We start from the raw sequence: 288,358 nt of genomic DNA on the forward strand, positions 1-288,358 counted from the left end.
GTGGCAAGTAACATTCGTGCCACACAAGTGCAAGACAATGACCATCTCTAACAAGAGGGAATCTAACTATCTCCCCATGACATTAAATGCATTACCATTGCTGAATCCCTCACTGTCAACACCCTGGGGGTTACCATTGACCAGAAACTGAACTGGACTAGCCATATAAATACTGTGGCTACACGAGCAGGTCAGAGGCTGGGAATCCTGTGACAAGTAACTCACCTCCTGACTCCCCAAAGCCTGTCCACCATCTACAAGGCACAAGTCAGGAGTGTGATGGAATACTCCCCACTTGCCTGGATGAGTGCAGCTCCTACGGCACTCAAGAAGCTTGACACCATCCAGGGCAAGGTTAGCAGACACATGGGGACACCACCACTTGCAAGTACCCCTCCAAGCCACTCACCACCCTGACTTGGAAATATATCGGCCGTTCCTTCACTGTCGCTGGGTCAAAATATTGGAGCGCCCTTCCTAACAGCACTGTGGCTGTACCTACATCACATGGTCTGCAGCGGTTCAAGAAGGCAGCTCACCACCACCTTCTCAAGGGCAATTAGGGATGGGCAATAAATGCTGACCTAGCCAGCGAAGCTCACATCTTGTGAAAGAATTTTTAAAAATGAGTTTCTTAGCTGCTGATAGCGCCAGTTGATTCTAGACATAATTAATAAGTGCTACAGGGGGATAAAGGAGAATTTTGCAGACAGTGAATAAGGCATCTGCAGGTTTTGGTCAATGGTACACGGTCTATAATGAGATGAAAAGAACAGATAATCTGATACCTCATTATACAGACAATTTATTGTGTCTATAAATGAACAGGTATAATTTACCGAGAGTGGATCATCTCTCTATACTTAACTGGATGAACAAAAAATGTGGCTGTCATTCACATAATGTATTATCCACACATTTGGAGTACTGCATTATTAAATAGATTAAATTCCAGCAATAAAATAAAACATGGTGTAGTGAGAGGGTCTGACTCACACTGCTTGGCAGGTGAACCTATGTTGTAGCTATGTTGTTGGGATAGCTGTGACATTGCATAGGACCCCAAAACAACAATTAGGAGGTCATACAAAAGCAGAATGTGCTAGAAAAATCTCAGTAGGTTAAGGCAGCACCTGTAGGGAGAGAAAACTTTCATCAGAACTGGGAAAAGTTAGAGATGTGATAGATTTTGATGAAAATTAGAGGCAGGGGAGGGGGAAGGGGGAGAACACAAATGAGGGTCTTCGATAGGGTGGAGGGCAGGAGAAGTTAAAATGACAAAAGGGTGATGGTGCAAGACAAAAGGAGATGGTAATGAGACATAAGATGGGACTAGAGGAGGTGTGAATGGCAGCAGCGAAATGATCACGAACAGCTGCCATCCAAAAAAACCAAAAGTGGGTCAGAGATTATGGTCAGAAATTGTTGGACTGAATGTTGAGTCTGGAGGGCTGTAAGGTGCCTAATCAAAAGATGAAGTTCTTTGATCCTGCATTGAGATTCATTGGAACAATTAAGGAGGCCGAGGTCAAAATGCGAGCGAGGTTCCGGCCTCCACAAGCTCAGCGTCATGCTTATGGACTGAGTGCTCACCCAGTCTGCATTGGTCTCCCCAGTGTAGAGGAAACCGCACTATGAGCAGTGAATACAGTAGACTAAATTGAAAGGAGCGCACAAGTAAATCGTTGCTTCACCTGGAAGGAGTGTTTGGGGACATTGGACGGTGAGGAGAGAGGAGGGAAAAGGGCAGTTGTTGCATTTTCTGTGTTTGCATGGAAAGTTGCTATAGAAAGAGGTGTTGGGGTTAATTGAGGATTAGACCAGGGTGTCACGGAGGGAATGGTCCCTTTGAATGCAGAAAGTGGAACAAGGGGGGAGGCATTATGCTGGAGGTGGTGGAGGAAAGTCCATTATAAGCGCGGAGGGTCAAGCTATGAAAGTGACCCCGAGGTTCGAGCCACCTGATATTTTAATTTTCCTCCCCACTCCCACTCTGATCTCTCTGTCCTCAGTCTCCCACATTATTCCAATAAAGCTCGATGTAATCTCGAGAATAAGCACTTTATATGCTGACTGGGCATTTTTAAAGCCTTTCAGACACAACATCAAGTTCAACAATTCAGATCATAAGCGCTGCTCCTGTATTTTTTTTGCTTTCTCAGTAAGAGGTGCATGGTTAGCGAGGGGAGACTTCGGCCTGAGTGAGACAGAGACCGAGCGAGTATATTTAGGAATTTGGTTCAAAGTGGAAATTTGGTGCACAGGGGGAAAGAGGTGCTTTGGGTAAGGTTTACTGCAAGAAGTGGAGTGTTCTGAGTGGGGAGTTCGGTGAAGGGTGGGGAGGAGGCGCTTTTCTCTTCTACTCTTTTTCAGCCTCCAGTATTTGATTTCCACTTTGTTGCGGCAGAAGGAGCAGGTAAACCAGTAACTGGTATTATTAGTTTTATCAGTATTGTAAGTACTATATTGTTTTATCAGTATTGTAAAGTTTACTGGCAGTGCCAAAACCTATTGAGAGGCGTAGGCTTTATTGATTGTAATTAATTAATGAGCAATTATTAATTAATTAATTAACACATATTAGAGATGGCAGAGCAGCTGATGTGAGAGCTTCTGGATACCACTGTGATCCAGGGCAAACAAATCTGCAGTAAGTGTTTGCGGCTGTGGGAACTTTGGCTCTGAGTTATTGAGCTGGAGGCCGAACTGCAGACACTGCGGTGTATCAGGGAAGGGGAAAGTTACCTGGACACTTTATTGCAGAAGGCGATCACACCCCTTAGGATGGAGTCTTCTGATTTGGTCAGTGATCAGGGACAGGAGGGTGTGACTGCAAGTGAGGCAGGGAGCAGGAGCACAGGAACCTCGGACCTTGCAATTGTCCAACAGGTTTGAGGTTTTTCAGGTTGTTTAGTTGTGAGTGGGGGCTGCAGTGTGGATGAGATAACTGGCCACAGCACCATGGTACAGGAAGCGATTTAAGCTGGGGGAGTTACGAGGAACGTAGTGGTTGTAGGGAACAGTATAGTCAGAGGGAGTGACACTGCTCTCTGCAGCAAAGAATGTGAGTCCAGATGGCTGTGATGTTTGTCCAGTGCCAGGGTTCGGAACTTCTGCCCAGGGCTGGAGAGGAAACTTCAGTGGGAGGGGGAGGACCCAGTCATCAAGGTCCATGTTGGTACCAATGACATAGGCAGGACAAAGAAGGAGGTTCTGCATAGTCAGTATGAGGAGCTTGGCACCAAATTAAGAAGCAGAACCTCAAAGGTCATAATCTCTGGATTATTACCTGAGCCACATGCAAATTGGCATGGGGCAAATCAGATTAGGGTGATGAATGCGTGGCTCAAAGACTGATGTGGGAGAAGTGGGTTCTGGATCGTGGGGCACTGGCATCAATACTGGGGATAGTGGGATCTGTACCGTTGGGCTTGTCTACCCCTGAACATTACTGGAACTGGTGCTCTTGCGAGCTGTATAATTAGGGAAGTAGAGAAGGTTTTAAACTAAGTGGTGGGGGCAAGGGATTGAATTTGGGAGGATGTGGTAAATCAGAGTAGAGACAAGGCAAAAGGGAAGGGTATTATTACAGGAAATGAAAAACCGGCTATGGCAGGAAGGGATAGAGAGTACAAATCTAACAACAGAACTAGAGGTTTGTTGCATTCGGAACAAAACAGATGAGCTGAGAGTGCGCATAGAAATAAATAAGTATGATTTGATAGCCATTACAGAGATATAGCTGTAGGAGGACATGGATTGGGACCTGAATATTAAAGGGTATAGGACATTTCAGAAGGACAGGAGGCCAGGAAAAGCTGGTGGAGTGGCTCTGTTAGTTAATGATGGTATTAGCATCATAGAGAGGGCTGAGCTAAGTTCAGGAATCAGGATGTGGAAAAGGTTTGGGTAGAGATGAGAAATGGTAAAGGCAAGATGTCACTTTTGGGAATTGTGTAGCCACATCAAGTGCCATATCAAGGGTTATTGCGTAAAATAAAAGCTCATGGTACAGGGGGTAACATATTGGCATGGATAGAAGATTGGCTAGCTAACAGGAAGCAGACAGTTGGCATAAATGGGTCTTTTTCAGGTTGGCAGGGTGTAACAAGTGGTGTGCCACAGGGATCAGTACTGGGACCTCAACTGTTCAAATGACTTGGATGAAGGGATGGATGGGATGGTGGCCAAGTTTGCTGATGACACAAAGATAGGTAGGAAAGTAAATTGTGAAGAGGACATAAGGAGATCACAAAGTGACATAGATAGGTTAAGTGAGTGGGCAAATGGGGTATAATGTGGGAAAATGTGAAATTGTCCATTTTGGCAGGAAGAACAAAAGAGAAGCATCTTATCTAAATGGCGAGAGTTTGCAGGGCTCTGAAATGCAAAGGGACCTGGGTGACTTAGTGCATGAATCACAAAAGGTTAGTCTGTAGGTACAGCAAGTAATTAGGAAAGCTAATAGAATGTTATCATTTATTGTGAGGGAATTGAATACAAAAGTAGGGAGGTTAAGCTTCAGTTATACAGAGCACTAGTGAGACCACATCCGGAGTACTGTGTACATTATTGGTCACCTTACTTAAGGAAGGATATAAATGCGTTAGAAGCAGTTCAGCGAAGGTTTACAGGACAAATACCTGGAATGGGTGAGTTGTCTTATGAGGAAAGGTTGGACAAGTCAGGCTTGTATCCGCTGGAGTTTAAAAGAGGTGGCAACTTGATTGAAACATATAAGATCCTGAGGGGTCTTGACAGGGTGGATGTGGGGAGGATGTTTCCTCTTGTGGGAGAATCTAGAACTACGGGTCACTGTTTAAAAATCAGGGGTCGCCCATTTAAAATGGAGATGAGGTGAATTTTTTCTCAGAGGGTAGTGAGTCTTCCTGAAAAGGTGGTGGAAGCAGAGTCTTTGAATATTTGTAAGGCAGAGGTGGATAGATTCTTGGTAAGCAAGGGGGTGATAGGTTGTAGGTGGGATGCAGATTTCAGGTTACTATCAGATCAGCCATGATCTTATTAAATGGTGGAGCAGGCTCGAGGGGCCGAATGGCCTACTCCTGATCCTTGTTCGTATGTTCGTATGCTTTTTCTGTTTTTGGATGGCAGCTGTTAGTGATCATCCTACTGTTGCCATTTATACCTCCTCTCGACCCATCTTCTGTTCCTTTACTTGTGCCATTGCCATCTCCTTTTGCCTTGCACCACCCATCATTTTATCATTTTAATCTCTCCCCCCTTCTACCCTATCACGGACCTTGCCTTTAGTTCTTACCCCCCTCCGCCCACCCCCCCCCCCCAACCATTTCCCCACCTCTGTACTTGCTTAAACCCTGTTACTTCTTGAACTCTTTCCATTCCGATGAAAGGTTATCGATCTGAAATTCTAAATCTGTTTCTCTCTCTGCAGAATATTTCCAGCGTTTTCTGTTTCTATGGCAGATTTCCAGCATCTGCAAGAATTTGTCTCTGTTTCCCCAGTTTGGGGAATGGTGGGTTGATGTTTCGAATGAGTGTTGTCGTACCCGCTTTACCCATTCAATGAGAGGTTGTGATGACAGTAGACACCTATCTAACCTTAACCCCTAACCCTTGACCCTAACCCTACCTACCAACGGAGGCCTGACTGAAACAAAAACAAAAATACCTGGAAAAACTCAGCAGGTCTGACAGCATCTGAGGAGGGGAACACAGTTAAAATTTCGAGTCCGTATGACTCTTCAACAGAACTAAGGAAAAATAGAAAATAGGTGAAATATAAACTGGTTTAAGGGGTGGGGTGGGGGGTGGGACAGGTAGAGCTGGACAGAGGGCCAGTGATAGGTGGAGATTGCCAAAAGATGTCATAGACAAAAGGACAAAGAGGTGTTGACGGTGGTGATAAGAAATGTGCTAATGGCGACATTAAGGGTAGAAAGCAGGACAAGCAAGGTACAGATAGCCTTAGTGGGGGTGGGGTGGGGGGAAGGGATCGAAATAGGCCAAAAGGTAGAGATAAAACAATGGATGGAAATACATTTAAAAATAATGGAAATAGGTGGGAAAAGAAAAATATATATTAATTATTGGAAAAAGGGGGATCAGAAACGGGGTGGTGATGGAGGACAGAGTTCATGCTCTAAAGTTGTTGAACTCAATATTCAGTCCAGAAGGCTGTAAAGTGCCTAGTCGGAAGATGAGGTGCTGTTCCTCCAGTTTGCGTTGAGCTTCACTGGAACAATGCAGCAAGCCAAGGACGGACATGTGGGCATGAGAGCAGGGTGGAGTGTTAAAATGGCAAGCGACAGGGAAGTCTGGGTCATGCTTGTGGACAGACCGAAGGTGTTCCGCAAAGCGGTCACTCAGTCTGCGTTTGGTCTGACTGAAGGTTGGTTGCCTGCTCTGGGGGTGTTCCTGTGTGTTTGGCTGGCAGACAACTCATTACAAAAACCTTGTTATCTGGTACTGACTGAGGATAATGATGAGGAAGTAGAATGCTGCATACCATGGGGAAAAAGGATCCAAAACAGGGAGAAACCTCCCCCCCCCCACAAACTAAAGAAAGGACAGGAAGCAGATTTAAAAATGAATTAGCATGGGGGAGAGTTGGGGGTGGGGGTGGATTTACAGGAATCAAGATTCAGGAGTGAAAGTTCCCTCTGTCACCTGGTCATTAAGACCCTACATGGAATAAGGTTGGACAATCACAATTTAGTTTCTACGTAAAGTCTGTAGTTGGCACAAAACTAATTGGCAGGAATTTGGCAACCCCTGGGCTCAGAGAGGTCATAGACTGCTTGTCACTTTATGAGCAAGAAGTGATTTTTTTTTGTTCAAAATATACGGAGGGGGAATATTGTGTTCTTCAAGGTTTCAGGATATTATTGTTTGGAACAATGTACAATTTCTTTGTCGTCATGAAGGCTACTGGTGGAGATGCAAGGACATGTTTACACTTCCAATCTGAGCTGAGAGATGGTGATTACTTTTCAGTGGCTACAGTGTGAGATTTGTCCTTTCATTGCTGGGGCACTGACAGAAAACAAGCTCTGCTCCAGTGACCTTCTCCCATGTTTCATGGCAAATAATTTCCTGTTGTAACACGGTGAGGGAACATGATGTGATATCAGGAGCAGAGGAGAGCCGGGGGAATGCCTTCAGCTGGGGTGACAAGACCAGGAGGTCAAAAGTGGTTAGAGAGCTTTTGAGCAGGGGTGTGTTGGGACTTGGTCAGTTGGTGGGGTTGGGGTGGTGGTGGGGGGGGAGGTGGTTGTGATTTAAAACTGTTGAATAAAGCAAAGACCCACGTTACAGGCAGTGGTTGTAGCAGCCATTGGGCCTCCGAGAACAGACAATGAAGTCATGTCCACCACCAGAAGGCAGAAATCCAAAGGGCAGCCCCCCTCAGTGCTTTGGACCTCACATCCCGACCCCACTGGGGCCCACAGGGTGGGAATCCCCCCTGCAGCAGACCCTCGTGTCTGCAGAGGACAGAAGTTGAGAAAACCAGTAACTCGTCTACAATCGCCGAGGGGCAGAGACCTTCCCAGTCACCATTTTCTTGGAAAATTAAGAACACAAGGAATGACAAGTCAGCAAACTCACCCTTTCCACAGTCCACGTACAACCTGCCCAATCATGAACAAAAACAGAATTACCTGGAAAAACTCAGCAGGTCTGGCAGCATCGGCGGAGAAGAAAAGAGTTGACGTTTCGAGTCCTCATGACCCTTCGACAGAACTATGCTGCCAGACCTGCTGAGTTTTTCCAGGTAATTCTGTTTTTGTTTTGGATTTCCAGCATCCGCAGTTTTTTTGTTTTTATCTCTCTGCCCAATCATGAGCTCCGTGTAGTCGTTTTAATTTTTTGAAGGGAAATTCTGCATAAATATTCCCTAATCCACAAATGACTGTAAACTGTGAAGCTTAACCAGCCAATTCCAAAGAATGCATCCATTGTTACATCTCCGCTATTCAAAAGTGAGCTGTTTCCCTCCAGGGAACTCTGCTCCAGCAACATAACAGCCACCTCAGTTCTGAGGCTGTCCCTTGGTACCATAAAAATGAATGTCTTTTATCCCTCCACTTCTTTCCATCGCTATCCAAGAAAGTCTGGTCACAATTGTGCAGATGTTTAGTGAGACAACCCCTGGAGCACCACGCACAGTTCTGGTCTCCATATCTAAGGAAGGATACACTTATATTGGAGGCAGTACAGTGAAGGTTCACTAGAATGGTACCTGGTATGAGATGATTGTCATGTGGTGAGAGTAAATTGACCCGTACGCAGTGGGCATTAGAAGAACGAGAGGCGATCTTATTGAAAACGGCAAGTTTCTGCAGGGCCTTGACAGGGTAGACGTTGAAGGTCATTTCCTCCGGCTGGGGAATCTAGGACATGGGGGCAAAGACTTGGGGTAAGGGGACGATCATTTAGGACTGAGGTGAGGAAGCATTTCTTCACTCAAAAAGGCTGTGAATCTTTGGCATTCTCTACCCCAGGGGGTTGTGGCTGCTCCATGGTTGAATACATTCAAGGCTGGGATAGTCAGATCTTTGATCTCTTGGAATCAAGGGACAGGGGGAGTGGGGCAGGAAAGTGGAGCTGAGACTAAAGATCAGCCACAATTGTATGAATGTTGGACCACAATTGATGGGCTGTGTAATTTACTCCTGTTTCTTATGTTGTACAGGGTGGAAACCAAATTTTTTTCCAAACAGAAGCATTAAAATTTCTTCCACAACCTTGAGACCCTTTCCATTAGAAACAGGATTTTTTTATATAACTTCGGCGTGACTTGATATCCATATTTCAAAATTCCCAGTAGGGAAAAGGATCAAAAACCTATTAATAAAGAAGTGATTTTTTTTTTGAGCGAATTATCACAGTGAAAAGACCTTGATCATTATTTGTAATTAACGTTATCATTGTGACTCACTACGTTAGTTTCTGTCCAATTTAGATGAAAAAAAATCATAAATAAATTACATTTAGCTGGCGAGATTAATGGCATTCATCTTTGTACTGTTCATAACTAGTGATAATCATCATGATGAAAGAAAGTCTCCGCATAATTGTATAAGTAATAATGGAACCATAAATATATTTATACAGGCAATGGTGCCCTTAAGGTAACAATGAATACAATATATCAAATTAAAACAGGCCTCTTCACATCATTGGTGTTAAACATGGGCAGGTACCGTATAACCTGATATGGCTTCCGAGCTTTTAAAAATTCGACCAAAGCACTGGAAACAACAATGGCAAACTCGGCCCTGTCGATCCTGCAAATTCCTCCTTACTAACATCTGGGGGCTAGTGCTGAAATTGGGAGAGAGGTCTTACAGACCAGTCAAGCAACAGCCTGACATAATCATCCTCGTGGAATCATATCTTATAGAAAATGTCCCAGACACCACCATCACCATCCCTGGGTATGTCCTGTCCCACCAGCAAAACAGACCCAGCAGAGGTGGCGGTGACATAGTGGTATACAGGAGGGAATCCTCAATATTGACTGCGGACCCCATGATGTCTGATGGCATTAGGTCAAACATGGGCAAGGAAACCTCCTGCTGATTACCATGTACCACCCTCCCTCAGCTGATGAATCAGTGCTCCTCCATGTTGAACACCACTTGGAGGAAGCACTGAGGGTGGCAAAGGCACAGAATGTACTCTGGGTGGGGGTCTTCAATGTCTATCACCAAGAGTAGCTCAGTAGCACCACTGACTGAGCTGGCCGAGTCTTAAATGACATGGCTGTTAGACTGGGTCTGCGGCAGCTGGAGATGGAACCAACAAGAGGGAAAATCATGCTTGACCTCATCCCCAACAACGTGCCTGCCACAGATGCATTTGTTCATGACAGTATCGGTAGGAGTCTGAGGAGGTCCCGCCTTCACACTCAGGATACCCTCTATGTGTTTGTAATTAGTAGTAATTATGGTTTTATTTAGTGTGTAATGTACCTTTAAGAATAACGCTTGTTAAGGAAAATCATATGATCTATAGCAACTAATGGGAGAGTAGCGCAGGTGACCTCAGTCACTAGTTAATAGTGTAGAGATAGAGTTGGAGTTGAATGCACACATGTAGTACCTTGTAAATAAAACTTAAAATTTCCACCCAAGAAGTGTTTGCAGATCAACTCTATCAATAGTACCAACTCGGTGATCACTCACAACAAACTGGCGACGAGGATAAAACAGGATTAAACAGAATAAATAAAGTTGAAACAAAATCGGCACTGTACCTCGCCCATTGATTGTAAGTAGAAAGCTCTGTTATAATTGAAGAGGTTGTCCCTCTGAAAATGCCACAATTCAGAAGAATTGATCCATTTGAATCAGCCACAGATGATTGTCTCAATACATAGTACACCTCACATTTTTTTTTCAAGCGAACAAGATTACGGGGGAAGAGAAGAGGCAAGCGGTCCTCTTGAGTACATGTGGGAATAAAACCTACGGTTTGATTCGAAGTTTGATGGTACCCAGTGCCCCAGAGTTGAAATATTTTGATGAATTGTTGGACCTCGTGAAGCATCATTATCAACCAAAGCTCTCAGTAACGATGCAGACGTCCAAGTTTAATTCGAGAGATAGAGCCCCGGGTGAGACAATTGCATGCTACGTGGCAGATTTGAAGCAGCTGATGGAACATTGTGAATTCAGTACGACTCTGAATGACATGCTCAGAGATCGTTTAGTGTGTGGTGTGAAAGGGGACACTATCCAGAAAAGATTATTGTCCAAAGTGATTCTGGATTTCAAGAAGGTGCTAGAGATAGTGCTGGCCACGGAAAGCAATACAGGGTGAACAAAATGGTGCCATCCTCCATATCGGGCAGGAAATCTCAGCCGAAAGAGGCACAAAAAAGTGAGACTCTGCCAAAAAGCGGGAAACAGCCGAAGAATAGGGAAAAATAACTTAGCAGCAAAATCAAAGAATAATTTCAATCGAGATGGAAACAAGCAGTCTTATAGCAATTGGTAATTTAAAAAAAAATCAAATGCTGTTATTGTCACAGGATGGACATATAATGAGACAGCGCAAGGAAAGATTGAAGCAGGCTTGTAAACAAAAGAAAAATCCCAATGAAATCTACAATGTAGAAGAGCCTGAAACAACAAATTCAGACATTTACTCGTTGTTTAATCTGAAAGTTGGAAAGACAGAACCAATATTTGTCACAGTGAAAGTAAATGGTAAACCTGTTAGAATGGAAGTGGACACGGGAGCTTCCAATACAGTAATTGGGGAACATACCTTCAGATATCTGAATAATGGGGAACATCAATTAAGTTTAGAAGAAACAGCCACCAAACTAAAAACATATACGGGTGAAGATATTCAAGTAAAAGGCGTAAGCAGAGTAACTGTCCATTATGAAGCCAATCGGCAAAACTACCAGTGTTGGTATTGAGAGGCAGAGGGCCAAGCCTCCTAGGCTGAAATTGGCTAAGGGACATCAACCTTGAGTGGCCACTGAGATTCCAAAAGGAAGCTGGAAGCATTCCTGTGTTAGAAAAGGATTGTGTAAGGACTCAACACCCTGAAGAAATGCAGGCTGTCTTAAGCCGAAACCTGGAAGAACAGCAGAAGGAACTCGAAGAGACCCTGCATGATGACAGGGCTTGAGATGAGGTGAGCAACCTTCAAAGAGAAAGAGAAAACCTGCTGAAAGACCCTCACACACAACAAGGTTCCCTCAGGTCAGAGTTTATACTTCTGGAAGAATATGAAGAGAAACAGAAAGAATTCGGCACTTCTCTGAACAAACAGAAGGATGAGTTGGCAGAGAAGACACAACAATGTTCAATTTTCCAGGAGGCAGCAAACAATTACAGAAAAAAGATGGAAAATCTGAAGAATCAGCTAAATGAAGCCAAAGAGGCTTTGGAAGCAAAAGTCGCAGAATTTTCCAAGAAGCAGACAGATAATGAAATTTTGGGAGCCACTGAACTCAGGCAAGATGAGCTTGCGTCTGGGAGAAGTCTGGCCAATAGTGAAGTCAAAGAGAAGGCCGAGATTAAAGCCTGAGCTAGAAAGAAGAAGGCACATTGAAAGAAAATACAGAAATACTGATAGAACTTTAATTCTGGCAACTTACGAATACACTTTCATACACAGGTCTAGCAATCAAATCGCAAACACCGAGACCCTTAGTCGTTTGTCTCTACAAGGAAATGAGGAGCATGTCCCAGTTCCACAGGAACTTGTTTTACTGTTAAATTTCTTAGATCCCTCCCCGGTCTGTGCTCGACAGATCAGAGACTGGGCAAGTCGGGACCCAGTCCTATCTTAGTTTCGAGAACAAGTGCTACATGGTTGGTCACAGGAGCCGTATCTGATGAAATGAAACCGTACTTCAACAGAAGACATGAAATAACCAGCCAGGATGGCATCTTATTGTGGGGAGCACGAGTGATAGTTCCTCCAAAGGGAAGGGAGCCATTGTTAATTGAAGTACACAGTGTACATCCAGGCATTTCCCAAATGAAGACCATAGCACACAACTATCTATAGTGGCCTGGGATGGATGGTGAAATAGAGAGTTTAGTAAAGCACTGTGTGCAATGTCAGCAACTGCAAAAGTTGCCAGTGACAGCTCCGTTACACCCATGGGAGTGGCCAGGTAGACCTTGGGTGCAGTTACACATTGACTATGTTGGACCTTTCCTGGGAACAATGTTTCTGCTCATTGTCGATGCCCATTCAAAATGGTTGGATGTATATGAGGTGAAGTCACCAACATTGGCTGCTACAATTGAGAAACTACGTCAGAGTTTTGCCATTCACGGACTACCAGAAGTAATCATTTCCAATAACAGCACGGCATTTACGAGTGATGAACTTCAACAGTTTATCAGCCTCAATCCACTCATGTGCAAACTGCACCGTACCCAACCTTCCTCAAACAGACTGGGTGAAAGGACGGTTCAAATATTCAAGGCAGGCATGAAAAATCTAACTGGTGATTCCTTAGCAACCAAGCTAGCACGCTTCCTTTTTCATTACAGGACCACCCCTCACACAGCAACAGGTGTCACACCTGCAGAGTTATTGTTGAAACACCATCTCAGGGTGAGATTGAGCTTAATAATACCCAATTTAAAGGGAAAGGTGGAAAGGAGTCTGAGAAATCAGAAAACTAGACACGACTGGCATAGTCGTGAGAGGAAACTTACTGTGGGAGAGCCGGTATATGTGAAGAACTTCGAGGAAGGACCAAAGTGGCTACCGGGTGAAATAAGTGCAGTGACTGGACCTCTATCTTACCACATGGAGGTGGAAGGCCAGATCATCCATAAACATGTGGGCCATTTAGGGAAGAGAGAGACAAATCACCACGATTTGGATCTACCAGTGACCATGACTGGGTCTGTGTTTCCTGTTGAGAATACTCAACCCAGGACTAACCTGTCTGATGTTCCTGTAAGAGTTGAGGATACAGAACCGGAAGTGCCCACTGAAGCACCTGATGTTCAGGCAATTCCGGGAAAGGGGATTCCTGACAATGAATCTGAAGTTGTGGAGCTGTGACGTTCCACACATACCAGGAAACCACCTGAAAGACTAAACCTGTAAATTCCTCACCCAGTGTAAATATTATGTTGTCTTAAAAAATATGCACTTGTAAATATAATATGTATTGCTGAGATAGAGGGGGAGGAAGATGGTAATTATGGTTTTATTTATTGTGTAATGTACCCTTACAAATAATGCTTGTTAAGGAAGATCACATGATCTATAGTAACCAATAGGAGGGTAGCGTGGGCTACCTCAGTAACTAGTTAGCAGTATAAAGATAGAGTTGGAGTTGAAAGCACACATGCAGTAGCTGCTGAGTATATTGTAAATAAAAAGTTTCCTTCCAATAAGTGTCTGTGGATCAACTCCATCAATAGTACCAACTCAGCTACCACTCAACAGCGCTGTGTGGCACTATTGCCATGCTAAATGGGATAGATTTCGAACAGATCTAGCAACTCAAGACTGGGCATCCATGAGGCACTGTGGGCCATCAACAGCAGCAGAATTGGCCGGGTTAGATTTGTCCTGCTTTTTGCATATAGCACATACCTGGGCAATTTTCCACATGACAGGTTGGATGCCAGTGTTGGAGCTGTACTGGAACTGCTTGGCTAGGTACACGGCAAGTTCTGGAGTGCAAGGCTTTTAGTACTATTGCTGGAATATTGTCCCATAGGACCCATAGCCTTTGCAGTATCCTGTGCCTTCAGCCATTTCTTGATATCACATGGAGTGAATCAAATTGGCTGAAGACTGGCATCTGTGATGCTGGAGACCTCCGGAGGAGGCTGAGATGAATCGTCCACTTGGCACTTCTGTAACCTCATGGCCGGCATATCCCCCACTCTACCATTACAATCAAGCCAGGGGACCCACCCTGGTTCAACGAAGAGTGCAGAGGGCATGCCAGGAGCAGCACCAGGCATACCTAAAAATGAGGTGTCAACCTGGTGAAGCTATAAAACAGGACTACTTGCATGCCAAGCAGCATAAGCAGCAAGTGATAGACAGTTAAGTGATACCACAACCCAATGGATCAGATCTTAGCTCTGCAGTCCTGCCACATCCAGTCGTGAATGGTGATGGACAATTAAACAACTCACTGGAGGAGGAGGCTCCACAAATATCCCCATCCTCAATGATGGAGGAGCCCAGCACATCAGAGCAAAAGATAAGGCTGAAGCATTTGCTACAATCTTCAGCCAGAAGTGCTGAGTGGATGATCCATCTTGGCCTCCTCCGGAGGTCCCCAGCATCACAGATGCCAGTCTTCAGCCAATTCGATTCATTCTAAGTGATATGAAGAAACGGCTGAAGGCGCTGGATACTGCAAAGGCTATGGGCTCTGACAATGTTCCGGCAATAGTATGAAAGACTTGTGCTCCAGAACTTGCCGCACCCCTAGCCAAGCTGTTCCACTGCAGCTCCAACACTGGCAACTACCCGGCTATGCTGAAAATTGCCCAGGTATGTCCTGTACACAAAAAGCAGGACAAATCCAAGCCAGCCAATTACCACCCCATCAGTCTACTCTCCATCATCAGGATGGAAGGGATCATCAACAGTGCTATCAAGCGGCACTTGCTTAGCAATAACCTGCTCACTGACGCCCAGTTTGGGTTTCACCAGAGTCACTCAGCTCCTGACCGTATTACAGCCTTGGTTCAAACATGGACAAATGAACTGAACTCCTGAGATGTTGTGAGAGTGACTGCCCTTGACATCAAGGCAGCATTTGACAGAGTGTGACATCAAGGAGCCCTAGCAAAACTGGAGTCACTTTGAATCGGGGGAAAACTCTCCGTTGGTTGGAGTCATACCTAGCACAAAGGAAGATGGTTGTGGTTGCTGGAGGTCAATCATCTCAGCTCCAGGACTTCACTGCAGAAGTTCCTCAGGGTAGTGTCCTCGGCCCAACCATCTTCAGCTGCTTCATCAATGACCTTCCTTCAATCATAAGGTCAGAAGTGGGGATGTTCGCTTATCATTGCACAATGTTCAGCACCATTCGCAACGACTCAGATACTGAAGCATTCAAGAAGCTCAACACAATCCAGGACAAAACAGTCCACTTGATTGGCACCACATCCACAAACATTCACTCCCTCCAGCATTGATGCACAAGATGCACTGTAGGAAGTCACCAAGGCTCCTTAGACAGCACCTTTCAAACCCACAACCACTATCATCTAGGAGGACAAGAGCAGCAGACAAATGGGAACATGGGAAGTTCTCCTCCAAGTCACTCACCATCCTGAAATGGAAATATATCGGCCGTTCCTTCTCTGTCGCTGGGTCAAAATCCTGGAACTCCCTCCCTAACAGCACTGTGGGTGTACCTACACCACATGGACTACAGCGGTTCAAGAAGGCAGCTCACCACCACCTTCTCAAGGGCAATTAGGGATGGGCAATAAATGCTGTCCCAGCCAGCGAAGCCCACACCCCATGAATGAATAAAAAAAAATTACAGACACGTGGATGATTTGAATAGTATGAAGATTTAAGCCTAGTTTTGTAGTTCCTTTTCCTTTATGGTCATTTATTTTCCAATAGTTGTCATTGGTGATAAATTCAAAGCATTGAAACTGATTCACTTTTATGTTCCAAGATGGGAACCAACAAAGGCTCTAACAAACCCAGGAACTTGGAACGAAGGCAGCCAATCTATGTGGTGGTACAGTGGTGTTGTCACTGGACTAGTCTTCCAGAGACCCAGGGTAATTCTCTGGGGACCTGGGTCTGAATCCTACCACGGCAGATGGTGAAATTTAGGTCCAATAAAAATGTGGAGTTAAAAGTTTGATGTAGGAACTGTTGTCGATTGTTTTAAAAAACCCATCTGGTTCACTAATGTCCTTTAGGGAAGAAAATCAGCCGTCCTTACCCAGCCTGGCCTACATGTGACTCCAGACCCACAGCATTGTGGCTGACTCTTAGATGCCCTCTGAACAAGGGCAATTATAGATGGGTAACAAATGCTGGCCCAGCCATAGATGCCCACATCCCATGAATGAATCAAAAAAAAATTCCAAACCTTTGGATTATAGATTATTTGTTTCCTGGGTTGCAGTTTGGGGAATGAATATCAGTTTTGACAACTCTGTGTTTTGTTGCTAAAATTGAAAAAACAGACGGCCTTTTGCCACTTCACTCAAATTCCTCAGAACTCTTCCGTCTAATTGTTACTGCCAGATTTCACCATTCACAGTCCTCTACAAAATAACAACTGGAGCAACAATGGTCCTGGAGTCAGACTTCTGTGCTAGTGCTCGGGAGACAAGGACCCCATGCAGTGTTTCATGGTGAGATCATACCTGGATTACTGGGCACAGTTTTGGTCTCTATCTAAGGGAGGATACACTTGCATTGGAGGTAGTGCTGTGGAGGGTCATACGAACATACGAGTTAGGAGTAGGAGTAGGCCATTCAGCCCCTCCACCATTCCATGGCTAATCTGATTGTGGCGTCAGCTCCACATTCCCACCTACCCCTTGATTTCACTAGCTTGCTTCCAGGGATGATGGGCTTACTCAATGATGAGCGGAAGAGTAAAATTGGGCCTAAACGCTCAGTAGTTTAGAAGGGGAGGTGATTTCATCGAAACATACAGGTTTCAGAAGGGGCTTGATAGGGTAGATACTGTTTCCCCTACTGGAGAATTTAGACCACAGGGAGGGTCACAGTCTCAGGATATGGGGCCAGTTATTTTGGACTGAGATGAAGAGAAATCTCTTCGATCAGAGGGTTGTGAATCTTTGGAATTCTCTGTTCCAGAGGGTTGTGTTTTATTTTTATTCATTCATGGGATCTGGACGTTGCTGGCTGGGGGCCAGCATTTATTGCCCATCTCTAATTGCCCTTGAGAAGGTGGTGGTGAGCTGCCTTCTTGAACCTCTGCAGTCCATGTGGTGTAGGTACACCCACAGTGCTGTTAGGGAGGGAGTTCCAGGATTTTAACCCAGCGACAGGGAAGGAACGGCTGATATATTTCCATAGCTTTACTGTTGTTTTATAGGAAGGAAAACATTCTTGTTTTGTGGTAAAGAAGTTTCAAGCATCACTTCTCTTGTATGTCAACATGCCCCCAAGATACTGACTTCACTTGGAACTCTTAGCACTGGGAGCTCAAAGTAACATTAACTCTTAGTCAATGAACATTTTTGGAATGAAGATAAGGCTGGGTTAAGTGTTACTTTGAAGTCCAATAATTGTTATTATGTAAGAAACAGGGTAATTGTTTCATGATATGAATGGGGCAATTAATCACCTTTTTGGATGGAATGCCTTGACAAGGCTTCATGTTGTAAGTTACTTGATACGACCATAGGGTTATAGCTGACGGTAAGCATAATGGGGGCTGATGACTCACAAAATTGACTCTGGTGATGAATGGGAACCCAAAGAACTGGAGGAGTTTCTCTTGGGTAATAACACACAGCTTTTGACCACTCTCTCCTATGTGCTCCAGCAACTGTGGCGTACTAAGGGATAAGTTTGATGGCAAACGCCTGTACTGGTGACCAGGGGCGTTTACAAAAGCAGATTGCAAGAGGCGAGGAGTCACGTTTCCTGAAGACACAATCAGATTTGTTCCTGTAAGCGATTGGCTAAATCAGCAGCAGCAAACAGAAAGGAAGGACAGCTTGCATTTCTGTGCCTTTCATGATCGCAGGACACCCCAAAGTGCTTTATGACCAACTCTTGCAAACAGCAATGAGATAGCACAGGATGATTGATTCTATTTTAGTGATGTTGATTGAGATTAGGCAAATGAAGGTTGAATGTAGTAGGTTCAGAGAGGAAGTGAAAAAGGAAATAAGAGGTGCAAAGACAGAGTATGAGAAGAGACCCGGCAGTAGACATGGAAGGGAATCTAAAGGACTTCTATTGTCATGTAAATAGGAAAGGGGTAGTAAGGGAAGGGGTGGAACCAGAAAGGACATGTATGCATGGAGGCAGAGGGCATGGTTGAGGTACTAAATGAGCACTCTGCTCCTGTCTTTACCGAGGAAGAAGAGGATACTGTCAAAGCCGTTATGAAAGAGGAGATGGTTGAGCTACTGGATGGACTAAAAAGTGATAAAGTGGAGGTAATTAGAAAAGTTGGCTGCACTGAAAATTTTGTAAGTCACCAGGACTGGATGGGATGAACTCAAGGATGCTGAGGGGAGTAAAGGTAAAAATTGCAGAGAGAATTGCTATAATCTTTCTAACCCCCTCACATACAAGGGTGATACCAGGGGACTGGAGAATTGAAGATGTTCCATTGAAATAAAAGCAAAATACTGCAGATGCTGGAGATCCGAAACAAATCAGAAAATGCTGGAAAAACTCAGCAGGTCTGGCAGCAGCTGATACACTTGTCATATTGGACTTAAGACGTGAACGCTGTTTCTCTCTCCGTAGATGCTGCCTGACCCACTGAGTTTCCGAAAATGTTTCACCCTTTCTCAAAAGGCGGTGGAAGCAGAGTCTTTGAACATTTTTAAGGCAGAGCTAAATAGATTCTTGATAAGCAAGTTGGGGTTTGGGTGGGGTGGGAGGGAGGGGTCGGTGAAAGGTTATCGGGGAGTAGGCGGGAACGTGGGGTTAAGGTTACAATCAGATCAGCCGTGATCTTATTGAGTGGCAGAGCAGGCTCGAGGAGCTGAGTGACCTACACCTGCTCCTATTTCGCATGTTCAAAGGATAAACACAGCAACTACAGGCCAGTTAGTTAACCCAGGTCTTTAAAATGCTGCAAATGGCCGACAATTCTGCTTTCAAGAGTTTTATTTCATCTAGATCGTAATTGCAGAACTATAGGAAAGGGTTTCTCCTTCTTGGGCAATCCCTCGGGATTGAGCGTGACTTGCTTCCGCTCCAGTTGGATGGGTTCTGATGGCTGATTAATCCAATGCGCAATGTGTGGAGTCTGCCACATGTGGGGCAGGTGGTGCTTTGAAGGGTTGGGGCAGGTGGTGAGTGAAGGGTTGGGTAGAGGGGGCTTGTTTGGAGGTTTGTGTGCTCTTCCCCGACCCCTCGACTTTGCCTCTGCGCGTTTCTGACGAAGTCTCTCTCTGTGTCCGGCGCCTTCCTGAGTGAACCTTCTCCATTTTGGTTTCTGACGAAGTCTCTCTCTGTGTCCGGCGCCTTCCTGAATGAAACCTTCTCCATTTTGGTCGGTCACCAGCCCAGGGTCTCCCATGTGTCAGTGAGGATGTTTGACCTCTTCAGGGGACGCTTTGAGGACATGCCTAAAGCGTTTCCTCTGTCCTCCTGGGAGTCACCTGCTGTGACCCAGTTCTGAGTAGAGCAGTTGCTTCAGGAGTCTGGTGTCGGACACGTGAACGACATGTCCTGCCCAGCCGGGCAAGTTGGCCTGGGAGACAGCGCTGCTGTTGGACCAGCTTTCTTGCCAGTGGATTTGGAGGATCTTGTGAAGGTCACTGTTGACAGGAAAGGAATGTATTAAACGTCACAGATTCTAACAAACAAGTTTACCATGGGACAGATCATATCCAAAACTAAATTGTTGATTCACTCCTTTAAGAAGAAGAGCTGTGTAAATCTTTGGTAAGAATTGGATTGGAGGAGATAAAGGTGACTCAGATAGACAAATAATCTAAAGAATAGCGGGTCATCTCCTGCTAAGGCAATATAAATGTTGTGTGTTAAATGCTTGGTATTTCGAGTTGAACTATGTCGATTGCAATGTTGGATTGATAAGCAGATCATTTTGCCTCATTTGCTATCGTTGGGCAATGGCCAGAGAATCCTGTCTCCCTGGAAAACTTTCCCTCTGGAGTTTAAAATGACCCAGCGAGAGCCCTTGACAATGTAAATCATCCATAATTTTTATGAAAGAGACCGCTTAATAGGGTTCTCTTGTTGCCCAACGCCTGATGTTCTTGGCTCAACGGTGGGGGGGGGTTACTATTTGGGCCCAATACAGTAAACTATCAAACAAGAAGTGACAGTATATATATCTCAATCACCTGCTTCAGCCTCTGAGTGACAGTGATTTGTATGCAATGGAGATATTTCTCAAAGGATCAGAAAAATAAAGCAAGCTACCGACTCACACAACCGTGGATTCATGACCAACCACTGACTCTTCAGCCGGAAAAGCAGACCCGATTTGAAGGCAATGCTGAAGGCTGTTACTGTTGGTGTGTTGGAACTGCAAGGTTAGCGCCTCATGGCTGTTTAAAACAGCTTTGCAGGCAATAACCGGACTGTGCCCCGCACGATTCAGGGGAGCTGCCAGTAAGCCCAGGAAGGCCAACGCTGCTCCGAACATCTTCATGGGAAGTCGCTTTGAAATATGGGCGATTTCCACTTGCTGAGCAGGTTGACACAGTTTGAGTTTGGGATCAGCCATGTGTTGGTTTTGAAACCAAACTGAGTGTGCGTTCCGTTTATTCGCATGTATAGTGAGAATTAAACGTGTGTTTAGTCTAGTGAACTCAGGACTCTGGGCTGCGCAAGGATATTAAATTCGATTCTGACTTGGCTGGGAATTGGAGCTGTGGGAGGCTGAACTAGATGGACTCCCTCCCCGCACCCCCTCCATACCCACCTCCATCCCCAGACCATGAGGTGCAGGAGGTTTTAACCCGTGAGATTCACGAATGCACCTGGATATTAGCTCCTGCTGAAGTTAGTGGAGCGGTGCCTGTTTTCTTCAAGGCAGGGAAGTGTGGGGTCAGGCCATTGGTGGGGAGCCAAGGAATCAGTCCTCAGTTAGTTATGTAAGAATTTGGGGCAGGTTTTTTGCAAAGCCCACAGCTGGAGGGATAAGGAAGTCTGAGGGCTGGTGGGGGTTTTGGATTGGGGGGGTGGCAACTGTGGGTTCCTGCTTCTCTTCATCCACAAGGAACTTATAAGAGTTAATAAGACCTAATTTGCCTGAGCATTCTGTGTCTAGAATCCTACCTGTTGCCACATGTTGCTGGTGAGTTTGAGACTTTAATTGAACCCATGGTTAAAATGGCGTGTGCATCTTGACGATGTCATTAGAATGTGATTTTGCATTTTTTTGTTTTTAAATTCTTCTCCCAATCATGAGATGTGGGTGTCGCTGGCTAGGCCAGCATTTATTGCCCATCCCTAGTTGCCCTTGAGAAGGTGGTGGTGAGCTGCCTTCTTGAGCCGCTGCAGTCCCTGTGGTGTAGGTACACCCACAGTGCTGTTAGGGAGGGAGTTCCAGGATTTTGACCCAGCGACAGTGAAGGAACGGCCGATATATTTCCAAGTCAGGATGGTTTGTGGCTTGGAGGGGAATTTGCAGGTGATGATGTTCCCATGTGTCTGCTGCCCTTGTCCTGCTAGATGGTAGAGGTCGCAGGTTTGGAAGGTGCTGTCAAAGGAACCTTGCGAGTTGCTGCAGTGCAGCTTATATATGGTGTACACTGCTGCTCCTGTGCAATGGAGGGAGAGAATGTTTAAGGTGGTGGATGGGATGCCAATCAAGCGGGCTGCTTTGTCTTGGATGGTGTTGAGCTTTTTGAGTGTTGTGGGAGCTATACTCATGCAGGCAAATGGAGAGTATTCCATCACACTCCTGACTTGTGCCTTGTAGATGGTGGACAGGCTTTGGCAAGTCAGGAGGTGAATTACTCCACGCACGATTCCCAGCCTTAAAGTTTGTAGCCGCAGTATTTATACGGCTAGTCCAGTTCAGTTTCTGGTCAATTGTGCCCCTCAGGAATCAACAATGGTAATGCTTTTGAATGTCAAGGGAAGATGGTTAGATCCTATCTTGTTGGAGATGGTCATTGCCTGGCACTTGAGTGGCATGAGTGTTACTTGTCATTATCAGCCCAAGCCTGAATGTTGTCCAGGTCTTGATGCATACGGACACAGACTCTTCAGTATTTGAAGAGCCATAGATGGAACTGAATGTTGTGCAATTACCCATGAACTTCTGACCTTATGATGGAAAGAAAGCCATGGATGAAGCAGCTGACAATGTTTGGGCCTAGGACACTACCCTGAGGAACTCCTGCAGTGATGTCCTGGGTCTGAGATGATGTCATCAAGATGTGACTTTACGATTGAAATTGTGCCACTGATTAACTGGAGCCCTCGGCTGCTTCAATTCAGGCAAGTTAAAATGTCACGTTTGCAGCAATCTACCAGGAACACACTATGAAGACCCTTCCTCCCCCACTGCCTTAATAAACACCTCTCTTGCCAGCATTGCCCCTGGCTGGCGGACTGGGTTAAAAATGGTCCTTCTGTCTAAGAAGCATTTGTTGCTAAGATAGGGGACAGAGAAAAAGAGACTGTGAAGAAAAACTTTAATATGGAGAGCAAATGAGAAAATAGAGAAACAGAGAAAGGGGCGGGAGAAGGAAAGGATGAATGTTCTGCAAAAGAAAGGCATAAAAAGAAGGGAAGTGTGTGTGAGAGAGAAAGAAAGAGATGAGGGGAGTTAGCACCAGGGACAGACAGACAAAGAGAGAGAGAGATATTCAACACCACGAACAACAGGGTGATGATGCGTCATAGTCTCTGTACTGGCAGTGGAGAATCATACTCATTGTTATAACACCCTATCATCAAATCTCTGCATCTTCAAACTCTCCTCAATGAGGAAAGGTCAGAGCAATTACAGCCATCAACACTGGGACCATGCATCTTAAAAATGGAACTGTCGGATTGAATATAAACTATCTAATTAGATATCCAGAATTAGATTGGATATTCCACATGCAGGCCAGTACATTCAATGCCAGCAGGTTAACATGTCACGGGTATATTTGATAACCTTCTTCTAAGGCTCAGTATTCATTTGAAGCTTCTGTAAGGCCCTTTGGCATCTTTTTGTCTGTTAAATGCTTTGCATAAATGCAAGTTGTTGATTAACTGACAACAATGCTTCTGCTGATTTGTTACACATAATAAATCTATTTTGTTAAATCCATATTTAAGCTTTATATCCTATTACAGTTTCCTAAAAATCAATGTGGTAATCATGCAGATCTCTAGAGTTGTGTTGGCGTGTGGGAGGGTTGCCTCTGTGCATAACATGTAACAAAATTGAAAACACACTGGTTGAGAAATTGCTTCCTGCTTTTTAGGTATGACATGGACATTAGAACCTACCAAAATGGCAGGCAGGAAGTGAGCTTTCATTCACTTCAACAGCACCTTCCAAACCCACGACCACTACCACCTAGAAGGACGAGGGCAGCAGGCACATGGGAACACCACCACCTGGAAGTTCCCCTCCAAGTCACTCCCCATCCTGACTTGGAAATATGTTGCCGTTCTTTCACTGTCGCTGGGTCAAAATCCTGGAACTCCCTCCATGTACCTACACCACATGGGACTGCAGCGGTGCAAGAAGGCAGCTCACCTTCTCAAGGGCAATTAGGGATGGGCAATAAATATTGGCCTGGCCAACGATGTCGACATCCCTGTGGATGAATTAAAATAAATCCTCTTTAGAAATGCACCAGCCAGCCAGTAAGGACTGAGATAATAAGGCCTCCGATGCCTGCTTTGGGTGGCTGCTGCACCATTGGTTTGCCCATGAGCAGCCAGCGCCATTCCTGAATGAGTGCATGGAGACCATCCCCAGGTAGGCTGCAGAGAAACCTTCTCATAAACCAGCCTCATGATCACCGTTTGCATCCCCAGGCCAGGAGCCCCCCAGCCCTGATATCCCTGATCTCAGGCGCTGGGTCCGTGTTTGCAATTCTCCCCCTGCCATCACCCAATGCCTCCCCACTACCTCCTTCACCACCCCCCACCCCCCTCACCTCTGCGCATTCACAATCTACAGACCTCCAGGACCCACCTCGCCAACCTGTGCAAGGAGGCGGAGGGCCAGGGGTGAATTTTTAGCCTGTTCTTCATCAACAAATTTAGGACTTCCTTGCACATAATGCAGAAACTGCGCTTCCTTGGCTGGACGTATGACTGCATCCTGTTTATCCCCAGAAGCCAAAAGACTTAGAACAAAGAGCTTCAGCTAAATGATGACACAATACGTAGAAAATAAGAACAGGCCATTAATACGCAGATCAATTCTCATCTCATTCGGAACTCAGTCAGACCACGCCTGGAGTAATGGGCATCTCGAAGCATCCTGGAGTATTGCTGATGCGACTCAGAGTGCAAGTTTAAAGGGGAGCTGTAGATCATCCCAAGGATCTTTGGACACCTGGGAGTCATGACATAATAGATATCGCTGTGTAGGCAGTCCTTTATGTTGTATAGTTTGCATAGTGAACACATGAACTATAATGATTGCTGCTGACACTGGTATTTCATAGCCTTTTGTCTTCAAACGCAGATTAACTTTGGATTCATTATTCACTAATTGTTCGATTTAACATTCTGTTAGCAGTGGCTCTTCATGGGGGCGATTACCTCAATTGTCTGGTAATTTTACCCACAGGAAACAGGTTTCAAACTGACAGCAAGATCAAGTGAACTCTTATTACCCTTGTCTGATCAGGATTTGCTTTCTTTCTGCTGATGCTGAAACTAACATTGACGTTACAAGAACAGAGGTAATAAGCAATAGTCCATGAGGGACTGCAGGCATCTCTCTCTGTTAGAGGGAGACAAGTGGTTATACAAGAGGCTCTTCAAGCCTGGGGCAAGGCGAGGAGGGCAGCTCTCCATGAGCTACCATAGTCAGTACAGAAATTGAACCTGCACCATTTGCTAGCCATCTAGCCAACTGATCGCAACGTCGGCTTACATTGATATAGCTCCTTTAATGCAGTAAAATCTCCCAAGGTACTTCACATTCGCGATACCAAGCAACATGTGGCACCAAGTCACATGAGTGAGGAGATAGTCATTTGGTAGTACAGAACTTGTGTATCGCTGATGAGATTGCTGTTGCCAATGGCAATGCCGCTACCAATCAGAGTCCACTTGCCAACCAATCAGCACTCTCTTCTCATGCAGTGTAAATATGTTGTTTCCCCCCGACATTGGTACTTTCTTGCGAGTTGATCTGATGAGTGCAAGATGAAAAGCTTCAACAAAAAAGTGCGTATTAGAGCAGGAAAGGGATAGGTTTTAAGGAGCATCTGGAAGGAGAATAGAGAGCAAGAGAGGTTTGGGGTGGGAATTGCAGAGGTTAGGGCCCAGGCAGCTGAAGGCACAGCCAGCAATGGTGAAGCGATTAAATCCAGGGATGCAGAAGAGGCCAGAATTAGAGGAGTGTGGCTATCTGGGAGGGTTGTGGGGCTGGAGGGGATCACAGAGTTAGGGAGGGGGTGAGGTCATGGAGTGGTTTGAAAACAAGGACGAGAATTTTAAAATCAAGGCATTTCTTGACCGGGAGCTGATGGCAGTCAGCGAGCAGAGGGATGATAGGAAACAGAACGCAATCCAGGTTAAGACATGGGCAACAGAGTTTGTATGACCTCGACCTTACAGAGGATAGAATGTGGGAGGCTGGTTGGGAGTGCGTTGGAATAGTCACTGAGGTTAGAGTGAATTCAGTGAGACCAGCCCCCTTAAGTGTGATCCTCCCATTGTTACTGGGTTTAACACTCTTTCATATGTTAGATATTTAAAAAGACACGTTCACAACTCACACTGCCAGTGTTTGTACAGTACTTGTAGTGTTATTTTCACCATGCTTTTCTGACATGTTATTTCTGTCGCGCTATGTGTCATTCTTGAAATTTGACATTTAGCTTGAGATTTTGTGTTCACTGCAGTGGGGTTCTAAGTCACCAGCTTGGCTTCTAACTGAGATGTCACTATTCTGTTCTTTACACCCTGCTGGCACTGGGTTACCCCCCCACCTTGTAACCTACTCCCAGGCTGGTCCTCCTAGAACGTCCCCCCAAATCTCCTCCCCACCAGCACAACCCTCGCCCGCCCAATAAACGGATATCTTCGCAAAGTCAGAACCTTCAAAGAGCAGCAGATATTTCTCCAGCTCCACCTGCTCAATTACTTTCTGCTTTGATTTCATTTCTCCTGATTAAATTGATTTCGGGGGCTGAAAGTTAAATAAATGGCATTGCCGAGGGTATCAACACATTTGCCAGCTCTTGCAGTTTCAATTAAAATGAAATGAGGCTCCAGCAACGCAACAGGGAGTTCCCCTGCCTGACCTTATCATAGAAAATTAAATAAATAAATGGTTCTGGTGCAGGTATCAATTGATTTATCAGATTTTCCATAGTTTACGTGTATTTGGTGGTGATATGGTATCTCTTTACATTGTGCAAACAGACATGAAAATAAGTAATTAATTCCGTGTGGGCGCTTGACTCTTGGCTGAAACATATTATTCTGCTTTGATGTGCATTATGCTTTGCCATGGATTGTTTCCTCAGTCTCTGGTTTTACTGGGGTTTAATATTTCAATAAAACATAAATATGCCATGGACTGAAGACAGTAATAAGCTATAAGCAGCCAAAGATCAAAATTGGAAACTCAAGTTTTTGATGAGTATTTTTTCCCTGAAGTCTAAAACTCTAATGGCTAAAGTTTTGAGGACGAAACAATCAACTAAAATTCTTCCAAAAGAGCATAAATAAACCCATCGATTTGAATTCGAATCATGTCAGGGGAGGTAAAATGGTCAACGTGATGAGCTATGAGCTCTCAGGTGGTGGAGGGTGGTACCAGTCGTTGGGGTGTAGCATGAATCTCAGGTTCCAGTGAAGGAATTGTCAGCGAGCAGGAAGTCCAGGAGGATGAATGTCCACATTCCACCCTGGAGCCAGTGATGTGACAGCGCGTGGCTCTGCACAGTTGGTCACTCGATGGTCGTGCCGCAATCTTCGTAACTGTAGTTCCCGGAGCCACGAGCGCGTTGAGGTGCTTTGCCAATGAAACGTAGCTCAGTAAATCTCAAGTAGCTACTCAGTAAATCTTGCAGCCATCTTTGGGGGCCTTCTGCTTCCAATAGGTTTTCAAGTTGAAAAGCAGGCTGAGGTAGACTGAGGCCTTGTACCAGCACAACACTGGCTTATCACACCCCTGGCCTCAAGCTGATCCTTTTTCTTTATCCGACCGCAGGTCAGGCAGTGCATATTTCTCATCCTGTCTCCAGTTCTTGCGTATTCTCACCCTGCTGGCTCACGCTCAGTTAAATCTCCTTCTCCCTTCCAGCCAAAGAACCACTTCCAGTTTCTGCTCCCTTTCTCTTAGGAGCAGAGGGACAGGAGGAGACCGTTCAGCCCCTCTGCCCTGTACCATCATTCATGGCTGATCTCTACCACAACTCCATGTGCCAGCCGCCATCTTGAACTTTTCAATTTTGCCGCAGCATTGCTGGGCTTTTGGAGGAGCAAATTCCCCACATTTCTACTCCCCTTTGTGTGAAAAACTGCTTCGCTCCTCACCAGCCTCACTCTACAAGGGAAAAGAGAAAGGCTTGCATTTGTACAGCGCTTTTCGCAACCACAGGATGACTCAAAGTGCTTTACAGCCAATGCAGTACGTTTTTGAAGTGTATAAAGCTGGAAACGTGGTCCCCCAGACTATATAGTACTGCAGGTGGGGACAAGCCAGTAGCCTATACAAGCTCGGTATCAGATGTGTCCACCAATGTTACTGGATCCCTTTTGTTCAGCTTCACCTTGTACACTAACACCATGTAGTTCCAGCGTTTAGTCTCCTTCACCAGTCTAACCACTTCCCGCTTGTTGACAATGATCTGCTCAGATCAGCTGGCCAGTCCATTCAGACCCAAGTGATCAGCATGTGATTGGTTGCTTGTAGCTCCCCCTCATCCCCCTTTACCCCAGAAGGCCTCAATCCCTTCTCCCACATCATGTACAGGTGACTGGAGTGGCAATGCTGGGGCATCCCGACAGTCAAATCCATTTCAGTAATTGCCCACTAAGTGGGCAGGGTTTTCCCCAGTTCGCTCTAAGTGTGGTAGCGGGCGACCTATTACCCGCCGGCCGCAATTTTGACGCTATATCGTCCCGAACCCGTCTCGTTATTTATGCATTCGCGGGAAGCACGCCGTTTCCATGGCGAGCGGGCTCTCATTCGCCGTCACCCCGCTGTTACATCACGCCGTGCGCCATGTTTGATGGGCAGCCACAAGCACACATCTCAGTGCTTCCAGCCCATCACTGCTGCACACAAGACATGGCCCTGAAACTGAAGAGGACTGCAGCCCCCAGGTTCAGCGACCCGCCTCTCGAGTGACATTCGGCATGCAGTGGAGGCCCACCGGGATGTCCCCTACCCCACTCTGGCCGCAGGATGGGCATCAACAGCACTAACCCGGCTTGAGAGGCAGTGGCAACGGTGGTCAATGCCAATGTCCTGCAAAAGAGGGCAGCCACCCAGTGCCGCAAGAGGATGAATGTTCTCATCCGCTCCCCCAGGGTAAGTCACTCTTCTCATCACTCTCAACTCACACACTCACAAACTAATCACACACACCCACAGGGCCCTCACTCACTGCTGGTTCAAGGGACATCACCATTCACTTCTCTCACACACACACACACAGACACCATCATCGTCCTCATCCCATCCATGGGACCTCTCACCACCCACACAGGCCAGGCACACTGATCATCTGGCCTGACAGGCATCCTGCTTACACTCTCTCCATCTCTATTCACACAGGACAAGCTGGCACACAACAAGAGGGAGAGGTCACAGACCGGTGGAGGAATCCCTGAAATCAAGGCCCACACAGACTTTGAAAACAGAGCCATCCAGCTGCCTGGCGATGACCGGGACCGGTCCTGTGCTGATGGTGAAGTTGGTGCTGCTCTACCAGGTGGAGGGTCCAGCAGTGCAACATCCATCAGACAACCATGCTGTGAGTGATGTGTCCCTGTTTCACAGGCCACTACCGTGCACTAATTATCTCTCCTTGCTTTCACAGGCACATCTGCCAAACAGCCGACAGAGTCCATGACCCAGGGCCTCCAGTCTATCCCCGAAGAAACCTCCGAAGAGGAATCTGGAAGCACCCTCCCTGAAGTCCTGTCACACCACTCACCCACACCCTCAAAAGTTGTCTTAGAGGCAGTGCTGCACTTGTCCCCCGATCACCCTCCCACCACCAGTTGGGCAGGGTGGCGCATAACCCCGACCGCTCCCCCACCCCCGGCGCAACAGAAGCAACAGACGACCCTGGTGAGCTCTGCAGAATGTTGCCGTGCACCCACCTCCAGTCCATCACAGTGCAGGCGGCCAAGGGCACATCTCCTTTGTGCTGCTGTGAAACACGTCGGTGTGCTTTCCTGCCGACGTGGATGGGCGATCCAGCGGGCTGCTTGGCGGGCTGGCCTGATACTGATAGGCTGATATGTTACAAGGAGGTTCCCGACGACTGATGGAGGGAAACACTGGACTGCCATTGGCAGGCAGGGTGGACAATCGCCACCTGCCTTCCTGCCGTGGTGAAACTGATCGCGCCCAACTGTCCACTCGCGCCACCTATCATGCCCACCACCAGCGGGCACAGAAAATTCTGCCCACTCTGTGCTCTTCCAACCTTTCATTTTGGCACTGTGTTTAGTAAGAGCCTTGCTGCAGCCTCGATATACAATATCTATGGAACTCCCTTCGCACATCAGCTCCCTGTTTACTCGAAGCATTCTAAGAGACATGTCAAGCGTAATCTTCCCTCCACTCTATTAAAGTACATGGACATGCCCTTATGACTTAAACTTAAAGAACTGTAGCTATGAGGATAGATTGGAGAGGTTGGGACTGTTTTCCTTGGAGAAAAGAAGGCTGAGAGGAGACTTGATCGAGGTATTCAAGATCCTGAGGGGTGTGGACGGGGTAAATAGCGAGAAACTGTTCGCCCTCAAGAGAACATCAAGAACTGGAGGGCACGGGTTCAAAATAATTGGGAAAAAGAGTAAAAGTGATGTGAGGAAAAATTTTTTTCACCCAGAGGGTCTGGAATGAACTTCCTGAGAGGGTGGTGGAGGCAGGGTCGATCGAGGCATTCGATAGGAAATTGTATTGCTACCTGAAAAGAGAGAATATGCAACGTTAGGGGGATAAGGAGGGGAGTGGGACTAGGTGGAATGCTCTTTCAGAGAGCTGGTGAAGACTTGAGGGGCCGAATGGCCTCCTTTTGCACTGTAAAGGTTCTGTGATTCCCAAGGTGTTGCATGATACCCTATCTGAGGATTGCCCCTTATCGTTTGGGCCTTGTCAGGCTCACTGGTGTACAGCTTCCATAATAGTTCTTTGTTCTACTTTTTAAGATAGGTGTTAATGTTCTAATCTCTCTCTCTTCCTCTGGTACAACTGCCGGTTCTGACGGGCACTGAGCCTTGGAGAAGCCCAGGAAGATATGGCACCTGTAGCACAAAATGCTCCCGTGATATTCCTTTTGCTCTTGGGGGCTTTTCTCTCCCTCATTTCTTCGGTCAGCTTCACCAACAGCTTGAGGCTTACCGAGGCATCCACACTGTGAGGCACTGGGACAAAGTGCCTGCTTATAATTCCCTGAGAGAAGATTAGAGCAGGTTCCTTTCACATTAACCTTTCTCTGAGAGCCACTGCACAAGGAGCAATTCACAAGGCTGACAAAAGACACGGAGGGAGACTTAATAGGCATTTTAGGGCCAATTAAGAAATTCAACAAGCCTTTCATCAGCGGGAAAGAAACACTTTGCAGATGTCTCTCTAACTGCAATATCGAATTTCAGAATGCAGTAACCACAGCAGAAAAGAAAAGGTTAAACACAATTTGCCAAACTGCATGGTGATAATTCCAGATTAAATTGACCATTATTGTCAATACTATAGGCAATTTGGACCCCTTAATGTTATTAGGTTTTCGTGCTTCTGTGTAAACTACATCTGGGGTTACAGGAGCCTGACGGTTTTGAGTGTATAATATTGATTGAGTGAATTACTGTAGTATAATACATGGATTTGAGTGCATTTTCACTGCCATTATCAACTGCAATAAAGCTATTTAGTTTCTCAAGTGTTAAAAAGAATTCATACTCCATATGCTTTTCATTACCTTTGGTAAGATGTCCTAGAGGATAATCACTAATGAGTATCTCACCAAGACTTCTTGGACAGCACCTCCCAAATGCACAATCTCTACCACCTAGAAGGACAAGGGCAGCAGACACATGGGAACACCACCAGCTGGAAGTTCCCCTCCAAGCCACTCACCATCCTGACTTGGAAATATATCGGCTGTTCCTTCACTGTCGCTGGGTCAAAATCCTGGAACTGCCTCCCTAACAGCACTGTGGGTGTACCTACACCACAGGGACTGCAGCGGTTCAAGAAGGCAGCTCACCACCACTTTCTCAAGGGGCAATTAAGGATGGGCAATAAATGCTGGCCCTGCCAGCGATGCCTACAAACGTTGATTGAAAAGAAAATGCTAGAAGGCAGAAAATATTAGGACAGTTCTCTACACGGAATCTTATTCAAGGTCAAAACTGTAGTTTGTGCTTTGCGCCTGCTTGCTTGTTGGGTTTCTGAAACTGGACAGTTCAGGGTAACTGCAGAACATTTTCTGGGCACCAGATTACACTTTAGCAGTGGGGAAATCACTTAAGATTCACCACTTCACTCCTCCCAACCCCACCTCACAATTTGTTAGGCACTAATTATTCAGCCGATCAAATTAAGGGCAGGTGTCTCTGTGATCAAGCAACAATAATAACCAGGTTTAATGCTAAGCTTTCACACATTAATACAGTCCAGGTGTACGAAATGAAGGGAAAAATAGATCATTGTTGTTTCTCAGTCCTATGGTAACCAGGACACACATTGCTGCCAATTCAACTGCGCTACCTGCCTTAAAACAGAGACGTGTAGGTTGGCCAGTGTTGGTCATTAGGTTGTTTAAACTTCTCTCAAGCTTCACTTCTACTGACTTGACAGAAAATAAATATTTAAATCACCAATCTAAAGGACAGATGTTCTATATCCTTGGAAGAACACTGTGTGAATATCCATGTGTAGTGCTTGAGATGCGCAGAGTCATCCCCTTTATCTAACATTGACCTGTTTATTATAAATGAGATAGAGTCGCCATTATAAGAGCCGACAAATGGATTATTTTCAAACGTGTTAACCATTTGTACACTAATACTTGCATTGTGGCATTTTAAGTCCAGCTTCACCCATTTTAAATCCAGCTTCGCCCTTGCAAATAGAGATCAAGGCGACCGGCACCCTGACTTCTAAGGAGGTCAGCCTCTGTTTTGAACTCATTTTGCAAGCGTGTCATTGATGGGCATTCAGTATTCAGCTTCTGCAGTGGTCTGTGAAAGCTCAGCTGCACGTACAGCCCTTCATTTTATTTAGTAATAAATTAACATGGCATACGTGCTTAACCACAACTTGTTAAATACGTAAAACATCCAGAGCTCGGTCAAACATTCCAAGGTGCATCACGGGAGCCATTAGCAGGCTGAACATGGCCAAAACAAATAAGAAGATATTCTGACAAATGACCGATAGTTTGATCAAAGAGGTCAGTTTTAAGGAGTGACCTTAAAAGAGGGGAGAGAGGTAGAGAGGCGCAGGGGTGTAGGGAGGGAATTCCAGAGCATAGGGTCTAAGCAGCTGAAGGCACGCCTGCCAATGGTGGAGTGAAATGGATACAAGTCACAGTATGGCCATTTACAGAGCTGAGAGCACGGAACATTCCAGCTAGTATCACTGGATCATATATTTTTAAAAATGATCTTTTTTGTGATATTATTCTTCAAGCTATAAGCTCATGAACAGACTCACTTATTTAAGTGTCCAGGCCAAGTAATATAGGAGTCACCATGAATAATTTTCATCTTTACTACTGGACAATAAAACCTGAGTGGCAAATTGCTCCACTGTTATAGAAATGGCCTGATTTCTTTTCCAAGTGGTTTAGCGTCCAACATGAAGCCAAAACCTAAACAAACCAAGTTCAAAATCACAACACCTTATTTGATGTAATTAAGAGCTCAGTTGGGTGATATGTGGTATTGCAAATAATTTACCTTTTCTTTACTGGGGATTGTTTTGTACATTAAAGCCTTGCTGGAAAGAGTGCAACTTCTTTTCATTGAGAACAGAATCTGAAGGGCAGGAAAATCATTCAGGTTCTTTAAATGCTGAAAAGCCTAATGTAGCTATACTGGGCTAGTTAGCGTTACACAATGGCTAACGGACAGGACACGAGCACAACATAGACAAGCCTCAAGCAAACTGCACAAAGAATCACAAAACCCATCTCATGGTGGCTGGGAGATTTGAGGGACTGTGTACTGTAGTGGTCAATGGTTTAATTGACCTGGGTTTGATTATGTTAGTCTGTTGACTGACCTATGTTCACTGTATTTGACGGATTGAGCCTGGGTGTAGTCTCTGAGAGGCAAAGAAAGGTAAAAGCTTCCAGAAAGACCTGGGAAGCCAGAGCTGTGAATGTATGTGAAAACATCATGTAATTGATATATTAATTCATATGTTAATTAATATTAAGAGATATTTTAAGGCACTATAAATAAACCTGTTGTAGGCTTAGGGTGTAATCATCCCAGATTTGCACTAAATGCAGTAGCAGGTGAGAGAAAGGACGGTTTATCCACTGGTCACAATGATGGCTTTTCACGCTGTATCGTCCCATCGCTGCTTTATTAATTATGTAGCCACAGGAAACACACTGTCTCGTTGGTGGGTGGCCTCCGACTTGCCTGCCACAGCGTTACCTCGCCACTTCCTCACTCAGAGCGCCATGTTTAAACTGCAGCCCCGTGCACACTTCTCAATGCTTGCAGCCCAGGACTGCTCCGGTGAAGACATGGCCCTGAAAGCCAGGAAGAGTGCAGCCTCCCCAATCCAGTCGGGTATTCATCGGATGCCTTCTGGACACCGTGTAGGCCCGACTGTGATGTCCTCTACTCCCGCTCTGGCCTCAGGAGGTCCAGCAATCTCACCACTCCGGCTTGGGAGGCGTTGGCAGAGGTGGTCAGTGCCAATGCTGCACACAAGAGGTCAGCCATCCAGTGTAGACAACGGATGAATAATCGCATCCTTGCAGCCAGGGTAAGGCAACCATCTCATCACTCTAAACTCACCCACTCACAAGCCCATCACACACTCACTGGCATCTCACTCACTGCCAGCTCAAGGGGCATCACCACTCACTCTCTCACACACACACACCCTCACACCTCCATCTGGCCTCATCTCCTCTGGAGGCTGCCTTCTCAGCCCTCACTATCTTGCACAGATCAACATGTGCCCCCCAAACACACTCTGGGATACCCTCCTTCCCTGGTACAGCCCTCGCCCTGCAGCCCCTTCCCTGGCCTGAGGCCACTTCTCCCCCTTCCCCAAGCAAGGCCTAGCCCCACAGCCAACTGAAACGCCATCCCTGCCTTACGGCTGTTGTGGTAGGTAGAGACCTGCCCATGAGCCCCCCTAAAAGTGACGTGGTGCGTGTCTGTGAAGCCTGGCACTGATGACTGAGAGAGCTGCCCAAAGCAAGGTGGGCAAACAAACCTCGAAGTCCTGGGTGAAGTGCAGCTCACCAGGTGCACGTCACTTGTGTGCAGTTGTGAAACACGTTGGCGTGCGATCACATCCACGTGCCCGGACGATCCAGTGGTGGGGGGATGAGTCTGGTGAGCAGAGCTTATAATGAGATGCTAAAGTATTGAAATTAGGTTCCCGATGTGCGGTGGTGGGAAACGCAACCCGCCATTGATGGGTGGCGCAGACGATCGCAAGCTGGTTTCATGACGGCATGAAACTGATTTTTGGCTTTCTCGCCATATTGACCATTCCCGCCCGCCATGATGACCAACATCAACGGTGCCAGAAAATTCCAGCCTCAGAACTAGTGTCATCTCTGCGTTGCTCCGAGGTAAGTCAGATATATAAAACATATAACAAACTGGTAAATACACAACAACTATCACATGAACTTCAATCAGCCTGGAGTCAGAGTCAGCAGGATAGAGGAAGTGCTTGGTCCTGGGCATCTTGCCAAGGGTTGCTCTTGGCTTGGAGGAGGACATGAAGCCTGGCTGTGACAGGAGAGAGAGGGACAGGAGGGTGAGGTGGACTCCTTCCCCTTCTGCTAGCACAGGACCTCCCTCCTCTTCTGGACTTCTTCCGCCGATCGTCCAGTGTTGCATTCTGTTCTCCCTCTCCCTCTCCATCCATCCCTGAGCCACCCCGAAACATGGCGCTGTGTGCCAGCCAGTCCACTCCGCACTTGCACTGGAAGCGGGCACGTGGAGTCTACACAAACTGCTTCACCCAAGTTGCTCCTCATCACTAATCGAGCACTAAGCTTACAGGTGTATATTTTAGCTCCTCCGAGCAAGTTCAAGTTATGGGAATCCGAAATTAGGATCAAAATTACGTGCTGAGTCTGGACTTTCAAGCGGGCGTGCCTTTGTTGGCAAGCTCTCAACCCCTCACCAAAATAACCCGCACCATTCCTTCCGCATATACACGAGCAAAGCCCGGGGATAACCGCTGCTAAAATACAAATGGGGTTTAAAGCCCAAACAAAGGGCTTTTCTTTGAAATGAATTAAAAAAAAAATGTGCCAATGCAAATTGTTGGGGGGTGAGAAGGAGCGGGAAGAAGCATGTGGCAACAGGGCAGTGCCCATGGCAACAGGGCAGTGCCCATAGCAACAGGGCAGTGCCCGTAGCAACAGGGCAGTGCCGGTGGCAACAGGGCAGTGCCCATGGCAACAGGGCAGTGCCCGTAGCAACAGGGCAGTGCTCATGACAACAGGGCAGTGCCCATGGCAACAGGGCAGTGCCGGTGGCAACAGGGCAGTGCCTGTGGTAACAGGGCAGTGCCCATGGCAACAGGGCAGTGCCGGTGGCAACAGGGCAGTGCTGGTGGCAACAAGGCAGTACCCGTGGTAACAGGGCAGTGCCTGTGGTAACAGGGCAGTGCTCGTGACAACAGGGCAGTGCCTGTGGTAACAGGGCAGTGCCCATGGCAACAAGGCAGTACCCGTGGTAACAGGGCAGTGCTCATGGCAACAGGGCAGTGCTCATGGCAACAGGGCAGTGCCGGTGGACAGGGCAGTGCTCATGCATGGCAAAGAGCCGGGCTTGGGTAGGACAGTTTTTGCAGGTCTCACCAACATGCAATGATGTGAGTTTCATTGGTCAGCAGTCCCAATAGTGGTTCCATGACCATGTGTTTGGGACAGTGGTCGATGCCTTTGCCCCTGTCTCGCTCCCCTATCATTGCACGCTGATATATTGGCATCCTGACATCTGTGAATTTGTTTACAATGTCCAAATGTTGCAGAGCCAATGATTTCATTTTATTAAACGCTGTTCATCCTTCAGGGCATTTAGTGTTAAGAAAACTCATTTACAACATACTTCACAATTTGACATTGCCAATTGATTTTCATAACAGCAGAAAGGATCGTTATATAACTAATATCCTGATGCTTTAAGCAACCAGAGTAATGTGTGGGAGGATATTCTGAGCTATGATTCCTGCTGAGGGGTACGATATCATCATATGCTGCCTAAGAGCTGCAGATCCATCTGCACAAAGAATCTGACCTAATTTAGACTCAGTGCTGGCACAGGATGTGTTCAAACCCATCGAGGAGCAGCTTTAGTCTCCTGTGCAGTGTGATGCTGCCTCTCTCACAGGTTTGCCTCTTCTGTGTGTCAAAAACTACCTGATGCAACAGGCGACTGAATTCCAGGGGGAAAAAAAAATCTTGGGAATGAAAATCACAAGAACCATTCCGATTTCAGTTAGAATGTTGCGGGTGTGACGTGCATGTATGTGCGTGTGTGTGTGTGGTGACGTGTGTCTTTGTGTGTGTGAGGGATGTGTGTGCATGAATTGTGACATGTACCTGTGTGTGTGAGGGACGTGTGTGCGTGTATTGTGATGTTTGTCTGTATGTGAGAATCGTGTGTGTGTATTGTGATGTGTGTGAGAGACGCGCGTGTGTGTATTATGACGTGTGTCTGAGACGTGCGTGTGGGTAGTATGACGTGTGTCTGCGAGAGATGTATGTGTGTGTATTGTGATGTGTGTCTGTGTCTGTAAGAGATGCTTGCGTGTGTATTGTGACGTGTGTCTGTGTGTCTGAGACGTGCGTGTGGGTAGTATGACGTGTGTCTGCGAGAGATGTATGTGTGTGTATTGTGATGTGTGTCTGTGTCTGTAAGAGATGCTTGCGTGTGTATTGTGACGTGTGTCTGTGTGTCTGAGACGTGCGTGTGGGTAGTATGACATGTGTCTGCGAGAGATGTATGTGTGTGTATTGTGATGTGTGTCTGTGTCTGTAAGAGATGCTTGCGTGTGTATTGTGACGTGTGTCTGTGTGTCTGAGACGTGCGTGTGGGTAGTATGACATGTGTCTGTGAGAGATGTGTGTGCGTGTATTGTGATGTGTGTCTGTGTCTGTAAGAGATGCGTGCGTGTGTATTGTGACGTGTGCCTGTGTGTGTGAGAGACGTGTGTGCGGGTATTGTGATGTGTGCATGTGTGTGAGAGAGGTGTGTGTGTGTGTTGCAACGTGTGTCTGTGTGTGTGAGGGACATGTTTACGTGTGAGAGATGTGTGTGATGTGTGTCTGTGTGAGGGACGTGTGTGTGTGATGTGCGTCTGTGTGTGTGAGGGATGTGTGGTGTGTGAGAGACGTGTGTGACACGTGTCTGTTTGTGTGAGAGACGTGTGTGTGTGTGCGAGTGTGTGTGTGTGGGTAGGGATGTAAAGCGAGATTCAATTAAGATTGTAAATCTGCAGAATTGGGCGTTGCAATGGATTAGATCACTCTACTCTCAAATTCAGGCTCTGAATTCAGCTCCCACACAGAATGATAGCATTCTCTCAGGTACTGTTTCAGATACAATTACTTTGGGCAGTTGAACTCATTACCAAAGTGACCACAAACCCACAGCACCAAACCACACCACATTCGGCTCATATTGAAAATCGCACTCAGAATGTCCACAAGGATGCATGGTGTGCGAGACCTATTGATGGAGCAGGGCTGAGGTGAATACAAGTTATTAGGTAAAGTGGAAGCAGATTTATTTTGAGGGAAATTGTGCTGTAACTGACCTGCAAATGCTGCTGACCCCTGAGGGATCAGTAACATCATTCTGCTCCACACGAGTCAGTGCTCACTTGCTCGCTGCTCCTGAATGCTGCACAGAAGCGGCTGACCTTGCCTGATTTAGCTATGTTAGCTTGTTTAAGTATTTGAATGGCACTTCTCAAGATGTGTCATGGAATCACTGAACCAAAGCACGGTTACAGCACGGGGGCTACGCGGGGCTTCCTCTGATTCGCCCACCACACCGTCACCTCGCTGCTTCCTTGCGCCAGGCGCTATATTCAAAGTGCAGCCATGCTCACCTCTTCCAGCCCAGGACTGCTGCACAGAAGACATGGCCCCAAGAGGCAAGATGACTGCAGCCCACCATTTTTCTGATGCATCCCTGGAAAGCCTTTTGGGTGCTGTGGAGGGCCACCATGATGTCCTCTAACCCCACTCTGGCTGCAAGGAGGCCCGCCAGTCTCACCACTCCGGCTTGGGAGGTGCTGGTAGTGGTGGTCAGTGCCAATGCTACACAGAAGAGGATCACCATCCACTGCAAAAGGAGGATGAATGATCTCATCTGTGCTGCCAGGAAACCACCTCATCCCTCTAAACTCACCCACTCACAAGCCCATCACACACTCACTGGCATCTCACTCACTGTCAGCTCAAGGGACATCACCACTCACTCTCTCTCACACACACACCCTCACATCTCCATCTGGCCTCATCTCCTCTGGAGGCTGCCTCCTCAGCCCTCACCATCTTGAGGCCAACTGCACAGATCAACACATGCCCCCCCTCCCACACACACACCCTGGGATACCCTCCTTCCCTAGTACAGCCCTCGCCCTGCAGCCTCTTCCCTTGCCTGAGGCCACTTCTCCCCCTTCCCCAAGCAAAGCCTAGCCCTGCAACCGTTGAAAAGCCACATGTCACAACACACACACACACACACTTTTCTCTCACACACACACACACACACAGACAAACATCACAAAACACACACACACACACACATCTCTTAGGCTGGTCTGGTAGGTAGAGACTTGCCCCCCTGGTGCTCTGTGTGAAGCCTGGCTCTGAGGACTGTGAGATCTGCCCGAAGCAAGGGAGACAAACAAACCTCGCAGTCCCGTGTGAAGCGCAGCCCGCCAGACGCACGTTACTTATGTACAGTTGTGAAACACGTCACGTGATCCTGGGTGATCCAGCATTGTGGGGGGGGGGAATGATTCCGGTGAGCAGGCAAGATGGTGAGATACAAATACATTGAAATTAGGTTCCCGGTGTTGGACGGTCCATGTTGGCCCACCACTGATGGGTGGAGCAGCCGATCGCAAACTGCTTTCGCGATGGTGTAAAACCGATTTTTGGCCTTCTTGCTGTATCGTCCGCTCATGCCCATCATGACGCCCGATGCGAATGTGGGCGGAAAATTCCAGCCTCTGAGTGGGTTAAAAAAAGGAACTCCTCAACCTACTGCTTCTGAGCCCCACGTAAGTAGCATTTCCTGAGACATCTGGGTATTATTGAGTGTCTTTGGTCCTTCTGGAATCCTTCAGGAAGCCAGCTCCACAAGCATTCAGGAAAACCTCTTGAAAAAATTAAATTCGATGGACTGGACACTGTGTCTGGGAGGGTGGAAAGTGTCTCCTCCACCAGATCCTGTTTTCTCAACTCACGACTGCTCAATGTTCCAGGGGAGGACAAAGAAAATGCTTCAAAGACGCTCTGAAGCTCTCCTCCAAGCACAGCAGCATTGACATTAATGACCGGGAGGAGCTTGCTACCAGTCATTCAAAATGGCGACAACTTGTCCATCGAGCTGCATCTCGCTGTGAGTCACATCGTCTCAATGATGAGGCAGAGCAGCAGCAGAGAAGGAAAGAAAAGGAAGCAAATCCTGCCCTCCGGATCCAACTACCTCATGGGACATCCTTTCCCATGTGTCCAAAGACCTGTGGGTGGAGAATCAGCCTGTTCAGTCACGTGAAGACCCATGGCAGAAACTCACAACCCTGAGGGAATGTCATCCTCGAATTGAGGGGCAGCCGATTCTTGATTCCTATAGCGCTTACGTAATTCATGTAACCCTTTATGATTTATTATCCCATTGACAGTTAACAAAGTATGGACCAGACATTTTTCAGTGTTTCCCTACTTCTTGATCTTTTCTGAGAGGTAAAGGTGTACATAATACCCTGTAACAATACCTCCACATCAGGTCAATAGAGATATTTAACAATATCCTGTAGAAACCCAAAATAAAAGCTTTGAGAACCTCTGTCCTCTTTAATTGTTCTCCAAATTGTTTTGAAAAATAAGCTTCATTTTATAATAAATCAATCATTCTGAGTCTATTTAAAGAAGCCTGGTTAATGTCTCTTTTATTCTGGGTCTAACATGGCGTGAAGGTAAATAATTGGCCATTTTGGCGAGCGGATTAAACATTTACGAGCTGTGGGAGTAGTGGGGCTAGATCGAGTGCGCACCCCTCCCATCCCGCTCGTAACCATCGAAGATAAATGATGCACAAGCATCAAAGACCGTTGCTGGATATTAAAATATATATATATATATATATAAAAATATCGAGGCCATGAAAAAGAAGGAAAGAAAGACTTGCATTTATATAGTGCCTTTCGCAACCAAAGCATGTTGCAAAGTGTTTTACAGCCAGTGAAATATGTTTTGATGTGTAGTTACTGCTGTAATGTAGAAACACCAATCACATGCAGCAACTCCCAAAAACATCGATGTCATAATGACTGGATAATCTACTCTAGTGATAACTGATGGGCAGGACACTGAGAAGAAATAAAGACCTGCATTCATATAGTGCCTTTCATGATCACTGGACATCTCAATGCACTCTACAGCCAATGAAGTACGGTTTCTTTAAGGGTAGCCACTTTTGCAATGTAGGATGTAGGAACCTGCTCATCTTTGTAAAAGGGCCATGAAATCTTTCACATCCAACTTTGGTTTAAGATGGCACCTCCAACAGTGAGGCACTCCATAAGTACTGCACTGGAACGCCAACCTGCTCTCTGGAGCAAGACTTGAACCCGCAACCTCCTGTGAAAATTGACGCCCGTTGTTGTGAGAGAGCTCAGCGATCTCACTATTGATTCCGTGACCTCTGACACTACTGGCCTTTCCTGTGGGACTTTTCCCACCCATGAGTGGTTTTTACGCAACTATTTCCAATGCTTATGTGAAATGTTAAACCACAACCTCTGTTTCCATTGCATTGGGAAATCCTTCAATAAACTAATGTTCTCCTAATAGTCACACAATTGCAAATCAACAACAAACCAATGGAAACAATGCTTACAGTCACAGTGTTAACAAAAACCACAAAACTTTGGTTGTTTGATTGCGCCAAGATATTGGGTAAATATCACAACCAACACGACTCCGCTAAATTTCCAAAACCTGACTGGTTTCAGTGAACTCACTCTAAGATTACATTTGTTCAGAACTCTGCAATGTTCATAAAAGTTCACCCTCAGGTCTTTTTAATACTGAGTGATGCCAATGTTAGTTTTTGAATTGGAGATATGTTTGGGAAGCTTTTATTTGCCTGAGTTACACAGAGCTGCATTAATCCTGCCCTACATACTGTCATGAAACCAGTGTGAAACCCATGGCACGATCAACTACTGTGCTGGGTGGCACAGCACATCGGAATGCAAATTCCTGCACCTGAGGGTCCTTTGGGTACTTCCATATCATCCCAAAAACACAACATGAGTTTCCACAAGTACGCTAACTATGCACAGCTCTATCTCACTACCACCTCTCTCCACTCTCCCACCGTCCCTATCTGACATCCAGTACTGGATGAGCAGAAATTTCCTCCAGTTAAGTAATGGGAAGACTGAAGCCATTGTCTTAGGGCCTGACTGTAAACCCTGTTCCCTAACCACTGACTCCATCCCTCTCCTTGGTAATAGTCCAGGATTAAGCCACTCTGTTTGTCACCTCGGTGTCATATTTGACCCTGCGATGGGCTGATGAATTCATATTCATGCCGTCACTAAGACTACCTGTTTCCAACTCTGTAACATAGCCAGACTTTCCCTGTCTCAGTTCACCTGCCGCTGAAACCCTTGTCCATGCTGTCGTTACTTCTAGACTTGACTATTCCAACAGGCTCCCACCTTCTATGCTCTGCAAACTTGAGTTCATCCAAAATTCCGCTGCCTATGTTCTAACTCACAGCAAATCTCCCCCCCCCGCCACCAATCACCCCTCTGCTCGCTGACCTCCCATTGGCTTATGGTTAAACAGTGCCTTGATTTTAAAATTCACATCCTTGTTTTCAAATCCCTCCACAGCCTCAACCCCCTCCCTATCTCTGTAATTTCCTCCGGAAGTACAGAATCACGGAACCTTTACAGTGCAGAAGGAGGCCATTCAGCCCATCGAGTCTGCTCTGGCTCTCTGAAAGAGCATTCTATCCAGTCCCACTTCCCTGCCTTAACTCCGTAACCTTGCACATTCTCTCTTTTCAGGTAGCATTCCAAATCCATTTTGAACACCTCGATCGAACCTGCCTCCACCACCCTGTCAGGAAGTTCGTTCCAGACTCCAACCACCCTCTGGGTGAAAAAATAAATTTCCTCACATCACATTTACTCCTTTTGCCAATTACTTTGAATCTGTGCCCTCTGGTTCTTGATGCTCTCTTGAGTGGGAAGAGCAAGGAGGTTATGCTGAACTTGTACAGGACACTAGTTAGACCTCAGCTGGAGTGTTGAGTACAGTTCTGGGTGCTACACTTTAGGGAGGATGTGAATGCATTGGAGAGAGTGCAGGAGAGGTTTACGAGAATGGTTCCAGGAATGAAGAGAGATTGGAGAAGTTGGGACTGTTCTCCTTGGGGAGGAGAAGGCTAAGAGGAGATTTGATAGAGGTGTTCAAAATCATGAGGGGGCTGGATAGAGTGGATAAGGAGAAGCTGCTCCCGCTCATAAAAGGGGGCACAGTATTAAAGTGATTTGCAAAAGAAGCAAATGCGAAGTGAGAAAAAACTTTTCCACACGAGTGGTTTGGGACCAGAATGCGCTGCCTGGGAGTACGACGGAAGTTCAATCAGGGCTTTCAAGAGGGATTTGGATGACTATTTAAATAGAAACAATGCGCAGGGTTATGGGGAAAGGGCAGGAGAATGGCACTGAGTCATAATGTTCACCTGGAGCTGGTGCAGTCATGATGGGCTGAGTGGCCTCTTTCTGCTCTGTGTAACAATTCTGTGTGGGAACAGTTTCTCACGATTTATCCTGTGCATACCCCTCAGGATCTTGAATAATAATAATAATAATAATCCTGCCCTGCAATTCTCCGAGGTACCTCTGCTCTTCAAATTCTGGCCTGTTGAGCATCCTCGAATTTAATCACCCCACCACTGGTGGCCGTACCTTCAGTTTCCTGGGCCCCCAAGCTCCAGAATTCCTCCCCTAAAGCCTTCGACCTCTCTAGCTCTCTTTCCTCCTTTCAGGTGTTTCTTAAAAGCCACCTCTTTGATCAAGCTTCTGGTCACCTGCCTAAACCCTTATGTGACCCGGTGTCAAATTTTGTTCAGTAACATTCCTGTGAAGGACTTAAAGGCACCACGTAAATGCAGGTGGTTGTTGTTATTTCTATCCAGGCATTTTCGCCAAGGAGAATTATCAATCTGGAGGCAGGCTGAGGTGCTCTCGCTCAAAGCCTGGTAGTTGGCTCTCTAACCAGACTAGAGAGATAATGGTATCTAACCTGGATTGGTACTGAGCTCTTACTGACAGCGTTTTTTATCAATGATAAGAATTGCATAGCGTGTCTATGAATTGGGGGGTGGGGTTGCAGAGAAAGCTTTGCTGATTAGGAGTGTTAACACTTCTCCTAAATAGCCCGGAGTGAAAGGGTTTCTACAGTAATCAGCGAATTCGGAACAGTCCTCTGATCAAGTGAACATTAGGTCAATAAAAACTTCTAGGGTAACTTACTGTAATTGTAAGTAATGGCAAATTACCATTTAACGTCACGATTATACTGGAATGGGTTAGCAAAATAAGGGCATAACATTTCCGCAATTGCTGGCAATAGCCTGCAGCTGCTTTGGGGAATTTCCTGGATGCTCTTTTCAGTCGTTTACAGTTGGTTATGGCTGCAATGTCCCAGGAATGACACTGCAAATGAATACAGATTTAGATCATTAAATATGTATAAGGTTGTTTGATGCCGAACAAGGCGTGTGACTTCAGTGCTCGCTGATGATATGGTCCATTATAGCAAGGCTGCATCCCAAGTGACAACCTCAACTCGCCATTACCTTGAATCAGGACCCGGTCCTTGAGAGGAGAATGTCAGTGTCATTATTTAATCAGTGTTTCAGTTCATGGCACTATCAAGGTGAAGTTCGATGGTGCAGGGGGATGAAACGCTCATAGACACAGAGTAAAGTCTCCTCTATGTCATCCTAATAATTAGGATGGGCTGCGCTACTATTTGCTCATGTATTATGGGGTGCTCTAATTGGGGTGTTTAAGATGATTAAAGAAATTGATAGTTTTCCTCTGTAAGGGTAGGGGGGGGAGAAAGAGTCCAGAACAAGGGGGCATTGCTTTAAAATTCGAGCCAGGTCATTCAGGGGTGATGTCAGGGAACGCACCTTCACATAAAGGGGAGTGGAAGTCTGCAACTCTCTCCCTCAAAAAAGCTTGTTGAGGCTGGAAATCAACTGAAAAATTCAAAGCTGGGATTGATGGATTTTTGTTAAATAAAGGTAATAAGGATTTCGGAGCTAGGGATGGAATTAAGATACAGCGCAACCGTGGTCCAACCGAATGGCTGAACATGTTCGAGGGGCTGAATGGCCTTGTCCTGCTCCCAAGTCCCTAAACCTGCCGCTGATGGACCTGCTCCCCTGTACCTGTACAGGTGCCTGTACCTGTGCGCACACCTTCCCCATTTCAGCATGCCTCTCTGAATTAGATTGCTCAGTGCACAATGTAGGGCAGGGTTTATCGCTCGGTGTGCGGGCACATGCCCGGCACACTCGAGCGTGGAATCAGCACGCGGTGACGCAGGGCGAGAGTCCTGAGGTCATCGCGCACCCGTGCGATATTAGGGTCGGCGGGCGTGTGCACGAGAGTTGGCAGCGTCTCCGCTGACAATTAAGAGGACTGTTAAGGCCATTAATGTTGCAGTTACCAGGGCCTTTTCGTTGCCCGTCCAAGATTACGGCTGGAGGGGGTGGGGGAGGGGCGAATCGGCCAGGTGGCCTTTGCCTTTTTGAGGAAAGCTCACCCCAGGGGTGGGGCTGGGAGGGAATGAGATTTCCAAGATTAATTCTTTTTAAAAATTAAAATGTTTAGACGGAATTTTCAGCACCTGGACGTCCAGGTGACTGATTCTGACCTGTGGACACTTTTCTCGACATTTTAAGATAGTTATTTGGATTCTTCAGCGCCCCCCCACCCACCCCGAGGTGTCTCTTTGCCTTCAGGGAGCTTTCATTCCGCTCTCTCTACCCCCCCCCACCACCCCCCCACACCGTGTGCCTGTGCTGGCTTCAGCGCTCGTCTTCCTCCCTCCCACCATCCCGGCAGACCTGAGCCTTTCTCGCAGGTTGGCTGTTAATTGGCCCAGCCGGCTTGAAATGGCGGTCGTGGAGGGGTGGAGGGGGTTGGGGGGGTGGGGGGGGGTCGATCGTGGGCAGCGGCCTGTTTCCTGGCCACTCCCGGGATCCAACAAACGCGCCCCCACGCGCCGGTCTCGAAACCCTGCCCCTGGAGACGGTCGTGAGCTCTCAGCCCAGGGTGGATTGGGACCACCCAACGCATTGCCTTCCAGAACCCGGCAAACTGAAGAAACGCAACCCCCCCCCCACCCCCCATTGGTCTGGGCTGGCTCGGAGCCTGGAGTTGAGAAACAAGTCCCTGGTCCACCCGGTTCCTCAGGCCATTACCACTCCCACAGAGAGAGAGAGGGATCCTGGATCACTACGGCTCTCTCTGAAAAGGATAGTTTACAATCCGGACCCTTCATGGGGCGGTGGTGGGGGGAGGAGGTATCATTATCGGGAGTCCTTTGAAAGATCCTTTAGAAAGCACTGCAACAGTTGGAACTTTTCGGAGAGGGTAAGCTGTTAGTGGAATCTCTTGGCCAATCAGGCTAAGTGGGAAGACCAAAGACAGCAGCCATGTTGTTCTACTGTTTTACAAGGGGTCATTGGATCACCACTATTTCCAATTTTGAATAATTAAAACCGATTGTTTGCTCTGAACCTGTGACATGAATTAAATGATCTGATTTAATTCAGGATTTTGATCTCGCTTGCTTCCCCAGCATGGATATAAATCATTTCCAACAATTGGGACTGTTATGCTAAACGTGCGGGACAGCTAATTCTAAGTATCAATGTTACTATTTATTTATAGCTTGCACGGCCAGATTAATGGACGATCATTGATGGGGAAATACGACAGTTGGCTGGAGGTTTTATTAGGCATAAGGATAGGGTGAAGTCAAACCTTCCCAAGGATGTAAGCCACATGAAAGTCAAACTGATCAAGATGCCACTAGACCGGTATCCATGTCACCTCAATGCCCCAGTAGTTTTCGTCCGCCCAGCACATTGAACCCGGCTGGATGTCCGGATTGAGCATATGGGTGTCCGCCTGCAATTCAGCATCCATTCAGGAAGGGACAGAAGTTCATGTGGTGCTGCAGCTCTTGTAGTCACCGCAACAGCTTAACTGGGCAATGGGATTTCTCTTCGAATGTTGCTGCTGATGTATGAGAAGCAACACAGGGAAACTCTCCCCCTTCCTTTTGTTTTTTTCCAATAATTTATATAGATTTTTCTTTTCCCACCTATTGCCAATATTTTTAAATCTTTTAAGCTCCCCCCACCCCCACTAGAGCTATACCTTGAGTGCCCTACTGTCCATTCTTAATTAGCACATTCGTTTAGATAATATCACCAACTTCAACACCTTTGTGTTCTTTTGTTCTTTTGTCTGTGACATCTTTTGATGATCTGCTCCTATCACTGCTTGCTTGTCCCTACAACCACACCACCCCCCTCCACTTCTCTCCTCCCACCCAACCCCCACCGCACCGCCCCCCCCACCCCCAACCTTAAACCAGCTTATATTTCACCCCTCTCCTAATATTAACTCAGTTCTGTTGAAGGGTCATGAGGACTTGAAACACGTCCCATCTCAGTCACATAAGGGGACATGTTTCAATAAATCTTTAAACCGTTTACTTCATTATTTCGACGGCGATTGAGTTTCCCTGAGACAGCTCTGTGCCTCAGGGAGACTGAAGCGCTCTTTCGCACGCCCGCGTAAAATGGCAGCGCGGAGCCGATCGTGGGGCGGCGATTGGCTCCACGACCGTCCCCACCCGCGAGCCGCCTGAAAAACCCAGGCGCTGGAGACAGAGCTCAGAAAGCCTCACTAAGACTGGCAATGTAAGTGGCTGCACTTGGACATTACTGTAATGCAGTACAGTAACCTATGCTGGCATGGACGGTTACATCCCACTTATAGCTTAGCTAGGCTAAGTGCCGTGGAGAATGCACCAGTGACGGAGACTGACAGTTAACTGCCAAGCATTGTTTGAAATTTAGCATTAGGCTGCACTGTACACTTCCCTGCACCACCCCCCTCCCCACCCTTTCGTAACACCACCTCTTGAAGTAGGAGTTTAACAGGAGAATCTTCTGCCAAATCCTTCCGTGCACAATACCTTGGTGATGGCCATCACATACATACATGGGTTTCAATGTATATTATCAATGCTACGTTGAGTGGCTGAGTAAATTGGGCCTATATTCTCCGAAGTTTAGAAGGATGAATGGTGATCTCATTGAAATATGCAAGATTCTGAAGGGACTTGACAGGGCAGACACTGAGATGTTGTTTCCCCTGGTTGGGGAATCTAAAACACGGGGGCAGAGTCTCAGGATAAGGGGCCGATCATTTAGGACTGAGATGAGGAGAAATTTCTTCACTCAGATAATCTTCGATATCCTCCATCCCCGTGAGCTGTGGATGCTCAGTCATTGAGTGTTTTCAAGACAGAGATAGACTTTTAATAGCCATTTGGTAATACAGAGCTTGAATATTGCTGAAAAAAGAGACATGTTGAAGCTTTTCGTCTTACACACATCAGAACACTTCGCAAAAGTACCATTATGAGGGGAAAGCAACAATTTGTACCATATGTGAAGAGAGTGCTGATTGGTAAAGGCATTGCCATGGAGAATGCACCAGTGATGGAGACTGACAGTTAACTGCCAAGCATTGTTTGAAATTTAAACCGGGGGCTTGACCCTGATTGGTCAAGGCATTGCCCTGAGGAATGAGTCAGCGAATGGCTGTCACCTATTTTAGTTGAAACATGCGCAATGTACACACATTGTTAACAGTGAACATGAAGAACGTGTACATACATTGCAACACAAGAAACACAGACAGTTAACAAGGAATCGGACTACTTTGGTCGGGGTGAGAATCTGAGACATGTTGTCCTTTGAAACGTGGAATATGATGATGGTCGATTTGGAGCCTTGTGCAGAAAGTTTCATTTGTTTGGCCCAGGGTCATGCACCTAAAGGAGAGAGGCTGACTGTTAAGTCGGTGGCTTTAGGGATGTAGTTGGTGGTGAGTTTCTACCCCTGAGCTCTCACAGCTGGCAAAGGCGATTGGGTAGACTGGTTCCTCAGGGTGCAGAATAATGTCTCCCTTGTGATGTTCAGAGCACTTCTGGATCTTCCGCTGTCAGTGACAATTTCTCATAGAAAAGCAAGAAGATGCTTCAGGCCACCTTGACCAGGATGTAAAGTAGGACACTGCTGATCTATTAAGGGCAATGAAACCTTTACTCCTTCATGCCCTTAGTGCATCCGATCATGGGTTTGGTAGATGCGTGCACCATATTGTATTTGTGTTCAGCAGTTATATAATGCCACTATTGAAATGCTGCAAGCATTGGGAGGAGACCAACAACCATTCACTTCCCTGCAGGTCAAATAACAGGCTTCTAATACATTGGCTTAAAATGTAGGCTTCATGATTGCTGACAGAGAAGTATGCACTTGCCTGTATGATTGTGTGCAAATGGACTGCAAACTACCTTCCCTTTGGCAGATATGCCCTTTCCATCAGTAAACATTCCACTGCTGTGTGTAAGGGTGTGCATTCTCTTTTATATTTTAATATGGCCCAGGGATTTTGGCAGGGAACTCTTACACCATAGACCAAATATTGGTATGGATCACATATCATATGTCACCACTGACTTTGAACCAACATATATTTTATTTACATAGGATAAATGAACAAACAATATACAATTTTTATAATGATATCTCTCTTAATATGCAAAATAACAGACTTTCTCTTAAAGTATAATCTCTCACTAAAGTTTTATTTACCATAACCTTCAGACTAGTCAGGTTTAACCTGCAGGGTTAGCAGGGAACATTAAACCATTTAGTTTATAGCTGGTGACTTAGGTGCACACTTTTCTGTTTGTGTGGATAATCTCTCTAAGAATTGTCTCTTAAGCCTGCCTATCACAGACCCGCTCCTTCCTGCAGAAATAGCCGTCAATGGACATTTCTGCTTCTGGGTTGCCTTGTGAGCAGGAGGCTTCCAGGAAAATACCTGGCTGCCTGAATGAGATCTTACACAGTTAGGTGACCACTGGGGCAATGGATCCATAACAACACCCAATGACCTCTTTCACTTTGTCAAACTCGTTATACTTGAAGAGGGGTAGAATTCCACTTGTCAGAAATTCAAGACTCAAGCAGACTCGACAAACGGACCCAATTGCTGTGGAACACAAAGTGTTTTGGAACAAATGGGAAGGCTGTAGTTCCGTTTGTGTGTCCTGATACTACCCTATATTCATGAATAGTCACTGAGTATATTCAAGGCACAGGGTGATAGTTTTTTGGGTACCAAGGGAGTGAAGGGGTACGAGGATAGTGCATGAAGATGGAGTTGAGAGCAAAGATGAACCACGACCTTGCTGAATAGCGGAGCAGGCTCAAAGGGCTGAATGCCTTTCTCCTGTTCCTGTTCCTGACTTTCTTAATGTTTTGATGGAATATTAGTGACCTCCGGGGATCGTTGATCCTCTGTTAAGGATGTCCTTCATGAGTTAGTCCGTGCCATGAACCCAGCATGGCAGATTTACGCATCTTGGTGTTCTCCCTGTCTGCTATCAGCCAAACAGTTTCCTTTTTTTAACAGTTAAAAATAATTAAAGGTGTTGGCTGAGCAGAGACAGAAGCCACAGAATATGAAAGTCACAGTAATAAATCTGGTACAAAACACATTTCAACGTAACTTCTCTTGTTGGTGTGGAAGTCACAGACTGCGGGATTGTCTTCAATGTACAACCTATACTTTACCATTCAGAGAACAGAGCAGCTGGACACGCCACTCCCCCAGGCACTTAACACTACTCTCTGCTTACTGAGACTTGTTTTAACATAGCCACAGTGTAATAGATTACCAAACCTGAAATCCCTAGCACAGATTTTCTCCAACTTTCAACTGCTCTCTGCATTAAACTTCAACATGTTCAAAACTAAGACTCATGGTGAAGGGGTGGCCTATAAACAGGTGGAATAATTTGGAAGTTGTTACCCAGAGGGTAGAAAAAAGTAAATGAAGTGAATCAGGATAGGGTGTCCATGTGAACCTGGTGTATTGTCACACGGTTCCACAGTTGTCTGAGAGCTAGGGCTGAGATTCTGAGATATGGGAGGAGTAGACCTGCACGCTAGGTTAGTCGCCAAGGCTCTACAATCTATCATGACTGAAAGCGAAGACATGTAAGACACCTAAACCACCCTTACGCTGATGATGCTGGGCTAGTCACCCACCTGGAAACTCAGCTACAGGGACTCATGGACTGTGTCTCCCATGTCGGTGACTTGTTCTTCCAGACCATAAACATCAAGGGAACTGTGGTCACGGGACAAGGTGTCACATCGCTACCCTTGACCACACTAATTCACACCTGGCTAGAAGGGGTTAGCAAAATCAGCTACCTCGGGTCCACCACGACAGACAACCTGCCCCTTGACGCAGAACTTGATACATGCGCAGAGAAACCTTTGGCCGACTCGCGAAGTGTGTATGGGATAACGACAAGCTGACTCCTGGAACCAAGCTGGTGGTTTATAAGGCCTGTGTTCTCAAACCTTGCTATATGACTGTGAAACACGGGTGAGCTACAGCTATTGAGAAAAGAAGTGGAACAATTTCCACCTCTGCTGTCGGCGGTGCATTATGACGAATCATGGATGTGGCTCTCCTCTCAAAGGCAGAACCCCCTTGTTTGCCAGCACACAGCCAACAGGGGCAGCTTCTTTGGCTTGGGCACAAATACTCAAGGATTTTCTCCCTGGTGAGGCAGCTGGAGGCAAACAACCAGGCTGACACCCAAAGCTCTGCTTCAATGATGCTTGCGAGTGTGACATGGTGACCATGGACATCGATTATGGCGCCTGGGAGTCACCGAGCTGATGACAGAGGACAATGGCGACACGTCCTGTGGGCTGGCGGGCACCACCACAATGACCAGTGGCTACAGCCGCTTGGCAACGCAAACCACAAAACACCAACCCACAACCACACTCGGTAGCTTCGACCGTAGCAACCTGTGGCAGAACTTGCCTCTCCAGGATTGGTCTCTTCAACTGTCAGCAAACGGGTGCCATTTGAAGACACCCCATCTGAGATGGACTTACTTGCTGCGTGTTCATCATCTTTCACAGATGGAGGGATGCCAGACCCATGGCTGAGATTACCCTACCCTGATGATGCTTCGCACAAACTCCTGATAGAAATAGAACAACAGAATCAGGGTTAAGGGAGTCCCATGGAAAGTCCCATGAAATGTTAACTCTGTTCCTCCCTCCACAGAGGCTCCTGACCTGCTTAGCATTTGCAGCATTTTCCGGTTTTTATTTCAGATTTCCAGCATCTGCTGTATTTTATTTTTGTTTGTTGAGGGATTGACTGGCCTGTCTTTGTAATACCAACTCCGTATCTGGTGTGTCATGTTACCGAAACATTTTGCCTTATGCTCATCGGGAAGAATGTCAAATTTCAAGCAATCACAATTTATGATGGTTCTGAAATTTGACACTCTTGCTTTAGCCCTGATGAGTCCAAGATGAGAAGCTTCGGCAACTTGTCTCTCTTTCCAGCAATTTTCAGATTCTGTACTAACAAGCGACTGGCCATTTTTTGTGCATGTGAGACTTTGGAGTCTGTTGGACCCAGCTTGTCCGAGATCACCGCCAATAAACCATAGCCTGATCACTCTCTGAGCAGTTTACTCTGCCTTGTTACAGGGGCTTCCTTTGGGAGGTGGAAAGCATGTTGACTTCCTAATGCAAACATGAGCAGATTTTTATCTTCAGGTGAGTATGATCGAGGAGGATTCCAGGGAAGCATCTGGCCATCTCCTTTTCTCACCCACTGCCCTCTCTCTGAAATGAAGAGAACCCCTCTCGGGCTAATGCCAAGGGCTCCTCCTGATGGCACTTTGGCTAGAGTGCGGTCCCCTGCTGCATGGCGCAGACCCGGGGGTGTGGGGGGCGGGGGGGTGGGGGGGGTGGGGTTCAGGTTTGGTTGGGGGGGGGGTGTTCCTTGGTCAGTTCTTGGCTCTGAGCTGATCCCGGGCTAAGTTGACAGTGCAGGTACTGCAATGATGCCTTGTGACACTGGAGGGAAGAAACAGACACAGGGTTCCCACCTGTCCTGGTCATCTACACCTGGTGGAAGTGGACGTGCGAACGCTGGGTTGAGAACAGGATCAGTCTTCGCAGTATCACCCACCGAAGAGGCGAGATGCACTTTGGTCTAATTTTCCACCCATTAACTATGGGACCTCGTCCCATTAGTTATCCAGCTTGGAACAGGGCTGTGCAGGTGCAGAACTGGCAGAGTTGGTACTGTGCCCACCACACAGGCATCGGCATCATCAGGAAGGGGGTGGGGGGCGTGTTGGTGAGGGCATGGTGAGCAATTCGGGGCAAAGGAAATCAGCATTCTGTTTCCATTGTGCTGGGATGAAGTGCTGGAATGGGGGTTTCCCCTCATGGGGCAGTCTAGAGCTAGTGGACATAGTTTAACAATGAGCGATCTCCCTAAGACGGAGGTGAGGTGACATTTTTTTTTCTCTCAGGGGGTCATGAGTCTGTGGAATTCTCTTCCCCAGACAGCAGTGCAGGCTGGGTCATTGGATATATTGAAAGCTGAGTTAGATAGAATTTGGATAGTCAAGGGTTACGGGGGACAGATTGGAAAGTGAAGTTGAGGCCACAATCAGATCAGACATGATCTCATCGAATGTGGAGTTGAGGCCACAATCAGGAATGCCGTGGTCTTATTTAATGGCGGGGCAGGCTCGAGGGGCTGAATGGTCTACTCATAGGAGCAGGAGGAGGCCATTCAGCCCCTCGAGCCGGCTCCGCCATTTAATAAGATCATGGCATTCCTGACTCTGGCCTCAACTCCACATTCCCACCTACCCCCCCTTAGGCTCCCTTGTTAGTCAAGAATTGACCTACCTCTGCCTTAAAGGTATTCCAAAGTCCTGCCTCCACCACTCTCTGAGAAAGACAGTTCCAAAGATTCGCAACCCTTTGAGAGAAAAAAATTCGTCTTATCTCTGCCTTACACGGGAGACCCCTTATTTTTAAACTGTGTCCCCTGGTTCTGGATTCTCCCATAATGGGAAAGATCCTTTCAGCATCCACCCTATCAAGTCCCCTCAGGATCTTATATGTTTCCATAAGGTCACCTCTCATTCTTCTAAACTCCAGTGGGTACAGGCCCAACCTGTGCAACTTTTCCTCTTCAGATAACTCTCTCATCCCAGGTACCAGTCAAGTGAATCTTCTCTGAACTGCTTCCAGCGCATTTATATCCATTCTTAAATAAGGAGACCAAAACTGTGCACAGTACTCCAGATGTGGGCTGGGGTTTTACGGCCCGGTTGTGGGTGGGACCTGCCGTGGGTGAGGTGACACCCCAGCCAGAAGTCCATTGACTTGCGGTGAGACTGGAAGAGCCTGGTGGTGGGAGGGTGCAGAAAATCTTGCCCGTGGTCTCACCAACACCCTATACAACTGTAGCAAAACCATCCCTACTTTTATATTCCATTCCCCTTGCAAAAACAATGACATTCCATTTGCCTTCCTAATCACCTGCTGTACCTGCATACTAACTTTTATGTGATTCATGTACCAGGGCACCCAGATCCCTCTGTACCTCAGAGTTCTGCACCCTCTCTCCATTTAAGTACTATGCTGCCTTTCTATTCATCCTGCCAAACTGGACAAGTTCATGTTTTCCCACGTTATACTCCGTCTGCCAAAATTTTGCCCACTAACTTAACCAATCTATGTCCTTTTGCAGACTCCTTCTGTCCTTTTCACAGCTTACTTTCCTACCTATCATTGTGCCATCAGTAAACTTAACAATCATACATTTGGCCCCTTTATCCAAGTCATTGATATAAATTTAAATAGTTGAGACCCCCAGCACTGATCCCTGTGGCACACCACTTGTCACATCTTTCCAACTTAAAAAAGACTCATTTATGCCTACTCTCTGTTCCCTGCTAGCTAACGAACCTCTATCCATGCTAATATGTTACCCCCTATGCCATGAGCTCTTATTTTGCCTTGTGATCTTTGATGTGGTACCTTGTCAAATGCTTCAGGAAATCTAAGCACAGCACATCCACAGGTTCCCCTTAATCCATGTTGCTTGTTCCTTCCTCAAAGAATTCTAATAAAATAGTCAAACACGATTTCCCTTTCACAAAACCATGTTGACTCTGCCTGATTGCATTGAAATCTTCTACATGCTCTGCTATAACCTCCTTAATAATAGATTCCAGCATTTCTCCTATGACAGATGTTAAGCTAACTGGCCTGTAGTTTCCTGCTTTCTTTCTCCTTCCTATATTGAATAGAGGAGTCACATTCGCTGTTTTCCAATCTGATGGGACTTTTCTTGATTCTAGGGAATTTTGGAATATTGAAGCCAATGCATCTATCACCTCAGCAGCCACTTCTTTTAAGGCCCTAGGAGGAAGTCCATCGGGATCTGGGGACTTGTCAGCTTTTAGTTCTAATAATTTTGTTAGTACCCTTTCCCTGATGAATGTAATTGTTTTAAGTTCCTCCCCCTCTTTCACCTTTTGATTCACAGTTATTACTGGGATGTTATTTTTATCCTCCACAGTGGAGACAGATGCAAAATACCTGTTCAGTCCATCAGCCATTTCCTTATTTTCCATTATTAACTCCCCCTTCTCAATCTCTAGATGTCCAACGCTCATTTACTTACTCTTTTTCTTTTTAAATACCAGTAGAAACTCTTACTATCTGTTTTTACATCCCTAGCTAGCCTTCCCTCATACTCTAATTTCTCCCTCATTATGAATCATTTAGCCATTCTTTGCTGCTCTGTATATCCTGTCCAGTCTTCTGACTTGCCACCCATCATTACAGAATTATAAGCTTTTTCTTTCAATTTGATACTACTTTTCACTTTTTTAGTTAGGCACGGATGGTGTGATCATGAATAGTGATCTGACAAATGGGCAAACGTGAAATCAATCATTTCGGCAGGTGGAATTAAAAAGCTTATTATCTAAATGGTGAGAGATTGGGGAGGTCTGAGATGCAGAGGGATCTGGGTGTCCTAGTGCATGAATCACAAAAGGTTAGTGTGCAGGTACAGCGAGTAATTAGGAAAGCTAATAGAATGTTATCATTTATTGTGAGGGGAATTGAATACAAAAGTAGGGAAGTTATGCTTCAGTTGTACAGGGCACAGGTGAGACCACATTTAGAGTACTATGTACAATACTGGTCTCCTTACTTAAGGAAGGATGTAAATGTGTCAGAAGGAGTTCAGAGAAGGTTTACTAGACTAATACCTGGAATGGGTGGGATGTCTTATGAGGAAAGGTTGGACAGGTTAGGCCTGTATCTGCTGGAGTTTAGAAGAGTAAGAGGCAACTTGACTGAAATCTTATAAGATCCTGAGGGGACTTGACAGAGTGGATGTGGGGACGATGTTTCCTCTTGTGGGAGAATCTAGAACTAGGAGTCACTGTTTAAAAATAAGGGGTCACTCATTTCAGACAGGAATGAGGAGAATTTTTTTTCTCTCAGAGGGTTGTGAGTCTTTGGAACTCTCTTCCTTAAAGGGCGGTGAGAGCAGAGTCTTTGAGGCAGAGCTAGATAGATTCTTGAAAGACAAAGGGGTCAAAGGTTATCGGGGGTAGGCTGGAATGTGGGGTTGAGATTACATTCAGATCAGCCATGATCTTATGGAATGGCAGAGCAGGCTCGAGGGGCTGAGCGGCCTACTCCTGCTCCTAATTTGTATGTTAGTATGTCCTTGCTTTAGAGTCTTTCTTCCTCACTGGAATGTTTCTTGTCTGAGTATTCTGAAATATCTCTTTAAATGTCTGCCATTGCACGTCTACTGACCTATCCCTTAACTTCATTTCGCCTTTCACCTTAGGTCACCTTAGTTTTACTCCTGCTCCTAACTCTTGTGCTCTTCTACAGCGCAGCCTTAATGGAATAATCACTCACAGTCACCAAATACGATAGTGGGGTATAATAAGTGCGACAGCTGGCACATGCAAAATTATAGAGAAGAACTATTTCAATCTGTGAGAGGCTGTAAGCATCTACTTAACTATAATAACTGCGGGGTAAGAGGAACAGCTTCAGCAATGTCATTTACATTCGATGAGCTTTAGCTGCTCCTCAGTAAAGTATCATCAGTTAGGGCATGCCCCTTATCCCATTATTTTCGCTCTGTGAATAATTGTGAATAATGGCACACACTTGATCCAAATGGATTGAATCAGCCTGTGCTGCACTTCCCTGTTCATTCGATGGAATGCCATTGGAGCATTTTACTAGTGTTGTGCTGAAGTGCTGCAGCCTTCCAGAGTATGTGTTTGTAGATTCTCCCGACTCTCGTGCTTTCACAGCGTAGAACACACAATTATTTCCCCCGGGGTTTCTCAGCAAAGCATTTACTTTCAAACATTAAAAAGTTGGTGTTTGTAAAATGTAATGTTCTTACTCACACTGCACACCCCAGAGGGTATATTTTGTTGCTGTACAAAGTTGCCCTATCATTTCTGCTGCCATGTACTGATTAATGGAGCGTTTACAATTCGGTTGTCAAATAATTGGAAGAAATCGCAATAAAAGTCTGCTCGTGATGTTGGCCACTGAAAGGCCCTCATCTTGTAATGGATCCAAACTCTTAAAGCTTTACCATGCACTAAATATTTATCTTTAGTTTGTTGTTTCCTCCAAAGGACGTCCAGCTTCTCTAGCTTCGTGTCGACACGTTGTGAGGCTGTCTCATCTCTGTCACAGTGTCACAAACCGCCCATCTTCATCCTTGTTGTCAGGTCCCCCTATTAATTGTAGATTAACTGTGTTTAATTGTATGCAGGTGGTGGGCATAAACTGTGCTCCTAAGCACAGGAGCAGACTGAAACAGTGGGGACTGGATTAGGAGTTGTATGTTTGTAATGTGTACCTCTGTAAATAACAGTTAAGATGGGTGTAAGGATTTGCATCAATTCTATCCTTCACTACTTGTCTTTGTGGAATGAAACATCCACCCTGTTCTTGCCCCTCCCTATCTCTGTAATCGCCTCACAACCCTCTGAGATATCTGTACTCATCTGATTCTGGCCTCTTGTGCATCCTTGACTTTAATCATTCCCCAGTACTGGCGGCTGTGCCTTTAACTGCCTGGGCTTTAAGCTCTGCAATTTCCTTCCTATACTTAATTGCCTCTCTATCTCCCTTCCCTCTTCTAAGACACTCCTTAAAACCTATCTCTTTGATCAAGCTTTTTGTCATCTGCCCTAATATCTCCTAATGTGTCTCGGTGTCAAATTTTTGTTTTATAATGCTCTTGTGGAGCACTTTGGACTTTTATTACGCTAAAGATGCTTTTTAAGTTGTTGAGGAGCAAGACATGTACGATACGCAAAGCCCTGGTCTATTCAACCTGTTTAAAATAGCAGCTCTGACAAGCCTTTAGAAAGATATGTTTTATTTAAAAACTATTTTCTTCCAATTTACCACCTTCCTCCTGGGATAGGCAATGAGGATCCACCATTCAATCCTATAGCCAAGTCTCTGTCTCCACTCTTCATCTGTGAGGTTTGAATAGGAGGATTTGGTGGGAGTCGGACGGAGATCACAACCAAGCTCAGCGCTGACCTCACCGATATGTGGATGTCCAGGATTCACTGGACAGCAGGCCACAGGACAGGAGTCCGGCCAGATTCTTTTGTCCCTCAGCCCAAGGTTTCTTCAGACAACAGTGGTGCCCATTACTGCTGGCCACCAGCTAACATTAGCTAGCTCAGTACAGGCCAGGAATCAAACCCGTGTTAGAAAGTGTATGCGCCATCATTAATTATTCACGCTGCAAAAATAATGATGTCATTTTACTTACCAACTTTATTTGATACAAATTACATCACTCAAACCGTTTCGCTACTGAAAGATGCTGAGTCAATGGAAATTTTCGAGGCTGCAACGAGTAGATTTTAGCTGTGTAAAGTTAGCTATGGAGCTGAGATACAGATCAGTCACGGTTTAATAATGCCTGTCAGCTGTGGCTCAATAGCACACATTCCTCAGACTCACGAGATTCTGGGCTCAGGTCCCAATCCAGGTCTTCGACACAAAACCCAAGGCTGAAGCATCCAGTGCAGCCCTGTAGGTGCGCTGCACTGCCGGAGGTGCCTGTCTTTTGGATGAGGCTTTAAACCGAAGCCCCATCTGTCTGCTCGGTGGATGCATGGAATCATAGAATGGTTACAACACAGGAGGAGGCCATTTGGCCCATTGTGTCCATGCTGGCTCTCTGTAAGAGCAGCTCACCCAGTGTCACTCCCCATAGCCCTGCAAATTTTTCCTTTCTCGAAAATGGTCCAGTTCCCTTTTGAAACAGTCGAGCCTGCCTCCACCACACTCTCAGGCAGTGCATCCCAGATGCCACCAACTTGCTGTGTGAGAAAGACTTTCCTCATGTTGCCAGTGTGAATGGTGCTGCTTTTAAGAAGGGCAGGGGGCTCTCCTCGGTGTCCTGGCCAATATTTATCCTTTAATCTACATCACAAAAGAAACTGATTGTCTGGTCATTGTCATATTGCTGTTTGTGGGAGCTTGCTGTGTACAAATTGGCTGCTGCATTTCCTACATTACAACTGTGACTACTCTCCTAAGAGTTTTGCATTGCCTGCAAGGTGCTTTGAGACATCCGGCAATCACGAAAAGTGTGCTATAAATGCAAATCTTTCTTTTAATAAGTGTAACATTGTAAAATAAACAATGCCCCACCAAGGGGCTGGAGCAGCTGTAGAGCTGGACCTATTGAAGCTGATATAAATGTTACTGCATTCGAGCATCTTGCTGATAGATATATGCAGATGGGGGTGGAGTGAAGTAGAGCAGGAGGCTTATATGCAGCATAAACGTGGGCATAGACCAGTTGGACTGTTTCTATTCTGGAGTGTTTTTTGTGATTTTTTTCCCCCAAGCACAACTAGGCTGAGTGCCCAAGCATAGAGTGTGCATTCCAATTGCAAATATCTCATGCGGTTACAATAGAAGGCTGCCAGGTAGGAACTCACAGGCCATGGCTTTCAAACACCTTGATGTGTATAAGCATGTCTGTTGCTCTAGTGTTGTGAAACTCAAACTCTGATGCAAATGTGATGGATTACTGTTCACTGGGACCTGAGGGTGTTTACATAGAATCACAATGAACTTCAGAGGATTCATGAAAGGATCATGTCATTCTAATCTTGTGCCCACTCCAAAAGACAGACTTGGTTCCACAACAACGTTTTATACATATTCAAATTGCACAACCAGCTCACGTGTCTCGGGTGTTGCACAAGGCACTGTTAAGAGACCGTTCGTTTCCAGGAAGATGTTGTACCTTATCTCAATGAATTTATAAATATCATCACCGGGGTATGTTTGAACCATTCCAAGCTCTGGTATAAGCAAGAATGAAAGAATTTTCATCCATATGGTGTCTTTTACTACCCACAAGCCATCTGAAATTGCTTTGCAGCCAATAAAATACTTTTTCCGAGTGTAGCCACTGTTATAATATGGGAAATATCGCCATCTAAGATAACCACTTTATATTCGTCTTGTGGCATTGGTAGGAGTAGGAGGTCGTCAGTTTGCTGTGTGTAGGAATAAACCTATACAATTTTCCCCGGCTGACCCTGCAGCCCCATGTTAGCTGACCTTGTAAATGGTTCTCTCTCTTCAGATGTTGTCCCTCCCTCCGTCAGATCTGCTATTGTCACCCCCCCTCTCCTCACAAAAAAAAATAACTGTCCTTGTAAACTACCATTTCATCTCCTATCCTTCCCCCCCCACAAAGGCCTTGAATAGATTGGCGCGTCCCAAATCCACTCCCGTCCTTCCAAGAACTCCACGTTTGAAACCATCCAGTCGGGTCTCCGTTCCTGCCACAGTATCGGAACAGCTCTTATCAAAGTCACAACTGACATCTCAGGTGAGTGTGACCAAGGCCAGCTTTGCCTCTTTGGCCTTCACAACCTGTCTGCAGCCTTTGGCATTGTTGATCGTGCCATCCTGCCCCAGAACTTCTCCGAGATGTTATCGAGCTGGATGGGGCTGCTCCTAGCTGATTCCATTCTTAGCTATCTAATTGTATCCAGAAAATCCATTGCAATGGCTTATCTCCCCTCTCTGTCACCATTACCTCTTGTGTCCCCTTTCTATTTCTCATGCTGTCCCTTGGCAGCATCATCCAAAAGCACAGTGTTCGTTTTCACAGGTATGCTGAGGGCACCCAGCTCTCTTGACTCCTGCACTAAATTATAAGTCTACTTATCCGATGAGCAGAAATTTCCTCTGGTTAAGTACCAGGAGGACTGAAGCTATTATTTTCTGTCCCCACCCCAAACTCCATTCCTTAGCTACCGACTCCATCCCTCTCCCTGGCAACAGTCTGAGGTTAAGACAGTTGTTTCGCAACCTTGGTGCCATATTTGATTCTGAGATGAGCTTCCACCCTCATAATTGTGTCGTCACACAGTCCGCCTATTTCCACCTCTGTAACATCGCCCGACTTTGCTGTCACCTCAGCTCGAACCCTCATTCATGCCTTTGTCCCCTCTAGACCTGTCTATTCCAACACGGTTCCTGGCAGGTCTCCCATGCACTGCCCTCCGTGAACTCGATGCCATCCAAAGCTCTGCTGCCCAAAGTAACTCTCAACCAACCCTGTTGCCCTATCAGCTCCGTGCTTGCCATTGCCTCCCAGCCAAGCGACATCTTGATTTTAAAATTCTCAAACTTGTTTTCAAGTCTCTTCAAGGCCTCGTCCCTTCTTATCTCTGTAATCATAAGACATAGGAGCAGAAATTAGGCCATTCGGCCCATCGAGTCTGCTCCGCCATTCAATCATGGCTGATAAGTTTCTCAACTCCATTCTCTTGCCTTCTCACCGTGACCTTTTATCCCCTTACCAATCAAGAACCTATCTATCTCGGTCTTAAATACACTCAATGACCTGGCCTCCACAGCCTTCTGTGGCAATGAATTCCATAGATTCACCACTCTCTGGCTAAAGAAGTTTCTCCTCAACTCTGTTCTAAAAGGTCTTCCCTTTACTCTGAGGCTGTGCCCTCAGGTCCTAGTCTCTCCTACTAATGGAAACATCTTCCCCACGTCCACTCTATCCAGGCCTTTCAGTATTCTGTAAGTTTCAATCAGATCCCCCCTCATCCTTCTAAACTCCATCGAGTATAGACCCAGAGTCCTCAAACGTTCCTCATATGTTAAGCCTTTCATTCCTGGGATTGTTCTCGTGAACCTCCTTTGGACCCTCTCCAGGGCCAGCACATCCTTCCTGAGATACGGGGCCCAAAATTGCTCACAATATTCTAAATGTGGTCTGACCAGAGCCTTATAAAGCCTCAGCAGCACATCCCTGCTTTTATATTCCAAAATAATCTCCTCCAGCCCCACAACCCTCCGAGATACCAGTGCTCCTCTAACCCTGGTCTCTTGTAAGTTCCTAATTTTAATCGCTCCACCACTGGTCGCAATGCATCCAGCTGCCTCAGCCCCATTCCCTCCCCAAATCTCTCCACCTCCCTACCTTTCTTTCATCCTTTAACACACTCCTTCAAACTTACGTCTTTGACCAAGTGTTTGGTCATTTGGCCTAATGTCTCCTCCTGTGCCTCGGCATCAGGCTTATCTTCATAATACTCCTATGAAGCACCTTGGGGCATTTAATTAGTTAAAGGGCGCCATATACATATAAACTCATGGTTGTCATGGTTGCATTCAAACAAGCTAGGTATGCAGTTTTTGCTGGGAATACTGAACCAGGGAAATCTCCAAGACAAACCCCCACAGCCTTCAAAGGGCCACTGCTACCGATGACACCAGCCCGAGGGAGATGCAGGGACTTCACCGCTTGGAAGGAACCAGCCCTAAGGGCAGAAAGGAATTCCATAAGTTACATGAATCATTGAAAGGAACAGGTGGGCTGGAGAGGGTTCCAGTCTGTAACCAGTGGATTCTGCGCTGAACTGAAGTGCTTAAGTGTCAGCCCTGATTTATGATGACTTTGGAAACCTCTCCAATGTGTTGGTGCCTTATTCCCATCTGTTTGGCTTTCCATACATTTCACTGAGAAATTCTCTTTTTGTCGCAATGCTAAATTCTACACGACAGATTCCCACATCAATGCCAGGTAAATAAATCTTCTGAATCTCTTTCTCTGTACTCTGACTGAAGGCGTTGAGGTACAGCTGCACTGTGGCCCGTGAATCTCTGCTGCTTTGTCCAAAGGGCAAAGGGGGTAATCTTAGTGGGTTCACCTGATAACCACTTGGCTACCCATTCCAAAAGTGGGAAGCGGAAAGCAAAGAGCAGCAGGAACACACTGCCTGGCCTTCTGTCTCCCTGCCTGTAACAAACGGCACTGCTGCTGGCTGCACTGTCAGCCATGACTCAGTGGGTAGTGCTCTCGCTGCTGAGTCGGCAGTTGTCGTTTCAAGTCCCGCTCTCCGGAGCCTTGAGTTCAGAGATCGAGGCTGACAATCCAATGCATTACTGAGGGAGTGCTGCACTGTTGGAGGTGCTGTCATTCGGATGAGATGTTGAACTGAGACCCCGTCTCCTCCCTCAGGTGGATGTAAAAGATGCTCGGCACTATCAGGGAAAAGCTGGGGACTTCTCCCTGGTGGGGTGGTTCTGTGGTGTTTCGGCCAATGTTTATCCCTTGAGCGACAAGTGACAAGTAACATTTGTGCCACGCAGGTGCCAGGCTATGGGCATCTCCAACAAGAGAGAATCTAACCATTGCCCCTTGATGCTGAATGACATTACCATCACTGAATCCCCAAATTTCAACATCCTGGGGGTTACCATTGACGAGAAACTGAACTGGACAAGCCATTTAAATATTGTGGCTACAAGAGCAGGTCAGGGGCTGGGAATCCTGTGGAGAGTAACTCACCTCCTGACTCCCCAGAGCCTGTCCACCATCTACAAGGCACAAGTCAGGAGTGTGATGGAATACTCCCCAATTGCCTGGATGAGTGCAGCTCCCACAACACTCAAGAAGCTCGACACCATCTAGGACAAAGCAGCTTGATTGATTGGCACCACATCCACAAACATTCACTCTCTTCATCACCGACACACAGTAGCAGCAGTGTGTACCATCGACAAGATGCACTGCAGGAACTGACCAAGGCTCCTTAGAACCAGAGAACCATAGAAAAGTTACAGCACAGAAGGAGGCCATTCGGCCCATCTTGTCCACGCCAGCCCGAGGACACCCAGGTGGCCTTTCTAACCCCACCTTCCTGCACCCGGCCCATAGCCCTGCAGCTTACAGCACTTAAGGTGCAGATTCAGGTACTTTTTAAAAGGGTTTAGAGTTTCTGCCTCTACCACCAATTTGGGCAGTGAATTCCAGACACCCACTACCCTCTGCGTAAAAAAGTTCTTCCTCATGTCCCCCTACACCTTCTGCCACTTATCTTGAATCTATGTCCCCTGGTTCTAGAATTCTCCACCAAGGGAAACAATTTTATCCTGTCCACTCTATCTATTCCCCTCATAATTTTGTACACCTCAATCAAGTCACCTCTCAGCCTTCTTTGTTCTAAGGAAAATAACCCCAACCTATCCAATCTCTCTTCGTTTTCTAACCCTGGCAACATTCTTGTAAACCTTAGGCAGTACCTTCCACGGTCTCTACCATCTAGAAGGACAAGGGCAGCAGATACATGGGAGCACCATCGCCTGGAAGTTCCCCTCCAAGTCATTCACCATCCTGACTTGGAAATATATCACCGTTCCTTCACTGTCGCTGGGTCAAAACCCTGGAACTCCCTCCCTAACAGCACTGTGGGTGTACCTACACCACATGGGACTGCAGCGGCTCAAGAAGGCAGCTCACCACCACCTTCTCAAGGGCAACTAGGGATGGGCAATAAATGCTGGCCCAGCCAACGACGCCCACATCCCATAAATGAATCAAAAAAAAAATCGACATCACAAAAAAAAAATTATCTGGGTCATTATCACATCGCTGTTTGTGGGAGCTTGCTGTGCGCAAATTGGCTGCCTCATTTCCAACATGAAAACAGGGACTAACCTGCAAAACTACCTCACTGGCTGTAAAGCATTTTGGGACACCCTGATGTCGTGACAGGCGCTACATAAACGTAAGCCTGACCCTTTGTTCTTTCGCTTTCGATTGTTGTCCATCGGCTGAGATTGAGGCGGTGGCAGCCCAGGCAATAGGGTTGAGCCGGTGTGTTTGACTGTGTGGCATTGCGACCCGCTAGCAGGCATGTTTTACTCATTCTACCACAGGGGGAGCCTAATGAGCCTCATCCTAATAGCTGTAAACAGCATTTAGTTTAAAGACACCGACGTCTCCATGGATATTATTCCTCAAAGGGACGTCATGGGAAAGCATTAAGTGTTCACCTGCTACTGTCGCCAACTGTGAACTCCGGGTTTCGAATGTCCAGTGCTGCGTTCAGCAAAGGTGCATGGTGATATAATCAATCCAAAGTGTCTGCGACAGACCTTTGTCACTTCTGGGCCACTTTATGCGAGGTTGTTTACAGATGCGGGAACTGGGTCAGGGGTAACGCAGTTCACAAGGTCGAGGGCAGCACATCTCAAGAAACCCAGTGGGGAGCAAAGGAATTGACAGGGGTAGAACAGGCTAAGTTGTCTCAGATTGCAAAGATGCTTCTCAAATGGTCTCGATAGCACTGGCATGTAAAACTCTGAAAAATGATACCCTGCCTGTCTTTGAGTGTTCGATGGCTAAAATGCCAAGGAATCTAGTTACAGGGATATTGTAAGTTACAGCTTTAACTCTTGCGGAGGCTCTGCACTTGATTTCTTCTTGTGCCTATCGCTGACTTTCATTTGTACTTGTTTTAATGTATTTGGGATTCTCCCCATTCTCCCCTTCAGCAAGGAAAATATTAATCTTGATTCACCGACTAAAGGAAAGCAAAATCAAGGTAGGAAAAGTGTTGCAGAGATCTGTAACATCCATTGAAATCATAGAATGGTTGCAGCACAGAAGGAGGCCATTCAGCCTCTCGTATCCGTGCCGGCTCTCTGGAATGGTAGCTCACCGAGTGTCACTCCCCCTCCCTCTCCCTGTAGCCCCTGCAAATCTCTTCTCTTCAGGCGCTTATCCATCTCCTTTTTGAAAGCTACGATTGACCGTGCCTCCACCACACTCTCAGGCAGCGCGTTCCAGACCCTGACCACTCGCGGCGTGAAAAAAAGGTTTCCTTCAGCCACCTCTGGTTCATTTGCCGATCGCCTCAAAATCGGTGTCCTCCGGGTCTTGACCCTTCTGCCAGTGGGAACAGTTTCTCCCTACCTACCCTACGTCAAGTCACGTCTGATGATGCACAGTCACTAACACTGCCTGCCCAATGGATTGCTGCCCCTATACATTACTGGGTTTCTGGGTTTAACCAGGGACATGGACACGGTCTTCCGTTCTGGTTCTGGTGAGTGTAAGGCTGCTTACCTTCAAATCAAAATGGCCAGCGCTGCAAAATTGCAGCTTCATTATTCCTCAGGATTGAGAAACAGGAATGGCAGATATGTTGGAGGAGGAAGTCTGAGACTGCCAAATATGTTAAAAAAAAAATTCTCCATTTCTCCCCGAGATGCCTGAGGCGCAGACTGGCTGGCCAGAAGCCTCCAGTTTTGGCACCGAAATTTGCTGAGCACAGAGTTCTCAGCACAAAGAAACGAGCCAGTTGTGTCTGCAGTGGATGCAGAGCTGACACCATTGTGATGGCCAAGCTGGGGCTAACCGGTTTGAGAACGGTACAAGATAACGCCTCTGAATCATAGCCCCGGAGCTGAATTCCTGCAGCTGCCCGAGTTCACTCTCAGGCAGGAATTTTACAGCCCCGCTGGCTCCAGGCATCATGGCGGACAGGGACAAAATGGCGGGGGGGCTGAAAATTGGATTCCCGCCATTGCGAAGCCAGTTTGCGATCATCCGCTCCACCTGTCAATGGCGGGCTGCTTTTCCCATCGCCTCGTGTCAGGGGCATCATTTCAACACTTTGGCATCTCATTATAAGCCCTGCTCGCCAGAATCATCCCCCACCCCCCCCAACGCTGGATCACCCAGTCACGCCGACGTGTTTCACACCTGTACATAAGGGACATGCACCTGGCGAGCTGCACTTCACTCGGGACTTCGAGGTTTGTTTGCCCACCTTTGTTCAGGCAGCTCTCACACTCAACCGCGCCAGGCTTCACACCACGTTACTTTTAGGGGGGGCTTATGGGCACCTATCACACCAGCTGTAAGGCACGGGGTGGTTGTTCAATGGCTGTGGGGCTAGGGCTTTGCTTGGGAAAGGGGGAGAAGTGGCCTCAGGCAAGGGAAGAGGCTGCAGGGGGAGGGCTGTACTGGGGAAGGAGGGTATCCCAGGGTGTGTGTGTGTGAGGGGCACATGTTGATCTGTGCAAGTGGCCTCAAGATGGTGAGGGCTGAGGAGGCTGTCTCCAGAGGAGATGAGGCCAGATGGAGATGTGAGGGTGTGTGTGTGAGAGAGAGTGAGTGGTGATGTCCCTTGAGCTGGCAGTGAGTGAGATGCCAGTGAGTGTGTGATGGGCTTGTGAGTGGGTGAGTTTAGAGTGATGGGATGGTTGTCTTACCCTGGCTGCATGGATGAGATCGTTCATCCTCTATCTGCACTGGATGGCCAACCTCTTCTGAGCAGCGTTGGCACTGACCACCACTGCCAGCACCTACCAAGCCGGAGTGATGAGACTGCGGCCAGAGCTGGAGTAGAGGGCATCACGGCGGGCTCCAGTGGTGTCCAGAAGGCATCCCAGGGGGGCATCACTGAATTGGGGAGGCTGCACTCTTCCTGGCTTTGAGGGCCATGTCTTCACTGGAGCAGTCCTGGGCTGCAAGCATTGAGAAGTGTGCACGGGGCTGCAGTTTAAACATGGCGCTCTGAGTGAGGAAGCGGAGAGGTAACGCTGTGGCGGGGAAGCTGGAAGCTGCCCGCCAGCGAGTCGGCGTGTTTCCGGTTGTTGCATAATTAGTGAGGCGGGCATGGGTCAATATGGTGTGAAAACCCACTGTTGCGGCCGGCGGGTAAAAGGACAATTTTCCTGCTCTCTACTGCACTTTGTGCAAATCGGGGACGATTCCGCCCATAGTGTTTGGCAGCACATATCGTAAACAATGCTTCCAAAAAGTTTCTTATTTCACCATGGCGACCATTTCTCACCCCTCCCCCGACCCCCACCCACTCCCGCCATCTCCCACCCAAACCCACTCCCATCCCCCACCTCTTCTCTTGATGAAGCTGTTTGCCTTGCCCCTTGGCCATTGTTTGTCGGGGGTTACCGGCTTCTGTTTGGAGATGCCCGGTGGGAGAGGGTGGGAATGTTTCACAAATGATCTCGATCCCATATTCTCACCCAATGGCCAGACACACACGCACTGCCGGCAGGTGATTGGTCGGTGCTGAGGGACGGAAATCCTGGCTGATCACCCGCTCCCTATAACCCAATGGGTTGAACCAGAATGCATTGCTGCGATGTAACAGGCAGCAAGAATCGTCATGAGGAGGATGGGAAACTCCCTGGCAGGGGTCTTCCGTGCCCGCCGGGCGTCGGGTGTGTTCGGTGGCGTGAGAAGGCAATATGGCGCGATCGGTTTCATGACGGGTGTGAAACCATTTGCGATCGCCCGCTCGGTCTGCCGACGGTGGGCCATGTTTCCCGCCATTGGACAGTGAGAACCTCATTGTAGTACATCAGCATCTCATTATTAGGCCTGCCGTTGGGGTAGGGTGGGCCATGTATTAGGGACACCTTGTGTGAAGTGACCATTCCTCTGCAGCTGAGACAGTTCAGGCACAGCCACATTGATACGATTGGGGTCAGGCCTCTAGCTTCTCTGCCCACTCAAGCAACACAGAGGCATCAAAGTGCCGCCAAGTGACACATCCTTGGGACATCTTCCGGACACTGTTGGAGCCCACCGCGATGTCCTCTACCCCCTCTCTGGCCACAGGAGGCCCATCAGTCTCATCACTCCGGCTTGGTAGGCGAGGGCAGAGGTGGTCAGTGCCAATGCTGCACAGAAGAGGTTGGCCATCCAGTGCAGATAGAGGATGAATGATCTCATCTGTGCAGCCAGGGTAAGGCCACCATCTCGTCACTCTGAACTCACACACTCACAAGGCCGTTCATTGGCATCTCACTCACATCTCCATCTGGCCTCATCTCCTCTGGAGACTGCCTCCTCAGCCCTCACCATCATGAATCCACTTGCACAGATCTACATGTGCCCCCCACACACACACCCTGGGATACCCTCCTTCACCAGTTCAGCTCTCGCCCTGCAGCCTCTTCCCTTGCCTGAGGCCACTTCTCCCCCTTTCCCCAATAAAGCCCCAGCCCTGCAGCCATTGAAAACTCCCCCCCAACCCGTCTTACAACCTGCCTATGAGCCCCCCTAAAAGTGACGTGCTGTGAAGCCTGACGCTGATGAGTCATTGTAATGGTGAATCATAAAACTGTTGCAGGACAGAAGGAAGCCATTCAGCCCATCGTGTGTGTGCTGTCCCACTCTATTGCCCTTTTCTCATAACCTTGAAGAGTCTCTGTCTTCAGATAATGATCCAATTCCCTTTTGAAAGCTATGCTTGAATCTGCCTCCCAGGCAGTGCATATCAGATCTTAACCACTCGCTGCATAAAGAAGCTTTCCCTCATGTCACCTTTGCTTCTCGATCCTTCCGCCAATGGGAACAGTTTCTCCCTGTCTACTATATACTGACCCTTCATGATTTTGCACACCTCGATCAAAGCTCCTCTTCTCTAAGGAGAACACTCGAATGCCTCATGGCAAATACCATTGGTGGCAAAGGGAAAACCCATTGGCCTAGATAATGTAGGCACCAAAGTCTTAGCCTGAAGATCAGGATTTACCAAAGGCCTAACAGGGGTCAAGGGTGGAGGGGACGGGGGGCTGGTGGGTGGTAGGGTGTCATGACATTGGGAGCAGAGAGTAAAGAAAGCTGAGAGTCTCTTTAGGAAGGATGTGAAGATCTTTGGGAAGGTGCAGAGGAGATCGATCAGAGGTTTCCAGGGATGGGGGGGGGGGGATTTTCACCAGGAGGTGAGGTTGGAGAAGCTGAGGCTGTTCTTCCTGGAGCCAAGGAGATTGAGAGGATTTGATACAGGTGTACAAAATGGTGACAGGTTAAGTAAGGTGGTTAAACAAAGGCTGTTCCCATTGGCTGACTGTTATCGTCCATCCCTCGAAACGAGGATGACATCTAACGGGCCTCAGTGTTTCTCACAATAAGAGGTTGTGGGGGAAGAATTAATCCAGGCTGGTCTTTTGGTTCAAACTGGTTTATCTTCAAGACAACTCCTCAATGCTACTGACTTCCAAGTAACTTCCACACAAAGTGTTCCAGCTGTATCTTTTTATTCTGTTTAGATGGGATAATTAATGCCCATCACCTCTTTAACTAGCAGTTGGTTTTAACAAGGTGATTGCCATGTTAACACTCAGGATTTGCGTGTCCTCAGGTAACTCTTGTTACAGCGGGGTGAGAGGGAATGCTGCCTCCTCTTTTTGTTCAACCCCTTTGACTGGTTGCAACAAAGGTTTGTTTAAAATTCCTTCCCCCCGTGGATACCTTTCTCAGTCCGAATGTGTTTACTTTCTGACAAAGCAGCCTATTGAACCAACCTTTCCAAAATGTTCTCTCTGTCCTCCTTGAGATCGAGTGCCACCTTTAAGTTGTGAAAGGAGGATCTGTTTCGGGAGGCAGATGTGAATTCAGCTCCGCTGGCCTGGACACCGCGTTCGCCGAATAATCAGCTTCTGTAGCTGAGGCTATAAGGGCAAGGGGATGCGGATTTAAGGCTTTGGGCAAGAGGTGCGGAGGAGCATTTTTTTACACAGTGACTGGTGACGGGCTGGAACTCACTGCCCACCAGGGTGGTGGAAGCAGAGACAATGGGGGCGGAATCATCCCAGATTGGTAGCGGGTGGGTAAAATGATGTTTGACCTGCCGGCCGCCATGGTGGGTTTTCAGGCCGTATCGTCTCAAACCCGCCGCGTTAGTCATGCATTCCCGGGAGACATGCTGTTTCCATGGTGGGCGGGCTCTCATTCACCCACCACGCTATCGCTTCGCCGCTTCATCATGCCGGGCACCATATTGAGAGCCCAGACGCGTGCGTCACCTCTCAGTGCTTCCAGCCCAGGACTGCTGCAGGGAAGATGTCCACCAAAGGTAAAACAACCTGTAGCCCCCCAGGTTTAGTGACGCGTCCAATGGGTGCCTTTTGGATGCCTTGGAGGCTCCCTGCGGTGTCCACTACCCCCTTGCTCTGGCCACAGGATGGGCAGTGGTGTGACCAACCAGGCTTGGTAGGCGAGGGCAGTGGTGGTCAGTGCCAATGCTGCACAGAAGAGGTTGGCCATCCACTGCAGGTGGAGGGTGAATGATCTCACCCGGAGGGCGGGCCCGACAATAATATGCAGATTTATTACAATGAGGCTCCCGACGTCTGATGGTGGGAGACTTGGTGCACCGTTGGCGGGCTGAGCGGGCAATCGCAAACTGGTTTCACGCCGTCGCGGGGCGGATGGCGCCGTATTGCTCGCTCACGCCACCGAACACGCCCGGCGTTGGCGGGCACAGGAAATCCCAGCCAATGAACGATTTCGAAAGGAAACTGGGCGAATGAGAGGGAAATGAGCTCGGAGAGCCATGGGGATGGTGGGGATGGGAGGGGAATGGGAATGACGGGATTGCTCCACGGAGAGCTAGCATGGAGTCGATGGACCAAACGGCCTCTTTCCATACTTCACTGGTTCTATGCGGGCGTGTCACTGATTTCCAGGCCTCCATTCGAATATGAATCACCGAATCAAACTCACAGAACGGCTAGGGTGTAGGAGGCGGCCATTTGGCCCATCTTGTCTGAACTGGCCCTCCGAAGGAGCAATGCACCTCGTGCCATTCTCCTGCCTTCCCCCTGCGCATTTTCTCCCTCTACAGATAACAGCCTAATTCCCTTCTGAAACACTCGATTGAACCTGCCTCCAGCAGGCTCTCGGGCAGGGCATTCCAGACCTTAACCACTTGCTGCGTGGAGAAGTTTCTCCTCACGTCGCTCTTGCCAATTACTTTAGGGTCAGGGTTTTGTAGCCCCTCCCACCCTGCGGTCCCACCGTCCTGAATGGAGATTTAACTGGATCACCGCATCCACCGGTGGGAGACACACCACGGTGGGCTTGTAAAACCCTGGCCTAAATCTGGGCCCTCTCGTTCTCCATCCTTTCATGAGCAGGAACAGTCTCTCCCTTTCCACTCTGCCCAGGCCCCTCATGATTTTGAACGCCTCTATCAAAGCTCCTCCCAACCTTCTCATCTCCAAGGCAACCAGTTCTAACTCTATAGCTATAGAATTGCCCTGCATCCCTTCAAGTATTTGAACATTTATACCTGCGTCAGGTTGACTAGGCGCCAGTCCGGCAAGCGTCATAGCTGAACTCTAGTCTGTCCTGACCTTACATCCACTTTCCAATTCTAGCTAATCCTTTTTATTTTCTCCTGCCTCTGATATTGATAACCTCAGCAACCCACCCACAGTGACCCTGCCTGAAAGAAGCTAACTCAGCACAAAGTAGTCGATCCTGGGACCCGTCTGATCCCATATGGTCTAGAGTCACAGTTCTCAGCCACATGTCTACTGACCCAACAAATTTAACTGGGCATAAAGTGAACAGACCAAAAAGAGATGCAATATGTGGGCACATGGTACAGCTGCTCATAATGCACAATACATGGACCCATGTACAATTGACACTGACATGGTGGCTTTAACCTTGAGAAATATCTTACTGCACTTTACATCCATTTAAAAAAAAATTAGTGTATTAGTTATTTTTATTTATTTATTCATTTTTTTACTTTTTAATCCTTTTTATCAACCCCCACTCCCTCCCTGCCCCCCAAAATGGCCAGCTATCACTTGTTTCTGTATTGTGCTTTCACAGAGCGCTGGTCCTTGTTCTGCTATTAACACCCTCTGTTATCTTACCTTTATGCCACTATCAACACCTTCTTTAGTCTTTAACACTACCAATAACACTCCCTTTGTCTTCTGTCCATGACGTCTTTGTCAATCCCTCCTGAGCTCCCACCTATCCCTGGCCTTCTATTTTGCCCCACCTGTTCCAGTCCATCTTAAACAATATAAACTCCATCACATTTCTACTCCTCTTTAGCTCTGAAGAAGAGTCACAAGGACTAGAAATGTTAACTCTGTTTCTCTCACCACAGATGCTGTCAGACCTGCTGAGCTTTTCCAGCATTTTCTGGCTTTTTCTCAGATTTCCAGCATCTGCAGTATTTTGCTTTTAAACATACACAGTATACGGGAGACATCCAATGTAGTGATGCAATGGGACAGCTGTGGCTCAGTTGGTAGTACTGTTACCTCTGCATCACAAGGGTCTGGGTTCCAATCCCACTCTAGGGCTTGAGAACAAAAGTCCAGGCTGACATGCCAGTGCCCTACTGGGGGAGTACTGTACTGGTGGAGGTGATTGATGTCTTTCACGTTAAACCGAGGCACCATCTGCTTCCACAGAATTGAGGTTATTTTGCCCATTGTGTCGGCACCAGCTCTCTGAGTACTTTAACTTAGTGCCAATCTCCTGCCGCTGTTTCTATTTAAATAATCATTCAGTGCCCTCTTGAATGCCTCAGTTGAACCTGTCTCCACCACACTTCCAGGCCGTGCATTCCAGACCCTAACTACTCATTGTGTGAAAAAGTTTTTTCTCACCTCGCATTTGCTTCTTTCGCAAATCACTTTAAAACTCTGCCCTCTGGTTCTCAATCCATTTCCGAGTGGGAACAGTTTCTCCCCATTTACTCTGTCCAGGCCCCTCATTATTTTTAAAACTTGTATCATGTCTCCACTTAGTCTTCCCATCTCCAAGGGAGACAGTCCCAACTTCTCCAATCTTTCCTCATAACTGAAGTGTCTCATCCCTGGAACCATTCTCGTAAACCTCTTCTACACTCTCTCCAATGTGTTCACATCCTTCCTATAGTGTGGCACCCAGAACTGTACACAATACTCCAGCTGAGGTCTAACCAGTGCCTTACTTAAGCTCATCATAAGAGCACTTGCTTGCTCTTGTGCTCTATGTCCCTACTAATGAAGCCTAGAATACTGTATGCTTTAGAAACAGCTCTCTACCTGTCCTGCCACTTTAATGACTTATGTACATATACACTCAGGTCTCTCTGCTCCTGCACACCCTTTAGAATAGTTCCCTTTATTTTATACTGTCTCTCCATGTTCTTTGTACCAAAGTGTATCACCTCACACTTATCCGCATTGAACTACATTTACCACCTATCTGCCCACACCACCGATGTGTCAATGTCCTTTTGAAGCTCTACACTGTCCTCCTCACAATTTACAATTCTCCCAAGTTTTATGTCATCTGCAAACTCTGAAATTGTCCCCTGCACATCAAGATCTAGATCATTTATAAGTATCAGAAAAAGCAAGGGTCCCAATACCAACCCCTGGGGAATTCCACTACAAACCTTCTTCCAGCCTGAAAAATACCCATTAGCCATTACTCTCTGTTTCTTATCCCTCAGTCAATTTTGTATGATGGTGTAAAAGATCCCATAGAACTACTTTAAAGAAGAGCTGGAGAGTTCTCCCTGGCCAATATTTATCCCTCAGTCAGCATAATTGAAACAGATTGTCTGGTCATTGGCACTTTGCTGTTTGTGGGAGTTTGCAAATTGGCTGCCATATTTTCCAGTTGACAGCAGTGGCTACACTTCGAAAGTATTTCACCGGCTGTAAAGCACTTTGGGTTCTGAAAGGTGCTATAGAAATGCAAGTCCTTCGAGTGGAAAATTCTAAATGGAACTGTTTCAATGCAATTGACCTCAGGTTGAAGACTCCCAGCCACTCTTCCTGATAGTCTTAACACTCGGCCCTTAAAGCTAACCTGAGTTAGCAGAGCGCAGGGCTATAATTCACTGGAACAGTCTGTAACTAAAGAAAAATAACTCCCTGCATTTTATGAGAAAAGCTAATAATATTTCTGTCCAATTGCAGTAACCCACACATCGTTATTCTATTTTTTATATGCACAAACCCCATTTCCATTTACCAAAGAACAGGCTTCAATAACTCCACACTCCATAAACTCTAATAATCACAATCACTTCACATAAACAACTTGTTTTTTCACCAATACTGAAATATCCCCTTAAATTGGAGTAGAGTTATTAATAATTTACGCTACTGGGAGGATTGTTTTCCACTCAAACAAACCTTTTTATCTCTTGCAAATAGTTGTAGTAGAGTTTTTGCCCTTTTCTCCTTTTTGCTGAAGATTATTTTCTCCAATTTCTTCATATCCTTATTTTGGCTTCTTGCACCATCTGTATTTCATCTCAGTGATATCTGCTCTCTGCTCTGTATTTCACCCCAGTGATATCTGCGCTGTACTTTACCCCAGTGATATCTGCTCTCTGTTCTGTATTTCATCCCAATGATATCTGTTCTGCATTTTATCCCAATGGTTTTTGTTCTCTGCATCGTATTTTACCCCAGTGATATCTGTTCTGCATTTCACCCCAGTGATATCTTCTTTGTATTTTATCCCAGTGATTTTTTCTCTCAGATCTGTATCTTACCCCAGTGATTTTTTTATATCTGCTCTGGATTTTACTCCAATGATATCTGCTCTGTATTTTATCCCAGTGATTTTTGTTCTCTGCATTGTATTTTACCCTAGTGATATCTGCTCTGTGTTTTATACCAGTGATATATTCTCTCTGCTCTACATTTTACCCCAGTGATATCTCCCCTGTATTTTATCCCAGTGATATCTGCTCTCTGCTCTGTATTTTATTCCAGTAATATCTTCTGTGTATTTTACTCCAGTGATTTTTGTTCCCTGTTCTGTATTTTACTCTAGTGATATCTTCTCTGTATTTTATCCCAGTAGTATCTGCTCTCTGCTTTGTATTTTATCCCAGTGATATCTGCTCTCTGCTCTGTATTTTATGTCAGTGATATCTTCTCTGTACTTTATCCCAGTGATATTTGTCACTGTTCTGTATTTTATGCCAGTGATATCTTCTCTGCATTTTATCCCAGTGATATCTGCTCACTGTTCTGTATTTTATCCCAGTGGTATCTGCTGTCTGCTCTGTATTTTATGCCAGTGATATCTTCTCTGTATTTTATTCCAATGATACCTGCTCTGTATTTTACCCCAGTGATATCCTTTCTGTATTTTATGCCAGTGATATCTGCTCTCTGCCCTGCATTTTCTGCTCACAAAACGACACTGCTTATCAATTTTTTTCTCAGAGGGTTCTCACAACGTCGGGGGCTTCCCATGTCACTCTGTGGCAGGTTTACTTTCCAAATGAACACAGGGAAAAACACTGCTTAACCTTTCTCTGATGGATCTGATCATTTAAAAAAAAAAATCCTGGTTTGAATAGGTAATTCTTCACATCAGAGGTTAGACTTCAGTCAATGTCAATCAAGCTTTATCTACAATATGCTGCACAACTGGGGAATGCATAAGCCCACTTGTATAATGACAAGTAAAGCAGATCTAGAGGACTCGTAAATATTTTTCATGGCTATGACCTAGGTCCCATCAGAATGTTCTAATTTACATCCTGGATCTAGGGTTGCCAACTGTGACTAAATGTATTCCTGGAGGTTTGATCACATGACTTATCCCCCACGCTCCAGCTATCAGTCAGCCAACACATCCATCCTTGTGACGCACAGCCTTCCTGCGCCAACTGGAAAGCAAAAAAGACTCATTACCCCAATCGGATGATGCTTGACTGTCAGCCCAACAGCCACTTTCTTCCCATTTTCATCATTTTTACATCTGGTAAAGAGAAGTGTTCAAAGGAAATGTCAAAAACAAAGCACAATGTCTTTTCCACATGAACCCGGTTGTGTTAGCTAGCTGCAGCAAGTGGTGATTTTGGTATGCATCTGTTGGCCCTGATTAACAGTGCCAAACTAAGAGGCAGCAAAAGGGTGAGCTGGGTGCTCTGGATGGCCAGTTCACTGGGCAGGTACGGCAAGGTCTGATGCCGATCCCCACCCGGTTCTAATGTGCAAGTTGGGGTGGGGGGGGTGTTGGTGGGAACGGTGGTAGGCATTCACCCATGTAGGGAAGCGAGGAGAGGCAGTCAGTGACAGAGACGTGTCACACAGCCTGACTGCGCTGGTCAGCACTGGTGAGATAAGGGAGGAGTAAATGCCCTGTTTCCTCAATTCTGCCTCCTCACTGGGGTGGGGTACGTGATAAATCAATCACAACAATTGTCTTTTTTTAAATAGACAATGAGAAGAGTCAGTTCCCGTTGAAGCTTTTTAGGAACAGGGGAACAAAGGGACAGCAGGAGGCCATTCAGCCCTCCGAGTCTGTTCCGCCGTGCAGTTAGATGATTAAGAATGTTACCACAAATGCGTCCATCCACTCCCAGGACTATGTCCACTGCAATCCTTAATTTTTCCACTTCTCCAGTGAAACCAGATCGCATAAATCCACAGATGAGCTCAGTGGACCGACAACTATTTGTAATAAAAATAGCCCTCACTTGCGCCAGGGACATTTTGTTTAATCCATAAAACTTAACAATGATATTTATCTCCAGTCCAAACACTATGTTTCAAAGTTCAGCGCTGGATCCCAGGGGTGTAACTGATGGATTTACAGGCAGATGTGTACAAGAGGGTTAATTTATCTTCCTTGTTGCCATTGTACTTTGCAAATGGAGCATGCGACTCAAATTCCACCACAGTAACACAGTGAGATAGAGGCAGATTGGATATATTTACAAAGCACAACCAAACCAGCCGTGCAAAAATGAAACAAGAAATTCTGAGAAAGAAACCCAACAAACACCGTGTGAACTGTAAGATTTCGATCATTGTTCATCTTCAGCCCAGTACTTACAGTTATTCTGCTTTTGACTTCTCTCACCTTATTGTGACAGTAAAAATAGAGCCCCCCTCACCCCGATACTGTTGAACATGTGATCCTTGGCCTGCAAGATTGTGGAGGAACCAGGGGTGAACACCTGGCACCAAGCCAGAAAAAGCCATTCAAACCACGACAGGAACAAGAAGATTTGCAACACTAAATTCTGTTTTCTCATTTGATCCTGGGCTGTGAGCATCACAGGCTAGGCCCAATATGTATTGCCCATCCCTAGTTGCCCTTGAGAAGGTGGTGGTGAGCTGCCTTCTTGAGCCACTGCAGACCCTGTAGTGTAGGTACACCCACAGTGTTGTTAGGGAGGGAGTTCCAGGATTTTGACCCAGCGACACTGAAGGAACGGTGATATATTTCCAAGTCAGGATGGTGAGTGGCTTGGAGGGGAACTTCCAGGTGGTGGTGTTCCCATGTGTCTGCTGCCCTTGTCCCTCTAGATGGTATTGGTCGTGAGTTTGGAAGTTACTGTGCAAGAAGTCCCTGGTGCATTTGGTATATGGTACACTCTGCTGTCTCCAAGTTGGTGAATTGGAGACAGACCCACTCATTTTGGTTTGTGCTATAGGACAGATCTCAGTGTGAGAAATAAGAAAATTGCTGTGCATTTCAGACAAGTTTACAATCGATCTCACTCAATTACAAGATAAATCTCACTGCCAGCATTTGCCACTTTGAAGGGTTGACAAGCCTGGAGACCTTCACTGATAACAGGCAGCATATCTTGATGTCTAAGTGTGAATAAGATCTCCTTCCAGACCCTATCTCCCTCACCCATTGTACTGAAGATACTGGGGGAGATTTATCATTTTGCTGCATTAAGAGAACTCTCAGCTTGTAGGCACAAAAAGAGGAAAGATGGGGTGCGGTGGGGTATTGATACCTGGATTGCTATGAGAGAGAAAGAGTGATATCATTGTGAGAAAGAGGGGGAGAGAGAGACATCACTGTAGAGGAGTGAAAGAGAGAGACTGGGACAGAGAGAGACACACACACAGAGTGACACAGGGAGAGAGAGACAGACTGGGGGAGAGAGAGACACACACACATACACAGAGAGACTGGGAAAGAGAGAGAGACTGAGAGAGAGACTGGGGTAGAGAGAGAGACACACACAGAGACACTGGGAAAGAGAGAGAGACTGAGGGAGAGAGAGAGACTGGGGTAGAGAGAGACACACACACAGAGACAATGGGAAAGAGAGAGAGACTGAGGGAGAGAGAGAGACTGGGGTAGAGAGAGAGACACACAGAGACACTGGGAAAGAGAGAGGGACTGAGAGAGAGAGACTGGGGGAGAGAGAGAGACACAGAGACACTGGGAAAGAGAGAGAGACTGAGGGAGAGGGAGAGAGACACTTGGAAAGGGAGAGACACTGACAGAGAGAGAAAGAAAGCTACTGGGAGATAGTGAGGCACTGGGAGAGGGAGACAATGGGTGAGAGAGAGAGAGACTGGGAGAAAGAGAGAGGGACATCGAGAGAAAGGGACACTGGGTGAGAGAGAGAGGGAGAGACTGGGAGAGAGAGAGAGGAAAAGAGAGACTGGGGAGAGAGATACTGGGGGAGAGAGAGAGAGACACTGGAAGGGCAAGGGACACTGGGAGTGAGAGATTGAGAGACATTGTAGCTGGTTCCAGTATAATTGGAACTTCCTTCTGGGTGAGAGAAAGCCACTAGGAGAGGGAGAGAGAGAGAGAGGAACGGGGAGAGAGAAAGAGAGAGAGGCACTGGGAGAGAGACGGACACTGCGAGAGAGAGGTATAGAGAGAGAGAGAGAGAGAGAGAGACTGGACCACACTTGATTACTACTGGTTTTCCATCCTGCATTAACATCAAGCTGTCAGCTAAATGAATGTGGGGAAATAGGTGAAAAATACATGGTGGAAAGATGAAATCATTGGGTGGAATTTTCTGTGCCCACTGGCGTTGGGCGTGCTCAGTGGTGTAAGCGGACAATATGGCAGCAAGGCCAGAAATTGGTTTCATGATGGTGTGAAACCAGTTTGTGATTGTCCGCTCAGCCCATCGATGGCGTGAAGTGTTTCCCGCTGTGTCCCCCACCATCGGACATCGGGAACCTCACTGTAACACATCAGCACATCATTATAAGGCCAGACCCCTGGACTCATCCCCCTGACTGCCAGATCATCCCCCCATGTCAGCACGTGTTTCACAACAGCATATAAAAGGCGGGCACTTGGCGGGCTGCGCTATGAGGGGAACTCAGAGGTGAGTGCACAGTAACGTTGTGCAACGCTCGCCCGGGTCACCTGTTAGACTTCAATGTTGAGGTGAGTTGGGGACGGTCGGGGGGAAAGGGCTTCCCTGTGGCTGAGCCGTGTTGTGAGGGTGGTGCCAGGACTGTGGTTGAAGTGACTTGGGGTTAGGGGGGGTTGTGGTGCCAGGACTGCCCTGTGGTTGAAGGTGGTGCACAAGCACATGTGTGGGGTGGGGGAGAGGGAAGCAGCCACACATCAGGGACACCTTGTGTGAAGTGACCATTCCTCTGCAGCTGAGACAGTTCAGGCACAGCCACATTGATACGATTGGGGTCAGGCCTCTAGCTTCTCTGCCCACTCAAGCAACACAGAGGCATCAAAGTACTGCCAAGTACCCCAGAGCTTTTCACCCCTTGGGCACAGACTGCAAACTAATGAGTGTTTTAGTGGGCTGCAGGACAGTGTAACGATTGCAAACATTGTACAATCTCCTTGCTAAATCCGGCCATGGAGCCGTCACTGTTCGAGGAGCTCCCAGCCCCTTTGCAATGTCATCATCCCGGTTTGGACCAGTTAGCTTGGTTCACACTAACAGTGCAGCCTTGCAGTGTGGGTTAGGAGAATGCCTGTGCCTGAGCTGAGAGCACAGCGTGCAGTCCAATGGGCAAAGCCAGGATGCAAGAGAGATTGGATCGTCCTTGATCTCAGGTTTCCCACAGGTGCAGGGTACCATTGACTGCACTCGGATCTCCATCAGAACAAACGGTTAACTATATCAACCCCAAGGGATTCCATTCGCTGAATGTGCAGCTGGTGTGTGACCACCAGTAACACATCCTGCAGGTCTGTGCACGGTACCCTGGGACTGTGCATGGCTCCTACATTCTCAGTCGGTCACAGACCCCTGACATCTCCCAGGGTCCACAGAAGCTGCAGGGTTGGCTCCTTGGGGACAAGAGCCACCCACAGAGGCCGTGTCTGATGACACCCGTGTGGGGCCTCAGACTGCAGCAGAACGACGCTATAATGAGGCTCATGCAGCAGCTCCCAACTTGGTGGAGCAGACCCTCGGGATGCTGAAGATGAGGTTCCGGTGCCTGGACCGGTCTGGTGGAGCCCTGCAATACAGTCCACAGAGGGTGTCACACATCGTCATCGTCTGCTTTACCCTTTACAGCCTGGCGCTGCAACAGGGAGAGGAGCTGGCTGAGGGGGAGGTGGAGGAGCTGGAGGTCTCCTCCAATGAAGAGGACATCAAAGGCGGCAGTGACAGGGATGAGGGTGAGGGTGTCCTCGGTGGTGATGACAGTGGGGATGAGGCTCTCACACTCACCAGACGAGGCAGGTGCACTTGGGAGTCCCTCATAGCTGCTGGTTTTATGGAGGATGATGATGAGATGCAGTGAGGTGTCCCCATCGATCCTCACATTGCATCTGTGAACGTTTGACTCCAGTCTGGCTCAAGGCAGTGCATATACCCTCTGTGAGAATGCTCCTGTCATGGAGACGCAGTGGAGGCCCTAATAGTCGCTCGATCACAGGAGGATGATGACAACATGCAGTGAGGACACTCCATAGATCTTCACACAGCCTCTGAGAACGTCTGACTCCTGTCTGGCCGAGGGCAGCTCACTTGCGCTCTGTGATCGGGGTCGTATCATAGAGACGCAGCCATGAAACTTGAAAAGCATCTGATCCTCTGTCTGCCTTCAGCATCTGACTCCTTCAGGAGCTGGAGCAGAGCATCACTGGTCACAGGTGCTGAAGAGATGGGGGCCGGCCAGTTACACATTCCTGATTGGGATCGGATGTGGATCGTGACTGCCTGAGCTGCTGCAGTTGGAGTGGGTGTTGCTGCGGCTCTTGCTGCTCCTGCTGTGTCTGAGTTCCTGCTCTTGCTGCTGTAGCCCTTCTGCTAGAAGATCTGCAAGAGGCCTGAGAGCTGAGGCCCGAAGCTGTGTGCTGTGGTGCTGCTGCCTGCAGGGAGGGAGGCCTACACTGAAGAGAGAGAGAGAGGAGCGGACCAGGGGGGGAGAAGTCTTCCGCCCTTGTTGTCTGGAGGTGTTTGAGACTTGAGGGGGGCAGGTTTCGGCCGTGGGCTATGTTACGATAGGGGGAGGAAGAAGAGGAGGAACAACGGCCGAGGGGTGTGGGTGTGTTTGAACTGAGACTTGCCTTTTGAACATCTGGTATCCGCCCCACCCCTCCCCCTGCCCGATTTCAGAGCCCAGGGAGGCTGGAGCTGCCTGGCGAAGAGGGACTTTTACCAACTTGTGTGTGCCAGGTGGTCCCGGCTGCCTGGTGAAGACACCTACGAGGAGAGCAACCAGGAACACTCCCCACCCCAAACCCCCCTCAACCCACCTCTGGCATCACCCACCCTGTGCCTTCTCATCCTCCGCCTGTGCCCTCCTCTCTCTCTCTCTCTCTCTTCCTCTCTCTCCCTCTCGCTCTCTCTCTCTCTCTCTCTCCAAAGCCAGCTATCCAGGGGCAGTAGCCTCCCCAGCTCCTGCGGGCCCCATCACCTTTTCAGTTGGCAACCAAGCAACTTGGGGTGAAGGGCCACCCCCACCCCGACATGGCCACCAAGGCCCGGTGAAGGCAATGGCTGGGGTCCTCGGCCCCTCGGCCCGTTGTTGTGGTCTCTGAACCGTGCCGCAGGGCCCGTGTTTCTCCTGAGGACCGAGCGGGCGGTGCACCTGGCCCCTTTGACAAGAGGCTCGCTGCGGGCACGTTAGGGAGAAGTGCCCCACCTCCGAGGCCGCTGGCATCACCCGGGCGGCCGTGGTTGGCACTGCCCTGCCTTCCCTCCCCCCCACCTCCTCCCTCCTCCCACCACCACTACATCTCCCTCCCCGCAAGGGCAGCTAATGCCACCTTGTCCCCGGTGAGGTGGGGGGAGAGCGTCCACGCTTCAACATGAAGGCATGGAGGAAGGGCAAGTACGCCAAAGCGGACCCCCTCCCCAGGCCCAAACCCAACACAACCCAACCCCAGCCCAAACACCAGACACCCCACCAACGCCCCCCCCCCACCCCCCCCAAGACACCAAGGGGGAAGTAGAAACATCTGGACCTGGCATCGCAGTGGCACAAGATCCTTGGCCTATTGGTGCCTCACTGCCTAGTGCTGGGCCCAGCGTCTCTGCACCGGGTCCCGGGTCCAGCGACATTGGGGTGCAGGGCCTCGAGCCAGTGGTCTTGCTAGAGAAGATGTCCTAACCAAAATCCCAGAGGGTGGAGTGTCCAGGGGAGGGAGGTGAGGTAGCGAGGCCCTCATACATGGAGCTCCCCTCCTCGGTGTGCCCTGCCCAGGGGATTGCGATGAGACACAGGGACACATGCCCTCCCCCATGGTGCGGAATGAAGATTTCAAAGGTGGAGATGCCACCTTCTCTTCATCAGGGAGAGAAACAAGAGTTGTGACTCCCTCCCCATCTAAGGAGCGGGGCCCATTCCGGGGCAGGCAAGAGGCTGGGGAGACCTCCATGGAGTCAGCAAGACCACCATACCATCATCGATAATATCCATCTGACCTGAGATGTCATCCACTTCTCCCAGAGGGCTGGTCTGTCGAACGCCTTCCTGTCTCTTGACCAGGAGAAGGTGTTCGACAGGGTGGATCATGAATGTTTATTCGGGACCCTGCGAGCATTTGGGACGCATTTTGTTGCCCGGATCTGACTTCTGTACATCGCCGCGGAGTGGCTAGTGAAGGTTAACGGGTCCCTGACGGCGCCCCTTCGCTTTGGGAGAGGGGTACGTCTGGGCTGACCCTGTCTGGCCAGTTGTATTCTATTTGCGTGGAGCCTTTCCTGCGCCTCTTGCAGAGGAGGTTGTCGGGATTGGTTCTGTGTGGGCCGGGCATTAGGGTGGTCCTTTCGGCCTATGCCGATGATGTCTCCTCATGTTCATCGACCCGGCTGACCTGCGGAGGATGTGCGAGTGCCAGGAGGTCTACTCTGCCACTTCTTCTGCCAGGATCAACTGGGATAAACGTTCTGGACTCCTGGTTGGTCAGTGGCAGATGGATCCCCTACCCGAGGAGCTCAGGCCTTTCACCTGGAGCAGGACCAGCCTCCTCTACCTGGGGGTCCATCTCTGCCCCGCTGAGGAATCCTGGCTGGCGAACTGGCAGGAGCTGGAGGGCAAAGTCACCACTCGCCTGCAGCGCTGGACAGGACTGCTCCGAGTGCTATCTTACCGAGGTAGAGTTCTGGTCATAAACCAGCTGATCGCCGCCATGTTGTGGTATCGGCTGGTCACTTTGACCCCTCCCCCGGACTTTGTCACAAGAATTCAGAGAAAGTTCGTCGACTTCTTCTGGGACAAAAGATTGCACTGGGTCGCTGCCGAGGTTCTGAGTCTCCCGCTTAGGGAGGGTGGTCAGGCGCTAGTGTGCCTACGCACACAGGTGGCGACTTTCCGCCTTCAGACCCTGCAGCGATACCTCTACGTCGAGCCTCCTCCTAGATGGTGTGCCCTGACGACGTATTTCTTCCGTCAGGTGCACGGCCTGAATTATGACGTGCAGCTCCTGTTTATAGAACAGCTGGGCCTCGGTGGCTCCTTGCAGGCGTTGCCCGTCTTTTACCAGGACCTGATCAAAGTCTGGACCATGGTCGCCTCGCGACGCAGCTCTCCCCCGTCAGGAGTAGCGGCTATCGTCAGAGAGCTGCTGCTCAGGAATCCGCCCCTCCGTCCTTTTCAGTGGCTGGCAGAGAGGAGGGCTGTGGCCGCAGGGGTGACCAGGATCGGGGACGTGCTGGGTGGCGGAGGACTGGGCTGAATTCTTCCTCAGGAGTTGGCGCGTCTGTGGGTGTCCGTCTCGTGGCTGATGCCATTCGAGACCTCAGGATGGTCGTACTCGGCCTCCGACGTTATACTGGGTCTCGAGGTGGCCCAGGTGCGTGGTGGTCTTCCATCTGAGCGTACCCCTGTTCGGAGGGAATTCCACATTAGCCCCAAGTCCCGAACCCTCCCCCTTATAAATACTATGGCTACAAGAGCAGGTCAGAGGCTGGGAATCATGCGATGAGTAACTCACCTCCTGACTCTCCAAAGCCTGTCCACCATCTACAAGGCACAAGTCAGGAGTGTGATGGAATACTCCCCACTTGCCTGGATGAGTGCAGCTCCTACAGCACTCAAGAAGCTCAATACCATCCAGGACAAGGCAGCCCACTTGATCAACACCCCATCCACCACTTTAAACATTCACACCTCCCACAACCGACGCACAGTAGCAGCAGTGTGTGTACCATCTACAAGATGCACTGTAGCAACTCACCAAGGCTCCTTTGACAGCACCTTCCAAACCCATGACCTCTACCACCTAGAATAACAAGGGCAGCAGACACATGGGAACACCACCACCTGCAGGTTCCCTTCTAAGCCACTCACCATCCTGACTTGGAAATATATTGGCCGTTCCTTCACTGTCGTGGGTCAAAATCCTGGAACACCCTCCCTAACAGCACTGTGGGTGTACCTACACCACATGGACTGCAGCGGCTCAAGAAGTCAGCTCACCACCACCTTCTCAAGGGCAATTAGGGATGGGCAATAAATGCTGGGCCCAGCCAGCGACACCCACATCCCGTGAATGATTAAAAAAATGCTGACCTGTTGATTACAGACACCTGTTTAATTTCAATAAAACATGCCGTGGGCAGAAACTCAGTTAGTTACAATCCTCATTCCCATATTCCCAGGGTTGGAGTGTTAACTCATAAGAAAAGCTCAAACTGACTCTGAGTCAAATCAGAATGAGACAGTGCCTTGGTTTGCCGTTCCAGTTAGACTCTGAATCCAAATTCAGATTATGTTGTAGCTGCTGTGAAGGCATCATGTCCACGTGCTTTAGTAATCGGTTTAAATGCATCATGAGGCAGGAAACTAGGACATCTTGGCCTGGAGTTACCAGCCCCCTGGGAGGTAAGGGGTCCCTAAAAAGTTGGGGGAGGACATGTGCTGCTGAGTCTGCCATCTTGCCAGCGGTGGGCAAGCTGGTGATGACCCTCTTGCCCAAAGCTTACTTGAGCCAGTTAAGCTGCCAGTTAAAGGGCTGTTCCTGTCTCTGCTGGTATTTTACCAGTGACAGGGGGACCCTCCGCCTGGTAGGTACCAAGTAAATCCTGGTGGGTGCACCCTCCTGCCTGGGCACTCCTTGGTCGGCAGAAGGGCCCCTGGTAACCATGGTTACCCCCCACGGCAATGGCAGCACCTGCCTTCACCAACATTCTCCAGCATTTCCCCTTTCCTGGGGCCTACTCGACTGGCTGTGGCACCACCCCCACTCCAGGCCCCACTTACCGGGTAGTGAGGGTAGATGTCCATCGCTGCACCTTCCTCCTCTCGCCGCAGCCTCAGCAGTGGCCTCCGCTCCTGCTGGCACTGCAGAGGCTAATAACCCTCTGATTGGCCGGCAGTTCTTGGGGTGGGCGGCTATCCTTAATGATGGCTTCCGCTGACCAGATGCGGCCTGCCCGAAATGGGATTGGTCCCCACTTTTGGATCCATTGGCAGCTCTTAATCCTGGCCCTTGATTCTACTGCTTATTTCTTACCAATGTTGGATAATCAATAGCTCATCAATTCAAGGCACTCCAGACACACGGCAATGTGGTTGACTTTTAACTGCCCTCTGAATTGGCCAAGTAAGGTATTTGGTAGTATACAGAAGAGCAATATCTATTGACTCTGCCAACAATGCACACAGCCCTTGAATGAATGAAAAGTGAAATGTACACCAGGATCGCAGTTATTTTCCTGAGGTCAACGATGTTATGATTTCCATAGACACTGATAACTTTTGAAAAGAAATTCGACCTTCCAAATATTGGCTGAAAGGATGACATGACAAGATTTCAGGTTTTAAGACTTTTACTATAACAAAAGACTAAAAACACCATTGACTAAACATTATATTTATAGGCAATTTATAATTTAAGATGCAAAACAGAACATTCCTCTTTTTATTTTATCACAGCTGAAAACACACTTCACAGATATACTTTACACTGTCCCTTAAGTAGACATTCAGTTCTCCCAGAACCAGTCCAAGGTAACTTTTAGCTCCCGAGGGTTTGCTTCTGTTCTTTTCCTGTTTTTTATTCATTCAAGAGATGTGGGCATTGCTGGCTAGACCAGCATTTATTGCCCATCCCTCATTGCCCTTGAGAAAGTGGTGGTGAGCTGCCTTCTTGAACCGCTGCAGTCCATGTGGTGTAGGTACACCTACAGTGATGTTAGGGAGGGAGTTCCAGGATTTTGACCCAGCGACAGTGAAGGAACAGCCGATATATTTCCAAGTCAGGATGGTGAGTGGCTTGGAAGGGAACTTCCAGGTGGTGGTGTTCCCATGTGTCTGCTGCCCTTATCCTTCTAAATGGTAGGGGTCATGGGTTTGGAAGGTGCTGTTGAAGGAGCCTTGGTGAATTCCTGCAGTGCATCTTGTAGATGGTACACTGCAACTTTGTTTTGGTGGTGGAGGGAGTGAAATTTGGTGGATGTGGTGCCAATCAAGTGAGCTGCTTTATCCTGGATTGTGTCAAGTTTCTTGAGTGTTGTTGGAGCTGCACTCATTCAGGCAAGTGGAGAGTATTCCATCACACTCCTGACTTGTGCCTTGTAGATGGTGGACAGGCTTTGGGGAGTCAGGAGGTGAGTTACTCACTGCAGGATTCCTAGCCTCTGACCTGCTCTTGTAGCCACAGTATTTATAAGGCTGGTCCAGTTCAGATTCTGGTCAATGGTAACCCCCAGAATGTTAATAGTAATGCCATTGAATGTCAAGGGGTGATGGTTGGATTATCTCTTGTTGGAGATGGTCATTGCCTGGCACTTATGTTGGCGTGAATGTTACTTGCCATTCGTCATCCCAAGCCTGGATATTGTCCAGGTCTTGCTGCATTTGGACATGGACTGTTTCAGTATCTTAGCCTGGGAACTTTTAATATCAGAATTGACTTTCACAGTGAGATTTGTTGCCAGGAGATTCTTTATTTAGTGCAAGCTAGGTGGATCTTCCAGCCTCATTTTAACTCCTCATGAATTTGGTCTTTCAATCCAAACTCTGACCCACAGTCTTGTGCAGTTAACCAAAATGTCTTCATGCCTATAGCTGCTCTCCTTTTCCAAGATCCTGGCTTATTACCCTTTCCTGTGAATTCTCTGGAATACCTTACACCCTTCCCCTTTCAATGCCTATTTCCATGGCAACGTGAATCACATGAGTCTTGTATCCAGGCAGAAATGCTGTTTAGCAATCCTTGAGAGCCCGGCCCTCTTTTATCTTTGAAGTAAATGACAATTTAAAGCACAAATGTTTACTACCCGACATTCTCAACGCTTTTCTGGAACTGTGGAGATTTTCACTCCATCCACTGTTAGCACTCAGGCTGCTGCCATTGTCTCCAGTTGTAAATGCCTTGCACCCTCTTCCCAGTGAAGCAATGTGGGCTCTCTTTAATCTTGAGCAATTAAACCACTCAGGCTTGCTGTCAGGCAGAACAGAATAAAACATTCCAAGCAGCTTCACAGGCGCGTTACAAAACAAACTATGAAACTAAACCAAATGAGCAGATATTATCTCAGGTGACTAAACGCTTGGCCAAAGTGGTAGGATTTCAGGAGTCGTTGGCTGTTTGTGTTGCGCGGACATTTTGCCCCACCACCCCCCCCCCCCACTCCGAATAATTTGATACTTTTGAAGGCTTCAGCTCCCTGAGGGAGACCTCTGCCTCCGGGGAGCTTACTGTGAGCGCTCTCCTGCGCTGATTTCAGCGCTCGCTCTCCTCCCTTCCCCCCACCCCGGCAGCGCTGAGTGTATCAGTGCTTGCTTCACGTCGACCAGCCATTAACTGGCCAGCCAGCATGAAATCGTGGTCAGGGGGCTGATCGCGGGTGGCTGTCCATTCCTGGGCCCACCAATCGCACCCCCATGCGGCTTAAAAATCCTGCCCAAGGGGCCTGGATTGGACAACCTGCATTCAGTAGCACCGTAGTGCTAGGCTTATATACTTGATGATCCAATAATAGCTCAGTTGAGCTTTGTTTTGTGGCTCTATCGATGGTGCTCGCTGGGGTCAAACCATTGTGCCCCCTCACAGCTGGTAAACAGCAGCTGAGTTATAACATGACTGGTCCTGGAGATTGAAATAAAGTCAATAGATCAGCTTACTGCACTCATGGAGAATCTGCGGAGGTAGTCTCCTGGCGTTGTTTCGGGGGTTAACATGTACAGTGTCGTTTGTAATGTGCGCATGGTAAACGTGGTGCAGACGAGGATGGGAGTGGGACAGATAGCCAAAGATGGGTGTCGGAGAGGTGTGAATGGACACAGCAGATTCACCACCAGCACCTGTGCTGCCTGAGAAAAAAGAGGGATGCGCTGGTTCAAAACTGTGTAACCCAACGTTGAGCCAGGAAGGCTGTAAAGTGAGTTGTGGAAAGGTGGGATGCCGCTCCTGCAGCCTCCATTGAGGTCCATTGGAACAATGTAGGAGGTCGGGGATAGGGGTCAGAATGGGAGAGAGGTGGTCCTTGGACTTTGATGATGTCCCACCATTGGTTAATCATCTCACTGCCTAGTCTCTCACCAGAGACATGGTGACTGGCTGAGGTATGACAGGGATTGGGCCTCACCCAAGTATCGATCATCATCCTTAGAGCAGGAAGTGAGAAAACCTTGGGACGTGCTGTCTGCTGCATCAAAAAGAAAGATTTGCATTTCTATAGCAGCTTTCACAACCTCAGGATGTCCCAAAGCACTTGACAGCTGACAGAAGTATTTTTGAAGAGCGGTCACTGCTGTACTGTTGGAAACACAGCAGTCAATTTGCGCACAGCAAGCTCCCACAGACAGCAATGAGTTAAGTAACTGGGTTGTCTGTTTTAGGTGTTGTTTGAGAGATAGGTGTTGGCCAGGACGCAGGGATGGTGCGCTTTCACCAATGGCTTGAGGGCAGAGCAATGAGCCATTTCCAAATTAAGAATAGGATCAGAGTGACGGGACTCCACGGGACCAGCTTCGCTTTGTCCCTTTCAATGTTTGTTTACCAACTCAAGGGGCATATAATGCCATCTCGTCACGGTGGCTACGTTGACAAGTCAGTCAACTTACTCCCTTGCCCCTGGAGAGGAGAAGCTCGGGCCTACCACCTCTCGCTTCGACAACCTCATTCGCTTCCCTGCCACTTTACTACCCAGCCCTCTTCCATTCTGGCTCCTAACCCACACCCAGCCGCACGCTGGGTCCCGGGAAGGTGCCAAGGGCCCGGACCGAGCGAGCAGTGAGGGTTAGACCCTGTGCTCGTTTGAATGCGCTATTGCCAACTGCTATTTGTGGTGCCTCGGGTTGGGGGGGGGGGAGCTGTGGCCATTTTCCTTTTCACAGGTGGTTGTTTGATGTTGACTGAGACTCACTTGGGGTGGTGGGGCGATAACGTCATTAAAAAGCCATTCATTCAGCCCTAAAAACTGTTTTTGAAGACCGACCTACTCCCCCCTGCCAAAAGAAAAGGATTCTATCTCTTAAATTGTGCCTAATTGACAAACGACCCGTAACGACATCAACACGAGCGTGTCAGGTTTGGCGCGAGAAATTGGGACCCACGCCTGAGATTGAAGCTACATTTGAGTAAAGTTGACAAAAATAAGGCTGATGAAATGCGTGCTCCTTCGAAATAAAATTATTTTATATTATAAAATGCTTCAGGCTCCCTCAGCTGTTTTCCCTTTTGTACAGAGTCTGTGGGTCGAAGGCTTGATATTGGCTGGAAATGTGGGTCACAGGCACGCAGGGGCAGCCTGGGGGGCCTTCGCTTCTAATTTTACGGGCGGCAGCCAATTAGGTGGCCCAATCAGAGGGCCAGCAGTGCCCTCCGGGGCGGGGGGGGGGGAGGTGGAGGCCGCTAACGAATATTGCTGGGGCCTTGCAGCCTATAACTAGGACCAAGCATTGGAGGGGGAAACCCCTCCAGATATATCATTGCCTGCTCGTGAACACCTCTTTGCTGAAAAAAACCTAACCCAGCCCCCCACCCACCCCTCTCCAGGGTTGCCGCTGGCGACGTTTAACTGACCGCACGCCTATGTGGCGGAGGGTGAAGGTCAATCCATTGTCAGTAGATTCTGATGGCCAGGTAAAATGGGCCTGAGATGGGATCTTTGCGTATTTAAATTGGCTGCCCACCCCCTTGTGGTGGGCAAATGATTTTATTCGCGCCATTGGTAACATTCCCCAGTGGTGGGACTTGATCATGGAAACAATGTGCAATGGCTCCCTGCTATCTTGCCAGTCCACCCCCAGCCCCAACCCAACTCCATTCCTGGTCCCAGGTGCCGATAGAATTTGACTCTGTTTTGCCGTCTTGCCCCAGGCCTCAGGAAGCAGCAGCTCCACAAGACCATAAGACATAGGAGCAGAAATTAGGCCATTCGGCCCATCGAGTCTGCTCCGCCATTCAATCATGGCTCAACCAAGACAAGGGCAACTTTGGGGAGAAGGTAAGCGCTGCCCTCCTAATCCTACACCCCCCCGAATTCCCTCACATCAGATTACCTCCCAAGCCAGATGACCCCAAGGATCAGACCAACCCCCTGCCCCCCCACCCCTGCCACCACAGAGTTACGAATTGGACCCCACCCTTGCCCATGTTCCATACGCAACAGCAGGTCACTTACTGGCTCCTATGACCTGCTCCTCAATGCACCCTACCCAACAGGAAGCCAAGTCTGTTAACCAGGCTGACCCCTGGGCCAGAGATCTGTCAAAGCAGGGGCCCCCATGCCATGGAGTCGAAACTTCCCAGCGTGGGGGGAAACCGAAACTTCAGGATTTCCCAACAGAAACTGTACCCCCTCCGCCATCCTACGCAATCCACCTGTTCAGCCCCCATGCTGTGATAAGGAGAGGGCGTCTGTAGACTCCATCCTGTTGTATTTGAGTGGGGAGACACAGACAAACCCAACTTACAGGGAGGCAGAGAGGGTGCAGGCGAGTGTGGTATTGCCGGGGTGGTGGGGGAAGGGGTTCTGAAATTACTGTGACACAGACAGCCTGTGATATTGAGGGATTGTGCGTAAGAATTATAATTTAGTAATAATTCTAATTATAACAAAAATAAACATTTACTGTGTAGCAAATTCCTAAATCCACAACCCTCTGAATGAGGACATTTCTTCTCATCTCAATCCAGAATCATTGGCTCCTTATCCTCAGATTGTAACCTTTAACTCTCCAGCCAGAGGTAACAGCCTATCAGCATCTAACCTGTCAAGCCCTCATAGAATCTTACTTGATTCAATGTGGTCACCTCTAATTACTCTAAATGCCAGAGTCTTTAGGCCCATTCTACTCAATCTTTCCTCATAGGATGTTCCCTCATCCCAGGAATCTACTAGGTTTAAGGCTCCATTAGAGTCAACTGTTTTGCTCCAATCAGAAGGGCCTTGTCATCTTGTATGCTACTAGGCACAGGAAATGATTAACTTTTTAATATCTTAGATCACTCTCATGTCCACGTCCGAAGACCCTATACTTTCTGAGTGCCTATCGGCTCAAAATGCAGATGAAATGTCAATAAAATGGAAAATCCCAGCTGCTGGATACATCCTATTCCTTGACAGGATCCTAATCATCCTAATCATCAAAATCATCATCATTGTCATCATCCTCATTATCATCATCGCTATCCTCGTTGTCATCATCCTCATCCTCCTCATCATCATCCTCCTCATTGTCATCGTCATCATCATCATCATCCTCATTGTCATCATCATCATCATCCTCATCATCATCATCATCATCCTCATCATCATCCTCATTGCCATCATCATCATCATCGTGTTCATCACCACCCTCGTCATCATCATCATTCTCCTCATTGTCATTGTCATCATCATCATCGTCATCATCATCATTATCCTTGTCATCATCACCGTCATCCTCATCATCTTCGTCATCCTCGTCATCATCCTTGTCATCATCATCAACATTCAAATAACAGTTTCAATGTGGAAAAACCTCCCAAGGCACTTCACAGGCACATTAGAAAACAAAATCTGGCATCAAGCCGAATAAGGAGATGTTAGGGTAGATAGTCTAAAGTTCAGTTAAAGAGGCAGACTTTAAGTGGTGTCTTAAAGGTGGCGAGTGAGGTAGAGAGGTTTGGGGAGGAAATTATAGAGCTTGGGGCCCAGCAGCTGAAGGCACAGCCACCAATGATGGAGTGATTAAAATTGGGGATGTTCAAGTGACAAAAATTAAAGGAGTGCAGATATCTCAGAGGGTTGTAGGGCTGGAGGAGATTACAGAGACAGGGAGGGATATTGGAGGGATTTGAAAACAAGGATTAGAATTTTAAAATGGAGGCATTGTTTCACCTGGAGCCTGTATAGGTCAGCGAGCACAGCAGTGATAGGAAACTCACTGTGAGTTAGGACACTGGCTCCTAACTCCACCTTTGATGCACAAGTAAGGCATGACCCCTTCAGACTGCGGGTTAACTTTAAAACTGTCAAGTGAAATTATTTGACATAAAGCAAAGATGCAATTTGCGGCATTGAGGCGAGAAAAGTCACTTCCGTGTTTCTTTAACAGGAATTTCCTATCTCTGTGGGTGGGTGGGTGAGGGGTTGCAGAATCCTAATTAATCAAAACCAAGTCTTGGAAACTTCAGCCAATTTTCCTGTCTTGCAGGAATTTCAAACGGATTGTTTCCTTATGTCAGTGAATTTCCAAGTTGTCTTTCAAAAATCCTTTCTTTAAACCTCTTGGCATTGGAGGTGAGATCCTGGTTTTGAATATCTGAAACATTCAGATGTGAAAAGGAGTCATATAGGAGTTCAACCCAAACTCAACAGTAATGTTTAAACATTAACTATATCATGCAGTGTTGCACGGAGATAGGCTTGGCACCAAGAACCTGAACCCCAGTGTTTTTTTTTAACTGCTTATATACTGTGACTGGGTTTGGCAATCCTTCAGAGTTGTCCTGGAGCCATGGAGTCATAGCATCATTATAGAACAGAAGGAAATCATTCTGCCCATTGAGCCCATGCCAGCTCTCTGTTAAGCAATCTAATTAATCTCATTTCCCTGCTCTATGCTTGTAGCTCTGCAAGTTAATTTCCCTCATCCAATTTCCTTTGCAAAGCATTGACCATCTCTGCTTTCACTGCCCTGATAGGCAGTGAGTTCCAAGTCATTACCACTCGATGCAGTCCCCACCCCCCCTGCATCTTTTGCCCAAAGCCTTAAATCTGCATCATGGTCTTTGCACCTTCAGCTAGCTGCAACAGCTTTTCCTTGTCTAAACCTGTCCTCATCTTGTACACCTCTATCAAATCTCCTCTCAATCTCTTTTGGTCCAAAGAGAACTTCAGCTTCTCCAGCCTGAACTTATAACAAAGATCCCTCATCCCTGGAGCCATTCTGAGAAATCTCCTCTGCACCCTCTCAAGGACACTCACATCCTTCTTAAAGTGCGGTGATCAGAGCTGGACACAATACTCTAGTTATGACCTAACCAGAGCTTTATGAAGGTTCAGCATAATTAACCTGCTTTTGTATTAAATGCCCCTATTTATGATGTCCAAGATCCCTCATGCCTTGTGCAGCATTCCATTTTCAATTGATCTGTGTTTGATCATGTTAATCTGGTAACTGATCTATACTCACTATGGTTGATTGGTTAAGCTTGGGTGTGGACTCAGGGCAAAGTAATTAGATGCCATAGAAGCTACTAGAAGCTGAGCTGTAAGCATGAGTGCAGACTTGTTGTGATTGCAGAGATATTTTTAAAGTCTTGTAAATAAACCTTTTGCACACTTGGAAACAAATGTCATCTCTGCATTGCTCTGAAATATATAAAATATACAAGACCTTGCTAACTACTCTCTCACCATGTCCCTTATTAAATTCCATCTGCCACTTGTCTACCCTTTCTTCTGCAGGCTTGTATCTCTGTAAATAAAAGTGTGTAAAGATTGGATCCAGTCATATCCTTTGATCTTTTTGGATTGGAACACAGGGGAAGCATAAGACATCCTTGTGAGACCCAGAGGAGCACTCCTGGCCCACAAGGAAACCTGGCCTTTTCTTAACCTGGATTTGACTCAGGATCTTTCCGTTGCAGGGTTCAGCTCTGGGTAGGCTTGCTGGACTGGAGCTTGTAGTAGTTATGGTTTTATTTAGTGTGTAATGTACCTTTAAGAATAATACTTGTTAGACAAGATCACATGATCTGTAACCAATAGGAGAGTAGCACGGGCTACCTCAGCAGTCAGTGTAGAGATAGAGTTGGAGTTGAAAGCACACGTGTAGATGCTGCTGAGTATATTGTAAATAAACTTAATGTTTCCATCCAAGAAGTGTCTGCAGATCAACCCTATCATTAATAGCACAACTCGGCCACCCTACAACAAACTGGCGATGAGGATAAAACAGGATTGAGCAGAAGAAAACAAGTTAGAAAGAAATCAGCACTGTACCTCACCCAGTGATTATAAGTAACAAGTTCCGTTAGAATTGAAGAAGTTATCCCCTCTCAAAATGCCGCAGATTGGGATACTTGATCCTTTTGAATCTGCCACACACAATTGGTCTCAATACATAGAACATTTCACGTTCTTTTTTCAAGTGAATGAGATTACAGGGGAAGAGAAGAGGCGAGTGATCCTCTTGAGTGCTTGTGGGAGCAAAACCTACAGTCTGATTCAAAGTTTGAGGGCACCCAGTGCCCCAGATTCAAAGAATTTCAATGAATTGGTGGACCTCATGAAGGGTCACTTTCAACCCAAGCCCTCAGTCACGATGCAGAGGTTTTTGTTTAATTTGTGAAATAGAGCCCTGGGTGAGACAATTACACGCTATGCGGCAAATTTTAAGCAGCTAATGGAACATTGTGAGTTGGGTACGACTCTGAATGACATGCTCAGAGAGTGTTTAGTATGTGGTGTGAAAGAGGACACTATTCAGAAAAGATTATTGTCCAAAGTGAATCTGGATTTCAAGAGGGCGCTAGAGATAGCGCTGGCCACGGAAAGAGCAGTAAGGGATTGAAAAGCAATACTGGGCGTGCAAAATTGTCCCGTAGTCCACATCCGGCAGGAAACCTCAGCTGAAAGAGGCGTGAAAAAGCGAGACTCTGCCGAGAAGCGGGAAACAGCCCCCGGTAGCTGAAGAATAAATAAAAATATCTTAGCAGCAAAATTGAAGAATAATTTTAATCGAGGTGGAAACAATCAGTCTTTTAGTGATGGGCAGTTTAAAAAAGGTGAATGCTACTATTGTCGTAGAAATGGACATAAAATGAAGCAGCGCAAGGAAAGATTGAAGCAGGCTTGTAAACAAAAGAAAAATCCCAATGAAATCTACAACATAGAAAAGACTGAAACAACAAATTCAGACATTTACTCATTGTTTAATCTGAAAGTTGGAAAGACAGAACCAATATTTGTCACAGTGAAAGTAAATGGCAAACCTGTTAGAATGGAAGTGGACACAGGAGCTTCCAATACAGTAATTGGGGAACATACCTTCGGATATCTGAATAATGGTGAACATCAATTAGGTTTAGGAGAAACAGCTGCCAAACTCAAAACATATACGCTGAAGATATTCAAATAAAAGGTGTAAGCAGAGTAACTGTCCATTATGGAAGCCAATTGGCAAAGCTACTCTTGCTGGTGGTAGCAGGTGAAGGGCCAAACCTCCTGGGGTGAAATTGGTTAAAGGAGATTAAGTTTGAATGGGCTGAAATTTTCCAGTTGAGAGCAAATGAGTTACCAGAGCTCCCTGGAAAGTACGCCATTGTCTTCAAGGACAAACTGGGGAAAATCCAGGGGCTGAGTGCCATATGCCCTGTGAGAAAAAGTCAACATTGAACTGAACAGACTAGAGAAACTGGGCTTTATACAACCTGTTCAGTTCTCAGAATGGGCAGCACCCATAGTCCCCTTCTTTAAACCCAACCAAAGTGTCCGAATTTGTGGAGACTACAAATGGACGGTTAATAAAGTAGCTAAGCTAGATAGGCACCCCATTCCAAAAATCAAAGATCTGTATGCCAAGTTGGCAGGAGGGACAATGTACACAAAGCCTGACATGAGTCATGCTTATCAACAATTAGAGTTGGATAATGCCTCCCAGGAATTTGTCACAATTAATACCCACAAAGGGTTGTACCAATATACACAATTGCCTTTTGGTGTCTCCTCCGCTTGTGCCATCTTTCAGAGACCAATGGAAAGCTTACTGCAGGGACTGCCCCAGGTTATGGTCTATTTAGAATGTGTATTGGTATCAGGATTCACTGAAAAAGAGCATTTGACAAACTTGGAAGAAGTCTTAAAACATTTCTTGTAAGCTGGAGTGATTTTTAAAAAAGATAAGTACATGTTCCAAGCGAGGGAGGTAATCTATTTGGGTCACTGGGTAGATTCACAGGGCCCCCACCCAGTTGAGGAGAAAGCGAGAGCCACAAGAGAGGCATCTGCACCAAAGAACGTCTCAGAGCCCAAATCATTCCCAGGAATGATCAACTAGTAAGGGTGGTTCTTACCCAATTTGTCTACAGTGCTGGCCCCCCCTGCATTCTCTACTCAAAAAGAACCAACATTGGTCTTGGGAGGGGCCCCAGGAAGAAGCTTTCATAAAGGTGAAACAATTGTTGCACTCGTCCAATCGATTAGTGCATTATGACCAGAGGAAAGGATTGGTGCTGACATGTGACACATCTCCCTACAGAGTGGGAGCCGTGCTCTCTCATTGGATGGATGACAGCACGGAACGGCCAATAGGATACATATCAAGAATGTTCACCACAGTGGAAAAGGGAAACTCACAGATAGAAAAAGGCCTGTCCATCGTCTTTGCTGTCAAGAAATTTCACCAATAAATACACGGCCATCATTTTACAATCATTTCAGACCACAAACCATTGCTCGGATTGTTTAGTGAGGACAAGGCTATACCACCCATAGCCTCAGCAAGATGGGCTTTAATTCTGGCAGTATACGAATACACTTTCGTACACAGGTCTGGCAATCAAATCGCAAACGCCGATGCCCTTAGTCGTTTGTCTCTACAAGGAAATGAGGAGCCTGTCCCTGTTCCATAGGAACTTGTTTTATTGTTAAATTTCTTAGATCCCTCACCGGTCTGTGCTCGACAGATCAGAGACTGGACTCAGTCCTATCTCAGGTACGAGAACAAGTGCTACATGGTTGGTCACAGGAGCCCGTATCTGATGAAATGAAACCGTACTTCAACAGAAGACATAAAATAACCAGCCAGGATGGCATCTTATTGTGGGGAGAATGAGTGATAGTTCCTCCAAAGGGAAGGGAGCCACTGTTAATTGAAGTACACAGTGTACATCCAGGAATTTCCCGAATGAAGACCATAGCACACAGCTGTCTATAGTGGCCTGGGATGGATGGTGAAATAGAGAGTTTAGTAAAGCACTGTGTGCAATGTCAGCAACTGCAACAGTTGCCAGTGACAGCTCCGTTACACCCATGGGAGTGGCCAGGTAGACCTTGGGTGCAGTTACACATTGACTATGTTGGACCTTTCCTGGGAACAATGTTTCTGCTCATTGTCGATGCCCATTCAAAATGGTTGGATGTATATGAGGTGAAGTCACCAACATTGGCTGCTACAATTGAGAAGCTACATCAGAGTTTTGCCATTCACGGACTACCAGAAGTAGTTGTTTCCAATAACAGCACAACATTTACGAGTGCTGAGTTTCAACAGTTTATCAGGCTCAACGGTATCACTCATGTGAAAACTGCACCGTACCCAACCCTCCTCAAACAGACTGGCCAAAAGGACGATTCAAATATTCAAGGCACGCATGAAAAATCTAACTGGTGATTCCTTAGCAACCAAGCTAGCACGCTTCCTCTTTCATTACAGGACCACCCCTCACACAACAACAGGTGTCACACCTGCGGAGTTATTGTTGAAACACCGTCTCAGGTTGAGATTGAGCTTAATAATGCCGAATTTAGGTGGGAAGGAGTCATGGAAGCCAGAAAACTAGACATGACTGACATAGTCGTGAGAGGAAATTTACCGTGGGAGAGCTAGTATACATGAGAAACTTCGAGGAAGGACCAAAGTTGGTTACCGGGTGAAATAAGTGCAGTGACTGGACCTCTATCTTACCACACAGAAGTGGAAGGCTGGATCATCCATAAACATGTGGACCATTTAAGGAAGAGAGAGACAAATCACTAAGATTTGGATCTATCATTGACCATGACGGGGTCTGCATTTCCTGTTGAAGATACTCAACCCAGGACTGACCTGTCTGATGTTCCTGTAAGAGTTGAGGAATCAGAACTGTAAGTGTCACTGAAGCAATTCCGGGAAAGGGGATTCCTGACAAAGAATCTGAAGTTGTGGAGCTGTGACGTTCCACACGTACCAGGAAACCACCTGAAAGACTGAACCTGTAAATTCCTCACCCAGTGTAAACATTATGTTGTCTTGAAAAATATGTACTTGTAACTATAATATGTTGAGGTAGAAGGGGAGAAATGAAATAATTATGGTTTTATTTTTAGTGTGTAATGTACTTTTAAGAATAATACTTGTTAAGGAAGATCATGTGATGTGTAGTAATCAAGAGGAGAGTAGTACGGGTAGCAGTCAGTGTAGAGATAGAGTTGGAGTTGAAAGCACACGTGTAGTTGCTGCTGCGTATATTGTAAATAAAGTTAAAGTTTTCACCTGAGAAGTGTCGTTGGGGGTGACTGACTCCCATTATTTTAGCTCCTTTGTTCCTCCCACACCCATAGAACCAGAGAAAAGTTACAATGCAGAAAGAGGCCATTCAGCCCATCTTGTGTGCGCCGGCCAGAAAGAGAGAAAAGAAACCAGCCGCTCATTTTAATCCCATTTTCCAGCACCTGGTCTGTAGCCTTGCAGGTTACAGCGCTTCAGATGCTGATCCAGGTACCTTTTCAATGAGTTGAGCATTTCATCCTCAACCACCGACTTAGGCAGTGAATTTCCGACGCCCATCACCCTCTGGGTGAAAAGGTTTTTCCTCATGTCCCCTCTAATCCCTCTACCAATCGCCTTAAATCTATGTCCCCTGGTAATTGACCCCATCAGCTAGGGGAAACAAGTCTCTCCTGTCTACCCTATCTAGGCCCCTCATAATTTTGTACACCTCAATTAGGTCAACCCTTAGCCTCCTCTACTCTAAGGAAAACAGCCCCAGCCTATCCAATCTCTCCTCATAGCTGCAATTTTCATGCCCTGTCAACATTCTTGTAAATCTCCTCTGCACTCTCTCCACAGCAATTATGTCCTTCCTAAGCACTGTGTGAAGGCATTTGAAACCACACCTAAGATTTCTAAATTTATTTCAGAAAGATAATATTCCCAGCTTTCCATGTAAAATTGGAACATAACACCCTTTCATCAAGTGGAAAATCTTGGATGCAAATTGATGGATAGATTAAACAGGGGAATGTTTTGCAGTTGCCTGCACATGCACCCTCCAACAGGCGTGTCTGGAAAATGATCAGAAGCAGAGAAACTGGATAATTCTCCTGATACCTGATTTAGAGGACGGGTATACTTTAAATTCCACAGGTCTGCCCTTGTTGATTCGTACAATCATAGAAGGGTTACAGCATGGTAGGAGGCTTTTTGGCCCATCATGTTTGTGCTGGCTCTCTGCAGCAGCAGCTCACCTAGTCCCATTCCATGCCCTTTCCCCATAGCTCTGCAATTTTCTCTCTTCAGGTGCTTATCCAGTTCTCTTTAGAAAGCCATGGTTAAATCTCTCTCCACCACACGCCCAGGTGTTAATAGAATCCACGACAGTAGGTGAAACCAAGTCGTAGACATTTTCTTTACTGAGAGATTTTATCGGCTGTATTCCATCTCATAGCTCTCCTCCCACACACCCAGTGTCCCAGCTGACCCCTATTTATAACTCTTTCGAGTTAAAACCAATTAAACCAAATTAACAAAATTGGGAGACCCCCTATTTATATGTGCTCAAGGTACTTAATTAAACAACGCCCTTCACCTGTGAATTGTAACAATATAATTAACATACTATTAACATCAGGCAGTGCATTCCAGATCTAATCACTTGCTGTGCAGGAAGTTTATCCTCATGTTGCTCTAGTTTCTTTTGCCAATCGGTACCCTCTGGTTCTCAACCTTTCTGCCAATGGGGAGAGCTTCTCCCCGTCTACCCTGCCCGCTCCCTTCTTGATTTTGAAAATTCAAACAATATTCTGAACATGGTGCCTGCAAACCCCCCAAGTGGGCGAAGTTACATCAGAGCAAATGAAAGGTCGCTGGCCTGAAATGTCATCTCTTGTTTTTTTTCCCTCTCCGCTGAGTGTTTCCGGCACTTTCTGGTTTAATTTCAAGCTCCCAGCATCTGCAGCTTTGTTTCAATGAGCTGAACGCTTGTCCGACAGTGACAAATGTCTCAGATTGCAACGCCTTTGTAATTTCGTCCGCCAGATGCAAATTTGCTTTGAAAAGAACATGTCTTTCCCAGTGACATTATATTCAACATTCTTCCAAGCTTGGGTGTCTCTGTGCTTTTTTTCTCTCTCTCAGTTTCCAGCCAGTCAGGCCTGACAGCATTGAACAAATATAACTGTAATTAATGATAAATGGAACATTCATTGCCTCCAGCTAGTAATTACATCCAACTTTTTTTGATGCAAGGTTTTGCGTTTTGGGGATGTAACTGGGCAGGGTTGCGAAATGCTGCCTTGAAATCCAAGACAAAGATCTCCAGTCAGTTCAATCATGCTAGGACAAGGCTGTCTGATTCTCTCTACACAAGTCTTGAGCTCAAAAGATGATGAACTGTTAAATCTGGTGTCAGTGACTTGGTTTCACCTTTTGCAGCAAATCATTTCCTGAGTATTTCCAAAACACACTCTTTGAGGCAGCATGGGTGGTTCTCAAACTGGAGGATCTCCGCTTTCCTGTTGTGGGCTGTCCAGCTCGCGTTCCCCTTGAACAGTTAATCTCAGGGGATGCAAGTGTGAAGGACGGTCGGTGCCAAACTGCAGAGCGGGGAGGCATCGAGGCTGTGCCAACCTAAACTCTGCCAGGTCAGGCGGACATGGCTTACTGCTTCACGGGAAGCGAAGGGAGCTTAATGTCCGGGCTGCTCTCTTTCGCCTCCTAATGGCCAGTTTCAGCACAGCTGCACCGGCAGCAAGTCGTCCTCCGCGGCCAAAGCAAGGCTTTTCTCCCCCCCATGTTTTTATTTAATGGCTGTTCACAGTTGGAGATTGCCAACTTTACTTGGACATCTTCCTGAAGCTCCCCTCACATTTCCTGCCCAGTTCAAAATGGACCATCTTTCCTCCATTTACAATATTTTTATGACTTTATAAATGAAGGTGTTGAAAGAAAACAGAAAAGAGAAAACAATTACTTCTTAATGCTGCCATCCAGTTTCTCCTGGGTAGCTCCCAACAGGGTCCAGGAGATTCATCATCTACAATGCCGCAGGACAGGCATTTTGGAAATGGATATAAATTCTCCAGATTGAAAGATTCTCATGGATAATGTACAAGGCTTCATTAACTGTTTTGTGTGGTGCAATGGACTCCAATATGAGGCTGGATTGGAGTTGGCATCAAGATATATTATTCAATTTAGAGGTCTTTTTGGAATCAATCCTGAGTATGGATCATTGGAGGTAAGAGCTGGTTTGCCAACTATATTGACTTGACCTGGACTGATTTGGGTTCAACGTTCCATGTTGTGTTACCAGTTGGACAGGGTTTACATCCTATATTATAGGTGTTTGTCACTACTTAAGATGGATGCCTGCCTTACTAGTGGGAAAACAATACCAAAAAATCAACAAAAGTTCTTCCATTGGCACAAGGACAGGAGAAACACAGGAGCTGCACTGGAGAAGATGATGGGACAAAAGCAGTGAACAGAAAGCATTACCACATCAAATGCGCAGTGATCATTAATGGGACAGCCCTCTCATCTCGGAGTCAGAAGGTTGTGGGCTCAAGTCTTCCTTCAGTGACTTGAGCACAACAATTAGGCCAACATCTTGGTGCAGTAATGGAGGGAGTGCTGCACTGTCGAAGGTGCAGTCTTTCAGATGGGATGTCATCCGCGGCTCCTTCTGCCCTCTAAGGTGGATGTAAGAGACCTGATGGCATGATTTTGAAGAAGAGCAGGTAGAGTTCTCCCCGGTGTCCTGCCCAATATTTAGCCCTCAACCCAACATCACAAAAACAGATCATCTGGTCATTAACACATCGCTGTTTGTGGGACCTTGCTGTGCACAAATTGGTTGCTGTGTTTCCCACATTGCAACAGTGACTCCACTTCAAAGAGCGCTTTATTGGCTGTAATTTGCTTTGGGATCTTGTGGGGTGTTGTAAGATGCTATTGAAATGCAGATTCTTTCATTCTTGAATTAACCCTGAAGCAAACGAGAACACTAACAAATGTTTGAACCCAGAGCTCACGGTAGAAATACATCCACATAGTAGGCATGGTAACGCAGTGCACTGGGTGTGGGGCTGGAGGAGGGCAAGACCCTTCCGAGCACAGGCATGAGAGGACACCGGGGGCAAGAGCCACTTCCTCTTTGGAAATGGCATGGATTGGCACAATGGTCTCAGAAGCCCAGAGATACGGTAGTCATTGATGACAAAAATGACACAAAGGAAAAGCATTGAAGGAGATCTTTGAGAAGGATGATGGGGAACACAAAACCAGGCTTGAAATCCACGTACATAAATGCACAAGGTGCGGTGATTAAGCTTGCTGAGCTACATGCACCAATATCCATGTGCGAGTATGATTGAGTGACAATATGGAAATGTGGCTTAAAAATGGTGAGGATTCGGGGCTGTAGAAGGATAAAAAGTGTTCAGAAAAGGTAGGGAAGAGAAAAAGGGAGGTGGGGTGTCAGTACTGATTAGGAAAGACATTGTAATGTTGGAAAGAGGGGATTTCCTTGAGGGGGCAATGCCAGAATCCATTTGGTTGGAGTTGAGAAGCAAAAAAGGTGATGATCACATGACCTGGAGGTGTTTTGAGGCCACCAAATAGTGAAAGAGAGAGAGAGAGTATGTGAGAGCGAGACTGAGAGAGAGAGAGAGAGAGAGAAGAAACTCTACAGGAACACACAGGGATTTGCAGTAAGTGAGTGGTGATATTGGGGGACTTGAATTACCCAAATATCAATTGGAATAGTGTTGGAGTGAAAGGTAAAGTGGGGGAGGAATTTCTGAAACGTGTTCAGGAGAACTTCCTTGGCTGGTACGTTCTCAGCCCAGCTAGAAAGGAGGCATTGCTGGATCTGCTGCTGGGAATGAGGGGGGTTGAGTAGGACAAATGTCTGTGGGAGAACACTTGAGTAAGAGTGATCATTGTATCATAAGGTTTCGATTAGTAATAGAGAAAGGCCAGGAACATAAAAGGGAGCCTAAAAATCTTCTACCGGCATGGAAATTGTAAATGGCTACTAAGAAATGGAGTGGGACCTATTAGGGATGAAGATGTTGATATATGCTTAGAGGCACAGGGCAAGGCTAGAATATTTGATGGGAAATGAAAATGCTGGAAAAACTCAGCAGCATCTGTGGGGAGAGAAGCAGAGCTAATGTTTCGAGTCTGTATGGCTGCTTCAGAGTTGAAGAGAAGTAGAGATAAGATGAATTTTATACCCCCTCTTAAACTGTATGAAATCCAAAACATTTCTAATTCTCTTTGGGCGGAGTCATCCCAGCTTTGCAGTAAGTGTGATAGTGGGCGGGTAAAATGATGGCAGGTTTTCACAGCGTATGTCCCAAACCCGCCACGTTAATTATCCATTCCCGCCATTTCCATGGGGGGGGGCGGGCTCCAACCCAAATGCCACGACATCACCTCGCCGCTTCGCCACGCTGGGCACCATATTTAAAGTCCAGCCGCGCTAAGTGCTTCCAGCCCAGGACTGCAGCAAAGAAGACATGGCCCCAAAAGGCAAGAAGACTGCAGCCCTCGAGGACCTTTTGGACACTGTGTAGGCCCCGCTGTGATGTCCTCTACCCCCGCTCTGGCTGCCGGAGGGGCAGCTGCATTACCACTCCGGCTTGGTAGGTGAGGGCAGTGGTGGTCAGTGCCAATGCTGCACAGAAGAGGTTGGCCATCCAGTGCAGAAAGAGGATGAATGATCTTGTCTGTGCTGCCAGGGTAAGGCAACCATCCCATCACTCTAAACTCACACACTCACAAGCCCATCCCACACTCACTGGCATCTCATTCACTGCCAGCTCAAGGGACATCACCACTCTCTCTCTCACACACACACCCTCACATCTCCATCTGGCCTCATCTCCTCTGGAGACAGCCTCCTCAGCCCTCACCATCTTGAGACCACTTTCACAGATCAACATGTGCCCCTGGGATACCACCACCCCCCCCCCCCTCCGCCTTTCCCAGTACACCACTCATCTTAATTTAATGAGTGCTTCGTATCGATGTTTATGAAGGAAGAGGAAGCTGACAAAATATCAGTAGAAGCGGACATAGTAGAAGTAACGGATGGGGTGAAAACCGAGAGGCAGGACGTGCAGGAGAGGCTGCCTATGCTCAGGGTGGATAAATCCCTGTTCCGGATGGTTTGCATCCCAGGTTGCTAAAGGAAGAGGGAGTGGAGATAACAGAAGTGTTGTCATCATCTTCCAATCTTTCCTCAATACTGAGGAGGTGCCAGAGGATTGGGGAGTGGCAAATGTGACCCCCTTATTCAAGAAAGGGTGTGAGGACACATGAGCTAGTAGTGTAGTTCATTCGGCCCCTCGAGGCTGCTGCATCATTCAACGAGATCATGACTGATCTGATTGTTGCCTTAACTGCACTTTCCTGCCTGCTCCCTCATCCCCCCAATAACCCTTGACTCCCTTAATAAAATGGACATTTCTCATAACTACCAGTCAGGCCAGTCAGTTTAACATCGGTGTTGTGGGAGGCTTTAGGTACAACGGTTAGGGGAATAAAATCAACAGGCTCAGGGAGAGGTTTGAGGTATGTGAAGAGAGATGCCGCAGATTTGCTCACAGACTAATCTAAGAAAGTTCTTGATGAAGCACCACATAAAGGGCTGGTTAGCAAAATTGAGGCTCATGGAATAGAAGGGCCAGTGTCAGCTTGGATAGAAAAAACCGGGCTCAAGGACAGAAAACAGCGAGTTGTGGCAAATGGTCGTTTTTATGGTGTTCTCCAAAGGTTAGCGCTAGGACCAATATTTATTATATGTAAACAAAAACAAAAATCGCTGGAAAAACTCAGCAGGTCTGACAGCCTCTGCGAGAGGAAGACGGTTAACGTTTCGAGTCCGTGTCAGTCTTCATCAGAACAGACTCGAAACGTTAACTCTGTCTTCCTCTCTCCGCAGATGCTGCCAGACCTGCTGAGTTTCCCCAGCTATTTTTGTTTTCGTTTCAAGATTTCCAGCATCCGCAGTATTAAGGGTTATGGGGAATAGGGAGGGAATGTGGAGTTGAGGCCAAGATCAGACCGGCCATGATTTTATTGATCGGTGGATCAGGCTCGAGGGGCTGAATGGCCAGCTCCTGCTTTTATATTCCTAACTCATGCTTAGTGAGTGGCTGTGATTTGATTTAATAAAATGATTTCACTGTGTTCGTCTCCTGCCACAGTGTTTAGAACTAAAACCACGAGGGTTTATAATGATAACACTTTATTGATTCTTCAGTCGATAGAGAGGAGAAAAAAAGTCTTGGGTCAAATTATTACTGGAGAGCAAGTAAACAAGCCCTTTATGTAAGGCTCGGTTTGACAAAGCTGTGTTAATCCTGCCCTGCAGCTGCCAAGTGTCAGATATCTGTTTGCTGTATTTATGGCTGGAAAGCAAAGTGCTAATAGGGCCATATTCTGTTCACCAAATGAGGGCTCGATTCCTGGTACAAATGCTCCCTTACATAACTCTCAAAGAGTTCCTGCTCAGATCTGAAATGAGCTCCCAAGAGCAGAAAGTGGTATTCAGAAATCCGAGATCGTGCTCTTGCCTCCTGTTTGTGCAGACTGCAGTAAGTAGTCCAGTACCCAGGCCTCACTGTTTCTGACAGGACAGCGTACCCCAACACACGCAGAACTGGGGACTGGCAGATAAAGGCTGCAACATGCCAAACGCCGGCAAACCTTTGGCTAAAAAGCTGAGGCTATTCAAGTTTGTACATATTTCCATTTTCCCAGAGGGTGTGTGTCTTCAGACGAGACCCTACAGCACATTTCCTGTGCTCCTATTCTCCTTCAAGATACGTTGAATTCCCCGCTCCCACCCCCAAATCTTACATGGCAGATGAACCTGTTCCCGATTGCTGCTCCCAACAAGCGGGCTGAAGTCATGTGGAAATCAGCCCATCTACCTGATCTTAAAGGAAAACGTAAAGTGCTGGAGAAACTCAGCTGGTCTGGCAGCATCTGCAGACAGAGAAACAGAGGTAATGCTACGAGACCCATTTGACCCTTTCTCAGAACTGAAGAGAGGCAGGAAGGTGATGGGTTTGATGCTGTTGTTACAGTGGGGCGGGGCAAGTGGAGCAAAGTAGAAGGTTAGAGGGCGGGGCAGATTAAATGACAAAGATCTCATGGAACACAGGTAAAGAGAGTGGTAATGATAGTATTAAAGACACCAAACATTGGCCCGGAGTAGGTGTTAATAGCTGAATAAAGAAGCTGATTTTGTTGTTCTCCCCCCCACCCCCTGCCACTTACATCTGGCCCCCTCCGACCAGCCCCCTCCCTATTAGGGTCCTCATCCTTGAAGGAAGTACATGGCTTCCCCTTGGTGTTTCCTTGAGTTCCAGACAAACTGGGAGATTGAGCCAGTGTTCCTCCACTCATTTCCTCAATATATTTGCTTTCTAGATTCGGATGACAATGCAAAGGTTGCATTTATTGCCCAACTCCAGTGGTTGCCCTGGGGACATGCTTGTGGGCCATCACTTGAAACCACTTTAGCCCTCATAGTGATGGAACTGTCACGATGTTAGCCTGGATATCCCGAGATTTTGACAATATGGGATGATGAGGGAATGTTTCTAACTCAGAATGGTATTGCAACTTGAAGGAGGGCTTGGAGCTAATGGTGTCCCAATGAAATTGTAGTGCTGGCCCTTCTGAACAGTAGGAGTCAGGGAACAGGGAGATGCTATAGAGGTATGCCTGGTGAGATGCTCCAGTACCTGTAGCTACTACATACGCTGTGTTTTTCGATCTTATTATGACACGATACAGTTACATCACACCACAATAGGCTTGTACTACTCTTGTGATACTATGATTAAGTTGATCTTCACTGCTTTTACCATTAATAAATAGCCTGCTCCAGGAGCATCGTTCGGGTATTAATGCTTATTTATGGAAGTTCATGCATCAGACTTATACCATTAGAAAATAGTCCTTTCTCAGCACACAGAGTCTCTAGTAATTCATAAAAATCATGAGTATATTGACAGCATATTTGGTTTAGCATAACTGGCCTTACAGGATGTTCATAGGGAGATATACTTAATATAGGAATCCCCTTCCCCTGTCTCTTCAAGAAATAACTAGTTTCAGTTGAAGAAATACCAAGAAATGCAAATATGGTTTTCCATTGCCCAATTAACCATTTCTTTACCACCCTGCATTCTCAGGTTGATAAATCTCCACTATTTTAACCTGAATAAACACTAGCTAAGTAACCAAACCTAAGAATCTCTCATTAGCCTTATAGTTAATGACAATACCAAACAGTAAAATGAATGAAGCTTTGAGACCAATTTGTAATGGAATGAGTTATCATGCAATGTCCCCTTTTAGCAACATGTATGTTTAGAGAACACACATAAAAAATCCTTTTTACAGAAAACCCCCCACCTATATAAAACTCCCCCACATACATGAGTCCCTTTTATGTAATCTTGCCCCTTCAACATGACTTACTGCACTGCACTGCAAATGTTCTGCTGTAACTGTCGGCAGAAATGGATGGAACCCACTGGCTATATTGTGGCACCAATAATCCCAGCCACAATGGAGATGATTGAGCAATTCTGCTGTTATTCAAGCTTGGAGATGTCCCTGCTCTGGGCCATCACTGGAAGTGATTTCATTATGACTTTCCTCCACTCACTGCATTTTGCTGGTGTAATAATCCTGCTTTATTATCAGCAGATTGGCTGCAGTTTCACCCATGAGCTCCGTTTGCTGTAGTTTGTAGATACTCTTTCCAAACAGGCTCTGTTTGCTGACTAAATTGACTTCTGTAAGTCCTGGTCTAAGTCCCACCCCACTTCGATCTCATTGGTTCACATGTGGAGTTAATGGAAGCTAAAGGTAATGGGGAACCAGTTGTACCAGGTCTCTTCTGTTTCAGAATGGCGCATATTTGGGCAGAGCAACCTGATCTCAACCATCGCTGGCGCCACTACTGCTAGTTTCAAAAGGCTCAAGTCCGAGCAGAGGGCTCAGATTTATGAAGAAGATTCATACGGACTCGAAACGTTAACTCTGTTTCTCTCTCCACAGATGCTGAGTTTTTCCAGCATTTTCTGTTTTTATTTTCGGTTTCCAGCACCCGCAGTATTTTGCTTTTATATCAGGTTTCTGGCGATTGGCGAAAGAACTAGAGACGACATGAGGGTTAAAAGGAATAGTTTTCACACAACAAGTGGTGAGGATCTGGAGTGCACTATCCGATAGGGCGATGGAGGAAGATTCAGTGGAAGCTTTCAAAAGGGAATTGGATCAATAGTTGATGGAGAAAAAATTGCAGGGATATGGGGAAAGAGTGGGGCAAACTAGATTGCTCTTTGAAAGAGCAGGTACGGACTCGATAGGATGAGTGGCCTCCTTCTGCACTGCACCACGGGCCTGGTACTTTAGCCTTACTTCAGTTGTTTATCAGTCTGTAACTTCCTGGCCTGCCTCGGCCTCGTTTGCACTTGTTACAATTGCATCCTTCAGTCACATGTCGCAATTTGTCTTTCTGTGGAATTCGGGAAGATGAGCAGAACTGTTTCTTCCACAGCCACTCACTCTCAAGATCCTCATGTGCAAACCATGAGGTCCCTGTGAATAATCTATCTTGGACAGGAAGAGGTGCAATGAGTTCTAATCAGTACAATTATTATGGCAATAATGCCAGCAGATGGGACATAGCTGAGAACATGGTCCAGGTTTTGAAAATACTTCAAGCAAGGTGGAATGGATGGAATTTTCCCCCATCATAGGACCTTACACTGATGGAGTATACTCTCACCAGTTTTAAGGTGTTTTAGAGGCGGTGGGTCCTTGCTGTGGTACAGCCCTACAGGATATCGACAATGACTTGGAGCTCAGTCTCCAGGTGGGCTCACACACAAGGCTCATCTGCACACTGAAGCTCAATGACTCGGGTTGGAGCGGTTTTGGTTTTGGACTGAAGGTTGTGTAGGTTGGAAAGTTTCCTGTTTGTTCAGAAGATGATCTCCATGCCCATGGGGAATTTGCTGGAGATGAGGTGCAGCATTCAGTGAGGTAAATGGAGAAGAGTGTTGGTGTAATGAGATTGGGGTTACAGTGGCCCCATTGGTGAGGACCACGGCTTGTATCTCATGAAGAGTGTTGGTGTAATGAGATTGGGGTTATGGTGCACCCATTGGTGAGGGCCACAGCTTGTATCTCATCATGGAGTAGATGGCTGATGGTGACAAATTTCTGAGAGCAGCAAATTTTGAGGAGGACACTCCATTAGGCTTTGGGGTTTGCACCTCCCTCCATTGATTAAGATCAATGGTGAGATCCTGGGGTGTGTGGCCCATTTTCCATAACTTAAGGGCCTCCTCTTGACAAAGGCAGGAACAGATGATGAAATTCATCATCGCCTCCAATGTACCAGCTCAGACATCAGCTGACTGAGGAACAGAATGTTTGAGGACAGGAATCTCAAACTCAAGACTAAGGTCATGGTTAACTGGGCAGCAGTGACCTCCACACTTCTTATGCTTCAGAAGCTTGGACAACCTTTACCAGGCACCTCAAAGCACTGGAGAAGTCCGACCAGTGGTGCCTTAGCAAGATCCTCCAAATCCAGTGACAAGAAAGACAGTCCAAAAACAGTGCCCTCTCCCAGGCCAACATATCCAGCGTCGAGGTGCTAACTGCCTAAGGCCAGCTCCGCTGGGCAGGACATGTCCTTCATGGGCTTGACACCAGACTCCTGAGGCAAATGCTCCCCTCAGAACTGGGTCATGGCAGGAGACTCCAGGCAGGACAGCGGAAACACTTTAGGGGTCTTCTCAAAACATCCCTGAGTACTTCAAATGTCCCCACTGACTCAAGGGAGCCCCAGGCTTGTGACCAACCAAAATGGAGCAGGCTTATTCAGGAAGGCAGCGGACACTTTGATTGATTTCACCAGGAGCGTACAGAGGCAAAGTCGAGGTGTCGGAGGGTGTGCACCAACCTCTAAACAACCCATTTACCCAACCCTTCAAGAACCAGCTGACTCACATGTGACAAAGCCCACACATTGCGCATTGGACTCATCAGCCATCTCTGAAACCATCGAACCAGAGTGGAAATAAGTCATCCTCTATCCCGAGCAACTGCCCAAGAGGGAGAGACAGACCCACAAATGCTGATGTCCCTCTGGTACCTCAACGCTTGCCATTTATTCATATCTAAGCCAAGACGGAAGGCGGTTCACTATTCCTTCATGTGGAGTATTCCAGCCAGGCCCAATCCTGTCCTCATTTGATGTCCATCTACACCAATCCAACAGAGGTCACGGGGTTCAAACAACATTGGTTGGGCCAGAATACAAGTAATGAATGTTGTGCGAATTGAAATCATCTTTAAAAGAGCTGGACGAGTGTCTAATTAAAAATGGGATGGAGCTTAATTAGGATTGGTGTGGGTACGTATAATCAGAGCATATTGAAGGGCTGGGGACTTGGGATACACCATGCAGAATGTGAAGCAGACGGCTGTGCGGAGTTTGGCTTGGTTTATCTTTGGGTTTGGAGAAAACATAAAAGAAAGACTTGCATTTATCTAGCGCCATTCATGCCCTCAGAATGTTCCAAAATTCTTTACAGCCACTGAGGTACTCTGTGAAGTGTAGTCACTGCAGTAGCGTAGCAGTCAATTTGGGCACAGCAAGATCCCACAAACAGCAGTGTAGTAATGCCCAGGTAATCTTGATGCTGGTTGAGAGATAGACATTGGCCAGGACTCTGGGGAGGCCTACCTTGCCCTTCTTTAAAATGGCGCCTCTGGAGATTTTACATCCATCTGAGAGGGTATATTGGACCTCAGTTTAACATCTCGCACAATAGACAGCGCCTCCAACAGTGCAGCACTCTCTCAGTGGGACGTCGGTGTACTGAATCAGCCTAGATTTTCTTTTGAGCTCAGGGTTCTAGACTTGAACCCACAAGTTCCTAACTCCGAGGTATGAGTCATAGCTGACAGAGAGAACAACATTGCAGGACCTTCTATTGGAACTTTACCGCCTTTGAAAGTATCCTTCCATGAGGAACAAATGCAGCTCCTGCCCTCTGACTCTCTGTGAGTCCTGCCTGCCTGTGCAACCTTCAGGAGGCGGCCTTGTAAAAGGATGGCGGGTGGGTTCCTGAGGGCCTGCAGCTTAGAGAGGCTGGTAGCGCAACTGGGTGAAGCGGGTGCTTCTCATGAAGCAGGGAGAGTGTGGGAGCACCTCAGCACGGAGCCCCTCTCAAGTGTGCGTAAAATATAGAACCTGATGTGGGCTGAAGCAAGCGGGCCCCTTTGGAACAGAGGGGAGAGCACCTTTGTAAGCCTTTGGTTTGACCGTTTGAAGGTCTGCAGCTCCCCTCAGGCAGCCGTCTACCTTCAGGGAGCTCCCCCCCACCCTCCCCCCCCTCCCCTTAACACTCACCCCCCCACGCCCCCCCTCCGTGCCCGCAAGTGACATCGTCACCCGCCCTGCTCCCAACCCCCACCCCAGCAGTATGCTGAGCTTTACAGTGTGTGCTTCAGCAGGCTGCCCCACAATTGGCCAGCCAGCGCCCAATCGCAGTCGGGGGGGCCAATCGTGGCTGGCGGCCTGTTTCCCGGCCGCTCCTGGGCCTGTCAATCGCGTGCACCCCTCCCCCCCCCGCCAAAGGTAACATTAAGGCCCACGCCTCCAACGGCCCACTGACTAGATGCCCACCTCCGCAAGGTTGGTAGGCCTCGTCCCTTTGTGTGAAGCAGTAACAGCGATGAAAGGGTTGATGTGCATGGTGTAAGGATAGAGCCCACAGTGACAGTCATGCTCAGCATGTCAGTGGGCCAGATGGATCTATTCTCATTCCGCAGTCTCAGCTTCCTGGGGGGGGTTCAGGGCTCAGAAACCCGTTTACAGGGTTAAGCTTTGTGTTTGGGGACTTTTGTTAACTCCAGAGGTTGAATAGTTCTCCAACAAGCCCCTCCATTGTTTTTGATGTGACACCGCCAGCACTAACTGGTGGTTACAGGAACCATGTTGTTGTGTTTTAAAAGTATGCAAGCCCCGGCTGAAGGGAAACACTTGCAGCTAACAACAGTGCGCTCTTTGGAAATAGTCAGATGTCGAGCCAGAAATAGCACTGTGCTTAGAAATCCTGGAGTGTTCTCACATTCTGAATTTCACATGTAACATATCTGTCAATGGACCTTATCCTTCTGGAAAGCTGAACCTGCTGTTTTCAAATATTTGCTTTGCAGACCGACATAAACTTAACTCTAGCATGTTAAAAATCTCAGCTTACGCATTCACTTCGTGTCATAGCTGTTCAGTCAAGTTCAGAGCCTGACAGACCGGAAAAGCCTGTCGAATGTGACTGAGATCCTTTTGCAAGAGTTGTTGACTGTTAGATTGGGCGCTCGCTGCGTTGGCCAAGGGGGGTTGGGGTGGGGGGGGTGGTGTGGTGGTGACAGCTATTGCCCATTTGCACTGGCATTGATTTCAAAGCTGTCAAAGTTGCAACATCTTCAGTGCGGCTGGTTGACTCGAACAGGGAACATTTGACGGACGCTAGTCGCTGTTGGCACATTGGGCACTGTTCGGTGATTGGAGGGGTGAATATTTAAGAGATCGAGCTACGTGTACAGGCATTGAAGCAAATGGGCAGCTTGCATGAAATATAGAGATTCCAACTTCTTCCGCAAGTTCAAAGATTGAAGAGTATGTTCTACATGATTAGTGTTTTCGAATGGCTGACACGAAAGAAATCTGTCTGATATAAGCCCACAGTGACAGTAATGCTCACCCTCAAATGGATGTCAAGCATGATGACACAGAATGGGATAGAACATGCAGCACAGAAACAGGCCATTCAGCCCAAACAAACCAACCAGCATTTATACTTCACTTGCGCCTCCTCCTCCCATCCTCACTCGCCTAGCTCTCTCAGCACAAGCTTCCAATCTCTCCTCCCTCATATGCTTATGTCGCCTCCCCTTAAAAGTATCTACGCTATTCACCTCAACCCGTTCTGTGTGGTAGCGAGTTCCACATTCTCCCCACCCTCTGGGTAAAGACGTTTCTTCTGAATTCCTTATGGGATTTCTTGTTGACTATCCTGGTCCCTAGTTATGGTCTTCCCCACAAGAGGAAATATTCTCTCTGTATCCCCTCTATTAAAACCTTTCCGAATGTTATATAATTCTATTAGGTCCTCCCTCAGCTTTTTCTATTTAAGAGAGAAAAAATCCAGCCTTTTCACCATTACTGATGCAGATAACCTCAATGTTCCGGTTTCATCCTGGTAAGTCTGGGAGAGTTTCCCCCCACTTTGGTGGGTGGGGGGGGGGGTTGGGGTGGTTGTGAGTGGGGTGGCGGGAGCTGGCATGAACCTGATTGGTGCCCCCGATCGGGTCCACGCCGCCATTTTATGTGGGCGGTCCAATTCAGGCCGGTCCAGTGTGACATTCACCCGGAAGTGCTGAGCACTCCCTGTGCGGGTGGTGGTGGGGGTATTCCCTGAATTGGGGCCTCTGCTCATTCACACATGTGCACAAAAGGGCACAGAAATCTCCCTGAGAGGCAGAGGTGCCTCAGGGAGATTCGTTTAAGTTTTAAGCACCTAAATAAAGAAATTAAAAACTTTTAAAACATGTCTCCTCATGTGACGGTGTCACATGAGCTGGGACATGTCAATGAATGCCTAAAACATTTTTTTTAATTGAATTTATAAACCCTTCACGAAACCTCAGCCCGCCCGTGGACGAGGTTCCGTGAAAAATGCAAAAAGGGCTCTTCGCCTGCCCGACAACCCTTAAGGCTGGACGTTTATTAGTTCAATCAGTTTTTTAACGGGCCACAATAGGCCTTTGATAGTTCGGCAGGTGTGCAGCTGACTCGGGTGCGTGCTCGCCGAACTGAAAAGCTAAGTGACGCGCAGTGATGTCGGGACATCTCCCCACGTCATTTTACGCGTCAGCGTTCAGGCCCCACCTCCGCTCGTCGAGCTGAAAATCCTTCCCATCGTGTTTTTATAATCGTCATGTAACATGGTGACCAGAGCTGCACACAAACACTCCAAGTGTTGGCTACCCAAGGTCACTACAGGTTAACTTTTTTAGTTTCCAATTCTAGGAATAAATCCTAGCATTCTGCTTTGCCGTTTTCTGATGAGCAGCGCTACTATTTTTGGTGATTTATGCACTTGTAGGGTGGCCGCTGCCAGAGACCATTAATCCTGGACACAGCTGCAATGTGTGGGGGCGATGTCATCACCATATGGAGATCCATTCTGGGTTAAAGATGGAAAAGGCCTGAGAGATGATGTGGTGGTGGCGGGGTTGGGGTGGGGGGTGCAGGTCAGAGAAAATAAAATGAAAATCAACTTCTGTTTTCACGTCCCAGTCAGTTTGAGGCTGCTGCTGGTGAAAGGAGTGGGCACAGGCCCCTAGTCAGTGCCTCACTGAGGTACGTGTATTAAGGTACAAAATAACTGGAGACAAAGTCATCCGGTATTGGATAGTGGCTAGACCAGCTGAAAACCAGACTGGAGAAAAGGTGTCTTTGTACTCGCAGGTGCCTTTGTCTGTCAGCCGTGACTCACTGGCTAGCCCTATTGCCTCTCAGTCACGAGTCCCACTCCAGCGCTTAAGCACAAAACTCAACCCAGTGTAGGACTGAGGATGTGAAACTGAGGCCACGTCTGCCTGCTCAGGTGGGCGGAGAAGGTCCCATGACACTCTTTTGAAGAAGAGCAGGGGGACTTCTCCCCAGTGTCTTGAGGCCAATATCTATCACTCAGTCAACATCACTGGCAAACACCTGGTCATGATCGCCTTGCTGTTTGTGGAAGCTTGCTGTGTGAGAACTGGCTGCTGTGTCCCCTACATTACAACGGTGACTTAGTATTCATTGGCTGTGGAGTGCTTTGAGGCATCCGTTGGTCATGAAAAGCGCTATATAAATGCAAGTCATTCTTCCTGTTCTTCTACTGTGTTTAATTTCCTACTTTCCAAGTATCATGTCAACTCCTTATTAAATTTATAATCTGGTTCATTAGCACAGATTGATGCAATATTAAACCGCCATCTACTCTTGCCATCAGGGTAGGCAAAGCAAAAGTGAGATGCACAATAATGCTCCCTACAATTTGCCCCAGTGATAGACATTACCTCCTACTTCCAGGTACCCACACTGAGGCAACATTTCCATTCTCCACCGCAGTAGCCTCGCCGCCTCTTAGTGAGATTGTCAGTCTTTTGTGTCTCATGCCTGACCTCTGCTTCTGAATAGCTGAAAGCAGGCCCAGCTTGGAACTGAGAGCTTGGAACCCGCCACCACAGGGAGTGGTTGAAGTAAACAGTATAGATGCATTTGAGGGGATGCTTGACAAGTATATGAGGCAGAAGGAACTAGAGGGTTACCATGATAGATTTAGATGAGAAATGACAAGTTTCTCACCTTTTAAAAAAATATTCAGCTCTTATATTCTTTCAAAGGGAGTAACTTCGCACTTTCCTGCATTATAATCCATCTGCCATCTTGTTGCCCACTCACTTAACCGGCCTTTATCACTTTGCAGCCTCTCAGTGTCCTCCTTACAGCTTACCATCCCACCTAGCTTGGTGTCATCAGCAAACTTAGATACGTATTCCCTGTTTCCGCATCTAAGTTATTAATATAGATTGTAAATAGCTGAGGCCCCAACATCGATCCTTGTGGTATCCCAATATTCACCACCTTGTCCACTTGAAAAAGTCCTGTTTACGCCAACTCTCAGCTTCCTATCCTCTATCCAAAACCAAAAAAGTTTTTCCTCCTGTCACCATTGCTTCTTTTGTTAATTACTTTAAATCTGTGCCCTCTCATGCTCCATCCTTTCAGGAGTGGAGTCAGTTTATCCCTATCTACTCTGTCCAGGCCTCTCATGATTTTGAATACCTCTGTCAAATCTCCTCTCAACCTTCTCTTCTCTAAGGAAAACAGTCCCAACTTCTCCAATCTATCTTCATAGCTGAAGTTCCTCATCCCAGGAACCATTTTTGTGAATCTTTTCTACAATCTCTCCAATACCTTCACATCCTTCCTAAAGTGCGGCACCCAGAAATGGAGGCAATACTCTAGCTGAGGTCTACTTAGTGTCTTATACAAGTTCAGCATAACCTCTCTGCTCTTGTACTCTATGCCCCTATTAATAAAGCCCAGGATACTATATGCTTTATTAACCGCTCTCTCAACCTATCCTGCCACCTTCAATGACTTGTGCACATATACAGCCAAGTCCCTGGGTTCTTGCATTCCTTTAAGAATTGTGCCCTTTATTTTATATTGTCTGTTCATGTTCTTCCTACTAAAATGAATCACTTCACATTTCTCCGCATTGAACTTTATCAGCCACTTGTTCGCCCATTCCACCAACTAGTCTACATCCTTTTGAAGTTCTACATTATCCTCCCCACATTTCACAACGCTCCCAAGTTTCATATCATTTGCAGACTTTGAAATTGTGCCCTGTGCACCAAGATCTAGATCATTTATATATATCAGGGAAAGCAAGGGTCCCAACACTGCCCCCTGGTCCTAAAAATCCTCCATTAACCACTACTCACTGTTTCCTGTCACTGAGCTACTTTTGTATTCATGTTGCTGTTGTCTCTTTTATTCCATGGGCTACAACTTTACTCACAAGTCTGTTGTGTGGCACTGTATCAAATGTCTTTTGGAAGTCCATGTACACCACATCAACAGCATTGCCCTCATCAGTCATCCTGTTATCTCTTCAAGAAACTCCAACAAGTTGGTTAATCATGTTTACCCTTAACAAATCTGCATTGGCTTTCAATGTGCCCTTGTTTATTCATGTGGCTATTAAATTTGTCACAAATTATTGTTTCTCGAAGTTTCCCCAGCATTTAAACTGACTGGCCTATTGTTGTTGAGCTTTTCTCTACACCTTTTGAACAAGGTGGTAGCATTTGCAATTCTCCAATTGTCAGGCACCACCCTGAGTCTAAGGAAGATTGAATAATTATGGCCAGTACCTCCGTAATTTCCATTCTCACTTCCCTCAGTATCCTTGGGGTGCATCTCACCCAGTCCTGGTGCCTTATCAACTTTAAGTACAGACAACCTATCCACCATCTCCTCCTTTAACCACTCTAGCCTTCTCTTTCATCACAGCTAGATGGAAGGGACAGATGCAAAGAATTCAGTTAATACCTCAGCTATGCTCCCTCTGCCTCCATGCATAAACCCCCTTTTTGTTCCCTAATCGGCCCTACTCCTCCTTTTACCCCCCTCCCCCTTTTATTGTTTATATGTCTATGGATGACTTTGGGATTTCCTTTTATTTTAGCCGCCAGTCTCTTCTCATGCCCCCTCTTTAATTCCCTTATTAGTTTTCTCCCCTCCCCTCTGAACTTTCTATCGTTGGTCTGCTTCTCCATTGTATTACCCACCTGACACCTGTCATAAGCACGCCTTTTCTTTTTAATCTAATGCGGCTCCGAGTCAAATTCTGCCTGATGACGCGGCTAGATTAAAGGCGCTATGTGAATGCAAGTCGCTGTTGTTGAAGGCGAGAGGAAAGAGAAAACTGGAAGTAGCTGGGGGGTGGGGGTGGGATGTTGGGGGTGGGGGGGAGGTGGGAAGTGGCGATTTTATTAGAGTCAGTCTTTGGAGCCTGACGTACGCACCTAGTACCTGCTTCAATAAAATCCAATCAGCCTCCCGTGGCTGGGAAAACAGTGAGAGCTGCAGTCTGCAGACTTTGTCTAGAAAAACAAGCTTCCCTGGTTTATTTTTAGACTGCCTGACCTTTTAAGTGAGTGTTTTTCATTATTGCATTCCTCCCGTCTGGGAGCGGTTTTCCTATTACACTGGCTGTCAGCACTGACTCATGTTCGAGGACAACAGATGTGAATTGCCCTGCTCGGGAGGATGTTTATTGCAGAAAGCGGGACCTAAATAGTCCAATCAGTTGAAGGGAAATGAGCCCTGTCTTTGAACAGAGCGGAATAATATTAAAAAAGAGCAAACGTCTACCTCAGGCCTGTCACAGAAGGCTTGGCTCAATTTAGGTTAATTTTGATCATGCTCAGCGAAGCAGGTCAGAGAGCCAGCTAGCTTGGCCCTGAGTTTCCACTCACTGAAGGCTGGGGGGCGGTGGGGGGAGGGTGGGAGGGGTAGTTGGGGGGAGGGGGGGGGACATGTTGTGCCCAATTAAGGAAAAGCAATAAAGGGTCGGCCTCATGTGGTGGGCTCGAACCCTCACCTCTCACCTCAGGGAAAGCGGGGTCAAATCTGGCCCACTGGTGAGATTAAAGTCTCCATAGCCTGTTTGCTGTAAAGGTGCTTTTAATTTAGTGCTTGCACCCCCCCACCCCCCCCGTGCCCTGCGCTGAGGCTGCTGGTCCCTTCCCACCTTAAAGAAACTGTCGCCAGATCGGCCACCAGCTGAGCTTCGGGACAGTTGAAACTTGATTGACCCCCCGGTCCCCTTGGCAGGTTGGAGGCCAGTTAATACCCGGTCAGCGGGCATTTGACCCCGGCTGGTACCCGGTCAGCGGGCAGTTGACCCCGGATGGTACCCGGTCAGCAGGCAGTTGACCCCGGCTGGTTGAACCCCGACTGATACCCAGTCAGCGGGTTGTTGACCACGGTTAGTTGAACCCTGATTGATACCCAGTCAGCGGGCAGTTGACCCCAGCTGGTTGAAACCCGGCTGATACCCGGTCAGCGGGTAGTTGACCCCGGCTGGTTGAAACCCGACTGATACCCGGTCAGCGGGCAGTTGACCCCGGCTGATACCCGGTCAGGGGGCAGTTGACCCTGGCTGGTTAAAACCTGACTGATACCCGGTCAGCGGGCAGTTGACACCGGCTGATTGAAACCCGGCTGATACCCAGTCAGCAGGCAGTTGACCCCGGCTGGTTGAACCCTGATTGATACCCAATCAGCGGGTAGTTGACCCTGGCAGGTTGAAACCCGACTGATACCCGGTCAGCGGGCAGTTGACCCTGGCTGGTTAAAACCTGACTGATACCCGGTCAGCGGGCAGTTGACCCCGGCTGATTGAAACCCAGCTGGTACCCGATTAGCAGGCATTTGACCCCGGCTGGTACCCGGTTAGTGGACAGTTGACCCCGGCTGGTACCCGGTTAGTGGGCAGTTGACCCCGGCTGGTACCTGGTCAGCAGTCGCTCATCCTCCATCAAGTGGAAAGGCCCTTGGCGCTGATTGGCGGCTCGTCAGCTGCTATTGATTGGAGGCCGTGATTCCAGGTTGGCTCCCCCCTGGATTGGGGGCCTTAGGAGCTATGATATTATTGTTGGTGACCCTGCTCCATGATGAAGTTGTGTGCTTCACCATGTTACTTCTGTGTGTGGTTGTGAAAATCCAGAGCAGACTCTGGCTGAGCTCGGTTTCAAGCTTATTGCGGGGAAGACTGAATTAAGCCAACATTGCTGCTGTATAAGTGTATGAATTCCTAATCTCCCAGACGACCCACCCCGAACGATCAAACAGACCTTAGGTGCACAGGAATGATGTGCAGAATCGTAACTAAACTGTTGACCGGGAAACTGAAAGAGACAGTAGCTGGCTTCAAACTTTCATTGTAAAATTAAACAAACTAAAACTCAACTGAAAGAAACATGCTGTTTACAAAATCAAACGCAACCAAAATAAACACTTTTCATCATACCCAAGGAATGCCGCCTCTTGTGCAGATTCTGACTTTTTTCTGAGATGCGGTCACTCATCTTCCTCATTTCCTTCACTAAATCCTCCACACTCGAGGCCCTGGGAGCAGAGGTGAGGCATGAAGCACACTGGTGAACAGAGACACTGGGGTTGTAACCTTTATCACAGAAGAAGGGTCATTTTAAAGACATAGAGCAAAGACAACAACACTTAACAGGCAGAGGCACAATCATGAACTCTCTCCTCCACCCAACCCCTTTCCTATCCCCCCTTTTTCCAATAATTTATAATTTTTAAAATATACTTTTCTTTTCCCGCCCATTTCCATTATTTTTAAATTTATTTTCATCCATTTGATTTATCTCCGCCTTTTAGCCTATTTGGATCCCTTCCCCCTACCCCACCCCACCCCCGCTAGGGCCATCTGCCACTAGCTTGTCCTGCTTTCTACCCTTAATTAGTACATTCCTTTAGCTAATATCACCACCGTCAACACCCCTTTGTCCTTGTGTCTATGACATTTTTGGCAATCTCTTCTTTGCCTCCACCTATCACTGGCCCTCTATCCAGCTCTACCTGTCCCACCCCCCTCAAACAGCTTATATTTCACCTCATTTCTATATTTCCTCAGTTCTGTTGAAGAGTCATACGGACCCAAAACATTAACTGTGTCCCTCTCCGCAGCTGCTGCCAGACCTGCTGAGTTTTTCCAGCTGTTTTTGTTTCTGTTTCAGGATGCCAGCACCCGCAGTATTATTGCTTTTATCTGAGTGGCTACCTCACTGTATCCAGCTTTAGCGCTGAAAGTGCCGTCTATGCAGTACCCCCACAGCTCGTGGACCCGCAGGCATACTCTGCGGCAGAGCGCTCTCTCTCCCAGAGGGTCTCAGTGCCCCACGCGCTAACAGCCAGTGGCTGGCCCTGGACTGAGCCCCACAGCTTGCTCCTGGATCTCGAACTGACCCGGGGTCTGAACCTGGAAGCGAAATAAGGGCAGAGAGTTATTACACGTCGAAGGCGCAAAAAAAAACAAAATCCCGTATTCCATTCAGGCTCACGTTGCTCTCATATTGTGCATGTGGTTAAGCCCCGGGTGATGAGAATCGTTTAAGATGATTTACCTCGCCGTCGCTTGGGTTGTAGAGGTCTGGGGTTGAGTCCCCAGGCACTGCCAGTGTTTAGCGGTGGCCTGGCCTTGCTGTTGCTGGGCGTCCGGATGCTGCATTTTGAACTGCAGCCGTGGGAAATCGTCCGTGCCTCTCTCCCGCCTGACCCTGGGTTGAGAGGTGGCACAGACAGACAGGTTACCTCGCTCTGCCGGCGCTTTTCCCAGCTCTGTGACGATTGCCCCCACCCTGTGGTGTAGGGGCTGTCCCCCACCCCCCCCACCGCCTCCTCTGCCATCTGCTGGAGGGCCGCCCTCCTGGTCCTCCGCAGTGACTTTGCCACCTTCCCCCGCGTGTGTTCACAGCGCCAGGGGAGTCGAGAGTAGCAGCAGCAGGGGGGAGGCTGAATGGCCCCTGTGAGGCCCTTGGGCATCTCCACTGTTGCTCTCCCCGTACGGGACTTGATGAACCTGGCCCTGCGGGCTGAGTCCCACGGCTGGATTACAGGTGTTCTAAGGAACAGAGTAAAATATAGATCAAATCCAGTAACAAAAAAAGACTCTCTAATAGCAGCGCCACTTCAATATTTCAGACTCTCTCAATCCTCTCACTGTATTTTACTACAAATTTAAATAAAGTAAATAGGAACAGGTTTCCTAACTGCCTAGCAATGCATTCCTTCAGATCTTTAGGGCTTATTGATTGCTGAAATCTCTCTCTCTCTCCCTCTGTCTCTCTCCCTCTCTCCCTCTCCCTCTCTCCTCTTTCCCTTTCTCCCTCTCTCTCTCTCTTTCTCTCTCCCTCTCTTTCTCTCTCCCTCTCTCCCTCTCCCTCACTCATCTCTCCCTCTCTCCCCTCTCTCTCCCTCACTCCCTCTCTCCTTCTCTCCCTCTCCCTCTCTCCTCTTTCCCTCTCTTCCTCTCTCCTCTCTCCCTCACTCCCTCTCCCTCTCTCCTTCTCCCTCACTCCCCTCTGCCCTGTCCCTCTCTCTCTTCTCCCTCTCTCCCTCTCCCTCTCTCCTTTTTCCCTCTCTCCCTCACTCCCTCTCCCTGTCTCCCTTCACCCTCTCTCCTTCTCCCTCTCTCACTCTCCCTCTCCCTCTTTCCCCTCTCCCTCTATCTCTCTCCCTCTCCCTCTCTCCCTCTCCCTCTCTCCCTCTCCCTCTCCCTCCCTCCCTCTCTCCCAGAGCAGAGACCATGTGCATGGCTTCTTGCGGGCTGCAGGTTTGAACGACCTGCCTCTGCTGAGTATCATTCACACAGGCCAATCAGGTTTCTGCTTCAACAACAACAACTGCAACAAAAATTGCTGGAAAAACGCAGCAAGTCTGACAGCATCTGCGGAGAGGGACACAGTTAACGTTTCAAGTCCGAATGACTCTTCATCAGAACCGAGGAAATATAGAAATGAGATGAAATATAAGCTGGTTGAGGGGGTTGGGACAGGTAGAGCTGGATAGAGGGTCAGTGATTGGTGGAGGTAGCCAAAAGATGTCACAGACAAAAGGACAAAGAGGTGTTGAAGGTGGTGATATTATCTAAGGAATGTGCTAATTAAGGGTAGAAAGCAGGATGAGCAAGGTACAGATAGCCCTAGTGGAGGTGGGATGGGGGGAAGGGATTGAAATGGGCTAAAAGGTAGCGATAAAACGATGGATGGAAATAAATTTAAAAGTAATAATAGAAATAGATGGGAAAAGAAAAATATATTTAAAAAAATATAATAATTATTAGAAAAAAGGGGATCGATAAAAGGGGGTGAGGATGGAGGAGAGAGTTCATGATCTAAAGTTGTTGAACTCAATATTCAGTCTGGAAGGCTGTAAAGTGCCTAATTGGAAGATGAGGTGCTGTTCCTCCAGTTTGCGTTGAGCTTCACTGGAACAATGCAGCAGGCCAAGGACGGACAGGTGGGCATGAGAGCAGGGTGGAGTGTTAAAATGGCAAGCGACAGGGAGGTCTGGGTCATGGGGCATCAGAGGAATTGTGGATGTAGGTGGGAAGGGACTGGACAAAGGGAGAGAGAATGGAGTCAAGATAGCGAGAAATGAATTCCGTGGGGCAGGAACAGGCTGAGACGATCGGTCTGCCGGGACAGTTCTGTTTGTGGATTTTGGGTAGGAGGTAGAAGCGGGCTGTCTGAGGTTGGGCGACTATCAGTTTGGAAGCTGTGGAAGGAAGATCTCCAGAGCAGTAACAGTCCTGGAAACAATGGCTTGATGTTCAGTGGTGGGGACATGGTCCAGGGAGAGGTAGGAGGAAGTGTCTGTGAGCTGGCGCTCAGCCTCCGCGAGGTAGAGGTCAGTGCGCCAGACAACAACAGCACCACCCTTGTCAGCGGGTTTGATGACAATGTCAGGGTTGGACCTGAGAGAACGGAGTGCAGTAAGTTCAGAAAGAGAGGCTAGAGTGGGTGAAAAGAGCAGAGAAATTGAGACGACTGATGTCATGCCGACAGTTCTCAATGAACAGATGCAAAGAAGGTAAGAATCCAGAGGGAGGGATCCAGGTGGAGGGAGAATATTGGAGGTGGGTAAAAGGATCTGTTGAACTAGGGGAGGACTCCTGCCCAAAGAAATGAGCCCGGAGACGAAGGCAACAGAAGAAGAGTTCAGCATCGTGCCGAGCCCAAAATTCATTGAGGTGAGGGCGTAAGGGTATGAAACTGATTCCTTTGCTGAGTATTGAACGTTCAGCGTCGGAGAGGGGAAGGTCAGAGGGTATGGTGAATACATGGACGGGGCTGGGATTGGAAGACAGGATGGGGTCAGAGGGATGGGCAGGGGTGGATGGTCCTGGATGGGCATTGGTGTTGATGAGTTGTTGAAGCTTGCTGATTTCCGCTGTGCTGAAACCCGGCCAATCAGCATTAGGCAGGGGCGGGACCCGCGGTTCCCAGGTTTGGGGGCAGGGCCAGGAACTGGCACCAAAAGCCTGAGTGAGGTGAGGAGATGGGAGGCCTCGAGGGAACAGGAGGCCTCGAGGGAAGGGAGGCCTGGAGGCCTCAGTGCCGTATTGCATCAGGGACCACCCTTATCACATTGGATAAAATCAAGTCGCTGAACCTCCTGTTGGACCCTGGCATCTCTGCACATCCCCCCCTCCCCCCACCGCCCACTCTTCCCCGCTTGGCCCACCCTCTCCCCCGGCTTCTCACCACATCTCCCCCCATTGCCGGCTGCCCCACGTTTTCCCCCAGCTCTCGCCCGCTTCTCCCCGGCTCTCCCCCATCCACTCTGCCACTTCTCGGGCCGGGCTCTCTCACGCTTCTCCCTGTGCCCGTTGGCGTGTGCCCCGCGTTCGGGCGCCGCTAGGCCTCAGGCCTCTGTTGAACCACAACCCCGAGTGTGAGTCAGTGAGTGAAGCTGAGTGAGTGAGTGAGTGTGAGTCAGGATGAGTGAGTGGGTGGGTGAGGGTGAGTGTGTGAGGGGGAGAGAGTCGGTAAGGGTGCACAGGTGCTGCAGGCCCATCAAGGTAACATTTCAGTGAGTGCTGGGGGCTCCGCCAACTCCACCTCTTCTCCACCTCCATTATCTCCTTCTCTTTCTCTCTACCACCTCCACCTCCTCCTCTTCCTCTTCTCCACCTCCACCTCCTCCTTTTCCTCTTCTCCACCTCCACCTCCTCCTCTTCCTCTTCTCCACCTCCTCCTCCTCTTCCTCTTCTCCACCTCCACCTCCTCCTCTTCTCCACCTCCTCCTCTTCCTCTTCTCCACCTCCACCTCCTCCTCCTCTCCATCTACACCTCCTCCTCTTCCTCTTCTCCACCTCCACCTCCACCTCTTCCTCTTCTCCACCTCCACCTCCTCCTCTTCCTCTTCTCCACCTCCACCTCCACCTCTTCCTCTTCTCCACCTCCACCTCCTCCTCTTCCTCTTCTCCACCTCCACCTCCTCCTCCTCTCCATCTACACCTCCTCCTCTTCCTCTTCTCCACCTCCACCTCCACCTCCACCTCTTCCTCTTCTCCATCTACACCTCCTCCTCTTCCTCTTCTCCACCTCCACCTCCACCTTTTCATCTTCTCCACCTCCACCTCCTCCTCTTCCTCTTCTCCACCTCCACCTCCACCTCTTCCTCTTCTCCACCTCCACATCCTCCTCTTCCTCTTCTCCATCTCCTCTTCTTCCTCTTCGCCACCTCAATGTTCTCCTCAGCCTCTCTCGTCCCGACTCTCCTTACTGACCAGCTTTCAGTAACATTAGGCAGCAGTGCTTTCCCAATGCTGAGTAACCCATGTCACCAGTCCCATTCCCATAGACACAAGGCCGATAATTGTTCAGGTCCCCAAAGCTCACATTTATATCAGAGATACAGGGACACATCGGCCTCGGCTACTATGCAGACACAGCAAGTAATTAGGAAAGCTAATGCAATGTTATCATTTGTTGTGAGGTGAATTGAATATAAAAGTAGGGAGGTTATGCTCTCGATGCACAGGGCATGGGTGAGACCACATCTGGAGTACTGTGTACAGTATTGGTCTCCTTATTTAAGGAAGGATGTAAATGTATTGGAAGCTGTCCAGAGAAAGTTTACCAGACTAATACCTGGAATGGATGGGTTGTCTTATGAGGAAAGGTTGGACAGGTTAGGCTTGTATCCGCTGGAATTTAGAAGAGTAACAGGCAACTTGGTTGAAACATATAAGCTCCTGAGGTGTTTTGACAGGGTGGATGTAGAGAGGATGTTTCCTCTTGTGGGAGAATCTAGAACTAGGGGGTCACTGTTTAAAAATAAGGGGTCGCTCATTTCAGACAGAGATGAGCAGAGACTTTTTCTCTCAGAGGGTTGTGAGTATTTGGAACTCTTTCCCTGAAAAGGTGGTGGAAGCAGAGACTTTGAATATTTTTAAGGCAGAGCTAGATTCTTGATAAGCAAAGGGGTAAAAGGTAGGTGGGAATGTGGAGTTGATCAGCGATGATCTTATTGAATGGAGGAGCAGGCTCGAGGGGCTGAGTGGCCTACTCCTGCTCCTCATTCATATGTTTGTATGTAATCATACATCCTGCCTTGAGCATAATTATCACATTAGGGGAGGTGGTAATGTAGTGGGACTGCCACTGGGCTAGTACTCCAGGTACTCAGGGTAATGCTCTGGTGACCCAGGTTCAAATCCCACCCCAGCAGAAGGTGAATATGGACTCAATTAGAAATCTGGAATGAATGAAGCCATTGTTGATTATTGTAAAATCCCATCTGGTTCATTAATGTCCTTTAGGGAAGGGAATCTACTGTCCTCATGTGACTCCAGACCCTCAGCGATGAGGCTGACTCTTAAATGCTGTCTGTAATGGCCGAGCAAGGCCACTCAATTCTCAAGGACCATTAGGGGTGGGCAATAAATGCTGGCACAGCTGGCGATGCCCCCATTCCATGAACAAATTTTTTTTTAAAAATCATACGTTGCAAGGGTCACACGTGTAGAAAATGATGATTGGCTCAGATAATCATTCACCATTGGTATCGATTAAATAATTTCAACTGCCATCGGCCCACAAGGAAATGTGGCATAAATTTTATAGGCCTCCCTCGAGGCAGCTTTTTCTAGCCTCAGTGGGGCTGCCGGCAGCTTTGGCCTATTGGGGAAGCCAGCTCTGACCGCCAACCCCCCACCTCCCCCCGTTCAGGAGAAAATGGTAGCCGGGCTCAACGACAGCATTGACGCCCCAGCTGAACAATGTCTAAACCTCAAATTTCTTTGGCGTTCCTGTCAAGGAGAACACAAGGTTCCTGCACAGACTTGTCGGGCTGAATGGCCTCCTTGGGCATTGCGTGTGACTCTACGGTCAGGATTGCCCGTGCCCGCCGGCGTCGGGTGTGTCCGGCGGCGTGAGCGGACAATATGGCGCGAACCCGCTTCATGACGTGCGAAGCTGGTTTGCGATCATCCGCTCAGCCCCCACCCCACCCCCTCCCCCGATGGCAGACTGCATTTCCCACCATCAGATGTCAGGAACCTCATTTTAATATATCTGCGTATCATTATTAGGCCAGCCCGCTGAAATTGTCCTTTCTCGCTGGATCGTCTGCCCACATTGGCAGGAAAACGTGTTTCACAACAGCATGTATAAGGCGTCCACCTGGTAAGCTGCACTTTGCTCGGGACTTCTAGGTTTGTTTGCCCAGCTTGCTTTGGGCAGCATTGGCAGCCATCAGCGCCAGGCTTCACAGACAGCACCATGTCTCTTTTAGGGGGCCTCTACCTACCAGACCAGCCGTATATAGATGGTTTTTCCATGGCTGTGGGGCTAGGGCTTGCTTGGGGAAGGGGGAGAAGTGGCCTCAAGCAAGGGAAGAGGCTGCAGGGGGAGGGCTGTACTGGGGAAGGAAGGTATCCCAGGGTGTGTGTGTGTGGGGGGCACATGTTGATCTGTGCAAGTGGCCTCAAGAGGGTGAGGGCTGAGGAGGCAGCCTCCAGAGGAGATGAGGCCAGATGGAGATGTGAGGGTGTGTGTGAGAGAGAGAGTGGTGATGTCCCTTGAGCTGGCAGTGAGTGAGATGCCAGTGAGTGTGTGATGGGCTAGTGAGTGGGTGAGTTTAGAGTGATGAGATGGTTGTCTTACCCTGGCTGCAAGGATGAGATCGTTCATCGTCTTTCAGCACTGGACGTCCAACCTCTTCTGTGCAGCATTGGCACTGATCACCATCGTCACCGCCTACTAACCGGAGTGATAATGGAGCTGCCCCTCCTGCAGCCAGAGCGGGGCCTCCATGGTGTCCATAACGCACCTGAGTGCTGCAGTCTTCTTGCCTTTTGGGGCCATGTCTTCTTTGCTGCGGCCCTGGGCTGGAAGCACTGAGTGCGGCTGGACTTTAAATGTGGTGCCCGGTTTGATGAAGCAGAGAGGTGACCACCCGCTACCCCACTTAGTGTAAACCCGGGACAATTCAGCCCTATGCTGTTAAGGAGACACATGCTGGTTCTGGGAAATTTAACAGTTTCCCACTTCAGATGCCTGCAGGGATTGATTGTGCCTAGGCAGGTCGTAATGGGCCCCCAGTGATAAAGTACAAAAGGTTTGCATTCCTACCGCACCCTTTCACCATCTCAGGATGGCCCACAGCATTTTACAGTCAGTGCAGTAATTCCTGAAGTTCAGTCACTGTTATAATGGAGGAAATGTGACAGCCAAACAAGCAGCGACGTGATAATGAGCGGATAATCTGTTTTTCAGTGAAGCTGGATGAGGGATAAACATTGGCCGGGACACCAAGGGGAGCTCTCCTGCTCTTCTTCAGAACAGTGCCATGCAACCTGTTACACCCGCCTGAGAGAGCGGCTGGATCCTTAACGGTACCTCCGACAGTGCAGCACTCCATCAGCCGTGTAATGTCAGAACATTAGAATTAGGAGCTGAAATAGGCCATTTGGTCCCTGGAGCTGCTTCAAGACGCTTGATCTCACTGTTTTAAGGTGTCACCTTTTTGGGCGAGTTGTTAACCGGAGGCTGCCCTCTCCAGTGGCTTTTCAAGAACCTATGGGATTATTTTGAAGAAGGACAAGGGGAGTTCTCCCCGGTGCCCAGGGCAATATTTATTCCTCAGTCAACATCACTAAAGACCGATTGTGCGGTCGTTATCACATTGCTGCTCTGTGGGAGCTTGCTGTGTGCAAATTGGCTTCAGTGTTTCCTACATTACAATAGGGACCACACTTCCCATATACCTTGTTGGCTGTAACACTCTGAGATGCCCTGAAGCTGTGAAAGATGCTATATAAATGCAAATCTTTCTTTCTGTCTTCTCCGCTGGGGTGTCCCATCCCACTTTGAATTCTTTTGCTTTGCTGTTTCTCATATTCCCTTCTTGCTTACCTCATCCTCCTCTTTATATCTTTCATCATTTTCTCACGTTCTCCCTTATTTTTAATCATACCCAAGGTTCCCTCTGATTTTAGTTTATTTGTAACCTCTTTTATTATCCGTGGCATCTTGAAAATTGAATTAGATTCCGTATATGGTGTGTACATTTATTCAGCACTTTTTGCAGTCTCCTTTATAGGGACCAATTATATACCACGGGAGGGCTTTAGTGAACTGTATGCCTAATAAACCTTTGTATGAAGGAATACTAGCAGGCAAAATTTGGAGGTACAGCTATTTCAGGACATTAATCCTAAGTTCCTGAGGGGTCTGGAAGTGGTAAGTAGGCTTATCTATCATTCCAATGGCCAAAAGGCTGAAATGGTTTTTGCTATTGTCACAAGGTGATATGAGAAGAGTCAGCTTTGGAGTATTTGACAGCTGTGCTAAATCCTGTCCGTGAGGATGATGAGTTCTAACATTATAACTGACGTTTGCAAATATGCCAGCACCACATGCACTGGCTGTCAGTGGCTGAAATAACAGATACTGATTACCTATGTTGGGGAACAAAACAACAGTCTGGGTGGAGCATGCTGAATTCAACAGAGGGGATGGAAGGCCTTATGGCAACCTCAGAGTCTTTAGTTTCCGTAGTGGTTAGTGAGAGAACCTTTTTGAAGAAACAATCCATTTACCGATTCATACTTCATGTTGCTGCAAAAAGGGATGTTCCGTCAAAGTGTTTCATCTTGCACTCATCGGGACAGATGCAAGAATGCCAGGTTTCAAAGAGGGCAATAACTTACACTGCATGAGAAAAGGGTGCTGACTGATTGACTCTGATTGGTTGAGGCAGGCCCATGGTGAAGGCACTGGGGGAATTATTGTCCCCACGCTTTTGTTTAATTTTTTTAAAAAGCACAATGCCTGGACGTGTTCCTTTTGCTTGCATAGGACAAGTCCCTGCCTATAAATATATGTAACTTCTGGCAGATGTAAGTGAGTCACATTGTGAATCTGACTGATAAAATTAAACTGATTGTTAGTGTAATTCTCAGTGCGCTCAGGATTGTTCAGCCATCGAATTGCCAGCCAATCAGCTTCCTTTTCTCCTGCGGTATAAATGGGTGCTCCCTTTGAAATTTGGTATTCTTGCATGTGTCCTGATGAGTGCAAGAGCAAATGCTTTGACAGCATGTCTCTTTTTTCAGCATTACTCAAGGCCTGTACTGGCAAGCGTTGATTCATACTTACCTGTGATATTCCTTACATCTCTGGGGAAAGCTCAGGAAAGTGATATCTCTGTCTGTATTATTCTTTGGTCAGTTAAAATGACATAAAAGACTTACTCTTTTTTCCCTGTGAAAAATCATCTGACCCTACGTTTCAGACAGAAGGAAGCCCCTATGTGTCTTTTCACAAGTGTCTCTAACAATAGCCGGCTTCCCACTTATGCTCAATGATTTTCCATTTGTTATTATATTAACTCACGTGTGTTTGTTTGGATACGAATGCTGTGTTTTTAAAAAATTTTGTTCTTGGGAACATGGACATTACTAGCAAAGCAGCAGCCATTACCCATCACTAGGTGCCCGGAGGGTATTTACTCCCAATCAAAATGGAGCTGAATTTTAGGGAGCCTGCAGGATTGTGTGAGGAGCTGGAGAGGGGGTGGAGAATCGGGAGGGAGGGCGGTGCGGGGGTTGGGGGGTGGAGCGTTTGCTGTCTGTTGTGTTTTCTACCTCACGCAAATGCACCAACCACATGAAGAGGGCTGGAGCTCAACTGGGCAGGCGCTTTCATTTGAAGAGATGAAGCTATGTACAACATCTGGGAGGCTAGTTAATGCATTTAGTCTCTATAGGACTGCTGCTATCTCCCACCTGATAATCACATGGGTATGCACCTCACATCCTGTCTGGAGAAGCACAGCAGTTTTAGTTACACCCTCTAAAGTGTACAGCAACATTCCCTTCCCGCTGTCATGCCATTTTGCCAGCAATGGGGATGGTGGAGGTTGGTACTCCTGCCCAGAGAGATCAATTGTGCCTCTTGAGTAAGATGGTCTCTCCTTCAGTCCCTGACCTCCACTAAGAAGGCTTCGAGGCTTACAATTGCCTTCAGGTTCAAAAGGAACAGGGAATGCCGAGCCCTTTAATCTGGAAGTACTGGAGTTAATCCTGAGCCGCTGGTGAGATCGATTGCTTAGTTTAGAGCAAGGATGGCAGATGAGATCAACTTACTCTCTATAGCTCAGCCCTCGATGAAGCAACGGTTTTAATCATTGGATCATTAAAGGAAGTTTCCAGAGAACCGTTCTTAATCAATTTGGAGCAATCGCCATCAGGATGAAAGAACTGTTATCACTCGGAAACCAGAAGGTGTCATCATTACGCAAAATCTTCAGCGCAAAATGAGGCGCGTGGGCTGAAAAAGGAGCTGAGTGTGGTAAATATAAACATTTGCGTCTTGGGACATTACACCAAGTCCAATCATTTGCCCTATTCATCATGTTTCACGTGACATTTGATTACCCATCACTGAGCATATTCTAATGGACACCGGTAAAAACCATCACAGTATTCTTCTGCACCAAATCCAACAGGTCCCACCAGTAAGTTCCAACAGGGAGTACTGAAGATACCTTAATTATTGCTCTGGCATTGACACGTTGAACTGAAGAACTCTTGACCTGGTACTAAGTGAAAACTGGTCTGAAGATATATTAAGACCTTACCTATGCTGACTGTATAACTGACTTAAAAAGAGTACAGTTGCACAAATCCCATCTCGACCTGCATAACATCGTCATTCCAGAATTCCCGATACAGCAACTTCATTAACTGCTAGAAGCAAGGTTAAGAGTCCTTAAAATCCCACATGTGTCCTTCCAATGTAAATATTAACTGAATTTGCATGTGGTTTTGATCAGGCTGGAAAGGGCTGACTTATAGTATGGCTCGAGCTTTTGCCAGACACGTACGCTTTTTCCAATGAACGCTCACAGTTCCATGGCAACCTGACTAACCTGAGAGTTATTTCAGGCTGCACCTCACAAAGTGCAAGACAGTTTTCTGATTGCTGCCTAAGGAAAGAGTTGTAATCCGCTGCTGAACTCTTTTACATTTTACATCGAGCTATGCAGAATATACAGCGCAAAACAGGCCATTTGGCCCGCCAGGTCCATGCTGCTGTTTATCCAACCTACAAACCTCACTATTTCTTTCTCTCTTATGTACTTATTTCACTTTTGCTCCTGTGCACCTATGTTATTTGCCTCTGTCCTTTCCCGGATTAGGAAGCGTGTTCCACGTTCTGAATCCCTCTCTGGGAAAGGCAGCTTCTCCTGAAGCCATGATGTGATTTATTAATAACCATCTTTCTATTTCTGGCACCTAGTTTTGAACTCTCCCACAACTGGAAACATCTTCCCTATGCCTGCACTGTCTAACCTTTCCATATTATTGAAGGTTTCTATCAGGTCACCTCTCAGCCTTCTCTTCTCCAGAGGAAAGAACCCAAGGCCTTCCTGATAGTGATAAACCCTCAGTTCTGTTATAACATTTGTAAATCTTGATTTTACCTTTGCCAGCGGCTTGTTATCCGTTCTGTACTGTGGAGGTCAGAACTATGTACAGCGCTCGAACTGTGTAATCGGTCATTGTTATTTCTGTGCTTTAACTCTTTGTATTTCCCCTGTAAGGACACCAAAAGCAAGTTGGAATTTTGAGCTGTGGGGTTTTATGCCAGCTTGGCCTGCCAGCAGTCCTGTTCGAGGGGAAACTGCACCACAAGTGGGCAACGTGTTGCTGCCAAAAGGTTCCTCGCCATACCCTTTGCTGATGAGCTGATTGAGCTCTGTCAAGACAATAGGCAAGGCTAAGGTTGGCCCAATAAGTTTATCATGGCTGTCATTTTCTGTATGGTTACGAAATTCAGCTTGCTTCCTCGTCGAGAGCAGAGGTCGGGAACTTCACCTCCTGAAAAGCCTCTGGCTTTCCGCATCCAAGTGCAGACCAGGAGTGGGCTGAATGTGCGCAATTCAGCTGGGGTAAATCTCTGCCTGTCCCCTCTCTCCCTTTGGGGCCTCTCCCGGTCCCTGCCTGGGACTCTTTTTCTTCAGTGGCGCTCCATGAGGATCCACCCAGCCGCGGGCGTTCCTCCAGGGTGCCGTGGCTGTGGGGTTTCAGCATCCTCTGTCCCTCGGGTGTCCGTGATGTGAGCAAGGCCCTGGCGGTAAGTCCCAACTTCTGCACGTCACACTTGTGGAGACGGGTTCTACACTGGCGTGCTTTCCTGCTGACATGGACGGACAATCCAGCGTTGGGGTGGGGGGGGTGGCGGGGGGAGGGTGGTGTACAGGGGGGGAATGATTGCCTCAGGCAGGCCTAATAATGATATGCTAACGTATTAAAATGAAGGTCCCGACATCCGATGGCAGAGAACATGGGCCTGCCGTTGGCGGGCTGAAAGGATGATTGCGAACTGGTTTCTCGCTGTCGTGAAACTGATCATGCCATGTTGTCTGCTCACACCGCCGAACACTCCCGACACCCGCGGGCATGGAAAATCGCGGCCAGAATTTCAGCGAGATTGGTTTACTCACAGTGTTAAAGACGCCTGGGTGGGTTGATGAGAAATCCGTGGACTCTGTTTTTGGCCGCATCTACCACTTATTGTGCAGCGTGGCGTGTTTGATCACAGTTTGCCTGTTAATTCACATGTACCTCAATGAACCCTGAACGTTAGAGTATAAGATGGATATTGTAAATTGTTTTACCTTTCTGACCTTCTATCGTAAAATATAATAATGTTGGTTTGTTAAGAACTCATGGAATCTTGTAGCTTTATTCCCTGGGCAAATGTCTTGAATCTCAAACGTTGTCAATTTTAAACAAAATGTTATTGGTCCCTAACCAGATCATACCAAAACTTTGTTTGGGGGGGAGGTGGGGGTCTGGTCTCAGATAACCACAGTACCTACAATTGTCAATGAGAGGAAGATGGACTTGTGAATGTTTACCTTTTTTTAAGCCATTTTTAAAATCATTCATTTTCATCTAAATGGTGTGAACACTCTTTATCTGTGCAGGAGAAATCCAAAATGAGAAAATTCCTGCCTTCAACTCGACCAGCCATCATCACTGCAATTCCAATTCGGAATGCCTTGGTGCATTAGAGAGGTTTTTTTTTGCCACTTTTTTGAGTTTCCCACCACATCTAAGAACTGACAATCCTCATCACCTCGCTGCAAGATGCAAGGGTGTCATTTAACATCTGACCCATTGGAGACAATTTGGTTAGGTGGCGGTCAATTCGTATTGGGTTGATCCAGCAGATTTTGGCACAAACACAATGGGGTTAGCTGCCCTCCCCTGTGTGATAAGGTTCTGGTGGTGGGGAGTGGGGAGTGGGGTGGGGGAGTGGGGGGGGGTTTGCCAAAATGGATATTGCTGTAAAAATAAGAAGCATGCTGTCTAAACTTTTCATCTTGCACTCAGTGGGACAGATGCAAGAATGCCAAATTTCAAAGGGAACAACAATTTATACTGCGTAAGAAAAGGGTGCTGATTGGTTGGCAAGTTGACTCTGATTGGTTGAGGCATAGCCATAGAGAATACACCGGGGAACTATTGTCCCCCGTGCATTTGTTTAATTTATAAAAGGCGCAATGCCCGGACATGTTTCTTTTGCTTGCAGAGGACAGGCTCCTGCATAGCTTCTAGCAAGCATAAGTGAGCCACACTGTGAGTCCAACTGTGGATAAATAACCTCACGTGGCAAACTCTGATTCTAAACAACACGAGATTTCCCAGCATGTAACTAATTGATGGAAAGCCCTGACTAAATTAACTTTACTGTTCTCAATTATCCCTTCTTTCTCTTGGTAGAACAAATTATCCTCATTTTGCTGCTGGTGATTGATAACATATCTCCATTGTTAGCTTTGATTTTTAAGCCTCATTAATGTCCAACCACAATAGTTCATTTGTAGTTTTCTGTCTCCAGTAGAACTCACTTTTTTATTTGCTATGTGCTCCTGATGTATGGAGCTACACTCCCTCATTTTATTGCACACTTTCTTTTCTACATTATTTTATACCCTCAAGAGATGACAGGATGTACTTCAGTGAAAAGAGGTAGAGAAATGGCCTTGCTGTAAGGGAGATCATTTGAATCTAGAGGAAGAATTTACATTTATATAGCGCCTTTCGTGGCCTCGGGGAGTCATAAAGCCCTTGACAACCAATGAAGTACCTACTGAAATGTAGTGAGTGCTTCAATGTCAGAAACGTACAGCAAGGTCCCACAAACAGCAGTAACATAATGACCCGGTTTTATACTATTGGCCAGGACACCAAGAGAGCTGCCCTGCTCTCCTTCAGAAAGTGCGATGGCATCTACTACCTTCAACCGAAAGAGCAGATTGGCCTCAGTTTAATCCAAAAGACAGCCCCTCTGAGTCAACCTAGGTTAGCAGCTCAAATCCCAGGAATAGGCCTGAGCTCCCCAACCCTCCTGAGAGTTTACCACTGAACTAAGGCTACCACCGATATTGAATAGCTTTTTATTTAGCTTGGACACAATAGCCACCTTCATCAATTGGACCATTATAATCATCGGCCAGTGAACGTTGTAAGGCTATTTCTTGACGGTGATGTTTTTGCGGGCTCTCAGAAGGAAAAAGAAACCGTTTAAAATTGTTAAATTCCGGTAAAATAACCAGTAGTAGCGGCACCCCAGCAGTACTGGAGTTCCGTTTTGGGGTATGCTAGGCCGGTTCGGACAAGGTTCATTGATGCTCTTCATTTCCAAGTTTACCTGGGTTTTCCTTCTGGGCTGGTGGAGGGGGACACATTGCGAGGTGATGACCAGTTTTGGGAAAAGGGTGAGGGGGCTAAGAGGTGAATGAGGTAGAACGGGACGCAGATCCAATACAAGAATCAAGCAAGCCTCCCCTTGGTAACCCCAGCCGGTTGCTGCAATAATCCAATCTGTTATCAGCTAATCACAATCATTTCTAATTTATAGGGAAAAAAACACATTGACGTTTTTACAGCAATTGCCTGCCAGCTAATTGCATTCCTTATATGAGAGTGGAGGCCACACCATTCACGCATAATGACATTGTAGATCAATTTTTTTTTTACCCAGCTAGCTCTTACAAGCTAGGCGGGGGTTTCCAAACGTCTTTCATGCTGTTTTTCTATTCGGCCGGCTCCTGGAAATCTGGGCCCCATGAGCCAGTTCCAGACATTCAGGCTATTAAATCTATTGCATACATTCAATTTCTCTGCAGGACGGGATCAACGAGAGTCCGCCAACAATGTGGTTCCCAGAATCTGGCTTAAAACAGGCGATCTACCATCTGCCTACATTAACTGAGTTACTTACCGTGTAACAACAGAATGTTTTAGTGGTGCAATATTGGACTCCTTTCCTTTGGAAGTGGATCTGAGCAGAACACTAAGCTGTACTCTTCAGGATGGGGCATTGGCAGGTTATATCATTCACTGGAAATAAACACAATCACTGTTTGAGCTTAACTATAATTAGTGTCACAGATAAGTGCCTACCCAGATAGTGACATGCAAAGCCCATTTCAAACAGTTTTACTGTACAATCTAATCTATACATGCAATTCGCCCTAAAGTCCAATACAGACAATACTTCACCCAACCATAAATAGGTATTTACCTATGCAATCAACTCTGTTTTTATGGTTTATTCCTGGCTATCTAGCTCTCTCAAATTGTTCTTTGTAAACTGTAGCTGATGATTCATTCTCTATCTCTATCCATGAGGTTAGGTTTCCCCAACCCCTTATTACCTCTCCCACTTTCTTCTGTCTCAGTATCAATGAGCTACTCCATTCATAGTTGAACCATCTCCATTCCTGCAGCTTATTTCACTCTGCATTCATTAACTTCCTTCATGCTGAACATTCAACAAAAGCATAGCCCCCATGCCTGTTGGAGAGCATAATGCAAACAGCACATCCTCATTGTTCCTCAGCTATTTGATGGAGCAGCGTAAATCTAGTTGCCTTCAATTATTTGCCAAAACAATTTCTTCAAGTTTCCTGCAAATCCAACCAACACTTAACAATTGTTACCATTGATGGCTCTACTCTGTCCTAAGTCTATGGCCATTCTTACTCACACAATATCCTTTAACCTGTGCATGGCCTTGCATCGACTCAGTGGCAGCTGTTGCTTGGACCCTTGCCTGTGGGACAGAAAGTTGTGGGTTCAAGCCCCGCAAAAATCTAAACTTACACTCCCGTGCAGCACTGAGGGAGTGCTGCACTGTTGGAGGCACTAGCTTTCAGATGAAATGCTAAACTGAAGACCTGTCTGCCCACTCAGGCGGACATAAAAATAATCCCACAGCACTGCTTTGAAGGAGAGCAGGGGAGTTCTCCATGGTGTCAAGGTCAATATTCATCCCTCAAACAACATCACAAAAAAAAACAGCTTGTCTAGTCATTGCCAGCTACTAGTTGTGGGAGCTTGCTGTGCAGAAATTGGCCGCTGGGTTTCCAATATGTCAAGTGGAAAGATTCTTTTGCACCTCTTGAAGGGCAGCATGAAGATATCCTGGGGTAGAATCTCCGGCTCGGCGAGCGGGCGAGGGGCCTGTTCACTGAGGCGCAAAATGACGCGGGGTGACATTGGGCGTGCGCCCCGACGTCACCGCGTGTCATCCAGATTTTTCCGCGCCCGCCGAACTGTCAAAGGCCTGTTTAGGCCATTTAAACATCAATTAAATCATTGACCCGAGCTGCCCGTCCAACCTTAAGGCTCGCATTTTTCATGGAACCTCGTCCACGGTGGGGTGGGGGGGGGATGAGGTTTCATGAACGTTTTTAAAGTGTCGGAAAAATTTTTATTAACATTAATGGACCTGTCCCGGCTCATGTGACAGTCCTTAAAATTCTTTTCTCCGCTTATTCAACGTTTTACACGTGAAACTAATCCCCCTGAGGTAGCTCCGTGCCTCCGGGAGATTTCTGCACTCTTTTGTGTGCATATGCGAAAGGGCGCACTCCCCGACTCAGCCTCCTCCCCTCCCCCCTCCACCCCCGGCACAGGGGGCACTCAGTACTTCCGGGCGCGTGTCACACCGGGCGGCACCCAGCCAATTGGGGGCGCTGATCGGCTGCGTGCCCACCCATGCCTGCCCTTGCCCAATCCCCACAACGGGGAGAAAATTCCATAACCAATGGCATTAGTCTGAGCACTCAGATTTGGTGAGGTGGGGCGGGGGGGTGAGGGGGCAAGTGGGGTGGAGGTGTAGTGGGGGGGGGGCAGGGAGAGGGTTGCACTGTAGTAGGAAATTTGAAGGGCTGATTTCCTCACTGCTAGAGTCAGCGCTCAGGAGAGACATTATTAAATAAAGGATGCGATTTAAAAGGGGATGGGATGAGAGATCTGAAGATACACGTGCACAAGCCGTTGAAGATGGCAGGGCAGGTTGAGCAAGCGGCTAAAAGACATCCAGAATCCTGGTTTTTATACATAGGGGCGTGGAGTACAAAAGCAAGGACCTTATGGTGGACCTTTATAAAACACATGGTTGGCCATAAATGCCACATGATACCCAATTCTAGGCACCACACTTTGGAAAGCAACTGAAGATTTTGGAGATGGTGGGGGAAAGATTCACAGGGATGACTCCAGGGATGAGGGGCTTGTTTAATGTGGGTTGACTGGAGGAGCTGGGGCTGCTCTTCTTGGAGAAGAGAAGGTCGAGATGCGATTTGATAGAGGGATTCCATGTTATGAGTAGTAGAGAGAAACAGTTCCTGTTGGTGGAAGTATTGAGGACGTTAGGACACTGAGTTAAGGTGAGTGGCAAAAGAACTAGTCACGACATGAGGAAAAGCATTTTTATGCAGCCGGTGGTTAGGATCTGGGATGCGCCGCTTGGGGGTGTGGGGGGAGTCCAGTTCAAGCGTGGTTTTCAAAAGGGAACTGGATAAGCCACCAAAGGGAAAGGGGTTTGTAGGGCTAAGGGGAAAGGATGTAGGAGTGGGACTGACCGAGTTGGTCTTGCAGAGACCCGGGCAGGGCCTGGAACTCGATTAGCAGCACTGGTCAGTTGGGTGGAATGGTCTGTTCCCCTCCTCAGAGATTCTAAGCCAAATGAGGCCTGACTATGAAAGAGGTCCAGACCTCCTCCCACCTCACACCCCCTCCCCCCTCCTCCCACCCCCCCCAACCCCCGACACCGGCTGGTCCAACATGCACCAGATCCAGAAGCCGGCCCCTGCATATTTGACCTCCCCTGCTCCCCAAGATTAGATGCAAGCCTGGGCCTCAACGAACAACATAATCACCAGCCTGACTCATTTGCTGACCTGGTGTGCACCAGTAGCTAAGTGATCCGCTTGTTAACTGCTGTTGTGAATCATCATTTCCCCTGCTAGTGTTCAGAGGAGCATGTCTCAACATGATGGCCTTTATCTACACATCCGGGGCCCTTTTCATTTCAAAAGAAATGGACTAACAAGCAACTGAATTGAGAATTATCCGTGGGAACAACGGTATCTCATTGAGTTTGCTCCAGAAGCGCTCTTCAAAAGGAATAAAAAGCAACAGAGAAGGAGCGGCCTACTTTTGAATGCTACTGCCATTGACAGTCTCTTGCTGATGTCAGTGTGACTATTAGGATAAGCAGGTACTCAATATTAGCACAGCATTCAGAGCACGAGAAAGCCTTCTGTTATCATCCTCAGAAAGACCTCTTCTAAAGATCATCACCTCTTTGGCCCTGTGACACACACACACACACACACACAAAAAAAATATCAGCACTGTTTGAAAACAGTATCCCAGGGTGATTAAGTTCCAGGCGTTTGCTGCTTTTTAAAAGATGGGCAGAGGGAAAATCCTGAATGCTTCTTTCAGTCAGGTCATTGAAGGCAACAGAGGGAGGCTGCTGAGACACTGTACTTGCCTGGGCCCGCTCTCCTCTTGGCTCTCACTGTGAACTGGCTCCCAGCCAAAGTGCTGATGTAATTCATTTTCCCAAGCAAACTATTTTAACTTTGCGCGCAGGTTTTGTAATGGGCGATGTTTTCCTCAATTTTATTTCTCAGGTGTACTGTTTGGCAGCCAGTTGTTGCTGTAGAAACAGCACAGCATTAGCTGGCCCTGCATCAGATCTTACAGGCCCGAGCTGCTCACTGAGAAGCCCGGGTTTGATGGATGGAGTCCAAACTCTGGGCTTGGCCTTGCATTCTGCCATAACTGGACCAAACTCCTTGAGTAGACTTGAGCCTTCGCTATGTCATTGAAAGCATTGCACTTCGATCCCAAAGTAAGCTGCTGATGTCTAGCTTTCCAGCAGTTTTCGGACCAGAGCTCCATTACTCATCAGTTCCTCTTTCAGCTTTGTGTGAAACCATCAACAGCGGAACGCAGTCTAAGATGTTACAGCCTGGATTTTGCAGTATTAACGATGATGAAACTGTCAGCACTCGCCGCCTATGAACTGACAGCAACACCTGGGCGGATTTTACAGCCCCTCCCTCCCTCCAGCGGGGGATTTTTTGGGTCCCGCCGAAGTCATGAATGGCTTGCCGCATTTTACAGCTCTGCCCACCTCCCCACCCACCTCCCCCCTCCTCCACCCCTCCTCCCACTCCCGCCACAACCAGGCTGTAAAATTTCGTCCCTGGAGTCCGCACATGTGCAGTCAAACTTGGAGATTCAGAAGCTGATAATTCTGCCTTTCACCAGAGGGTGCGCTATTGAAGTCCCCCTAGAATGCAATTAGAAATCACTGAATGGACGTAAACCTGCGTTTTTACACCATTCGTCTAATCGGAAAAACTCTCGAAATGTTTGCGTCTTGTTGAATGAGGCGAGTACTCAACAAGTTCATAATTACTGTTGAAAAATCTTTCTGAGCTGTAAGAATTTGCACTTGCGCGATGTCAAATGTCTCCATTATGGCAAAAAAAAAATTCGACATTTTTAAAATTTGGGGTGGGATGCAATGCCTCTCCCAGAGGCAAGTCTATTAGATAGGGGGTGAGGGTGGATTTCATCAAGGTGGGATCCCACCATCATCCCGACTCCCCTCCGCCACCACCAGATCAAGCTCCGGTTGGGAAGGATGGAGAGCTGCCTCCCTGCCTGGAGACCAATCGATGCTCCTAAGAAGCATAGTATTTAACGAGCGCCAAGCGAGGATCCTGCCATTCAGGAAGACCTCCCAGGGCTTGCCTGCAGCCTAGTATGGAGGATGGGGATCCCTTGTTCTTCGGCAATCTGTGCCTGATTGAGATGGGGGAGGGGTGGGGGGTGGGGGGGGGCGGGTGGGGTTGGGGGAAGCCACCTCTTGCCCTTGTTTACAACTCCCATCTCACTCGCACTTGCCTGTCTCCAGAGATCCAGTGACGATCCCTGGTGAAGGCCCCAGCGCCGTGCTAACAGCGTCCAATGTTCCCGGTGGCACTGCCAGTGCTGCAGGGCTGCCAGCCTCTGCTAGGGTAGGAGTTCTGGCCATTTCAGTCCAGCTAAGTGCCCGATTACCTTGGAAAGGCACCGGCCTCCGGGGGAATGCAAGGCGGTGTTCCCAGCAGCTTTACAGCCAGTGGGAGGGTTCTCCATCGCCAACATTAACTTCCACCCTTTGGCTGGGATTTCCCATGCCCGCTGGTGTCGGGCGTGTTCGGTGGTGCGAGCGGACAATAGGGCGAGATCGTTTTCACGCCCGCCGTGAAGCCAGTTTGCGATCACCCACTCAGCCTGTCGATGGTGGGCCATGTTTCCTGTCACCGGATGGCGGGGACCTCATTGTAATACATGTCACTGTAAGGCCAGCCTACCAGGCTCACCCACCCCCTGCTGGATCGTCCACCCATGTTGGTGGGAAGACACATTGATGTGTTTCACACCTGTACATAAGTGACGTGCACTTGGCGAGCTGCACATGGCTCGGGACTTCAAGGTTTGTTTGCCCACCTTGCTTCGGGCAGCTCTCTCAGTCATCAGCGCCAGGCTTCACAGACAGCACCACGTTACTTTTAGGGGGTCTCTACCTACCAGACCAGCCATATGTGGGTGGCTTTTCAATAGCTGTGGAGCTAGGCCTTGCTTGGGGAAAGGGGAGAAGAGGCCTCAGGCAAGGGAAGAGGCTGCAGGGCGAGGGCTGTACTGGGGAAGGAGGGTATCTCAGGGTGTGTGTGTGGGGGGCACATGTTGATCTGTGCAAGTGGCCTCAAGATGGTGAGGGCTCAGGAGGCAGTCTCCAGAGGAGATGAGGCCAGATGGAGATGTGAGGGTGTGTGTGTGTGAGAGTGAGTGGTGATGTCCCTTGAGCTGGCAGTGAGTGAGATGCCAGTGAGTGTATGATGGGCTTGTGAGTGTGTGAGTTTAGAGGGATGAGGTGGTTGTCTTACCCTGGCAGCAAGGATGAGATCATTCACCCTCTTTCAGCACTGGATGGCCAACCTCTTCTGTGCAGCATTGGCACTGCTCACCACTGCCATGTTGAATAGGTGATGCCGCTACCCATCCTGTAGCCAAGGCAGGGGTAGAGGACATCATGGTGAGCCCCAACAGTGTCCAAGAGGTGTTCCAGTGATGCTTCATTAAACCCAGGTCTGCAGTCTTCTTGCCTTTCATGGACAACTTAACCTGCAGCAATTGTGGGCTGGAAGCACTGAGATGTGTGCATGCGGCTGGATTTTAAATATGGCATGATGAAGTGGCGCAGCGATGGTGTGGTGGGTGAATGAGAGCCCATCCACCATGGAAACGACGTGTTCCCCAGGAATGCATACGTAATGCAGCAGGTTTGGGACAATATGGTGTGAAAACCCATCATCATGGCCAGCAGGTAAAACGTTATTTTACTCGCTCGCTACTGCACTTAGTGCAAATCTGGGATGATTCTACCCTTTGTTTAAGAAACTTGTTTATGATATTTCACCTTCTATCTTAAACCCATGTGTATGTCCAAACCATTTATTTCATAATCTGCAAAATTTAATTAAGAGTTTAAGATAACCCGTTTACTTCCTGGTTTGCTGCCTGTGGGAATGCTTCAGTGTGATTGGCTGCTTATCCTACTGGTGGATGTTGGGAGATCCCTTTGGTTTGCGCCAGATGTCGGGAAAGGAGAAATCCACAGGGGTCACTAGATCTTTGTCAACAGCTTTCTTTGAAGTCAGCAGTGAGCGATATTATTTCATCGCTGATTGTGACGTCGGGTCGACGTATATAATACATGCTCGCAGATCTCCTGTGGCACTGCTCATCATGAGCTGGAGGGTGCACTACCATATAACAATGGGAGGGTTGTGAATGATGTGTCAGGGATTGGGGGAAGCAAGTTCATCGCAATAAGTGTTAATTACATGGAAACATAGCAAATTTACAGCACAGAAGGAGACCATTCAACCCATTGTGTCAATGCTAGCCGCTAAAGAGCTATCCAGCCTAATTCCACTTTCCAGCTCTTATATGCATAGCTTTTGGTATATTAGAAGCAGATCTCCTGTTATAACATTCACAGTGAGTTGCAAAGCACAATGTATAATGGAACTACTGATAGGCAGTGATTAAATAAGTCATGCTGTTCTGTCTAATTGACAAAACATGACAGCAGAAATGTTACAGGAAATAAGTGTGACATTTACAGAAGTTTTCTTTTTGTTACTTATTGATGGGATGTGGGCATCGCTGGCTGGGCCAGCATTTATTGCCCATCCCTAATCGCCCTTGAAAAGGTGGTGAGTTGCCTACTTGAACCACTGCAGTCCATATGGTGTAGGTACACCCATAATGCTGTTAGGGGGGGGAGTTCCAGGATTTTGACTCAGCGACAGTGAAGGAAGTGCAAGGTTTTTTTTAACCATATAACAGATTCGCACACAGAGAGACACCATGTAAACATATTGAAGAGAAGTTTCGATCTGTTAACGGGTGCCTATTTTAACTGTTCGCACTCTGGACCCTGAAGGGCCTTAACTGTAATAGAGTATTGGCTTTTGAGGATACAGCGGTACTGGGGATGTCATGACCATGTGAGTTGATGAATGCCATTGTCTCATGCCATTTATCTGGAGCTCCAGGACACAGCATTGTACCTGTCAGAGGATAAATTCTATTGGTGGTCCTGAAGTTGTGGAAGGCGCTATGCAGATGCAAGTTTCCCTCTTTTGTTCTTTCCCTCCTTCAGGACAAAGCGGGTATGCATGCTTTCACATGACCGTACTTGGAAAGACACATAGATGTGAAAGCAGCTGCACTGAGGGAATGCTTTATTTGGTCTCTTTAAACTTGTTCTGAAATTTAAACTGAGGGCTTTTGGCTGAACGCTGTTGTGCAGGTATAACACGTGGTGCAAATTGCACGGCCAGTGTGCAGTTAACTATTATTTCAGCAGGAGGACCATGCTCTGTTAAAGACTTAAGAGCCAACAGCTGGAATTTCCTCCATAGCCAAGTAACAGTGAAAAGCTCCCCCATTCAAAATGCCTGCCTCACCCTCGCTAATCCCAGCCTCTCCACTGCGGCCAGTCTCGAAACCAACAAGACCCGTTTATCTTGCGCTCCTGGCCCAGTTGGAGACCTGGGCTCATCTCCCACCCTTGGCTCACCCGCACACCTCGGGCTGGGACCTTGCCTCACTGGTGAAACATCTACGCGACATGGTTAGCACTGAGTTCCCGGTGGAAACCACTCGCGAACAATGGCAGGTGTCACTCATTCGCTCAGCGCCGAGCTGGTGTTTTCTCTCAGTCCCTTAGTAAAGCATCTGTTAAAGCGCTTACTGAACCATTTTGCGTTCTGAGAATGCTCGTGAGTGATAATGAACTTAGTAATCAACACTCAGGGAATTTTCAGAGTCCTGATGTCGGAAAGCTAGTGTTGCTTGTGGAATTAGAAGCGCCAGGTTTGCAAAGTGGGGCTGATTTCCAGAGTTCTACCCCTGGTTGGAGGCTGGGAAGCGTCTCCTCTGTTTGTGCCACACGATCACTCATTGGCGATTAAGCTTCTTAGGACACGGTAGGAAGATTTCTGCCATTTTGTCACTAACAGGCAATTTGTCAACATGGTGGGGGGGTGGGGGGTGGGGGGGTGGGGGGGGGGTGGTGGGGTGGGGGGAGGTGCAGAATTTTGACCTCGTGGAGCAGGCGTGCGCCTGACGCGGACGAGTATAAAATGACGCACATTGACATCGGGCAAGTGTCCCTGTGTCAGTGGGCCCTCAGGCAGGAGTCAGAGCCAGGCTCGCCATTAATCAAGAGGCCACTTAAGGCCCTTGGTGCCCCCAATTGTTGGCGATTTTGTGTTTGCCGGTGCGGTTTCTTGCCTCAGCCATGGGCAGGGTAAGAAGGGTCAGCGGCATTGCCAGTGTGGGTACTGAAGAGTTTTGTAGCTCTTGTGCTGCTGGTTGCTTATGTGAACTGGACAACTTCACCTCGGTCCTGAACTTCATTCTGAGCATTTCCAGGCTTTGTTCCAGGACTCACTGGTGTCTTCCAGGCCCCCGGAGGATTCTGACCATGTGGGGGCCTTCCAGGTATCAGACAGCCTTCCCTTACACTGGCGATGGTCTCCGCTGGTGGTACCTCCTCTGAGGAGGAAGAGAGGGGCAGAAGGGAGAGGAGGCCAGGTGTCCCAGTGCAGATTCCAGGGGAGTGACCTGTGGGAGCAGAGGTGCAGGCACAAGGGGCGCAGGGCCAGCAGGTGGAAGGGGCTGCAGAAGATGCCACTATCCTGCTGCCAGGGTTTACAGGCAGCGATGCAGCTACCTCAATATGTCCGAGGTACAATGCCGAAGGAGGCTCCGTCTCTCTAGGGAGACAGTGACCTCCATTTGTCAGATGATCGGCCCTGAGATCAGCTCCGACTGTGTGGGTGGACACCCCATGCCAGTGGCTCTGAAGGTCACAGTGGCCCTCAACATCTATACCTCTGGCTCTTTCCAGGGGTCAGTGGGGGATCAGTGTGGAGTCTCCCAATCAGCTGTCCACAGTTGTGTCAAACTGGTCACAGAAGATCTGTTCAGGCGTGCATTGACATTCATTAATTTCTGTATGGACAAGGCCAGTCAGACACAGTGAGTCAGAGGCTTCGTGGCCATTGCTGGCTTCCCCCGTGTCCAGGGTGCTATAGACTGTACACATGTGGCCATCAAGGCTCCAGCAGGTGAGCCCGGTGTCTTCATCAACAGGAAGGGCTTCCACTCCATGAACGTGCAGATAGTGTGTGACCACAGGATGCTGATTCTACAAGTCTGTGCAAGGTACCCAGGCAGTTCCCACGACACCTACATCCTCAGACACTCCCAGGTGCTGAGGCTCTTCAGTGCTCCAGCCCGGCTGGATGGATGGCTGCTGGGGGACAAGGGCTATCCCCCCAGGTGGTGGTTCATGACGTCTCTCCGCCATCCAAGAGCAGAGGCCGAGCAGCGGTACAATAGGAGCCACGGCACCACAAGGGCTGTGGCAGAGAGAAGCATCGAGCTTCTCAAGATTTGCTTCCGATGCCTGGACCGTTCAGGGGGGCAGCACTCCAAATCGCCCCAGAGTGGGTATCACTGATAGTGGTTTCATGCTGCGCTCCCCACAATCTGTCATTGGCAAAGGTGGACCCACTGGAGGAAGAGGATGTTGACATAGCTCCACAGACAACAGATGATGAGTCCAGTAGTGGGTCCGAAGAGGAGCATGGTGAGGAGGACACCGAGGGCGTGGGGCCAGACCTCGGTAACCTCCAGGGAGGCAGGGACACCAGGTTGATCCAATGCTCCTTCAGTTAGGCTACCAAATAAGAGCTACCAACTCATGCCAGGGCTGCCGCCTCCATCATGGATCACAAAAAGGACCATTTCTTTGGCCCCCCAAGATATAATCTGTGCCTGTGCAATAAAGTTTCGAGTCACCCATGTCCAGCATTATATACTGACCTACCCTGCACCTGCAGAACAAATGAAGCATACTCAGGCCAATAACACAAAATCAAATGATGGAGGGGCACAGAGCTGGGATACTGGTTGCCCCATCCATCTCACACACAGACACTGACCACTTGAGGTCAGTGCCCGTGTGAGAGTCTGCAGATCCGAGCGCAACCCCAAGGACCCCTGGTTGTGTTCCCAGAGTTGCCTCACCATGAGAGTCGCTACTCTCTCCATGGAACAGGCAGTGCACTTGGTCATGAGGCTCAATGCAGTGCTCACACTCCACAATGGATCTCTGCCAGATCCTCCTGCTGGGTGTCCAGCACCTGCTGCCTAATGGACGACTCCAGAGGCCCATCATCAGCCTTCGACTGAGCATCGTCCTGGTCTCCAGCAGTCCTCCGACTGCTGTCACCTTGGGCACTCCCTGCTTCCGCCTGCACCTCACCAGTGTGCACGGAGATACCAGCTGCCGAACTATGCCCACCAAGGTGCTGGTATCTGCGCTGGTGCCTCCTTCAGAGAGCGGGTGTATGGGGAACATGGTGGTCCTCCAGGGTCAGGGGTGACCCTTCAGCGTTCGGAGTGCAAATGCCTGCTGGTGAACCTAAAAGGGAGAAGAAGGACATGTCATTAGTTAAACCCATCACACTACCACTGTGCCAGGCAGCTTGGTGAGACAATGGGGATCTGTATCATGGTGCCATCGTCTTTCAATAATCAATGGGGACTCCAGGTTTGAGGCTCACATCAATGAGGAGGCTACACTAGAATAGTTGCACCATCCGAAATTCTCACCTCTGCGCGCTGCACTCTTACCTTCGTCTGACACCCCAGCCTCAATGCGTTGACCGAGGTGTGTGGTGCCTCTCCAGCTCCAAGGCTTCCTGCTCGTACTGGGACAGGGTGAGGAGGTGTGGGTGTCCTCTGCCAGTCCACCATCTCTCAATATTGCTATGGGATGTCTTCTCCTGAAAGGACAGAGGAGCATTGATCAGTCCACTCTCTACCTGCAGCCCCATTACAGTCTGGACAACCCCAGCTGAGGAACACCTCACAGGGCACATCCGAGTCGTGGCCCTCGAGCCGCAATGCCCTCAGTCCAAGCAGCCAGGGCTCACCCCCTTGGTCAGCTCCAGAGTCATTGACATTTGGCACTCAGACTCCAGCACCCCTAAGGTCTATGGGGGGGATGCCCAGCCCAAAGCACTTCTGCACACTGACCCAAGCCAGCATGGTGCTCACCGTTCCTGAGCGCAGCAGGTCACTGAAGTGCTTCTGGCACTGCACCCAGGAGCGCTGCACCACGTCATGGCTGCTCACCCAGGACGCCACCTCCTCCCGTGCCCTCTTGGTGAGGCGCAGTGACCTCCTCCTCCCATCTCCGGAGACAAGGGGTGCCCCTCCTGGCAGCCGCCTCCTCCAGGAGGGCAGCGGGACACTTATCCGAAAAACGGGGTGGGGGGGTGGTGGTGGTGGTGGGGAGGAGTGCCCAGCCGATATACCCTCCCCCATGGGGTTGGGCCCTCCTGAGTCGCAGCCATGTCTCTGCTTGCAGCCTCCTTGGGGGCTGCCTGGGCCATTGTTGGAATTGGCCACCGGGTCACCAGTGGACCTGACCCCTGCCCCCGCCCGCCCCCTTCTCAGAGGGTCTCCGGCCGGCTTTCCGCTGAAAGTCCCTTCCGGCCTGGATCGCGGGAGGCAGTCGGCTTCCTGACCCCTCCACTGCCCATCCCCCGCCGAGCCTGGCTGAGGAGGTCCAAACTCTGCCCGTGGTTCTTCATGCGCGCCCAGGCTTTCGTGAGCAATAAGGTGGTGGGGGTGGCGGCGGGGTTGTGGGGGCTGAGGGGTGTGGGCAGGGGGAACATTCCCTTGTTCTTCCTTAACCCAGCGCATAACAAGCATTGCAAACTGAATAAGACTGAGGCCTTGCTTGCAGGAGCCAATGTAGGGTCGGTGAGCACAGTGGGGTGATAGGGAAATGGGACTGGGTGTGAGTTCGTGCGCGGGCAGCAGAGCTTTGGTTTATGGGGGGGGGAGAGTGGGAGGCCAGCCAGGAGTGCATGGGACTAGTCGAGTCTCGAGGTAACAATGGGCATGGATGAAGGCTTCAGCAGCGGATAAGCCGAGACAGGGAGGAGTTGGGCGATGTTACAGAGGCGGCCTTAGTGATGGGCGGACTTGAAGCCAGGCTGTGCAAATCTTGGCTTGCTCCAGGACGCGTTGACTCTCGCCAGGGAACCCCTGCCCTAATATAAAAGGCAGCGCCAGCTATTTTTGTGGCGAGCATTTCCCGACATTCAGGTAACACGTGGATCTGTCTGGGGAGCAGGGTATCCCAGTTTGCTGGGGATTCCAGGCTGTTAGGATGCAGGGATTGCATTTCAGGGGGCACATTTCCCCAGCTGTTATGAGCTGGTGGGGAGAGAGAGCTTCAGACTTCATCGCTGTTCAGATAGCACCCCACATGCAAGGGACACTGAACATGGACAGGGACAAAACCTGCTCCAACTGTACTGGCCGTTTCCAAATGCTTGTAGAACACCTCTTTAAGATGATGCATCCATGGCTAATAAATGAAACAATAAAAATGGAAAGAATCCTAGCACGGCAGCTGCATTGGCAAAGGGGTAAGCCCACAAGTATTTTATGGGGTGTGGCACTATCTGTGTAATCAGAACTGTTAAAGGTGCTGGTTTATATTTCAACCTCAGCAGGATTATCATGGTGGTGGGGGGGGGGTGCTCTGTCTCTCCTAAACCTCTGTGTTTTCTATTAATAACAATGCAACGACTTTGCATTAATGAAGCTGGAAACGGAGATTAAGCTCTCCAAGGCCATTGTCCTGACCACCTTGCTGTGTGGCACACCATCCTGGGCCTGCTATGGGCATCACAGCAAAACTCTGGCACACTCCCACCAAAGATGCCTGAGGTCCATCACGACGATTCGATAAAAGCAAAATACTGCGGACGCTGGAAACCTGAAGCAAAATGCTGGAAAAAGTCAGCAGGTCTGACAGCACCCGTGGCGAGAGAAACAGAGTCGACCCCTCTTCAGAACTCGATAGCAGGGCACGGTCACACACGGTGATGTCCTTTGTCGCGCTGGGCTCAGCAGGATGGAACCCCAGGAAAGCCAGCTGAGGTGGCCGGGTCATGTTTCCCACCGGGATGATTACAGAATCCCCAAGCAGCCTTTCTACGGGGACGAACGACAGCGAGACGGTCAGTACAAGTGATCCAAGGACACCCTCAACAAAAGACCCTCACAAGCGTTCCGCATTGCCGACCACCTCCCTGGGGAAAGCACTGCAGCCGCCCGGCCCACCTGAGGGCAAGCACCGAAATTTGGTTCAGCACCTTTCCAGGACCATCTGTGCCAAACACGCAACGACCTACGTGCCCAGAGGAGGGCCAGAAGGTGGTACCGCCTGCAAGAGCTCCCCCAACACCAACAACGACGACAGTGAACAGCCAGCTCGGTGGGTGCCCGTGCCAACCCACACATCAGAACTCCAGACATGAACACGGCAAAATCACTTACAGCTTGGACACACTCAAACAACGAGGGGTCTACCACCATAACATCGTACCTATAAAGCATTAGTATTCCCCAGACATTTCACAGGAGCCAATGAGGCAAATTTTGACAGCGAGGCAAAGGAGACTTGTCGGGGTTTAAATTGGAAAACCCCTGAAAGTAGATGTAGGAATTATGATGCCCGATTATCCCACACTCTTGTTCTGCCTGCTTATTTCCATGACTTCTGATTGTAGGCAGCACCTCCCCGTGCTGTCCGACGGCTGCACACATCTGCAGGGAGCCCAATATCAGGAGTGCACAGCACTACTTAAAGCTAGCCTTGCCCCTTAAAGGGGAGGCTCTTTGTGGCCGCTGGAGGTGCTGAGATCATTCTGAATGTTGTGCTGTGGAGGAGTCGCCAATGGCTGACCCTAGGAGACGGTGAACATCAAGGTTTCGGACGTTGCATTGGAAGTTTCAGTAGAAGGTGGAGAGATGTCCTGTAACCTTGTAAGAGTGTTGGGGGGACAAGGCGGTGACGGGGGAAGGGGGCCGAGTAGTTGTCCTCCAGGCACATGATCAGAATCACATCTAAATGATAGCCGTGTAGACACAAGGAGCTGGATACATTGCGGGAAGATGTTTAATGAATAAAAGCAAAATACTGCAGATGCTGGAAATCTGAAATAAAAATAAAGAGCTGTAAAAACTCAGCAGGTCGGGTAGCATCTGTGCAGAGAGAAACAGAGCTAATGCTTTCAGCCCATGTGATTCTTCTTCTGAAATTTAATGATCTCACATGAACAGTCAAGTTGGATGCATCTCCAAATGTCATAGCTCAGCATTATATCACTAACCTCATCACAGTTCAATTCACTACATCCCATCATCTACCCCAGCACCAATCTCTATCAATCAGGAAACATATCTAATATTTATGTGCTGCTCCTTGTCACAGCTCACTGCTCATTTACCAAGTAAAGGAAGAATTTGGAGCCAGTCTTTCCTTAACATAGGTTTATACACAAAACCCAGAAAGCACAGACTTTCCCTTCTTTCTCCCTGTTCCCCATCTCCCTGCCCCCCCTTCCCCCCTCCCCTCCTCTTCCCCTCCCCCTTTGCCCCCTTCAACCCTACCCCCCTCCCCTTCTCCCCTTTCCCCCTTCCTTCACCTTCCCATCTTTGCCCTCTCCCTCCCCTCCCCTTCTCCCTTCCCCACTTCCTCCTCCCTCTCCCCACCACCTGCACCCCCCCCACCCCCAAACGGTTTCTCCCCAGCTCAGACGACTGTTGTGTAAGTTATTTAGGGGGTGGGATAGATGCGAGATCTACACAGGGTGAGACCTTGGGCACAAGTGCACCACAGTCGGGGGAAGGATAGAGCAGGTGCCAGCTTGCCGGCGGGCACACAGGCAAACCTCCTTCCTCTTCCAGCAACTTGCCCTGCTCTGCGTGACCTCTTCTGATTCTCCCAGTCATGCTCAATTGCAAGAGGAAGACCCACTGTGCCACGCATGACAGCTTTATAGTTTGTGCGCAAACCTTTCACTTACCAACAAAAGTACATCAGCACTAGTCAGGCCACTCCCTGTTGACTAGTAAAAACTTTAGACCAATATAGGAAAGAGTAAGAAATGCGTAGAGTTGCAGCAACAGCCAGGAGAAGTAGTCCAGCACCTGTCGGCGGTTAACAAACACTTTAGAAAGTGCTGGTGGGGCTGGGGGGTGGAGGGGCAGCGGGGGTAGTGTGCTCCTTCATGTTGCTCAGCATTCCTTTAAGGTTAAGACAAAGCATAGGTCTTACTATGGAGGCCCAAGTTAACAGTGCTGGAATCAAGTCAGTCAAACAATCTCCCTGCGCTGCATGCTGCTAGCTGTTGTTCCATTGGCACGCGCGAACCTCTTCACAGAGGTGGCTCCTGGCACACACCCTGTCGGAAATGTGCGCGCATTAGGGAAGGCATTTTGTAGTTCAGAAGGGCCCTTGTAACACCCCAAAAAAAGGGCACTTGAGAAAGCTCAACTTTGTTCTCATGATTCACAGAATCACAGAATCACACAGTGTAGAAGAGGCCCTTAGGCCCATCGAGTCTGCACTGACACGTGAGCAACACCTGACCTACCTACCTAATCCCATTCACCAGCACTTGGCCCATAGCCTTGAATGTTATGATGTGCCAAGTGCTCATCCAGGTATTTTTTAAAGAATGTGAGGCAACCCGCCTCCACCACCCTCCCAGGCAACGCATTCCAGACCGTCACCACACTCTGGGTAAAAAAGTTTTTCCTCATATCCCCATAAACCTCCTGTCCCTCACTTTGAACTTGTGTCCCCTCATGACTGACCCTTCAACTAAGGGGAACAGCTGCTCCCTATCCACCCTGTCCATGCCCCTCATAATCTTGTACACCTCGATCAGGTCGCCCCTCAGTCTTCTCTGCTCCAACAAAAACAACCCAAGTCTATCCAACCTCTCTTCATAACTTAAATATTTCATCCCAGCCAACATCCTGGTGAATCTCCTCTGCACCCCCTCCAGTGCAATCACATCCTTCCTATAATGTGGTGACCAGAACTGCACACAGTACTCCAGCTGTGGCCTCACCAAGGTTCTATACAACTCCAACATTACCTCCCTACTTTTGTAATCTATGCCTCAATTGATAAAGGCAAGTGTCCCATATGCCTTTTTCACCACCCCACTAACATGCCCCTCCGCCTTCAGAGATCTATGGACACACATGCCAAGGTCCCTTTGTTCCTCAGAACTTCCTAGTGTCATGCCATTCATTGAATACATCCTTGTCAAATTACTCCTTCCAAAGTGTATCACCTCACACTTTTCAGGGTGAAATTCCATCTGCCGCTTATCTGCCCATTTGACCATCCCGTCTATATCTTCCTGTAGCCCAAGACACTCAACCTCACTGTTAACCACTCGGCCGATCTTTGTGTCATCCGCAATTTAGTAATCCCACCCCCCACATAGTCATCTATGTTGTTTAGATAAATGACAAATAATAGGAGACCGAGCACAGATCCCTGTGGTACACCACTGGGCACTGGCTTCCAGTCACTAAAGCGTCCTTCTGTCATCATCCTCTATCTCCTACAACTAAGCCAATTTAGAATCCACCTTATCAAATTACCCTGTATCCCATGTGCACTTGCCTTTTTTATAAGTGTCCCATGTGGGACCTTGTCAAAGGCTTTGCTGAAATCCATATAAACTACATCAACTGCACTACCCTCATCTACACACCTGGTCATCTCCTCAAAAAATTCAATCAAATTTGTTAGGCATGACCTCCCTCTGACAAAGCCATGCTGACTATCCCTGATCAAACCTTGCCTCTCCAAGTAGAGATAGATTCTCTCCTTCAGAATTTTCTCCATTAGTTTCCCTACCACTGATGTGAGACTCATTGGTCTGTAGTTCCCTGGCTTATCTTTACAACCCTTCTTAAATAGCGGAACCACATTAGCTGTTCTCCAGTCCTCTGGCACCTCCCTCATGGCCAGTGAGGAATTAAAAATTTGGGTCAGAGCCCCTGTGATCTCCTCCCTTGCCTCCCTCAGCAGTCAGGCACACAAATCATCCAGACCTGTAGATTTGTCCACTTTTAAGCCTGCCAACACCTCCAATACCTTGTCACTCCCTATATCAATTTGCTCAAGAACCTCGCAGTCTCTCTCTCTGAGTTCGAAACCTTCATCCTCATTCTCTTGGGTGAAGACAGATGTGAAATATTCATTCAACACCCTAGCGATGTTCTCTGGCTCCACCCATAGATTGCCCCCTTGGTCCCTTATGGGCCCTACTCTTTCCCTGGTTATCCTCTTCCCATTGATATACTTACAGAATATCTCGGGATTTTCCCTACTTTTACCAGCCAGAGCTTTCTCATATCCCCTCTTTGCTCTCCTAATTGCTTTCTGAAGTTCCACCCTGCACTTTCTGCACTCCACTAATGCCTCTGCTGATTTGCTTCCCTTGTACCTGCTAAAAGCCTCTCTTTTCCTTCTCATTGTATCCTGAATATTTCTGGTCATCCATGGTTCTCATCCATACTCCTTCCTATCACCCTAGAGGGAACATGTTGAGCCTGTACCCTCCCCATTTCCTTTTTGAACACCCCCCATTGCTCCCCTGTAGACTTCCCCACAAGTAGCTGTTCCCAGTCTACCTTGGCCAGATCCTGCCTTATTTTACTAAAATTTGCTCTCCTCCAATCCAAAACATTTTTTTGCAATTGTCTATTTATTTGTCCATAACAAACTTAAACTGTACCATGTTGTGGTCGCTTCACTAAAATGCTCCCCCACCACCACCTCAGCCACCTGTCCGGCTTCACTCCCCAGAATTAGGTCCAGCACTGCGCTCTCCCTTTTTGGACTCTCTACATATTGACCTAAAAAACATTCTCTTGTACACATTTCAAGAAATCCACTCCATCCAAGTCCTTAACACTGACTATCCCAATTAATGTTGGGAAAGTTGAAATCACCGGATATAATTACCCAATTGTTATTGTTTTTACACACCTCCACAAAGTGTGCACATATTTGCTCCTCAATTTCCCGCTGACTATCTGAGGGTCTATAATAAACACCTAATAATGTGGCTGGCCCTTTTTTATTCCTAAGCTCTATTCACAAAGCTTCATTTGATGCCCCCTCCAAGATATAATCTCTCCTTACTGCAGTAACTGACTCCTTAACTAATAATGCAATGCCTCCTCCTCTTTTACCCCCTCCCCTGACTCACCTGAAGCTTCTATATCCCAGAATGTTGAGCTGCCAATCCTGCCCTTCCCTCAACCACGTCTCAGTGATGGCTACTATATCACAATTCCACGTGTCAATCCTCACCCTTAACTCACCTGTTTTACCTGTAATACCCCTGGCATTAAAGTAGAGGCCACCCAGCCTTACCTTACTCCCTTGAAACTTAATGCAGTTGTACTCCTTCTGACTTGATTGTTTTACTGTATTATGTGTCCCTATTCTGCTAACATTTTGTGTCCCCCCCCCCTGCTGAATTAGTTTAAACTCCTCCCAACAGCATGAGCAAACCCGCCTGCAAGGATGTTAGTTCCGCTCTGGTTCAGATGTAGACCGTCCCACTTGTACACGTCCCACCTTCCCCAGAAACGGTCCCAGTGATCCAGGAATCTAAAACCCTCCCTCCTGCACCAACTCTTTAGCCACATATTCATCGGTGCTATTCTCCTTTTTCTGAGCTCGCTAGCACATGGCTCTGGGAGTAATCCAGAGATTACAACCTGCGAGGTCCTCCTTTTTAGTCTACTGCTGAACTCCCTGAATTCTTGATGCAAGACCTCATCCCTCTTTCTACCTATGTCATTGGTACCAACACGTACCATGACCTCTGCCTTATCACGCTTCCACTTCAGGATGCCCTGCAGCCGTTCAGTGACATCCTGGACCCTGGCACCAGGGATACCATCCTGGAGTCACATTGGTGGCCACAGTAGCGCCTATAAGTTCCCCTGACTATAGGATCCCCTATTACTATTGCTCTTCCTCTTTCCTCCCCTCCTGTACAGACAGGCTGCTTGTGGTGACAGAAGCTTGGCTCTGTCCGCACTCCCCAGAGGAACCAGTGCCCTCATCAGCCTCCAAAACGGAATACCAATTTGCGATCGGGACCACAGGGGACTCCTGAACTACCTGCCTGTTGCTCTTGTACTGCCTGGTGGTTACCCATTCTCTTACTTCCTCAAGTCCCTTTAGCTGCGGTGTGACTACCTCTCTAAACGTGCTAGCCACGATGCTCTCAGACTTGTGGATGCTCCACAATGTCCCCAGCCACCATCCCAGCTCTGAAACCCAAGCTTCCAGGAGCTGCAGCTGGACATACTTCCTGCACACATGCTGGTCCCGGGCACTGGAAATGTTCCCGGCTTCCCACATGGAGCATGAGGAGCACACCACGGCTTTGAGCTCTCCTGGCATGACTTATCCCTTTAAATTAAACCTTTTAAATCAATTATTCTAGGGCCCTTCTTTCCTGATCCTTGTTACTACAGAATATACAAATGATAATCCACAAAACACCTTAAACTATTAGTGATAAAAGTAGTAAATATTTACCCAACCTTACGCACTACTTACCAGTCATGTCTTTCCCTTGTAGCTTCTACTGCTGCAGCAGAGCAAGACCACTCTCTGAAGATTTAAGAAATTGGATAGCAAAGAAAAAATGCAAAGAGCACCTCTTCCCCTCTGCACCAAATTCCCACTGTGCACCAAATTGCCAAAGCCCCACACTCACTCTGGCTATGTCTCCCTTAGCTGATTGAGCTGAGATTGACTCTCACCAGTTAAGCTTCAAATAGTCATCAACACCAATTCAGGCCCTGATCAGGCTTCAGGTGATTGACCGTTAACTGTCACACAGTCAGCTGAGTCAGCTACCTTGCCAACCTTTTAACTAGGCTACTGAACTTACAAAAATTAAAGAGACATTAAAGAGAAAGACTTACCAGATGGGTAGAGAGGCGGAGAGATTTAGGGGCGAGATTCCAGAGCATCAGACCTTGATGGTGGTGGTGTGGAAGAGGTGGGGGGTGCTCTAGAGGACAGATTTGGAGGGGCAGAGGTCTTGGAGGGTTTGCAGATAGGGTTTACAGCTTGCAGCTGCACTTCCATGTGAAATAACTATTGGAGACCAGCACCCTAACCTGCTCACTATACGCATGTCAGAGCCAGGTGGAATCTTATGGTGATAAGCTGCGGAGAGGGTCCCACCAGTGCAGAGAAATAGACGGGAATATTTGCTACTAACAGGTTCGAGGCATTTTTTGCCCATCCCTAATTGCCCTTGAGAAGGTGGCGTTGAGCTGCCTTCTTGAGCCGCTGCAGTCCCTGTGGTGTAGGGACACCCACAGTGCTGTACGTACACCCACATGCACAGGCTGAAGCCATTTTGTAAGCTCTCTCAATTGTAAAGTAACTTGGCTCTGGGTATCTTTCAAAGTTATGTTGCTGTAACAATTTCTCGTTGCTGCTGGGAAATTTGTATTTTGTTTTAATTTAAAAGACTGTCCGCCTGGATTAAAATCAAACCTTCACAAAGAACTATCATTACCTGAATTGCATTTTACCCTGTGCTTTTCTTTTCATGCTCAAACAGCGGGGGCTGATAACACTATCTTGGAAACGTTCTGGACGGAGTTCAGTAATGGGACGAAGCTGCATTACCATGGTTAAGATCAGTAGAGGCAGTAACCTGAAGGTACTGCCTGGGTAGATAGTTACTGAGATGGTTGAACAGGTAGAAGGATAAGCAGCAGTGAATGGGACACATAACTGTCTCGGTGTGGCTGTCCTCGAGTTGGTTTTATGTCATAAGGTAGGATATGATCAAGATTGCTGATTAATATAATCACCTAAATTTGCAGGAAGAGAATATAACTTCATAAACTAGAGAGCAAATATTAAATGGTACTTTTAATGTATATAACCAATTGTCTCTCTCTTTCAAGGCTATGGGCCAAGTGCTGGTAATTGGGATTAGGTAGGTCAGGTGTTTCTCACGTGTCGGTGCAGACTCGATGGGCCGAAGAGCCTCTCCTGCACTGTGTGATTTTGTGAATGGAGAAATGTGCCTCTGGTTCTTTGTCTTCTTTGGCAGCCCCTCAGGATCAAGGACTTGCTTCCAATCCAGCTCGATGGGTCCTGATGGCTGATCTACCCCACGTGAAGCAGGTGCTGCTCCAAAGGTTGGGTAAATGGGTTGTCCACGTACCCTCCGGTGCCTCGACTTCACCTCCTGCGCGCTATTGATGAATCTTCGCCATGTGCTCGGTGCCTTCCCGAATGAGCCTTCTCCGTTTCGATCGGTCGCGAGCCAGGGCCTCCCGTGAGTCAGCGGGGATGTCTGACCTCCTCAGGGATGCTTTGAGCACATCCCTGGAGTGTTTCCGCTGTCCTCCAGGGATCGAGTGTCCTGCCATGACCGAGTCCCAAGCAGGAGTTGCTTCGGGAATCTGGTAGCAGGTGTATGAGCGACATGCCCCACCCAGGGGAGCTGGTTTTGAGTGATCAGCGCCTGTGTTCCTTTGTGGGCTATGGCTAATTATTTACTTACTTATGCAGGCTAAGCATATTAAACTATAAAGGTTTCACTCCCTTTATTATCTGGTTGCATAAACTTAAATTTGACTCAAGTCCAGGGTGCGCTGCATAAACTAATGATTAAGACCCACACACTATTTTACAGAAATCAACACCAGCCTGAAATAATGACATTTTCGATCAATTATTTAACTGCATCTGGAGTTGATTTAGCTGCCATGCTTTTATGCTAAAACACTTTTGAAAGAAAGATGCACAATTAGGATTCAGTAGAGAACATAGGAAATAGGTAGGACCGCCCCCCCCCCTTGAGACCCTGACTGTCGATGGCTGTCTATGTTACACACTCACGCATCACGCCATCATTTAACTCGATCGAGACGAGGAAAGGGTTGGTTGCCGATCAAATCAGGTCCGGTTTCATTATCCTGACATCCCCAAAGCTGTTGGAAAGTTCAGCCGGGTAAACTGTTTATGTGAGCCTCTTTGCTATGTGTGAACCACACTTACTCCCTCTGATGCATCCAAACTCTGTTTTATCCATTTTTATAGATGTGAAAGTACCACAGGTCAATGTTAAACCATCCACTGGATTACTAGCTTCAGCGAAACAAATTAAATTACCTAAAATCCAGAACTTCACTCTTTAGCAGCACATGCTCCTTATTGCGCCAATTTGGGACTTTGACTAAATTTGACCTGTAACAGGTTTTGTTTAAATTTATGACACGTTCTTGCTTTTCAGTTCGGATTTGGCTTCACAAAGGGTTAACTTTCAGAGATGTAAAAAAAAAGACACCATTCAGGATATTCATGATTCCTGCAGCAGACAGACAGGCCAGTCACGAGAGAGATTTCAGGCTGTTTCATTAGGTGTTTTCAGGCATGAGGTTTGTCAAGGGTTGGTCCTGCGTTTCTCTTTCCATGATGATAGAATGGTTTTCACTCACTGACCGTGGTGGGAGGCTTACCTGAAAAGATCGGCATGGGCCATAAGCCTACGCAATAGGGAATGGTGGTGGGGGCATTGCTTTTGATTGAAGGCAGGTTGGTGGAAGGCGGTAACTGGTTGGAAGGTCAGTGACCTAATTCTCAACAGCCATAGTTGAGGAAGAGATCAGAGGGCACGGCTTTTTTTTTTCTACCTCCTCCCTTTAAAGAAGAGTTTGAACTAGTGAAAAAGAGAGAATGCGATCTCACTCTCGAAGCAGTTTGGGAGATTGAGAGATCCAGGCCCGGGTATGACAATGGAGGAAGTCAGGTACCAGGTAACTCAGAAACAGTTGACCGTAGGCTATTTTATGGTGCACAGGGAACTGACTGAATCCCATTACGCAAACTGCAGCCTGGTCATTCATCTTCTTCATGCACAATGAATTAGTCTGTTGGGTTATAACTGAGCCTCATCCCATTAGAGTGCTTTTCAGTCTGCTTTCCATTAGGGCAAGGAAGTTAACCTTTCTAAAACACTGGCCCAGCCTCAGCAGTTTTTAAAAATTCTTTCATGGGATGTGGGCGTCCCTGGTAGGACCAGCATTTGTTGACCGTCCCTAATTGCCCTTGAACTGAGTGGCATTTAGGCCATTTCAGAGGGCATTTAAGAGTCAGCCACAATGCTCTGGGTCTAGAGTCATACATAGGCCACACAGTGATCCATTAGCGAATCAGATGGGTTTTTATGACAATTAATGATGGTTTCTTGGCACCATCACTGATCTGGCTTTCAAATCCAGATGTTACAAGAAAGTTATTAATTGAATTTAACTTCCGCCAGCTGTTAATGGTGGAACTTGAACCCTTATCCCCAAAGCGTTAGGCAGTGCTGCTGGATTACTAGTCCAATGCTGTTACCACTGTGTCACCATTGCACCAGTGCTGGAGTAAAGTGTTCAGTTCTAGACACAACATCTTAGGAAGGGTTTAAAGGCTTGAGAGAGAGTGCAGAAAAGAGTCACGAGAACTGTTCCGGTGATGAAGGACTTCAGTTACAGAGGTAGATTGGAGACGCTGGGACTGTTCACCTTAGAGAAGAGGAGATTTGATCGAGGCGTTCACAATCATGAAGGGTCTGGATAGAGTAGACAGGAAGAAACTGTTCCCATCGGCGGAAGGATCGAGAATCAAAGGGCACTGATTTAAGGTAATTGGCAAGAGAACCAAAGGTGACATGAGGAAAATCTTTTTTTATGCAGTGAGTGGTTAAGATCTGACATGCACTGCCTGAGAGTGCAGTGGAGGCAGGTTCAAACATAGCTTTCAAAGGGGAATTGGATCATTTTCTGAAGGTAAAGAAGCTTCAAGGCTGTGAGAAAAGAGCAAGGGAGTGGGACAAGGTGAGTGGCTCTTGCAGAAAGCCAGCACAGACACGATGGGCTGAATGGCTGCCTTCTGTGCTGTAACCATGTTATAATTCTACGATTCTAAGAAGATGTACCAGGCAACACACGTGAGATCATAGTACCCAATACACACGACAAAGGTTCAATGTTACAACCTCTGGGTCTTGCCATCATTTAACTAAATATCGGGAAGTAATGATGTACTCCAGAACATTGGGAATATGAATTTCATTTAAAAAACTGCTCACTGAAACTAAATGTAAAAGGATGTCCAGGGAATTGCTGTGAACATTATTCATAGTGGTGTTAAATATAGTAAAGTGGTATACAGACCCCAACTAACATATAATAGTTCTCTGGGTGCCGGAGTTTAAGATATTATTGAAAAGGAATCCTTATAAGGACAGAATAAACTGATTCTTCAAATGCCAAGTTTCTACAGACTACTGGACATTAATCGATGCCTCCAAATATACCAGAAATGTAAGCATGTTTCATAAAGCAAAATAAAATACAGTGATCCATAGAAATTGGAACAGATTCCCCGAGTTAATGGCAAAATAATCAGACAGCAAAGTTATTGTCCATAACGAAAATAATGGTGGCTTTCACTATAATTTATGCACAAATGCTGCAGCAACTTTAGGTGTATGGCTGAACATGGATAGTCAAAAGCTGCTGTCCGGGATGTTCTACCCTGTCGTTAGCTGTGCAAAAATAGTATCTACCTGTCTGTCATTGCAATGCACATGGAGAGATTGTTGTATTTGCATGGTAGGTTTGAACTGAATACGCTTCATAAAGTTAATTCTTGATCATTCTATACCTTTAACAATGTAATAAGTATAAATTACTGACAGTCAGCTTCTCCAGCACGGAAAACTAATAGATTCTAAGTGTGGAGTCTCATTCCTCCTAATCATTGAAGATTTTAAAAATGTAATTTTTAAAACTTTTCCTTCCCCTCACATTTCTCTCTCTCCCAGTACAACTATATTTTTTCTCTCATTTTGTGTCTGATTTTGCATTGAATTTATTCACTCCAATTCCTTCTTTGTCTGTTAATTTCTGAACCTTTCAATCTTACAGGTTAAGGAGATAAACAGTTGTTTGCTTTGTTCACTGAGGTACCAGATGTCATATTTCCCTTGCTGCACTGTTATCAGGTCACACCTTTGGCAACTTGCTACGTTAACTTATCTAATGGCAGAAGCTATTATATGCCTTGCTAATGCAAAATGTCTGCCAGAGTGATTTGAGAATATCAGATCTGATTGTAACTTTGATGGAGACTACATATGATATTTTGCTTAGAAGTGCTTTGTGTTTGAAGGTGAAACTGCTTTGCTGAAATTGCAGTGGTTGCATTAATGAACTGTTATCCAGACAATGGGAGTTCAAATCCCACCATAGCACTTTGAAAATTGTAATAAAGTGTCTTCAAATCCAGTGAACAAGGGAAAGTTAAACCAGGATTCTCCCTCCTGATGTCTATCTTGTGAACTTTGGTGTGTACGTGTGTGTGTGAGTGTGCGTGTGAGTGTGCATGTGTGAGTGTGCGTGTGTGTGTGTGAGTGTGTGTGTGTATGTGTGCATGAGTCAGTGTGCATGAGTGAGTGTGCATGAGTGAGAGAGTGTGCGTGAGTGTGTGTGCGTGAGTGTGTGTGTGGGTATGTGTGCATGAGTGAGTGTGTGTGAGTGAGTGTGCGTGAGTGAGTGAGTGTGCGTGCATGAGTCAGTGTGCATGAGTGTGCGTGCATAAGTGTTCGTGTGGGTATGTGTGCATGAGTGAGTGTGCGTGAGTCAGTGTGCATGAGTGAGTGTGTGTGAGTGTGTGTGCGTGCGTGAGTCAGTGTGCATGAGTGTGTGTGCGTGAGTGTGTGTGTGGGTATGTGTGCATGAGTGAGTGTGCATGAGTGAGTGTGCGTGATTGTGTGTGCGTGAGTGTGTGTGTGAGTATGTGTGCATGAGTGAGTGTGTGTGAGTGAGTGTGCGTGCGTGAGTGTGCATGAGTGAGTGTGCGTGAGTGAGTGAGTGTGCGTGCGTGAGTGTGTGTGTGAGTATGTGTGCATGAGTGAGTGTGCGTGAGTGAGTGAGTGTGCGTGCGTGAGTGTATGTGAGTGAAAGAGTGTGCGTGCGTGATTGAGTGTGCGTGAGTGAGTGTGAGTGAGTGAGTGTGTGTGTGTGTGCGTGAGTGTGAGTGAGTGTGCATACGTGTGTGTGTGCGTGAGTGAGTGTGTGTGCGTGAGTGTGTGTGTATGTGTGCGTGAGTGAGTGTGCGTGTGAGTCAGTGTGCGTGAGTGAGTATGTGCGTGAGTGAGTGTGTGTGCGTGAGTGTGTGTGTGAGTATGTATGCATGAGTGAGTGTGCGTGAGTGAGTGAGTGTGCGTGCGTGAGTGTGTGCGTGAGTGAGTGTGAGTGAGTGAGTGTGCATGCGTGAGTGAGTGTGAGTGCATGAGTGTGCGTGCGAGTGAGAGTGAGTGAGTGAGTGTGTGTGCGTGAGTGAGTGAGTGAGTGACTGTGTGCATGTGTTTGTGTTTAGACATTGTGTGAGAAGACAGGATCATCTTGGCTCCAGGATTCTCTTCACACCCGTCGCTGAGCTGTTTACTGACACTGACTTGAGTCAAACATGAGGAAATGGCCACTTGGCCAATGCTTCCTGGAGGCAGTGGGGTGTAGGGGCTGTAAAGCTGTAGCACAGACTGAACCTGTATTCTCAGGAAGGAGGAGCATAGGGATGTGGCAGCAACTTCAGAAAGTGAAACTGGAGAGTACAGGGGCCATATAACACCCTGTGTGGGAGGGGGAGGGGCATTAAAGCAAGATAACATTTGCTGCAGCGTGCAAGATGGTCCTGTGACCCACACTTTCAGGTACTTGAGTTTTCTGACACGTAGAGCACTTCAGCCTCTATCCCACAACTTCTCATTCACCTTTATGGGCTGCCTTGCACCAGGAGGTATAAAAAGAGATCAATTTATTGGAACACCAGGTTAGGCTGTGCAAAATAAAAAGTGTCTATGTACAGACAGCCGCTGTTACAGGAGATGATCTTCACAAAGGGCTGTGCTGTGCCAGAGTGGCAGGGGGTGCATGAGTTCCAATGGGAGTACCAAGACCTAGGTTTAGTTGTCACATTGGGCAACACAAAGAATGGAGGAGCGAGTCACTCTGGCACTGATGTAATACATACTGCAGCAAAAAGCAAAGGTTTTAGAGATTTCAGGTCTGTCAGGAGATTAGATTGGCTCAGAGCAATGGTGAAGGATGTGGTGTTTAATGGTTCAATTGTTCTTGTGTTTGATTACGTGAGTCTAGTAACTTATCAATGCTCACTGTGCTTGACTGGTTATGCCTGGGTGAGGACTGAGAGCAAAGTAAACAGACACTGCAGAAGCTACGAGAAGTTACGCTGTAAGCATGAGTGCAGACATTTTGTGACTGCAGAGATATTTTGAAACCCACTTGCAAATAAACCTGTAGCAGTTTAGAAGTCTATGTCCAAACTCTGCATTGCTCTGAGATATATAAAATATAAAACAAAGGGGGAAATTTGATAGAGGTGTTCAAACGATGAAGGGTTTGATAGAGTAAATTGGGAGAAACTTTCCTCTGGTGGGTAGGTCAGTAACCTAGAGGGCAGGGGTTGAAGGTAATTGACAAACGAATCAGAGGAGAGATGAGGAGAATTTTTTTTTAACGTAGCAAGTTGTTATGCACTGGGTGGTGGAATAATCTTTAAGGGAAAATTGAAGCAAAACTTGAAAGGAAAAGTTTGCAGGGTTACGGAGAGATGAGCATGGGGGAGAACTAATGGACAGCTCTTTCAAAGGACCAACACAGAGACAAGGGGCCAAATGGCCACATTCCAAGTTGTATTATTCTCTGGGGCATGGTATGGCTGCCATCTTCCATTGTGCTGAGCAACGCTGATCAGAGCTGACCCTCACTTAAGAAAACAAGCAACGAGTTTTCATGTTGATCATTGTCCAAATGCTGGACCAGGAAGTGTATGAGGCAGAAAGCTGTAATGTCAAGCATTCTTAACCGAGGTATAACACAGCTGGCCTAACCCCAACGGCCCTCCTTCAACCTTGTGATTTTTCAAATCAGATAAAGGTTCCTGAGGTGTAACCGATGCCTTTTAAAGCTAATTATTGTTGACCTGGCCCAAGCTTATGTCACGGGCCCCAACTCAACAGGGACCGAGCGGTAACAGCCTGAACTTGTTTGCCACAGGAGCCCCAACAGTCAGAGAGAGAGAGAGAGAGAAAAAAAAACAAGAACAGATTTTGATCCATTCAGTCTGAGTTCAGTTGAAATCCAGGTCGCAGAGATGAAAGAAATCATGTGCTGGCTCACTGCACCACCCAGAGCCCTGAAGCTGTACAGAGCTGAAGCGTGTTCACACTGCTTTCCCATGCTGTCCGTAGCAAAGGAGTGTCCCTTTGGCCTGCCTAAGTAAGAGATGCACAGTACCCAAGCAAGGCTTCGATCCTGACCAGCTCCGTCAGCACCAGCTTCCATTAAATGGCCGGGATATCTTTCCACGCTGCTTTGCAAATAAACCTGTAGCAGTTTGGAAGTACACTGCGCAAGATAAAGGGCCTGTAACTTCCGAGTTCCAGGGCAGTGTAACCGGGTTGGGGGGGGGTGGGGGTGGGGGGATGCGGTGGGACACCCGAAAGACTCTCCGGGGAAGCCCCATGGAAGTTCCCGGGTAAGGATTGCCCGGGAAGTTCAAACTTCCGATCGACAATTGCCCGGCACTGGGAACCACCCAAAAATGTGATTTCAACGCAAATGTCTGATGGTTCCGACTGTTACATCAAGAGGTACCTGGGAAAAGATGAGGAATTAAAGCCACTTCTTGCTTCTGGGAATTATTGTACAGACCCGCACCCAGTACCTTCGCCCCCGAACCCCCTTACGGGATTCCCCACTCACCAGACTAACTGCGCCCCCCACCACCCCCCCACCCCAGGCCCCAGCTGACCCAACAAACCGCCTCCCCCCCTGACTGCCCAACCTTCCCCCACTGACCTTCGGACAATGGTCCTGACTGCTTGACCAACCCCCGCCCAAACCCTAATCGCCTCCCTGAATGCCTGTGTGCCAGACGCACACCACCCCAGACAGCCTGACCCCAACCCCCCCAAATTATAACTACTTAACTGACAAACTGACTTCAAAATGGCTGGACCTAAAATTTACCTCATTTACAGCAGCCAATGACATAAATAAGGAGGCGGGACCTCCACGCGTCTGACTCTGCAGCCCTGGATAGAAGACCCTGGGAACGCTCTGCCCTGAACAACCCTCGACAGGAGGCCCCGGCAATGTGCTGCCCTGCAGACCCATGGACAGAAGTTCCCAGGAATGCTTTGCCCTGCGCAGCCCTTTGACTGAGGCCCGGGTAACGCGCTGCCCTGCGAAGCCCTTGACAGAAGGCCCAGGGAATTCACTGCCCTGCAGACCCATGGACAGGAGGTCCTGGGAATGCGCTGCCCTGATAAACACTTGGCAGAAAGCCCCAAGAAAGTGCTGCCCTGCTCAGCCCTCGACAGGAGGCCCTAGGAATGCGCTGCCCTCCACAGCCTTTGACATGAGGCCCCGAGAACATGTTGCCTTGCACAGCCCTCGAGAGGAGGCCCCTGGAACTTGCTGCCGTGCTCAACCCTTGACATGAAGCCCCGGGAAGGCACTGCCCTGCACAGAGCTTGACAGGAGGCTCTGGGAAAGCACAGCCCTGCACAGCCTTTGAAAGGAGGCCTTGGAACACCCCACCCTACACAGCCCTCGACAGGAGGCCCCGGGAACGCGCTGCCCTGCACAGCGCTCAATAGAAGGCCCCATGAATGTGCTGCCCTGCACAGCCCTCGACAAGAGATCCTGGGAACACTCTGCCCTGCACAGCCCTTGACAGGAGGCCCCGGGAACGCGTTGCCCTGTACAGCTCTTGGCAGAAGGCCCTGGGAACTTGCAGCCGTGCTCAAACCTTGACATGAGGCCCTGGGAAAGTGTTGCCCTGCACAGCCTTTGATAGGAGGCCCCAGAAATGCACTGCCCTGCAGATCCCTCCAACTGAGGCCTCGTGAATGCACTGCCCTGCATAGGCTTCGTCAGGAGGTCACAGGAATTCGCTGCCCTGCTGACCCATCGACAGGAGGCCCCGGGAATGTGCTGCGCACTACAGCCCTTGACAGGATGCCCAGGGAATGAGTTCTCCAGCACAACCCTCCACAAGGGGACCCAGGAATGCGCTGCCCTGCACAGCCCTCAACAAGAGGCCCAGGGAAAGCGCTGCCTTCCACAGCCCTTGACAGAAGACCCTGGGAATAAAGTGCCCTGTACAGCCCTCAGCAGAAGGCCCCATGAATGTGCTGCCCTGCACAGCCTTCGACAGGAGGACCTGGGAACACTCTGCCCTGCACAGCCCTCGACAGGAGGCCCCCAGAATGCATTGCCCTGTACAGCCCTTGGCAGAAGGCCCCTGGAACTTGCTGCCATGCTCAACCCTTGACATGAGGCCCTGGGAAGGCACTGCCCTGCACAGACCTTTACAGGAGGCCCTGGGAAAGTGCTGCCATGCACAGCCCTCGACAGAAGATCCTCGGAATTAGGGGGCCTATACAGCCCTTGGCAGAAGGCCCCGGGAACTTGCTGCCGTGCTCAACCCTTGACATAAGGCACTGCCCTGCACAGACCTTTACAGGAGGCCCTGGGAAATCGCTACCTTGCACAGCCATTGAAAGGAGGTCCCAGCAACGAGCTGACCAGCAGATTCCTCCAGCTGAGGCTCCAGGAATGCGCTGCCCTGCACAGCCCTTGACAAGAGGCCAAGGGAACGTGCTACCTTCCACAGCCCTCGACTGAAGACACTGGGAATAAAGTGCCCTGTACAACCCTCAACAGGATGCCCCATGAATGTGCTGCCTTACAAATCGCTAGACGGAGGCCCCGGAAATGCATTGCACTGCACAGCCCTTGACAAGAGATCCCAGGAATACCCTGCGCTGCACAGCCCTCGACAAGAGATCCCAGGAACGCCCTGCGCTGCACAGCCCTTGACAAGAGGTCCCGGGAAAGCACTGCCCTACACAGCCCTTGACATAAGGCCCAGGGAATGTGCTGCCCTGCACAGCCTATAGCAGGAGGCCCCATGAATGTGCCACCTTGCAAATCCCTAGAGAGGAGGGCCTGAGAATGCGTTACCCTGCACAGACCTCGACAAGAGATCCCAGGGATGCCCTGTGCTGCACAGCCCTCGACAGCAGTCTATGGGAATGCGTTGCCCTGCAGTGCCCTGTCACGAGTCCTGGGAACGTGCTGCCTTGTACAGACCTCGACAGAAGCCCCTGGGAATAAACTGCCCTGCACAGCACTCAAGAGAAGGACTTATGAATGTACTGCTCTGCACAGCCCCCGACAGGAGACCCTGGGAATGCTTTGCCCTGCAGTGCCCTGTCAAGAGTCCTGGGAATGTGCTGCCCTGCACAGGCTTTGAAAGGAGGCCCCAGCAATGCGCTACCCTGCAGATCCCTCCAACTGAGGCCCTGGGAATGCGGTGCCCTGCACAGCCCTCGACAGGAGGCCCAGGGAACACGCTGCCGTGCTCAACCCTTGACATGAGACACCAGGAAGGCACTGCCCTGCACAAATCTTTACAGGAGGCCCTGGGAAAGCGCAGCCCTGCACAGCCTTAGAAAGTAGGCCCCAGCAACATGCTGCATTGCAGATCCCTCCAACTGAGGCCCCGGGAATTCGTTGCCCTGCTCAGCCCTCGACAGGAGTCCCTGGGAATGCACTGCCCTGCACAGCCCTTGACAGGAGGCCCTGGTAACACGATGCCCAGCAAACCCCTCGACAGGAGGCCCCGGGAACACGCTGCCCTGCACAGTCCTTGACAGAAGGTTCCGGGAATTTCCTGCCCTGCGGACCCATGAACAGGAGGCCCCTGGAATGTGCTGCCCTCTACAGCCCTTGACAGGATGCCCAGGGAATGAGCTCTCCAGCACAGCCCTCAACAAGAGGCCAAGGGAAAGCGCTGCCTTCCACAGCCCTCGACAGAAGTCCCTGGGAATAAACTGCCCTGCACAGCGTTCAATAGAAGGCCCCATGAATGTGCTGCCCTGCACAGCCCTAGACAGGAGGCCCCATGAATGTGCTGCCTTGCAAAGCCCTAGACAGGAGGCCCCATGAATGTGCTGCCTTGCAAAGCCCTAGACAGGAGGCCCCATGAATGTGCTGCCTTGCAAAGCCCTAGACAGGAGGCCCCATGAATGTGCTGCCTTGCACAGCCCTCGACAGAAGACCCTGGGAATAAACTGCCCTGCACAGCGCTCAGTAGAAGGCCCCATGAATGTGCTGCCCTGCAGTGCCCTGTCAAGAGTCCTGGGACCGCGCTGCCCTGCACAGCCCTCAATATCAGGTTCCAGGAAAGCGCTGCCCGGTACAGACCTCAGCAGAAGGCCCTGGGAACGTGCTGCCCTGCACAGATCTCAGCAGGAGGCCCCATGAATGTGCTGCCCTGCACAGCCCTCGACAGGAGGCCCCCGGAACGTGTTGCCCTGTACAGCCCTTGGCAGAAGGCCCCTGGAACTTGCTGCTGTGCTCAACCCTTGACATGAGGCCCCGGGAAAGCCCTGCCCTGCACAGACCTTGACAGGAGGCCCTGGCAAAGCACAGCCCTGCACAGCCTTTGAAAGTAGGCCCCAGCAATGCACTGACGTGCAGATCCCACAAACTGAGGCCTCGGGAATTCACTGCCCTGCATAATCCTCAACAGGAGGCCCCGGGAAATCGCTGCCCTGCATTGACTTCGACAGGAAGCCCCAGCAATGCACTGCCCTGCAGATCCCTCCAACTGAGGCCCCGGGAATGCGCTGCCCTGCACAGCCCTTGACAAGAGGCCCCGGCTTCGCGTTGCCCTGCACAACCTCCAGCTGAATCCCAGGGAACGCATTGCCTTGCACAGCCCTCCATAGGAGGCCTCTGGGACGTACTGCCCTTCAGAGCCCTTGACAGGAGGCCCCAGGAACACACTGCCCTGTGAAGCCCTTGACAGAAGGTTCCAGGGATTCGCTGCCCTGCTGACCCATCGACAGGAGGCCCCGGGAACGCGCTGCTCTCTACAGCTCTCGACAGGAGGCCCTGGGAATGAGCTCTCCTGGACAGCCCTCGACAAGGGCCCCCGGGAATGCGCTGCCCTGCACAGCCCTCGATAAGAGGCCCAGGGAAAGCGCTGCCTTCCACAGCCCTTGAAAAGAGGCCTGGTATTGTGCTGCTCTGCCAATCCCTCGACATCGGGCCCCGGGAACACATTGCTCTGCACAGGCCTTGACAGAAGTACCCGGGAACGCGCTGCCCTTCAGAGCCCTTGACAGGAGGCCCTGGAATGTCCCGCCCTACTCAACCCTCGACAGGAGGCCCCGGGAACGCACTGCCCTGTGAAGTCCTCGACGGAAGGTTCTGGGAATTCGCTGTGCTGCATTGACTTTGACAGGAATACGCAGGAATGTGCTGCCCTGCACAGCCCTCAAAAAGAGGCCCCGGTAATGTGCTGCTCTGCCAATCCCTCGACAGAAGGTCCCGGGAACGCATTGCTCTGCACAGGCCTTGATAGGAGGCCCCGGCTTCGCGCTGCCCTGCACAACCTCCAGCTGAGTCCCCGGGACCGCGCTGCCCTGCACAGCCCTTGATAGGAGGCCCTGGGAAAGTGCTGCCCTGCACAGCCCTCATCAGCAGACCCCGGGAATGCAATCTCCTGCACAGCCCTCAACAAGAGGCCCAGGGAACGTGTTGCCAGGCACAGCCTTGACAGAAGAAAGTGGGAATAAAGTGCCTTGTACAGGCCTCAGCTGGAGGCCCCATGAATGTGCTGCCCTGCACAGCCCTTGACATAAGGCCCCGGGAATGCGTTGCCCTGCATAGACCTCGACAAGAGGCCCTGGGAATGCCCTGCACTGCACAGCCATCAATAGGAGGCCCCGGGAATGCGTTACTCTGCACAGCCCTCAGCAGAAATCCTTGGGAATAAACTGTCCTGCACAGTGCTCAATAGAAGTCTCCATGCATTTACTGCCCTGCACAGACCTCAACAGAAGGCGCAGGGAACGCGCTGCCCTGCACAGCCCGTGACAAAGGACCCTGGGTATAAACTGTGCTGCACGGCGCTCAATAGAAGGCCTCATGAATGTGCTGCCCTGTACAGCCCTTCACAGGAGGCACCGGGAATGTGCTGGCCTGTACAGCCCTCAGCAGGAGGCCCCAGGAATGCGTTGCCCTGTACAGCCCTTGGCAGAAGGCCCCTGGAACTTGCTGCCATGCTCAAAACTTGACATGAGGCCCCGGGAAGGCACTGCCCTGCACAGACTTTGAAAGGAGGCCCCAGCCATGAGCCGCCCTGCAGATCCCTCCAACTGAGACCCCGGGAATGAGCTGCCCTGTACAACCCTTGACAAGACGCCCGGGTAACACGATCCTCTGCAAACCCCTCAAGAGGAGGACTCACGAACGCATTGCTCTGCAAAGGCCTCAATAGAATTTCTCGGGAACACGCTGCACTGCACAACCCTCCATAGGAGGCCTCTGGATTGTACTGCCCTTCAGAGCCCTTGACAGGAGGCCCCAGGAACACACTGCCCTGTGAAGCCCTCGACAGAAGGTTCTGGGGATTCGCTGCCCTGCAGACCCATCTTCAGAAGGCCCCGGGAACATGCTGCTCTCTACAGCCCTCAACAGGAGGCCCTAGGAATGCACTGCCCTGCATAGCCCTCGACAGGAGGCACCAGGAATGCATTGCCCTGCACCGCCTTCAAAAAGAGGCTCCGGTAATGCGCTACTCTGCAAATCCCTCGACAGAAGGTCCCGGAGAACCCGCTGCCTGGCTGAGCCCTCGATAAGAGGCCCCGGGATCGCACTGCCCTCATCAGCCCTCTTCAGAAGGCCCTGGGTACGTGCTGCCCTGCACAGCCCTTGACAAGAGGCCCAGGGAACGAGTTGCCATGCACAGCCCTCGACAGAAGAAAGTGGGAATAAAGTGCCCTGTACAGCCCTCAGCTGGAGGTCCCATGAATGTGCTGCCCTGCAGAACCCTTGACAAGAGATCCTGGGAACGTGCTGCCCGCACAGCTCTTGACATAAGGCCCCGGGAACGTGCTGCCCTGCTCATCCCTCGACAGGCAGTCCTGGGAACGCGCTGCCCTGCACAGACCTTGACAGAGGGAATAGGAACGCGGTCCCCTGCACAGACCTCAGTAGAAGGGCCTGGAATGCACTGCCCTGCACAGCCCTCGACAAGAGGCCCAGGGAACGCGTTGCCATGCAACAGCCCTCGACAGAAGAAACTGGGAATAATGTGCCCTGTACAGCCCTCAGCTGGAGGCCACATGAATGTGCTGTGCTGCACAGCCCTTGACAAGAGATCCTGGGAACGTGCTGCCCTGCTCAGCACTTGACAGGAGTTCCTGGGAGCGCACTGCCCTGTACAGCCCTCAAAAGAGGTCCCTGAGGAATAAAATGTCCTGCACTGTGCTCAATAGAAGGCCCCATGAATGCGTTGCCCTGTACAGCCCTTGGCAGAAGGCCCCTGGAACTTGCTGCCGTGCTCAACCCTTGACATGAGGCCCTGGGAAGGCACGGCCCTGCATTGACCTTTACAGGAGGCCCTGGGAAAGCACAGCCCTGCACAGCCTTAGAAAGGAGGCCCCAGCAACGCACTGACCTGCAGATCCCTCCAACTGAGGCCCCGGGAATGCGTTGCCCTGTGCAGCACACGACAGAAGACCCTGGGAATAAACTGCCCTGCACATTGCTCAATAGAAGGCTCCATGAACGCGCTGCCCTGTACAGCCCTCAGCAGAAGGCCCCAGGAACATGCGGCCCTGCACAGCCCTTGACAGGAGGCCCCGGGAATAAACTGTCCTGCACAGCGCTCAGTAGAAGGACCCATGCATGTACTACTGTGCACAGACTTCAACAGAAGGCCCAGCGAGCGCGCTGCCCTGCACAGCCCTCGACAGAGGACCCTGGGTATAAACAGCCCTGCACAGCGCTCAATAGAAGGCCTCATGAATGTGCTGCTCTGCAAATCCCTCGACAGAAGGTCCCGGGAACACGCTGCCCTGCACAGCCTTTGACTGAATACACTGGGAATGCGCTGCCCTGCACAGCCTTCAACAGGAGGCCCCAGGAATGCAATCTCCTGCACAGCCTTCAACAGGAGGCCCCAGGAATGCAATCTCCTGCACAGCCTTCAACAGGAGGCCCCAGGAATGCAATCTCCTGCACAGCCTTCAACAGGAGGCCCCAGGAATGCAATCTCCTGCACAGCCCTCGACAGGAGGCCCCAGGAACGCACAGCCCTGCACAGCCCTCGACCGGAGGCCTCAGGAATGCGCTGCCCTGCATAGGCTTCATCAGGAGACCGCAGGAATGCGTTTCTCTGCACAGCCCTCGACAGGAGGCCCCGGGAAAGCGTTGCCTCGCATTGACTTCGACAGGAAGCCCCAGGTATGTGCTGCACTGCACAGCCCTCAATAAGAGGCCCCGGGAACGTGATGCTCTGCATAATCCCTCAACAGGAGGTCCCGGAAACTCATTGCTCTGCACAGGCCTTTACTGAAGTCCCTGGGAATGCGCTGCCTTAGACAGCCCTTGACAGGAGGCCCTGGGAACGCCCCGCCCTGCACAGCCCTCGACAGAAGGTTCCGGGAATTCTCTGCCTTGCAGACCCATCAACAGGAGGCCCCGGGAATACACTGCCTTGCACAGCCCTTGTTAGGAGGCCCCGGGAATACACTGCCCTGCACAGCCTGGTGAATACACCAGGAACACGCTGCCCTGCACAGTCTTCAAAAGGAGGCCCTGGGAATGCAATCTCCTGCACAGCCCTTGACAAGAGGCCCAGGGAATGCATTGCCAGGCACAGCCCTCGACAGAAGAAACTGGGAATAAAGTGCCCTGTACAGCCCTCAGCTGGAGGCCCCATGAATGTGCTGCCTTGCAAAGCCCTAGACAGGAGGCCCTGGGAATGTGTTACCCTGCACAGCCCTCAACAAGAGATCCTGGGAACGCCATGCGCTGCATAGCCCTCAACAGGAGGCTCCAGGAATGCTTTGCCCTGTACAGCCCTTGGCAGAAGGCCCCTGGAACTTGCTGCCATGCTCAACCCTTGACATGAGGCCCCGGGAAGGCACAGCCCTGCACTGACCTTTACAGGAGGCCCTGGGAAAGCGCTGCCCTGCTCAGCCTTTGAAAGGAGGCCTCAGCAATGTGCTGCACTGTAGATCCCTCCAACTGAGGCCCCGGGAATGGGCAGCCCTGCACAACCCTCGACAGGAGGCCCCAGGGATGCGCTGCCCTGCACAACCCTTGACAGGAGGCCCCGTGAATACATTGCCCTGCACAGCCCTTGACTGAATACACTGGGAACATGCTGCCCTGCACAGCCCTTGACAAGGGATCCTGGGAACGTGCTGCCCTGCACAGCCCTCGACAGGAGGCCCTGGGAATACACTGCCCTGCACAGCCCTTGACTGAATACACCGGGAAAGTACTGCCCGGCACAGCCCTCGACAAGAGGCCCAGGGAACGCGTTGCCAGGCACAGCCCTTGACAGAATAAGCTGGGAATAATGTACAGCCCTCAGCTGGAGGCACCATGAATGTGCTGCCCTGCACAGCTGTTGACAAGAGATACTGGGAACACCCTGCCCTGCACAGCCCTCAACAGGAGGCCCCAGGAACGCATTGCCCTGTGCAGCCCTTGGCAGAAGGCCCTGGAAAATGGCTGCCGTGCTCAAACCTTGACAAGAGGCCCCGGGAATACACTGCCCTGCACAGCCTTTGAAAGGAGGCCCCAGCAATGCGCTGCCCTGCAGCTCCCTCCAACTGAGGCCCCAGGAACGTGCTGCCCTGTACAGCCCTCAACAGAAGTCCCTAGGAATAATGTGCCCTGCACACCGCTCAATAGAAGGCCCCATGCATGCGCTGCCCTGTACAGCCCTTGACAAGAGGCCCCCGGGAATGCACTGCTCTGTACAGCCCTCAGCAGGAGGGCCTGGGAACCCGCTGCCCTTCAGAGCCCTTGACAGGAGGCCCTGGGAATGCACTGCCCTGTGAAGCCCTTGACAGAAGGTTCCAGAAATTCGCTACCCTGCAGACTCATTGACAGAAGGCCCTGGGAACGTGCTGCCCTGCACAGCCCTTGACTGAATACACCGGGAACATACTGCCCTGCACAACCTTCAACAGGAGGCCCCGGGAATGCAATCTCCTGCACAGCCCTCGACAAGAGGCCCAGGGAATGTGCTGCCCTGCTCAGCCCTTGACAGGAGGCCCTGGGAATGCGTTGCACTGCACAGCCCTTGACTGGAGGTCCCGGGAGCGCGCTGCCCTCCCCAGTCCGCGACAGAAGACCCTGGGAATAAAATGCCCTGCACAGCGCTCAGTAGAAGGCCCCATGAATGTGCTGCCCTGCACAGCCCCTGACAGGAGGCCCTGAGAATGCTTTGCCCTGTAGTGCCTTCGTCAAGAGTCCTGGGACAGTGCTGACCTGCACAGCCTTTGAAATAAGGCCCCGGGAATGTGCTGCTCTGCACAGCCCTCAGCAGGAGGCCCCATGAATGTGCTGCCTTGCAAAGCGCTCAACAGAAGTCCCTGGGAATGCGCAGCCCTACACAGCCCACGAAAAGAAGCCCCGGTAACGCGGTGCCCTGCAGAATACTCCACATGAGGCCCCGGGAACGTGCTGCCCTGCATTGTATTTGACAGGAGGCCCTAGGAATGCGCTGCCCAGCACAGCCCTTTGCAGAAGGCCTCAGGAACAGACTGCCCTGCACAGCCCTCGAAAGGAGGCTCTGAGAACGCGCTGCCCTGCACGGACCTCGTCAGGAGACCTCAGAAACCTGCTGACCAGCACAGCCATCTTCAGAAGGACAAGGAACGTGCTGCCTTGCATTGCATTTGACTGGAGGCCCAGGAATACGCTGCCCTGCACAGCCCTTGACTGGAGGCCCAGGAATACACTGCCTTGCATAGACCTCGACAAAAGGACCCAGGAATGCGCTGCCCTGCTCAGCCTTTGAAATAAGGCCCCAGGAATGCGCTGCCCTGCTCAGCCTTTGAAATAAGGCCCCAGGAATGCGCTGTCCTGCACAGACCTCAGCAGGAGGCCCCATGAATGTGCTGCCTTGCAAAGCCCTAGTCAGGAACACCTAGGAATGCATTACCCTGCACAGCCCTCGACAAGAGATCCTGGGCACACCCTGCCCTGCACAGCCCTTGACAGGAGGCCTCGAGAACACGCTGCCCTGCAGAGCCCTGAACAGGAGACCCCAGGACGCACTGTCCTACACAGCCCTCGACAGGAGGCCCCAAGAACACACTGCCTTGCACAGCCCTCAACAGGAAGTCTCGGGAATGCGCTGCCCTGCACAGCCCTCGACAGAAGGTCCCAGGAACACGCTGCCCCTCACAGCCCTTGACAGGAGGCCCTGGGAAGGCACTGCCCTGCACAGCCTCATCAGAAGGCCCCAGGAACATGCTGCCCTCCTCAGTCCTTGACAGAAGTACCTGGAATGCGCTGAGCTGCACAGTTCTCACCTGAGTCGGAAGGTCTGGCAAGGAAGGTTTGGGAGAATTTGAAAGCATGAAAGCAGGAGTGGAGTGGCCCATTTTTTGGAAGGTTGCAGAACCTTTCTACGTGTTTGCAATTTGTACTGTTTTATTATTGATCCAATTCAAACTATGGCATAATTTCCATTTTCTCTAGCACCACATTGAGCTTCCATGTCTAGGAGCTGGGTTCCAATGCAGCCCAGACTGATGAGATGACGTTCTGCATCTACTGATGTTAAGCTACAAGGAACTCCTCACGGAGCAGATCTTCTTCCTCTTAGCCAGCCTCTGGGGATCGAGGAAGCTTCGCTTCCACTCCGGGTCGATGGGTTTCGAGAAGGCCGATAAGCCCCCCCTGCCACACATGGGGCAGCCGGTGTTTGAAGGGTCTGTCTGGAGGGTTCCTGCACATCGACTCGGCCTCTGCACATTCCCAGCAAAGTCTTCCGATGTGCTCGGTGCCTCCCCGAATGAGACTACTCTGTTTCAGACGGGGGCTCCGATGAGTTGCTGGGGATGTTTGACCTCTTAAGTGATATTTTGCGGACATCCCCAAACTATTTCCGCTGACCTCCTGGGAGCCTCCTACCATGACTGAGTTTGGAGTGGAGCAGTTGCTTTGGAAGCCTGATGTTAGCTATACGAGCAATCTGCCCTACCCAGTGGAGCTGGTTTTGGGTGATTAGAGCTTTGGTTCTGGGCATGTTGGCTTGGGAGAAGACATTGCTGTTGGACCATCTTTCTTGCCTCTGGACTGAAAGGATCTTGCGAAAGCAGTGCTGTTAGTACTTACCCAGGGCTTTGAGGGGCCTGTTGTAGGTTGTCCAAGTCTCCAAAGCATCTTGGAGCGCAGGGATCACCACTGCCCAGTAAACCATGAAGCAGCCTCTAATTGGCTGTGCCGCTCAGGGACTAGCTTAAGCAGCATTAGTGTGGGAAACCGGAAAATCGGTGCAAAGGGGGGAAGGTTGCTCTGCAGAGATTTGTGGTGAGGCAAAATTGTCAGAGCAGGATCCACACTCTTCTGCCAATGCTGTTTCTCTGTGCTTGGCGCTGACACAAGGAGTGGAGCTGTCTTATTTTAGTCTCCAGGGGACCGACCGTTTTCAGTTGTGCCCCCAGCCACTGCCCCGCCGTCGGGTAAACCGGTCGGCCTCCCACCTCCGGGCTCCCTGACCAATCAGGGTGGATGGGTGGGACGGCGGGTCCATTCTGTTAAAGGCAGGGTTCCGAGTTAAAGGGGCCGCGATCTGTTTAGGAAACGCTCAGCAGCACTTGGCTGTTTGAGGCTGCGGCACCCACAGGAATGGATAGGAGGCCTGACCTCCCCTGGATCTCCACCCCCTCCCTGGAGGCTCTGCTGCAGGACCTGAGGGGCTGCGGAGAAGCAGCCTTCCCTAAGTAACAAGGTTGGGGGGGAGGGGGTGGGCGAGACAAGCTCTCCAAACTCTGGAAGCGAATGGCAGGTCAGCAGCAAGATTGCGGCCCTCCCACTGGGGAGATGTTGCAGGGGCCAGAGGCCACAGGAGGACGCGGCAGGTGAGGTTTCCAGGTGCCAAGCCCCCGGGCACTCTCCTGCACAGCGCCCCACCCCCCACCTCAGAACAACACCCCCTCCGCTCATCCCTCTCCCTCCAGGCCCCTCCTCGCATCCCCACCTGAACAGCCATCACTCAAGGCTGGAATTTTCTGTTCCCCGTTGGTGTCAGGCCTCATGGTGGGAGCGAGCGGGCAATGTTTGCGATTGTCTGCTCCACGCGTGAGTAGCCTGTCCCGCCCCCGCATGTTTTAATACACCCGCGTGTCCAAGTTACCACCCACGTCGGCGGGAAAACACGCCAACCCAGGACACGTCTCCACAAGTGTGACGTGTGCAGAAGTCGGGACTTGCCGTTAGTGCCTGGCTCAGACTGCGGACACCGGAGGAGCAGAAGATGCTGGAGCCCGACAGCTACCGGGCCCTGGAGGGACACGTGCATCGCACGCTGGGTGGGTCCTCATGGACACGGCTCCGTCACGAAGCAGCTCATGGGAGATGGGAGGGTCTCCGTTGATCTCATGGGTCTGCTTTGGGACATCATGGCCTTGACTGTGGGCTGCTATGGACAATCGTCGAGGGGTTGGGGGGGAAGGTCCAGGTTTGACTGGCAGAGGAAGGTGTGTCAGGAGGGCACGGTTGGCAGGGGAGGACCGATGGTATCGGGGGGTGGGGTGAGGCTGGAGGGGGAATGATGGTGTCGGGGGGTGAAATTGGTGGGGAGGGAGTCCGGGGGTGGAGGGTTTAATGGGGGAGAGTGCGGCAGCTGAGGAGGTCGGTGTAAGAGAAAGAGTTCAGAGCGGGGCAGGAAGGAAGAGGTCAGCGAGGTCAATGTGGATGGGGGTGAGATTTCTGGGAAGATAGGGAATGTGCTCATTCACCTGGACATCCTGGGGAAAAAAGGGGGTCAGGCTGGTAGATTACGGAAAGTGATGCCGGGGGGGTCAACAGTGATGGGGTAAAGGCCATTGGTGACTGAGGAAGGGGAAAGAACAGGGGAGTTGAAAACATAATTAACAACCACGATGCTTCTGAAATCATAAGTGAGCAGAGCCTCGTGTTGGGTGAGATCAGGTGCTGATGGGCGTGTGGTCAGTGGGTGGGCGGAGATACAGCTCAGACGGACACTGAAAGTGACCCCCAGCCGGCAGCATTGAAAATGCTCAGGGCAGTGAGGTGAGTGTGAAACGTGAAGGATCCGTGTGTGTGGGAGAGGCTTACACAAGGCTCCGCAAGGCCCTGACACACACACATTTCTCCCTCCAGAGTCACTCGCTGTCTGGCTGTGTGCAGCTGAACTGCTGGGGGTGGGGGGTGAGGGTTGAATGCAGTGGGAGGACTCACAAAGCCTGTCAATATATGCGGTGATATATTTCCAAGTCAGGGTGGTGAGTGACTTGGAGGGGAACTTCCAGGTGGTGGTGTTGAGCTCCTTTACCCAGAGGCACTGTACTGGGGGGGGTGTCTTACCCCTCCACAGGGCAGACAGGATGGATACTGAGGTTCATCTGGAAAGAGCTATGTGGTTGAGGAGAGCTGGTGCTGCTGCTGCTGATGGAGTTGTTGACGGTGATGTGCCTCCCGCTCTTGACCCTCAGGAGAGGTGGAAGATAGGACTGTATAAGCTATTCCTGTGTTGTGGTGCACGGGGTTAACAGCAAGGAAATGCAGTTGAGGGCGGGTGAAGCGCCCGACAGGTCAGATGCCTTCCAAGCAGTTGACAAATACCTATCAAGCTAAGATAGTGTTCTCTGAGAGAAGAGGTTCTTTGAATAGCCGCCTCTCTTCTGGCCATGGCTGGAGCTCTTCAGTGTAGCTGGGAGACCTGATCCTTTGACTGAAGAAGCTATTCCTGCTGTGCCCTTGCCCTGGGCGACCCCTGGCTGGCTTCTGATAGCTGGGGATACACGTTCCCATGGCCGGGAAACCCAGGATTCAGGGTTAAGTGAGCTCAGAACCGATTTCTTAGCTACGTCAATTATTTCTCAATTGCTTAGCGATGAGTCCACAGGCCCATGGGAGGGGGTGTGGTGCGGGTTCCCCACCCTCCTTCAACCCTGCACCGGGGAAGCTGGAAGTGGGCGGGATCACATCAGGATCCCGACCCTACGTCCACTTCCGGAACTTTCCCACCCGCCGTGCTCACGAACCCACCTCCAATGGACTGGGAAAATGCCGCCCAGAGCGTCTTAAATAGACAAGGGTCCCGTTCCCCGGCAATTACATTCCACACCTCAATAAGAATAAAAACTGATCAGATTACATTCTGAAAGTGTCAGGGTGCATGGATCGCACATATACATACTTCATCCATAACAGGAACATCCCGCTAAAGCCAGGCAGAATAGAAATATGGACCGACAGGCACTGCAGTGGTTCAAGAAGGCAGCTCACTACTGCCTTCTCTAGGACAATTAGGGAAGGGCAATAAATCCTGGCCCAGCCAGTGATGCCCACATCCCATAAATGAATAAAAGAAAGGGGCTACAACCATCCCATCACCAGGAAAACTGAGCGTAGAAATGAGGAAGAAAATACAATCCATTTCATGCCATGATATTGCTGAAAAAAGAGACATGCTGTTGAAATTTTCAACTTGCACTCATCAGGACAGATGCAAGAATACCAAATTTCAAAGGGAGTAACAGTTGGTAGTCCATGAGAAAAGGGTGCTGATTGATTGGCAAGTTGACTCTGATTTGCTGAGAATGGAGAATGCACCAGGGAACGATTGTCCCTCGCGCTTTTGTTTAATTTGAAAAAGGCGTAACGCCTGGTCATGCTCCTTTTGCCTGTAGAGGACAGGTTCCTGTGTATGAATATTTGTAGCTTCTAGCGAGCGTAAATGTGCCTGACCGAATTTTGAATCGGTTGTTAGCGTAATTCTTAAGCGCACACAGGATCGTTCAGCAAGTGCTGTCCAGTCACTGAATTACATCGAGTCCAGTTCTGATAGGCAGACATACACGGAAACAGAATAATGATCGCCAGGCCGCTAGCCAGGCCTTTTGCATTGTATCATTTGTGACTCAATTGTCAGTGCACTTGCCCCTGAGGTTAGAAGGATATGGGTTCGAGCACAGCTCCAGGTTTTAAGTATGTATTCCATGCTGGGGCCTCAGGGGAAATTTCAAACCATGTTTACATCTATCAATTCCAGTAGCTATGCCATTAAAAAGGAGTTGCATTTATATAGTGCCTTCCATAACCTCAGGATGTCCTGAAACACTTTAAGCCAGTTAAGTGCTTTGATATCGCTGCCAATTTTCACACAAAAAGGTTCCGAAAACAACATATGGAATAAATGACCAGGTGATCCGTTTAATGATGTTGGCTGAAGGATAAACATAGACCTCCCATCTTAGCCGAGAAACAGCACCTCTGACTGCACAGCACTCCTTCAGTGCTGCTCTGAAGCATCATTCCAGGTTGTGTGCTCAAGTCCCCCAAGCAGGACTTGAACCCACGACCTTAGAGGCGGGAGCACCTCTGATGCCAGCCTTGGGGCACTCGTGTGCTTCAGGCGCGCAGGGAGCGCTCTCGGCCAACATTTTCCTCCTCCCTCGCCAAAGAGCAGGTTAACTGAGCACTCACTTCATTATGAGTGGTGGGATCTTGCTGTGCCCAAATTGGCGACTGCACTCTCTGGCACGATAGCAGTAACTATTGCTTCAAGTGTTTTGGGACGTTTCCTGAGGGGCATGACGAGGAGCTATATGAATGCCGGGCTGTGTTTTTCATTGGGAACTGAATTGAAATAGCCAACAGCCACTTAAAATAAAATAATTCCAACCCATCTGTTTCGAAAAACAGGCCCCTGAGGTGGGATGACAACTTCCAACTTGGTGTGCAAAGCAAGTGCCAGAGTTAATGTAAATTATTCAGCGTCTTGGTCTTCCATTACATTCTTGGATACGTTCGCAACCATTAACACACACACACACACACACACACACACACACCCACCCTGGCGACAGCTCACATTGTTTCTAGCAATGCGGAAACTATAAGGAAGTTAATCCTCCGAAAATGATTTCACACAAGTAATCGTGAAACGTCACAGCTTGACTCACCCAGTGGACGATGAACGTGATGTGTGTATTTACTGGCAGCCTCCTGTCTCGAGGCGCGATGGTTTGCCCCGTGGGGGTCCAGCACTCTGTTAAGCAAGGCCTGGTGAGGCTCAGGAGACCCGCTCTGGCATGGCACACTTGCTGCAGAGGAAGACGATGGACTGAGAAGGCTCACGGTTCGCCAGCCTGTTTTCCCTGGGCCCCCTCCTCAGTTGCTTCTTGCCTTTTCTAATGCCCTTCCAAACAGTCAGCCACCAGAGGCTGGTGATTGCCTGTGTCGATATTGGCAAACTTCCTATCTCTCTTGCAGGTGTCCTTGTAGTGGAGGTATGGCTTTCCAGCAAGTCGTAACCCAACGGCCCATTCAGCACACTGATGGCCTTTGGCTATACGGCTGTCAGCCCTCTGGTGGATGTGGCTGAACCAGCACCGGCAGAGTTGACTTAGCAATGAGAGTACGCTGATGGAATTAGCACATTCCAGGGCCTCTGAGTTGGTGGCCTTGACCTACCAAGAGGTGTCGAGGATACGTCTGAGACAGCGAAGGTGGAAACTGTTCAACCTTTTCTCCTGTCTAGTATGTGTTTTCCAGGTCTCACCCCTGGAGAGGCGTGCACTGAGGATGCAGGCTTGGTAGACTTGCAGTTTGGTGTTCATAGTCAGGTCACTGTTTCACACTCTCTTCCTCAGCTTGGACAGAACAGCTGCAGCTTTTGCGATGTGTGTGTGTGTGTTGACTTCAGCACCGAGTGACAGATTGCTGGTGATTGTGGAGCCGAGATACGTGAAGCTAGCAACAACCCCCAGGGTCACGTTGTGTCTCAGAAATGAAGGCATTTGTCTTCCTGATGCTGATAGCCAAACCAAGCTCTTTACAGATGTGAGAGATTCTGTCCATTTGCCGCTGCGAAATGTTCCTCAGTGTGGGATGTTAGTGCAGCATCATTAGCACAGAGTAAATCTCTGATGAGGACTTGGCCTGCTTTTGTCTTGGATCTCAGACAGGCAAGGCTAAACAGCTTTCTGTCAGCTCTGGTATGTAAGGAGACACCCTCTGTACATGAACTGAAGACATGTGACAGCAGCAAAGGGAATAAGCCAAAGGGTGTCAACGCCAGAATGCAAGTATAACTATGAGAAACTAGTGTACTCTTTGCTGTACATACCGGGCATAGGCTCAGTATGGGCTGGATGCAGAGTGAGGTTTTAACCTCTGTTGTCCCAGCAAGCAGAGTTTGGATTCAGATTAAAGTTTCCATTGCACGGCCCAATAAGGTGATTTAAGCCAACAAAGAACAGTTCATAAGAGGGTACCAGTCGGGGGCTGGAGTGTGTTTGTCTTGAAGATCAATACGAATATGTGCCAGAAACAATGGGGTGGGGGGGAGGGGGGTTGGAGTTGGGGGTGGTGTCGGTCAGGGAGAGGGGGGCCAACTTCCACAGGAATCCTATTGCTCATGCACTGTAACTTTGGCAGAATGCTATATGCGCTGTGTGTCTGGAGACTGTTTCTGGCTCTTCCTCTGAAGGCAGTTGACAAACAGAAGAAACCTGCTCCTCACCTTTCCCTAACTCTGGGAAATCACTGTCAATGTATTGGAGGGTCCTCGGTTTGTTCAAGCCAACCTGCTGGTCTCCTATTTCTTGTACATTTTTATTGGCAGCCTCCAGAAGTTATTGCTAGTCATTCCTGAACTTAGGCTCAAACCATGGCGTAGTACTGAGTCATAGACTAGTACAGCACAGAAGGAGGCTATTCAGCCCATCACGTCTGCACTGTTCATGATGCAGCATAAAGGTGGCCATCTGACTTTGACAAATGTGACACAGGTTGTTGAAATGAAGGCTTTCTCTGCTATCTGTAAGCTTTCAAGGCCAAATTATTTATGGGCCATCATAACCAGCTGTTAGTGGACATGGTTCCAAAGAGCAAAACCCTTCAGAAATCAACATAAAAGTGGCCCTCTCACTTCGATCATCCAGGAAGACTGTTGCCATGAGAAACTGAAGTCCTCCCTGGTCTCCTGTACAATATACCTCCTCCAGCCAAGTAAGTATGCTGGCAGCCAGATCCTGCGAGTTTGCCTATGTTGCTCTTACCCAAATTTCAGGAAGCTTATAAGAATCAGGTATGGCCAATTCCGTTCCTTCCCCTAATGGCAGATGGAGTTTAATCCCGACAAATGCGAGGTAATGCATTTTGGAAGGTCTAATACAGGTAGGAATTATACAGTAAATGGCAGAACCCTTAAGTACATCGACAGGCTTCTGGGTGTACAGGACCACAGGTCACTGAAAGTGGCAACACAGGTGGATAAGGTCGTCAGGAAGGCATATGGCATGCTTGCCTTCATCGGCAGGGGTATTGAGTATAAAAGCTGGGAAGTCATGCTGCAGCTGTATAGAACCTTGGTTAGGCCACACTTGGAATATTGCGTGCAATTCTGGTCGCCACATTACTATAAGGATATGAAGGCATTGGAGAGGGTGCAGAAGAGGTTTACCAGGATGCTGCCTGGTCTGGAGGTTATTAGCTATGAGGAGAGGTTGGAGAAACTCGGATTGTTCTCACTAGAGTGACGGAGATTGAGGGGCGACTTAATAGAAGTTTACAAAATTATGAGTGGCGTGGACGGAGTAGATAGTCAGAAGCTTTTTCCCAGGGTGGAAGAGTCAATTACTAGGGGACGTAGATTTAAGGTGAGAGGAGAAAACTATAGAGGAGATGTGCAGGGCAAGTTTTTTACGCAGAGGGTAGTGAGTGTCTGGAATTCGCTGCCAGAGAAGGTGGTGGAAGCAGGTACAATAGTGGTGTTTAAGAGTCAGCTTGACAAATACATGAATAGGATGGGAATAGAGGGATATGGACCCCGGGAGTGCAAAATGTTTTAGTTGATGGGCAATATGATCGGCGCAGGCTTGGAGGGCCGAAGGGCCTGTTTCTGTGCTGTACTTTTCTTTGTTCTTTGTTCTTTGTTCTAACCCTACACCCAGATTGGGGTGGTGAAGGTGGGGTGGGGAGGTGGGTGCGACGGGGGTGGTACTTGGCTCCCAAGTAACATCTTACAGCAGCATTGAGGCTGAAATTCAGCACTCAGCAGCTAAGCCTGGGATTAAACCTGCATCCTACTCTCTCACCAAGCAGTGCTCGAGCATGCTGTGCATGTTGTATCATTTTTAATTAATTTTATCTTGCGCACCAAATTAATACATTAATAGCATTTCAGCCTGCAAATCTAACATTTGCTTTGGCAAAGACCACTGTTGGCTGAATATAGTCCAAAGCCCACGTGGTTTATTGCTTAATTAGGCCATTTTATAAGCAACAGTCGGTACATAATGTTAACTCGTTTCCTCAATAAACTGGTGAAATCACTTCTAAAACAATATGCTTTTATTGTGTTTCCACAGAATGTGCACATGCTCTTCAGTAAGCCCATTAAATGTACAATCGTAGAGGTGATTAGTAATTGCACCCCAGGTAAATAAGATAATCGCAAGCGACCCAGAAACCCCCAACAGGTGAGCAAGAAACAACAAGCTGATGGCTTAACAAATGTCTAGTTGGGGGATTTGCTTTACGATGCACACGCGCTCACCATGTGGTGGGTGACACCTACAGAAAAGAATTGAAGCTGTTTCAGGTCCTCGCATTGTGTTGTGCTACGAGGCTATAGAGGCAATTCATTGTAATTCACCGGATGGAAATGGAAAACACAGTTTGCCTTTTTTTTGGAGGATTGTGAATGAGCCCCTGGTGCTGAAGGAACATTTCACCCAACGGAAATGAGCACTTCCCAACGCAATTGGGTGCAATGCAAAACTCTGTCAGCAGTGTCCGATAAAGAGCGTGTTGGAAAAAGAAGTAAAGCACTAGTGGGTAGCACAGCAGGGGTTAGCTGCAGGTATAGCCCCCTCTACACTGCCCTATAGAGTCAAGGCCAGATGTGGTATCAGTTAGATGGAGAGCGACTGCACTCATGCATCTGCACCTCTTCAACCATATAAATGTGACATATCCCATTTTCTGCAGCACTGTCCTCATACTGCTAGAGTTTGAACGTCAGCCATGGCTTAGTCGGTATGACTCACACCTTTCAACTCTGAAGGTTGTTGATTCAAGTCCTGCTTCAGGTTTTGATCCCAAAAAATCTGGGTGGACACTCCAGTGCAATGCTGAGGAAGTGCTGCACTGTTGGAGGTGCTGTCTTTCAGATGATATGTCAAACCCTGCCAACACTTTCAGGTGGATATAAAAGACCCTATAGCCCTATTTTGAAGAAGAACAGGAGAGTTACCCCTGGTGTCCTGGCCAATAGTTATCCCTCAATCAACAGCACGAAACCTTATCTGGGCATTATCATGTGCTGTTTGTGGGAGCTTGCTGTGTGCGAATTGGCTGCTGCATTTCCTACATTATAACAGTGACTACAATTCAATAAGTGCTTAATTGGCTGTAAAGTTCTTTGGGGTATCTGGTGGTCATGAAAGATGCTATATAAATGCTAATCTTTCTTTTTATTGTCAGGTTAGGAACAGAATTTGTGCCAAAATTGACATGATTGTTTACCCGATAGCAATAATAGGGAGTTCTGTCGAAGTTCTGTCGCAAGTTCTGTCAAAGGGTCATGAGGACTCGAAACGTCAACTCTTTTCTTCTCCGTCGATGTTGCCAGACCTGCTGAGTTTTTCCAGGTAATTCTGTTTTTGTTTTGGATTTCCAGCTTCTGCAGTTTTTTTGTTTTTAGCAATAATAGGGACACTGCTTCAACTCGATATGCATTAACATACAATCTTTGCTCTCCATGAGTCGCCGGGATAATCCCTTGCCATCGTGCGGCAACTGAAGCCAAAATTGGAGTACGAGGAACCGGCTGAGGGATCGCCTTCTCACACAATGGGGACACTGCTCTGATTGCTAGCAGCTTGCTTATAGGGATCAGCATCAGGGTGTATCATCAGGTAAACCTGACCTCTGTCTGCCGCTAGGACACAGATCCAGACGAGGGCATGTGGTCAGAAGAACAGCCAAAATAAGTAATTGCTTCACTCAGCAGCAACTTGCGTTGATATAGCGCCTTTAACGTGGGGAGATATCCCAAGGTGCTTCGCAGGAGTACAGCCAGGCAAAAATTGACACTGGGCAAAAGTTGGGCGTCTTCCCAAATGGATTCCTTTTACCCCTATGCACAACCACTTCATGTTCAATTCACTACCCCGATCCTCCATGCGCTTCCCGCTTCCTCTACATAGCACTGGGTCACCCGTACCGTCGTTTGTCCCATGCAAATCAGCCTTTAATATCAACCTGTAATGTTGTTTTCTTATGTTAGTGCCATCATGTGTACATATGCAGACTTGACTGAAATGGTATAAGTGCATGCCTTCAGTTGGGCCACCCGTCCACTGAAGCTGCCCAAAGGCACATGGTGGACGGGGTTGCATGAGTGCGGAGTCTCAGAAGTGTGTAACAGGTCACCGGGATAATGCTGCTGGTAAGGGGGCTATGGCAGGTCCTGTTGTCAGCCCGAAGATTGCTCCAGGAAAGGACCAGCATCACTAAATCAGACCATCCGGCCATTTACCACATTGCCATTTCTGGGAGCTTGCTGTCTGCAAATTGGCTGCTGTGTCCTCCTACAGTACGATGGTGATTACGCTGTGAAGCGCTTTGGGCTGCCCTGAAGGAGCTATATAAATGCAATTTCTTTCTCCACTGGCTCAATGGCCGTGTGTTTGCTACAACATTTACTCTCTGGTGCCATTGGGATAATTGTCTGCATGTCATGGTCATCATTTCACTGCCCACCTAAAAATATAATTTAGCTCAAATTAAATAAATTAACAGCCAGCCGGTCATTCCTGAGGCTTCATCTTTCCTATTGGATTGATATAAAATGCCTCACCGGGCTATCTGAATAAGGGAAAGTGATTTCACCCTGTTGTCTTGGCCAGTGTTTATCATTGAGAAGCAACATCACTAAACGCAGATTATCTGCTCATTCCCGTTGTTGCTTGAGGGAGCTTGCTGTGATCAAGATTGTTTGCTGCACTTTCCCAAACTCCAACAGTGACGCACACAGTGAACTTCTTTAGCGGATGTCCTGAGACCATGAATGACGCTATAGAAATGCGAGTTATTTCAGCGTCTGCGGGAAACAGAGACTGCGCAGGGGACGGCCGATTCAGCAACTGCTCTGGGAGTGAGCAGGTGTGAACAACAAGAGGGGACAAGGTCAATCTCAACTGCACTCCATGCCCATGCTCGCAAATGAAGAATGACCGTGGAGATTAATTTCATCACGGGATCAACATTTCAGGAGCTTGGGAGCTGATGGCAGAAAGTTAGCGGAAAACCAGGAGGCAGGCAAACAAAAAAATAAATGAAAAAATGTTGGACAGGGGGTGGAAAATATAACAAAAATCTCACTGGGTGAGCTGTGGGCTCCACTGATGATAAAAGCCTTTGGCTTTTCGCTTGAGGATTATGACGTTTATCTTGAGAGTTCTGTCTTTCATCAGAGTGCCATTCAGTCATCATTTTTATATGGTAGATAATCTGCCCCACATCATAAAACCACCAGGGTGAAACAAGCCATTTCACTGCTCTTGGTTTGTACATCTAGAAAGACTCTGAAGTCTTCCCCTCCACTGTTCCTTCAATGGTTCCCATTTTACTGAAACCACCACCGCTCTATCCAAGCCCCTTCCACTGTTCGGATGTTTATTCATGGACATTATTAGATTTGAATTCAGTTGCTCCCAATCCCAAAAAAATCTGTTTCCCTTCCTTTTTCAGCCAAATTCGAATCATCCTCGCTTGTTTCATTGGAGGTGTTGACTTTGCTGGGGGCTATCTTAATGGTTGGTGATAGAGTAAATGGGGAAACATGTGATGGTCTGCCCATTCTACACCACTCACCAGTTCCACTTCCATTGACTTCCTCCAACATCACCCATGTCACTTTTGATAGCTTACAGCTCCCTGTACCAACTCTGTCTTTCATTATTTGCAGCATACGTCCCCTGTCTCTCTGTCATAGAATAGTTTCAAAGATGTTCCGGCTAAACATTTTCTGTATTCTTGGTAACTACATTGAAATTACAATATGAGAACAGACTATTTGGCTCAATCAGTTGGTTTTGATCTCTAACACAAGCAGGAGAAGCCTCTGACTTGTCTTATTTAAGGGATTACAAGCCCAGCATTCTCCAGGTTTGTTTCATAACTCAAGCCCAGCATTAGAATTCAGCTTTGTGACTTTTTTAATGAAACATATCTCCAGGACCTGAACGTCACTCAGAGACCTGACTATTAGATCTACACAGCTTTGAGAATGACTGTCTTAGACTTGAACTTTACCATTTTAGATAGAGAGCTTCCTTGTTGACCATTAAGCCACAAGTGGACTGATATTCACTGGACTCTAAAAATAATTTAGTGGGAATCACTGTCTTTCTTTAACGCTAGTGTTATAACACAGCAGCTTGTAAAGGCTGAGTTATTTAAAATCCCAGAGGAAAACTTTAAACAACTGTCATAACCTCTATTTTCAATTGGTATGTTTGGAGTTGCAGCTCTAAATTCAGGAATAAGACCACCAGTTCTCAAGAGATTTTTATATCAAACTAAATGAGACATTTATTAATTTACAACAGTCTAAACACATTATAGATGGCTACAAATTACTACTATCATAACACTTTAACAAATTCCCAAATTAATCTCCACTAAGGCAACAATAACCAATAGACTTAAACAGACACCAGGCAAAGCATTTTTCACCTTACGAATTCAAAATGAAGTTCCTTTCAATTTGGTTCCTTTGCAGACAGTGGTAAGCTTACAGGCTTAGATCTTACATGCCTCTGGCCTGCACATGCAAACTCCTTTCTGTTATACCCAGCCTTTCTCTTTGAATGTAAATTCTCATTACATCACCAGGCCCTTTGAACTCCTTTCACTGTACCAATTTTATTAGTAATATAAACATTGCTTGGTGTCTCCTAGCTAGGTGCAAGATTTGAGAATGCTCTATTCAATAAAATGCAAATGCACCTTCTACCCTACTGTTTACATCTCAAAACTACTACATATCAAAGCACTCAGACTAGTTGGCTTTAATCCAATTAGCACACACGGAGACTAAAACTCTATTTAAAAAAAGTAATTTCCAATAACATTATATATATTAACATCTCTTCATGACAATTGGCCCATGTGTTCTTTTTTAATTCATTCTCATTATTTGGGTGTACTGACAAGGCCAGCATTTACTGCCTTAGGTACAGGTGAGAGACTTTATGAAACCATATCAGAGTCACAGGTTTGGTGAACATAGAGACCAAGCCAGGGAAGGGCAGTAGGTTTACAACTCCAATGACCAGTGGGTTTTAACAATAATCTGATAGCTTCATAGTCACTTTTACTGACCCCAAGGTCTTTTTCCCCCCCTAAACTGATTATTTTTATTCTTTCATGAGATGAGGGCATCGCTGGCAAGGTCAGCATTTGTTGGCCAACCCTAATTGCCCTTGAACTGAGTGGCTTGCTAGGCCATTTCAGAATCAATCAATTGCTGTGGGTTTGGAGTCACAGGTAGACCAAACAAGGAAAGCAGAGCAGGTTTCCTTCCCATTAGTGAATCGGTTTTTACAAATATCAGTTGTAGTTTCATGGTCACTATTACTGAGATTAGCTTTCAATTCTCCCAACTGTTGTGGTGAGATCTGAACCCATGTCCCCACAACATTAACCCCTGGGTCTTGGACTGATTAATCATTCAATGCCACCATTTCCCTAGTTCAACTTTGGAAACTGCCATGGTGGGATTTGAACTTGTATTCCCTGCAGTATTAGTCTTGTGACACAACCATTACACTACTGTACCCATGACTATCTATTAAAGAGATGGTGTTATTTGGTTGCAGAATTGTTTTTCCAGATTATTACAGAGTGTAATTATGCAATTGATACCATGGTAACATCAACATTTGTTAGCTTCGTGGAAATTATTAGATTTGAATTTAATTCCTCCCAGCCCCCAGAAAATCTGTTTCCCCTTCCTTTTTGAATCATCTTTGCTTGTTTCTTGTTTCTCCTCTTAGGAAGCTGTTCTGCTGGCTCCGCATACAGCCACTCCTATCGCACATGTTATGGACAGGGGAGGGAGGCAAAACTAAACTCCTTTATTTTTTCACCATCTGTCTGTGAGCAGAGGTGTTTTAATTTCTGAAATAAGCTGTGGTGTGTTTTCTCAAACCCTCTGTTTGTGAGGTCAATTTTTAAATGTTTCACAGCAAACTCTCTTTAGGGTTAAATCAGAAGTGTAGTTTATTCACACATTCAAACCTGGGGAATGTTTGCAACTTCATACACACATACTCATGCACGCACAAGAAGGCAAGAAAGAGGAGTTTTTACAACAAGGACTAACTTAAAGAGAAAAAAGCACCACAGGTACAGACATCAATTCATGTGATTGCTGGAGTCCAGAAAGTCAAAGTCCGGTGAGGATTCCTTCATGGAGGAGCTACAGTTAAGCCAGTTGAAGCAGGATTTTGCAGAATTCCTTTAATGACACAGAGACACAGTGAGACGAGGTTGGTATATAGACACTTGGCTCAGTAGGCGATGGCAGGAATCTCCCAGGGAAACAGTGTTTGAGCAGGGCTAGACTTGATGCAGGCTGTTGGTCAGCCTGGAGTCCCACTTTGATATTTACAGGTTGGAGTTTTAATAGCAGACTGAGATGCGTGTCTAGGAATGTAATATTAAAACTTTCCAAGGGCCAGTAGCTTAGGTCATGTGATGTTGCCCATTAATGAGTCTGTCACGGGCTAACAAGCAGTTTCTATGCCTCCGGTCAAAATCCATTGTTCAAAGTAGGAGATCAATGATGGCTTTTAGCTCCTCTGCAGGTTTCAAGATTTTTGATGGCTTCCCCTTTGTTATAGGACCAGGTTGTGGAGGTGGATTGTCTGCTGGTCCCTGGTTTTGTTGATTGCAATATGTCCTCATAAAGAGAAGTATGAGATTCCACAAGGGTGAGGGTTAAGCTATTGACCTTTAACTGCTGTTGGAAATTTCCAGAAATTGCAGCCAACTTGTGAATCATGTGACTTGTAGCAGTCATCTTTTAGTTCACAAATTCCACTTTTTAAATAATTAAAAAATGTAATGTTTGTTTTAACCACTTATGGCCTCTTCCATGTCTTAGGGACATGACATACGCATTCAGGGTGCAACGTGTGCCCACAGCTGATCTAGGAGATCTAAAGTCTCCAGGACATTGTCATGAAGAGATTAATGTCTATAATGTTATTGGAGCTTATTTTTAAAAATAGAGTTTAGTGGTGCCTGTGTCTATGTGTGTGTGTATGCATGTGTGTCCTAATTGGATTAAAGCCAGCTGGTCTAGAGGCTTTGATGTATACAAAGAAGTAGATTTGAAATGGTAATTAGAGAAACATGGGGAAGTTTAGAAACATAGGTGTCAAGGGGCAATTTGCATTTTTAAATAAACCATTTGAAAGAATGGGTTAAATCTTGCACCAACTACAGGATGCCAAGCAATGTGTTTATTTTTCCCCCCAGCTTACTAATAAAATTGGTGGGATGAAAGGATGTTATTGTTAGAAGAGGTAAAATTAAAAGCCTAGTGATACAATGGAAAATTTACATTCAAAGAGGAAAATATATATAAAGGAGAAAGGAGATTGTGTGTAAGGTAGAGGTTTTTAAAAACCCGACAAGTGTGAGATGCCTCAAGCTGCTGTTTCCAAGGAACCAGAACTGAAAGAAATTCATTTTGAATGTGACTGTCCAGGTTGTGCTTTACTAGGTGTCTGTTTAAATCTATGAGATTTACAGTTGCCTTAACAGGGGTGTAACTGAGAGTCAGGTTAATTAGGGGATTTTTGTATTTATTATAGTAGTAATTTTGTAGACCTATGTAAGCATTTACAATTTTTCTTGTAATAATGTTTAATTTGGTTTTATAAAAAAACCTCTTGAGACTCAGTGGTCTTATTACTACTGAATTCAAAGCCTATATCTCGAAACATACAAATTGCAAAAATGGGTTATGACAATTGTTTCAATTTTCCCTCTGGGATTTGAACAACTCAGCTTTTACTATCAGCTGTGTCAAAATAGAATTCTATCCACAAAATAAGGTTGCAGGAAAAGTATACAGTTTATTAAAAAGTCAAAAATATATAAGTTAATGCAGGCCAATAAACAAAAGCACTTGGATTTTGAGGGGCAAATGAGCAATAGCCTGTGTTACTGGATTTTAATATAATTGCTGAATTATAAAGATGACAGAAATTCAGACCCCATCTGCAGCGACTCAAGTGTCCAGTTGTTCTGTGTTTGATTATGTAAGTCTGTTTACTACTGATGCTCACTGTGCTTGATTAGTTAACCCTGGGTGAAGATGCAGAGAAAATTAAACAAACTGTAGAACCTGCTGGAAGCTAGAGCTGTTAACATGGAGCAGACTTTTAAAGAACATGAATAAAACGTGTTACACATGTAGTAAATAGTGTCATCTCTGCATTGCTCTAAGGTATAAAATACAACAGCAACTATATTCTATCCTGGGCTGCACATCTCAGCAAAGAAATCTGGCTTTGGAGGGGGTGCAGAACAGGTTTACCAGAATGATACCAGGGTTTAAAGGGTTAAATTGTGAGGCCAGGTTATATAGACCAGGCTCATAGTCTCTTGAGTATAGAAGGTTGAGGATTGATCTGATTGAGATGTTCCAAAAGCTAAATTGGAGAGGAAATAGTGGTATAGTAATAATGTCACTAGACTAGTAATCCAGAGGCCCAGGCTAATGCTCTGGGGAGGTGGGTTCAAATCCCACCATGAAAGTTGGTGGAGTTTTAATACACAAAATCTGAAAGCTAATGGTGACCGTGGAACTATTGTTGATCGTCATAAAAACCCATCTGCTTCATTAATGTCCCTCAGGGAAAGAAATCTGCCATCCTTACCCATTCCTGCGTGCCCCTGATAACTTTTCACCCCCGCCCCCCCATTAATCAAGAATCTATCTGGCTGTGCCTTAAAAATAGTCCAAGGCTCTGCTTCCACTGCCTTTTGAGGAAGAGGGTTCCAAAGACACACTACCATCCGAGAGAAAAAATTTCTCCTAATCTCAGTCTTAAATGAGCGACCCCTTACTTTTAAACAGTGCCACCTAGTTCTAGATTCTCCCACAAGAGGAAACATTCTCTCCACATTCACCCTGTCAAGGCTCCTCAGGATCTTAAAGCTTTCAATCAAGTTAGTTCTTACTCTTCTAAATTCCAGTGGATACAAGCCTAACTGTCCAGCCTTTCCTCATAAGACAACCCGCCCATTCCAGGTATTAGCCTAGTAAACCTTCTCTGAACTGCTTCCAACACATTTACAACCTTCCTTAAATAAGGAGACCTGTACTGTACACAGTACTCCAGATGTGGTCCCACCAGTACCCTCTACAACTGAAGAATAACTGCTCTCCTTTTGTAATCAATTCCCCTCACAATAAACAATAATATTCTTTTAGCTTTCCTGATTACTTGCTGTACTTGCATAGTAGTCTTTTGTGATTTATGCACTAGGACACCCAGATCCCCCGGCATTTCAGAGCTCTGCAGTCTCTCACTATTTAGATAATAAGCTTTTGTTTTATTCTTCCTCCCAAAATGAACAATTTCACATTTGCCCACATTAATCTCCATTTACCAGATCTTTCCCCACATGCTTAACCTATCTATGTCATGTTGTATACTCCTTATGTCCTCTTCACAATTTACTTTCCTGCCCATCTTTGTCTCATCAGCAAATTTAGCAACCGTTCCTTCAGTCCCTTCATCCAAGTCATTTATATAAATTATAAAAAGTTGAGGCCCCAGCACTGATGTGTGCTGATGAGTGACTGGTACACCACTCGTCACATCCTGACAACCTGAAAAATACCCATTTATGCCTACTCTCTGCTTCCTGTTAGCTAGCCAATCTTCTGTCCATACCAAAATGTTATCCCCTACACCATGACCTTTTATTTTCTGCAGTAACTTTTGATGTGGCACTTTATCAAAGGCCTTCTGGAAATCTAAATACAGTATATCTACTGGCTCCCTTTATCCAAAGCACATGTTACTCCTTCAAAAAACTCCAGTACATTGATTAAACTTGATTCCCCTTTCACAAAACTATGTTGACTCTGCCTGATTGCTTTACATTTACCTAAGTGCCCTGCTATAACATCTTTAATAATAGCTTCTAACATTTCCCTATGACAGATATTAAGCTAACTGGCCTATAGTTTCCTGCTTTCTGTCTCCCTCCCTTTTTGAATAAAGGAGTAACATTCGTTATTTTCCAATCTAATGGAACCTTCCCCAAAACCAGGGAATTTTGGAAAATCAAAACAAACACATCAACTATCTCACTAGCCACTTCTTTCAAATCTTAGGGTGAAGTCCATCTGGACCTGAGGATTTGTCAGCCACAGCCCCAACAGTTTGCTCAATCCCACTTCCCTGGGGATTGTAATTTTCCCGGGATACTCCCTCCCTTCCATTTCCTGATTTACAGCTATTTCCGGGATGTAACTTGTGTCCTCTATAGTGAAGGCCGAGGCAAGGTACCTGTTTAATTCATCTGCCATCTCCCTGCTTTCCATTATCAATTCCCCAAACGCACTGTCTATAGGACTAATGCTCACTTTGTTAATTATTTTCTTATTTAAATATCAATACAAACTCTTACTATTCATCTTCATATTACTAGCTAGCTTTCTCTCATACTCCAATTTTTCCCTCTTTAATAATCTTTTTGTCAATCTTTGGTGTTCTTTATATTCTTTCCAATCTTCTGACCTGCCACCCATCTTTGTATATCCTTTTTCTTTAAACCTGAGACTGGCTTTAACTTTTTTAGTTAAACGGACAGTGCCCCCCCCCCCCCCCCACCGACCACCCCCCTTGGAATGTTTCTTCCTCATTGGAATGTATCTATTCTGTGTATTCTAAAAGATCCCTTTAAATGTCTGTCACTGAGCACCTATTAACATATCCCGTAACCTCATTTGCCAGTTCACTTTAGCTAGCTCTGCTTTCATGCTCTCATCATTGCCCTTATTGAAGTTTAAAATATTAATCTTGGAGGCACTCATTTCTCCCTCAAAATGAATATAAAATTCAGTCATATTATGATCGCTGCTACATAGGGGTGCCTTCACTAGGAGGTCATCAATTAATCTTATCTCATTGTTCAATACCAGGTTTAATATTGCCTGCTCTCTGGTTGGCTCCAGAATGTGCTGTTCTAAGAAACAATCCCGAAAACATTCTATGAACTCCTCATCTATGCTACCTTTGCCCATCTGATTTTTCCATTCTAAATGTAGATTAAAATCCCCCATAATTATTGCTGTACCCGTCTGACAAGCTCCCATTACCTTTCTGGTATACTCTGTCCCATTGTGTGGTTGCAATTAGGGGTGCCTGTACACCTCTCCCACAAGTGACTTCTCCCCTTTATCATTCCTCATCTCAACCCAAACTGCTTCTATGTCCTTGTTTCCTGAACTTAGATCATCCCTCTCTAATGTAAAAGTACCATCATGGCTATCTATCCCTTCTAGGCTGCTGTTGGCAACTACTTCCAACTGAACTCAGGCTGCTTTTCTAATTTTCTCTGTCTCTGTATCTGTGTGTGGATCTCCCTCTCTGGACCCCTGTTGCTAGGCAACAGCACAGTTTTTTAAACCTTGTTTTAACTTCTCTAAACCACTATCCTGCCCTTGATAACACAGCTCTCCACTTCAAGGGCCATAAAGCTCATTAGAAATGCAGGTATACAAACAGAGCTTTAGATCTGCTGTCTCCACTCAAAAATGACACTCGATCCCAGGTTTCACCTTTTAACCCACAAATAGAAAAATATATAAATTGATCTTAAACTTAAATATATACCTTATACCTAACACACCCAAATACGCATAATTCTTACTTAAACCATCTCTATTTCCTAACAATTCATACTGCTGCCACTGTTCGTCGATGTTGGAGGGAGTGAATGTTTGCAGATGGGGTGACAATAAAGTGAGCTGCTTTGTTCAGGATGGTGTAAAGCTTCTTGGGTGATGCTGGAGCTGCACTCATCCAGGTAAATGGAGAGTATTCCATCACACTCCTGACTTGTGCCTTGTAGATTGTGGGCAGGCTTTGGGGAATCAGGGGGCGAGTTACTCACTGCACAGTTCCTAGCTACTGACTTGCTCTTGTAGCCAATGTATTTATATGGCTAGTCCAGCTCAGTTTCTGGTCACTGGTAACCCCAGGATGTTGATAGTGGGGGATTCAGTCATGGTAATGCCATTGAATGTCAAGGGCAGATGTTTGGATTCTCTTTTGTTGGAGATGGTCATTACCTGGCACTTGCGTGGCATGAATGTTACTTGCCACTTGTCAGCCCAAGCCGGGATATAGTCCAGGTCTTGCAGTATTTTGACATGGACCGCTTCAGTATCTGAGGAGCCACCATCCAGTCAAGCCAGAAAGATCTTATGCTGTAAAAAGCAGTCTTGTTCTGAATTCTTGGATTTCCACAGCAGAATGGAACAGAGTTTAAGAGGTTGTGTGCTATGCCTTTATTAAAGCTAAAGCAGTTTTCCTTGGGTAATATTATTGGATTTTTATAGTTAATCATCTATAAGGGAGTGTTGCCTGGAAGGTGTTCACTTGTGGGTTTGACCAAGTAGAGAGCCTTTTGGGGGAAAGTTTCGTAAGACTAATTTTAACTGTGTAATTGTAATCTTGTGTGCTTACGTTTTCTTTTCTTGTTAATAAAACTTATACTTTTAATTTTTAAAATCCCAAAATTGTCACGGGACTTCTTGCTGCTGAGATCAGTATATTTTTGTCTTGTTTTCGGAATAAGAAAAAAGGGTATGGCATTAAGCCAAGTTTCCCTCTGGGATTTGGTTTACTCAACAGTCAACATATGCTGTGGTCATAACACCCCCCCACTTCTGACCTTATGATAGAAGGAAGACCATTGATGAAACAGATGAAGATTGTTGGGACTGGGACATTACCCTGAGCAACTCTTGCAGTGATTTCCAGGAATTAAGGTGATTGACCTCCAACAACCACAACCATCTTCCTTAGTGCTAGGTATGACTCCAACCAGCAGAGAGTTTTCCCCCTGATTCCCATTGACTCCGGTTTTGCTGGGGCTCCTTGATGCCACACTCGGTCAAATGCAACTTTGATGTCAAGGGCAGTCACTGTCACCTCACGTTGGGAGTTAAGCTATTTTGTCCATGTTTGAACCAAGGCTGTAATGAGGTCAGGAGCTGAGTGACCCTGGCTGAATCCAAACTGGACATCAGTGAGCAGGTTATTGCTAAACAAGTGCCTCTTGATAGCAATACTGATGACCCCTTCCATCACTTTACTGATCATTCCATCATTTAGCTGTACTGGAACAGCTTGGCTAGGGGTGCAGCAAGTTCTGGAGCACAAGGATTTAGTACTATTGCTGAAATATTGTCAGGGCCCATAGCCTTTGCAGTATCCAGTGCCTTCAGCCGTTTCTTGATATCACATGGAGTGAATTGTATTGGCTGAAAATTGGCATCTGTGATGCTGGGGACCTCCGGAGGAGGCCAAGATAGATCATCCACTCGGCACTTCTGGCTGAAGATTGTTGTGAATGCTTCAGCCTTATCTTTTGCACTGATGTGCTGGGCTCCTCCATGATTGAGGATGGGGATATTTGTAGAGCCTCCTCCTCCAGTGAGTTGTTTAATTGTCCACCACCATTCACAACTGGATGTGGCAGGACTGCAGAACTTAGATCTGATCCGTTGGTTGTGGAATCACTTAGCTCTGTCTATGTCTTGCTGCTTATGCTGTTTGGCATGTGAGTAGTCCTGTTTTGTAGCTTCACCAGGTTGACACCTGATTTTTAGATAAGCCTGGTGCTGCTCCTGGCATGCCCTCCTGCACTCTTCATTGAACTAGGGTTGATCCCCTGAATTGGTGGTAATGGTAGAGTGGGGGGTATGACAGGCCATGAGGTTACAGATTGTGGTTGAGTACAATTCTGCTGCTGCTGATGGCCCACAGCACCTCATGGATGCCCAGTGTTGAGTTGCTAGATCTGTTTGAAATCTATCCCATTTAGCAAGGTGGTAGTGCCACACAACACGATGGAGGGTATCCTCAACGTGATGGCAGGACTTAGTCTTCACAATGTGCGGTGGACACTCCTACCGATACTGTCATGGACAGATGCATCTGCGGCAGGCAGGTTAGTGAGGATGAGGTCAAGTATGTTTTCCCCTCTGCAGTGGTTTAAGGAGGCAGCTCACCACCACCTTCTCAAGGGCAATTAGGGATGGGCAATAAATGCTGGGCCTTGCCAGAGACGCCCACATCCTGTGAATGAATAAAGGGAAAACCATGATGGTGTCTGCTGCTGCCTTGCTGAAGAGAAGAGGCAGCTCCTCACAGGCCTTGCAGCCACCTTGAACAAAGGTGGCCAAACAGCCAAGTGGATGGTACTGCTCCCGATCCAGAGCAAGATCTTCCAGGTCCTGAGAATTTTCAACGTTGAAGTAAATCTTCAATTTCTGCCTGGGCTGAATCTGAGATCCGTGCACCAGATTGTTCTGATTCACCAATTTCAGCTTTGACATTTGCAGTCTTGCCTTCCCCTGCCCATTAGCAAGCTCCTCATGGGAGTTAATGGACTGTTCCATGGCTCCCCATTCCCCCACTTCTGCCCCCTCCCTTTGAAAATTGAGTCACATCCCAGAGACGGTAGGCTCAATTTATTTGAAGGTGTAGTACATGATTGCTCAGCAGACAGATTTACTGTAAAGATTCAACAGCTATTGTTAGCTGTCGTCACCCTCCCGGAATGCGATTTACTAATCGTGCCCGCAGTCCTTCCTGATTTCCCAGGCAATTGAAAGTCCTGGCCTCTCGGTCTGCAATGATGAGCTTTTTTCTGAGCGCCCAATGTCATGTTGGTAATCGCAACCTGTCCCAGTGTTGCCAACTCTCCAGGATTAAGAAATCAAAACCTGAGGCATTGGAGCCTCAGTCGGTTGTGACACTTCCAGCTCTTTCAGTCAGTTGAGCCACTCTTTCTTCATTGCTTTCAAATCCCTCATGGCCAAATCTTCTCAAATAAGTCTGATCCCATCCAAGGCCAATGCTGTAATTAAAGAAACCTCCAATTTCTGTGCCTGTTAAATTCTCAACTGGATCTCTTTGCTTCATTTTAAAGTCAGCTATTTTTATCTGTGATAAGCTGCAAAACAAAACCACATTTGCCTCACTCCTCCCTATCCCTGTAACCCTGACTCTGCAACCCTCCAAGATATCTGCTGTCCTCGAATTCTGACCTCTTGAGCATCTCCAATTTTAAATCACTCCAAGACTGGCAGCCATGCATGTTGTGAAATCGCTATGAGAGAGAATATGCTAATGAGTAAGTAGACAGCATATAAACCAGAAGACATTGTTCAGAGGAGCTTTCAGTTTAGCTAGCAGCATGTGGTGTGAAGAAATTGCAGTTGTATGTTCCTGTTAACAATAGCTGTTGAATCTTTATAGTAAATCTGTCTGCTGAGCAATTCTGTACTACACCTTCAAATAAATTGAGCCTAAGTTTGGTTTACCAGTCCTGTGTGAGATTGGTGAGTTTGTATTAAGCAAACATAGAAATATAACAATACAAAGGCCCAAAGTGCTGGACTTCCCTCCCTAAACCTCTTCACCTCTCTCTCCTCCTGCAAGACGCTCCTTAAAACCTACTCCTTTGGTCATCTGACTAAATATCCTCTTAGGTGGCTAGATGTCAGATTTTTTGCTCTTTAACACTCTTGTGAGTCACCTTGGGTCACTTTATTATGTTAAAGTCACCATATAAATACAATTGTTGTTGTATAGGGATGCCATTCCCTAACTAAATATATCCAAGTGTAATAAGGAGCTCGCTTTGCATAGACTGTGACTGGCATTGACCGACGGCATGTACATACATGGAACCCGGCAAACACTCGCAGACATAGGGTCGCCCTGTGGAGTTTATGGGCCAATTATCCATGAATCACAATGGAAACTGAACAAAAGGAGCAGGGAACGGGCGAGAGCTAAAGTTGGGGCGCGGGTTTGCTTGATGAGGGTTAATGATTCCACTCACACCTCCAGCAGCTGCTGACAAAGCTGTGGTCTTGTGCCAGCATTTAGCAGACGCTCTTTTTGTTATCAGTGAAGTGTGTATCATTACGTCTAACTGCCGGGGAAGTTGCAACATGTAATTATTTTCATGTTCTGCTTCATAATTGCACCAAAGTTTGGCTCATCAATTCAGAAATGATAAAAATGTCATGGCACAAACACTGAGATAAATAAATATGCTGCCTGCCAATTTGAAAGCTAAATGTGCGACATTTGTAAGAAGCTCTAGAAAACCAAACCTTGACACCCTGACTGTCTTTTAAAAATGCATGTTTCATAACTGAAGATTTAACAATGATATCCTCTTGTTCGTTCCGCCGATTATTTTTAAACTATTTTTGTTGAAGCAGCGAGAGTCACTGTCACTCTGACGAAGAGTCATACGGACTCGAAACACCAACCCTGTCTTTCTCTCCGCAGATTCTTTCGGGCCTGCTGAGTTTTTCCGGCGTTTTTCTGTCTTTCTTTCACTGTCATTATCTTGTCTTTCGAATTCCCCCTCATCCGCATCCTGTTGATGAAAGCAAGGAGAGGCAGTCAGCTCATCCAGACTCATCGCAATGCTTCGATGTGCCTTAAGTGATTCCAGGGTCTTCCACCGCTCAACTCACCTGTTTGTTTGGCATCGGTGGCCGCGTACTCAGCTACCTAGGCGCTATCTCTGGATCTTTCACCCTAAGTGCCTCCTCTTCTCTCTCCATCTTTAAAAAATCCTCTCAAAAGGCGTCTCTGACCCAACACAATCTCCCCTCTTAAGACTCAATGTCTCTTCTGTTATGTCTCTGCTCATTAACCTACACATATGAACATACATACATATGAATTAGGAGCAGGAGTAGACCACTCGGCCCCTCGAGCCTGCTCTGCCGTTCAGTAAGATCATGGCTGATCTGATTGTGGCCTCAACTCCACCTATCCGATAACCTTTGACTTCCTTGTTAGTAAAGAATCTATCGACCTCTACCTTAAAAATATTCATTGACCCTGCTTCCACCACTCTCTGGGGAAAAGAGTTCCAAAGATTCATGACCCTTTGAGAGAAAAAGATTTCTCCTCATCTCTGTCTTAAATGGGAGACCCCTTATTTTTAATCTGTGTCACTTGTTCCAGTCTCTCCCACAAGGGGAAACATCCTTTCAGCATCCACCCTGTCAAATCCCCTCAGGATCTTATATGTTTCAATAAGATCACCTCTCATTCTTCTAAACTCCAATGGATACAGACCCAGCCTGCCCAACCTTTCCTCATACAATAACCCCGCCTCATCCCAGGTACCAGTCAAGTGAACCTTCTCTGAACTGTTTCTAACGCACTTATATCCTTTCTTAAATAAGGGGATCAAAACTGTACACTGTACTCCAACTGTGGACTCACCAACATCCAATATAACTGTAGCAAAACATCCCTGCTTTTATATTCCGATCCCCGTAGAATAAGCAACAACATTCCGTTTGCCTTCCTAATCACTTGCCGTACCTGCATGCAAACCTTTCCTGATTCATGTACCAGGACACCCAGATCCCTCTGCGCCACAGAGTTCTGCAGCCTCTCTCCATTTAAACAGTACACTACGTTTCTATTCTTCCTGTCAAAGCGGGCAAGTTCACGTTTTCCCACATTACGCTCCATCTGCCAAATGTTTTGCCCGCTCACTTAACCTATCGATATCCTTTTGCGGATTCCTTACGTCCTCCTCGCAACTTACTTTCCTACCTATCTTTGCGCCGCCAGCAATCAGTCAAGCAACGGCTCGATTTTAAAATTCTAATCCTCGTTTTCAATTCCCCTCCTCGGCCTCACCCCTCCCATTCTCTGCAATCTCCTCCAGCCCCACAGCCCTCTGAGGTATCTGTGCTCCTCTGATCCGAGCAGTTCCGATTTTAACCGCTCCACCATTGGAGGCCGTGCCTTCAGCCGCTGGGGTCCGGAATCACCTCGCTAATCCCCTCCTCCTCCTCGCTACCTCTCTTTCCGCCTTAAATACCTCTTTGACCTGACCCTCTGGTCATCTGCCCTAATATGCCCTTATCATGTGGCTCGGGGTCAAATGTTGTTTGATAACGCTTCTCAGGATGGTTCATTATGCCTTGGTGCCATTGACATGGAGAAGAATGTTGTCCAGGCATCAGGACCATTTCCTACTCTTTGTAGAATAATGTATGGGATTGGTTACGACCAATTTAGGGGGTAGACATGGCTCGAGCATTTATAGGGAGGTGGGAAACAAAAGGTGTGTGCCTTCAGGGGAAATATAAACCTGGAAATGTCCGGGGTGTGGAAGAAATAATACATTTAATGTGAGGGACGCGTTAGAATTTTTTTAACCTTTTTTCCCTCTCCCGGTAAACCGCCCAGATTGAGAAGGGAGCCCTGAGCGGCAGGACTGCAGGCCGGGGACTGTCCCTGTAGAGGGGTCAGGGGCTTCAGGGCTGGGGAGGGGCTCAGAGCATGGGAGGGAGAAGAGAGGCTGGGAGACATCATCCAGGGTAGTTATCGTTGGGGGGAGGGGGTGGGGTTAGCAGTGGGGGAGGAGATGACCTGGGGTTGGAGGGGTGGGGGTGGGGGGGGGCAAAGAGGAGATTGCAAGGGTTTGATTTTTCCCTAAATCTTTATACCTTCCCCATGGGGCTCCTTCCTCTGGACTTTTCCATTTCTGCCTGTGTTTTTCCTTTTTGCGCTTTTAAATTTGGTTCCCTTAAACGTGCAGAATTGCCGAAACGGAGCAAGTTAACAATCAGCCCTGACAGATGCCACTGCTCCTGGGCTGAGAGTCTTTCACGCTGACAGCCATATTTATAGCAGAAAGCTATTCGACTCCTTGAGTACTCCCGGGCGATGGTGCTGAAGACCTCTGCTCTATCTCCGTGTTGTTGGATCCGAGGTGAGGGCCGACACCTCCAATGATCATCGGCTTAAGAGCCGGCAATTTGGCCACTTCTCAAACTCACTCATCCACATGAGGTGGAACTGCGTCTCCATCTGCTTCACGGACATCCTATCCGATTAGCTGTGGAAGGTATCGAGGGGTCCAAATTCTCCGGCAGTCGCCTCCTCGGCAGAAGCCACGTCCGGAGCTGTACGTTTTGCGCAAGGCCCCTTCGTAAATGTTACCTGGAGCCTGAGCTTAGGCCCACTTGCGCTGCAGTGAATGAACGGCTCCTCTCACTCGGCTGCAAGGGCACATATTCTTGCGACGTGAGAAAGCACAGCCTGAACTTGGCAGTTAACCAGCCAATGGAGGCGGGCGCTCAGAGACAGAGGGGCAGGCAAGTTTTGCTTCCGAGAGCTCGGGTGAGGGCCTCGATGGGACGGGTGCTGAATGGGCGCGCACACTGAGATGCTGGGCCCTGTAAGGGAGCCTTCCTTCTGTCACTGTCAAGGAGTATGGAACAGTCCAGGACCAAGTTGGCAGAGGGCACGGCACAGGGTTTGCCACCCTGTCGACTCGCTGCAAACCCAGAGGCATTGCCACGTACAACCTGCTTCAGCCTATGTCTGGACAGCTCACCTTCTCCTCTGGTCCCACGGTGGAGAGGCAACGACACTTTCTGGCAAAGAAACTCACCAAGTCACCAGCAAAAGTAGCCCAGCGTACTTCCAGACACTTTGCAATAGAGAGAAAAGAAAGAATTAAGGATGCCTCGGCCTTTAAACAACACCGATGCAGGACCCACCTTGCAGCTTCATGCTTGTTTGTTCTTGACTGGACAATGAAGCAGCTTCATGCATTGCCCAAGTCCACGTTCCTGGCAAGACTTCTGTCAGCTGGGCTGTGTGGCTTCAGAATAGCACTGATTCAACACCCGTCTCATTTGGGAAATAGAAATGTCCTGTCTGGTGCAGCAGAGCACGCTTTGGTGCAGCAGCGCTGCCCGAGGTAGCATTTTTCAGATGGTACGTTAAACCGAGGAGCCCTCAGCCTTGCCAGGTGGGTGTAAAAGGTCCCACAGCACTGCCCTAAATACATTGGAGTTCTCCCCAGCATCCTGTCCAATACTTATCTCTCAACCGACATCACGAAAACTAGGTTATCTGGTCATTAACATAATGCTGTTCGTGGGATCTTGCTGTGTGCAAATTGGCTGCTGTGCTTCCTACTTCACAAAAGTGTCTACGCTCCAAAGGCACCTGATTGGCTGTAAAGCGCTTTGGGGTGCCTTGTGGTTGTGGAACGAGCTGCAGAAAGGCAAATCTTGCTTTTGATGCTTTGATCATTTAAGGTTGGGGTTAAGGAGCATTTAGTCTAAGGTTCCCCGAGAACCCCCTTATACCTGGGAAGTGCTCAACACTGACCCTGGGTGTAGGAAGTATTCTAGCACTGGTAACTTTCACCCTGACAAGAAAAAAAATAAACCAAGTAACTTTTCCCAAAGAATTGCTGTTGCTCGGTCTCTGGTTAGTGTTTTCCCTGGGCTGCTGTTCGATTATTCTTTACAGTACTGGGTCAGCACAAGTAACAAAGCCGCTTTCCCCTTGGTCTTAATTTAATTGTGCTGTAAGACTTGGTGCCTGTGCTCTCGTTCTTCAAAGAAAACGCTTTGTGTTTCACAGTGCAAACTCCTTGGAGTCATTGCTGTCCTCAGTTCCTTCCTTCCCCTTCTCTAAATGAAACATAACCCGCACTCTGGCTTCTTCAACAGACAAGAAATGAAGGGACTGCTGATCCAACGTGTATATCTCCTTATAGGACAGGGCTCCCTTCACCACTGGGTCTAAACTATGCAAACAACTTTCACCTCTTTGTCCACCCACTCCTAGACGAACCAGGGTACACAGTGTGAGTTTCCATCGCCATCACCTTGTGTTGCACTCTGTAAGCAGTGCTGGGCTGAACGCTGTTCCTTTTATATAATATATATATATATATTTAAAATGGTATCAATCAACTCACAACAAAGGACAGAAAATGGCTCCTGGTATTGATTGTCCCTCGGGGTTGGATCCGATGTTGACCAGCTTTTTCTAGTGAGAGACTTCAGTGGGGGCTGATGTTACATGACGCATCTGCACTGGTGTAACACAATCTGCCCTGTTAGCATTTTCAGCAGCTCATGATGCCACTGAAAAATTGATTTGCTTCATCCACTGTTGGGAGCTTTGATTAAGTCCGGGGCTGAGATCTGTGGATGTGATTAGAACTGACTTTGACAGAGTCAAACAAAAGCAGTGAGGCATCTGATCCCCAGAGCAAGGAGAAGGCTGCATTTAGTCCGAAATTTAAACCATCCATAGGCGGCCTTGGCCCTATCTACCTGTATTTATATATTTATGACACTCTGGCCTACCAACGGTATCTAACTGGCTACTGGTGATGTCACTCAGCATCAAAATAGTTTCTGTTTATAGTGGTCAATGCACAAGGTCACAAAATATTAAGAATTGCTTTTTAAAATCTCCTTGGTTAAATGCAGCGAGGGCAACCAACACGTTATTACCTGACTTTAATTCTGCTCGGGTATCAGCTCTTTTCGTTGGCTCCTTGCCTTGTGCCCATGCTCGTTGGGAAGATGGATGGGAATCGTTACAATACAGGAAGAGGACATTCAGCCCATTTTTGCAAGAACAATGTAGCTAGTCCCCATCCCTGCCCTTTCCCCATTGCCCTGCATTTCTTTTCCTCTTCAGATACTTAACAATTCCCTTTTGAAAGCCACAATTGAACCTGCTTCCATAACCGTCGTCAGCATCGGATGTCCCTCGATTTGAGGGTGACGTCTACTTGGGGTTGTGAGTTTCTGATATGGGCCTTCATGTGATCGAACAGGCTGATTCTCCACCCACAGGTCTTTGGGCACATGGGGAAGGATATCCCATGAGGTAGTTGGATCCGGAGGGCAGGATTCGTTTCCTTTTCTTTCCTTCTCTGCTGCTGCTCTGCCTCATCATTGAGACGCTGTGACTCACAGCGAGATGCAGCTCGATGGACAGGTTGTCGCCATTTTGAATGACTGGTAGCAAGCTCCTCCCGGTCATTAATGTCAATGCTGCTGCGCTTGGAGGAGAGCTTCAGAGCGTCTTTGAAGCATTTTCTTTGTCCTCCCCTGGAACATTGGCCGTTTGAGAGCTGAGAATCTGGCAGGGGAGACACTTCTCAGTCATCTGGACACAGTGTCCAGTCCACTGAAGCTGAATTTCCAGGAGTTTTGGCTGGATGCTTGTGGAGCTGGATTCAAAAAGGACACTAGCGTTTGCTCGATGGTCCTCCCCAACTGAATCTGGAGGATGTGCTCCACCACACTTCAAGGCAATGCTTCCTAGGTTGCAACCACCATTTATGCAAAAAGACTTTTCTCTATTTTGCCTTTGATTCTTTTGTTGATCACCTTAAACCTGTGCCCCCTTGTCCTCGATCCTTTCACAAGTGGGAACAGTTTCTCCCCATCTACTCTGCCTAGACCCCTCATGATTTTGAACACCTCCATCAAATCTCCTCTCAGCCCCCTCTTCTCCAAAGAAAACAGTCCCAGCTTCTCCAATCCAACCACTGTAACTATAAAGCAAGACCTCTCGGGTTGTAATCTCTGGATTACGTGCTAACGAGCTCAGAAACTGGACAATAGCACAGATGAATACGTGGCTTAAGAGTTGGTGCAGGAGGGAGGGTTTTAGATTCCTGGATCACTGGGACCGTTTCTGGGGAAGGTGGGACCTGCACAAGCCGGACGGTCTACATCTGAACCAGACCAAGACTAACAAACTTGTGGGCGGGTTTGCTTGTGTTGTTGGGAGGAGTTTAAACTAATTAGGCAGGAGGAGGGGACACAGAATGTCAGCAGAATAGGGACACATCATAATACAGTAAAACAATCAAGTCAGAGGGAGCACAACTGCATTAAGTTTCAAGGGATTAAGGCAAGACTGGATGGCCTCTAATGCCAGGAGTATTACAGGCAAAACGGATAAGTTAAGGGTGAGGATTGACTCGTGGAATTGTGATATAGTAGCCATCACTGAGACATGGTTGAGGGAAGGGCAGGATTGGCAGCTCAACATTCCGGGATACAGAATCTTCAGGCGAGACAGGAGAAGGGGTAAAAGAGGAGGAGGCATTGCATTATTAGTTAAGGAGTCAGTTACTGTAGTAAGGAGAGATGATATCTTGGAGCGGGCATCGTATGAAGCTTTGTAGGTTGAGCTTAGGAATAAAAAAGGGGCAGCCACATTGTTAAGTGTTTATTATAGACCCCCAGATAGTCAGCAGGAAATTGAGGAGCAAATATGTGCACAATTTGAGGAGGTGTGTAAAAACAATAACAATTGGGTAATTATATCCGGTGATTTCAACTTTCCCAACATTAATTGGGACAGACATAGTGTTAAGGGCTTGGATGGAGTGGATTTCTTGAAATGTGTACAGGAGAACTTTTTAGGTCAATATGTAGAGTGTCCAACAAGGGACGGTGCATTGCTGGACCTAATTCTGGGGAATGAAGCCGTACAGCTGGCTGAGGTGGTGGTGGGGGAGCATTTTAGTGATAGCGACCACAACATGGTACAGTTTAAGTTTGTTATGGACAAAGAAATCGACAAATTGCAAAAAAATGTTTTGGATTGGGGGAGAGTGGATTTTATTAAAATAAGGCAGGACCTGGCCAAGGTAGACTGGGAACAAGTACTTGTGGGGAAATCTACAGAGGAACAGTGGGGGGTATTCAAAAAGGAAATGAGGAGGGTACAGGCTCAACATGCTCCCTCCAGGTTGATAGGAAGGAGTTACAAGCACAGAAACCATGGATGACCAGAGATATTCAGGATACGATGAGAAGGAAAAGAGAGGCTTTTAGCAGGTACAAGGGAAGCAAAGCAGCAGAGGCATTAGTGGAGTACAGCAAGTACAGGGTGGAGCTTAAGAAAGCAATTAGGAGAGCAAAGAGGGGATATGAGAAAGCTCTGGCTGGTAAAAGTAGGGAAAATCCCATGATATTCTATAAGTATATCAATGGGAAGAGGATAACCAGGGAAAGAATAGGGCCCATAAGGGACCAAGGGATCAATCCATGGGTGGAGCCAGAGGACATTGCTACAGTGTTGAATTTATACTTCACATCCATCTTCACCCAAGAGAATGAGGATGAAGGTATTGAACTCAGGGAGAGAGACTGCGAGGTTCTTGAGCAAATTGATATAGGGAGTGACAAGGAATTGGAAGTGTTGGCAGGTTTAAAAGTGGACAAATCTCCAGGTCCGGATGATTTGTGTCCCAGACTGCTGAGTGAGGCAAGGGAGGAGATCACAGGGGCTCTGACCCAAATTTTTAATTCCTCTCTGGCCACAGGGGAGGTGCCAGAGGACTGGAGAACAGCTAATGTGGTTCCACTATTTAAGAAGGGTTGTAGAGATAAGCCAGGGAACTACAGGCCAGTGAGTCTCACATCAGTGGTAGGGAAACTATTGGAGAAAATTCTGAAGGAGAGAATCTATCTCTACTTGGAGAGGCAAGGTTTGATCAGGGATAGTCAGCATGGCTTTGTCAGAGGGAGGTCATGCCTAACAAATTTGATTGAATTTTTGGAGGGGGTGACCAGGTGTGTAGATGAGGGTAGTGCAGTTGATGTAGTTTATATGGATTTCAGCAAAGCCTTTGACAAAGTCCCATATGGGTGACTCATAAAGAAGGCAAATGCACATGGGATACTGGGTAATTTGATAAGGTGGATTCAAATTCGGCTTAGTTGTAGGAGACAGAGGATGATGACAGAAGGACGCTTTAGTGACTGGAAGCCAGTGTCCAGTGGCGTACCACAGGGATCTGTGCTCGGTCTCCTATTATTTGTCATTTATATAAACGACATAGATGACTATGTGGGGGTTAGGATTAGTAAGTTTGCGGATGACACAAAGATTGGTCGGGTGATTAACAGTGAGGTTGAGTGTCTTGGGCTACAGGAAGATATAGACGGGATGGTCAAATGGGCAGATAAGTGGCAGATGGAATTTCACCCTGAAAAGTGTGAGGTTATACACTTTGGAAGGAGTAATTTGACAAGGAAGTATTCAATGAATGGCATGACACTAGGAAGTTCTGAGGAACAAAGGGACCTTGGCGTGTTTCTCCATAGATCTCTGAAGGCAGAGGGGCATGTTAGTGGGGTGGTGAAAAAGGCATATGGGACACTTGCCTTTATCAATTGAGGTATAGATTACAAAAGTAGGGAGGTGATGTTGGAGTTGTATAGAACCTTGGTGAGGCCACAGCTGGAGTACTGTGTGCAGTTCTGGTCACCACATTATAGGAAGGATGTGATTGCACTGGAGGGGGTGCAGAGGAGATTCACCAGGATGCTGCCTGGGATGAAACATTTAAGTTATGAAGAGAGGTTGGGTAGACTTGGGTTGTTTTTGTTGGAGCAGAGAAGACTGAGGGGTGACCTGATCGAGTTGTACAAGATTATGAGGGGCATGGACAGGGTGGATAGGGAGCAGCTGTTCCTCTTAGTTGAAGGGTCAGTCACGAGGGGACACAAGTTCAAGGTGAGGGGCAGGACGTTTAGGGGGGATGTGAGGATAAATGTTTTTTACCCAGAGGGTGGTGACGGTCTGGAATGTGCTGCCTGGGAGGGTGGTGGAGGAGGGTTGCCTCACATCCTTTAAAAAGTACCTGGATGAGCACTTGGCATCGTCATAACATTCAAGGCTATGGGCCAAGCGCTGGTAAATGGGATTAGGTAGGTAGGTCAGGTGTTTCTCACGTGTCGGTGCAGACTCGATGGGCCGAAGGGCCTCTTCTGCACTGTCTGATTCTGGTGATCCTGTGATTCTGTGAAGTCTCTAACCCTGGAACCATTCTCCTGAATCATTTCTGCACCCTCTCTAAAATCTTCACACCCTTCCTAAAATGTGGCACCCAGAACTGGACATAATCCTACCAGTGGAGACCAAACTAGCGGTTAATAAATATTCACCATAACCTCCTTGCTTCTGTACTCCCTGCCTCTCTGTACACAGCCCAGGATTCCACATGTCCTTTTAACCACTTTCTTAACCTGTCCTGCCACCTTTAATGATGTTTGCAGATAAGTCCCCGGCTGCTCTTTATTCCATTTATATTTATATTTAGTTTGTATTCTAGTTGAGTCTTTTACTCCTGGTCTCTGCTCTCTCATACTTTGTTGCCAGAGCTGAAGATATCTTCCAGCTCACTTTACTGCCACTCTCCCGATAGCCCACTCTCCTGCAAAGATCATTTATTCTTTGCCCGCGAACTTTTCCAGTTATATAACCATCCCAGATCAATTCACCCAGCAAATATAATGAGTGAAGAAGCAAAATCTACCAATTCACTGTCAACAGTGACACCGAATCATCACTTCCAAATTGGTCTCCGTCCGATATCCGGTAATAAAGTGCAGAATCATCCCAGACTTGCACTAAGTGCGGTAGCAATGGCGGCTTTACCCACCGTATCGTCCCAATCCCACCTCATTAGTTACGCATTCCCAGGAAACACGCCGTTTTGATGGCAGGCGGGCAGGCTCCGATTTGCCCTACACGCTGTCACCTCACTGCTTCATCACAGCGGGCACCACGCTTAAACAGCAGCCGCGCGTGCACCTCTCAGCGCTTCCAGCCCAGGACTGCTGCACAGAAGACATGGCCCCGAAAGGCAGGCCCCCTGTCTTAGAGACGCCTCCCTTGAGTGCCTTTTGGACACTGTGTAGGCCCCGCTGTGATGCCCTCTACCCCGGCTCTGGCTGCAGGAGGGGCAGCAACATTACCACTCTGGCTTGGTAGGCGAGGGCAGTGGTGTTCAGTGCCAATGCTGCACAGAAGAAGTTGGCCATCCAGTGCAGAAAGAGGATGAATGATCTCACCCGTGCCACCAGGGTAAGGCAACCATCTCATCACTCTAAACTCACCCACTCACAAGCCCATCACACACTCACTGGCATCTCACTCACTGCCAGCTCAAGGGACATCACCGCTCACTCTCTCTCTCACACACACCCTCACATCTCCATCTGGCCTCATCTCCTCTGGAGACTGCCTCCTCAGCCCTCACCCTCTTGAGACCACTTGCACAGATCAACATGTGCCCCCCACACACACACAACCTGGGATACCCTCCTTCCCCAGTACAGCCCTCCCCCCTGCAGCCTCTTCCCTTGCCTGAGGCCACTTCTCCCCCTTCCCCAAGCAAACCTTAATCCTGCGACTATAGAAGAGCCTCCCATGTATGTCTGATCTGGTAGGTAGAGACCTGCTCATGAGCCCCCCTAAATGTGACGTGGTGCGTGTCTGTGAAGCCTGGCGCTGATGACTACGAGTGCAGCCCAAAGCAAGATGGGAAAACAAACCTTGAAGTCCCGGGTGAAGTGCAGCTCACGAGGTGCATGTCACTTGTGTGCAGTTGTGAAACACACTGGCGTGCAATCACACCCACGTGCCCGGACCATCCAGTGGTGGGGTGGGGGGAGAGGGAGGGGGGATGATTCTGGTGAGCTGGGCTTATAATGATACCTGGATGTATTACAATGACGTTCCCGACAATCGACGACAGGAAACGTGACCCGCCACTGACGGGCTGAGCAGACGATCGCAAACTGGTTTCACGACGCCATGAAACTGATTTCTGGCCTTCTCGCCATATTGCCTGCTCATGCCAACGAGCATGGATGGTTCCACCCCCAAAGCCTCAAACATGGCACATTCCAGTTTTACCTGTGCAGCGCAAACAGTCCATCTTCACCTGAGGCAGTCGGGGACATGGCCCTGCTACCCGAGTCCCGTCAATACCCCATCAAGTTGGCTCCTTCCCCTGATTTGTGTCAGGTGCTCATGCCTAAGTTAATAATAAAATAAGTTTGTTTGGCAAAATAGCTAAGGGAGACAAGATAGGCCACATGAGCCTCTCTCTGCGATTTAAACTCCTATGGACATTGGGTAATATGGGGGAACAGCGAAGAATTCAACAATTTCAACATCATGATTATTGTGAAAAATTGGAAAATCACAGCTGCTGTTCATCATGAGGTGAGGATTAGGGCATATTCTCCGGTTGTGGTCGATGGGGCTTTCCTCTTCATTTGGTATCCTTGTACCTGACTTGATAGTGATTGAAAGGTCAATGGTTTAATTTCCCACCATAGACATCCCTTGCTGAAAGAAAGAGAGAGAGATAGAGTGTGTGTGAGAGGAGGAGAGAGAGAGAGAGAGAGACTGAGGAAGAGAGAGGAAGGGGAATTGGTGGAGAATGTGTGTGGAGGGAGAGTGTGTGATGGGGGAGAGTGTGTGTGTGTGTGTCTGGCTCACTTCCAGTCTCAGGGTCCTCATTGTCCCTCACCCTCACACACCAACAGGCGCTCTCACCCACTCTCACAGTGGGTGAGGGTGAGTGAGTGAGCACCCTGAGGCTGGGAGTGAGCCAGCACACACACTCCGACCCTATCACGCTCTCTTTATTTATTATTCATTGTGGTTTTGCTCAGTAAGTTGCTTCTTTTCTTACCTCAGTTTCTCGTTGAAACTCATGTTCAACGTTGTGCCAAACTTCATCTTTCTGAAACTTCCCCTTGGGTGAGAAATGTTTTGAAATGTAGCACCCCAGGCTCACCTTGGCCCCGCCACAGCGAGCAAGGCTGGACAAGCCTGCCTTATGCTAATATGTTTCAGCTTGTCCAGCCAAGGATTGTGATAAATCGCCTGGTCCAATCCTCTGCCAGCAGCAGCAAGGTTGAAAAGAGGGGAAGAGGTGAGATAAGTTGGAAGGCAGTGACTTTTCCATGCAAAGCTTGAGTTTCAAAAGCCCCGAATCTGTAAGTGTTGCAGGTAGACGGGTGGGGATGAGAGATACCAGGTTAAAAAATGATTTGCAGTAAGAGATGGTCATATGAGCTTTGCCATCATGGTGCTGATATTGCAAAGAGGAAGACCATGTAAGATGACATTTTTGGTCGCTTGATTGGCATCCCATCCAATATCCTAACCCTCTACCCCCTCCAGCATCGGCCAACAACAGTTGCAGTGTGTACCATATACAAGTAGCAGCGAGGCAACTCGCCAAGGCTACTCCCACAGCACCTTCCAAACCCACGCTCACCGAGAAGGACAAGGGCAGCAGACACATGGGAACATCATCACCTGGAATTTCACCTCCAAGCCACTCACCATCCTGACTTGGAAATATATTGCCGTTCCTCCACTGTCGCTGGGTCAAAATCCTGGAACTCCCTCCCTAACAGCACTGTGGGTGTACCTACACCACATTGACTGCAGTTGTTCAAGAAGGCAGATCACCACCACCTTCTCAAGGGCAATTAGGGATGGGCAATAAATGCTGGCCCAGCTAGGGATGCTCATGTCCTATGAACAAGTAGGATGAGAGGCGCAAGTTCGAAGGAGCTCTGACTACAGTAGTAACAATAGAGCAGGGAGAAGGAGAGAGGTGCATGTTCTAAGGAGTACTGATTACAGCAGTAACAATACAGCAGGAAGAAGGGGAGAGGCTCATGTTCTAACGAGTACTGACTACAGTAGTAACAATAGAGCGGGGAGAAGGGGAGAGGCGCATGTTTTAAGGAGTACTGACTACGGTAGCACCAATAGAGCAGGGAGAAGGGGAGAGGCGCATGTTTTAAGGAGTACTGACTACAGTAGTAACAATAGAGCATGGAGAAGCGTAGAGGTGCATGTTCTAAGGAGTACTGACTATAGTAATAACAACAGACCAGGTAGAAGGGAAGAGGCACATGTTCTAAGGATTACTGACTATATTAATAACAATAGACCAGGGAGAAGGGGAGAGGCAGATGTTCTAAGGATTACTGACGATAGTAATAACAATAGACCAGGGAGAAGGGGAGAGGCACATGTTCTAAGAAGCACTGACTACTGTAGTAACAATAGAGCAGGGAGAAGGAGAGAGGTGCATGTTCTAAGGAGCACTGACAACAGAAGTAACAATAGAGCAAGGAGAAGGGGAGAGGTGCATGTTCTAAAGAGTACTGACTACAGTAATAACAATAGAGCAGGGAGAAGAGGAGTGGTGCATGTTCTAGAGAGTATTGACTACAGTAATAACAATAGACCGGGGAGAAGTGGAGAGGTGCATGTTCTAAGGAGCACTGACGAGAGTAATAACAATAGAGCAGGGAGAAGGGGAGAGGTGCATGTTCTAAGGAGCACTGACTACAGTAGTAACAATAGAGCAGGGAGAAGGGGAGAGGTGCATGTTCTAAGGAGTACTAACTACAGTAGTAAAAATAGACCACGAAGAAGGGGAGAGTTGCATGTTCTAAGGAGTACTGACTACAGTAGTAACAATAGACCAGGGGAGAAGGGGAGAGGTGCATGTTCTAAGGATTACTGACTACAGCAGTAACAATAGAGCAGGGAGTAGGGGAGAGGGACATGTTCTAAGGAGTACTGACTACAGTAGTAAAAATAGAGCGGGGAGAAGGGGAGAGGCGCATGTTCTTAGGAGTAATGACTACGGTAGTGATAATAGAGCAGGGAGAAGGGGAGAGGCACATGTTTCAAGCAGTAGTGACTACAATAGTAACAATAGACCAGGGAGAAGGGGAGAGGTGCATGTTCTAAGGCCTACTGACTACAGCAATAACAATAGACACGGGAGAAGGGGAGAGGTACATTTTCTAAGTTTACTGCCTACAGTTGTAACAATAGAGCAGGGAGAAGGGGAGAGGTGCATGTTCTAACGGTACTGACTACAGTAGTAACAACAGAGCTGGGAGAAGGGGAGAGTCGCATGTTCTAAGGAGTACTAACTACAGTAGTAACAATAGACCAGGAAGAAGGGGAGAGGCGCATGTTCTAAGGAATACTGACTACAGTAGTAACAATAGAGCAGGGAGAAGGGGAGTGATGCTTGTTCTAAGGAGTACTGATTTCAGAAGTAACTATAGAGCAGGTAGTAGGGGAGAGGTACATTTTCTAAATTTACTGCCTACAGTTGTAACAATAGAGCAGGGAGAAGGGGAGAGATGCATGTTCTGAGGGGTACTGACTACAGTAGTAACAATAGAGCTGGGAGAAGGGGAGAGTCGCATGTTCTAAGGAGTAATGACTACAGTAGTAACAATAGAGCAGGGAGAAGGGGAGAGGTGCATGTTCTAAGGAGTACTAACTACAGTAGTAACAATAGACCAGGAAGAAGGGGAGAGTTGCATGTTCTAAGGAGTACTGACTACAGTAGTAACAATAGACCAGGGGAGAAGGGGAGAGGTGCATGTTCTAAGGATTACTGACTACAGCAGTAACAATAGAGCAGGGAGTAGGGGAGAGGCACATGTTCTAAGGAGTACTGACTACAGTAGCAAAAATAGAGCGGGGAGAAGGGGAGAGGCGCATGTTCTTAGGAGTACTGACTACGGTAGTGATAATAGAGCAGGGAGAAGGGGAGAGGCACATGTTTTAAGCAGTAGTGACTACAATAGTAACAATAGACCAGGGAGAAGGGGAGAGGTGCATGTTCTACGGATTACTGACTACAGCAGTAACAATAGACCAGTGAGAAGGGGAGAGGTACATTTTCTAAGTTCACTGCCTACAGTTGTAACAATAGAGCAGGGAGAAGGGGAGAGGTGCATGTTCTAACGGGTACTGACTACAGTTGTAACAATAGAGCTGGGAGAAGGGGAGAGTTGCATGTTCTAAGGAGTAATGACTACAGCAGTATCAACAGAGCAGGAAGAAGGGGAGAGGCTCATGTTCAAATGAGTACTGACTACAGTAGTAACAACAGAGCAGGGAGAAGGGGAGAGGCTCATGTTCTAAGGAGTACTGATTTCAGAAGTAACTATAGAGCAGGTAGAAGGGGAGAGGAGCATGTCCTAAGGAGTACTGACTACAGCAGTAACAATAGAGCAGGGAGAAGGGGAGAGGCACATGTTCTAAGGAGCACTGACTATAGTAATAACAATAGACCAGGGAGAAGGGGAGAGGCACATGTTCTAAGTATTACTGACTATAGTAATAACAATAGAGCAGGGATAAGGGGAGAGGTGCATGTTCTAAGTAGTACTGACTACAGCAGTAACAATAGACCGGGGAGAAGGGAAGAGGTGCATGTTCTAAGGAGCACTGACGAGAGTAATAACAATAGAGCAGGGAGAAGGGGAGAGGCGCATGTTCTAAGGAGCACTGACTACAGTAGTAACAATAGAGCAGGGAGAAGGGGAGAGGTGCATGTTCTAAGGAGTACTAACTACAGTAGTAACAATAGACCAGGAAGAAGGGGAGAGTTGCATGTTCTAAGGAGTACTGACTACAGTAGTAACAATAGACCAGGGGAGAAGGGGAGAGGTGCATGTTCTAAGGATTACTGACTACAGCAGTAACAATAGAGCAGGGAGTAGGGGAGAGGCACATGTTCTAAGGAGTACTGACCACAGTAGTAAAAATAGAGCGGGGAGAAGGGGAGAGGCGCATGTTCTTAGGAGTACTGACTACGGTAGTGATAATAGAGCAGGGAGAAGGGGAGAGGCACATGTTTTAAGCAGTAGTGACTACAATAGTAACAATAGACCAGGGAGAAGGGGAGAGGTGCATGTTCTAAGTAGTACTGACTACAGCAGTAACAATAGACCGGGGAGAAGGGAAGAGGTGCATGTTCTAAGGAGCACTGACGAGAGTAATAACAATAGAGCAGGGAGAAGGGGAGAGGCGCATGTTCTAAGGAGCACTGACTACAGTAGTAACAATAGAGCAGGGAGAAGGGGAGAGGTGCATGTTCTAAGGAGTACTAACTACAGTAGTAACAATAGACCAGGAAGAAGGGGAGAGTTGCATGTTCTAAGGAGTACTGACTACAGTAGTAACAATAGACCAGGGGAGAAGGGGAGAGGTGCATGTTCTAAGGATTACTGACTACAGCAGTAACAATAGAGCAGGGAGTAGGGGAGAGGCACATGTTCTAAGGAGTACTGACCACAGTAGTAAAAATAGAGCGGGGAGAAGGGGAGAGGCGAATGTTCTTAGGAGTACTGACTACGGTAGTGATAATAGAGCAGGGAGAAGGGGAGAGGCACATGTTTTAAGCAGTAGTGACTACAATAGTAACAATAGACCAGGGAGAAGGGGAGAGGTACATGTTCTAAGTAGTACTGACTACAGCAGTAACAATAGACCGGGGAGAAGGGAAGAGGTGCATGTTCTAAGGAGCACTGACGAGAGTAATAACAATAGAGCAGGGAGAAGGGGAGAGGCGCATGTTCTAAGGAGCACTGACTACAGTAGTAACAATAGAGCAGGGAGAAGGGGAGAGGTGCATGTTCTAAGGAGTACTAACTACAGTAGTAACAATAGACCAGGAAGAAGGGGAGAGTTGCATGTTCTAAGGAGTACTGACTACAGTAGTAACAATAGACCAGGGAAGAAGGGGAGAGGTGCATGTTCTAAGGATTACTGACTACAGCAGTAACAATAGAGCAGGGAGTAGGGGAGAGGCACATGTTCTAAGGAGTACTGACCACAGTAGTAAAAATAGAGCGGGGAGAAGAGGAGAGGCGCATGTTCTTAGGAGTACTGACGACGGTAGTGATAATAGAGCAGGGAGAAGGGGAGAGGCACATGTTTTAAGCAGTAGTGACTACAATAGTAACAATAGACCAGGGAGAAGGGGAGAGGTGCATGTTCTAAGGATTACTGACTACAGCAGTAACAATAGACCAGTGAGAAGGGGAGAGGTGCATGTTCTAAGGACTACTGACCACAGCAATAACAATAGACACGGGAGAAGGGGAGAGGTACATTTTCTAAGTTTACTGCCTACAGTTGTAACAATAGAGCAGGGAGAAGGGGAGAGGTGCATGTTCTAACGGTACTGACTACAGTAGTAACAATAGAGCTGGGAGAAGGGGAGAGTCGCATGTTCTAAGGAGTACTGACTACAGCAGTATCAATAGAGCAGGAAGAAGGGGAGAGTTGCATGTTCAAATGAGTACTGACTACAGTAGTAACAACAGAGCAGGGAGAAGGGGAGAGGCGCATGTTCTAAGGAATACTGACTACAGTAGTAACAATAGAGCAGGGAGAAGGGGAGTGATGCTTGTTCTAAGGAGTACTGATTTCAGAAGTAACTATAGAGCAGGTAGAAGGGGAGAGGTACATTTTCTAAATTTACTGCCTACAGTTGTAACAATAGAGCAGGGAGAAAGGGAGAGATGCATGTTCTGAGGGGTACTGACTACAGTAGTAACAATAGAGCTGGGAGAAGGGGAGAGTCACATGTTCTAAGGAGTAATGACTACAGTAGTAACAACAGAGCAGGGAGAAGGGGAGAGGCTCATGTTCTAAGGAGTACTGATTTCAGAAGTAACTATAGAACAGGTAGAAGGGGAGAGGTGCATGTCCTAAGGAGTACTGACTACAGCAGTAACAATAGAGCAGGGAGAAGGGGAGAGGCACATGTTCTAAGGAGCACTGACAGTAGTAATAACAATAGACCAGGGAGAAGGGGAGAGGCACATGTTCTAAGTATTACTGACTATAGTAATAACAATAGAGCAGGGATAAGGGGAGAGGTGCATGTTCTAAGTAGTACTGACTACAGCAGTAACAATAGACCGGGGAGAAGGGAAGAGGTGCATGTTCTAAGGAGCACTGACGAGAGTAATAACAATAGAGCAGGGAGAAGGGGAGAGGTGCATGTTCTAAGGAGCACTGACTACAGTAGTAACAATAGAGCAGGGAGAAGGGGAGAGGTGCATGTTCTAAGGAGTACTAACTACAGTAGTAACAATAGACCAGGAAGAAGGGGAGAGTTGCATGTTTTAAGGTGTACTGAATACAGTAGAAACAATAGACCAGGGGAGAAGGGGAGAGGTGCACGTTCTAAGGATTACTGAACACAGCAGTAACAATAGAGCAGGGAGAAGGGTAGAGGCACTTGTTCTAAGGAGTACTGAATACAGCAGTATCAATAGAGCAGATAGAAGGGGAGAGTTGCATGTTCCAACGAGTACTGACTACAGTAGTAACAATAGAGAAGGGAGAAGGGGAGAGGCTCATGTTCTAAGGAATACTGACTACAGTAGTAACAATAGAGCAGGGAGAATGGGAGAGGTGCATGTTCTAAGGAATACTGACTACAGTTGTAACAATAGAGCAGGGAGAAGGGGAGTGATGCATGTTCTAAGGAGTACTGATTTCAGTAGTAACTATAAAGCAGGTAGAAGGGGAGTGATGCATGTTCTAAGGAGTACTGATTTCAGTAGTAACTATAAAGCAGGTAGAAGGGGAGAGGTGCATGTTCTAAGGAGTACTGACTACAGCAGTAACAATAGACGAGGGGAGAAGGCAAGATGTGCATGTTCTAAGTAGTACTGACTGCAGTAGTAACAATAGAGCACTGAGAAGGGAAGAGGTGCACGTTCTATGGAGCACTGACTACAGTAGTAACAATAGACCAGGGGAGAAGGGGAGAGGTGCATGTTCTAAGGAGCACTGACTACAGTAGTAACAATAGAGCAGGGAGAAGGGGAGTGATGCTTGTTCTAAGGAGTACTGATTTCAGAAGTAACTATAGAGCAGGTAGAAGGGGAGAGGAACATTTTCTAAATTTACTGCCTACAGTTGTAACAATAGAGCAGGGAGAAGGGGAGAGATGCATGTTCTGAGGGGTACTGACTACAGTAGTAACAATAGAGCTGAGAGAAGGGGAGAGTCGCAAGTTCTAAGGAGTAATGACTACAGCAGTATCAACAGAGCAGGAAGAAGGGGAGAGGCTCATGTTCAAGTGAGTACTGACTACAGTAGTAACAACAGAGCAGGGAGAAGGGGAGAGGCACATGTTCTAAGGAGTACTGATTTCAGAAGTAACTATAGAGCAGGTAGAAGGGGAGAGGTGCATGTTCTAAGGAGTACTGACTACAGCAGTAACAATAGAGCAGGGAGAAGGGGAGAGGCACATGTTCTAAGGAGCACTGACTATAGTAATAACAATAGACCAGGGAGAAGGGGAGAGGCACATGTTCTAAGGATTACTGACTATAGTAATAACAATAGAGCAGGGATAAGGGGAGAGGTGCATGTTCTAAGTAGCACTGACTACAGCAGTAACAATAGAACGGGGAGAAGGGGCGAGGTGCATGTTCTAAGGAGCACTGACGAGAGTAATAACAATAGAGCAGGGAGAAGGGGAGAGGTGCATGTTCTAAGGAGCACTGACTACAGTAGTAACAATAGAGCAGGGAGAAGGGGAGAGGTGCATGTTCTAAGGAGTACTAACTACAGTAGTAACAATAGACCAGGAAGAAGGGGAGAGGTGCATGTTCTAAGGTGTACTGACTACAGTAGAAACAAAAAACCAGGGGAGAAGGGGAGTGATGCATGTTCTAAGGAGTACTGATTACAGCAGTAACAATACAGCAGGAAGAAGGGGAGAGGCTCATGTTCTAACGAATACTGACTACAGTAGTAACAATAGAGCGGGGAGAAGGGAAGAGGCGCATGTTTTAAGGAGTACTGACTACGGTAGTAACAATAGAGCATGGAGAAGCGTAGAGGTGCATGTTCTAAGGAGTACTGACTATAGTAATAACAACAGACCAGGTAGAAGGGAAGAGGCACATGTTCTAAGGATTACTGACTATATTAATAACAATAGACCAGGGAGAAGGGGAGAGGCAGATGTTCTAAGGATTACTGACGATAGTAATAACAATCGACCAGGGAGAAGGGGAGAGGCACATGTTCTAAGAAGCACTGACTACTGTAGTAACAATAGAGCAGGGAGAAGGAGAGAGGTGCATGTTCTAAGGAGCACTGACAACAGAAGTAACAATAGAGCAAGGAGAAGGGGAGAGGTGCATGTTCTAAAGAGTACTGACTACAGTAATAACAATAGAGCAGGGAGAAGAGGAGTGGTGCATGTTCTAGAGAGTATTGACTACAGTAATAACAATAGACCGGGGAGAAGTGGAGAGGTGCATGTTCTAAGGAGCACTGACGAGAGTAATAACAATAGAGCAGGGAGAAGGGGAGAGGTGCATGTTCTAAGGAGCACTGACTACAGTAGTAACAATAGAGCAGGGAGAAGGGGAGAGGTGCATGTTCTAAGGAGTACTAACTACAGTAGTAACAATAGACCAGGAAGAAGGGGAGAGTTGCATGTTCTAAGGAGTACTGACTACAGTAGTAACAATAGACCAGGGGAGAAGGGGAGAGGTGCATGTTCTAAGGACTACTGACTACAGCAATAACAATAGACACGGGAGAAGGGGAGAGGTACATTTTCTAAGTTTACTGCCTACAGTTGTAACAATAGAGCAGGGTGAAGGGGAGAGGTGCATGTTCTAACGGTACTGACTACAGTAGTAACAATAGAGCTGGGAGAAGGGGAGAGTTGCATGTTCTAAGGAGTACTGACTACAGCAGTATCAATAGAGCAGGAAGAAGGGGAGAGTTGCATGTTCAAATGAGTACTGACTACAGTAGTAACAATAGACCAGGGAGAAGGGGAGAGGTACATGTTCTAAGTAGTACTGACTACAGCAGTAACAATAGACCGGGGAGAAGGGAAGAGGTGCATGTTCTAAGGAGCACTGACGAGAGTAATAACAATAGAGCAGGGAGAAGGGGAGAGGTGCATGTTCTAAGGAGCACTGACTACAGTAGTAACAATAGAGCAGGGAGAAGGGGAGAGGTGCATGTTCTAAGGAGTACTAACTACAGTAGTAAAAATAGACCACGAAGAAGGGGAGAGTTGCATGTTCTAAGGAGTACTGACTACAGTAGTAACAATAGACCAGGGGAGAAGGGGAGAGGTGCATGTTCTAAGGATTACTGACTACAGTAGTAAAAATAGAGCGGGGAGAAGAGGAGAGGCGCATGTTCTTAGGAGTACTGACTACGGTAGTGATAATAGAGCAGGGAGAAGGGGAGAGGCACATGTTTTAAGCAGTAGTGACTACAATAGTAACAATAGACCAGGGAGAAGGGGAGAGGTGCATGTTCTAAGGACTACTGACTACAGCAATAACAATAGACACGGGAGAAGGGGAGAGGTACATTTTCTAAGTTTACTGCCTACAGTTGTAACAATAGAGCAGGGAGAAGGGGAGAGGTGCATGTTCTAACGGTACTGACTACAGTAGTAACAATAGAGCAGGGAGAAGGGGAGAGTCGCATGTTCTAAGGAGTACTGACTACAGCAGTATCAATAGAGCAGGAAGAAGGGGAGAGTTGCATGTTCAAATGAGTACTGACTACAGTAGTAACAACAGAGCAGGGAGAAGGGGAGAGGCGCATGTTCTAAGGAATACTGACTACAGTAGTAACAATAGAGCAGGGAGAAGGGGAGTGATGCTTGTTCTAAGGAGTACTGATTTCAGAAGTAACTATAGAGCAGGTAGAAGGGGAGAGGTACATTTTCTAAATTTACTGCCTACAGTTGTAACAATAGAGCAGGGAGAAGGGGAGAGATGCATGTTCTGAGGGGTACTGACTACAGTAGTAACAATAGAGCTGGGAGAAGGGGAGAGTCACATGTTCTAAGGAGTAATGACTACAGTAGTGACAACAGAGCAGGGAGAAGGGGAGAGGCTCATGTTCTAAGGAGTACTGATTTCAGAAGTAACTATAGAACAGGTAGAAGGGGAGAGTTGCATGTCCTAAGGAGTACTGACTACAGCAGTAACAATAGAGCAGGGAGAAGGGGAGAGGCACATGTTCTAAGGAGCACTGACAGTAGTAATAACAATAGACCAGGGAGAAGGGGAGAGGCACATGTTCTAAGTATTACTGACTATAGTAATAACAATAGAGCAGGGATAAGGGGAGAGGTGCATGTTCTAAGTAGTACTGACTACAGCAGTAACAATAGACCGGGGAGAAGGGAAGAGGTGCATGTTCTAAGGAGCACTGACGAGAGTAATAACAATAGAGCAGGGAGAAGGGGAGAGGTGCATGTTCTAAGGAGCACTGACTACAGTAGTAACAATAGAGCAGGGAGAAGGGGAGAGGTGCATGTTCTAAGGATTACTAACTACAGTAGTAACAATAGACCAGGAAGAAGGGGAGAGTTGCATGTTTTAAGGTGTACTGAATACAGTAGAAACAATAGACCAGGGGAGAAGGGGAGAGGTGCACGTTCTAAGGATTACTGAACACAGCAGTAACAATAGAGCAGGGAGAAGGGGAGAGGCACATGTTCTAAGGAGTACTGAATACAGCAGTATCAATAGAGCAGATAGAAGGGGAGAGGCTATGTTCCAACGAGTACTGACTACAGTAGTAACAATAGAGCAGGGAGAAGGGGAGAGGCGCATGTTCTAAGGAATACTGACTACAGTAGTAACAATAGAGCAGGGAGAATGGGAGAGGTGCATGTTCTAAGGAATACTGACTACAGTTGTAACAATAGAGCAGGGAGAAGGGGATTGATGCATGTTCTAAGGAGTACTGATTTCAGTAGTAACTATAAAGCTGGTAGAAGGGGAGAGGTGCATGTTCTAAGGAGTACTGACTACAGCAGTAACAATAGACGAGGGGAGAAGGCAAGATGTGCATGTTCTAAGTAGTACTGACTGCAGTAGTAACAATAGAGCACTGAGAAGGGAAGAGGTGCACGTTCTATGGAGCACTGACTACAGTAGTAACAATAGACCAGGGGAGAAGGGGAGAGGTGCATGTTCTAAGGAGCACTGACTACAGTAGTAACAATAGAGCAGGGAGAAGGGGAGTGATGCTTGTTCTAAGGAGTACTGATTTCAGAAGTAACTATAGAGCAGGTAGAAGGGGAGAGGAACATTTTCTAAATTTACTGCCTACAGTTGTAACAATAGAGCAGGGAGAAGGGGAGAGATGCATGTTCTGAGGGGTACTGACTACAGTAGTAACAATAGAGCTGAGAGAAGGAGAGAGTCGCAAGTTCTAAGGAGTAATGACTACAGCAGTATCAACAGAGCAGGAAGAAGGGGAGAGGCTCATGTTCAAGTGAGTGCTGACTACAGTAGTAACAACAGAGCAGGGAGAAGGGGAGAGGCACATGTTCTAAGGAGTACTGATTTCAGAAGTAACTATAGAGCAGGTAGAAGGGGAGAGGTGCATGTTCTAAGGAGTACTGACTACAGCAGTAACAATAGAGCAGGGAGAAGGGGAGAGGCACATGTTCTAAGGATTACTGACTATAGTAATAACAATAGAGCAGGGATAAGGGGAGAGGTGCATGTTCTAAGTAGTACTGACTACAGCAGTAACAATAGACCAGGGAGAAGGGGCGAGGTGCATGTTCTAAGGAGCACTGACGAGAGTAATAACAATAGAGCAGGGAGAAGGGGAGAGGTGCATGTTCTAAGGAGCACTGACTACAGTAGTAACAATAGAGCAGGGAGAAGGGGAGAGGTGCATGTTCTAAGGAGTACTAACTACAGTAGTAACAATAGACCAGGAAGAAGGGGAGAGGTGCATGTTCTAAGGTGTACTGACTACAGTAGAAACAAAAAACCAGGGGAGAAGGGGAGAGGTGCACTTTCTAAGGATTACTGACCACAGCAGTAACAATAGAGCCGGGAGAAGGGGAGAGGCACGTGTTCTAAGGAGTGCTGAATACAACAGTATAAATAGAGCAGATAGAAGGGGAGAGGCTCATGTTCCAACGAGTACTGACTACAGTAGTAACAATAGAGCAGGGAGAAGGGGAGTGATGCATGTTCTAAGGAGTACTGATTTCAGTAGTAACTATAAAGCAGGTAGAAGGGGAGAGGTGCATGTTCTAAGGAGTACTGACGACAGCAGTAACAATAGGCGAGGGGAGAAGGCGAGATGTGCATATTCTAAGTAGTACTGACTGCATTAGTAACAATAGAGCACTGAGATGGGAAGAGGTGCACGTTCTATGGAGCACTGACTACAGTAGTAACAATAGACCAGGGGAGAAGGGGAGAGGTGCATGTTCTAAGGAGCACTGACTACAGTAGTAACAATAGAGCAGGTAGAAGGGGAGAGGTGCATGTTCTAAGGAGCACTGACTACAGTAGTAACAATAAACGAGGGGAGAATCTGAGATGTGCATGTTCTAAGTATTATTGACTACAGTAGTAACAATAGAGCAGCGAGAAGGGAAGAGGTGCATGTTCTAAGGAGTACTGACTACAGTAGTAACAATCGAGCGGGGAGAAGGGGAGAGGTACATGTTCTTAGGAATACTGACTACGGTAGTAACAATAGAGCGGGGAGAAGGGGAGAGGTGCATTTTCTAAGGAGTACTGACTACAGTAGGAACAATAGACCCGGGGAGAAGGGGAGTGGTGCCTGTTCTAACGAGTACTGACTACGTAGTAACAATAGACCAGGAGAGAAGGGGAGAGGTGCATGTTCTAAGGAGCACTGACTATAGTAATAACAATAGACCAGGGAGAAGGGGAGAGGCACATGTTCTAAGGATTACTGACTATAGTAATAACAATAGACCAGGGAGAAGGGGAGAGGCACATGTTCTAAGGATTACTGACTATAATAATAACAATAGAGCAGGGATAAGGGGAGAGGTGCATGTTCTAAGTAGTACTGACTACAGCAGTAACAATAGACCGGGGAGAAGGGGAGAGGTGCATGTTCTAAGGAGCACTGACGAGAGTAATAACAATAGAGCAGGGAGTAGGGGAGAGGCGCATGTTCTAAGGGGCACTGACTACAGTAGTAACAATAGAGCAGGGAGAAGGGGAGAGGTGCATGTTCTATGGAGTGCTAACTACAGTAGTAACAATAGACCAGGAACAAGGGGAGAGTTGCATGTTTTAAGTTGTACTGACTACAGTAGAAACAATAGACCAGGGGAGAACCGGAGAGGTGCATGTTCTAAGGATTACTGACCACAGCAGTAACAATATTGCAGGGAGAAAGGGAGAGGCACATGTTCTAAGCAGTACTGACTACAATAGTAACAATAGACCAGGGAGAAGGGGAGAGGTGCATGTTCTACGGATTACTGACTACAGCAGTAACAATAGACCAGTGAGAAGGGGAGAGGTGCATGTTCTAAGGACTACTGACTACAGCAATAACAATAGACTCTGGAGAAGAGGAGAGGTGCATTTTCTAAAGAGTACTGCCTACAGTTGTAACAATAGAGCAGTGAGAAGGGGAGAGGTGCATGTTCTGAGGATTACTGACTACAGTAGTAACAATAGAGCGGGGAGAAGGGGAGAGTCGCATGTTCTAAGGAGTACTGATTACAGCAGTATCAATAGAGCAGGAAGAAGGGGAGAGGTGCATGTTCTAAGGAGTACTGATTACAGCAGTATCAATAGAGCAGGAAGAAGGGGAGAGGCTCATGTTCCAATGAATACTGACTACAGTAGTAACAATAGAGCAGGGAGAAGGGGAGTGATGCATGTTCTAAGGAGTACTGATTTCAGTAGTAACTATAGAGCAGGTAGAAGGCGAGAGGTGCATGTTCTAAGTAGTACTGACTGCAGTACTAACAATAGAGCACTGAGAAGGGGAGAGGTGCATGTTCTAAGGATTACTGACTACAGTAGTAACAATAGAGCGGGGAGAAAGGGAGAGGTGCATGTTCTAAGGAGTACTGACTACAGTAGTAACAATAGAGCGGGGAGAAGGGGAGAGGCGCATGTTCTTAGGAGTACTGACTATGGTAGTGACAATAGAGCAGGGAGAAGGGGAGAGGTGCATGTTTTAGGCAGTACTGACTACAATAGTAACAATAGACCAGGGTGAAGGGGAGAGGTGCATGGTCTATGGATTACTGACTACAGCAGTAACAATAGACCAGTGAGAAGGGGAGAGGTGCATGTTCTAAGCAGTGCTGACTACAGCGATAACAATAGACTCTGGAGAAGGGGAGAGGTGCATTTTCTAAGGTTTACTGACTACAGTAGTAACAATGGAGCTGGGTGAAGGGGAGAGTTGCCTGTTCGAGGAAGTACTGACTACAGTAGTAACAATAGAGCAGGGAGAAGGGGAGAGGTGCATGTTCTAAGGAGTACTGACTACAGTAGTAAAAATAGAGCAGGGAGAAGGGGAGTGATGCATCTTCTAAGGAGTACTGATTTCAGTAGTAACTATAGAGCAGGTAGAAGGAGAGAGGTGCATGTTCTAAGGAGTACTGACTACAGCAGTAACAATAGATGAGGGGATAAGGTGAGATGTGCATGTTCTAAGTATTACTGACTGCAGTCGTAACAATAGAGCACTGAGAAGGGGAGAGGTGCACGTTCTAAGGAGCACTGACTACAGTAGTAACAATAGACCAGGGAAGAAGTGTAGAGGTGTATGTTCTAAGGATTACTGACTACAATAGTAACAATAGAGCAGGGAGAAGGGGAGAGGCACATGTTCTAAGGAGTTCTGATTACAGTAGTAACAATAGAGCCGGGAGAAGGGGAGAGGCGCATGTTCTTAGGAGTACTGACTATGGTAGTGACAATAGACCAGGGAGAAGGGGAGAGATGCATGTTTTAAGTAGTACTGACTACAATAGTAACAATAGATGAGGGAGAAGGGGAGAGGTGCATGTTCTATGGATTACTGACTACAGCAGTAACAATAGACCAGTGAGAAGGGGAGAGGTGCATGTTCTAAGGACTACTGACTACAGCGATAACAATAAACTCTGGAGAAGGGGAGAGGTGCATTTTCTAAAGAGTACTGACTACAGTAGTAACAATGGAGCAGGGTGTAGGGGAGAGGTGCCTGTTCTAAGGAGTACTGACTACAGTAGTAACAATAGACCAGGGGAGAAGGGGAGAGGTGCATGTTCTAAGGACTATTGACTACAGCAATAACAATAGACCCTGGAGAAGGGGAGAGGTGCATTTTCTAAGGAGTACTGCCTACAGTTGTAATAATAGAGCAGGGAGAAGGGGAGAGGTGCATGTTCTGAGGAGTACTGACTACAGTAGTAACAATAGAGCAGGAAGAAGGGGAGAGTCGCATGTTCTAAGGAGTACTGATTACAGCAGTATCAATAGAACAGGGGAGAAGGGGAGAGGTGCATGTTGTAAGGATTACTGACTACAGTAGTAACAATAGAGCAGCGAGAAGGGAAGAGGTGCATGTTCTAAGGAGTACTGACTACAGTAGTAACAATCGAGCGGGGAGAAGGGGAGAGGTACATGTTCTTAGGAATACTGACTACGGTAGTAACAATAGAGCGGGGAGAAGGGGAGAGGTGCATTTTCTAAGGACTACCGACTACAGCAATAATAATAGACTCGGGAGAAGGGGAGAGGTGCATTTTCTAAGGAGTAGTGCATACAGTTGTAACAATAGAGCAGGGAGAAGGGGAGAGGTGCATGTTCTAAGGAGTACTGACTACAGTAGTAACAATCGAGCGGGGAGAAGGGGAGAGGTACATGTTCTTAGGAATACTGACTACGGTAGTAACAATAGAGCGGGGAGAAGGGGAGAGGTGCATTTTCTAAGGACTACCGACTACAGCAATAATAATAGACTCGGGAGAAGGGGAGAGGTGCATTTTCTAAGGAGTAGTGCATACAGTTGTAACAATAGAGCAGGGAGAAGGGGAGAGGTGCATGTTCTGAGGAGTACTGACTACAGTAGTAACAATAGAGCGGGGAGAAGGGGAGAGTCACATGTTCTAAGGAGTTCTGATTACAGCAATATCAATAGAGCAGGAAGAGGGGGAGATGTGCATGTTCTAAGGTTTACTGACAAAGCTGTAACAATAGACGAGGGGAGAAGGTGAGATGTGCATGTTCTAAGTAGTAGTGACTTCAGTAGTAACAATAGACCAGGGGAGAAGGGGAGAGGTGCATGTTCTAAGGATTACTGACTACAGTAGTAACAGTAGAGCAGTGAGAGGGGGAGAGGTGCATGTTCTAATGAGCACTGACTACAGTAGTAACAAAAGACCAGGGGAGAAGGGGAGAGGTGCATGTTCTACGGATTACTGACTACAGCAGTAACAATAGACCAGTGAGAAGGGGAGAGGTGCATGTTCTAAGGACTACTGACTTCAGCGATAACAATAGACTCTGGAGAAGGGGAGCGGTGCATTTTCTAAGGAGTACTGCCTGCAGTTGTAACAATAGAGTGGGGAGAATGGGAGAGTCCCATGTTCTAAGGAGTACTGATTTGAGTAGTAACAATAGAGTAGGAAGAAAGGGAGAGGCTCATGTTCTAACGGGTGCTGACTACAGTAGTAACTATAGAGCAGGTAGAAGGGGAGAGTCGCATGTTCTAAGGAGTACTGATTACAGCAGTATCAATAGAACAGGGGAGAAGGGGAGAGGTGCATGTTGTAAGGATTACTGACTACAGTAGTAACAATAGAGCAGAGAGAAGGGAAGAGGTGCATGTTCTAAGGAGTACTGACTACAGTAGTAACAATCGAGCGGGGAGAAGGGGAGAGGTACATGTTCTTAGGAATACTGACTACGGTAGTAACAATAGAGCGGGGAGAAGGGGAGAGGTGCATTTTCTAAGGAGTACTGACTACAGTAGTAACAATAGACCCGGGGAGAAGGGGAGAGGTGCCTGTTCTAACGAGTACTGACTACAGTAGTAAAAATAGAGCAGGGAGAAGGGGAGAGGTGCATGTTCTAAGGACTACCGACTACAGCAATAATAATAGACTCGGGAGAAGGGGAGAGGTGCATTTTCTAAGGAGTAGTGCATACAGTTGTAACAATAGAGCAGGGAGAAGGGGAGAGGTGCATGTTCTGAGGAGTACTGACTACAGTAGTAACAATAGAGCGGGGAGAAGGGGAGAGTCACATGTTCTAAGGAGTTCTGATTACAGCAATATCAATAGAGCAGGAAGAGGGGGAGATGTGCATGTTCTAAGGTTTACTGACAAAGCTGTAACAATAGACGATGGGAGAAGGTGAGATGTGCATGTTCTAAGTAGTAGTGACTTCAGTATTAACAATAGACCAGGGGAGAAGGGGAGAGGTGCATGTTCTACGGATTACTGACTACAGCAGTAACAATAGACCAGTGAGAAGGGGAGAGGTGCATGTTCTAAGGACTACTGACTTCAGCGATAACAATAGACTCTGGAGAAGGGGAGCGGTGCATTTTCTAAGGAGTACTGCCTGCAGTTGTAACAATAGAGTGGGGAGAATGGGAGAGTCCCATGTTCTAAGGAGTACTGATTTGAGTAGTAACAATAGAGTAGGAAGAAAGGGAGAGGCTCATGTTCTAACGGGTGCTGACTACAGTAGTAACTATAGAGCAGGTAGAAGGGGAGAGGTGCATGTTCTAAGGAGTACTGACTACAGCAGTAACAATAGACGAGGGGAGAAGTGGAGAAGCGCATATTCTAAGGAGTACTGACTGCAGTAGTAACAATAGAGCAAGGAGAAGTTGAGAGGCGCATTTTCTGAGGAGTACTGACTACAGTAATAACAATGGAGCAGGGTGAAGGGGAGAGGTGCCTGCTCTAATGAGTACTGGCTACAGTAGTAACAATAGACCAGGGGAGAAGTGGAGTGGTGCATTTTCTAAGGAATACTGACTACAGTAGTTACAATGGAGCAGGGTGAAGGGGAGAGGTGCATGTTCTAAGGTTTACTGACTACAGTAGTAACAATAGAGCAGGGAGAAGGGGACAGGCGCATGTTTTAAGGAGTACTGACTACAGTAGTAACAATAGAGCAGGGTGAAGTTTGGAATTGACAAAGTAGAGTGGGCCCTAAAGAGAAGAGTAATTAAAAATAAATTTAATTGCTTGAATAAGTTTTATATCAGTGCAGGATGCACAGGTAATGATTCTGTATAATGTAGTCGGGCACACTAACCCCTGAACTAGCAGGACCCAGCCCAGTGATGCTGGACACACTGAGTCCCTGAGACCACATGAGGGCCAGGAATCTCTGGTCTTTGGGTGAGCTTGGCTGCACACGATCCGGCCCATGACTGCCATTTCACACTGTTTGGCCAATTAACCATCAGACAGCGTCTGTCGTGCGCTGCAGCGCTGCCTGTGCTGGGGGTGGGTGGTTGTCGGGGGAGGAGGGTGAGTACGGAACTTTGCGCACACGCTAGGGTGTGTGCAGTAAAAGCCCCCTGAGGCACAGAGCTGCCTCGGGGAGCTGAAGCTTTTTGAACCTGGGAAAATAAAGAGGTTAAAAAAGTTAATAACATTTCCCCTCACGTGTGACTCTGCCACATGAGCAGGGACGTGTCAGCAATGTCACATCATCACTCGTCATTTAACGCTCGTTCGGGGTCAGGCACACGCTCACCAGACGGGTGCAATATTCTGCTCGAGGGAGCAGGTTAGAGAGCAGGGGGAAGACAAGAGGCAGGTCCCTCCCAGGGCACTCTGAAACTCATCCTGCCCACCACAGCTTTTAGGCAGCAACGATAGAAGCCTTAAAATATAGAGCAAGCCTAAGAATAAGAGTATAGATCTTGTAGCCCATTCTCCAGGCTGCAATCGATGTGTACTCAGGGAACCAAGTAGAGGGGCAGCTGAAAATATCTCACAAGGGTGTATTTTGGGTAACCAATTGCTATTACCCCCCCCTCCCCCCCACCGCCCAAAACTTTGATGGCATTGCCTCTGTGTTTGAGAGCCGCTCAAGGCTGGAGAAGGATATCAACTTCTGGTTATAGTTCCCACGCATGGGCGTGTGGTAAGTTAATATAGCATATAAAGTAGCATCTGCAGACTATTTGACTGCCTTGTTCCTGGCAATGTCTCATTTGGAAGAGCTAGCTGCTTACTCTGCAAGGGCCAGGTGTATTGGGTTACCAATGTTGCATTCCTCCTCAAATGCTCAGCACACGCACACAACAATAGTTTCACAATCGCCTCGTTATGTTTGGAAGGGACATGCATTCCTTGAACGCTGTGGAATCCAATCCAATAATGGATCCTTGGGACTGTATTGTAATCATTCAGCGCAGAGCTGGAGGACAATGGCAACATCAGTCTCCAACATCACAAGAATTTTATTCCCTATACAGGGAATGCATTGCACAGGGCAGCTCATTTTATTGGCTGTTTTGCTTTTATCTTTTCTGTCCCTGCGGTGAATGACATTGGGCTGGATTCCATAAGCGAGCGGCCATCCTACTGGATAGCCCTTTAACTAAATCCCTCCATGGGGAGATTGAGCATTGGCAGCAGATAGCTGACTCCTCAGCTTCTGCTGAAAGCATTCTCCAGCCGGAACTCCGCTCTGGGAGGTGCGAGAGGGAAGGTCAGCCCAACTCGCCACCTTAACCACTTGGTTTGGTTTTGAACCAGTAAAACATGACTGCCTCCAGCAGGGAGGATAACTGAGGAATGAGGCTGGACAGTTTTTAAAAATAAAGTTGCTCTGTGGCTGAACTTTGTTCCTTCCAGACCTGAACAGCACAAGGGCCACATTTACACTGTGGTTAGAGACCTGCAGCTTGGCTTTGAAACCACCAGATGCAGCGCATCCCACAGTTGGATCTGGGGTTTGCTTTGATCTGCCATGAACTTTCCTGACACCCTGGCACCTTGGGCTGTGGGTGTTGCTGGTGAGGCCAGTGCTTACCCGCCTGTTGCTCTGGGTGGCTTGCTAGGTCACTTCGGAGGGCAGTTGAGAGTTAACCGCCTGGTTCCGGGACTGGTGTCGCATTGTGACCGGACTGGGCAGGTACTTGCAGGATTCGTTCCCTAGAGGACATTAGCTGAGGTCCCAGGACAATCTGGCAGCGTCATTGTCACGTTTACTGACACCAGGTTTTCACTTCCATACTTTTAAAACGAGGTTTTTTTTTGAGCGCTGTCCGAGTCTCGCTCGATGGGAATGCGGATTGGAGAATCGGACACCAGGGTCAGGCCTCCGATTCGCTGCTAAGCTTGCAACAACAACTTATATTTGCACAACGCCCCTAACGCAACGAAGCAACCCAAGGCGCTTCACAGGAGCATGACAACACTAAGTATGACATTGAACCGCAGAAGGAGGTGTTTGGTTAGGTGACCAATATCTCGGTCAAAGAGGTCAGTTTTAAGGAGTGTCTTAAAGGAGGGGAGTGAGGTAGAGGGGCGGAGAGGTTTAGGGAGGGAATTCCAGAGCTTAACCAACTCCGGACAGCTGAAGACACAGCCACGAATGCTAGTTATTGAAATGGGGGATAATCAAGAGGTCAGAGTTAGAGGAGTGCAGAGCTCTGGGGTGGTTGTGGGAATGGAAATCGGGATGAGAATTTTAGAATCAAGATGCTCCTTGACTGGGAGCTAATGTAGGTCAGCAAGCACAGGGGTGATGGGGAACATGCCTTGGTGCAGATTAAGATACAGGGCAGCAGAGTTTTGGATGGCCTCAAGTTTATGTAGGGTGGGATGTGGGTAAGCAGCCAGGAGTGCATTGGAATGGTCAGGCCTGGAGAGAACAAAGACATGGAGGAGGGTTTCAGCAGCCGATGAGCCAATTCGCGGGTGAAGCCGGGCGATGTTACAGAGGTGGAAATAGACGGCCTTAGTGATGGCAGGAATTTGTGGTCAGAAGCCCATCCTGGAGTCAGATCTGACAAAAAGATGTGGGTTTAATCTCAGACTGTTGCCAGGGAGAGGGATGGAGTCGGTGGCTAGGGAACAGAGTTTGGAGCAGGGACTGAAGGCAATGGCTTCAGTCTTGCCAGTATCTCATTGGAGGAAGTATGTGCTCATCTGGATGTCAGAAGTGGACTGGCATATTTCGAGATTGTGGAGGAGTTGAGAGAGGTGGTGGTGAGGCGGAGCTGGGTGTCATCAGTGTAAAGTCACACATACGTTTATTGCACAGAAGGAGGCCATTTGGCCCATTGAGTCCAGTTCTCCGCAGGTCAATCCATTCAGTCCCACTCTCTCGCTTGATCCCTGCAGCTTTCTTGCCTTCACCCATCCAATTCCCTTTTGAAATTATTGGTTGTCCCCACTTCCATTGCTTCCTGAGCAGCGAGTTCCAGGTCATAAATTTGAGTCCACTGGAGCTTGTACCATCAGCTAATTTGAACAGTTCTTCCTTGTCTACCTTACAATCTTGTAAACCTCTATCAGACCTCCCCTCAATCTCCTTTCACTCCAAGGAGAACAACCCCAGCTTCTCCAACCTCACCTTATCATTAAAATCCCCTCATCCCTGGAACCATTCTGGTGAATCTCCCTCCACACTCTCTCAAGGACCCTCACATCCTCCCTAAAGTGCGGTGACCAGAACTGGATACAATGCTCTAGTTGGGGCCTAACCAGAGCTTTATAAAGGTTCGACATAATTCCCTGCTTTTGTGTTAAATGCCCCTATTTATGAAGCCCAAAATCCCATTTTTGTTGCTAACTGCTCTCTCAATATGTCTCGCCATCTTCAAAGATCGATGCACATGAACCCCAGGATCCTCTATTCCTGCTCACTCTTTGGAACTGTGCCGTTAAACCTATATTGCATCTCCCTTTCCCTTCTGTCAAAATGCATCACCTCACATTTCTCTGTAGTAAATTCCACCTGTCACGTGTCTGCCCATTCCACCAGCCCATCCATGACCTGGCCACAGGAAATTCTTCTCATCCTCACTGCTTGCCCCTCCTCCAAGTTTGGTATCATCGGCAAATTTTGAAATTGTATTCTTGTTTTCCAAGATCCAAGTCACTTATATATATATCAAAAAGAGCAGTGACCCTAGCACTGAGCCTTGGAGAACCCCACTGCCCTTCCATCCTCTCGTCTGAAAAATAACTATTCACCACAACTCACTGTTTTCTATCCTTAAGCCAACTTTTTATACAATTGGACTCGGACCCTCCCATGCCATAAGCTTCATGTGGTACTTTGTCAAGCACTTTCTTAAAATCCATATAAACAACATCCACCACATTCCCTTCATCAACCTTCTCTGTTACTTCATCAAAAGCTTTAATTGGCCAAGCACGATCTGCCTTTTACAAATCGGTGCTGGTTCCTCTTAACAAACTCAAACCTCTCCAAACGCCTGTTGATTTTTTCCCTGATTATTGTTTCTAAAACCTTACCCACCGCTGATGTTAAACTGACCAGTCTGTAGTTACTCAAGCTGTCCTCACACCCTTTCTTGTGTAAGGGGGGGGTCACATTTGCCAATCCCCAATCCTCTGGCACCTCCCCCATGTCGAGGGAAGATTAGAAGATTATGACAACCCTTCTGTTATCTCCAGTCCCACTTCCCTTAGCAACCTGGGATGAAAACAATCTGGACCAGATAACAGATCCAGCCTAAGTATAACCAACTTTTCCAGTACCTCTTCCCTCTTAATTTTCACGCCAAACATTGCTTCTACCATTTCCACATCTACTGATATTTTGTCCGATTTCTCCCTCTTATTAAACGCCAATGCATTACAAAGACAGGAAATGCTGGAAAAACTCAGCAGGTCTGGCACTTCTGTAGAGAGCGAAACAGAGTTAACGTTTCGAGTCCATATGACTCTTCTTCAGATCTGAAGGGCGTTAGGAGTGTCCTGGGTTTTATACTGTCACTGTACTAGTCTCTATACCACTATTAACACCTGCCTTAGTCTTTAACGCTATCATTACCACTCCCTTTCGCCTTGCGTCCATGACATCTTTGTTAAATCTCTCTTGAGCTCCCACCTATTCCTGATCTTCTATTTTGCTCCACCTGCTCCACCCCCTCTTAAAAAGTATACAATCCATCTTTTCCTACTTCTCTTTAGCTCTGAAGAAGAGTCATATGGTCTCAAAACGTTAACTCTGTTTCTCTCTCCACAGATGCTGCCAGACCTGCTGAGTTTTTCCAGCATTTTCTGTTTTTATTTTGGGTTTACAGCATCTGCAGGATTTTGTTTTATTAACTCATTATGTATTCTAGTCTTGCCCTGTGCCTCCTCTTCTCACTTAATATAACCCATCCCACCTCTTACTACCTGCTCACTAGTTAGATGCCAGGAGAAGCTTATTTGGGGTTAATTTTCAAGTTAATCAGCATCCTATTCTCATACCCTTTCCCTGCCAGACTTATTCCCTTTTTCACCTCCCCTCTCAACCCATTGTATTTGATGTGGTACTCGCCACACATCCATCGTACACTCTCTATTTGTTTCATCACAATCTCTATCTCCCCTGACATCCAAGGAGCGTTTTTCTTTCTCCCCCTTACCTTTCGCCTATCTTACCTGAGACATCTCTTCCTTAAAGATCCCCACATTGTTCCGTTATCAGTCTTTGTTCCATCTCACCCTGGGTAGAACCTTTCCCACCACATCGAAATTAGCCCTCTTCCCATCCAGGGGGTGTACATCTGAATACTTACCAGCAAATACGCTGTGCTACACATTGGGTCCACTGACATTCTGTTCCCGATCCCCTGAACTGCGATCCCAATCCACAGCAGGAGTACAGTCAGACAAGCATTTATCTTTGAGGCACCAGCTTTCTGGGGTCAGGGAATTACCTTGTGAGGAGCTTTTATATTCCTTAGAATTTAGAGGAGTAAGAAGATCTCTCATTAACATAGAATATTCTTAAAGGGATTCTCAGAGTAGATGTTCCTGATATTTGGATATTAAACAAATGAAAGGATATGAGGATAATATGGCGTCTCTCATCAGGACACACACACACACACACACACACACTGACACACACACACTCTGACACACTGACACACACACACTGACACACACACTGACTCACACACACACACACACACACACACTGACTCACACACACACACACATACACGCACATACACACACAGACTCACACACACACTGACACGCACATACTGACTCACATACACATATTGACACACACACACTGACACACACACTGACACACAAACACACACACACACACATACTGACTCACACACACATATACACAGGCACACACATACACACATACACATACACACACATGCTCACACATACAATCTCACTCGCACACACCGACTCACACACACACACACACACACTGACTCACACAACACAATGACTCGCGCGCACACACACACACACACACACACACACACACGCACACACTGACTCACACACAGACTGACTGTCACACACACTGACTCACACACACACACACACACACACACACACACATACACCTGATGGACAGCATCAACTTTTATTCTTCACCCAGTAATCAATATCAACCAGTTTCCAGTTGGTCGTACCCCGCATGTACCATGGAATATGCGCTACAGCACCCCTGGGAGGTCTCAACGCAAGGACTCCATGGGAATTACCGGGGAAGTTTGAAATTCCAATGGACAATTCCCTTGCCCTGTGGGTCTCTCCGAGGAAGTCTCCAACTCTGAGTTAGAGTCAAAGGCTTCAGAGAGTTCTAACTTACTGACCTGGATAGTTACCCAGGAAATGTTAGACAGATTAAAACCTGGTCTACTTTCTGGGTAACTATACAAATCACTCCTCCGACTCCCCCTCGACACCCAACTGCTCCCCTCGACCCCTGGACCACCTTCCGACCCAACCAGCCCGCACCACCCGACTCCTCCCTCAATCACTCGACTGCCTCCCTGACCCCAGACTCCCCCCGACTCGACTTCACAAGCCCCCCTGTCACCCACCTTCCCCTCAACCCTCCAACTTCCCTCAGCTCTCCAACTTCCCCTCAATCCTCCAGCTTCCCCTCAAATCTCTGACTCCCCCTCGACCCTCCAACTTCCCCTCAACCCTCCAACTCCCCCTCCGACCCCCCGACTCCAAACTCCCTGACCTGACGTGACCCCTACCACATGACTAACCCCACCCTCCACACCACCCAACTCCCCCAGAATGCCCCAACTTCCCCCTGACTCTCTGACTCCCCGCAATGCCCTTCTGCTGCCCGGTCTAGCGCTCCAGCCCAACCTGACCAGCTCCTACCACCGGACCACCGGCCCCTGGACCACTCAACACCACCCCCCTGACCACCCGACTCCCCCTCCCGATGCCCCAACTTCTCCCTTGACCCTCCCACTAACCCGGACACACAGCTCCCCCTGAACCCTTGACCCGACCTCACAATCCATCCCACGTACCACCATACCCCCTTACCTGACCCACCCTACCCCCTTACATATTTGGGCTGACAAGTGGCAAGTGGCATTCGCAGCACACAAGTGCCAGGCAATGACCATGTCCAACAGGAGAGAATCTAACCATCGCCCCTTGATGTTCAATGGCATTACCATCACTGAATTCCCCACTAAAAACATCCTGGAGTGTCACCATGGACCAGAAACTGAACTGGACTAGCCATATAAATACTGTGGCTACAAGAGCAGGTCAGAGGCTGGGAATCCTGCGGCAAATAAATCTCCTCCTGACTCCCCAAAGCCTGTCCACCATCTACAAGGCACAAGTCAGGAGTGTGATGGAATACTCCCCACTTGCCTGAATGAGTGCAGCTGCCACAACAGTCAAGAAGCTTGACACCGTCCAGGACAAAGCAGCCCACTTGATTGGCACCACATCCACAATCATTCACTCCCCCCACTACCGACACACAGTAGCAGCAGTGTGTACCATCTACAAGATGCACTGCAGGAACTCATCAAGTCTCCTTAGGCAGCACCTTCCAAACCCACGACCGCTACCATCTAGAAGGACAAGGGCAGCAGATAGATGGGAACACCATCACCACCTGGAAGTTCCCCTCCAAGTCACTCACCATCCTGACTTGAAAATATATCACCGTTCCTTCAGTGTCGCTGGGTCAAAATCCTGGAACTCCCTCCCTAACAGCACAGTGGGTGTACCTACACCACACGGACTGCAGTGGTTCAAGAAGGCAGCTCACCACCACCTTCTCAAGAGGCAATTAGGGATGGGCAATAAATGCTGGCTCCCAGCCAGCGGAGCCCGCATCGCTTTCTCTCCATCGCTTTTTAAAGAAGTTTTGGGACATTTAACGTCTTACTTACTAGAATTTGGCAGCTAGTGCCGTAAAAGGAGAGGGGGAGGGTGTGGTTTCTGTGCGGGTTCTTTCCGTTACTGCCTCCGAGATTTCCTGCACCGAGTGAGTTTGGAAGGACCCTCCATCTGAAGAGAAACCCTGAAAAATCGGAGGAAGGTACCTGCACACTTTTTCTGTCTGGAGATAAGGGTTCCACCCTGAAGGGAAGATTCCGGGTAATATTCTCTGTGATGACAGCAACAAGTTCCCTGAATAACTTCACGGCAGGACTATGTGCATTAGAGAATTGGTGGGACATGTACGTGGACTGAGGTTGGTGATCGCAACCAAATCTTGCTTCATATTCGGGTCCCCTTTCTCATTACTTCACCCGCCAACCCTCTGCATCCAAACAAAGGGACTACACTTAATAGAAACGGGGGGAGATGGTGGTGTAGTGGACATGTCACTGGACATGTCACTGGACTAGTAACCCAGAGGCTAATGTTCTAGGGCCATGGGGTCCAATCCTACACATGGCAGCTATGGAATTTGAGTTCAATTAATTAACCGAAGAAAAAAAAACATCTGGAATTTCCACCAACTCCAGCATGATGCCACCACCAAACACATCTTCCCTTCACCCCCCCCGTCGGCATTCCGCAGGGACCTTTCCCTCTGGGACACCCTGGTCCACTCCTCCATCACCCCCAACCCCTCAAACCCCTCCCACGGCACCTTCCCATGCAACCGCAGAAGGTGCAACACCTGCCCCTTTCCTTCCCCTCTCCTCACCGTCCAAAGGCCCAAACACTCCTTTCAAGTGAAGCAGCATTTCACTTGCACTTCCCTCAATTTATTCTACTGCATTCGTTGCTCCCAATGTGGTTTCCTCTACATTGGAGAGACCAAACACAGACTGGGTGACCGCTTTGCAGAACACCTTCAGTCTGTCCGCAAGCATGACCCAGACCTCCCTGTCCCTTTCTATTTCAACACTCCACCTTGCTCTCTTGCCCACATGTCTGTCCTTGGCCTGCTGCATTGTTCCAGTGAAGCCCAACACAAACTGGAGGAACAGCACCTCATCTTCCAACTAGGCACTTTACAGCCTTCCGGACTTAACATTGAGTTCAATAAGTTCAGATGATGAACTCTCTCCTCCATCCCCACCCCCTTTCTGATCCCCCTTTTTCCAATAATTTATAATTTTTTTACAACTATATTTTTTTCTTTTCCCTCCTATTTTTAAATTTATTTCGATCTATTGTTTCATCTCTACCTTTTAGCCCATTTCGATCCCTTCCCCCCATCCCACCCCCCCATAGGGCCATCTGCCACTAGCTTGCTACCCTTATTGACCCCATTAGCACATCCTTTAGATAATATCACCACCGTCAACCCCCCTTTGTCCTTTTGTCTATGACATCTTTGGCAGTCTCTTCTTGACCTCCACCTATCACTGGTCCCCTATCCAGCTCTCCTGTCCTTCTACCAGCTTATATTTCATCTCATTCCTATATGTCTTAGTTCTGATGAAGAGTCATTCGGACTCGAAACGTCAACTGTATCCCTCTCCGCCGATGCTGTCAGACCTGTTGAGTTTTTCCAGGCATTTTTGTTTTTGTTCTAGATTCCCAGCATCTGCAGTATTTTGCTTTTGTCTGGAATGAAAGCTAGACTCAACCATCGCAGCCTAGAAATGCCCATCGATTGTTGTAAAAACCCATCTGGTTCACAATTTCCCTTTAAGGGAGGGAATCTGTCCACCCACACGTGACCCAGAATGTGATTGGCTCTTAAAGTGCCCTCAAAATGGGTAATTAGGGATGGGCAACACACGCTGGCATTGCCAGCGATGCCCACATCCCATGAACACTTTGAAATCTTGTGGAAATGGGAGAAGGTAAACCCAATACTGGCGGTGGTGGGGGTGGGGTGGTTAGACAATGAGCGCATCGTGCAGAATAGCACCAACAGCGCAGGGTTCGATCCCCATTGCGGCTAAGACAGGTTTGGGGCCCTGCCTACCCTGTAGTAAAATTACGGCGTTACGCATGGCTTTGTGAACCTTGAATAATCAGGGGTACTACCCACAGAGGGGGCAAACTAAGACCACAACCAACCTTTGAGCAGATCCCAGTTTAAGACGCGTTTCCTTGCCCTCCTGAAAATACAATGCTGGGGCCTGCATCAAGGGACGCTCCAAACAACAGGGGGCATCTTGCCGCAGGTCAAGTTCATTATTGGACTCGGGTGATGGTGGAGTTCTCATGACTTTTGAGCAACGCTACATAAAGATCAGTGGAATCGTAAAGGGTTAAGCATTCAACGGTTCCGGTTGGGGAAGAGGAACAGAATACTATCGCAATTACCACCATAGTGATTTAATTAATGAGAAGATTGGTTATTAGCAGGATCTGTGGATCTGTCTGGCTCGGGTGCAGCTCTTCCATTCGCAAAGTTTCACAGTGTTCTTTATTGAACGAGATGTAGGTCACACCATGGCCCGATCAGGTTACAGACACAAGCTACCTGACTGTGTGGAAGACTTGGAACCGAATCTCTCGCTAGGCAGATCAAATCAATCCCTGGTTTCTTGGGAGATTGGACGTGAACACGACAGTGATTTACCACGTTGTCGACTTGCAATGCAGCACACCCTGGAACAGGCACAAGCGAGGAAGATAAGGGGGTGGCGTGAGGTTAAATTTACATCGGGGTGAAGGGCACAAGAACACCAGGGGCAGAATCTTGCCCTCGTCGGGCGGGCACGGTGGGTGGGTCCAGGAGCAGCTGCGAAGCTACCCGCTGCCCACGGTAGGGCCCCAACGTGGATTTCATGCTGACTGGCCAATTAACGGCCAGTCGACGCGAAGGGTGGCCTGCGGCCCTCAGCCCTGCCGGGGGGAGGGGGTGGGGGTGGGGTGGGAGGGGCACCAGTGCGGGAGTGTGCCCGTGCGCTGGGGTGCGCACAGTGAAAGCTCTTGAGGGCGCAGAGCTGCCTTGGGTGGGGGGGGGGCGAAGAATTTTCAAAACGAAAAGCAAAGAGTTAAGAAATGTTAATAACATTTCCCCCTCCCCCCACACCCCAGTGCGACTCTGTCACATGAGCAGGGACATGTTAAAATTTAGCTGGAAAACATTATTTTTTTTTTTGTTAATCACGGGTCAGAACCCCACCTCGCCTGTGGACGAGGTTTCGCAAAAAAATCCCAAGGCCGCTTGACCTCTTCGCCCGCCCGTCAACCGTAAGGTTGGCGCTGTTCGCCCGCCGATATGTAAACGGCCTATTAAGGCCATTAAGGAAGTGATTAAGGTTATTTTGACCGCTGCCCGTCCAACCTTAAGGCCGGCGGGGCAGGTGAAAAGGCCAAGCGGCCTTCACACTTTTTGGGAAACCTCATCCACGAGCGGGATGAGGTTTCCTAAAGCTTTTATTAAATAAAGTTTAAAATTTTCATAAATATAAAAACTTGTCCCATCCTTACGTGACACAGTCACACGAGGGGGGACATGTTTAATTAAATTTTTAAACCCCGTATTTCGTCATTTCGAAAGCCCTTCCATCCCCCCCGAGGCAGCTCCGTGCCTCAGGGAGACTGAAGCGCTCTTTCATGCGCAAGAGAGCGTTGGCCCCGACTCTCTCTCCCCTCCCCCCCCGCCCCCCTCCCCACCACCTCCCCCACCCCCCCCCCGCCACCAACCGACCTGCACAGGTCGCGTTGAGCGCTACTGCTCGTGTCTTACGCGGGGCGGGCCTCAGTTGACCCGCCTGTGTAAAATGGCGGCCGCGGGGCCGATCGTGGGCGTCGATCGGCTCCACGACCACTCCCGCCCGTCCCCGCCAAGCCTGCCCGCAGTTCAGAAAGAACGGCAAGCAAACGTTGCTTAGCTTCAGCGGGTGCCACACTCGGAGCGACCTGTCGTAAATCCGTCTCACCGCCACAGAATGTGGGCACCGACTTTTTTGTAAAGAGGGAGGAAGCTCGGTAATGAGACGATTCTTCCCCTTTCTACTTAACCTCGCCCGAACAGAAAATGCTTTCTGGTGAGCAGGTGTTGCAGTCGAACCGACTTGACAAACCATCACTTTTTATGCCACATTTGAGCCTTGCTCACAATGTGTAGTCACTGTGAGATCTTTAAAAGAAAGGTTTGCCCATTCCCGCTGCAGGAACTTGCTCTGTTTTGCTCTGCCCGTGTCCACCACTTGATTGGCACTCCCCTGGGCCAAAGTAAATCGTCACTAGACCCTGGGCATCTGTTGGATTCCTCAATAAGTAAACAAATAGAAAGGCTGTTAAAGGTGGCTCCAGAAGCCGAGGAGTCATGAACGATTGCATTTGCAGTATGCTGGATGGCTACAGTATTACAGTATGCTGGATGCTTAACACAGAAAGCCACTGTCTTATTTTGGAGTTGTGGGAGACAGAGAGGCAGCAACACGCAGAGCAGCGGGAGGAGGTAGTGAGGGGGCAGGCCGGTCTAATGTCTGCCGTCCTGCAGAGGGACCTGAAATGTTGCACTGCTTCATCGGTTAAAGATGCATTAACCAGCCTTCCAGGCTACTCCTCTAGCCTGCTCACTGTGCACCACCCCCCGCCTCCCCCCCAACCACAACCCCCACCTTCTGCTCAATAATATCACCCATCACCTCGCTTGCACGTTGGGCATGCATGTGGTATGACAGTGGTGTCGTGGTCATGCTGCTGGCCTCGTAACAAGAGACCCAGGCTAATTTTTTGGGGACATGGGTTCAAATCCCACCATGGAAACTGGTGGAGTTTAAATATAATTAATGAATTCAATCAGTTATTAAAAATCTTTCATCAAACGTTCGGTAATGGTGCAGTGAAACTATCATTGCGTATCGTAAAAAAAGGCCCATCTACTTCACTAATGTCCTTTAGGGAAGGAAATCTGCCATCCTTACCCAGTCTGGCCTACATGTGACTCCAGACCCACAGCGATGTGATTGACTCTTAACTACCCTCTGATAGGCTGAATGAGCTACTCAGCTCAAGGCCAATTAGGGATGATCAACAAATGCTGACCTTGCCAGTGAGGCCCACATCCCATGAAAGGATAAATAAAAAGAACACACGAGGGAGAAAGGGCTGATGGGGTTAGATGAAGAGGCGTGGGAAGAGGCTGGTGTGGAGCATAAACACTGGCACAATTGCACCATTCACAACTCCTCAGATACTGAAGCAGCCCATGTCCAAATGCAGCAAGACCTGGACAATATCCAGGCTTGGGCTGACAAGTGGCAAGTAACATTCATGCCACACAAGTGCCACGCAATGACCATCTCCAACAGGAGAGAATCTATTCATTGCCCCTTGACATTCAATGGCATTACCATCACTGAATCCCCCACTATCAACATCCTGGGGGTTACCATTGACCAGAAGCTGAACTGGACTAGCCATATAAATATTGTAGCTACAAGAGCAGGTCAGAGGCCAGGAATCCTGTGATGAGTAACTCACCTCCTGACTCTCCAAAGCCAGTCCACCATCTACAAAGCACAAGTCAAGAATGTGATGGAATACTAACCACTTGCTTGGATGAATGTAGCTCCAACAACTCTCAAGAAGTTTGACACCATCTAGGACAAAGCAGGCACACCATCCACAAGCATTCACTCCCTCCACCACTGATGCAGTGTAGCAGCAGTGTGTACCATCTACAAGAGGCACTGCAGGAACTCACCAAGGCTCCTTAGACAGCACCTTCCAAACCCATGACCTCTACCATCTAGAAGGGCAAGGGCAGCAGACACATGGGAACACCACCACCTGGAAGTTCCCCTCCAAGCCACTCACCATCCTGACTTGGAAATATATCGCCGTTCTTTCACTGTCGCTGGGTCAAAATCCTGGAACTCCATCCTTAACAGCACTGTGGGTGTACCTACACCACATGGACTGCAGCTCACCACCACCTTCTCAAGGGCAATTAGGGATGGGTAATAAATGCTGGCCTAGCCAGAGAAGCCCACATCCCATAAATGAATAAAAATAAGACCAACTGCTCTGAATGGTCTGTTTCTGAGCTGCAGATTCTATGGAACATAATTTAACATAAAATCAGCTAACTTCAGACAGATCACTGACCAAACCCAAAACCTTCTGGTTCCTTAATACACATTTGCCAAAAATCCACTGGGGAGCCACTAAACGACCATCTTCAATAGATATTTCTGATGGAGCTAGTTTAAGGTTTGCCAACAGGCAGGAGAGATCCAGCACACATCTCAATGGGTGACAAGTGGAGAATTATTTCAGCAAAAATACGAGGTTGGAGTTTTACCAACAGCACTGGAGTTTAAGCAGAAAGGGAAGGCGAGGCAAGTAAAAGTGAAATAATTGAGAGAAAAAGATTGCTGCAATGCTCAATTTTAAGGCGTGTGCTGAGAGTCTAAGTAGTAATTTCCCATGGGTCAGTTGACAATCAAAGGAACGCTGGCTCATTATTATCATTACTGATGGTAGAAATCTCACACCTGCCCTCGCCGGGCAAGCAGCGCCCAATATTTGCGGTTATAACACACTGTTCCATTGATTTGCTCATTATGCTCTTGACACACGGTGACCCCTTTTCCAATTTTGGCAACGTTGCTGCCGGAGTCCAGTGAGTGGCCCCTGCAGTGCATCATTGAGCAAAATGATTGGCTGTTGGAGCATTGTGAGGTTAATAGGGAGCCAGGCGAGAACTGAGCCTCGTCAAAATGGTTTTCTGTCCATCCTGCTGAGCCACTGACCTGTGGGTCGACTGTTTCTTTAAGTTAGGGTGTTTGAACGCAAGCAACCTATCACACTTAGAAATAAAACCTCACTTATCCGATATCTGCTTAGCCAACCCTTCCGAAGCCACTTGGAGCGCTGATCGCCCACGGAGAGACATTCTGTTTCATAGCCTTCAGAGCCCGAGTAATTGTTCCCTTGGCTTCTCACCAGAAATGTTCAGTTAGAAGATGAGGAAATGTGAGCACGCTGCTTAACATGATATTTTCTACATCTTTTGATTAGAATGGTGAGGATGCCAGGCATTCTGCTCCACTGATAATGAAAACCTCCATCTAGGAAAGACTCTTATTGCCAATTTTAAAAATTATAGGATAAAGTCATTAAAGCTCAAAGAGCCTGTGGGTCAAACAGAGGGTTCCACTAGTGCCAGTTCTCTGACTGATATCTCTGTCCAGTGTGTCTCCAGGACTGGGAAAACAGGCCTGGTGACTGGGCCCTTAGTGTACATTATACAAACTGGTTGATTCAGGGTTAAAAGTATCAAGTCTACTTAAAAAATGCCAGTTGATGGCAGTGATTAGTCATTCAGTGAATAGCTACACCCTTCAGAGCAGAATGGGACGGACAAAAAACTCTCTCCGTTCATTTCAATTTCAATTTCAAGTTCTGAGGTGGTAATTATAACCTTGCAGTTCATGGGATGATAGTTTTCAGGTTGTGTGACTCTGGACTGTGGGTAAATTGTGCCACTGAGATCAGAGCCTGATGATACACTCTCAACTCATCCGCTTGAACGGGTCTCAGGATGCCTCCCACCCCTTTGCTTTCCCTCCTCTTCCTCCCAAGGTACCCTGGGAAGGCCCCTTATGATGGAACGATTGTGGACGATGCAGTGGACCATGGCGAATTTCGAGACCCGCTGCAGTGCTCCCCCCTGGTGGCCTAGACAGTGGGCCTGTTGCTTCAGAAGGCCCATTGCTTGCTTGATGGTGTCCCGAGTGCTCCTTGGCTCTTGTATTAGGCCAGCTCTGCTTGTGTGGTGGGATAGTGGAGGTGGGGGGGGGAGGAAGGGCGGGGGGAGGTGGGGGGAGGTGGGGGTGGGTTCATCACCATGTACAGAAAGGGTAGCTCTTCTTCTTGAGTAGTCAGCTCGAACAAGGTTCCTCTGAAATGCCAAAGGCAGTCCCACTGGTACAGGATAATGCGTTGTGAACAGGCTAGTGGGCATTCATAGAAATGATAGCCTTGGCAGAGTCGCACGCCAACTGCACATTTATGGAATGGAAGGCCTGTGGTTTCTAAACCTTGACTTGGGAGCCCCGCAGAGCCACTTGTGTGCAGTCAATGGCACTCTGCACCACTGGGACTCCCGCTACCCTGGCTAAACCTTTCATTCTGCTTCTACCCTCCCAATGAAAAGATGATGGGACTGCCCTCATCTGGAGGAGATGGCCTCAGTGACCTCCCAGATGCTGCGGTGGATGGCGTGCTGGGAAATGTCACCTATGCTGTTCTGTTCCCACCTGGAAGACCTCAGAGGCGTAAAAATCAAGGGAGGCAGCGACCTCTACAGGACTGTCCTCGTTCTGCTCCGAGGATCCAGGTTAGGTTGAAGGGTCTCACCCAGTACAGTGACCATCACCTTCTTCAACCTGAGTAATCACAGGCTTTACTGCTGGATCAGATGAAAGTATGAGACGCGTTCTTGAAGGACCCTTGGTGAAAAGGGCTTCCTGCGTGGAGCCCTCCTCCTCCTCTCCCTTCTCCTCCTCCCACCTCTTTGCAGAGCCTTCCATCCTTTGCTCCACGTCCTAGTTATGTCGCAGCCTCTGTACCTGGGTCAGGGATTCCTCCGGACCGTAAGCACCAACTGCCAAAACCCAACTTCCAAAGGCAGAGCACAATGCTCCCACACCCTCAACCTAGGCAAGGTCAAAGTTAAAAGCACATCACCTGCAACTTGTTGACTGATTGGCGCAGGTCCCATCTAAATGATAATGATGCAATTGATGCTAATGATGCATCCACGTTGTCGTGAAACGCATGAAACACGGTGGAGGGAAAGATTTGGACCGATTATTCCTCATTCCGAACTGTTGTCCAGGTGCCTCATCCATGGTGGCAGCGGCGAACCTTTGCTCAGTTATTTCCGACTTTAATTCCATCGTGAAACCAACTCCTTAAAAAAAATTCTTCACTTGGTCAATGTAACATTCGTTGCTTTAATGGAAGTCGCTTCCAAATGGGCCATTATTCTGTATGAGTGGGAACTACACGAGGAATGAGAGAGGCCCCATGTGTAGCATAGGCACCAGTATAGACCTGATCGACCAAGTAATCTGTTTCTGTGCAGGGAAATACTTTATGATTGCAATACTTTGTTGTAAAACGTAAGCACATCTCAAGCACTGGCTCTTGTATTGCTTTTCTAAGCCCTAGTAATGGCTTTACTTGCTTTGAAATATTATTCATTCACTTCATTGGAATGCTGGTCCAACACGGGGTAGAGTTTAGACATTAGATCCAACCAGGCTTCCTCGGCCAATGACCTCGCCAATGTAAAACCACGTCACAATTTCCATGGCCACAAGCGTGTTCCTCAGGGCATCCTTTACGGTTGTCTGTTTGTAACTCCCGGCCTTAAATGATGCCACGAGACCCTTGAAGCTTTCAACAGCCACGGCGGGGGGGTGGTTTCGCCAGGAGTTGGAGGGGTCAGCTCCGCCCTAGCCTATTTCCAGAAGGGAGTCAGAGGTGGTTTAGGGTAGCTAGCAGCAGCCAGGGTGAGCTTGGGGCCATGGGTCACCACTTACTGCACCAACCCACCCTGCCGACTCGCCTCGCCTTCACAATGTCACCTCTGGGAAAGACCCCGAGCCCTTGTGTTCTTGCAGAACAACCCTAATAAGGATGAAGTTTTGCTGAGGTTGACATTCCAGGTATCAAATCTACTGAGGTTCCCATCACCGCATAAGCAACAGTTAGAGAAAGTGGAGGAATTTTAAGAGGTAAAAACAATTTTTAGTCCACGTGTATAGATCTGTGGAGAACTATAGCATTCGGGGATAATCTTGATCAAGGTTGTCACACGGTCCATTAGTTGCTCATATAAATCTCCAGATCTCAAACATAGAACTGTCCCGTACCAATATAGAGCAGTCACACTGCAGCATCATAGTCTCCCCCATCACACGGGATACTGTTCCTTTTCCTTCTTGCAACGGGTTGCGGCTGGATACATGGTGTGTTCTTAAAACGTACCATCTAACCCAGGATCATAGAATGGTTACAGCATAGAAAGAGGCCATTCAGCCCATCGGTGCCTGTGTTGGCACTTTGCAAGAACTGCTTCGCTCGTCCCGCTCCCCTTCCCTTTCCCTCTGGCCCTCCACATTTTTTTCTCTACTTACTTAACTGCTACAGGACAGGTCTGCCAAAACTCTAATGGAAGAAAAATCAGGATTTCTTTTTACGAGGAAGCAATTGCTCCATTCTTGCCAAAGAGGTAGATTAATATCGATAGCCGCTGTATATCTGGTGTTTTCATTTCAACCATCGCTTCTTGTGTTTGCTGACCCTATCTACTGAAAGTGAGGCGCACCCCAAAAAATATAGCCACAGCCGGTCGCTAATGCCAGCTCCTACTCCTTTCTCCCTCATATCTAGCTTCCTCTTAACTGCATCTAACCTATTTAACCCAGCACTGTGGTAGCAAGTACCACATCCTAACCACATGATAATTGCATGAACTTGTTGGGATCCTTTTCCAATAGAACCTCAGCTCCATTTCCCATCTGCCAACTATTATGTTCCACTCCAGACAGCCCTCAGCACAAGGGCCGATTTGTACACGCATAGATTCCAGGTTAAGGTTAAAAAAAAATTAAATCTTATAAGTAGACAACACTGGGAATGGTAGCGCAGCGGTTATGTTACTGCACTCGACTAATGATCCAGAGGTACATGAGTTCAAATTCCATCATGGGAACTTAAATTCAGTTCATTAAATAAATCGGGAGTAAAGAGGTTGTGTCGGTAATGGTGGTCTTTAAACTACTGAACTGTTGTAAAAAAAACATCATTGAGCTCACTAATGTCCTTTAGGGAAGGAAATCCGCTGTCCTTACCCGGTCTGGCCTACATGTGACTCCAGACCCACAGCGATGTGGTTGACTCTTAATTGCCCCTCTGAAATGGCCAAGCCATAATCAAGGGTGGATAGGGAGCAGCTGTTCCCCTTAGTTGAAGGGTCAGTCACAAGGGGGCATAAGTTCAAGGTGAGGGGCAGGAGGTTTAGGGGGGATGTGAGGAAAAACTTTTTTACCCAGAGGGTGGTGACAGTCTGGAATGTGCTGCCTGGGAGGGTGGTGGAGGCGGGTTGCCTCACATCCTTTAAAAAGTACCTGGATGAGCACTTGGCACATCATAACATTCAAGGCTGTGGGCCAAGTGCTGGTAAATGGGATTAGGTAGGTAGGTCAGGTGTTTCTCACATGTCGGTGCAGACTCGATGGGCCGAAGGGCCTCTTCTGCATTGTGTGATTCTGTGATCCTGTGAATTATTAAGAAGGACGCTCACCGCCACTTTCTCAAGGGCAATTCTGGAGAGTCATAAATGCTGGCCCTAAAAAGTCATGTGACTGAATATGAGAAAACACTCTGACCAAATATTAAGGATATGGAGAGAAGCAGTATTATTGTTGCCAGGAAACATCACATCACACATCGCTTCAGCCCAATTACTGTTGCAGCTTTAGGAAGACAGCAGTTCCATTACAGGGGTTTAAGTCTGAAGTGTTCTCCAAAAGGGACTAATTACTTAAAAGCTCATACATACTTTTCCCAGAATTGGGTGATCGAAGCCAAATACATATTCCTGGTGGGAGAAAATAAAGACCAAGGAAATAAACCTCCCTTGTCAGTGCGCAAATAGTTGTGTTGAAGGGGAAGCAGAGGTTACCCTATTTCCCCACGGTTTGAAATGTGATGGTGGAAGAGATTTATCCACTTTGGCTCTCATTCTCTATTTATCTCACAGCAGGATTACCAATGATAACCCAAGTTAGGGAGCATCATTGTGAGGCAGGTGAGAAGGGGCTGGTGCTTCTCGAGATACAAGTCACCTAAAGGAGGGAGGGCTTTCCGTGTCTTCTCTGGAGTCGGTGCTTTTCCAGTAACAGTGCAAAGGTTGTGCACAGAGGCTGAAATTCCTGTCTGTTTTGGCTCGTCACAGCAAAGGTTACTTCACTGCAACCCCTGCCAGGTTGCCCACCTATGCTGCCAGGTCATCAACAGCGTCATCTTCAACCTCCGAATGATCCCAACCTGTCCAAAGCTCGCGCCGCACATATCCCATCACCCATTAGCCCATGCTCTGGGGCAGGGGCTAAGGCAGCTTTGTAGATTGTTGAAGGTTTGGATCAGTGATCATCAAGTAACAATGGGCTCAGATGGCAAGGTGATGTAAGAGCAGTTATTGTTTGCTATTGGCCCAGATTTCCACCACCCAGCGAAACTGGCAGCAACTTCTGGCCGAAACTTCTCAGCCCCCCGCCACTGCTGGTTCCCCATGTGGCAAGATGCGGCAAGCCATTCAAACATCCATTGACTTTGGCTGGGATAGGACAACCCTGCCAGTGAGAGGGGCTGGAAAATCCCGCCCCTGGAGTTAAACTGGTGCAGTTAGACATGGAGACCCAGCAGTGATTCTACACTCCCGCCAGAGGGTGCGCTATTGCAGGGACCCCCCCCCCACCCCCCCAGAAAACTGCAATCAATTAGAAATCACTGAACTGATGAGAACTTGCCCTTTTATTCCTGAAAAAGTTGCACCTTGTTGAATGAGGTGTGACTGGGTTTTACCCGCATACCAAATGTATAATTATTGCTAAACAATTGCCATGAAAGAGCAATTTTATATCTGTTGAAAGTCAAATTTATCCTTGATGGTAAGAAATATCACATTTTTAATGCACTCTTAAGTTTGTTTATGATATTTTAGCTTCAACATTAATCCCGGGTGTATGTTCGGTTTCTTTATTTCAGTCTTTGTACAATTGAAAATGAAAAGCGAAAGGATCCAGAGGTTTTAATTTCCTGACTCACTGTCTGAACATCAATGTGCTTGGCTGCTTATTGAGCTTGATGGTAGCACTGGCGCGAGATTCAAACAGATAGCGGGAGGGGGGAAACCTCATGCCACAGGGATCTTTGAGGGCAGCTTGCTTCAAGGTCAATCACGAGTGCCCTAACCTGACTGCTGACTGTGAAACCTGGGCCAGTATCATCTTGGGCAAAGTGTGACAGATAGTTGTTCCATTTATACAGGGAGACTATACCCAGAGAGAAAATCGTGTTAAGCTGGAATCAACAGAAGTGGGAAAGAACTATAGCTAACTAACCCGACAAATTACAAATTAACATTCAAGTGAAACATTCCAGTCACATGTTTTCCTTCTTTCTGATATTATGGCCGAACCTTTGCTGGAATGTCCTTAACGAAGGCGATTGACATCAAATTACTATGACATGCATTGTGTGAGTTGTGATGGTAAAACCTTGTTTAGTGTTTCTGATTGATTGAACAGGTTTTTTTTTGTCCAAGTGATGGACAGCGGGACTGGAACCAGTCAGTGGTATAAGAATGGGGCATAGGTTATCCGATCAGTGGCAGAAATAAATATTAAATTCATTATTGGTTGAATTAACCAATAAGAGTAGAATTTGTGTCTATAGTTTTGCTAGTTTAAGGCTATATCCAGTAATTGACGATTGTAGCCTTTCCTCTCAGCTAGTTTAGCGTCAATTCGATCGGAAGTTGTGTGTTATCCAATATCACTTCAACTTTTAAACTTGAATACATAAATTAAAATTCCAATGGGATAAAGGAACAGCCAAAATATTCCAATCAGATTCACTCAAACACAGCCCAACTGGTGAGTGAGGAAGGCTTTCAGTGCCTCCGGGTAGCTATCTTTCTGAGAAGTAATCCCTCAGAGCTGGAAACAGTATTAAGAGCCTAATTAGAACAGTGCACTAACATTTAATTAGCAAATAGAGTCTGTTAAAAGCACACTGGAGAGTATGTGAGGTGTGTGCTGGTAATAAGGGATATCCAGGCACACAATCAGTCAACTTGTTCTGTCCCAGAGGCTTAAAATGAATCTTTCACATGTTGCTGGTGCTCAACAGATACCATTAGGACAGAACTCAATGAAACAAGAGATCTTTGGAGGGTTTGATAGGTTAGATGCTGAGAGGCTGTTTCCCCCTGTCTCGAGAGCCTCGGACTGTAGGGTCAGCCATTTAGGATTATGCCCCTGGCTGAACACAATATACTCAGTAACAGAAGTAAAAGCAGGAAACACTGGAAAACACTCAGAAGGACAGGCAGCAACCACAGAGAGTGAAAGGTTTCAGGTTGATAATCTTGCACCAGAATCCACAAGCTCTCACAGTCAGTTTCAGTTGTACAAACAGATGTAGGTAAGATATACACCAGAGCCACCAGGAAGCTCTGCTACAAGACCAAAGCAGTGCAGAAACAGTGAGTTGCTGGCTAACGTCAATCAAAATAGCAACGTGCCTTGAGGAACAAAGACCCAGTTGAAGCGAACAGGCTTCCTCCACAAGGTTTGTTCTATCCAGGTGCTCAGCCTATTAGGTGTGGCCTAGGCCTTGAGATTGAATCATTCACATTAAATTTTGTCCTTCAATGGTCTTTGCACACAGTCCGCCTTCAGACTTCAAGTAATTAAAGCACTCCTGCTATCGGAGACCACACACAATGTGCATTGGTCCAGGGGAGGACTCAACTTGATCACAGGAACACAGGCGTACTCCGGGCACCTCCAATCCCATTCTTGACCTTGTAGTGTAAGACGATGCCCTGACAGAGTGCAGTGCTCAACTTCTTGTAGATTGGCTGCTTTCTGTATGTTCTTCATTTGTTCCCACATCAGCATGTCAGGGGGCAGCTTCTATTATTGTCAGTCAAGTTGACTCATGTTAGACTGTTAACTTGCAGGTTGCTTGGAATATTCTGGAAGTAGCTGGATTGCTTCTGCTCTGGCCAGACCGCACCTTAAATTCTACATCCAGTTTAAGGTGATCAAGCTAACTTTGAAATTCAAACACTGAAGTCAGTCCAGAGGAGAGCCAAGATCCTTATTGTTAGAGGTGATCTTATCAAGGTGCATAAGATCGTAAAAGGTATAGAAATGGTTAGTCCATAATAATATTTTTAATTAAATCATGAGGGTAGGACAAGCTTCTAACTAGGAAGAGGCAAACTGAGCAGTGAGATTGAGAAATACTTCCTCACACTATAGGTAATGAAGAAATAATTCACTGTGGGGAAGGGAAATGCAATATGCTTCTGGTTGGATGAGGTAAGATGAGTCAAAGCGCCTTCCTCATGCTTACCTATTGTTCAATTAAAGTTACTCAATTCACCAAAATCCCAAGAGCCACACATTGCATCAATATTGCGTTTTCTCAATGGAAGTGAATAGAAAACTCTATTGATTGAGAAAATGAAGGAATGCGTGTAATAGAGTAGTGTTAACTTGTTAAAAGCTGGACTTACTAACGTTCATAAATAATCCTTTCAAGCCAGCCGATACTCAAAAGACAAAACAGCTTTACCAAGGCAGTTCACCAAGGAAAGTTCTAACCAGGTTGGAAGAAAAGGCCGGAAAGAGCTTTGGTATTAATGCTTACAAAGAAATTACACTTTGGAAGTAACAATTCAACCCAACTAGTCCATGTTCATGTTTATCCTCCATGCAAGCAGTAGCCCTAATCCTGCCCTATTCCCATTTACATTTAACCATTCTTCATTCAGCCACCCATTGCAATAACTCTTAAACACTGATTTGGTCCCTGGCCCATAGGCTGGGGATTTCCGGCCCTGTCTGTTGGCGGGACCTGTTGGGGGAGATTCAGCGTCCCAGCCATGAGTTCATTGACTTTCGGCGGGACCGGATGACCCCTCTGTCTCTGGAAAATCCCACCCGTAACCCTCTGTGCCAAAAAGCGCTTTGCCCACTTCTCAATATTAAACCTTTTACATTTCATCTTATGTATATTTCCACTTGTCCTGGACTCTTCACTCACTGGAAAGAGTCTCTCTCTATCTACTCAGCCTCATCCCTTCATAATTTTCAACATTTCTACCAAATCACTCCCTGGCTGATTGAAAATAGCCCCAGTTTTTGGAGCCTGCACATTTCCATTCCCTCATTTCAGGATGAATCTTGCACTATCCACCTGGTTGACTCAATGTCCTGCCAAAAGCGTCCAGTCCAAAACAGCTACAGCAGTAGCCTTATTAGGGTTTTATATAAATTGACCATGACATTCCTGACATTTGTATTCTGCACCTCTACCTCTTGCCATAACATACACTATTCCATCAGCTTTTTTTTAAATGGCTTTATCCACTCGAGGAGCCACCTTGACTGTCCTGTGAACCTTTCCCCACAATACAATGTCAAGTACGTTTGAATTAAATTCTGCAGCCAACCTTTCTTGGCCAAAAAATAGATGTTTTGAAAATCTCTGTGCAGAAATATAAGTTGCGTAGAAAGCCAACACATGTCATGAAAGTATCCGTCAAGCATAATGTCCAGTGTCAGTATTATATATTGGCACTTTGCCTGTACATGTAAATATCATACTTGAGATGCCCAGCCTCAGTTCTAAATAGAGATACAAAATAAAAAACAACTGTTGGTATTTTGTCCCTCTCTGTCTACCCTAATGAGCTTTTGACCTCTTCCAGATGTGATCAGCCCAAATACACGTTTCACCTGCCTAGCACACTGTCTGTAGGGATGGGCAGAACAAGCTGAATTTACAGTTAATCTGTAGACCACGTTGGAGCAGGTACAGCAATCCTCTGCTGCATTTCCCCATGCCACAATAGGCTATTGCCCTCCGGTGGTTGGGAGCACTGGTTCCGCCATGGGTGCAGTCATCTTGTCTCATTGTATTGTTCCGTTTCTCGGTGGGCGCATTAGAAATTCAACATTTTCACCTCAACGCTGTTTGTACAGTGATTCAGCGTAGGTGCCAAACTGGAGGTAAACGCAGGCCCCTGGCATGGTGGCAAGGTCGGAACGTTCTCATGCCCCTCTCCAAAGCACATTGGCGGGTTTATTTGGCACTTGTACTTGGGTGTTGACCTCCATTTGGTCCACAATATTACAGTAACAGAACAGCGGAAACTATGGCGCTCATGCATCGGGCATGGAAACAGTGGTGTTCAGGAAAGTTTGAGACCCAGCAATACCATGAGGCAAGCTGGCCATGCCCATGTGGTAACCAGGGCTCTCAACCACCGGGGGGTTGTGACCTACAGTGGTGCTGAGCTACACACTTGTCCAGTTGAGACAAATGCAGAAAGGTCTTGCCTTTCTAACTGAATATAATACTCGTTGGAGGGGTGTGGCCTCTTCTCCCCAGGGCACCCTCCTTGCAAAATCCTAACAACCAGCTTATTCCTAAGTCTGTAAAATTCAGGGCGGCCAATGTTCTTCAGCGATCGAGCCCCACGCATTGATAATCAGGTAATAGTTTTATTGATACTATTTTACATCAAATATTTGCAGATGTAGTGGCAGACATTGCACTAAGATACATAGCAGGTGCCAGTTAAGCTGTGAAGCAGTGTTGACGATGGAAGCAAATTAACAGAACCTCCTCTGGTCTTCAGCCTCAGACTAGTTAAAATAAACAAGACATTGCACAACAGAAGATCACCTGTGGCCTGTCCCTCTTGCGCTCATGGTGCCTTAAACTTACACTTACGGGTGCAATGTCTTGGTGCCCTCTCCTCTCTCGCTGGCAGTGCCATTGGAGACAGCCTGCTGACTCTGCTGTCTCGTTGACCTTGATGACCTGGGCGGGTGTCCTCTGGCCAGTGGAGCCTGTACTGGCCCCGCCTGGGAGGAAGGGGGCTGTGCCATGCTTGGCCGCTCCCCAATTGTCACAGCCACATCAGATGCCTTTGTCACTGGCAGAGGGGTGGAGGAGCTTCTGCCATCATCCAGAGCACCCTGAGAGGCACCCACAGAGACGACAGGCAGCTCATGCACCAACGTGAGGTTGGTCTGTACCTCCCTGCTCACCACTGATGGAGGGGCACCGAGCTGGGATACCGGGTGCCTCATCCATCTTCCACACTGAAACTGACCACCTAGGTCAGTGCCTGTGTGAGGGCTTGCAGGTCCGAGCGCAACCCCAGGAACCCCTGATTCTGTCCCTGGAGCTGCCTCTTCATGAGATTCACCACTCTCTCAATGGAGGAGGCAGTGTGCTCGGCCATGAGTGTCAATACAGTGTTCATGCTCCACATGGACCCCTCCACAACGGAGACCATAGCACGCAGACCCTCATGGGTCTCCGCCAGATCATCCTCCAGCTTTGAGGCTCCCATCAATGATGAGATTGCACAAGAATGTTTGCACCATCTGGAACTCTCACCCCTGTGCACTGCACTCTTACCATCATCTGGCACCCCTTCCTCTCCACAGCAGGCTGACCGAGGTGCTTGGGGCCTCTCCAGCTCCTAGGCATCCTGCTCAAACCTGGGTAGGCTTAGGAGGTTAGTGGCCACTGGTCTGAGGCCTCTCAATGTTGTTTTGGGCCCTCATCTCCTGAAAGGACAGAGGAGCTTGGATGAGTCCACTCTCTACCTGCAGCCCCATTACAGCCTGACCAACACCAGCTGAGGAACACCTCGCAGGGCACATCCAAGTCGTGGCCCTCAAGCCACAAGGCCCTCAGTCCAAGCAACCAGGGCTCACCCCCTTGGCCAACGGTGGTGTCAGTGACAGTTGGCACTCAGACTCTAACACCCCTGAGCTCCACGGGGTGATGACCAGACCTGAACACTTCAACACACTGACCCATGCCAACACGGTACTCACCCTTCCTGAGCGGAGCAGTTCATTAAACCTCTTGCGGCACTGGACCCAGGGGCACCACACACAGCACCATGGCTGCTGCCCGGCACCACCACCTCCTCCCAAGCTCTTCCCGTTAGTTGCGGTGGGGCTCTCCCTGCCATCCCTGGGGACGCGAGTGTCCCTCCTGGCAGCCGCCTCCTCCAGGGGGACCGCGAGGCACTCATTGGGAAACCGGGGCCAACTGAGTGCTCAGCCGACCCGCCTCTCCACCTGGCGTCTGCAGCAGCGTTGGAATCCACCATTTTGATTCTCCTGTCGACAACACCTGAAGACGTCTTCATCACCGGCAGCCTTCCACAGCCTGACTACGCTGGTTTTGAAGCAGCCACCGAGCTGCCATTGGACCCGTTGGCCATCAGGCCCCTGACCCCACTCGGCCCTTCCCGACCGGTGAGGAGCCGCAGGCGGGCCCACAAACCGAACTCTCAAAAATCCTGCCCTATGGAATATTGACCTTATTTTCCTTTATTAATGATTCTTCCACTGCTGAAATAAACGCCGTTTATTAACCACCTTTCATGAGCACAAGGAGGCAATTTAATCAGCAATCGGCCCCTCACTGAGTCTCTGGGCATCTGCTTTTAACGCTGGCCTCAGCATCTTTGCCAAAGTGCCATCTTACGCAAAGCAAAACTGGCATTTTAGCTCAAGACCCCATTTCAGCCACTTAGGAAGCTGCTAATCAATGGTAAACTGTTCCCTGTTAGGATTTCCCTAAGGACTCAGCTGTTCTCCATCTTTCAATGAAAACATTTTATTTAGCTAGAAAGGAAATCCATAAAGAATTGAAAGTGACTCAGTTTGTGACCATGACCTTGGTACCTTGGAACAAAGCAGCTAATGTTTGTCATATCCCACACAGAAGCAGTCCTTGTCCAAATGCAGCAAGACCTGGACAATATCCAGGCTTGGGCTGACAAGTGGCAAGTAACATTTGCTCCACACAAGTGCCAGGTAATGACCATCTCCAACAAGAGAGTATCCAATCCTCACCTCTTAATGTTGAATGCCCCACTATCAACATCCTGGGGGTTACCATTGACCAGAAACTGAACTGGACCAGCCATATAAATACTGTGGCTACAAGAGCTGGTCAGAGGCTGGGAATCCTGCGGCAGGTAACTCATCTCCTGACTCCCCAAAGCATGTCCGCCATCTACACAGCACAACTCAGGAGTGTGATGGAAAACTCCCCACTTGCCTGGATGAGTTCAGGTCCCACAACGCTCAAGAAGCTTGACACCCTTCAGGACAAAGCAGCCTCTCTTGATTGGCACCACATCCACAAACACTCACCCCCTCCACCACCTATACCCAGCAGCAGCAGTGTGTACCATCTACAAGATGCACTGCAGGAATTCACCAAGGCTCCTTAGACAGCACCTTCCAAACCCACGACCTCTACCAATCAGAAGGACAAGAGCAGCAGACACATGGGGAACAGCACCACCTGGAAGTTCCCCACCAAGCCAATCACCATCCTGACTTGGAAATATATCACCGTTCCTTCACTGTCACTGGGTCAAAATCCTGGAACTCCCTCCCTAACAGCTCTGTGGGTGTACCTACACCACAGGGACTGCAGCGGCTCAAGAAAGCAGCTCACCCCCACCTTCTCAAGGGCAGTTAGGGATGGGCAATAAATGCTGGCCCAGCCAGCGAAGCCCACATCCTGTGGGTAAAAAAAACACTCGATTTATCTTAATCCATGAATGAAAACCTTAGAAGAGCAGAGTCTGTGTGGTCATATGGAAATTCTTTATTAGCTATTGTGATGTACAATATTGTGATTCATCACAAAATATTTATAGCACAGAGACAAACCCTTTGGCTCAACCAGTCTAGAACATGGGCGGAATCGTCCCAGATTTGCACTAAGTGTGGCAGTGGGCTGGCAAAACGACCTTTTACCCGCTGGCCGCAATGGTGGCTTCTTACGCTGTATCATCCCAAAACCACTATGTTGGTTATGCATCCCCGAGAAACGTGCCAAGCCATCACCTCACCGCTTCATCACGCCGGGCGCCATGTTTAAAGAGCAGCCGTGTGCATACCTCTCAGCACTTCCAGCCCACCACTGCTACATGGGAGACATAGCCCCGAAAAGTCAAAAAGACTGTAGCTCCCAGATTCAGTGAGACATCCCTCCAGCACCTGTTGGACACAGTGGAGTCTCGCCGTGATGTCCTCTACCCCCGCTCTGGCCGCAGGATGGGCAGCCACGTCACTAATCCGGCTTGGGAGGCGGTGACAGAGGTGGTCAACGCCAACACCCTTCAAAAGAGGACAGCCACCCAGTGCAGGAAGAGGTTGAATGGTCTCCTCCGTTCCCCAGGGTAAGTCACTCTTCTCATCACTCTCAACTCACACACTCACAAACCCATCACACACACCCACAGGGCCCTCACTCACTGCCAGTGAAAGATACATCACCATTCACTCTCTCACACTCACCATCATTGTCCTCATCCAGTCCATGGGACCACTCACCACTCACACAGCCCAGCTATATGTATTGTCTGGCCTGGCAGGCATCCTGCTTACAAATTTGCCATAGACAAGCTGGCACACAACAAGGGAGAGAGTTCACAGGCCGGTGGAGGAATCCCTGAAATCAAGGCCCTCACAGACTTTGAAAACAGAGCCATCCAGCTGCCTGGCGATGACCGGGACCGGTCCTGTGCTGATGGTGAAGTTGGTGCTGCTCTACCAGGTGGAGGGTCCATCAGTGCCACATCCATCAGACAGCCATGCTGTGGGTGATGTGTCCCTGTTTCACAGGCCACTGCCATGCACTAATTATCCCTCCTTGCTTTCACTGACACATCTGCTAAACAGCCGACAGACTCCATGACCCAGGGCCTCTAATCAAACCCTGAAGAAACCTCCGAAGAGGAATCTGGAGGCTCCCTCCCTGAAGTCCCATCACAGCCTCACCCACACCCTCCACCAGCGCAGAGACACACACCTCGGTGGGACCCAGCTTTAGGGTGGCCTCGGGATCACAATCTGGTGACTACATCGCACTGTCTGATCCACAGCAGGTGGAGGCAGGGACTTCCCAGGTCCCCGGCACTCGGAGGAGCTGCTGGAGGTCAGAACGTTGCTGAGTCCGAGTCAGATGAGGAGCCTCTGGACTCGGTCATGTCACAGGTGCTGGAGCTGCAAAGGCAAGCTCGGGAACACCAGGAAGGGATGTCTGCTGTACTCCTCAGATTGTAAGGCACAATGGAGGAGTCTGTCCACCTTCAGACTGAGGTGATAGCACCGACATTGCCAACGCACTGAAATCAACACTGACAGGTTGGCAGCCACCATGGAGACCTTGGTCCAGGGTGTTGCTCCTGCCCTGCTGCGCGGGCTCAACTCCATCACTGACACCATAGTTGGCCTCCAACAGTGTATACGCGAGAGGGGTTCTGGGCAACTTGGTCTCACTCCAGCTCCCCCTGCTCCTCAAGGGGTCAGCCTGGGGCCCTCGGACACCCATAGGGAGGAGGGTCAGCAGGTACACACTCCAGGCCCATCCATCCAGGTGACTCCAGGAGTATCCGGCCTATCCGAATCCCCTCTTCCTGTGACCCCAGCAGCTCCAGCTCCACAGGCCGAGGAGGGTGTCACTGACACACAGCAGGACCCCAAAAGCAGGCTGGGGACCTCCAGGTCTCGGTCCTCCAGAGGACACCCGCCAAAGTCAACCCAGACAGGGTGTCACAGTCAGCAGCTGCCCCCACCTCCACTGTGGATGTCCGGGGAGCACCAAGACATAGCGGCAGGGTTAGGATGTAAGAAGATGTATTTCCACAGTCTGGGCAGGGGTGTTAATCACTTGTACACACTGTTCATTATTGTCAATAAACTCCCAAGAATGTCTCCCTGCCTATGGCTCCTTGTTCTGATGAGCAGTGTTTGTGTCACTCAGATGTGAAACCTTTCTGTACAAGATAAAGGGCAGGTGTCTCAGTCCAGGGCCTCTTCCCTGTGTCTGTACAGCCTTCAGACCACAGTGATGGTCCAGCCTCCTAAAAGTAAGGATGTTCCGCTTCAGTTGTGCGGGGCACTGGTGACACCACATCTCGAATACCGTGTCCAGTTTTGGTCTCCTTATTTGAGAAAGATTGTTGTAGACATTTCAGAGAAGGTTTACTAGATTGATACCTGGAATGAGTGGGTTGTTGTATGAGGAAAGGTTGGACAGTCTGGGCTTGTTTCCACTGGAGTTTAGAAGAGTGAGGGGTGATTTGATTCAAGTATCCAAGATCCTGAACGGCCTTGACAAGGTGGATGTGGGAAGGATATTTCCTCTTGTGGGTGAGTCCAGAACTAGGGGACACTGGTTTAAAATCATGAGTCACCCTTTTAGGACAGAGATGTGGAGAAATTTCTTCTCTCAGAGGGTTGTGTGACTTTGGAACTCTCTGCCTCAGAAGGCGGTGGAGAAGGGGTCACTGAATATTTTTAAGGTGAAGGTAAATAAATAAATTCTTGTGAGGCAAGGGAATCAAAGGTTATCGGGGGTAGACGGGGAATGTGGACCTCGAAACACAAACAGATCAGCCATTACCTTCATGAATGGCGGAGCAGTCTCGAGGGGCCGAATGGCCTATTCCTGCTCCTATTTCGCACGCTCGCATGATCAATTCTCCAAACGGATGAAGTTCCTCTCAGATCCAAAGGTCGGGGGGGGGTGTAAAATCGTCCGACGACAGTCACGTAAAGTGGGTGATGATGAATCATCGCCTGTTTTCCCTCCGGCTGACCTGCTTTTCCTTTGGTGGGGAGGCGGTGTGACACGGAGCGCTGATTCTTTATCACTCACGCTGCACAGCCACAAAAAAAAAAACCAGCTGAACTCCCCAGTGGGGAGCTTATTCCTTGCATCTGTCGGTCGTAGGGGTCTGTACAGGTACAGAGTGATCTCCTTCCAATCAGGACACTGATTGCTATGGTGCTTCAGCACATGCATTACAGGATACACCAGCTGCACAGAGCCCGGAGCAGCATTGCTGGCAGGACCGTGAGAGAGTGAGAGATTAGGCCCAATAAAATCAATGCTTCGGAGAAGCACTTCAAGTTAAACAGCTACATAAATAGTACCGATTGTTCAGGCCACGACAGCGCTTCGCAACTGGAGTTTCAGTGATTTTTAGTTACGACATGAAGCTGAGTCACTCACTGGGTTTTTTTGTCAAGAGCCGCAATCCTCGTATCTGTTTCCCTCTCCTGCATTTTGTGTTTATTCTGGAAGAAGCAGTGCCCCCAAGCATGGGTGGGCTGTGGGCAGAAGCCCAGAGGCAGCACATCTGTTTGAGGGCCACACGTGGAGAGGAGGTGGACCACAGTTTTAGGCACCACATCGAGCGTGCTGAGGCCAGCCTTATTCCAGAGACTCGGGTACAAAGCCTCGGTTGGCACCCCCAGAGCAGCACTGAGGGCTTGCTGCGCCAGGGGATGTGGCTGCTTTGGGGGTCGGGCTTCTTTAAACTGAGGCCTCGTCTGCCCTCTCAGGTAGATGCAAAAGATCTCAGGGGTGCGCCGGTGAAGAAGGGCAGAGGGGCTAACACCTGGCGTCCTGGCCAATATTTATCCCTCACTCAACGTCGCAAAAAAAAATCAGATTATTATCGCTTTGCTGTTTGAGGGAGCTTTCTGTGTGCAAATTGACTGCCCCATTTCAAAGAACAAAGAACAAAGAAAAGTACAGCACAGGAACAGGCCCTTCGGCCCTCCAAGCCTGCGCTGATCATATTGCCCATCAACTAAAACATTTTGCACTTCCGGGGTCTGTATCCCTCTATTCCCATCCTATTCATGTATTTGTCAAACTGCCTCTTAAACACCACTATTGCACCTGCTTCCACCACCTCCTCTGGCAGCGAATTCCAGACACTCACTACCCTCTGCGTAAAAAACTTGCCCCGCACACCTCCTCTATAGTTTTTTCCTCTCACCTTAAATCCATGTCCCCTAGTAATTGACTCTTCCACACTGAGAAAAAGCTTCTGACTATCTACTCTGTCCTTGCCATTCATAATTTTGTAAATTTCTATCAAGTCACCCCTCAATCTCTGTTGCGCTAGTGAGAACAATCCAAGTTTCTCCAACCTCTCCTCATAGCTAATAACCTCCAGACCAGGCAGCATCCTGGTAAACCTCCTCTGCACCCTCTCCAACGTTTCCATGTCCTTCTGGTAATGTGGCGACCAGAATTGCACACAATATTCCAAGTGTAGCCTAACCAAGGTTCTATACAGATACAGCATGACTTCCCAGCTTTTATATTCAATACCCCTGCCAATGAAGGCAAGCATGCCATGTGCCTTCCTGACTACCTTATCCACCTGCGTTGCCACTTTCAGTGACCTGTGGACCTGTACATCCAGATCCCTCTGCCCATTGATGCACTTAAGGGTTCTGCCATTTACTGTATAATTCCTGCCTGTATTAGACCTTCCAAAATGCATTACCTCGCATTTGTCCGGATTAAACTCCATCTGCCATTTCTCCGTCCAAGTCTCCAACGGATCTATATCCCGTTATATCCTTTGAGAATCCTCTTCACTATCTGCAACTCCTCCAACCTTAGTGTTGTTTATTAATAATAATGAAATTAATAATATAATAGTTTCATACATTACAACAGTGGCTACACTTTTCAGAAGGAATTAATTGGCTGCAGAGCGCTTTGAGATGCCTTGAGATGGAAAAAGACACTATGGAAATGTTGGATCTTCCTTCAGACTGGACTTCATCATTGCTTGTGCCCTTTGCACTGAAAGCTACCAGTGTGACCTCAGAGAGTCCTAGAGCGGGTGAACACATGCAGCCATGGCTCTGCGATTGAATCATGTCTCTCTCCCCTTTCAGTGCGGACCAGGTCTGACCAACCACCAAGCCCGGTTTCAGAATCAGCAACTGACTGGCCACAAAAGTCCAGCCCTGTCCCCCTCTGACATCCTGGTGCTCATGTTATTTCCAGCTGCAATTTCCCCTCAGTCCCCTCCTGAAAGACATCTGTAATTAGACTGCGGGCTCAGCGACACCGGGTCACTGGAAACTCCCTCTTTCAGCTCCTCGGCAGTTGAAGGGGGTCCTGAGCCTTTCCTGGAGCCACCATGTTGCTTATCGGAAAACTCTGCACATCCTTCTACTTCATTTCAGAATCTGTTGTCAAGGTAACCTGATTCAGGTCTTTAAGATAAAAGTGCTTAAGATCATGAAGGGGCCTGATAGACTAGACACGGAGAAGATGTTTCCACTACTGCGGGCAAGGCCAGATCTAAGGACATAAATATAAGAAGGTCACTAATAAATCCAGTTGGAAGTTCAGGGGGAAATTCTTTACCCGGAGAGTGGTGAGAATGTGGAACTTGCTCCCACAAGGTATATTTGAAGGAGATAATATAGATGCACCAAGGGTAAGCTCGAAAAGCAGATGAGAGAGAAATGAATACAAGGATATATTGATTCGATGAGATGAAGTAGGGGTGGACGGAGGCTCATGGGGAACATGAATAAATACGGGGCAGGATTGTCCGTGTCCGCTGGTGCCGGGCGTCTTTGGTGGCGTGAGCGGACAATATGGCGGGAAGGCCAACATTCAGTGTCGCAACGTCGTGAAACCAGTTTGCAATCGTCCGCTCAGCCCATCGATGGCGTGAAGTGTTTCCCGAAATGTCTCCCACCATCGGACGCTGGGAACCTCACTGTAATATATCAGCACATCATTATAAGGCCAGCCCGCTGGACTCCTCCCCCCCCACCCCCCCCGCCACTGCTGGATCATCCCCCCATGTCGGCACGTGTTTCACAACAGCATATAAAAGGCGTGCGCTTGGTGGGCTGCACTTTGAGGGGAACTCGGAGGCGAGTGCACAGTAACGTTGTGCAGCGCTCGTCTGGGTCGCCTGTTGGACTTCAAGGTTGAGGTGAGTTGGGAGAGGAGAAAGGCTACCCTGTGGCTGAGGCACTTTGTGGGGGGGTGGGGGGGCTTGGAAGCAAAGGCTGCCCTGCGATTGAAGTAGCGCACTAGCACGTGTGGGGTAGGGGGTGTGAGCAGGGAAAGAGGGACACCTTGTGTAAAATGACCATTCCTCTGCAGCTGAGACAGTTCAGGCACAGCCACATTGATACGATTGGGGTCAGGCCTCTAGCTTCTCTGTCCACTCAAGCAACACAGAGGCATCAAAGTACTGCCAGGTGCCCCAGAGCTTTTCACCCCTCGGGCACAGACTGCAAACTAATGAGTGTTTTAGTGGACTGCAGGACAGTGTAACAATTGGGCACATTGTACAATCTCCTTGCTAAATCCGGCCATGGAGCCGTCACTGGTGGAGGAGCTCCCAGCCCCTTTGCAATGTCATCATCCCGGTTTGGACTAACAGTGAAGCCTTGCAGCGTGGGTTAGGAGAATGCCTGTGCCTGAGCTGAGAGCACAGCCTGCAGTCCAGTGGGCAAAGCCGATGCCAATCGGTCAGGTGGTGTGGGGCAGAGGTGGGTGGGGTTTCGGGCAGCCATGCAGCTCACTAAACTCTGGCCATCCAAGTGGTGACCTGCACTCTCCAGGATGTGTTAAGGGGCCTTCAGGCTTAACCAAGACAGGTTCTTAGTACACCCATGCTAACCCACGATTCTCTCCCTTTCATCCCGTAGGAGGAGTACATCAGGATCATGGAGCCTGGTGAAGGAGCTGTATGCCTTGTGGCCTACAGAGAGTGAAGACGATGGAGAAGAGAGTGACTGAGGCTCCTGGCCGTGCAGAGGGAGGAGCAGCATCCTCAGGAAGAAGAGGCAGCTGGGACTCCAGCACACACCACTGAAGAGCCACAGTGAGCCGTGGCTGGTTAGCGCCTAGCTAGACCCAGGGTCTATAGACGCTGCCTTTCATTCCTGCAGGTGACTAAGAGCCAGTGTCGCTGAAGCCTGCACATGTCTAGGGAACTGGTGGCTCACACCTGCCATCTGATGCAGGACTTGGCACCAAGGAGACATAGAGGGCATCCACTGCCAGTGGCTGTGAAGGTGACTGCGGTGCTCAATTTCTATGCTAATGGTTACTTTCAGGGCCTCTGTGGGATATCACAATGCGCCACCCACAAATGCATCCATGAGGTCACGGATGCCAACTTTGCGAGGGCACACAACTCTGTGCATTTCACCTGGGACCAGGTCAGCCAGCTTGCAAGAGTGACTGGATTCACCCAGATCTCGGGATTCCCACAGGCGCAGGGTGCACGCGACTGCACTCATGTGGCGCTCAGATCTCCATGGCAACAGGGGTCAGCTATGTCAACCACAAGGGATTCCATTCGCTGAACGTTCTGCTGGTGTGTGACCACCAGAAACACATCCTGCAGGTCTGTGCACGCTACCCTGGGAGTGTGCACGACTGCTACATCCTCAGTCAGTCACAGATCCCTGACATCTTCCAGGGTCCACAGAAGCTGCAGGGATGGCTCCTTGGGGACAAGAGCCACCCACAGAGGCCGTGTCTGATGACACCCGTGTGGGGCCTCAGACTGCAGCAGAGCGACGCTATAATAAGGCTCAGGCTGCAGCTCACAACTTGGTGGAGCAGACCTTCGGGATGCTGAAGATGAGGTTCCGGTGCCTGGACCGGTCTGGTGGAGCCCTGCAATACAGTCCACAGAGGGTGTCACACATCGTCATCGTCTGCTTTACCCTTTACAGCCTGGTGCTGCAACAGGGAGAGGAGCTGGCTGAGGGGGAGGTGGAGGAGCTGGAGGTCTCCTCCAATGAGGAGGACATTGACGGAGATGAGGGTGAGGAGGTCCTCGGTGGTGATGACGGCTGGGATGAGGCTCTCACACTCACCAGACGAGGCAGGTGCACTTGGGAGTCCCCCATAGCTGCTAGATTTGTGGAGGATGATGACAACATTCAGAGAGGTGTCCCCATCGATCCTCACATTGCATCTGTGAACATTTGACTCCAGTCTGGCTTATGGCAGCGCCAATACCCTCTGTGAGAATGCTCCTGTCATGGAGACACAGTGGAGGCCCTAATAGTCGCTCGATCACAGGAGGATGATGAAACTCTGTGACACCTGCCCTCTACATTCTGGCAGCAATGACCAGCACCATCGAGGTGCAGGCATCAGTAATGTTTCCAGGCAGTGTGGGGCTGGACCATCACTGTGGTCTGAAGGCTGCACAGACACAGGGAAGAGGCCCTGGACTGAGACACCTGCCTTTACCTTTTGCAGAAAGGTTTCACATCTGAGGGACACGACACTGCTCATCAGAACAAGGAGCCATAGGCAGGGAGACATTCTTGGGGGTTTATTGACAATAGTGAACAGTGTGTACAAGTGATTAACACTCATGCACAGGCTGTGCAAATACATCTTCTTAACTGGGCTTGGCCTAAATAGCCAAGTGGTTATGGTACTGGGTTTGTAACCCCAAGATCAACAGTTCAAATCTCACAATGACAAACTATGAAACAACGTAACTTCATCTGAAACAGATGGAAACGGGTTTGTACTCGAAAGAGTTACACCTTCTTAACCTCCCTAACCCTGCCACTACGTCTTGGTGCTCCCCGGACATCCACAGTGGAGGTGGGGGCAGCTGCTGTCTGTGACCCCCTGTCTGTGACCCCCTGTCTGTGATGACCTTGGTGGGCGTCCTCTGTAGGGCCGAGACCTGGAGAACCCTGGCCTGCTTTCAGGGTCCTACTGTGTGGCAGTGACACCCTCCTCGGCCTGTGGAGCTGGAGCTGCTGGGGTCACAGGAAGAGGATGGGCCGGACACTCCCAGAGTCACCTGGATGGATGGGCCCGGAGTGTGCACCTGCTGACCCTCCTCCCTATGGGTGTCCGAGGGCCCCAGGCTGACTCCTTGAGGAGCAGGGGGAGCTGGAGTGAGACTGAGCTGCCCAGAACCCCTCTCACGTACACACTGTTGGAGGCCAACTATGGTGTCAGTGATGGAGTTGAGCCCGTGCAGCAGGGCAGGAGTGACATCATGGACCAAGGTCTCCATGGCAGCCGCCACCTTGCCAGTGTTGACCTCAGTGCGTTGGCAATGTCGGCACTATCACCGCAGTCTGAAGGTGGACATACTCTTCCATCGTGCCTTGCAATCTGAGGAGTACAGCAGACATCCCTTCCTGATGTTCCCGAGCTTGTCTTTGCAGCTCCAGCAACTGTGACATGACCGAGTCCAGAGACTTGTCATCTGACTCGGACTCAGCAACATCCTGACCTCCAGCAGCTCCTCCGAGTGCCGGGGACCTGGGAAGGTCCTGCCGCCGGCCAGCTGGATGGCTCTGTTTTCAAAGTCTGTGGGGACTTTGATTTCAGGGATTCCTCCACCAGTCTGCGACCTCTTCCTCTTGCTGTGTGCCAGCTTGTCCTGTGTGAATAGAGATGGAGAGAGTGTAAGCAGGATACCTGCCAGTCCAGATGATAAGTATACCTGGCATGTGTGGATGGTGAGAGGTCCCATGGCTGGGATGAGGACAATGACAGTGGGTGTGAGAGAGTGAATGGTGATGTATCTTGCACTGGCAGCGAGTGAGGGCCCTGTGGGTGTGTGTGATGGGTTTGTGAGTGTGTGAGTTGAGAGAGATGAGAAGAGTGAGTTACCCTGGGGGACCGGAGGAGACCATTCACCCTGTAGCAGCACTGGGTGGCTGCCCTCTTTTGCAGGGCATTGGCGCTGACCACCGCCTGCCAGGCTGGGTTGGTGATGCCGCTGCCCATCCTGCGGCCAGAGCGTGAGTAGAGGACATCACTGCATCTAAAAGGCCTTCCAGCGACACGTCATTGAACTGGGAGGGAGGGTGGGGTGGGGTGCAGTCTTTTTGCTTTTCGGGGCCACGTCTTCTGTGTAACAGCCCTGGGCTGGAAGCGCTGAGAAGTGTGCGCGCGGCTGCACTTGAAACATGGTGCCCGGCATGATGAAGCGGCAAGGTAATGGTGTGGCGGGTGAATGAGAGCCTGTCTGCCATGGAAATGGCGTGTATCCTGGGAATGCATAATTAACACGGCGGGATTGGGACGATACGGTGTGAAAACCCGCCATTGCGGCCGGCGGGAGAAATGTCGTTTTACCTGCCCGCTACCGCACTTAGAGGAAATCTGGGACAATTCTGCCCGCAGTATGTAAATGGCTGGTCCAGTTCAGTTTCTGGTCAATGGTAACCCCCCCAGGATGTTGAGAATGGGGGATTCAGTGATGGTAATGCCTTGAACATCAAGGGGCGATGGTTAGGTTCTCCCTCGTTGGAGATGGTCATTGCCTGGAACTTGTGTGGCACAAATGTTACTTGTCAATTATCCAGCCGAAGCCCGGGTATTGTCCAGGTCTTGCTGCATTTGGACGTGGACTGCTTCAGGATTTCTTTCAGTGTTTTGGGATCACAGTTACACCCTCAGTGTTTTTTATTTCCCCTGTTTAAACTGAAACTCGATGGCCTCCCATTCAACATGGGAAGAGAAGAAGTTACAATGGGAGTGCAGCGGGATATGAACATCCCCTTACTTTAATATGTGGATGTATCCAATATTTCATCAATTGTATTATTGGGAAAAAGTGCTGAAGGACACAGAAGTGCAATTTTTGCAGAGGTGGCTTCAGATAATTTTTTGATTAACAAAAATCTATCAGTCTCAGATATAAAATTAAGACCAATTGTCGTTTGCCGTAGAGAGTTCCAAATTTCTACTGTCCTTTGTGTGAAGAAGTTTTTCTTAATTTCACTTCTTTAGGTTTGAGTTGACCTTGGAAATAACCTGAGTATTATCAATGTGTACAAAACCCAGAAAAGCTAACAACTTATAAAACCGATATATGACTGAAAAACAGCCTTGAATAAATGTCTGTGAATAAATCCATTGCTTCAAGGAGACTGGATCAATATTTTTTGATTGTTATATTGGATTTCAGGCTTTCTTTCAGTGTTTTGGGATCACATTTACACCCTTGGTGTGCTTTTCTTTTCCTATTTTTAAATTGAAACTCAACGGCCTCCCATTTAACATGTGAAGAGGAGTAGTTACAATGGGAGTGCAGCAGGATATGAGCTTCTCATGACAATCCTAATCTTAATTTTTTGGGTGCAAGTGAGCGACAATTACAAGATTCATTTCGCTTCGAGAGCCGGTGAGGGTGTCCCTAGACATTTTTATTTTTGATTCATTGTGATGTATTTTTCATCCCTCTGATCACCCATGTTTGATGTCTCTTGGCATGTTCCTGCGTCATCCCAAGTAGCCTCTCTCGCAGCAGGATTTAATTTGATCTTCTACTGCAATGGATAAGTGTGTCACACAGCAAGAACTCAGAAATCACAATAAGAATAAGTGATTTACCTGTTTTGGTGGCTATAGTTGAGGGAGGATACCCCCCCTCTTCTTCTATGCAATCCATGATCGTATTGAATGGTGGGACAGGTTTGAGGGGCTGAATTGCCTACTCCTGCTCCTAGTTCTTATGTTCTTATGTTCTTAATCATGCCCGCCTGAAGAGAGAAAAGGAGTTTCTGTTTAACATCCTATCCATTAGACAGCAACTCCATCAACGGAGAGCCAGCCTAGAGTGTGTCCACATCTCATGAAAGAATAAAAGGGGAAAAAAAAAATGTCTTACTTTTCAGTCAAAGCTGAAGTCGTTGCCTGTGCCAGAGAGTTAAATGAACCAGGTTCTGAGCAAGGCACATTCCAGATCTATTGAGTCCTGGAGAATTTGGGCAGTTCCAAAATCAACTGAACTTGAGCCCTCTGATATATGCTAAATGTTACGCATTCACTCCAAACTCTGGAAAACCTGAAAGCTAAAATGTTCCAGGCAGGTTGCTGTGCAACTTGCCCTGTCATCCACTGCGTTAAACTGCAGTCCAGGCCCTATTCTGAAATGCTGCCCAGAATGTATCCCTGTCGGACGCGATAAAGTTAATCAGCCCAATGGCGTCACTATCCAAGGGTGGGTAAATGCTTCAACCCCACATGGCCTCGGTTGTGCCCTAAGATGTGCTAATTTTCTGGGGCCAGCATGAAGGGGGACACTTGGCACCTCCGCAAAAGGAAATTAAAGCTATTTATCTGCAAGTTTACAACCAAAAGGAAGGACGGGATGTGCAGACGTTTGCTGGAAGGCTGTGAGACAGGCTGGCTGAATAAGTGTACTGATCATAAAATGACCTATCCCCAAATCTCGGCTAGCTCCATTGCTGAGCTGGTCACTTTAGGCTCCAGGAGTTTACCCAAGGGTTATACTCTTTCGAACGTCAAATTAACAAAAGGGGGACAGGCTAACAAATTAGCAAAAGATCAAATGAACGATTTAAAGGGGCAGCCCCTTAACAGGGGGACTGCAATGAAGGACAAAGCTGCAAAGGAAACTTCCAAAGGTTAAACCAAAATGTGATTGTGGGGGGGTCAATAATGCGCCCCAGTCCCCGCGGTGCCCACCAGTCATGGTAGGCCTCTACTGTGCAGGTGGACACCGCCTGCTCCCTCTCCGGGGATACCTGGCCAAGGACGTAGCCAGGACCCAAGGGTTATATACACCCTCTCATTTCTCTTCTTACTCAGTTCCTGATCTTTGAACCAGTCCCTTGTGATGACCTGTACAAAGCTATGTTTGATTGCCAGGTGATTAAAAATCACCCCTGTCGACAGTGACATTAACAGAGAGACGCACAGAAAACCGGCACAAAGACTCAAAACAAAATTAAGTCAAGAACTCAAAGACCTTACTTGAAGAACTGCTGTTGAACGCTGCGCAATTGTCAGTGAACATCCCCACTTCTGACCTTGCCAAGGAGGTGTCGATGAGACAAGTGAAAGATGGTTGGGCCCAGGCACGTCTTGAGGAACTCCTGCAGCGATGTCCAAGGTGTGAGATAATTGGCTCCCGGCAACTACAACCATCTTCCTTCGTGCCAGGCATGACTCCAACCAAAATGGCTGGCTCTTAAATAACGGGCAGGCAACAAACACCTCAAATAAGCGAACTCGCCATGCAGAACGGAAGCGGACGTCATCCCTGGCTGAGACCCAAACCCATGTGTCTGTCCCTTCGCTTGCCTCGTCTCTCCACAATCCAGAGTGGCTTCCCTTCAGCTCCAGCTTTCAGCAGCCAACAACAACTTGCATTTGTATCACATTTTAACTTTGTAAATAATCGCAAAGTGCTTCACAGGCGTGAGCACGAGGAATGAGTAGTGATGGACAAAGAGTAAGAGACATGACTGAACACTTTGGTCGAAGAAAGAGGTTTTGAGTAGGTTTTTGAGGTGATAGTTGTCAGGAGGGTGTAGGAAGCAGGTTATAGGGACTGAAGGTGCTGCAGGTGGAATGTAGTAAGGAGTGTCACAAAAAGACACCATAAGCTAGTGCATAAGCCCCAAAAATAATTTAAAACACAAATAGAATGGTCTCGAGTAGGCTAGAATCTAAGTGGTGGAAGTTAATTTATAACAATATAAAGAAGCGACATAAATTCATACACAGGGACCCATATTGTGCAAACAAAAGGAATATGTTCAAGCCTTGCACCTTTTTTAGATAACTCAGGAGCTTGGGGAGCCCATAGCTCCCCGTTGCTTTCTCTCATCCAATCAGAGTCAACTTGCCAACCAATCAGCACCCTTTTCTCTTGTAGTACAAATTGTTGTGATGGTTTGAAATTTGGCATTCTTGTGTTTGTCCTGACGAGTAACCTTGGCAACATGTCACTCTTTTCAGCGATATCCAACACATCAAACGAACTTGTAAGTCAAAAAGAAAAATCGAAGGGTTTTTGAGCACATTAATTTTCAGTTTGACAAAGGATTCAATAGCACCAAAATCAGCCGAGAATTCAGCAATGGCGGTGGATGTTCATTATCGCAAAAGGTGTGCGTATGATGGCATTCTCCTGTACGCCCGTGACCCTGAAATGAGCCCATTCAGTACTGACCAGATTTATGCTTCTCACACAAGGTCAGGTGTTTTTAGTACGTTTTACCCACTTTCCTTCAGCCGTTTCTCGCTCAACTTACACGTAGAACGATGAAAAGCGCAACTGTATTGGAGGGTCGCGGGCAAGTTTCTAAGCAGTGAAGGATTCTGGGGTGGGGTACACCTGGTGATCTAAGAGCAGACTTTCAATTTGCTGCCCAGATGTACAACCAACATAGAATCTGATGGAGGGAAATTTGGATGATTTCTATAATGGCCTCCTGGCATCAAGTTCCACATCACTCAGGTCACTCAGTCTGGGCCAAGTATTGGATAAGTTCCAGTCCCATTGGCAGGTAACCCCCACATCCACTTGCAACACTAAACACCTGCGTCAAAGCATCACGTGTATGTCTCTGGGGCATGTTTAATCAGAAAACGCAAACTGCCACTTCCTCGACAGTGCTATGAAGACAGAGCAGCTATTGTGAAACCTCGAATACCAGGACTTCGCTCAGTGCTTAAAAAAAATGTTAAGTAGCAGCGAACCAAAATGTCAAGCATGGGCTCGGATAATGAGTTAGTAAAGGCAGCATTACATCACCGGCCTCCTGCTGACTTTATCAATGGTTGCTCATGTGCTAAGCTGCCTCAACATCTGAAGACTCCAAGCATGAAACAGATGCATTTCATTAGTAAAGTTCACTTCATGATGTAACCTTCAGCTTCCAAAGAAAACATTCCTGCTTCTAGAAGCTATTGCGTGGGCTGAGCTGCATGATTTTTGGAAATTGATTTGAATACTGCTGAATGCTGTGCTCTATTTAAAAGCTTTATCGCCTTGCCAACAAGGAGGCAGCTTATAGCCTGAAGCACTGCTGATCTCTACTGCTTTGAGGCAACAGGTAAGAGCGGCTCAGCAATGGGATTGTGACTGTGTGGCGAGCACGGCACGGTCCATGATGTGCCCTGCTCCCTCCCCAGTACCGCTTCACATCTACAGATAACCTTGCACAGACTCTGGGTACTTGCGGGAGTGACTGCCCAAATTTTACAGTGAGAGGGCTGAGCCATTTGAACCGTCAGGCCTCATTTGTGAGGGATTGGCGATCTGCCAGTGCTAGGCCAGGGCTAAACTGGGAGCTAGAGATTGGAGTAAAAGGGGGGCAATTATGGGATGAATGCATGGAATGGCCAGGTGTGGGTGAGAACATATATGTGCAGCCAAAAGGAGTGTAAAATGATCTATGATTTTAAACACTTTTATGCTTCCTAATTCCCACATTTCCCATCTAAGAATGGAAAAAATACATCTTCAACAGACCAATCAGAACACCACTTCCCAAACCTAACTCAAGAATCACTCCACACACCCAACACCAGTTAACACACACTATACCCCAACCAATGCCAGTTCACACACACTGTATCCCATCCAACACCAGTTCACACACACTGTACCCACACCAGTTCACACACACTATACCCCAGCCAACACCAGTTCACCCACACTGTATCCCATCCAACACCAGTTCACACACACTATACCCCAGCCAACACCAGTTAACACACACTGTACCCCAGCCAACACCAGTTAACACACACTGTATCCCATCCAACACCAGTTCACACACACTGTATCCCATCCAACACTAGTTCACACACACTATACCCCAGCCAACACCAGTTAACACACACTGTACCCCAGCCAACACCAGTTAACACACACTGTATCCCATCCAACACCAGTTCACACACACTGTATCCCATCCAACACTAGTTCACACACACTGTATCCCATCCAACACCAGTTCACACACACTGTATCCCATCCAACACTAGTTCACACACACTGTATCCCATCCAACACCAGTTCACACACACTGTATCCCATCCAACACCAGTTAACACACACTGTACCCCATCCAACACCAGTTCACACACACTGTATCCCATCCAACACCAGTTCACACACACTGTATCCCATCCAACACCAGTTCACACACACTGTATCCCATCCAACACTAGTTCACAAACACTATACCCCATCCAACACCAGTTCACACACACTGTATCCCATCCAACACCAGTTAACACACACTGTACCCCATCCAACACCAGTTCACACACACTGTATCCCATCCAACACTAGTTCACAAACACTATACCCCATCCAACACCAGTTCACGCACACTGTACCCCATCCAACACCAGTTCACACACACTGTACCCCAATCAACACCAGTTCTCACACACTGTACCCCAACCAATACCAGTTCACACACACTATACCCCATCCAACACCAGTTCACACACACTGTACCCCAACCAACACCAGTTCACACACACTGTACCCCAACCAATGCCAGTTCACACACACTGTACCCCATCCAACTCCACAACCATTCACAGACACTGTACCCCATCCAACACCAGTTTGCACATACTGTACCCAACCAACACCAGGTCACACACACTGTACCCAACCAACACTAGGTCACACACACCGTACCCCAACCAACACCAGTTCACACACACTGTACCCCATCCAACTTCACAACCATTCACAGACACTGTATCCCATCCAACACCAGTTCGCACACACTGTACCCGACCAACACCAGTTCATAGACATTGTGCCCTATCTAACTCCACAACCATTCATAGACACGATAGCCCATCCAACACCAGTTCACACACTGTATCCCACCCAACACCAGTTCACACACACTGTACCCCAATAAACACCAGTTGACGCACACTGTGCCCCATCCAACACACCAACATTTCACAGACACTCCCTGCTCCATGCCCCTCTCAAATTAACTCAGAAATCTCTGCCTTCTCCAACCTAACTCTTCATTCATTTCTCACTTGCCTCTCCTGCACATTTCTTCTCTCTCTTTTCTAATCCAGTTATCCAGATGGTGCAAACCTATTTGAGAAAGTAAGCTGTTAGGAGGACATTAAGAGGTTGCAAAGAGAGATAGGTTGGTTAAGCGATTGGACAAGGAGTTGTCAGATGGAGTATAGTGTGGGGAAATGTGAAATCATCCACTTGGGTAGGAAGAATGGAAAAGCAGAATATTTCTTAAAAGGTGAAAGACCAGTAATTGTTGGTATGCAGAGGGACTTGGATGTCCTCATACATGCTGGTACAGCAAGCAATTAAGAAGGCCTTTATTGTGAAGAGTTAGAGTACAAGAGTATGGAAGCATGGAGCACTGTATAATGTTCGCATTTGCCACAGAGCAGATGAAACAAATATTCACCCGGTTGATTCCTGGGGTGAGCGGGCTGCCCTATGAGGAGAGATTGAGAAGGTGAAGCCCACGTGCTCTGGACTTTAGTAAAATGGGAGTTGATCTCATTGAAATATATAAAGTTCTGAGAGGATTTGGCAGGATAGGTACTGATATCAGCCCCTGACTAAGGCAGCCTCAGGAAATTCACTTAGGACTGAGATGAGGAGGAATGTCTTCACTCAGAGGGTTGTTCAATCCCAGTGAGCTGTGGGTGCTCCACTGTTGAAGACATTCAATGTTGAGGCCAATAGATGTTTTGGCACCAAGATAATTAAGAGACATGGAGATAGGGTAAAAGTGGAGTTGAGGTTAATGTTTAGCCATGATGTTATAGAAGAGTGGAACTGGCTCAAGGGGCCTACTGTACTGCAGCTGCTCCTATTTCTTCTGTTCTTATCATTTACAGCCATTTAAGCTTCTTTTTGCCTCTTGAATTGTCATGCATTCCCCCTTACTTTCCCACCACTGCCATCTGTTACTCTTGTTTCTTTCCTTTCATTACCCTTGATTTCATCTTTCCCTCTCCTTTTCATTCCTCCCACAGAATCGCAGAATTGTTACAGTGTAGAAGGAGGCCACTCAGCCCATCGTGCTCTCCAAATGACCATCATGACTTGGAGCCATTCTCCTGCTTTTTCCCCATACTCTTGCGCATTTGTTTCTATTCAAATAGTCACCTAATGCCCTCTAATTCCCTTTTTCCCTCATCACTGCCCCTACCTGACGGCTACTGAGGATGAACCACACTGGGCAACCCCCCACCTGCCCCCCCCCCACCCCCCTCCCGCCCCCCTCCCCACCGCGACCCCCCCACCCACCTCCCCCGCCCCCCCCCACCCCCCTCCCCGCCCCTCCCCCTTCCCCCCCCCTCCCCACCCGCCTCCCCCCACCACCTGCCCCCCCCACCCCCCCCTCCCCACCCGCCTCCCCCGCCCCCTCACCCCACCCCCCCCACCCCCCCTCCCCACCCGCCTCCCCCCACCACCCTCCCCCCCCCACCTGCCCCCCCCACCACCCTCCCCCCCCCCCACCCCACCACACCCCCCCCTCCACCACCCCCCCCCACACCCCGCCCCCCCCCTCCCCACCCGCCTCCCCCCACCACCCTCCCCCCCCCCACCCCACCACACCCCCCCCTCCACCACCAGAGGTGCAAAGACAGTTTATCTGCACTGACTGTGATGCCCTATATAGTTGAAAAGGCCACCAAGCGCTCACTGTCAAATTTCATTGAGGCACAATGGCCACTGTGACGGTTTGCCAAGTTGGCGCTCATGAAACCAACCCTCAGCAGAAGCCAGCACTTTCAACAGAGGGCAGTTACTGACAGACACTCTCACTGGTGCCAGCTAAGCTGGTGGCCGACTCTGATGTTACAGCGCTAGTGGATCATCCCTCTTCCGGCAGTAAGCAGACTTATAGTTTTCAAAGTCCACAAGGGGAATTTATTTACCTGCAGACTGAAGCTTTTGTGTTAAGAATTCTCCATCTGGAAAACCTTCTTTGCTCTGAAGGTGTATCCTGTTTAGCTGTGACTGCTTACTGAATGTAATCCACGGATTGTGGGGGTGCTGAGCGATGTCCTGAGTGTAATAAGACATCAGAGAAAAGGAAGCGCTTTCCCCCAAGTGATATGTACGATTGGTGAATTAAAGTGTCCACTGCCCCCTACCAAGGTTCATTACCAATTACTACACAACATCAATATGGCCTATACGAGTGAGGCTGACTGATTGTTGCTGCACAGCTTTAGCCCCATGGATTTACGTTCATATCCAGCTCTGCCCCTCTGCCCTGATTGACTGTCAGGCTGCTTGCCTGACCTCAAATCTTGGATGAATCGGAACCTCCTCTAACTTAACCTTGACAAGATTGATGTTATCTCGGTGTCGTCGAGTTGTGGTCAGTTGTGGCACAGACGGAGGTGATTCATCTCATCTCTGTGCCTGCTGTCCATCAAGCAATCCAGCCAGCCCCATTCCCCTGCTCTATCCTTCCAGCCCTGCAAGTTTATTTCCCTCAAGTGCCCATCCAGTTTCACTTGGAAAACATTCTTTGTCTCTGCTTCCTCCACCCTTGTGAGCTACAAGTTGCAGGTCATTTCCAGTCTCTATGTAAAAAGGTTCTTCCTCCCACCCTGAGGCAACCCTTACCCAAAACCTTAAATCTGTCCCCCGCCACTGCACCCCTCCCCCGCCCCCAATCCTTGTACCATCAGCTCATGGGAACAGCTTTCATCTAATCTTACGAGCGTTCAAAATAGGAGCAGGAGTAGGCCATTCAGCCCCTCGAGCCTGCTCCGCCATTCATTATGATCATGGCTGATCTGATTGTGTTTCAATTTCCACATTCCCATCTACCCCCAATAACCTTTGATTCCCTTGTCTAACAAGAATCTATCTACCTCTGCCTTAAAAATATTCAATGACCCCGCCTCCACCACCTTCTGAGGCAGAGACTTCCAAAGTCGCACAACCCTCTGGGAGAAAATATTCTCCTCATCTCCATCCTAAAAGGGCAACGCCTAATTTTAAACCAGTGCCTCCTAGCTCTGGACTCACCCACCAGAGGAAACATCCTTCACACATCCACCTTGTCAAGGCCGTTCAAGATCTTATATACTTCAATCAAGTCACCCCTCACTCTTCTAAACTCCAGTAGAAACAAGCCCAGCTTGTCCAACCTTTCCTCATAAGACAGCCCACTCATTCCGGGTATCAATCTATTAAACCTTCTCCGAACTACCTCCAATACATTTACACCCTTCCTTAAATAAGGAGGCCAAAACTGCACACAATATTCGAGATGTGGTCTCACCAATGTCCTGTATAACTGAAGCATAACATCCTTACTTTTATGTTCAATTCCTCTCATAATAAAGAATAGCATCCCATTAGCTTATTGATCCCATGCTATACCTGTATACCAACTTTTTGTGACTCATGCACGAGAACACCTAGATCCCTCTGCACCTCAGAATTCTTCATTCGTTCTCAATTTAAGGAATACGCTGCTTTTTTATTCTTCCTTTATTCTTCTTTCTTTGCCTGCTTTACTTAACCTGTCATAATCTTTTACACCTCTGTCAAATCTCCCCTCAATATCCTTTGCTCCAAGGAGAACAACTTCTCCAACTGAACCTTGTAGCTAAAATCCCTCATCCCTGATACCATTCTGGTAAATCTCCTCTGCACCCTCTCAAGGACACTCACATCCTTCCTAAAGTGTGGTGACTGGAACTGGACACAATACTCTAGTTGCGACCTAACCAGAGTTTTAAAACTTTCCTTCTTCTCTTATCAATGCCTCTATTTGTGAAGTCAAAGGTTCAATAGGCCTTGCTAACTACTCTCTCAATATGTTCTGCCATCTTCAAAGAATTGTCACAGGTCATTTCTGATTTCAGGTAGTTAAACGCCAGTCATCGGCTGCCCCTCGATTCGAGGGTGACGTCTCCTCAGGGCCATGAGTTTCTGCCATGTGTCTTCACGTGACTGAACAGGCTGATTCTCCACCCACAGATCTTTGGGCACATGGGCCAAGGATGTCCCATGAGGTAGTTGAATCCGGAGGGCAGGATTTGCTTCCTTTTCTTTCCTTCTCTGCTGCCACTCTGTCTCATCATTGAGATGTTGTGACTCAAAGCAAGATGCAGCTTGATGGACAAACTGTTGCCGCTTTGAACGATGAATAGCAAGCTTTTCCCAGTCATTAATGCCAATGCTGCTGCACTTGAAGGAGAGCTTCAGTGTCTTAGTAGCATTTTCTTTGTCCTCCCCTGGAACATTGGCCATTTGAGAAAACGAGACCTGGTGGGGGAGTCGCTTCTCGGCCATCGGGCCAGTGTTCAGTCCATCAAAGTTGATTTTGTAGGAGTTTTGCCTGAATGCTTGTGGTGCTGGCTTTAAAAAGGACACTAGTATTTGTTCAATGGTCCTCCCCATTTGAATCTGAAGGATGTGGCAGAGTCATTGCTGATGAAATTTCTCTAGCTCTCTTATGTGTCGCTGATGCACAGCCTAGGTTCCATTGTAGTACAGTATCATGCTGAAGGCAACTGCTCTGTGTGTGAGGACCTCTGTTGACTTGCAGTGATCTTATTGTCACACACTTGTTGCTGTACTTTATAGAAGGCTGAGCTGGCACAGCTGATCCAGTGTTGGATCTCTTCGTCAATGGTGGCCTTTAGAGAGAGATATCTGCCAAGGTGTGGGAAGTGCTCAATGTATTCCAGAGTCTCTCCTTCAACATATTTGGGAGGTGGAATATTTGGCTGACCTGGTGTGGGTTGATATGAGTTTTCTTTTGGCAACAATTAAGTACAGGCCAAGGTACTTGTATGCAGAATTGAAGAGATTGTGAGTGGCTTGTAACTCTGGTGCAGAGTGGGCAACAACACTGCAGTCATCTGCAAACTGTAGATCGTGTATATCTATGGTGGTCAGTTTAGTTTTGGAATGGAGGCGACTGAAGTGAAAGAGCTTCCATCTAGGCGGTATCTAATACTGCCACCCGAGGGCACTTGATCTTTAGCAAGGTGAACAGCCACTGTCAGGAAGATTATAAATAGTATGGGGGCTATCACACAGTCTTGCTTCCACCCAGTCTGGATCTTGAGGGCGTCTGTTTCAGAACTCCCACTCAAGGCGGGCGATCACAAAGCAATTGCGGGATGGTGGTGAAGTTTCTTGGAAATGCACATGTCTGGAACACAATCCGTGGAGCCTCACGATTTACTGAATCAAATGTTTCGGTCAGGCCAGTGAATTCAATGAAGAGTTCCTGGTGGCGTTCTTGACATTTTTTCTTGGATTTGTCTGGCAACAAGGACCATGTCAGAAGTTCCTCTGGAAGGTCTAAAGCCTCACTGTGTCTCTGGGAGGATTCCCTCAGCTGCTGGAAGTAGGCGGCTCAGGGGAATGTTGGTCAGGGTTGTCCCTGTTATGGACAAGGGTGAAATACCTCGATAGTTTCCACAATGTGATTCGCCTGCCTTCTTGAAGGTAGTTACAATTTCCTCATTCCTGAAATCAAGATGGGCTTCTCTATCCAAAGAAAAACCTGTAGGATTAAGTGCATGGAGCCTCAACATGAGCAAAGGCCCACCAGCTTTGAAGACCTCAGCTGGAATCCCATCGGGGACCATAGGCTTTGTCGCCTTTCATCCGTTGGGTTGCTTGCTGCGGCTCTCCCATTGACCCATCGGTTCATCCATGGATTCTACCGCAGGGTACTGGGGGATAGCTTGGAGATTATCAGCTGCTGCTGCAGTGGATTCACGGTTGAGGAGTTGTTGGAAATGGTTCTTTCCAGGATTGACGGACAGCATTGGCATCCTTAAGAAGAGAAACCCCATCCTGTGGGTGAAAGGGGATTTTGTCAATTTGACCTTGGCCTCTGGCCCCGGTGGCTTTGAAACATGTCTCGATGCTCAGCGTATTGTTAGATCTCTCGGAGTCCCTCTACCCACCACATGCCCTTTATCTTCTGGGTTTGCCTTGGGGCATCAGCCTTGAGGCTATTGGAGCGCTGCCCTCTTGAGCTGCGACCTTGGCTTGTTCTGCCAAGCAGTGAAGGCTGCTCGGTTTTGCTCCAGAAGGTCACATATATCAGCATCGTTTTCATCAAACCAACCCTGGTGAGAGCAATGCTCGAACCCATTGGTCTGGACTAAGTAGAACTGACTTTCTTTGATCCCACTATTCTGGAATGAAGTTGGATGGTGTGCAGTTTGGTCATGAGCTGCATTTGGAATTCCTCCCTTCAGTCAGGGTGCTTTAGGGCTGAGGCATTGGCCTTCCTCCTCTTGGACTTTTGCGTACTAAGTGGATGTTTGTCACCGATTGAGCAAGTCAATGATCTGTTCAGCGGGATAGAGTGATATAAGCATCTGTTAGATCCATGACCCCAACCATGACCTAATCCAGGAGGTGCCAATGCTTTGGTGCAAGATACCTCCACGTGGTTTTTTATTCCTCCTCCATCCCGGTAGAAGGAGAAGGTTGTTATGATGAGGCCATCCTGAGCACACTTTGTCAGCCATTGCATTGGCTTTTCCCGCCCCACTTTCCCCGGTGGTTCCTCTCCAAACATCGGAGTCACGGCCAATCCTGGCATGAGAGTCCCCCAGAAAGGTGACCTTCTCCTCCTTTTTGGGATGGGAGTGGGGACTTCATCACGGCCAGAATAGAACCTTTCCTCTCCATCTTCATCGGAGTCAAAGATTGGAGCATAAACACTGGCAGTGGGTAGCGTACAGGTGAGCTATAGGTGCAATGCCCTGAATGTTCCATTTGTACAAGGCAGTGCGCCCAAGATCCTACTTCTTATGGCAAAACCAACTCAGAGGGCACAAGGGGTCACTGTCGGCCTTTCCTTTCCTGAGGAAGGTGTTTGGTTGATTGCCAGATTTCGGTGACACGTTAAATCACGATGACCAGGACCACCTTGCCTCTTATGCCTTCGCAGCCAGTGAGGTGCACAGCCTTCTTTCACCTGCTCAGCCACTGAGGACCTTTTGGACTCCACTGTGTCTGGAACCTCCCCCCCAGCCCTGTTGCCATGGGTGACCCTACCAGGAGCAAAGAGCACTCGAACCACAAGCCTCTCCTTTACATCACAGTGACGACCCAGGGAAGGTGTTAAACATTCGGCTTTTTTAATGACGGGTGTTGTAAATAATCCTTCATTTATAGTGAATGAGGCTGAGCCTCCTGAACCTTGTCCTCTCCCTACCATCACTGTGTCACGTCTAACTATTCACAGCGTCGTCCAATCATACCCATTCAGAGGGTGGACCCCAACGGTCCAGATCTGTGTTCCCACCATCTTAACTGGGATTGAAAACGTCAAAACCTATGTGAGGTCCGATTTCCCATTCCCTGTTTACTTCGGTTTTTGGTTTTATGTCACGCTGTGCCACTGGTGATAAAACCCCATTTAATTCTTGGTCCTGGGGCTCCAGTAAGTCCAGTGTATCTGTACACTTACTGTGAAACAATGAACCACATTCACAAAGTCTTGGCACACTGAGAGAATGCGTGCTTTTGCAATACGATCTCCCGGTCTATTTTTAGAATTTGCTGGCATTTGTCTCTGGTCCCTTGTTTAAAACATTCTTTTATAATTCACTGGGGCACTGTTTAGTTTTAAACTTATTTTATTGAAATTAGGTTAAGGCTGGTTTTATCGAACCTGACCCATGTACGTTGCTCACTGGGTGTCAATCAGGAACAGGAACACTGCTTAGTTTATTTGTGCCCCATGGATGAAGTGTTTTTCACTGTATAAACTCCAGCAGTTCTCATGTCTATCTCAACAAGCCTATTAACTTTATTGTCTCAGAGTGGCAAGGGGCAAACTGTGCATAGATTGGGCTCAAAATACAAAGGACATTGCACCTACTGCAGCACAAACTGGCACCTAACATCTCGCTCCATGTTGCTGAGCATTGTGCACACCCTTTGCTGTCTGCTCTGAATGTGCGACAAGACCTTACAGGGAGCAGAAGTTGCCACCAATCGAGAAAGTTGTGGTTTTTGAAGCCGAGGCACCTGAGCTCAGTTGGCACGCTGGTGGGCAACCTCAGGTTTCCTTCCATCCACCCCCACCCACCCACCCAAACCACCTCCCCAGCCCTGCAAACTCCTCGCAGCCAAAATAGAACCATAGAAGAGTTACAGCACAGAAGGCAGCCTAGTGAGCCCATGTCAGCTGTCTGCAAGAGCAGTTTCGTTACTCCCACTTCTCCCCCACCCCCCCACCTTTCCTTGTAGTCCTGCATTTTTCTCTCTAAGTTATTTACCCAATCCCCTTTTGAAAGCCACGATTGACCTGCCTCCACCGCACTCTCAGGCAGTGCATTCCAGACCCCAATCACTTGCTGTGAAAAAAATGTTTCCTCATATCGCCTTTGGCTTGCTCAGCTTAAATTGGTGCCCTGTGGCTCTCGATCCTTCCACCGATGGGAACAGTTTTCTCTCCCATCTACTCAGCCCAGGCCCCGCATGATTTTGAACACCTCTATCAAATCTCCTGTCAACCTTCTCTTCCCTAAGGATAACAGTCCCAACTCCTCCAATCTATCTAAATTACTGAAGTCCTTCATCCCTAGAATCAATCTCATGAGCCTTTGCTGCACCCTCTCTAATGCCTTCACATCCTTCCTAATGCACAGTGCCCAGAACTGGACCTAATAGTTCAGTCGGGGACAAACCAGTGTTTTATACAGGTTTATCATAACTTCCTTGCTTTTGTACTCTGTGCCCCTCAGTTATGCTATAGGGGAAAGGGGCACAGATAAATTAGGCAGTGCTCCTGTTCCTCATTGAAACCCAGAGAGCAATGTACATGGGTCAGTTGAGGGTAGTGGCAGACTCAGTCGTGATGACCTGATAACCCACACCCTGGCAAGGAGGTGGCTCCTTTGAGGAGGAGAGGAAATTAGTACAAGTGTAGCAAAATTGAATAAGATGGTGGAGTACTCCAACCAAAGCATCACGCTTTCAGGTACTGATTGACCTGCTGCATATTTACAGCAGTTTACACTGTATCGATTTCAGATTTCTAGTGCCCTGAGACCTCTGTTTGCCAACACCGGGTGATCCATATGTAATAAGTAATATCCGTTAAAATCAGGCCAGCAAGGGTCAAATCCCAAACTCCCTCAGACTCTATCCCTCCAGAAGTACACAG

The sequence above is a fragment of the Carcharodon carcharias genome, chromosome 12 (assembly GCF_017639515.1).
Source record: "Carcharodon carcharias isolate sCarCar2 chromosome 12, sCarCar2.pri, whole genome shotgun sequence".
Taxonomy (NCBI): domain Eukaryota; kingdom Metazoa; phylum Chordata; class Chondrichthyes; order Lamniformes; family Lamnidae; genus Carcharodon; species Carcharodon carcharias.